Source organism: Salmo salar, chromosome 12, assembly GCF_965601325.2.
Source record: "Salmo salar chromosome 12, fSalSal1, whole genome shotgun sequence".
NCBI classification, from domain to species: Eukaryota; Metazoa; Chordata; class Actinopteri; order Salmoniformes; family Salmonidae; genus Salmo; species Salmo salar.
Window position 1 is genome coordinate 38,409,993 of NC_138302.1, and position 288,358 is coordinate 38,698,350.

The 288,358-nt window shown below is 42.6% G+C and overlaps 7 protein-coding genes and 1 long non-coding RNA gene across 11 annotated transcripts in view; 3 read left to right on the top strand and 5 right to left on the bottom strand.

The window, feature by feature from the left end:
* Window positions 1–1,542: 1,542 nt before the first annotated feature.
* LOC106564802 (REST corepressor 3) lies at window positions 1,543–25,068 on the bottom strand. Of its 2 annotated transcripts, none has more exons than XM_082958890.1 (12): window positions 24,754–25,068; window positions 24,580–24,636; window positions 24,108–24,185; window positions 23,947–23,999; window positions 23,380–23,541; window positions 22,952–23,076; window positions 22,789–22,867; window positions 16,351–16,572; window positions 11,825–11,902; window positions 10,177–10,234; window positions 10,005–10,072; window positions 1,543–5,194 (listed from the first exon to the last, which is right to left on the bottom strand). In XM_082958890.1, exons 1-12 carry the CDS (start codon window positions 24,875–24,877, stop codon window positions 4,823–4,825), a joined length of 1,476 nt encoding a protein of 491 aa, XP_082815016.1. In that variant the 5' UTR covers window positions 24,878–25,068; the 3' UTR covers window positions 1,543–4,822. The 2 variants fall into 2 exon arrangements, with proteins under 2 accessions (XP_082815016.1, XP_013986684.1); XM_014131209.3 differs by having other exon boundaries at window positions 9,828–10,072; window positions 24,754–25,020.
* A 1,765-nt stretch (window positions 25,069–26,833) lies between these two features.
* LOC106564801 (voltage-gated delayed rectifier potassium channel KCNH1) lies at window positions 26,834–104,591 on the top strand. Its single transcript, XM_014131207.3, has 12 exons — window positions 26,834–27,679; window positions 30,533–30,656; window positions 31,659–31,765; window positions 31,886–32,014; window positions 32,546–32,664; window positions 34,177–34,344; window positions 34,637–34,861; window positions 37,888–38,317; window positions 51,831–52,030; window positions 58,887–59,139; window positions 83,554–83,750; window positions 96,457–104,591. The coding sequence occupies exons 1-12, from the start codon at window positions 27,607–27,609 to the stop codon at window positions 97,342–97,344; spliced, it is 2,913 nt and encodes a 970-aa protein (XP_013986682.2). The 5' UTR covers window positions 26,834–27,606; the 3' UTR covers window positions 97,345–104,591.
* A 3,501-nt stretch (window positions 104,592–108,092) lies between these two features.
* Window positions 108,093–115,592, top strand: LOC106564800 (uncharacterized). 2 transcript variants are annotated; one of them, XR_001319541.3, is made up of 3 exons: window positions 108,093–108,239; window positions 113,051–113,198; window positions 115,367–115,592. It is a non-coding gene; the product is annotated as an uncharacterized LOC106564800 (long non-coding RNA). The 2 variants fall into 2 exon arrangements; XR_001319542.3 differs by lacking the exon at window positions 108,093–108,239 and adding an exon at window positions 109,480–109,800.
* A 400-nt stretch (window positions 115,593–115,992) lies between these two features.
* Window positions 115,993–131,879, bottom strand: pex6 (peroxisomal biogenesis factor 6). Its single transcript, XM_014131204.3, has 17 exons — window positions 130,606–131,879; window positions 130,125–130,294; window positions 129,735–129,818; window positions 129,405–129,507; window positions 125,933–126,069; window positions 125,384–125,495; window positions 124,914–125,116; window positions 123,181–123,367; window positions 122,823–122,899; window positions 122,470–122,602; window positions 121,839–122,044; window positions 121,336–121,397; window positions 120,133–120,241; window positions 119,535–119,651; window positions 119,224–119,301; window positions 118,897–119,036; window positions 115,993–118,000 (listed from the first exon to the last, which is right to left on the bottom strand). Exons 1-17 carry the CDS (start codon window positions 131,839–131,841, stop codon window positions 117,864–117,866), a joined length of 3,291 nt encoding a protein of 1,096 aa, XP_013986679.3. The 5' UTR covers window positions 131,842–131,879; the 3' UTR covers window positions 115,993–117,863.
* A 14,314-nt stretch (window positions 131,880–146,193) lies between these two features.
* LOC106564798 (uncharacterized) lies at window positions 146,194–170,944 on the top strand. The gene is made up of 18 exons (XM_082958892.1): window positions 146,194–146,327; window positions 146,677–146,769; window positions 147,555–147,868; window positions 149,262–149,380; window positions 153,435–153,714; window positions 154,767–154,844; window positions 157,690–157,808; window positions 162,037–162,316; window positions 163,380–163,457; window positions 167,071–167,154; window positions 167,912–168,123; window positions 168,208–168,272; window positions 168,371–168,585; window positions 168,745–169,001; window positions 169,494–169,628; window positions 169,731–169,878; window positions 170,099–170,125; window positions 170,367–170,944. Coding segments are annotated over exons 2-18 (2,721 nt in total). The 5' UTR covers window positions 146,194–146,327; window positions 146,677–146,767; the 3' UTR covers window positions 170,675–170,944.
* Window positions 170,945–185,175: 14,231 nt separating this feature from the next.
* On the bottom strand, window positions 185,176–198,371 carry slc22a7a (solute carrier family 22 member 7a). The gene is made up of 10 exons (XM_014131535.3): window positions 197,908–198,371; window positions 195,232–195,335; window positions 194,567–194,721; window positions 193,892–194,060; window positions 191,758–191,881; window positions 190,180–190,289; window positions 189,409–189,623; window positions 187,429–187,537; window positions 186,920–187,123; window positions 185,176–186,711 (listed from the first exon to the last, which is right to left on the bottom strand). The coding sequence occupies exons 1-10, from the start codon at window positions 198,280–198,282 to the stop codon at window positions 186,636–186,638; spliced, it is 1,641 nt and encodes a 546-aa protein (XP_013987010.1). The 5' UTR covers window positions 198,283–198,371; the 3' UTR covers window positions 185,176–186,635.
* Window positions 198,372–201,514: 3,143 nt separating this feature from the next.
* On the bottom strand, window positions 201,515–256,306 carry ttbk1a (tau tubulin kinase 1a). 2 transcript variants are annotated; one of them, XM_045691308.2, is made up of 16 exons: window positions 256,125–256,306; window positions 250,872–251,030; window positions 249,533–249,680; window positions 246,933–247,006; window positions 244,450–244,590; window positions 243,745–243,849; window positions 236,552–236,617; window positions 236,175–236,267; window positions 235,553–235,678; window positions 234,983–235,137; window positions 232,469–232,679; window positions 231,879–232,060; window positions 231,190–231,524; window positions 230,657–230,820; window positions 203,313–204,799; window positions 201,515–202,986 (listed from the first exon to the last, which is right to left on the bottom strand). In XM_045691308.2, the coding sequence occupies exons 2-16, from the start codon at window positions 250,977–250,979 to the stop codon at window positions 202,554–202,556; spliced, it is 3,828 nt and encodes a 1,275-aa protein (XP_045547264.1). In that variant the 5' UTR covers window positions 250,980–251,030; window positions 256,125–256,306; the 3' UTR covers window positions 201,515–202,553. The 2 variants fall into 2 exon arrangements, with proteins under 2 accessions (XP_045547264.1, XP_082815019.1); XM_082958893.1 differs by lacking the exon at window positions 256,125–256,306 and adding an exon at window positions 254,860–255,483.
* Window positions 256,307–266,773: 10,467 nt separating this feature from the next.
* tpcn3 (two pore segment channel 3) overlaps window positions 266,774–288,358 on the bottom strand; it is a 23,153-nt gene continuing 1,568 nt past the window's right edge. Inside the window, 17 exon segments of the mRNA NM_001141800.1 lie at window positions 266,774–267,546; window positions 267,908–268,020; window positions 268,441–268,554; window positions 268,885–268,975; window positions 269,315–269,534; window positions 270,221–270,290; window positions 270,535–270,622; window positions 271,783–271,847; window positions 272,363–272,548; window positions 274,232–274,376; window positions 274,679–274,883; window positions 277,231–277,357; window positions 280,179–280,280; window positions 286,021–286,139; window positions 286,296–286,412; window positions 287,613–287,741; window positions 288,227–288,341. Of these exon segments, the coding sequence (NP_001135272.1) occupies window positions 267,407–267,546; window positions 267,908–268,020; window positions 268,441–268,554; window positions 268,885–268,975; window positions 269,315–269,534; window positions 270,221–270,290; window positions 270,535–270,622; window positions 271,783–271,847; window positions 272,363–272,548; window positions 274,232–274,376; window positions 274,679–274,883; window positions 277,231–277,357; window positions 280,179–280,280; window positions 286,021–286,139; window positions 286,296–286,412; window positions 287,613–287,741; window positions 288,227–288,341 (2,146 nt within the window). The 3' untranslated portion in view covers window positions 266,774–267,406.

Genomic DNA, 288,358 nt, shown 5'->3' on the forward strand with positions numbered 1-288,358 from the left:
CCGCCTCGCAGCCCATGCTAAGGGTGCGCGGCAAATCCTTAATGAGACAATGGACAATTAAGATAAACATGGATTATGTTGTATTACATTAACAGTACGAGTAGGCTATTAATTGACGTTATATTGAGAAAGACAAAAAGACGCGACGGAATTATACACTCTTTGCAGCACTACAATGTCGGGGAATCCCCACTGCTGAAGAACAGCGCAATTCATTATGATCCAATAGATGAAAACATCATGATTATTTAAAAAAAAATGTGAAGACAAAATCCAAGGGAGTTCTGTATTTATATTGTTAAGTCAAAAAGGTACACTGAAATTAGTTGTTTGCTTTCGTTTTCAGAGCCTAAATAAACAACTGTTGCATTGAAGATCTGAGCAGGCATACGGTGCGTTCTTACCGTGTCTTTAAAAACGGAATGTGCGACGATATTCTTAATTTACATTTGTAATTTACATCCACATGGCAAAAACGTCTGCACAGTACGGAGCATGTAGCCCAGGCTATACGTCACAACTCGGCGTGCTGCGAATTCTATATGAGCGGAAAATGTTTCAGGAAGTGAATGTAATGGCACTAATGTTGTGTTCACAGTTCACACCCTTGAAAAATGATCGTATCCTAAAACGCGGTAAAATAAAATGTATGGTTTGCATTTTGCATAGCCTCCCTGAAGCGTTTCGGGAACAGGATGCTGAAGACATTGTCCCATTTTTATGCATCCATAGGTTTAAAATTGTATTTGTTGAAAATTGAGAGTTGAAACAATTTGAGAAGTTTCTTAAATTATCACAATGTATTTGAAAATAACAACTATAGGCTACAATTCACGGGGCTAGTAGTTCTATCAAACCCAAACGTCAGAGTGGTGCTTATAATACAGCTATATTAAAGGTTTTAGAATATGACAATGTGATGTGGTCGAAAATAACATGCATACATTTGGAAATGTTGAGCACATTGGTACTGCTTTTTAATACAACAAATCTATAACAGAATCATGTAGGCACTAGGCCTAATAAGTCAAGACCACCAAGAAGCACAGATGATGTTTTTACATGCATGGCGAAATCGACTCATTGGCAAAACTGGTTGAATCAACGTTGTTTCCACGTAATTTAAACCAATATAAATCTATGCCATGATGAATAAACGTGAAACTGATTGGATTTGCAAAAAGTCAATGTAAGGGCATTTTTTTCACCCTTTAACCTAATTCCAATGGCATAGTAACATTTGATGTAAAGTTACATTCACATTTTGACTAATAAACCAAATGTAAATCAAAACTAGACGAACTGACGTTTGTGCCCAGTGTGGAGGTATTATTTACATATACCTATGCTATTTAGCTCTTTACTACTTCATAGCATTTGTTTAGAATTATTTCACAGCAGTTACATTGAGGCTTGATGATTATGGGAAAACCATTAAATTATGGTCAATTAGGCATATCAAAAAGCAGAAACAATGCTGAATGCTGATAAAATGATTTAGGCTAAAGTAGACAAATCAATTAAAGGGAAACTATGCACCAATTCCAAATGTATTTTTTTTATTTATGTGCTACATTTATAGTTGTATATTTGGGATTTCACTAGTATGCTATATTTTTTGGGCAATATTCATTTCAATTTAAGCAGGCTGGAAAACAATAATTTAAATCGACAATATAGTAGGACAAAGACAAACCAAATAAATGTGCGAGAAGGGACATGGAAATTAAAAATGTTTGAAAGACACTTGAATGAAATGCAAGCGCAAAGAGAGCCTGAAATAATGGCAAGCCAGTAGCCTAGTAAACACAACATACGGTAACATGCGAATGTCATGTATTTTTATGGCAAAATGCAAGTCCTCAATGTTCATGATTATACTTACTTCTGGCCACATTATTTCCACAGGAAAAGATTGAGTCGGTGTATATTAGTGGTTTAAAGGTAATTTAGGTTTGCATTTCAACATATTTTAAGCTTGTCACCATGTACAGTAGTGAATTAGCCTATTTCTTCCTCCATTCCTTAGCAGTGATTAGGCAAAATTTGAGAAACGTTCCCAAAGTTCCGGAAATCATCCAACCAGGATTTCTGGAGAACGTACAGTTGAAGTCAGAAGTTTACATACACTTAGGTTGGAGTCATTAAAACTCGTTTTTCAACCACTCCACAAATTTCTTGTTAAGTCGGTTAGGACATCTACTTTGTACATGACACAAGTAATTTTTCCAACAACTGTTTACAGACAGATTATTTCACTTATAATTCACTGTATCACAATTCCAATGGGTCAGAAGTTTACATGCACTAAGTTGACTGTGCCTTTAAACAGCTTGGAAAATTCCAGAAAATTATGTCATGGCTTTAGAAGCTTCTGATAGGCTTGTTGACATCCTTTGAATCAATTGGAGGTGTACCTGTGGATGTATTTCAAGGCCTACCTTCAAACTCAGTGCCTCTTTACTTGACATCATGGAAAAATCTAAAGAAATCAGCCAAGACCTCAGAAAAAGAATTGTAGACCTCCACAAGTTTGGTTCATCCTTGGGAACAATTTCCAAATGCCTGAAGGTACCACATTCATCTGTACAAACAATAGTACGCAAGTATAACCACCATGGGACCACGCAGCCGTCATACCGCTCAGGATGGAGACGCGTTCTGTCTCCTAGAGATGAACGTAGTTTGGTGCGGAAAGTGCAAATCATCCCAGAACAACAGCAAAGCACCCTGTGAAGATACTGGAGGAAAGAGGTACAAAAGTATCTATATCCACAGTAAAAGGAGTCCTATATCGACATGACCTGAAAGGCGGCTCAGCAAGTAAGAAGCCACTGCTCCAAAACCGCCATGAAAAAGCCAGACTACGGTTTGCAACTGCACATGGGGACAAAGATCGTACTTTTTGGAGAAATGTCCTCTGGTCTGATGAAACAAAAATAGAACTGTTTGGCCCTAATGACCATCGTTATGTTTGGAGGAAAAAGGGGGAGGCTTGCAAGCCAAAGAACACCATCCCAACCGTGAAGCATGGGGATGGCAGCATCATGTTGTGGGGGTGCTTTGCTGCAGGAGGGACTGGTGCACTTCACAAAAGAGATGGCATCATGAGGAAAGAAAATTATGTGGATATATTGAAGCAATATCTCAAGACATCAGTCAGGAAGTTAAAGCTTGGTCGCAAATGGGTTTTCCGAATGGACAATGACCCCAAGCATACTTCCAAAGTTGTGGCAAAATGGATTAAGGACAACAAAGTCAAGGCATTGGAGTGGCCATCACAAAGCCCTGACATCAATCCCATAGATAACTTGTGGGCAGAACTGAAAAAGTGTGTGCGAGCAAGGAGGCATACAAACCTGACTCAGTTACACCAGCTCTGTCGGGAGGAATGGGCCAAAATTCACCCAACTAATTGTGGGAAGCTTGTGGAAGGCTAGCCAAAACGTTTGACCCAAGTTAAACAATTTAAAGGCAATGCTACCAAATACTAATTGAGTGTATGTAAACTTCTGACCCACTGGGAATGTGATGAAAGAAATAAAATAAATCATTCTCTCTACTATTATTCTGACATTTCACATTCTTAAAATAAAGTCGTGATCCTAACTGACCTAAAACAGGGAATTTTTACTAGGATTAAATGTCAGGAATGATGAAAAACTGAATTTAAATGTATTTGGTTAAGGTGTATGTAAACTTCCGACTTCAACTGTATACATTTTACAGAATCTTTCAACCCCTGAACATGAAGCGGCACTAATTAATTCCAAAACTTGGTAAAAAACGAATGATCATAACTGGACACACAAAACAAAATGTTACAATTATTTGAATGGATATGTTAGATACTATGCCTCATCTTACACTGGGAATTACTGATGGGCGACCGTTAAAACAAAATCAAAAAGCGTAGTTTTAGGTATGATCTTGACAGTTTAAAATTAAGCAAACAAATTATTACACACAACTGTACAGAAGTCAAACATTTTGTTCTTCAATATATCTTAAATGAAAATCATTGAAACATATCAAATTCCTGAAAATGTGGCTCACTGACTACAACAATCGATTCACTGACATTGACTTCCTCGTAGCTTAATATTACATTAAACAAGTTAATTTTATTAACCGGTTCATCATTTTTTTCAATCAGTTTCTTCCAGTTTAGATCAATTCAATCACGTAAATACAGTTGGCCTAGAAGCGTAAGAGCACTTACACAATGGTTATTATTATACTGGACCGTCTAGAGTCCATAGCACCGAGTAGAAAAATAAATAATGCTTATATAAAAGATAAGTCTATATTCGCTCAAAGAACAAATACGCATTACAGCAAATCAAACAATTGAACTGAAATATGGCAACGCCACCTGTTCATTAGTAGTGGTGTATTGTCCATTATAGTGTCTTCAATATACCTTGTTTATATACCACTTGCAAATTTTGCCAGTTTGTAAAATATACATTAACCAGAAGCCAGGAACACTTTCAAACAGGACCAATACTTCTAGTAAATCTTTAACATCACCAATACATAACATCTAAGCAAGTCCATCCAAAGATGAGTGAATAAAAAAAACTATGTGATTTCAAATAAATAAAACTAAGACCTAACCTAATATACATAAACTTTAAAAACTTCACAACGGCTTTACGTTTCTCATTAATATACATCATCTCCTCATAAACAACCAACGATTGACGACTTTCAGGAACACAACGGATCATTGTCAAGAAAAATACAAGGAAACAAACGACCAAGTAAAAAAAAAACGACCATCGACTTTTTCGTTTTCTTCCTTCGCCATTGCACACACTTAGTGCAGCGAGGAGGACGGCGTCTCCGATGGGATGCCCACCAGGGTGGGGGGCGGCTGGCTGGAGCCTGGGCACCCTGTGGAGGTGGGGGCTGAGGTCGGGGCAAGCGGCCGGGGATTGAGGCGCGGGGGCGGGGGGTTGGAGGGCCGGATGAGTGGGGGGGGCTGGTTGAGTGCGGGCCGGGGCTGTAGGAAGCGGGCCTGCTGCTGGAGAGGGGGCGGCTGCCTGTGGAGGGCCGGGGTGGCCGGCAGGGAGGGCCGTAGGAGCGGGGGCGGCTGGTTGAGCGAGGTAGCCGACGATGTCACCAGGGTTTGGAAAGTTGAAGAGGAAGTGGCAGCGGGAGAAGGGCCTGACGAGGGGGTCACCTGGCCCTGGAAGAGAGAGGCGTGAGTTGGGATTTCAGACCAAAACACAGATGGGCAATACATTACAGCATACAGTGCATTCGGAAAGTATTCAAAACCCCATGACTTTTTACACATTAGCTGTGTTCGAATGCTCATAATAACCGCACTATTTGTGACGTGAATTGAGTATATAGTATGCTTATTGGTCATAGTATGGGTATAGTTAGTATGCCAAAAGTTGCCGGATGTCGTACTAAATTCGCCAAAATATGAAGTATACACAAAATATGAAGAGGACACTATTTCCGTACTTTAGGGCCCATAATGCAATTCTTCAGGAAATGGCCGTGGCTTCACATCATTTCCAGATTTGAAGGAAATGGCAGAAAATATGCAGTCGAAGTACAACGAGAGTGGATACATATTCATTGCTTTAACTAATTATGACAAATGATAAGAAAATATTGAGCAATGTAATAAAGTAATGACTTTTCAAATAAGTTACCTTATCCTTTATATTGGCTGGCAATTTGTTAGGTACGCTGTCCTTACGAACCACATAGCTTATCATTACAACAGTATGTACGGGTATGCTGTTAGCTACCTAACGTTAGTTGGCTACTTATACATCAAACTTTCCAGTATATTAACTATAGGCTATCTAACTATAACTACCGAACGTCTATTGACTTGATTATTACCGTCATGCTTAGCTGGACATTCGGGTGCTTTCGTAAATTCGCTCTGGCTATCTACTCCGATTTCAGAGCACTCTCGTCTGAGTGTACCAGAGTGCAGAATAATGAATTTACGAGCGCTCAACACCCATTGAATATGGCCGGTGTCAGTAAATGTCGGCAAAAAAGCGCAATTAAATTGTTGCCAGCAGCACAGTTAGTCACCAATGCTCTGGATAACATGCTAGTTTGCCGATGACACAACAGTGGTAGGCCTGATCACCAACAACGATGAGACAGCCAATAGGGAGATCAAAGACCTGGTCGTGTGGTGCCAGGACAACAACCTCTCCCTCAACGTGATCAAGACAAAGGAGATGATTGTGGACTACAGGAAAAGGAGGACCGAGCACGCCCCCATTCTCATCAACGGGGCTGTAGTGGAGCAGGTTGAGAGCTTCAAGTTCCTTGGTGTCCACATCACCAACAAACTATCATGGTCCAAGCACACCAAGACAGTCGTGAAGAGGGCACGACAAAGCTGATTCCCACTCATGAGACTGAAAAGATTTGGCATGGGTCCTCAGATCCTCAAAAGGTTCTACAGCTGCACCATCGAGAGCAACCTGACTGGTCGCATCGCCGCCTGGTATGGCAACTGCTCGGACTCCGACTGCAAGGCACTACAGAGGGTAGTGCGTACGGCCCAGTACATCACTGGGGCCAAGCTTCCTGCCATCCAGGACCTCTATATCAGGCAGTGTTAGAGGAAGGCCCTAAAAATTCTACCTACATGTACATATTACCTCAACTAACCGGTGCCCCTGCACATTGACTATGTACTGGTACCCCCTGTATATAGCCTCGCTTGTTATTTTACTGCTGCTGTTTAAATTATGTTACTTTTATTTTCTACTTATCTATTTTTTTACTTAACATTTATTTGTATTTTTTTCTTAATTTCTTAAAGCATTGCTGGTTAAGGACTTGTAAGTAAGCATTTCACGGTAAGGTCTACACCTGTTGTTTTCGGCGCATGTGACAAATACAATTTGATTTGATTTGAAACTGCCTAACCAGCTCTGCTAGGGTGAGTAAAACGGTCAGAGTGGTCTCATTTGTGTCTGGAAGTAGCTAGCAAGCAATTGTTTTATTTTAAACTTTATTTAACTAGGCAAGTAAGTTAAGAACAAATTCTTATTTACAAGCTAGCCAACGTTAGCTATTCTAAAATGGATTAAATATATTTTTTCCCCCTCATCTATCTACGCACAATACCCATAATGACAAAGCAAAAACGGGTCTCTTGAATGTTTTACAGAAATACTTTATTTACATAAGTATTCAGACCCTTTGCTATGAGAATCGAGATTGAGCTCAGGTGCATCCTGTTTCCATTGATCAGCCTTGAGATGTTTTTACAACTTGATTGATGTCCACCTGTGGTAAATTCAACTGATTGATCATGATTTGGAAATGCACACACACCTGTCTATATAAGGCCCCACAGTTGACAGTGCATGTCAGAGGAAAAACCAAGCATGAGGTCGAAAGAATCGTCCGTAGAGCTCCGAGACAGGATTGTGTCTAGGCACAGATCTAGGGAAGGGTACACAAACATTTCTGCAGCATTAAAGGTCCCCAAGAACACAGTGGCCTCATCATTCTTAAATGGAAGATGTTTGGAACCACCAAGACGCTTCCTAGAGCTGGCCACCCGGCCAAACTGAGCAATCGTGGGGGAAGGGAGGGAGGTGACCAAGTACCCCATGGTCACTCTGACAGAGCTTCAGAGTTCCTCTGTGGAGATGGGAGAACCTTCCAGAAGGACAACCATCTCTGCAGCACTTCACAAATCAGGCCTTTATGGTAGAGTGGCCAGACTAAAGGCACTCCTCAGTAAAAGGCACATGACAGCCCCCTTGGAATTTTCCAAAAAGGCACCTAGAGGACTCTCAGACCATGACAAACGAGATTCTCTGGTCTGATGAAACCAAGATTAAACTCTTTGGCCTGAATGCCAAGCGCCATGTCTGGAGGAAACCTGGCACCATGCCTACGGTGAAGCATGGTGGCTGCATCATGCTGTGGGGATGTTTTTCAGCACCAAGGAATGTGAAACTAGTCAGGATCGAGGGAAAGATGAACGGAGCAAAGTACAGCAAGATCCTTGATGAAAACCTGCTCCAGAGCGCTGAGGACCTCAGTCTGGGGTGAAGTTTCACCTTCCAACAGGACAAAGACCTAAGCACACAGCCAAGACAATGCAGGAGTGGCTTTGGGACAAGTCTCTGGATGTCCTTGAGTGGCCCAGCCATAGCCCGGACTTGAACCCGATCGAACATATCTGGAGAGACCTGAAAATAGCTGAGCAGGAACGCTCCCCATCCAACCTGACAGAGCTTGAGAGGATCTGCAGAGAACAATGGGAGAAACTCCCTAAATACAGGTGTGCCAAGCTTGTAGCGTCATACCCAAGAAGACTCGAGGCTGTAATTGCTACCAAAGGTGCTTCAACAAAGTACTGAGTAAAGGGTCTGAATACTTATGTAAATGTGATATGTTTTTTATTTTTAATAAATTAGCAAACATTCCTAAACCTGTTTTTGATTTGTCATTATGGGCAATTGTGTGTAGATTGAGGGGGAAAAAAACTATTTAATTGATTTTAGAATAAGGCTGTAACGTAACAAAATATGGAAAAAGTACAGTAGCTCTCCAGAAGGGATAGCCACTTGACTGGTCTTGACATTGAATGACATGTTGGAATACCAGATTTAAGATCAGTTTAACAAATGTCATTAGCAGTCAAAACAGATATCAGGTTATGAAAATAAGCCTGGCACCTGTTCTATTGTGTTTCCTACTTAGCTAATTGACAAAGTAGCCATAAAGGCATTTACACTATCTATATAAAACTATGTGGACACCCCTTCAAATTAGTTGATTCGGCTATTTCAGCCACACCGTTGCTGACAGGTGTATAAAACCGAGCACACAGCCATGGAGGAGGATTAATGGTCTGGGGCTGTTTTTCCATGGTTCGGGCTAAGCCTCTTAGTTCCAGTGAAGGGAAATATTAATGCTACAGCATACAATGACATTCTACAAGATTCTGTGCTTCCAACTTTGTAGCAACAGTTTGGGGAAGGCCCTTTCCTGTTTCAGCATGTCAATGCCCCCATGCACAAAGCGAGGTCCATACCGAAATAGTTTTTTCGAGATCTGTGTGGAAGAACTTGACTGGCCTGCACAGAGCCCTGACCTCATCCCCATCGAACACCTTTGGGATGAATTGGAAAGCCAACTGTGAGCCATGCCTAATCGCCCAACATCAGAGCCCGACCTCACTAATGCTCTTTTGACTGAATGGAAGCAAATCCCCGCAGCAATGTTCCAACATCTAGTGGAAAGCCTTCCCAGAAAAGTGGAGGCTGTTATAACTCCATATCAATGCCCATGATTTTGGAATGAGATGTTCGATGAGTAGTTGTCCATACTTTTGGTCATGTAGTGTATTCGTTTAAAATATATTAGTATTATATTATTTTCAATACTGTATAGCAAGGTCATCTACAACTGCTCATGATATGTTAAATAATACTTAAAGCTACACGTCATGCAAGGAGTAAAAGACCATTCGTTGACATCAACCACATTCAGATATTTCTTCAAGTTATCAAGTCAATGGTAAATTTGTAGAATAATAAATTGTGTGTATTATACACATGCGTATTGGAAATTTAGGTTTTTTTGCATTTTGCCCCCCCCCCCAGGGTTGGAATGTCCAGATGCAACTAACATTATAATAATTATAATGTTATGTTAGAAATGTTAGAAATCTGTTGGAGTAAAAACCTGCATGCAGAGGGGGCTTGTGGGAGGCCAACTCCCATAGCAAACTATAACGAAATCACAGAAGGGGTTTATGGGAAGGTACATTTTTTTGGTTTTAGGGGAATAAAGGAACGCTCCACCACCTCCTCCTCCTCTTCGTCCGTACTCTTCCCAGAAGGGGTGTTGGAGCTGTTCTTCCCCTCCTCGCCAGAGGTGGCAGTGTCACCGTTGGGGGTGCCAGTTCCCTGCTCCGCCTCCCACTCCTGCAGCACCTCCTCCAGGTTAAAACGGCGGCGGTAGTTCACAAAGAAGTTCTTTACCTGCCCTACTGTCTTATTACCGATAACGTCGGCAATGGCCTGGAAGTCTTTCCCGTACTTCCGGACACCTGTTGAAACAACAAATATTCTGAAATTGCACGAGGTAAACAGACTGGCGGGCCATGGACAAGAACATGAGCCGACAACAAACCCACAAAGAACGTAGGTTTACCTTGAACTGCCAGAAGCTGTTCATCTGTTGTCCAGCGAGCATTAACTTTTTGGTTGCACTAGAACAGACAAAGAACACCTGATATTATACACTGAACAAAAACATAAATGTAACAATTTCAAAGATTTTACTGAGTTACAGTTCCTAAGGATATCAGGACATTTAAATTAATTAATTAGGGCCTAATCTATGAATTTCACATGACTGGGAATACAGACATCTGTTGGTCTCAGATACCTTAAAAAAAAAAGTAGGGGCTTGGATCAGAAAACCAGTCAGTATCGGGTGTGACCACCATTTGCCTCATGCAGCGCAACATCTCCGCATAGAGTTGATCAGACTGTTGATTGTGGCCTGTGGAATGTTGTCCCACTCCTCTTCGATGGCTGTGTGAAGTTGCTGGATGTTGGCGGGAACTGGAACATGCTGTCATGGGTGACATGTCTGGTGAGTATGCAGGTCTTGGAAGAACTGGGCCATTTTCAGCTTCCAGGAATTGTTTACAGATCTTTGCGACATCTTTGCGTGCATTATTCTGAAACATGAGGTGATAGTGGCAGATGAATGGCAAGACAATGGGCCTCAGGATCTCTTCACGGTATCTCTGTGCATTCAAATGGCCATAGATAAAATGCAATTGTCCGTAGCTTATGCCTGCCCTTAACATAACCCCCCCCCACCATGTAGCGATGTTCACAACGTTGACATCAGCAAACAGCTCGCCCACATGACGCCAAATATGCTATCTGCCATCTGCCCGGTACAGATGAAACTGGGATTCATCCGTGAAGAGCACACATCTTCAGTGTTCCAGCCGCAATCGAAGGTGAGCATTTCCCCACTGAAGTCAGTTACGATGCCAAACTGCAGTCAGGTCAAGACCCTGGTGTGGACGATGAGTTTCATCAGCTGTCCAGGTGGCTGGTCTTAGACATTTCCGCAGGTGAAGAAGCCGGATGTGGCGGTCCTGGCCTGGTGTGGTTACACAAGTCCGCGGTTGAGGTTGGTTGGACTTACTGTCAAATTCTATAAAACAACGTTGAAGGCCTCTTATGGTACAGAAATGAACATTAAATTACCTGGCAACAGCTCTGGTGGACATTCCTGCAGTCAGCATGCCAATTGCACACTACCTCAAAACTTGAGACACCTGTGGCATTGTGTTTTGTGACAACTGCATCTTTTGTCCCCAGCACAAGGTGCACCTGTGTAATGATCATGTTTAATAAGCTTCTTTATATGCCACACCTGTCAGGTGGATGGATTATCTTGGCAAAGGAGAAATGCTAACTAACAGGGATATAAACAAACTTGTTCACACCATTTGAGAGAAAGAAGGTTTTCGTGAGTATGAACAATTTCTGGGAACTTTTATTTTAGATCATGAAACATGGGACCAACACTTTACATGTTGCGTTTTATATATTTTTTCAGTGTAGAAGCTAAGTGGCAATACATGTCAAGTCAACAGGTCACTCACTTCATATAAGCAACCATAATAAAGAAACATCCATAACTAATGACTTCATCTCTTTGGTAGCACTTCATTTGTAAGGTCTTAGTGATGTGAATGTCATGACAGCTTATGACCACTTATGTCACATTGCTAGGTCCCTTTCTCACTGAAATCTAAACATTTGGCACATACCTCCGGCAGCCTGAAGTCATCAATGCCCGCTTCCATCCTGTGTTTCAGACCACTGTTCAGTTGCTTTGCATTTTGAACCTGTGTGATAAATTCATAGTGCCTTCAGAAAGTACTCACATCCCACATTTTGTTGTGTTACAGCCTGAATTTAAAGTGGATTAAAATGTAGATTTCTTTGTCACTGGCCTACACACAATACCCCATAATGTCAAAGCGGAATGATGTTTTTGAAAATGTTTACAAATTATAAAAAAATTATAAGTTGAACTGTCTTGAGTCCAAGTATTCAACCCCTTATATGGCAAGCCTAAATAAGTTCAGGAGTAAAAATGTGCTTAACAAGTGACATAATAAGTTGCATGGAATCCCTGTGTGCAATAAGTGTTTAACATGTTTTTTTTTTAATGACTACCTTATCTCTGTACCGTGATAGAAAAATGACATATTTACCTGATTTGTTGGATATTTCGCAATTATTTACTTAACTGATACTGTAGTGAACTGAGAAAAGTTGTTTGAAGCTGGGGCTGGCAACTGATTAAATGATGGCTAGGTAAAAACCTACAGCTGGCATTCCATAGATAAGATGTGGTGTGTGTCACCGAGATAGAGATGTTCTGTTCCTCCAGGCTAAAGGCCTCCCTATTCCTAATTATCCTGGCATCTGGGAGAAAGCACCAGAGGCGGATGAACCCAAAGTGGCTTATGGTGCCCTACAATCTATATGGGAGGGGTGGAACCAAGCATTCTGGGTATCCGCTATATAAACTGTGCATTGTCTGTAAAGGGGAGGCTCTCAGCCTAACAGTCAAGACTGTTGGGTCGACGGTTTTATTATTGCAATAATTAATCAATATTAAATAAAGATGATTGTTTGAAGAAATTACCAAGTCTCTCTCAGTACTGAATTTCCACGACAGTACCCCACACATATACAATTATCTGTAAAGTCGTTCAGTCGAGCAGTGAATTTCAAACACAGATTCAACCACAAAGACCAGAGAGGTTTTCCAATGCCTTGCGAAGGTCACCTATTGGTACATAAAATAAATACAAATAAAAAGCAAACCTTTTTTAACAAAAATACAAAAACTTTCTTCCACTTTGACATTAGTATATTGTGTGAATCATTGACAACAAAAAAAATACAAATCCATTTGAAATCACACCTTGTAACACAAAATATGGAAAAAGGCAAGTGGTGTGAATCCTTTTTGAAGGCACCGTACATATGCTTAGAACACAATGCACTAAATAGTGCTGATACACTACATGAATCAAAAGTATGTGGACACCTTCTCGTCGAACATCTTATTCCAAAATCATGGGCATTAATATGGAGTTGGTCCCACTTTTCTGCTATAACAGCCTCCACTCGTCTGGGACGGCTTTCCACTAGATGTTGAAGCATTTCTGTGGTGATTTGCTTCCATTCAGCCACATGAGGTCGGGCACTGATGTTGGCCGATTAGGCCTGGCATGCAGTCGGTGTTCCAACTCATCCTAAAGATGTTTGATGGGCTCTATGCATGCCAGTCAATTGAGGTGATAGGTAGCCTAGTGGTTAGAGCGAAATCCCCGAGCTGACAAGGTAAAGATTTGTCGTTCTGCCCCTGAACAAGGCAGTTAACCCACTGTTCCCCTGTAGGCTTTCGTTGTAAATAAGAATTTGTTCTTAACTGACTTTACTAGCTAAATAAAAAAAAGAGTTATTCCACACTGATCTTGACAAACCATTTCTGTATGGACCTCGCTTTGTGCAGGGGGGTGTTGTCATGCTGAAACAGGAATGGGCCTTCCCCAAACTGTTGCTACAAAGTTGGAAGCACAGAATCATCTAGAATGTAATTATATGCTGTAGCGTTAAGATTTCCCTTCACTGGAACTAAGGGGCCTAGAGCCCGAACCATGACAAACAACCCCATTATTCCTCCACCAAACTTTAGTTGGCACTATGCATTGGGGCAGGTAGCTCCTGGAATAAGCCAAACCCAGATTCGTCCGTCGGACTTCAATGGTGAAGCGTGATTAATCACTCCAGAGAACACGTTTCCACTGCTCCAGAGACCAATGGCTGCGAGCTTTACACCACTCCAGCCGACGCTTGGCAATGCGCATGGTGATCTTAGGCTTTTTTACATGCTACATGCTTCAGTGGTCACATTCTGTGAGCTTGTTTGGCCTACCATTTCGCGGCTGCGCCGTTGTTGCTCCTAGACGTTTCCACGTCACAATAACACTTAGTTGACCAGGGCAGCTCTAGCAGGGCATAAATTTGATAAACTGACTTATTGGAAAGGTGGCATCCTATGACGGTGCCACGTTGAAAGTTACTGAGCTCTTCGGTAAGGCCATTCTACTGTAAATGTTTTCCTATGGAGATTGCATAGCTGTTTTTATACACCCGTCAGCAACAGATGTGTCTGAAATAGCCAAATCTACTAAATTGAAGGGGTGTCCACATACTTGTGTATAAATACAGTACCAGTCAAAAGTTTGGACACACCTACTCATTCAAGGGTTTCTTTATTTTTACTATTTTCTACATTGTAGTTTAGTGAAGACATCACAATCACACCTTTATTTAACTAGGCAAGTCAGTTGAGAACAAATTCTTATTTTCAATGACAGCCTAGGAACAGTGGGTTAACTGCGTTGTTCAGGAGCAGAACAACAGATTTTTACCTTGTCAGCTCAGGGATTTGATCTTGCAACCTTTCAGTTACTAGTCCAATGCTCTAACCACTAGGCTACCTGCCACCCAATTAAATATTTTGTGTATATATTGTACTATTAAATAACACATATGGAATCATGTAGTAAACAAAAAAAGTGTTAAACTCAAAATATATTTTATATTTGAGATTCTTCGAAGTAGCGACCCTTTGCCTTGATGACAGATTTGCATACTCTTGGTATTCTATCAACCAGCTTCATGAGGAATGCTTTTCCAACCTGGAATGAATTTCAATTAACAGGTGTGCCTTGTTAAACGTTCATTTGTGGATTTTCTTTCCTTCTTAATGCGTTTGAGCCAATCGGTTGTGTTGTGACAAGGTAGGGGTGGTATATAGAAGATAGCCCTATTTGGTAAAAGACAAAGTCCATATTATGGCAAGAACAGCTCAAATAAGCAAAGAAACAACAGTCCATCATTACTTAAAGACATGAAGGTCAGTCAATCCAGAACATTTCAAGAACTTTGTAAGTTTCTTCAAGTGCAGTCGCAAAACCATCAAGCGCTATGAAGAAACTGTCTCTCATGAGGACCGCCACAGGAAAGGAAGACCCAGAGTTACCTCTGCTGCAGAGGATAAGTTCATTAGAGTTACCAGCCTCAAATATTGCAGCCCAAATAAATGCTTCACACAGTTCAAGTAACTGATAAACATCAACAGAGGAGATTGTGTGAATCAGGCCTTCATGGTCAAATTTCTGCAAAGAAACCACTACTAAAGGACAAGAATAACAAGAAGAGATTTTCTTGGGCTAAGAAATACGAGCAATTGACATTATATCGGTGGATATCTGTCCTTTTTTAGTACAAATTTGAGATTTCTGGTTCCAACTGCAGTGTCTTTGTGAGACGCAGATTAGGTAAACAGATGATCTCTGCATGAAGCATGGAGGAGAGGAAAGGTGATGGTGTTGGGGTGCTTTGCTGGTGACATTGTCAGTGATTTATATAGAATTCAAGGCACACTTAACCAGCATGGCTACCACAGCATTCTGCAGCGATTCGCCATCCCATCTGGTTTGCGCTTAGTGGGACTATTATTTGTTTTTCAACAGGAGAATGACCCAAAACACACCTACAGGCTGTGTAGGGACAATTTGACCAAGGAGAGTGATGGAGTGCTGCATCAGATGGCCTCCACAATCAACCGACCTCAACCCAATTGAGATGGTTTGAGATGAGTTGGACCGCAGTGTGAAGGAAAAGCAGCCAACAAGTGCTCAGCATATGTGGGAACTCCTTCAAGACTGTTGGAAAAGCATTCCTCATGAAGCTGGTTGAGAGAATGCGAATAGTGTGCAAAGCTGTCATCAAGGCAAAGTGTGGCTACTTTGAAGAATATCAAATATCAAATATATTTTATTTAGTTGTTACTACATGATTTCATATGTGTTTTTTCATAGTTGATGTCTTCACTATTAGTCTGCAATGTAGAAAATAGTAAAAATAAAGAAAAACCCTTGAATGAGTAGGTCTGTCCAAACTTTTGACTGGTACTGTGTTTGTATATATATATATATATATATATATATATATATATATATATATATATATATATAATATTTAGATTGTGTATTTATCTTTTACTTTCAGGATACAGCCAAAGATTCTCAAGCACTAAGGCGGCAGGTAGCCTAGCGGTTAAGAGGACATTAATTGCTCCTATAAGTCGCTCTGGATAAGAGCATCTGCTAAATGACTAAAATGTACTGTGAAAAAGCCTCAACTCAAGCACCTTGAGGACCCAGGTTGCCCTGCAATGAGACAAACCAGAATCCCCAAAGCTCACCTGTCTTTTGAGGCCCACAAGCTCCATGTCCAGCTGCCGAAGGACGGTGTTGGCAGCGCTGGAGCTGCACGACACTGCCACCACATCCTCCTGGGTCAGGTACATGCCCTTGGGCGGCCGGCACTTGGAACGCTGCGAGTGGTGCCGGTGCATGAGCGTCAGGTGCTCCCGTCGGCCGAGCCCAATCTTGGAGGAGCTCAGGTGCTGGGGCTCCGTGTGGCTCTGGATAGGCGCGGGTACACTTTCTATTAGCTGTCATAATGTTAGTAACATCAATTGTGTCATTGTTAAGACATATGGTACATGGGAGCATGTTTTAAGAGGTATAATAAAAACGAAACGCTGCACAATGCTGTTCATGCTCCCAGGTGATTATATTGATACGTTTTGACCCTTAGGTCTTTATCAGGCATCCATGAAAAATCCCCTGGGAGCATGAACAGCAGACTCGGCGATATGATGTTGCCACGAGCAGCACCACTGATATTCAGATGAGTGCAATGCAAGACTTTGCTCTCACAGTACAAGAGTATCTGCACATGTGCATGGTAGAGTCCTGCACAGCTACATTCTTTGGACCCGAACCCGCCCGCGCCGGCCACATCAATTCCGAGCCCCACCAGATATTAACTCCGCATCATGAACCACCAGCATAGAATTGTTCCAAGAGCTGATCTGTGACCCTCCAAATAACATCAATTTATTTTACAAAAATCATGACCAGAGTATTACGTTTTTTCCCTTCCCTGCATGAAATAATTTGTCTGCATATCTATTCAACATTTGGATAAAAGAAAACCATGCCATGAATTAAGAACGATAGGCTTATCTTATATTCATAATGCGATGCAGCGCACATTGACAATTGAAATAGCTTTGGGGAAAAAAGCCTTCTAATTAACCTTCTTACCTAATTAAAGCCTATAGGCAGCATAAAAAACAATACCTTTACATTCAATATTGTTTAGATAATCAAATAGTTTAATTGAAAGAAACAATTCCCAGAATCGAATAAGCTACAGGCTGCAAAAATAGGCTACATTTATTTAGTAGGTTTAGACTTTATGTAGCTTGCGTATGGTCTAAATGAACAAAAGCCTGAATTAATGTAATTATTCATTGATAAATAACTGAATTATCATAAACAAATACCTGCTTGCACTTTTGCAGGCTGTGTATCCATCTACTGGGTTGTTGTCCTCCTTGTCCACAATGACTACAAAATCCTTCCAAACCGGATTTCATTCACGGAGCACCTGTTTCCACGATGGTGTAATCCACCATCATAACCTTTCTTTCCATTTCTCCTGTTACGTTAGCCATTTTTATGTGAGCTAGGAGTCAGGGAAAATAAACTTGGCAACGTATTGTTGTGTGGCGGAAGGAAACGTAAGCTCTGCATGTGAACAAATTAGGAACGTTTCAACACCACACAAATAATGGACAGTTCCCTGCTCCACTCTCGCTGTGTTGCTGCTACCCTAGGCTGTCTGGCTCACTGCTCACATAATGGAATTCGCAACAATTCAACAAGCTCCTAGGTTTGTAAAAGAAATCTTGAAATAAAACGTTTGACCTGCAATATAATTGTTCTGAACTGCGATCCGACCCACGGGTTGAAAGACTTTTCATTACACCTGCCAGCTGATTTTTTTGTTATCAACAGTGGGTCACATGTCACATGTGCAACCAGAGGGAAAAAAACTCTAGACCACCTTTACTCCACACACAGAGATGCGTACAAAGCTCTCCCCCGCCCTCCATTTGGCAAATCTGACCATAATTCTATCCTCCTGATTCCTGCTTACAAGCAAAAATTAAAGCAGGAAGTACCAGTGACTCGCTCAATATGGAAGTGGTCAGATGACACCGATGCTACGCTACAGGACTGTTTTGCTAGCACAGACTGGAATATGTTCTGGGATTCATCCAATGGCATCGAGTATACCACCTCAGTCATCGGCTTCATCAATAAGTGCATTGACGACATCGTCCCCACAGTGGCCGTACGTACATATCCCAACCAGAAGCCATGGATTACAGGCAACATCCACATCGAGCTAAAGGCTAGAGCTGCCGCTTTCAAGGAGCGGGACACTAATCCGGATGCCTATAAGAAATCCCGCTATGCCCTCAGACGAACCATCAAACAAGCAAAGCGTCAATACAGGATTAAGATTGAATCCTACTACACCGGTTCTGACGCTCGTCGGATGTGGCAGGGCTTGAAAACTATTAGGAACGACAAAGGGAAACCGAGACGCGAGCTGCCCAGTGACGCGAGCCTACCAGACGAGCTAAATGCCTTTTATGCTCGCTTCGAGGCAAGCAACACTGAAGCATGAATGAGAGCACCAGTTGTTCTGGATGACTGTGATAATGCTCTCAGTAGCCGATGTGAGCAAGACCTTTAAAAAGGTCAACATTCACAAAGCCGTGGGACCAGATGGATTACCAGGACGTGTACAGTCGTGGCCAAAAGTTTTGAGAATGACACAAATATTAACTTTCACAAATTCTGCTGCCTCAGTTTGTATGATGGCAATTTGCATATACTCCAGAATGTTATGAAGAGTCATCAGATGAATTGCAATTAATTGCAAAGTTCCTCTTTACCATGCAAATTAACTGAATCCCCCCAAAACTTTTCCACTGCATTTCAGCCCTGCCACAAATGGACCAGCTGACATCATGTCAGTGATTCTCTCGTTAACACAGGTGTGAGTGTTGACGAGGACTAGGCTGGAGATCAATCTGTCATGCTGATTGAGTTCGAATAACAGACTGGAAGCTTCTAAAGGAGGGTGGTACTTGGAATCATTGTTCTTCCTCTGTCAACCATGGTTACCTGCAAGGAAACACGTGCCATCATCATTGCTTTGCACAAAAAGGGCATCACAGACAAGGATATGGCTGCCAGTAAGATTGCACCTAAATCAACCATTTATCGGATCATCAAGAACTTCAAGGAGAGCGGTTCAATTGTTGTGTCGAAGGCTTCAGGGCGCCCAAAAAAGTCCAGCAAGCGGCAGGACCATCTCTTAAAGTTGATTCAGCTGTGGGATCGGGGCACCACCAGTACAGAGCTTGCTCAGGAATGGCAGCAGGCAGGTGTGAGTGCATCTGCACGCACAGTGAGGTGAAGACTTTTGGAGGATGGCCTGGTGTCAAGAAGGGCAGCAAAGAAGCCACTTCTCTCCAGGAAAAACATCAGGGACAGACTGATATTCTGCAAAAGGTACAGGGATTGGACTGCTGAGGACTGGGGTAAAGTAATTTTCTCTGATGAATCCCCTTTCCGATTGTTTGGGGCATCCGGAAAAAAGCTTGTCCGGAGAAGACAAGGTGAGCGCTACCATCAATCAGTCCTGTGTCATGCCAACAGTAAAGCATCCTGAGACCATTCATGTGTGGGGTTGCTTCTCAGCCAAGGGAGTGGGCTCACTCACAATTTTGCCTAAGAACACAGCCATGAATAAAGAATGGTACCAACACATCCTCCGAGAGCAACTTCTCCCAACCATCCAGGAACAGTTTGGTGACGAACAATGCCTTTTCCAGCATGATGGAGCACCTTGACATAAGGCAAAAGTTATAACTAAGTGGTTCGGGGAACAAAACATCGATATTTGGGGTCCATGGCCAGGAAACTCCCCAGACCTTAATCCCATTGAGAACTTGTGGTCAATCCTCAAGAGATGGGTGGACAAACAAAACCCCATAAATTCTGACAAACTCCAAGCATTGATTATGCAAGAATGGGCTGCCATCAGTCAGGATGTGGCCCAGAAGTTAATTGACAGCATGCCAGGGCAGATTGCAGAGGTCTTGAAAAAGAAGGGTCAACATTGCAAATATTGACTCTTTGCATCAACTTCATGTAATTGTCAATAAAAGCCTTTGACACCTATGAAATGCTTGTAATTATACTTCACTATTCCATAGTAACATCTGACAAAAATATCTAAACACACTGAAGCAGCAAACGTTTTGGAAATTAATATTTGTGTCATTCTCAAAACTTTTGGCCACGACTGTACTCAAAGCATGCGAGGACCAACTGTCTTCACTGACATTTTCAACCTCTCCCTGACTGAGTCTGTAATATCTACATGTTTCAAGCAGACCACCATAGTCCCTGTGCCCAAGGAAGCGAAGGTAACCTGCCTAAACGATTACCGCCCCGTAGCACTCACGTCGGTAGCCATGAAGTGCTTTGAAAGGCTGGTCATGGCTCACATCAACAGCATCCTCCCGGATACCCTAGACCCACTCCAATTCGCATAACGCCCCAACAGATCCACAGATGACGCAATCTCAATCGCACTCCACACTGCCCTTTCCCACCTGGACAAAAGGAACACCTATGTAAGAATGCTGTTCATCGACTACAGCTCAGCGTTCAACACCATAGTGCCCACGAAGCTCATCACTAGCTTAGGGACCCTGGGACTAAACACCTCCCTCTGCAACTGGATCCTGCACTTCCTGCCTGAAGAGCTGCCCACAGGTGGTAAGGGTAGGCAACAACACATTTTCCACACTGATCCTCAACACTGGGGCCCCTCGGGGGTGTGTTCTTTGTCCCCTCCTGTACTACCTGTTCACCCACGACTGTGTGGCCAAACACGACTCCAGCTCCATCATTAAGTTTGCTGACGACAACAGTGGTAGGCCTGATCACTGACAACGATGAGACAGCCTATAGGGAGGAGGTCAGAGAACTGGAAGTGTGGTGCCAGGACAACAACCTCTCCCTCAATGTGAGCAAGACAAAGGAGCTGATCATGGACTACAGGAAAAGGTGGGCCGAACAGGCCCCCATTAACATCAACGGGGCTGTAATGGAGCGGGTTGAGAGTTCCAAGTTCCTTTTAGTCCACATCACCAATGAACTATCACGGTCGAAACACACCAAGACAGTCATGAAGAGGGCACGACAAAACTTTTTCCCCCTCAGGAGACTGAAAAGATTAGGCATGGGTCCTGAGATCCTCGAAAAGTTCTACAGCTGCACCATCGTGAGCATCCTGACTGGTTGCATCACCGCCTGGTATGGCAGCTGCTCGGCATCTGACCATAAGGCGCTACAGAGGGTAGTGTGTACAGCTCAGTACATCACTGGGGCCAAGCTTCCCGCAATCCAGGACCTATATAATAGGCAGTGTCAGAGGAAACCCATAAAATTATCAGAGATTCCAGTCACCCAAGTCATAGACTGTTTTCTCTGCTCTCGCACGGCAAGCGGTACCGGAGCATGAAGTCTAGGACCAAAAGGCTCCTTAACAGCTTCTACCCCCAAGCCATAAGACTGCTGAACAATTAATCAAATGGCCACCGGACTATAACATTGACCCCCCCCCCCCATTTGTTTTGTACACTGCTGCTACTGGCTGTTTATTATCTATGCATAATCACTTCTCCCTTACGTACATGTTCAAATTACCTCTAACCTGTACCCCCGCACACTGACTCGGGTACAGATATCCACTGTATATAGCCTCGTTATTGTTATGTTATTGTGTTACTTTTAATTATTTTTTACTTGAGTTTATTTGGTAGATATTTTCTTAACTCTTCTTGAACTGCACTGTTGGTTCAGGGCTTGTAAGTAAGAATTTCACGGTAAGGTCTGCACTTGTTGTATTCGGCGTATATGACAAATAAAGTTTGATTTGATATCCAACCCGATGCAGGACTCTAGTGCATGGGTGCGCTTCCCACTGCTACAATGTGATAGCTATGGAACCAAAACTATGTACAAGTTTAGCCTTGTGCTTCAAACGCTCTTAGTTGTTGCCGAAATCGACACCCTATGTTGCGGTTTACTTTATGCATCGCTTACTGTACCTTTTAAGTGTGACCTTTGTTACTAACCCATTAACTTGCCTACGGATATTGTTACACTCGCTTTATCTAGCGGTCCTAGGCCTAGTTACATGGTCTGTAGCCTGAATGTGTGCATTTGTATTTGTCCAGATGGTGACGGAAATAAATGAATACAAAAAGGAAACCACAAACAAGCATGACTAAACTAATGATTTAAAACTAAATGAAAGGCCTTATGGCCACCAAACCAACTAGCAGCCTCACAGCTTTCAAGCTAGGACACTGACTGATGATCACCCTAATTGGCAGCACCTGATGTGCTTATCAAGCAGGCTCAACATCTGGACAAGGTTTCTGCTGCCCCCTGGGGGATGGAGTGTGGAAGTGTATCCTGGATAGTGTGTTTGTCTACTTAATGTTGTAACACTAACCTTCCCCTCACATCATAACACCTTGCATTTTATTTCACTATTTTCTTTGGCATCTGTCTACTCTACTACTCATTGTAAGTGAATGCTGGTCACTGATTAAAAACGTATCCGCTATCACTTTTTGATATATCCCAACTGCCATTCCATCAGTTTAAATTCTAAAGTTTAGATAACGTACCTCTTTTTTCGTCTCCTTGGTTGGGTCATAATCACTATCGTTTGCTTCGATGGGGTTGGCTTCCTCCATTTCTTCATCACTAATGTCAAGAAAAGCCAATCATTCTTGGACTCCGACCACTTGGAATTTCACAGACAGTAGTAAGGCGAGCTACAAGTCTTACCTTTCATCTTGGGCGTTTCGGTTTGCCAGCTTTCTGGCCTGGCGGTCCATCAGGCTGGTTCTGGACCGAGTCTTCTTCCAGGAGTAGTAATACTTCACAAGACTGGATATGGATTTGTCTGGTAACTACAACAGATGAGAAAATGGTGCCAATCGACCGTTTATACTTACATTAAAGCCGGGATTCAATCAAAGGCGCATTGTCGACAAGTGCACTGCACTGTCGACAATGTGCCTTTTAAAGGCAATCACCCCAACGTTTGCAGAGATTGCATTCAAGGTGAATGCAGATGTTGGCTAAAGCGTAAATGACCTTAAAGTCAACTGCAATATTCATCCAGACTGCTTGTGTATGTTTGTATGAACAGTATACAGACACACATTAAAGTAAAAGATAAAAGCTACTGTATATTAATATATGTATGTTACCATTTGTTGAATCCTGTGGAAGCTTTTTCCGTGGAAGCTGAAGGCTTGTTCGAACAGCACCTTATCCTCCACGGTCCACTCGTCGGGGAAGGGGGTGAAGTTGGGAAGGTCTGCCAGGGACTTCTCAATGTTGTGCTTGTGCCAGAACAGCATGCCCAATGCCTGTGGGGGACAGCAACGAGTGGAATCCACTGAGAATGGACACCAGGCAGGTCTATGGGGCTTCACTGAGCCAGAAATGCTTAAGCAACAGAACTAGAATATATAGAGTAGGTATTCCCCTAAATAGCATTTGAATATGTTATTTTTAAGCGTGTCGTGGTAGTTTATTAATACATTGTGGGTCAAATTTACTGAGCTTTCACACCGGTGTAAATTTTAGGCCTGTCCGGGGGCTTGGAAAATGTAATAAGAATGTTAAAATTGTGAATATGCTTCAATAGGGTTGGAAATTCTGTTGAAAGTTCATATGATTTTGAAAAATAAGGTGGATTCTCTGCATTGGTGAAAAAGCTTAGTAACTGTGGCCCTATGTACTTGTCTAGTAATCCTAAAAAGCAGACATACCTGCTCAACATTATATCCATGCTTCTCTTTTGCAATGGCAATATATTCATCCACTGTGGGGAAAAATCATAGTTTAATTAAACTACTTGTAAATATTTTAGTAAAATCAACTTTTGGTTGTCTTTAGAAATAAGATGCTTGTGAAAACCAAACTGACTTACATTTTGGGTCGACAATGGTGTGATATGGAGACCACACCAACATTCCCCCACTATCTTTATCACTGTACTTGGTAGAACCTACAGAAAAATATATAACACATCATTTAAAAAAAAAAAACATAATTTTCATAGAGTGATATTTAATGTCATTTTAACTGCGCAATTAAAGCAATACATGCAGGACTAAAGATTCTGCTTTATTGTTGTTAAAATATTGTTTAGATAGCAACAAAAAGCCAATTCAGTTGAAGGAAACCAATAGTAGCCTCGGAATAGAAATGTGTTTCAAAACGCTTCTATAATCCAAACATATTTCAATGGGCCCATAATTCTCTACACATCTGGCTGAATTCTGAAATAAAAGATTGCTGACTATGGGTTGTAAAGTAAAAAGATGAATGTAAATATACTATCATAACCTATACCGAGGCTACCACCAGAATACAGTCAGGTAGATCAAGCATAACGTTACCATGATCAAATTCGGGTATATTGGCTTGATAATCGGATCCCACACGCATTCCGACATCTGCAATAAGGAAAAATGTGTATAGCACATTAATAGACACATTTTTTTCTTCAGTTTTTCGCGTTCAAAATAATACATGTACAGTGTGACATGCAAACGGGGTGTTCGAGGCTATACCGTGCTCGTCGTCACTGCCACTCTCATCAGAAAAATGTCCATTCGATGCATTTGAAGGGTTTTTTGTTCCGTTTGAGCGTCCCTTTCCTAGATACTCTGACCCTTTATCCATCATTCCAGGCATTTTTTCGTATATTTGTGCGTTCTCCTTAGGAGAATACCTAAAAAAAACATGCAATGTATATTTTTTCACAGCCTGTCTTTTTCAATAACTCCCACAGCTACGCAGCTGTGACACTGTGCCACAGTCCAGTATTACTCCACATTGTTTTGTATATTACGGTTTAACGCAGATATATATAACAATATTTTTCAAGCCTGTTCCAGAGTCTGATATTGGTTGTTTTTTGTGTAATTCACGGCGTGTATCTGTTCAGACATGCAGCAATTGAATATTCAAAATCAGAAGGAACTAATTCGTCTAGCGGAAGGACTTTTACGCACTTGGTTATATGAAGCCAAACTGCGGCTCTGCGTGCGCCGGTGAAAATGGAGTTGTTTACAGTCACACTCCGTAGACGAATAGGCTACAACAAGAATATAATTTGTTACAATTTATTACACATAATATAGGCTACGTCTGTTTTGGATACATTGGATTTTGTAAAGCCAATATAGAACCGGATGCTCTTATTTAAAGCCTTTATTCACAGAAGCGTCTACACAGCTTTTCAGCATTTCAACGTAGGCTATTTTTTACTTAAATGTTATGCAAATATAAACAACTCTACGTTTGCAACGATGGCCCCATAGTAGGCGAATGAGAAGTAGAGGAATATAGCCAAACTGTACAAAATAAAATGCGAAATAAAATAACCAGTCGTTTGGGTAGCCTCTTTTTATTCTGAATATTGTCCTTGGTTTGCCAGCAGATGGAGACAAAAGACCACTAACCTATTTCGAGAGATCCCACAATTAATGAATTGTTTATTTGGTTTTCGAATGTAAGTTATTTACTGTTTACTAGGCCTATGTAACCTACTTATGTCTGTGTGAGTGATGAGCGGTGAATTTGAGAGTTTGGAGATGGTTTTGACCATTTGGGTATCCAAAATGGGTATAAGGGCCTAATTAACTGAACATGTCAGTAGGCTATGTCTCTCAATCCACATTGGTAGACCTCATTCCATTATCATCTGCCCAGTCTATAAACTAAACTATGGTTGCAATTTTTGGTATTAAACACAAAGCCCTTTAGATGGTCAATGAAGATAGACCCCAGCAGTTTAACATGAAGGAGGCAAGCTGGATATGAATAAAGATAAGTATATGGCTAAAGAAATGTCTATTTTTGTTCAACTAATTATGCAGGCCACTGTAGTGTACCACATATGAGCTGCATTTCTGTACAAAACAGTCTTGCTTACATGTACTTTCCTGTAATGTAGGCTTACATCTATTCAATGGCAAAAACATAATATTTGAGGTGGGGGGGTAGGTGCACTATACCACCCTTGCCATAAGGGTGCAGACCTCTTAGCAGAGGTCATAGTACAATTACATAAAGAGAAACTGTTTACCCAAGATCAGGGGTCTTTTGCCACATAAGATCATTTATGTAATTTCGTCACTATGCTACAACTCTCTTCAATCTGAATAAGCCCTATAGAATGTGATAATCGATGGTGCCATATTGAACTCGGCGGGAAACCACTAGGACTATCTGCAACTATCCTCTCTCTCTGTCTCTCTTTGAGTAACTGATTACGTTACCAGCAAAAAATATTGGAATTAGATTACAGATACTTTTTTAAATTCAGGAACTACTTTTAAATTCAGAATGGATGTTTGTGGGAGAAAAAAAACCCACTAACACCTTTGTTGTCTCAATGACATTCAAGGCAGAATTGGAAAATGAGTTTGAGTTTGATAGATCCTTTTTGTCTTCTTCTAAAACTCTTTTGGTATTTGTTTCATTAGTACATTGTTCATATAGTCCCAAAATGTTTTGCATCATACCAGCTGTATTTCTCTATTTTGAACGTTATAGATCTTGAAAACTTGATTGCTGATATGCAAAACATTTTGGGACTATATCAACAATGGACTAATGAAACAAATACCGAGAGTTTTTGGGTGGAGTGTTCCTTTAAATGGAAAGTAATCCAAGAGTAACTGAAAATAATCAGATTACGTTACTTGAGTTTGGTGTAATCCAAAAGTTACGTCACTGATTGACATTCTGGACAGGTAACTAGTAACTAACACATTACATTTAGAAAGTAGCCTAACCTACCCAACCCTGTTCCCTCTGTGCGCGTGTGTGTGTGTGTTGTGTCCAAATGTGTGGCGTCCTTGGGATGCCAGTCCTTGCACTTCTGAATACGGGCAACCTCCTCGAATTCCCCACATAAACCCATGTTCATGCGTCAAAAGAAGGCGAGGAGGACGCACAACCAACCAGTGTGAAGTGCAAGCTATAGCTGTGTTCTTTTCCACTGCGCCAAAAAATCTCATTTCCAGTCAGTTATCAATTTTTGGGTTCCAGGTGAAGGCCTAACCTGTGCTTCATAGCCTAAACGCAGGGCTGTTAGTAGCCTACTCGGTATTCCTTCACACGATTGTGGGGGTGAGGGTACCCGGTTGGGGTACCCATGTGCAAAGATGTCAGACGAGAGACAGGTGATGCGCTCTCTGCATGCATCCCGTCTTCAACAGGGGGAGCACAGCCACGGAACGTGCGGTCGAACAGCATGAGGTGAGGGATTCTTCCGCTCATCATATCTAAGCAGAACAGGGACCATGAAAGCAGCAGAGCGGAGATTTGAGCAGCTGTATCGTCCTACGGATACTTCAGGCATCCTTTCACTCTAAAAGCGTTCTCTTCTTACTGACGTTGAATGACAAGGCGGAATGGCAGGTGGACGTCGAGGACTTGTGGCCCCACAAAACACTTTTCTCGAGAACATCGTCCGACGATCCAATGGTAGGAATGTGTTCGTTTTTATTTTGTAGGAAGAAACACTGTGGATGATAGCCTATTAGCCAATCATTGAAAAACATGCATTTAATTATAGCCAAAACTCTCAGGACAACTAACCGTCAATTGACACTAGTCATTGTAAACCGTTTATTTTTTATTTTAGATTAGCCTATTTGATTTATACATTTATACAGCCAGCATGCTATGAAAATAATGATTAAACAATTCAAACTAATTGCATTTAATGGATGTTGTCTTTACAACAAACAACTCGAATGAATAGCTGTGTCTACCATTGGTATTCCTTACCAGTCACCTTTACTGCACCTAAAAATAAACCAAAACATCCACTGTATTCCACATGATTTGTGCATTAAATAACTAAATTAGTAGATTAACATTTTCCTCTTGACATACTTATTCGATTCATGTTTTAAACCCAAATTACAAGTGTTTTTCAGATAGTCTAGAATTTGTTGGTTTGTTGAGGCACACAGACTTGTTGGGCAAAATGAATCCGTTGACTTATTCAGAGTGACATGCTTGCCACGGGAGCTTTTGTTTTGGTTAATTCATTTATCTGTTTTTAACACTGTTTTTTGCCTCTTACTTTAACCACTTTTCTTTTTAACTTTTCAGTTTGGACATTATCACATAGACAGACAGGTATAAACAATGTTTTAAAGTAGTGTCATGTCCCCTTTATGTTCTTCCCCAAATCATCCACCATAGACTTGTTTGTGTTCTGTAGACCCATTTTTCTTTTAATCACATATACCTCACTTATGGTGAATAGCTTCACCCTCAAATATTCTCTGCACTTGCTTCCCCAGTTTTCATTCCTGATACTATCCCATGTGGAATATACTCTAGTAGATCAACTCCCTCCAGTTTCCCTACTACTCCCCATGTTTTCAAGGCGTTGTGTCAGTCTTGTGAAACATTATGTTTGACATACCCAATGTCTGTGATGGTCTCGTGACGGTCTCATGTCGGTCTGTGTTGTCAATATGTATGAAGAATACATATTTTCTTAAGATAAGAGCGAGATTAAGTATACTGTAATGGGGGATTTAGGATCAGCGTTTATTGCCTTTTCGATCACAATGAATAAGATGACAGGGTGGACCTGATCCTAGATCAGCACTCCTGATATGAAACACTTGAAACATCCATCCCCTGAGCGTGCAAGACAAGAGAGGAAAACATCTTATGCTTTCTCTACCCCCACCCCATTATTGACACATAGGTTATGTATAATGGTACCATGACCACTTCACAAATGGGGTAGTCCCCGCTCATAGTTTGCTCAGAGTTTCTTGGAATGGGGCAGCTAAGGTTGAAGGGCAAAACACCCAGCTGCTTGAAATGTGCTGGCTCATCACCTAGAACTGGGCCATTTAATGACACTGTAATGAATGTAGTCTTACAAGTGATGCCTGGCGATTAAACACAGCACCTTCTGAGGTCACTGCTACTGCTGTATCACTGCCTACCGAGCCAATGATAGACAATGTTATAATGATTGGCACCACTGCCCCAGCCAATGATAATGTTAGTCAGGTTGCACTGAAACAGATAAGACCCCATTTACCAGGCTTAAAGTTGTGGTACAATGGATACCGGCACCTGAATCTGTCCAATACTACACAAGAGGGATATATGGTGTCGTATAAACACTGTCTAAGATTCAACTGGTTCGATGTAGTAGATTTCTGCAAATGAAAAAGTATGCAATAATCAGGTTAATATTGACCAATAATATTGGCAGATGATGTATAAGTCATATTGGCGGGGCTCTAGCCATAATAGAACTATCATTTGTAAGACAACAGTGAAAGTGTTGGATTTTGTGTACAGCATATTGATTTCACTGTCACGTTTTCCCTCTTCTCTCAACCTTGTTGCAGTAGCCTCGGATTCAGTTTCCACAACAAGTAAAACATCTTTGCCAATATGCTGTATATCATCATGGCAAAGCTTCAGATGCTTCCTTTCACCTGTTTCTATAGTGGAGTTCGACATGTATTTCATGTCCAATAAATTCTCCATTCGCATACTATGGTTGGCAGTACATATTTAAAAGTATGATAGTATATTAAGTATGCTTCAAATGAACTAAAATACCTCACATTTGCAATAGCTGTGTCCTCAGCCGTGTTTTGGGTTGCACTTTATTTTACAATGCGCTAATTAGTCTGCCTGATATGTATCTAGATAGATAAATAGATGTACTGTAGATGGTAAGTTATTACTCAGCAATATGCCGTAATGCTCAGCATTACAGTAATACTTGGTTTTACCTAACTCTAACTTGTTAGCTGACTACCAATTTTGATGAAACATTTATTTTTATATATTTATTTTTATAATATAGGGTACAAAACACAATCAACATCAATATTACAATAATGCAACATCTATGTAAATGTACTGGGATTTGCCAAAAGCTAATTTGCACCTGTTGTCCCAGGGCAGGTAAGTAAGGGCAGTTACACAGCCACAATACACATACTCACTAAAACAATACAAAATACAAATGCATTACATCCAATAATATATCATTCTAACAACAACAACATATTTGTAATAAAAAAACAATCATCAACTGTCACCTTACACACGAGGAACCACAGATAACTTTAAGTGTACAGGTTTGGATAGATTTGAGCCATGTTTTCAATTTAAATGTAAAAGTACAATAATGATTTCATGAAATAAAGACAAGTAGGCCTACATCCAGTTACCTTATAACTTCCAAGTAAAATAATGAGTTAAAGACAGTTAATAGTGCTGTAGTAGTTTCTATCAGTTCTTTCTGAACCAGGTTTCATGTTGTTTTCCCTCCCTGGGCAGATACCAACTTTGTTCTGGGCAATGCCCAGATTGTGGACTGGCCCATTGTGTACAGCAACGACGGCTTCTGCAAGCTCTCCGGTTACCACCGTGCTGAGGTCATGCAGAAAAGTAGCACCTGCAGGTACTTATGACTGCATTATGGCACCACTGATTTTGTGGGTCAGCATTTTGTTTCACTGACAGCAATACTATACAGTAGAGTATAAATACAGTATATCTACATTAACATATAAACATATCGGGCTGGTTTCCTGGACCCAGATTAAACCTACACCTGGATTTGAAGGGGCAATCTGCATTTGCTACATCCATTTTTAGATAGAAATTATAATATATACCCATTGATTCTTGAATATAACTTATAGATGCCTCATTAGCTGTTCAGCTGTCATACCCCATCAGAACCCAAAACAAAAGCTTGTTTTACTCCTTTGTTTGTAAAGATTGTTATTGTAAACAAACACTGTATAGCCTCAAAACATGGTTAAAACAATCCTTTTAATATCACAGATGGTCAATCCTTGTATCCATAGCGCTGTCCATGAATTTGAGAGCGGTAACATTTCTCCAGCCCCATCCCACAGCTTGTTAACCAAAAACAATGGCAGGGTGCCCGCTTTATTGTCTGAACTGCAGATTGCCCAATTTAAAGGCATACTCAATGGAAAATATATAATAAAAGGGATTTTTAGTCCAGGAATAGGCTTAATCTGGGTTCGGGAGACTGGCCCATAAACATATAAACATACAGTACATTCTATACATTAGTAATCATATTATTACTCCAACACAAATAAGACATAAGATGACAATGTTTGTTCCATGCAAATTCAGGTTATTTCAGTCTACAGCAGTCAAGTGTTTTGAAATGGGTGAAAACGATGTAGGCACTAAGGAATTCAAATGTGCCTCTGAAGTAGCACACATACTTTGTATTTATGTCAATTCAACATGACATTCGCTGTGACCAGTGCTTATGCAGATGCCTTCACCATGTTATTTGTGAGCCGCAATGTTTTTCGTGAGGCCTTTGTAGCTTGGATAATTCGTTTCAAGAATCTGAATGTATTATCCAGTTTTATTTGTTTTGTATGTAAATTAGCACCAACAATGCAATTTTCAGTTTCATGTATGGGGAGCTCACAGACAAGGAGACGGGTGAGAAAGTGCAACAGACCTTTGAGAATTACGAGATGAATTCGTTCGAAATTCTCATGTATAAGAAGAATCGTAAGTGTTTCTTTGCTCTCTGTTGATTGAACCATGTCAAATTTAATTGCTACATCGATTACTTATGAGATACATTAGAATATGAACAGATATCATAACATCATTTTGTGTTTCCTACAGGGATGCCGGTGTGGTTCTTTGTAAAGATCGCTCCTATCAGGAATGAGCAGGACAAGGTGGTGTTGTTTCTGTGCACCTTCAGTGACATCACGGCATTCAAACAGCCCATTGAGGATGACTCTGTGAAAGGTTGGCGTGACATTGAATTTCAGATAATCTAAGGAAGATTCTGTTTTAATGAGGACATGATCAAGCTGAGGATTGTAGACACAATTGGTTTTAGAGAGCTACAAATGTGTGTTGCTGACATTATTGAGAGAAAAACCACAGTGCAGCATTTCACATTACGACTTACATTTTTGTCTGATAATTTGAGCCAGTAATGTTGGACTTTCTCAGAATTCCGAATCAACCACTAGCTAGCCCTTGTCTTTAGGCAGTTCATGTAGATCTGAAAGAAATGGATAGGTATACGCATATGGTAATAGTTCCATTTGCCATCTAATAACCTATGAAGAATTTCCGCAATACTGAATACACCTATCAAATCTTTTCAGATTTACAGATATGCCTAGGGAGTAGTAGCCTGAAAATCCACGCTGAATTTAGCTCTGTGTCACATTTGTTGAAATGCAGCATGATTCAGTCTTGATTTCAAGGCTAAAGGGAGTGGATATGGGTTGATTTGGTATTCCACATTTCTTTGACTCTGTCATTCAGGATGGGGTAAATTCGCTCGGCTCACACGGGCTCTGACGAGCAGCCGGGGAGTGTTGCAGCAGCTGGCGCCCACCGTCCACAAGGGCGAGAACGTCCACAAGCACTCTCGTCTGGCTGAGGTAGTGTGTGCCTCTGTCCCTGTTGATAAGCACTCATCCGCCTAAGTGTTTCTGGAAGGAGCAACCGTCTCGTATTTCCAAGCCCGCTTCTGTTTAGCTTCAGATGAAATGCCTAAACCTGTCCCCAAACTCACTCGCTACTTCTGAGATAAATGAAGTGTGTCTTTCTGTTACCAAAGCAGTAGACCGCAAGCCCTTGGCCACCTGGGCAACTGTAACTCTGCAGACAGACACAACTCTAATATGAAGGATCACTCTATATATAGTCCTGACCATAAACCCTTATGGCAGAAGTCCCCAATTACATTCAGCTGTGGGCTTGAGCACATGGTCGGGGGGCAGGAACATAATTATAAATAATTTGTACACTGCAAATTGACCGCAAGAAGCGGAAACAGATATAGTATTTGACAAAGAATTTGTCCCGTGGGCCGCCCATTGGGGAACCCTGTCCTATGACTTTTTCTGTGGAGTTGTGTAACCTAAATGTACATTTACATTACTCATTTAGCAGACTCTCTCATCCAGAGTGACTTATAATCAGTGCATAAAAGGTCAGAGATGTCGACAAGAGCAGGATTCAATTAAATCTGCCTCAGCAATGTTTAACTTGTTTAGGGACTTGATTATTACTGTACACTTTTTTTACTCTGATTAACGGAGCCGTCTATGCTACTGTCTACAGTGTATATACCATACTGCAATGCTGGTTTGATTGAATAGTCCTTAGTCCTCTGAAAATCGCAAGGCTAGAATAAAGTCTCTAGTCCTCTGATATCCCAAGGGGACTGACTGTTTGGGTAGATATCTCCTCTGTCATCTTCTGGGACTAGTCCAAGATGTCTTACCACCACCATCTTCTAGCAACATCCTGTTCTTGAAAAATGGTGGAAAAGCTAATTGTGTTTAGATGGTCAGATAAGGTGCTCTGTTTACTAATGGGGAGATGTGATTGCTAGCTTAGGTAAAACAAAATGGCTACCGTTTGTTTATTTGTTGATCCTGGAAAGTTCCATCAATTTATACCAAAAAATATGAGGGAGAGAGGAATTCCACTCTTATTTTGTGTGTTATATTGATTGGGATAGAGAGTTATGTCACACTATCCAAGAGATACCGAGAGATGAAATCAAGGCAACACTGAACTGTCTTTGTGTGGTCCAAAAGACTACAGAATGTGGTCATTATATTGCCATGACTTAGTATTTTCTATTATGAGTGGTATGTCAAAGTTATCGCTCTCATACAATAAGAGACACTGTCTTAACAAACTAAAATGTTGTCATATTTTTGTGTACACTAGGTAAAAACGCACACCTGGAATGGCGAATAGCAGGAGAATCAAATTACACACTGGTCCAATTCAGTGTTAGCCTTGTGGAATCAGTCTGATCGCGGTCACTATTCTACGCAGCGATCAGGCTGGTTCCACCAGGCTAATTAAAGGTAGCTAGCTGCCAAAACACTGACTCATTCATGACTCGTTACCAACCGTTTCTTAACCAAACTTAGGTCCTCCAGCTGGGCTCAGACATCCTCCCGCAGTACAAACAGGAGACGCCTAAAACTCCCCCCCACATCATTCTCCACTACTGCGCCTTCAAGACAACCTGGGACTGGGTAATCCTCATCCTGACCTTCTACACAGCCATCATGGTGCCCTACAACGTCTCATTCAAGGTCTAAACTCTATTCAACTACTAACTAACCCTAACCTTAACGCTAACCTTAACCCTTACCCTAACCTTAACCCTTACTCTAAACTCCAAACCGAACCTTAGCAAACTGTTTATTTTTTATTTTTATTCTTTTGTGTGTACTTTTATTGACTATGTACCAGCTGTAAATTGCCACTCAGGGATTCTCTACTCTACTACTTAAGTAATAAAGATTCTCTACTCTACTGCTTAAATAATAAAGATTCTCTACTCTACTACTTAAGTAATAAAGATTCTCTACTCTAATCCTCCAGACCAAGCAGAACAACGTCACCTGGCTGGTGGTGGACAGCATCGTGGATGTCATCTTTCTGGTAGACATCGTGCTCAACTTCCATACCACATTTGTGGGGCCAGCCGGAGAGGTCATCTCGGACCCCAAACTGATCCGGATGAACTATGTCAAGACGTGGTTCGTCATCGACCTGCTCTCCTGCCTGCCATACGACGTCATCAATGCCTTTGAGAACGTTGACGAGGTCAGTGGTTTGTTTGTTAACTGGGGTCTGTGTGTTTGTGGATGGATGGATATGGATGAAGACACACAGACAGACACACAGACAGACACACACATTGTTTTATGGATCTGGAAAGCTCACCACATCGTTGTAGCGTAATACATATGTATATACTGTATTCTATTCTACTGTAACTTAGTCTATGCCGCTCTGACATTGCTTGTCATATATTTATATGTTCTTAATTCATCATTCCTTTACTTAGATTTGGGTATATGTTGTGAAATTGTTAGATATTACTTGTTAGATATTACTGCACTGTCGGAGCTGGAAACACAAGCATTTCGCTACACCCGCAATAACATCTGCTAAACACGTGTATGTGACCCATAAGATTTGATTTGATTTGACACAGACTGTGGAATTGACTATGATCGCTATTCACAACTAGTTTGGGTTTTGGTTCAACAACACAACCCCAGTCATTTAACCTCGGTTTACTGAAGCGAACCGCCTCTCCTCAGATAGGTTAACTCAAGCGTTAATCTTAATTTACAGCAGAATTCAAGTGTCGCTTCAGCGCTGGGAATCTTCATCTGCACTGATGAAAGCTCACATAGGGAGAGTCACTATGAGTCAGTTTGAATTATTTGTGACTTGAAATGTCTCTAGGGATTTCACGTCCATCCATAGGGACTGCTGGCGTTTTCGGCCAAGCTTTCGAGCAATAATGGAACTAAATGCTCTGTCATACTACCGGATTCTTTAGAAATGGCGTCTTGACTATAGGGCCTGGATTCAAATAATCACAGATCACAGATTCTTGACAGTTATTTTTGCAGAGGCTTTTTTTTTTACCCATTGTCAGTTGAAATCCCAGACTGGTATTGGGTACTGTAAAAACTTACTATTACTTTTAATCCTGTTGTTAATCTCTGTAAGCAGGAAGTCGCCCCACTGTGTATGATGTCATATTGCTGAGTATACCTTTAACCTCTGTGTTCACCATTAATCACTCTACAATACAGTCCTACCCACAGCCAGCTGAGTCGTATCAAATTGAAACAGAAAATAGATATGACTGAATAACACTAGAAATGTGCATGCTTTGATTCAAAACAATGACGTGGATGACTCCGCTTTCTGAATGTTATTCTAATACAACTTCTCAGCAGTAGAAATGTTATCCCCGCAGTTGCCTAATGGTTGCCTTAGAGTTGCCAGATAGTCAAAGATTTAAACACCATCAGACAACAGGGTTGCTGGGGAATACTGTGAATAGAGGCTAAAAAGTCAGAGAAGATCCCTCTAACATATTAAAAAGAACACAGGCTGGTAAAACAGCACATTTTTCTGATGCCTCTTCGAGAGATTCTGTAGTAAAACTCACTGGAAGCAGACTTGGCACAGAGGCCTTTGTAGGATGGTCCTGATCGTCTTGATTCACGCGCTAGTCTTGATAACCTTAAAGTAATCAATAGATGCCTACGCCCAAGTACAGTATTATCAGCATAAAAATAACTCTGTACTACAGAAGGCACAGATAAAGGTCAATATTACATTTAAATAATGAACAAACAAGTGCTTCAAAGGTCAAACAACAAACATAGTTAGCCAATTATAGCTTAATTAACAAGTCAAAACACTGCTTTTGGCCTTAAACTTTGGGCATTGTAACTTAGAACCAAAACAAAAGTGCAGAAACCCCCATCTTTCTTCTCCACATCTCCAGTGTTATGTACTGTTGTGTTGTCTGCCTGTTGTTGTGCGAAGGGTGGTGTGCCGAAAGATTATAGCACCCACACAGTGAGCTCCCACAAAGCCTGTGGGCGCTGCATGTGCCTTTGCTGCACTTGTCAACGCCAGTTATCCTTCCTTTTCATTCGGTGCTGTGCCTCATATACAAGCACTGTGCAGCTAGCAACCATTCTGCTCCTCTGAAGAGAAGGCTTTCAGCACAGTGACCTTGTTTTGTATTCAATGACAATTGTAGGGAGACATTCAAGTTGCCACAGGGACACATTTGAGCTTTTAGCAGAGCTTCCTCTCTCCCTTTCTTTGAGGAGATGTGTTTATTGTAGTTGAACGTAATTGCATTATGAATGTGTCCCTGGTGAGCTGAAAATTGCTTGATGCAGTAGGTTCGCACACGTCATGGAGGCAAACGTGAGCAGAGGCTAGTGAGCTTACATAAACCGCACTGCATTATGTTTGCCTTAAGTACTAAATGTAGATTCACCCTTTCGGGAAGCGCCAGGCCCATGCATTTTGCATCTCAGCCTCGCTGTACAGTATGCCACACTAAGTCTTAAATGTTTTAGGGAATCTAGATTCGATGAGCAGTTGATTTCACATCACATCACATTTTGACGTTTGAAGACACCAAGAGCTTGATTCAAATTGAGCATGCAAAAGAGGGTAATGGGATTTTTGATAAAGCCACATACGAGGGACTCATTCAAATTCTGGAATTAAATCTCCAAATGGTTCAGAAACCTGTCCTCCCTAGTACTCATTCACATACCATTATCAGAGTAAGATCCTGGAACATTAATTGTGGGTGCCTGCTCCATGTCCATCTATGAAAACAAAAGTAACCCCGGGCTAAATTAATTCCGATACTGTACTTTCCAGAGGTTGGTCCAGGACCCAAATAACCGTTATTCTGTCACATGGCAGTGTGGAATTCTTCACTAATCAAGCTTCTGTAGCAAAGTTATGTTTTGTAGAAGTAGCATGTTGTAAAGCATACCCTCCAGCTATTATTTTATTTTATAGCTAATGGCATTGTATTCATTATCATCAACACAACAGGGAACTGCACCATGGTACCAAATCCATATGCAGGTTATACTGTACAGTGCTTTAGGGAGTTGAGTTCCACAGGGTTCACTGTTGGGACCCTTCCAGTTTATGTTTAATCAATGAATGAACAGTTAGTAAAATAGTTAGAACCATGAACAATGGATAATTGGAATGTTAGTAAAGCTCTACTTTTCATTCTCTCGCTTAGCCTAACCATGCCCCTCTTCTTTTCTACCCATCAGGGCATCAGCAGTCTCTTCAGCTCCCTCAAAGTGGTCCGTCTGCTCCGCTTGGGCCGGGTGGCCCGTAAACTGGACCACTACATTGAGTACGGGGCCGCTGTCCTGGTCCTGCTGGTGTGCGTCTTTGGCCTGGCTGCCCACTGGTTGGCCTGCATCTGGTACAGCATCGGCGACTACGAGGTCATCGACGAGAACACCAACAGTGTGAGGATGGACAGCTGGCTCTACATATTGAGCGAATCGGTGGGGACACCGTACCGCTTCAACGCCAGTGGCTCCGGGAGGTGGGAGGGCGGGCCTAGCAAGGACTCGGTCTACATCACTTCCCTCTACTTCACCATGACCAGCCTGACCAGCATCGGCTTCGGCAACATCGCCCCCACCACCGACGGAGAAAAACTCTTTGCTGTGGCAATGATGATGATCGGATGTGAGTAAGAACCCTACCCATGACATTTTACTGTCATCAAAGGAGGTTGGTAGGTGGAGACATAGGAGGATGGGCTCATTGTAATGGCTGGAATGGAATAAATTGTCACCAATACCTTGTCACCGATTCCAGCCATTACAATTATATCTCCGCCCACCAGCCTCCTCTGACTGCCGTATTATCTTTATGAAAAATACAACACAATTGATGTTTCAATAAGAAATACCATGCCAGATGTGTCCCTTGCTTCTTCCGGGAGAAGTATTGTTAACAGGCCAGTATGTCTCTGAATCCTTGATGAATTCAGTAGAAGATAGCATACTGTTTAATGTACTTACTATACAACTCAATCACAGCTAAATGTACCATTAAGCTATTACAGATAAATGCTTGACTGAAGCATTTATGAACATTGTGACGGTTCTAATCAGTTCCCAAAAAGACACAGGTGCCTAATTTCACATGGTGCTTAAGGTTTATTATGAATAAGCCAATTTGTTTAATTTTGTGCTGTGAAGATTGTACATAATTTTCAAATCCTTTCATCCATTTTGAGCTGGCAACTGAGTGATTCATCACGTGCCTATTGTTACAGGATTACTCCTTCTACTGGAGATGCGATTGACACAGTTTTGTCCCGGGTCCTATTGTGGGACATCGCATTGGCTTTTCATAGAACCCTGTTGTGATTTTAAATTGCATTCTCAATTGCAACGCAGGCCTCAAGATTGAGGAACATGATGGATTGCAGAAATGAAAAAGAGTTCTGTTTTATCTTTTTAGGTCAAGTTGAGACCTTCATTATCTACCTGGAAATAGACATAACATGTAATAGGACTGGGAAAACTGTGGCAGGCATCATCAGTTTGCGTGCTAGTGTCATGCTTGAAGTTTGCCAGTATAAAAAGTTTGTTTCACATGACTTTGTATAGACCAGTAAACTTCAACATCCCTGTGACGTAACACAGTTGCGAAATAATGAGGCAAGCGTGATCTGCACCTTTCAACTACGATTCCACCCCAGAATGCATTGCTGACCATTTAATATACACTGCTCAAAAAAATAAAGGGAACACTTAAACAACACAATGTAACTCCAAGTCAATCACACTTCTGTGAAATCAAACTGTCCACTTAGGAAGTAACACTGATTGACAATACATTTCACATGCTGTTGTGCAAATGGAATAGACAACAGGTGGAAATTATACGCAATTAGCAAGATACCCCCAATAAAGGAGTGGTTCTGCAGGTGGGGACCACAGACCACTTCTCAGTTCCTATGCTTCCTGGCTGATGTTTTGGTCACTTTTGAATGCTGGCGGTGCTTTCACTCTAGTGGTAGCATGAGACGGAGTCTACAACCCACACAACTGGCTGAGGTAGTGCAGCTCATCCAGGATGGCACATCAATGCGAGCTGTGGCAAGAAGGTTTGCTGTGTCTGTCAGCGTAGTGTCCAGAGCATGGAGGCGCTATCAGGAGACAGGCCAGTACATCAGGAGATGTGGAGGAGGCCGTAGGAGGGCAACAACCCAGCAGCAGGACCGCTACCTCCGCCTTTGTGCAAGGAGGAGCAGGAGAAGCACTGCCAGAGCCCTGCAAAATGACCTCCAGCAGGCCACAAATGTGCATGTGTCTGCTCAAACGGTCAGAAACAGACTCCATGAGGGTGGTATGAGGGCCCGACGTCCACAGGTGGGGGTTGTGCTTACAGCCCAACACCGTGCAGGACGTTTGGCATTTGCCAGAGAACACCAAGATTGGCAAATTCGCCACTGGCTCCCTGTGCTCTTCACAGATGAAAGCAGGTTCACACTGAGCACGTGATAGACGTGACAGAGTCTGGAGACGCCGTGGAGAACGTTCTGCTGCCTGCAACATCCTCCAGCATGACCGGTTTGGCGGTGGGTCAGTCATGGTGTGGGGTGGCATTTCTTTGGGGGGCCACACAGCCCTCCATGTGCTCACCAGAGGTAGCCTGACTGCCATTAGGTACCGAGATGAGATCCTCAGACCCCTTGTGAGACCATATGCTGGTGCGGTTGGCCCTGGGTTCCTCCTAATGCAAGACAATGCTAGACCTCATGTGGCTGGAGTGGGTCAGCAGTTCCTGCAAGAGGAAGGCATTGATGCTATGGACTGGCCCGCCCGTTCCCCAGACCTGAATCCAATTGAGCACATCTGGGACATCATGTCTCGCTCCATCCACCAACGCCACGTTGCACCACAGACTGTCCAGGAGTTGGCGGATGCTTTAGTCCAGGTCTGGGAGGAGATCCCTCAGGAGACCATCCGCCACCTCATCAGGAGCATGCCCAGGCGTTGTAGGGAGGTCATACAGGCACGTGGAGGCCACACACACTACTGAGCCTCATTTTGACTTGTTTTAAGGACATTACATCAAAGTTGGATCATCCTGTAGTGTGGTTTTCCACTTTAATTTTGAGTGTGACTCCAAATCCAGACCTCCATGGGTTGATAAATTGGATTTCCATTGATTATTTTTGTGTGATTTTGTTGTCAGCACATTCAACTATGTAAAGAAAGAAGTATTTAATAAGATTATTTCTTTCATTCAGATCTAGGATGTGTTGTTTAAGTGTTCCCTTTATTTTTTTGAGCAGTATACATTATGATCCATACTGACTTGTGACTTGGTATCAATTTCTGAGTGTGAATCAAAACCACAAGCCTGGTGTTCGAAGCATCACAGTCCAACCAACAGACCCTAATTTTATTAGCTTCAATATTTTAATACATACTGTACACTGTAAGGGTTGTTGAAACTTGGGGGGGAAAGTTATCCAGCTCAGGAAATCAGTTTGAGTAAAAAACAACAACGCAATGTTACGTATTTAAATTATAACATACATGGTACAACCTGAATAACTAAGTGAAGCGGTTTTGGGATTTTTTTCACGTCACACAGCATTGTTGTGTTGGTGTTGTAGCAGCAGATGAGGGGGAGTATACAGAGGTTTGCTCAGCACCTCGGGGCGAGACTGGCACTGCCCAGGGGTGACAGTGATGCAGGGTGGCAGGTGATAGTGGAAGGGAGAGTGACAGGGGGGCATGGGGGGGGGGGGGGTCATGCTGCTATTCCTCAGTGGTGGGAAGACAGTCTGCCACCCACAGCCTGGAAGCTGGACAGAAGCTTAGTCATGCAATATGTTGCCAGATGAGTCGCCTGCCAGTGTGTGTGTGTGCGTGTGTGTTATGGGTTGGATTTGGTTTGCGTCTTGGTCTGTTTGTGAGGAAGTGTGTAGTGTATTTTCTGTATGTGTGTTTGAGCAGTCATAATTGTGTTGGGTGGTCCTTTGCATAGGGTGATGTAAGTTTCCTTTAACGTCCAGATAGATGACACAGACACAGGAACCTTGGTATGAAACTCTTTAGTAATTAAATGCAATTGCAGACACAGATTCACATACAGAATACCTCAGTAGTCTACAGTAAAGATCTGTGTGGCGAAACAGGAGACAACACTCTTTATACAACCTACCATCAATCATATATTAACATTGTTGCATTGGATTAAATACAAAGTATCTAAGATGAGAAAAACATGTCTAGACTGTGGTTTCTCACTCTGCTATCTCGGCCTTGAGCCTGTGTGACTTATCAGCAGGTGCAGACAATTCTCAGTCTGAGAACTGAAGCAGTACATCTCCATTTACCCAGTACTTTTCCATCATTGCACATTGCAAGCATACAAAGGTTGTCACATATATACAGTAATCATGGCATTGGTGTAGGCTAACACCCGACCCCCAGGGTAAACCCCAACAATTGTGTAAAACACAGAGATCCGCTCACCCCGTTGCATTTTGCCGGTGTCCAGAGCTTATGACACGACTGTTGTTCCTGGCTGTCACGGTGGTCTTGTCTCAGTGCAGCCAGCCGTGTCATACCCTTCTGTGTCCTCATACGCATGCCAACCCTCCTCTCCCGCTTCTCTCTCTCCCACAAGGCTTGTTAACTGATTATTTACCCAGAGTAAACATTAAGAACACCTGCTCTTTCCACGACAAACTGACCAGGCGATCCAGGTAAAAGCTATGATCCCTTATTGATGTTAAATCCACTTCAATCAGTGGAGATGAAGGAGAGGAGACAGGTTAAATGAGGATTCTAAAGCCAAGGGACAATTGAGACATGGATTGTGTATGTGTGCCATTCAGCGGGTGAATGGGCAAGACAAAGTATTTAAAGGAAAATGCATCATACAGGGATGATTTCTGTACTTTGAAAGTTACACATTTGTACTTTGACGCAATAGCTTCTACTTGAAATATAGTAGCAGTGGTAGTCTTTTTGTGAATTTGAACTGCTTTAATAAGTCTGGTTTTAGGATTTCTGCCCAGGTCTTTTAAAAGGAAATAGCTCTGCCATTTGACGTAAGCTGAGAGTTAGCTAATACTAATCATTTCTCCTTTTCGAGTTGATAAAGTCATGTTCTCTTTTTTTGGGCCAGTATTGATGACTTGTTTGAACTCAAATTCAACATAGCAGTTGTCATCCTCAAATAGAATACATTATGGAAATGTTCTCAAAAGAGTAATTGACTAAAATGAGAAAATTCACTTCATATACAGTACCAGTCAAAAGTTTGGACACACCTACTTATTCCAGGGTATTTCTTTATTTTGACAATTTTCTACATTTTAGAATAATAGTGAAGCTATGAAATAACACATATGGAATTATGCAGTAACCAAAAAAGTGTTAAACAAATCCAAATATATTTGATATTTGAAATTCTTCAAAGTAGCCATCCTTTGCCTTGATGAAAACTTTGCACACTCTTGGCATTCTCTCAACCAGCTTCGTGAGGTAGTCATCTGGAATGCATTTCAATTAACAGGTGTGCCATGTTAAAAGTTAATTTGTGGAATTTCTTAACTTCTAAATGCGTTTGAGCCAATCAGTTGTGTTATGACAAGGTAGGGGTGGTATACAGAATATAGCCCTATTTGGTAAAAGACCAAGTCCATATTATGGCAAGAACAGCTCAAATAAGTAAAGAGAAACGACAGTCCATCATTACTTTAAGAAATGAAGGTCAGTCAATCCGGGAAAATTTGTGCAGTCGCAAAAACCATCAAGCGCTAAGATGAAACTGGCTCTCATGAGGACCACCACAGGAAAGGAAGAACCAGAATTACCTGTGCTGCAGATGATAAGTTCATTAGAGTTACCAGTCTCAGAAATTGCAGCCCAAATAAATGCTTCACAGAGTTCAAGTAACAGACACATCTCATCATCAACTGTTCAGAGGAGACTGCGTTAATCAGGCCTTCATGGTCTAATTACTGCAAAGAAACCACTACTAAAGGACACCAATAAGAAGAAGAGACTTGTTTGGGCCAAGAAACACGAGCAATGGACATTAGACCAGTGGAAATCTGTCCTTTGGTCTGATGAGTCTAAATTTGAGATTTTTGGTGTGTGGTTCCCACCGTGAAGCATGGAGGAGGTGGTGTATGGTGCAGGGGTGCTTTGCTGGTGACACTGTCAGTGATTTATTTAGAATTCAAGGCATACTTAACCAGCATGGCTACCACAGCATTCTGCAGCGATACGCCATCCCATTAGGTTTGCGCTTAGTGGGACTATCATTTGTTTTTCAACAGGACAATGACCCAACACACCTCCAGGCTGTTTAAGGGCTATTTGACAAAGAAGAAGAGTGATGGAGTGCTACATCCGATGACCTGGCCTCCACAATCACCCGACCTCAACCCAGTTGAGATAGTTTGGGATGAGTTGGACCACAGGGTGAAGGAAAAGCAGCCATCAAGTGCCCACCATGTGGGAACTCCTTTAATTAAGACTGTTGGAAAAGCATTCCAGGAGAAACTGGTTTAGAGAATACCAAGAGTGTGCAAAGCTGTCCAAACTTTTGACTGGTACTGTACATTTGAAGTGTCATGCTTTCAAACGGTACCCTATTGTATATGCAGATGCTGCCAGGTATTTGTCTTTTCAAAATGTTAACCAATTGCTTTGAATAGTAAACTGCCTATTTTGTCATACTACACATTTTCCCTTCTTTGGCTCATTGCTCGCTCAGTGGGAGTGACGCGCCCAAGGGGCGGGTGGTGTACAGGACTCAACCCATTCTGAAAATAAATATGAGCTAAATCAGGTAGTCTTGGCTAAAGACCATGGGTATTATGCATCAGAATAATGATGCCAATGTAGTGCATTGAAATACATTTTATGAGCCCATTTGACCCACTGATAAAATCCTAGTGTCAGTTTATACTGATTCTGAGTTGTCAGCAATTGAAAAATTGGCACCCAGTGCCAGTACAAGATGACAGGGGACCACTTAGGTAGGTTGACTGACATCCTGCCTACCCCTAAAAATACGTTTCAATGGAGATTCTGATTCATGCAACTGCCACTATAGGCACTAAAGATTTTGACCGTTTGGTGTAAATCACAAGGTAGCTGGTTCAAATCAAATCAAATGTTATTGGTCACATACACATATTTAGCAGATGTTATTGCAGGTGTAGTGAAATGCTTGTGTTCCTAGCTCCAATAGTACAGTAGTATCTAACAATTCACAACAATGCACACAAATCAAAAAGTAAAATAATGGAATTAACAAATATATAAATATTAGGACGAGCAATGTCGGAGTGGCATTGATACAGTAGAATGGAAAACAGTATATACATATGAACTGATCAAAGCAGTAAGTAAACATTATTAAAGTGACTAGTGTTCCATTATTAAAGTGATCAGTGATTCCATGTCTATGTATATAGGGCAGCAGCCTCTAAGGTGTAAGGTTGAGTAACCGGGTGGTGCCCGGCTAGTGATGGCTATTTAACAGTGATAGCCTTGAGATAGAAGCTGTTTTTCAGTCTCTCGATCCCAGGTTTGATGCACCTGTACTGACCTCGCCTTCTGGATGATAGCGGGGTGAACAGGCCCTGGTTCGACTGGTTGATGTCCTTGATGATCTTTTTGGCCTTCCTGTGACATCTGGTGCTGTAGGTATCCTGGAGGGCAGGCAGTGTGCCCCCGGTGATGCGTTGGGTAGACCGCACCACTCTCTGGAGAGCCCCGCGGTTGCTCGCGGTGCAGTTGCCATACCCGGCGGTGATACAGCCCGACAGGATGCTCTCAATTGTGCATCTGTAAAAGTTTGTGAGGGTCTTAGGGGCCAAGCCGAATTTCTTCAGCCTCCTGAGGTTGAAGAGACGCTGTTGCGCCTTCTTCATCACACTGTCTGTGTGGGTGGATAATTTCAGATTGTCAGTGACGTGTACACCGAAGAACTTGAAGCTTTTCACCTTCTCCACTGCGGCCCCATCAATATGGTTATGGGCATGCTCCCTCTGCTGTTTCCTGAAGTCCACTATTAGCACCTTTGTTTTGTTGACGTTAAGGGAGAGGTTATTTTGCTGGCACCACTACGCCAGGGCCCTCACCTTCCTGTAGGCTGTCTTGTCATTGTTGGTAATCAGGCCTATTAACGTTGTGTCGTCTGCAAACTTGATGATTGAGTTTGAGGCGTGCTTGGCCACACAGTCATGGGTGAACAGGGAGTACAGGAGGGGCCTGAGCACACACCTTTGTGGTGCCCCTATGTTGAGGATCAGCAAAGTGGAGGTATTGTTTCCTAACTTGGGGGCGGCCCGTCAGGAAGTCCAGGACCCAGTTGCACAGGGCAGGGTTCAGACCCAGGGCCCCGAGCTTAATGACGAGCTTGGAGGGTACTATGGTGTTGAAGGCTGAGCTATAGTCAATGAACAGCATTCTTACATAGGTATTCCTCTTGTCCAGATGGGATAGGGCAGTGTGCAGTGCGATGGCAATGGTTCAAGCCTAACACAGGATCCTGGGGAATATACGTTCACAGGGGGTGTTTTGGACTCTTATTGTCTCACACAACCAGCAGACACATTCGGTGTCAATGATCTAGGACAAAAGCTCTGGGCAACATGCAATTCCAACCCTAGCACACACGCGCACACACACACACACACACACACACACACACACACACACACACACACACACACACACACACACACACACACACACACACACACACACACACACACACACACACACACACACACACACACACACACACACACACACTCCTCACTCTGACAGTTAGCTACCTGCAGCTAAAGCCCAGCTTGCTGCCTTATCCAAGTGTCACCAAAGAGAGACCCTGTGCTTGGCGGCAAGCCCTAATGGTGATCACTCCCCCCATGAGGCAACATTTGGAGTTGAGAAGTAGGGAGAGTTTGTGCCTTCAGGGCAAGGTGATTACACTCTGAGGAATGACTGTGTGCGAGCCAGCCTGGAATAAGCCCCAGACATGAGCTAAGTGGCTTGTCAGCCAGCTCTGGGTTTAATTTAGATTTAGGAGTCACACTTAATGTGTTGCACGGACAATCAAACACACTGAGTGTTAGGACCACTGCATGGTAATAGATTTGTAGGAAGTTGTTGCCATGGCAACCAATGTCCAGGTGAACCATTTTAGCTCATTAGCTTAGTAAGTTGTGAATATCTTAACAATCTAAAATTACTCTAAATCTGCTGTGCCTTATTACTTGGACTGATCTTTTTATTGATGCACTGAGTGCCTGAAACTACTTCTTGAGTCGGCTCAAGAATCCAATGGTAAAAATAGATGATCCAGTTCGGCAGACCACACACAGCATAGTTTCACTAGCCCAGTTTCTCCTAGCCCCAAAGCCTGGTTACATTTCCACTCGTTAATGTGAAGAATGTCACATGTAGAGGGTTCCACTACCGTAAAATAAGAACTCGAATTGACCTCAGAATCTCAGATCCTCAGTGAGACCAATGCCTGCTTTAATTTTCCAGTATACAGTACCAGTCACAAGTTTGCGCACACCTACTCTTTCAAGGGGTTTTCTTTATTTGTACTATTTTATACATTGTCAAATAATAGTGAAGACATCAAAACTATGAAATAACACATATGGAATCATGTAGTAACCAAAAAAGTATATATATTTTATAATTTTATATTCTTCAAAGTAGCCACCCTTGGCCATGATGACAGCTTTGCACACGCTTGGCATTCTCTCAACCAGCTTTTTCAGGTAGTCACCTGGAATGCTTTTCCAACAGTCTTGAAGGCGTTCCCACATATGCTGAGCACTTGTTGGCTGATTTTCCATCATTCTGTGGTCCAACTCATCCCAAACCATCTCAATACATATATATACAGTTGAAGTCAGAAGTTTACATACACTTAGGTTGGAGTCATTAAAATTCATTTTTCAACCACTCCACAAATTTCTTGTTAACAAACTATAGTTTTGGCAAGTCGGTTAAGACATCTACTTTGTGCATGACACAAGTAATTTTTCCAACAATTGTTTACAGATTATTTCACTGTATCAAAATTCCAGTGTACTATGGTGCCTTCAACACCATAATACCCTCCAAGCTCATCAATTCCTGTGCTTTAATTCCAGAAAATGATGTCATGGCTTTAGAAGCTTCTGTTAATTGACATAATTTGAGTCAATTGGAGGTGTACCTGTGGATGTATTTCAAGGCCTACATTCAAACTCAGTGCCTCTTTGCTTGACATCATGGGAAAATCAAAAGAAATCAGGCAAAACCTTAGAAAAAATATTGTAGACCTCCACAAGTCTGGTTCATCCTTGGGAGCAATTTCCAAAAGCCTGAAGGTATCACGTTCATCTGTACAAACAATAGTACGCAAGTATAAACACCATGGGACCACGCAGCCGTCATACCGCTCAGGAAGGAGACGCGTTCTGTCTCCTAGAGATGAACATACTTTGGTGTGAAAAGTTCAAATCAATCCCAGAACAACAGCAAAGGACCTTGTGAAGATGCTGGAGGAAACAGGTACAAAAGTATCTATATCCACAGTAAAACGAGTCCTATATCGACATAAACTGAAAGGCCGCTCAGCAAGGAAGAAGCCACTGCTCCAAAACCTCCATTAAAAAGCCAGACTAGGGTTTGCAACTGCACATGGGGACAGAGATCATACTTTCTGGAGAAATGTCCTCTGGCGAGATGAAACAAAAATAGAACTGTTTGGCCATAATGACCATCCTTATGTTTGGAGGAAAAAGGGGGACGCTTGCAAGCCGAAGAACACCATCCCAACCGTGAAGCATGGGGGTGGCAGCATCATGTTGTGGGGGTGCTTTGCTGCAGGAGGGACATGAGGAAGGGAAACGATGTGGATATATTGAAGCAACATCTCAAGACATCAGTCAGGAAGTTAAAGCTTGGTCGCAAATGGGTCTTCCAAATGGACAATGGCCCCAAGCATACTTCCAAAGGTGTGGCAAAATAGCTTAAGGACAACAAAGTCAAGGTATTGGAATGGCCATCACAAAGCCCTGACCTCAAGCCTATAGAAAATTTGTGGGCAGAACTGAGAAAGTGTGTTTGAGCAAGGAGCCTTACAAACCTGACTCAGTTACACCAGCTCTGTCAGGAGGAATGGGCCAAAATTCACCCAACTTATTGTGGGAAGCTTGTGGAACGCTACCCAAAACGTTTTGACCCAAGTTAAACAATTTAAAGGCAATGCTACCAAATACTAATTGAGTGTATGTAAACTTCTGACCCACTGAAAGAAATAAAAGCTGAAATAAATTATTCTCTCTACTATTATTATGACATTTCACATTCTTAAAATTAAGTGGTGATCCTATCTGACCTAAGACAGAGAATTTTTACTAGGATTAAATGTCAGGAATTGTGAAAAACTGAGATTAAATGTATTTGGCTAAGGTGTACGTAAACTTCTGACTTCAACTGTATATATACATACATATTGTCACGTCCTGACCAGTGAAGGGGTCATTTGTAATTGTAGTATGGTCAGGGCGTGGCAGGGGGTGTTTGTTTTGTGTGTTTTGGGGTTTTTTGTTTCTAGGGGATTTTGGTTCTAGTTTTCTATTTCTATGTTTCTTTTTCTATGTGTGGCCAGGTATGTCTTCCAATCAGAGGGAGGTGTCTTTCGTTGTCTCTGATTGGAAGCCATACTTAGGCAGCCTGTTTTTCCTGTGTTTTTGTGGGTGGTTGCTTCCTGTATAGTCTGTGTACCTTGCAGAACTGTTGATTGTCGGTTTATTGTTTTCGTTTAAGTGTTCACTTTATTAATAATAAAAGAAGATGAGCACTATACCCGCTGCGTTTTGGTCACCTTTCATCGACGCTTGTGACATATATATATATATATATATATATATATATATATATATATATATATATATATATATATACAGACACACACACATATATCTACATACATACATACAGTGCATTTGGAAAGTATTCAGACCTCTTCCCTTTTCCACATTTTGTTACGTTACAGCCTTATTAAAAAATGTATTTAATTATAATTTTTTCGCATCAATCTACACACAATACAATACCACAAAGTGAAAACAGGTTTTTACAATATTTAGCAAATTTATAAAAAATAAAAAACATACCTTATTTAAGTATTCAGACCCTTTGCTATGAGTTTCGAAATTGAGCTCAGATGCATCCTGTTTCCACGGATCATCCTTGAGATGTTTCTACAACTTGATTGGAGTCCTGTGGGAAATTCAATGTGTTGGAAATTATTTGGAAAGGTACACACTTGTCTATATAAGATCCCACAGTTGACAGTGCATATCAGAGCAAAAATAAAGCCATGAGGTCGAAGGAATTGTCCGTAGAGCTCCAAGACATGATTGTGTCGAGGCACAGATCTGGAGAAGCGTATGAAAAACATTCTGCAGCATTGAAGGTCCCCAAGAACACAGTGGCCTCCATCATTCTCAAATGGAAGAAGTTTGGAACCACAAGAACCACTCTTCCTAGAGCTGGCTGCCCGGCCAAACTGAGCAATCGGGGGAGAAGGGCCTTGGTCAGGGAGGTGACCAAGTACCCGATGGTCACTCTGACAGTGCTCCAGAGTTTCTCTGTAGAGATGGGAGAACCTTCCAGAAGGACAACCATCTCTGCAGCACTCGGAAGCCACTTCTCAGTAAAAAGCACATGACAGCCCACTTGGAGTTTGCCAAAAGGCACCTAAAGGACTCTGACCATGAGAAACAAGATTCTTTGGTCTGATGAAACCAAGATGGAACACTTTGGCCTGAATGCCAAACGTCACGTCTGGATGAAACCAGGCACTGCTCATTACCTGACCAATACAATCCCTATGGTGAAGCATGGTGGTGGCAGCATCATGCTGTGGGGATGTTTTTCAGGGGCAGGGACAATAGTCAGGATCGAGAGAAAGATAAATGGAGCAAATAGAGAGATCCTTGACATTGCTTCTGATAACTGAATGATCCAGCTTAGTGTATGTTGCCAAGACAGTCCCAAGCTGTTGCATGTAACAGGAGTCAACAGTATACTGTTGCATTTTTATCCCAGGCGGCTACCCATAATTCAGTTGTGTGGCTTGATCAGACAGGTCTATTTGGCCCGTCACTCATTACTGCTGTGCTGGAAAAATGACACAGACGTTTTTAGCCCAGCCTAATGGTTCTGAGCGTCGCCCCATTGTGTATCTGACAGGCCCTCTCTCGTCCCCCTGACTGTTTACCTGTTGTGCTCGCTCGCCGCCTCTGTGAGGACCGATAGCGTCAACAACAACACCGCAGCTTCAATAATATAGTCATGTCATCCACCTTCTAAAATGTCCTTTGCAAGGTTGCACAATATCCCCTATAACAATTATGATGACCCCTTGGTTATAATAAAGCCAGTGATTATGGTGTGCCACCTGAACGAATGAAAACGAGCACTATGTTTCACTTCCCTTGAAAATGGATGCCACCAGTGTCATCACTAATTGTTGACAGGACCTCTATCGATTTCTCTGACCCTGCTGTGGAGGAGTGGGACACTGGAAGGGGAATAGGGTGACACATTCTCAGGCAAAGTGCTGACTTGGGTATGAATTGTGAGAGCCAATATTGATTGGCTAGCTGCGGGATTGAGACACAGAATGAGCGATTGCTGATTGGTTAGCAGTCAGTGGGAAGTGAGAGAGAGCATGACACCATTTGTGTTTACAGACCATCTCCAAAAGCCCATTATGACCAATGGAGGGATAATGTCCATGGAAAAGAAGATATGATGAATGTAACATGCCACTATTGTTTTGTTACACACATCGCTGCATTTGCAAGGGCGCGTAATGATGTTTCCAAGTTATGACTGTGAATATGGGGATATTATTGTGATAGATTTACAGACTGTTGTCTGCCAAGAGAAAACATCAAGGATGGTTCCTTTGGGTCTCTAGTGCTCTGTTCTTTCACAATTAATAATACACTGAACAGTCTTGTCAGTGGAAAAATGCTAATAAACTCGAACCATTATTCTCACCAGCTCATCATTTTAAGGGTCCCTTGGAGCGTTTGCTAGAATCCTTTTGTTGACACATCTACAGTATGCCATATTTGCCAGTACATTGACCACACTCTTTCTTGTTTTTTTTCCAGCACTCCTGTACGCCACCATCTTCGGTAACGTGACTACCATCTTCCAGCAGATGTACGCCAACACCAACCGCTACCACGAGATGCTCAACAGCGTCCGCGACTTCCTCAAGCTCTACCAGGTGCCCAAGGGCCTCAGCGAACGCGTCATGGACTACATTGTCTCCACATGGTCCATGTCTAGAGGCATCGATACAGACAAGGTAACGCAAACGTTGCACAAATCTTCCATACCATTTTGTTACCATCTTACAGTATACATCTTTATTTTATGGCTAAGTTGGTCTGTGAGAGGAAGCAAAAGTTATGCCTCACCATGGATATTACTGGTATGTGTTGGTGGTATTATATTATCGTTGTTATACCATTATTATGCATTTATTATAATTATTATTATATTGATACAATTTATTAGGGATGAAACAATTTACCGATACTCATCGGCACCCGATTCAAACGTTTAAGATATGACTGCATCAGTCCTCGGACCCCATACCGATCCAAATGTATCATGCATTGGTCAGAAAATCAATTCAAACGTTACGAATCGCCGATTCCCTAACATTTTTTTCTCATATTACTTTCTTTTTACCTTCCAAAACGACCTCATATTTTGTGACAACTGATGTGTCCTCTCCTTCAGTGTCAAAATAAAAGCATGTCACTGTTGACAGTCATTGATCTACAAGTCATTTTGCATGCCGAACAACCCCATGGAATATCAGTAGCGTAGTCAAACTGCACACTGTGCCCAGCTTCGTGCGCTGACCAAAGCGAGGTAGAAGGCCTGTTCCTGATCTTGCACATCTGTGTTCGAATGCTAAAATGGTTTGGGTGAAATTAGGGTTTATTAGTTGAGTGACAACCTATGTAATTTGCTAGGTTATTGTTATCAATGCACTGTTGAAAATTGTGTTTTAACCAGAATAAAAGTAAGCTACCAGAAACACAACTCTCATCTAGGTATACAGTGCCTTGCAAAAGTATTCATCCCACTTGGCGTTTTTCCTATTTTGTTGCATTACAACCTGTAATTTCAATAGATTTTTATTTGGATTTCATGTAAATAGTCCAAATTGGTGAAGTGAAATAAATAAAAAAAACGTTCCAAAAATTCTAAAAGATTTAAAACGGAAAGGTGGTGCGTGCATATGTATTCACCCCCTTTGCTATGAAGCCCCTAAATAAGATCTGGCGCAACCAATTTCCTTCAGAAGTCACATAATTAGTTAAATAAAGTCCACCTGTGTGCAATCTAAGTGTCACATGATCTGTCACATGATCTCAGTATATATACCTGCTCGCCTCCCTACCTCTGAGGCAGCACAGTTCCCGCTCAGCCCAGTCAAAACTGTTCGCTGCTCTGGCACCCCAATGGTGGAACAAGCTCCCTCACGACGCCAGGACAGCGGAGTCAATCACCACCTTCCGGAGACACCTGAAACCCCACCTCTTTAAGGAATACCTGGGATAGGATAAAGTAATCCTTCTAACCCCCCCCCCCTTAAAAGATTTAGATGCACTATTGTAAAGTGGTTGTTCCACTGGATATTATAAGGTGAATGCACCAATTTGTAAGTCGCTCTGGATAAGAGCGTCTGCTAAATGACTTAAATGTAAATGTAAATATACATCAGTTCTGAAAGGCCCCAGAGTCTGCAACACCACTAAGCAAGGGGCATCACCAAGCAAGCGACACCATGAAGACCAAGGAGCTCTCCAAACAGGGACAAAGTTGTGGAGAAGTACAGATCAGGGTTGGGTTATAAAAAAAATATCCGAAACTTTGAACATCCCACGGAGTACCATTCAATTTATTATAAAAAAAAATGGAAAGACTATGGCACAACAACAAACCTGCCAAGAGAGGGCCGCCCACCAAAACTCACGGACCAGGCAAGGAGGGCATTAATCAGAGAGGCAACAAAGAGACCAAAGATAACCCTGAAGGAGCTGCAAAGCTCCACAGTGGAGATTGGAGTATCTGTCCATAGGACCACTTGAAGCCGTAGACTCCACAGAGCTGGGATTTACGGAAGAGTGGCCAGAAAAAAATCCATTGCTTAAAAAAAATAATAAGCAAACACGTTTGGTGTTCGCCAAAAGTCATCTGGGAGGTGCTCTGGTCAGATGAGACTAAAAATAAGCTTTTTGGCCATCAAGGAAAATGTCTGGCGCAAACCCAACACTTCTCATCAACCCGAGAACACCATCCCCACAGTGAAGCATGGTGGTGGCAGCAACATGCTGTGGGGATATTTTTAATTGGCAGGGACTAGGAAACTGGTCAGAATTGAAGGAATGATGGATGGCGCTAAATACAGGGAAATTCTTGAGGGAAACCTGTTTCAGTCTTCCAGAGATTTGAAACTGGGACAGAGGTTCACCTTCCAGCAGGACAATGACCCTAAGCATACTGCTAAAGCAACACTCGAGTGGTTTAAGGGGAAACATTTAAATGTCTTGGAATGGCCTAGTCAAATCCCAGATCTCAATCCAATTGAGAATCTGTGGTATGACTTAAAGATTGCTGTACACCAGCGGAACCCATCCAACTTGAAGGAGCTGGAGCAGTTTTGCCTTGAAGAATGGGCAAAAATCCCAGTGGCTAGATGTGCCAAGCTTATAGAGACATATGGACTTACAGCTGTAATTGCTGCAAAAAGTATTGACTTTGGGGTGGGTGAATAGTTATGCACGCTCAAGTTTTCAGTTTTTTTTGTCTTATTTCTTGTTTGTTTCACACAAAAAAATATTTTGCATCTTCAAAGTGGTAGGCATGTTGTGTAAATCAAATGATACAACCCCCCAAAAAATACATTTTAATTCCAGGTTGTAAGGCAACAAAACAGGAAAAATGCCAAGGGGGGTGAATACTTTCGCAAGCCACTGTACCCACTGAGCGGGGTTTACAATAGATTTGATTTAGATTGTTCAGCAATAGTTTTGCTGCACAAAACCCATCAGCAATAGTGTGGTTAGTTTTACTTTAAACAATCAGTGTATATGGTCATTTTTAGACATACAGGTTAAAGTTCATCATTTCATAACGAGGAATCCCTTTTGGGAAGTGCACTAAGCATGGCTAAAGTGGGAGGAGAAAATAAACTCACTACACTTCCAAACGGTCAAAACCATTCAATTTTGAGATTGAATGATCCAAAATTGTGCTATATATTTATTGTCTATGTCATAGCTAATTTGTAAATGATAAATAATGATACATTTACATTACTAGCTCAAACACTTAATCTGCAAAAATGACAAGTTAATTAGTGGGTGGTAATCTGATAGTGGGGTGGTAGATGGCAAGTCTCCTTTATGGCTCAGATTAGGTGCCTACATAGTATACACCAGGGCTGCCCAACCCTCTTCCTGGAGATCTACTGTCCTGTAGGTTTTCAGTCCAACCCTAATTTAGAATATCTGATTCAGCTAGTTAAGGTCTTGTTGAGCAGCTAATTAGTAGAATCGGGTGTGTTAAATTAGGGTTGGACTGTAAACCCACAGGACAGTAGATCTCCAGGAAGAGGGTTGGGCAGCCCTGGTATACACCATAGCATAATTTCCACATGCACATGTACACATCAACTCAGACAGATCCAGCTCAAGAGCTCCATCAGCAGCAGATTTTAATTTAGAATGGAAAATGAATGTGTTTATGCAACAAATATTAGTGCATCGAATCATATCGCATCAATTCATTCTCTAATTCACCCGAATCGCACCAAATCATTTCAAAATAAAACTTAGTGTTCCTGTATCGTATCAGAGCCCATGCATCTAGATACGCATCGAATCATCTTGAAAGGGAATGATGCACATCGCTAGAATTTATTATTATTATTGTATTATGTCAAAAGGGAATAGATTCATACTGAACTACAAATACAATCTGATGTTCTGTCATCTACTGTCATATTTCAACATTACCGGTCCTAATTGTCTTCTCGCTCATCCTAAATTATAATTATTCCTGACCTGGTCCTGCAAATGCCTGTTGGGTATGACCTCTTAACATTTGACACAATAAGAGGTGCAGAGGTAATCATGTGCAATTGGCCCCCTATTCCCAGAACAGGGAGAGACATTTGCATAGATTCACCCCTTTGAAGTTGATGTTAAATGGATCATTCTTCTTGGGGGGAAGTTTTAGCTTATTTTCGACTTGTCGTTTCATTCAAACCTTTTTTAAATGCCCACACCAGTAGAAATCCACTTTTTTGAGCTGAAATACTATGGCCAGAGCTTACCCATTATGTTGCACAACGATTTAAGTCAATAAGTCATCATTTTTAGCAAAGTATGATATCTTTGGGCTTGAAGTGACAAATTTGAACTGCCCATCTGTGTGAATGCGGTGTCTTTTCCTATGATATGACATAAACATTATTGTCAGCCTATGTTTCAGGGCTGGATTTTATTTTAATGTTACCACCCACCAGCATGACATTGTTTATTAATCAGAAACAGCTGCAAAGTTATTACTCTTCGCTACTGAGATGATCCAAACAGCCTTGTGACCAATTGGCTGCCTGAGCCATGGAGCAAATTAAAACAGGGGGTGCAAACGTATGTTTTTTCAACTCCACTTTTTATTTAGCTAGTCTGTATTAAAAAAATATATACGGGACCATTTTATAAAACAGTGTAATTGCATGATACTGTATGATAGCATTTTGCAAACCCGCTCCCCCTGTTGCCCCAAGATCAATGTTTTTGACCACTAAAGTTTTGCTTTACTACACGCTCCACTGCTTTGATCGGTGTAGCGTTAGCTAGAAACCACACGTTTCTATCCAGATAATGAAAAGGCACCCGCAAAAGAAAATTTGAGGAACTTATAGTTACAGCTGAAGTCGGAAGTTTACATACACCTTAGCCAAATACATTTAAACTCAGTTTTTCACAATTCCTGACATGTAATCCTAGTAAAAAATCGCTGTCTTAGGTCAGTTAGGATCACCACTTTATTTTAAGAATGTGAAATGTGATTTATTTCAGCTTTTATTTCTTTCATCACATTCCCAGTGGGTCAGAAGTTAACGTACACTCAATTAGTATTTGGTAGCATTGCCTTTAAATTGTTTAACTTGGGTCAAACGTTTTGGGTAGCTTCCCACAATAAGTTGGGTGAATTTTGGCCCATTCCTCCTGACAGAGCTGGTGTAACTGAGTCAGGTTTGTAAGCCTCCTTGCTCGCACACGCCTTTTCAGTTCTGCCCACAAATTTTCTATGGCATTGAGGTCAGGGCTTTGTGATGGCCACTTCAATGCCTTGACGTTGTTGTCCTTAAGCCATTTTGCCACAACTTTGGAAGTATGCTTGGGGTCATTGTCCATTTGGAAGACCCATTTGCGACCAAGCTTTAACTTCCTGACTGATGTGTTGAGATGTTGCTTCAATCTATCCACATAATTTTCTTTCCTCATGATGCCATCTATTTTGTGAAGTGCACCAGTCCCTCTTGCAGCAAAGCACCCCCACAACATGATGCTGCCACCCCCGTGCTTCACGGATGGCATGGTGTTCTTCGGCTTGCAAGCCTCCCCCTTTTTCCTCCAAACATAACGATGGTCATTATGGTCAAACAGTTCTATTTTTGTTTCATCAAACCAGAGGACATTTCTCCAAAAAGTACGCTCTTTGTCCCCATGTGTAGTTGTAAACCGTAGTCTGGCTTTTTAATGGCGGTTTTGGAGCAGTGGCTTCTTCCTTGTTGAGCAGCCTTTCACGTTATGTTGATATAGGACTCGTTTTACTATGGATATAGATACTTTTGTACTTGTTTCCTCCAGCATCTTCACAAGTTCCTTTGCTGTTGTTCTGGGATTGATTTTCACTTTTCGCACCAAAGTACGTTCATCTCTAGGAGACAGAACGCGTCTCCTTCCTGAGCAGTATGTCGGCTGCGTGGTCCCATGGTGTTTATACTTGCGTACTATTGTTTGTACAGTTGAACGTGGTACTTTCAGGCGTTTGGAAATTGCTCCCAAGGATGAACCAGACTTGTGGAGGTCTACATTTTCTTCTGAGGTCTTGGCTGATTTCTTTTTATTTTCCCATGATGTCAAGCAAAGAGGCACTGAGTTTGAATGTAGGCCTTGAAATACATCCACAGGTACACCTCCAATTGACTCAAATGATGTAAATTAGCCTAACAGAAGCTTCTAAAGCCATGACATCATTTTCTGGAATTTTCCAAACTGTTTAAAGGCACAGTCAACTTAGTGTATGTAAACTTCTGACCCACTAGAATTGTGATACAGTGAATTATAAGTAAAATAATCTGTCTGTAAACAATTGTTGGAAAAATTACTTGTGTTATGCACAAAGTAGATGTCCTAACCGACTTGCCAAAACTATAGTTTGTTAATTAACAAGAAATTTGTGGAGTGGTTGAAAAACGAGTTTTAATGACTCCAACCTAAGTGTATTTAAACTTCCGACTTCAACTGAACATGTCGTTGCGGCGTGCATGATCATGAGCAGTCATTGTAGGCTATAATTTCACTTCCCCTGTGAGCCCAGGCTGACTTGGCTTTGCTGCGAGAAACCTTCCTGCCAAAGATTGCACCATGTCCATTACAATGTATAAACACGCATATCAGCTATCTTTCAATAGTGAACCATATTACTGGAGCGTCATCTTATCATTTCATCTATTTATAAGGTGGATTTGCGGCCGCAATTTATGAACGATGCCAAAACTTTGTAGATAACAATATATGGCGAAGTCAAAGATAGGGCAGTGGCTTCCATCTGTGGCAAACTTTTCCCTAAATAAATGCTTATGACAAATCCAGCTCCAGAACCAGCCATAGAGCCAGCTGGCTAATCTTTTGAATATGATGTAGTAAAAAAATTCTATAAAATAAAATGCAACACAATAACATTAGCTAGTTAGACAAGGTTAGCAAGATAGCTAGATAAGGTTAGCATGCTAACTAGCTACACTGACAGCTGTCAGTGCCCTATTTGTTGAGGTTTATCAACTCCTTGAGGAAAATACCACAACCAATTCGTGAATATGTATAAGTAACCTTCGTCTTGCGCAGGTGTTGCAGATCTGCCCCAAGGACATGCGGGCGGACATTTGCGTCCATCTTAACAGAAAGGTGTTCAAGGAGCACCCAGCCTTCCGACTGGCGAGTGACGGGTGCCTACGGGCCTTGGCCATGGAGTTCCAGACCATCCACAGTGCCCCCGGAGACCTCATCTACCACGCGGGCGAAAGCGTAGACAGTCTCTGCTTTGTGGTGTCCGGGTCCTTGGAGGTCATCCAGGACGATGAGGTTGTGGCCATATTAGGTGAGGGTTTATTTATTCTTAATTTTGAAACCTTAATTTATCCAGGAAGTGCCATTGAGGCCAGAAGACAAGAGGGAGACATGGCCAAGAGGCCATCTTTGGTATCTGTATGTATAGTCAAAATCTGACACTCGAAAACAATTGCATACTAAAATGGTATGTTTTCATGTCCATATCACGCTTAGTGACCTTTAAATGCATAGAGCATTGATGGACCTGGATTATTGCTCATTTGGTGAAATTGAGGTCAGAGTAAAGTGGATTGTGCTGAAAAACATTTGTTTCCTGTTTGTGTACACCTGGCTGTAAGGTATTGCATCACATTAGTATTCAAGACGACACTGGAGACTCTGACTGCCGAGATCCACCCCTTGATGTGGGTTCACGTCTGCTGCTTTAAAGCGTAAACCAGCCTCAAAGTAGCAAATTACATCTGTGCTTCTTTTTAATGAAAAGTGAATAAAAGCGTTCCTATTCTCTATACAATCTGTTCAGGAAGTATGCTCAAGGGCCTATATTGGAGCAAACTCTATTTTTATGCATGAAGTAATTTTTTTGATAAGAGCCATGACAATATCTATGCAACCCCTTAGGGCGATTCTCGTGAATCCGTTATTATGCGGAAACGAATGTTGTGAAAATTAGCAGTGTCCAAGCAAACAGTAGTAGTCCTAACTGTAATAAACAAAATCAGCTTTGTGTGAATCTCAGGAGGTGACGTACAGATGTAGGATCTTAATTTGAGCCCGTTTCAATTTGCTACAGCAGGAAAATCATCCTGCAGCAACAGGAAATGTGAATTATTATGTAGATTATGATGTAATCCAGTCTGAAAATTGAGTCTGAAATTTGAAAGTGGAATTTACAAACTTCAGAAGCCTTTTTTAAACCTCATATGCTACAAGTTAAAAATATCCGCATTGCAGGAAAGTTCTTCTGCAACAGGGTGGTCAAACAGGGCGGCGGGTAGCTTACTGGTTAGATCGTTGGGCCAGTAACCGAAAAGTAAAAAAAACAGTTGAGGTGCCCTTGACCAATGCACTTAAACATAATTTGCACCAGGGGCACCGTACTACTATGTCTGACCCTGTAAAAACAACACATTTCACTGCACCTCTCCAGTGTACAGTATGTAACAATAAAACAAATAATAATAATTAAGATCCTATATCTGTTATGTTTAACCACATGAGAAGTCAAATGAAGACAAAAGGACACTTTCTGAAATGATACTTTGAGACTGGAACCTGATGTGAAGAGAACTTGGTCACATTTTCATTTAAAAGGCACTGTAGGTGTACAGCAGGATTCTCCAACCTTTTCTAGCATGAGAACTACTTTTTATTTTTTTTATTACATCAAAATGGAAATAAATGAAAAAACAACATCGCAATTTTGCGCTACCACAATATTTTGCCTTATAATATTAAATCGGACAAAGATAGATTACATAATAGTTATATATTAACCATATTTTCTCATCTCACTTTAAAAGGATTTTTTTTCACAATTTTCACAATTGTTTAAACATGTTCAAAATTAGCCCTTCCAATCAGGTGCGCTCCAGTAATCCTTGTCATGCACGCTCCTCGTGATAGAATAAATGTCTTTATTCTCTTCACAAACTGCAAATTCATCATGCATTTCCATGGCTTGACATAAGGTAATTGACCACCAGAATCATAAAGATATTTTTGACCACTGTTTTTAACTGATACATCAAGTCAATTGACTAAGGCATAATTCTAATGTCATATATAATTATATGGTCACTTGTTTATACTGTACTTTGCTAACACTATAAAAGCAATATGAACTAGAGGAGACCATGGCATGTGCTCATCAGTTTACATTGTGTTACTTTCGTCCCACCTGTCTCTCCTGTAACTTCTCCCGGGCTAAAACGCAAGTCTAGCTAGCATGATACTTGAAACCTATGCTGTCATTTAGTTTTGTTTTGATACTTTAAACACTTCCGGGTCCGTTTTTCTTCTTTATTGCCATGTTATAACCAGCAGCACACAGCAATGCTGACCATATTTTGCTTTTATGAGAGATTTGCATTCAGAAATGCAAGCTGCCTCACTTTCGAGGGGCTGATGCGGTTTCTTCTCTCAGTAATTATTTGTCCCGTTTTTGAGAACGGATGTGGCCAATATGCAGTCTCCCTGTCATGACTTTAGTAAGCCGTGGGTAGACAGACAGAGGCCTTGTTCTTCAACCAGCTCAGAGGGTCTGCAGATCTTTGGAGGAGGGGCTCCTCCAAACAGGATTGGACCTCCATTATGGCATCTGCTGAGGGATTCCTTCGTGCTGCATCCCCAGTTGCTCTCTCGTCAAACAGCAGACGTTTGTGGCACTACTGCTGGTGCTTCTGCTCCATCTGATCCCTCTTTTTCTTGTTGCCCTGGTACTTGAGCCAGCTGACTGCTGGGGCTGTCCCTCCCTTTTGATGAGGTTATTCTTTGAAGAGCCACATCAATCGCTCTGGCATCAATCGCTCTGGCACACTACTGTGTAAGTGCAGCGGTTTCTGATAGCACGTGATTATATTCCATTCTGTGGAACGTTCTGTCCATTGATGAACATAGGGTGTCCCTCAACTCTGTCACATGTCTTGTGGTTACATTTGCTTCTCTCTGGTGGTTGGCTGTGATTCGCTGCAGACCCTTACACAGTAGTGTCATTTTTGAGGCTGTCACATAGCTGAAAAGAGATAACAGTAACTTATTAGTTCAGGTTCATGTTTTGTCTACTGATACTACATTCTCATCTACTGCTCATATACATATATAATACTGGATTAAATAATGATGTAGTAATAACTGCTTACTGTACCTCTCTCCACTGAACTCCACAGTGACCTGCTCAAAGGGTTCCAGGACTCTGCACACTTCCTCCACCACCTCCCATTCCTCTTGGGTCAGAGCATCAACAGGTGCATTGACAATGGCCAGGGTAGAGATGATGGCATCCTTTGACTCAAGAAACCGCTTCAACATATACAATGTTGAATTCCACCTTGTAGTGCAGTCTTGTTTAGGCCTCAGCTCAGGCATCCCCATCTGGCATTGTGTAGACTTTAGTTTTTCAGCACCTACTGTGCTCCTGTGGAAGTATTCCACAGCTGCTTTCACTTTGTCCACAGTGGGCTTCATCACCTTCAGAGCATCTCTTACAATAAGGTTGATTGTGTGGGCAAGACATGGATGATGGGTCCATTTTACAATTTTCATGGCATTGGTTATGTTAGCTGCATTGTCGTTAACACAACAGACCACTTTTCCATCTACTTGCCATTCTCTGGCCACTCTCAACAGTTCCTCTACCAAGTTCTCTGAGGTGTGTCTGTTGCTGAACTCAAAGCAGTCCAGAAGACAGCTAGACATTAAAAAAAAATCTTCAATGAAGTGGCGTGTAACCGACATGTAAGAAGTGGTTACCCTTGATGTCCAGCAGTCAGTGGTAAGGCAAACTGTAGTAGCTTTTTGGACTCTTTCCCTCACTGAAGCCTGTGTGCTCTCGTACAGTTTAGGAATAAGTGATTTTGAAAGGGTTTTCCTACTTGGAATTGTGTACATTGGATTTAGACTATTGCTATAATTTCTAAAAACCTCTGTCCTCCATAATCGAAAATGGCTGGAAATCGGTGGCAATCATTTTAACCAATGCCATATCAATTTGGCCGTGTTTTGCTACAGACATAGACTTTATCATAAACTGGTCCATAGAAGACTGCGTTGCTGTGGGTCGCGGAGTAGGCCTACTTGACTGAGTGGATACATCTCCACGTGTGGAGGTGCTGGCTCCACCACTATCACTAGTAGGCCCGCTAGTTTCTCGAAGCTCCGCTACAGCTAGCTTCACAGTTGGGTGCACAGTTCGCATATGCCGGTGTAGGTTGTGCGTAGAACCGGCTTTATATGAGATTTTGTTTTGGCAAATTCTACACTGTGCTCTAACATTGTCTACATTATTAAAATGCATCCAAATGCTACTGTGCTTCTGACTAATTTTCCAGCTGTTGTTTTCACAGCTGTCCTTCCTCTCTCTCCTCGGCTGCTAAGTGTGTGACTGTGAGTGAGTTGGCTCGGCCCTCCCTCACGCATCTTTGGTTCATTGGTTGACACTGCGTGTCTGATTGACAGGAACAACAGGTGAGGCTGTTAGTCTGAGCAGACAGTCAGAACGAATGTGTGCGCTTGAGCATTTAGGCCTATATTATTTTATTTCTTTTTTCGTTCTTTGAATTAGTTAATTCTATTCATTTAAATATTTTGATTATTCATATCTTAATTTTTTATTTTTTATATAAATAGATTTGGCTCTTCTGATATGGGAGCCGGCTCCCAACGTTCACCTACAAGAGCCGGCTCTTAGAGCTGACTCGTTCGCGAACGACCCATCACTACTATGAAGTGATAGACAAACGTGCGCATCAAACAGACAGACGGGTAAAATCGCTGGAAATGAATTGGAGATATTGTGTTACGTTTGGCCTTTTAAGCCAATATTGGGTAACCAGGGGTGGGATAATGTCAATGTGGCTTTGATTGGATAGTAGCTGGGGGCTTTATGTTTATGATAGGTTGCGTTGGAACTCATTGCACTCATAACAGGCAGCTTTGCACTCATTTTCACTTTGCTTTCAATTTAGCTACTTGGGTCATCCCAGACTGGCTGCCCAGGTTTTGTTCTATCCCAACACTACCGCACCAAATCCCAACCACAAGGGCTCGATGACTAGTTGATTAGGTAAATCAGGTATTATAGTTTTGGGCTAGGAAAAATAGTTTCAGTTTAGGAAGGTCCCGGACCAGATTTGAAACCCATGCTCTATTACCATTGAGTCAAAGTTTTTCAGCTTAGCCGCCCACTATATAGGAACAAACATGCCATATTTGTGTCAACCTGTAGTGGTTGATATTATTTTCAAATGCTTGTGTGATATAAGCATTTAAAAAATATATCAATTGCTTTTGCAGGTGTTATGCTGTGTTCATGTAGTGTCTTCCAAATAGACTTACAACACAGAGAACCTTTTTCTTGGTTCCTTCAGACATAGTGGGGGAGGAGAAGGGGGACTCTTGAGTCAGACCTCTGTCAGACGCATGATGGTCTGATAACTCATCCTCACAGAGATTAGCTGTGTCACTGTGACAGAAAAACGCTGGTAGGAAGTGGGATGATGAATTTACAATACTCTAGGGCTGCTCTCTGCATCCTTTCGATGATTGTTTTTTCCTCCAAATCGTCAAGCGAGAAGACTGGTTATCACGATGGAGCTCATATTTACGCGAGGGATAAATATTTGGATTGCTCTCTCCCTCTAGCTGGGACTTAACCTTCAAGAAATGAGCAGGAGAATATCCCGCACTAAGAGGGTCTTCACTAGACTTTTTCACTAGACTTTTTGCAGTAATACACTCAGCTACACATATACCGGAATGTAAACTTGCGAGCTTGTCACGTTTCGACTGCTACCTCCGGAGGTAGCACGACACTCTCCCAACAGTTGCCCCCCTCTAAGCACTGTAATGTAAACAGAATTGTCTCGTTGAGCCAACACTCTTACAGCAAAATTGTAATAGCAATGTTTTTGAAACGGCTGAAATGTACATACAATTTCCTTCTTTTTTTACACTTGTTTTATCTATTTTTTTTTAACCTGAAATTGAAATTGTAGTAACAGCCGTGCCTTTAAATCTCAAGTGTTTTTTTTTTTTCTTGACTGCACCGAGGTCCAGGCAAGAAGTAACTCCCCAGGAAATTATCGTTTTCAGTCGCAATTTTCTTTTACCTCATATAGGTGGTGGGCTGTAGCAAGCTATGATTTAGTTTTCAAAATGATCGAAACTCTATTGAGGCAGGAGCTGGTTTTTATATATTGTGTATATGTATTTCTGTTGGTTGGTAATGTAAATTCTTGCACATTTAAAAAAAATACTTTTATGTTCGCTAGCTGGATAGGCAAACATCACGAGTACTAAACTGTAAACGAATGAAAACTTGTGTACTCTCTCTGCTGATTATGTCAGCCAATCACGTTGTCCGTATCTAAAGGTAGTAAACAGATTTTATTTATTTTATTTTTATTTCACCTTTATTTAAACAGGTAGGCAAGTTGAGAACAAGTTCTCATTTACAATTGCGACCTGGCCAAGATAAAGCAAAGCAGTTCGATAACATACAACACCACAGTTACACATGGAGTAAAACAAACATACAGTCAATAATACAGTAGGAAAATAAGTCTATGTACAATGTGAGCAAATGAGGTGAGATAAGGGAGGTAAAGGCAAAAAAGGCCATGGTGGCAAAGTAAATACAATATAGCAAGTAAAAACACTGGAATGGTAAATTTGTAGTAGAAGAAAGTGCAAAGTAGAAATAGAAATAATGGGGTGCAAAGGAGCAAAAATAAATTAAATAAATAAATACAGTAGTAGAAGAGGTAGTTGTTTGGGCTAAATTATAGATGGCCTATGTACAGGTGCAGTGATCTGTGAGCTGCTCTGACAGCTGGTGCTTAAAGCTAGTGAGGGAGATAAGTGTTTCCAGTTTCAGAGATTTTTGTAGTTCGTTCCAGTCATAGGCAGCAGAGAACTGGAAGGAGAGACGGCCAAAGGAGGAATTGGCTTTGGGGGTGACCAGAGAGATATACCTGCTGGAGTGTGTGCTACAGGTGGGTGCTGCTATGGTGACCAGTGAGCGGAGATAAGGGGGGACTTTACCTAGCAGGGTCTTGTAGATGACCTGGAGCCAGTGGGTTTGACGACGATTATGAAGCGAAGGCCAGCCAACGAGAGCGTACAGGTCGCAGTGGTGGGTAGTATATGGGGCTTTGGTGACAAAACGGATGGCACTGTGATAGGCTGCATCCAGTTTGTTGAGTAGGGTATTGGAGGCTATTTTGTAAATGACATCGCCGAAGTCGAGGATCGGTAGGATGGTCAGTTTTACGAGGGTATGTTTGGCAGCATGAGTGAAGGATGCTTTGTTGCGAAATAGGAAGCCAATTCTAGATTTAACTTTGGATTGGAGATGTTTGATGTGAGTCTGGAAGAAGAGTTTACAGTCTAACCAGACACCTAGGTATTTGTAGTTGTCCACATATTCTAAGTCAGAACCGTCCAGAGTAGTGATGCTGGACAGGCGGGCAGGTGCAGGCAGCGATCGGTTGAAGAGCATGCATTTAGTTTTACTTGTATTTAGGAGCAGTTGGAGGCCACGGAAGGCGAGTTGTATGGCATTGAAGCTCGTCTGGAGGGTTGTTAACAGTGTCCAAAGAAGGGCCAGAAGTATACAGAATGGTGTCGTCTGCGTAGAGGTGGATCAGAGACTCACCAGCAGCAAGAGCGACATCATTGATGTATCCAGAGAAAAGAGTTGGCCCAAGAATTGAACCCTGTGGCACCCCCATAGAGACTGCCAGAGGTCCGGACAACAGGCCCTCCTATTTGACACACTGAACTCTATCAGAGAAGTAGTTGGTGAACCAGGCGATGCAATCATTAGAGAAACCAAGGCTGTTGAGTCTGCCGATGAGGATGTGGTGATTGACAGAGTGGAAAGCTTTGGCCAGATCAATGAATACGGCAGCACAGTATTGTTTCTTATCGATGGCGGTTACGATATCGTTTAGGACCTTGAGCGTGGCTGAGGTGCACCCATGACCAGCTCTGAAACCAGATTGCATAGTGGAGAAGGTGAGGTGGGATTCGAAATGGTCGGTAATCTGTTTGTTGACTTGACTTTCGAAGACCTTAGAAAGGCAGGGTAGGAAGGATATAGGTCTGTAGCAATTTGGGTCAAGAGTGTCCCCTCCTTTGAAGAGGGGGATGACAGCAGCTGCTTTCCAATCTATGGGAGTCTCAGACGACACGAAAGAGAGGTTGAACAGGCTAGTAATAGGGGTTGCAATAATTTCGGCAGATAATTTTAGAAAGAAAGGGTCCAGATTGTCTAGCCCAGCTGATTTGTAGGGGTCCAGATTTTGTAGCTCTTTCAGAACATCAGCTGTATGGATTTGGGAGAAGGAGAAATGGGGAGGCTTGGGCGAGTAGCTGTGTGGGGTGCAGTGCTGTTGACTGCAATAGGGGTAGCCAGGTGGAAAGCATGGCCAGCCGTAGAAAAATGCTTATTGAAATTCTCAATTATAGTGGGTTTATCGGTGGTGACAGAGTTTCCTATCCTCAGTGCAGTGGGCAGTTGGGAGGAGGTGTTCTTATTCTCCATGGACTTTACAATGTCCCAGAACATTTTTGAGTTTGGGTTGCAGGAAGCAAATTTCTGCTTGAAAAAGCTAGCCTTGGCTTTTCTAGCTGCCTGTGTATATTGGTTTCTAACTTCCCTGAAAAGTTGCATATCACGGGGGCTGTTCGATGCTAATGCAGAACGCCATAGGATGTTTTTGTGTTGGTTAAGGGCAGTCAGGTCTGGGGAGAACCAAGGGCTATATCTGTTCCTGGTTCTAAATTTCTTGAATGGGGCATGCTTATTTAAGATGGTGAGGAAGGCATTTTTTTTAAATAACCAGGCATCCTCTACTGACGGGATGAGGTCAATATCCTTCCAGGATACCAGGGCCAGGTCGATTAGAAAGGCTTGCTTGCTGAAATGTTTCAGGGAGCGTTTGACAGTGATGAGTGGAGGTCGTTTGACCGCTGACCCATTACGGACGCAGGCAATGAGGCAGTGATCGCTGAGATCTTGGTTGAAAACAGCAGAGGTGTATTTAGAGGGCAAGTTGGTTAGGATGATATCTATGAGGGTGCCAGTGTTTACGGCTTTGGGGTGGTACCTGGTGGGTTCATTAATAATTTGTGTGAGATTGAGGGCGTCAAGCTTGGATTGTAGGATGGCTGGGGTGTTAAGCATGTCCCAGTTTAGGTCACCTAGTAGCATGAGCTCTGAAGATAGATGGGGGGCAATCAGTTCACATATGGTGTCCAGAGCACAGCTGGGGGCCGAGGGTGTTCTATAGCAGGCGGCAACGGTGAGAGACTTGTTTTTAGAGAGATGGATTTTTAAAAGTAGAAGTTCAAATTGTTTGGGTACAGACCTGGATAGTAGGACAGAACTATGCAGGCTATCTCTGCAGTAGATTGCAACACCGCCCCCTTTGGCCGTTCTATCTTGTCTGAAAACGTTGTAGTTAGGGATGAAGATTTCAGAGTTTTTGGTGGACTTCCTAAGCCAGGATTCAGACACGGCTAGGACATCCGTGTTGGCAGAGTGTGCTAAAGCAGTGAATAAAACAAAATTAGGGAGGAGGCTTCTAATGTTAACATGCATGAAACCAAGGCTATTACGGTTACAGAAGTCATCAAAAGAGAGCGCCTGGGGAGTAGGAGTGGAGCTAGGCACTGCAGGGCCTGGATTCAACTCTACATCACCAGAGGAACAGAGAAGGATGAGGATAAGGGTACGGCTAAAAGCTATAAGAATTGGTTGTCTGTGACGTCCGGAATAGAGAGAAAAAGGAGCAGGTTTCTGGGGGCGATAAAATAGCTTCAAGGTATAATGTACAGACAAAGGTATGGTAGGATGTGAATACAGTGGAGGTAAACCTAGGCATTTAGTGATGATGAGAGAGATATTGTCTCTAGAAACATAATTGAAACCAGAAGATGTCATAGCATGTGTGGGTGGAGGAACTGAGAGGTTGGATAAGGTATAATGAGCAGGGCTAGAGGCTCTACAGTGAAATAAGCCAATAAACACTAACCAGAACAGCAATGGACAAGGCATATTGACATTAAGGAGAGGCATGCTTAGCCGAGAGATCAAAGGGTCCAGTGAGAATTAGATAGCTAGCCGAGCCATAGGTAGCAAGCTGGTAGAATATGGAGAGAGGTCTGTTTTTAGCCACCTCGTGCATTTCCGTCTGTAGATTAGTGGGGTTCCGTGTGGAAGGGGGGACCAGTCCAATTGGCAAAATAGTTAGTTATAGTGGCCCAAGAAAATGGTCCGATAGACCTATTCAGATAGCAGCCGATAAGACAGCTAATGATTAGCGGGCCGCAGATGGGCTTTCAGGTTACGTCGCGACGGAGGGGCCAGTTGGATAACTCTCTCAGGCAGATAACGTCGGTGGTCCAGTCGTGAAGCCCCGATGGGGCTCCGCATCGGCAGTAAAACGGGTCCGGATAGGTGATTGTAGCCCAGGAGAGGCTGATGGAACTCTTCAGCTGGCTAGCTCCGGAATAGCCCAGGAGTGGAGGAGTGGCTGATGGAACTCTTCAGCTGGCTAGCTCCGGAATCATTTATGTTAACTCCGGGACCGATGTTGCCAATAGTCACTCAGGTAGCTAGCTAGCTGCAAGATCCAGGTGTAAATGTCCAGAGCCAGCGGTAGAAATCCGGGGATATGGAGAGAGAATAGGTCCGGTATGCTCTGGTCTGAGTCGCGCTGTACAAAAACTGGCGATAGCTTTTCGAGCTAATGGATAGCTGAGGACCGCTAACCGTGGCTAGCTGAACTCCAACGTTAGCCAGTGAACTAACCTCGCTTCTGTTGTGGATTTCAGAATTGAGGTAAATAATACTTTTTTTAAATAATTGGTGAGGTGGGTTGCAGGAGAGTGTTTTGAGGTTGAGTTTTTCGAAGAAAAAAAAATATGTAAAAAGATATGCGAAGAAAATATGTAAATATATATATACACGGGACACGACAAGAGGAGGACAAAGGACGTCTGAACTGCTACGCCATCTTGGAAAACCATCTTGACCCAAGGATGGTGAATCCTCGAGGGAGATCGCTGTCCGACAAACTGCTATCAGGTAAAGTGCTTTTTGTAATCTAACTATTTAGTTATAGAAACACGATACCATCAATGCAAGCTGTAAAATTACTCCCAATTTAGAACACAGAAACATTAGTAATGTAGCTAGCTTGCTAGTTAGCTAGCTAGTTACAACAAGTAGATATGTTGCTAGCTAGCAGAAGCAGATAGCTTTATCACTAGCTAGCATGTCATTCTGAGATGAGGAGCATTTTAGCTATCAGTTTATTTCAAGTAATAATTTAAGACTACAAAAATCTATAGGACTAGTAGTGTAAATCTAATTCAGTCATCAAGGCAGGACCCACTAATTTAATTCATATTGATTCATAAGAAATGCCACATTATCCCTGTCAATAGTTGGAGGATGAATGCAGAGCACCCTGCCTCAGACTGTCAAGATGTTTATTTTCTAGCTCACAAACTACATTCCTTTGCTGTGATTTGTTTTATTCATTCTTGTCTCTCACTTTTGTCTCACATGATTTACTCAGCTATCCTGTTTCCTGCTCTAAGAGATCAACCACGTGCCATTCACCAAGCATGGGCTGATTCACTCACCTGTGAGGAGAACTATCCTACTGCAGTTTGAACTAGCCTTGCTGTCACTATTTAGACATTGAGACCGCATATGCATTTGCCTGTTGTCTTTACTTTGTGGGTTTTGTCTTACACAGTGTAGTGCATTTCAGAGTTAAAGAACACCAACTACAGATACACGTGCTTGTTAGAACATTTTACATTTTTACATTTTAGTCATTTAGCAGACGCTCTTATCCAGAGCGACTTACAAATTGGTGCATTCACCTATAATATCCAGTGGAACAACCACTTTACAATAGTGCATCTAAATCTTTTAAGGGGGGGGTTAGAAGGATTACTTTATCCTATCCCAGGTATTCCTTGAAGAGGTGGGGTTTCAGGTGTCTCCGGAAGGTGGTGATTGACTCCGCTGTCCTGGCGTCGTGAGGGAGCTTGTTCCACCATTGGGGTGCCAGAGCAGCGAACAGTTTTGACTGGGCTGAGCGGGAACTGTGCTTCCTCAGAGGTAGGGAGGCGAGCAGGCCAGAGGTGGATGAACGGAGTGCCCTTGTTTGGGTGTAGGGCCTGATCAGAGCCTGAAGGTACGGAGGTGCCGTTCCCCTCACAGCTCCGTAGGCAAGCACCATGGTCTTGTAGCGGATGCGAGCTTCGACTGGAAGCCAGTGGAGAGAGCGGAGGAGCGGGGTGACGTGAGAGAACTTGGGAAGGTTGAACACCAGACGGGCTGCGGCGTTCTGGATGAGTTGTAGGGGTTTAATGGCACAGGCAGGGAGCCCAGCCAACAGCGAGTTGCAGTAATCCAGACGGGAGATGACAAGTGCCTGGATTAGGACCTGCGCCGCTTCCTGTGTGAGGCAGGGTCGTACTCTGCGAATGTTGTAGAGCATGAACCTACAGGATCGGGTCACCGCCTTGATGTTGGTGGAGAACGACAGGGTGTTGTCCAGGGTCACGCCAAGGCTCTTAGCACTCTGGGAGGAGGACACAAGGGAGTTGTCAACCGTGATGGCGAGATCATGGAACGGGCAGTCCTTCCCCGGGAGGAAGAGCAGCTCCGTCTTGCCGAGGTTCAGCTTGAGGTGGTGATCCGTCATCCACACTGATATGTCTGCCAGACATGCAGAGATGCGATTCGCCACCTGGTTGTCAGAAGGGGGAAAGGAGAAGATTAATTGTGTGTCGTCTGCATAGCAATGATATGAGAGACCATGTGAGGATATGACAGAGCCAAGTGACTTGGTGTATAGCGAGAATAGGAGTGGGCCAAGAACAGAGCCCTGGGGGACACCAGTGGTGAGAGCACGTGGTGCGGAGACAGATTCTCGCCACGCCACCTGGTAGGAGCGACCTGTCAGGTAGGATGCAATCCAAGCGTGCGCGGTGCCGGAGATGCCCAGCTCGGAGAGGGTGGAGAGGAGGATCTGATGGTTCACGGTATCAAAGGCAGCAGATAGGTCTAGAAGGATGAGAGCAGAGGAGAGAGAGTTAGCTTTAGCAGTGCGGAGAGCCTCCGTGACACAGAGAAGAGCAGTCTCAGTTGAATGCCCAGTCTTGAAACCTGACTGATTAGGATCAAGAAGGTCATTCTGAGAGAGATAGCAAGAGAGCTGGCCAAGCACGGCGCGTTCAAGAGTTTTGGAGAGAAAGGAAAGAAGGGATACTGGCCTGTAGTTGTTGACATCGGAGGGATCGAGTGTAGGTTTTTTCAGAAGGGGTGCAACTCTCGCTCTCTTGAAGACGGAAGGGACGTAGCCAGCGGTCAAGGATGCGTTGATGAGCGAGGTGAGGTAGGGGAGAAGGTCTCCGGAAATGGTCTGGAGAAGAGAGGAGGGGATAGGGTCAAGTGGGCAGGTTGTTGGGCGGCCGGCCGTCACAAGACGCGAGAGTTCATCTGGAGAGAGGGGGGAGAAAGAGGTCAAAGCACAGGGTAGGGCAGTGTGAGCAGGACCAGCAGTGTCGTTTGACTTAGCAAACGAGGATCGGATGTCGTCAACCTTCTTTTCAAAATGGTTGACGAAGTCATCCGCAGAGAGGGAGGAGGGGGGGGGGAGGGGGAGGAGGATTAAGGAGGGAGGAGAAGGTAGCAAAGAGCTTCCTAGGGTTAGAGGCAGATGCTTGGAGTTTAGAGTGGTAGAAAGTGGCTTTAGCAGCAGAGACAGAAGAGGAAAATGTAGAGAGGAGGGAGTGAAAGGATGCCAGGTCCGCAGGGAGGCGAGTTTTCCTCCATTTCCGCTCGGCTGCCCGGAGCCCTGTTCTGTGAGCTCGCAGTGAGTCGTCGAGCCACGAAGCAGGAGGGGAGGACCGAGCCGGCCTGGAGGATAGGGGACAGAGGAAATCAAAGGATGCAGAGAGGGAGGAGAGGAGGGTTGAGGAGGCAGAATCAGGAGATAGGTTGGAGAAGGTTTGAGCAGAGGGAAGAGATGATAGGATGGAAGAGGAGAGAGTAGCGGGAGAGAGAGAGCGAAGGTTGGGACGGCGCAATACCATCCGAGTAGGGGGAGAGTGAGAAGTGTTGGATGAGAGCGAGAGGGAAAAGGATACAAGGTAGTGGTCGGAGACTTGGAGGGGAGTTGCAATGAGATTAGTGGAAGAACAGCATCTAGTAAAGATGAGGTCAAGCGTATTGCCTGCCTTGTGAGTAGGGGGGGAAGGTGAGAGGGTGAGGTCGAAAGAGGAGAGGAGTGGAAAGAAGGAGGCAGAGAGGAATGAGTCGAAGGTAGACGTGGGGAGGTTAAAGTCACCCAGAACTGTGAGAGGTGAGCCATCCTCAGGAAAGGAACTTATCAAGGCGTCAAGCTCATTGATGAACTCTCCAAGGGAACCTGGAGGGCGATAAATGATAAGGATGTTAAGCTTGAAAGGGCTGGTAACTGTGACAGCATGGAATTCAAATGAGGAGATAGACAGATGGGTCAGGGGAGAAAGAGAGAATGTCCACTTGGGAGAGATGAGGATTCCAGTGCCACCACCCCGCTGGCTCGATGCTCTAGGGGTATGCGAGAACACGTAGTCAGACGAGGAGAGAGCAGTAGGAGTAGCAGTGTTATCTGTGGTGATCCATGTTTCCGTCAGCGCCAGGAAGTCTAGGGACTGGAGGGTAGCATAGGCTGAGATGAACTCAGCCTTGTTGGCCGCAGACCGGCAGTTCCAGAGGCTGCCGGAGCCCTGGAACTCCACGTGGGTCGTGCACGCTGGGACCACCAGGTTAGAGCGGCAGCGGCCACGCGGTGTGGAGCGTTTGTATGGCCTGTGCAGAGGAGAGAGAACAGGGATAGGCGGACACATAGTAGACAAGCTACAGAAGAGGCTACGCTAATGCAAATGAGATTGGAGTGACAAGTGGACTACACGTCTCGAATGTTCAGGAAGTTAAGCTTACGTTGCAAAAATGTTATTGACTAAAATGATACAGTACTGCTGGCTGGTGGAGTAGGCTAGCTAGCAGTGGCTGCGTTGTTGACTTTGAACGTGTAGCTGGCTAGGTAACCTCGGTAGTTTCAGTACTACACCTTGTCATGATACAAAGCAACTTTGTAGCTAGCTAGCTAACATAACACTAATCAAGACGTTCCTTGTAGTGTATTTAGTTTCAACAATGCTGCTCGTCGGTAATAGTTGGCTAGGTTAGGGAAAATGGCGTCGCGGGGGACGGAAATAGCTGGCTAGCTAACCTCGATGGCTGGCTAGCTAACAATTATCAATTAACAATTATCAAGCTATGACAAAGACAACTAGGTAGCTCGCTAGGTAACACTGCACTAGTCAAATCGTTCCGTTGTGAAGTATTAGTAACTACAGCGCTGCTAGTCGGTAACGGATGGCTATCTGGCAGTGGGTTAATGATGACTAGGTGTGTTGAGTAAGTCTGGCGCCGCGTCGCGGCTGGCTAGCACACCTCGATAATACTCAAACTCAAGCTACACAATTATCTTAGATACAGAGACAGCACAGACAACTATGTAGCTGGCTAACTAACACTAACACCACACTAATCAAGTCGTTGCGTTGTAATGTAATAGTTTCTGCGGTGCTGTTAGTCGGTAGAAGTTGGCTAGCTAACAGTGATGACTAGCTAGCTAGCTAGCTAGCAGCTAGCAGTGTTGACTACGTTAGGAGGACGAAGATAGCTAGCCTCGATAATTACTCAGTTACTCTAAACTACACAATTATCTTTGATACAAAGACGGCTATGTAGCTAGCTAAGAAGAATTGCTCAGATCAAACAAATCAAGCCGTTGTAATGTAGCGAAGTGGAATATTACCTGTGGAGCGAAGCGTGGTGCGACTGCTCGCGAATCTCAGTTTAGATTCAGTTTAACAGGTGACAAATAGATTAGTATTGTAACATGCAGTGGGGAGAATTCTATTTCCCCAGTCAGGAGCCCAGGCTTTCCCCATAGATGGTAGATTTCTCGTCTCTGGACCACACAAGCTTTAGAGTGCATTCTGCTAAGGCACTTGTCTCTCTCTACATCCGTCAGCTACAGTTGAAGTCGGAAGTTTACATACATTTAGGTTGGTGTCATTAAAACTTGTTTTTCAGCCACTCCACAAATTTCTTGTTAACAAACTATAGTTTTGGCAAGTCGGTTAGGACATCTACTTTGTGCATTAGAACCTTCTGATAGGCTAATTGACATCATTTCAGTCAATTGGAGGTGTACCTGTGGATGTATTTCAAGGCCTACCTTCAAACTCAGTGCCTCTTTGCTTGACATCATGGGAAAATCAAAAGAAATCAGCCAAGACCTCAGAAAAACTAATTGTAGACCTCCACAAGTCTGGTTTATCCTTGGGAGCAATTTCCAAACGCCTGAAGGTACCATGTTCGTCTGTACAAAGAATGGTACGCAAGTATAAACACCATGGGACCACGCAGCCGTGATACCGCTCAGGAAGGAGACGCGTTCTGTCTCCTAGAGATGAACGTACATTGGTGCGAAAAGTGAAAATCAATCCCAGAACAACAGAAAAGGACCTTGTGAAGATGCTGGAGGAAACAGGTACAAAGTATCTATATCCACAGTAAAATGAGTCCTATATCAACATAACCTGAAAGGCCGCTCAGCAAGGAAGAAGCCACTGCTCCAAAACCGCCATAAAAAGCCAGACTACGGTTTGCAACTGCACATGGGGACAAATATCGTACTTTTGGGACAAATGTCCTCTGGTCTAATAAAACAAAAATAGAACTGTTTGGCCATAATGACCATCGTTATGTTATCGTTACGTTATGGAGGAAAAAGGGGATGCTTGCAAGCCGAAGAACACCATCCCAACCGTGAAGCACGGGGGTGGCTGCATCATGTTGTGGGGGTGCTTTGCTGCAGGAGGGACTGGTGCACTTCACAAAATAGATGGCATCATGAGGAAAGAAAATTATGTGGATATATTGAAGCAACATCTCAAGACATCGGTCAGGAAGTTAAAGCTTGGTTGCAAATGGGTCTTCCAAATGGACAATGACCCCAAGCATATTTCCAAAGTTGTGGCAAAATGGCTTAAGGACAACAAAGTCAAGGTATTGGAGAGGCCATCACAAAGCCCTGACCTCAATCCTATAGAAATTGTGTTGGCAGAACTGAAAAAGCGTGTGCGAGCAAGGAGGCCTACAAATCTGACTCAGTTACACCAGCTCTGTCAGGAGGAATGGGCCAAAATTCACCCAACTTATTGTGGGAAGCTTGTGGAAGGCTACCTGAAACGTTTGACCCAAGTTAAACGCAATGCTACCAAATACTAATTGAGTGTATGTAAACTTCTGACCCACTGGGATTGTGATGAAATAAATAAAATCTGAAATAAATAATTCGCTCTACTATTATTCTGACATTTGACATTGTTAAAATAAAGTGGTGATCCTAACTGACCTAAGACAGGGAATTTTTAATAGGATTAAATGTTAGGAATTGTGAAAAACTGAGATTAAATGTTTTTGGCTAAGGTGTATGTAAACTTTCGACTTCAACTGTACATTGGTGACCATGGTGGGATCCTTTCGATACGCCTATGGGGCCTGGGCGAACAAATGCTCCTAGAGAGAAGGGGGAATACTGAAGCATGCCATGATGACAGTTCTATGGTCTCCATCAGAGGTCCAGACTTTTGGCATAGATGGTAAAGCTTTAATGTTTGGACTGCAACATTGTAAGACTGTTACCTCCACGGCACTTGATTGGTAGGTTACACTATATTTAGATACTTCAAATACTGCCTGAGACACATTTGCTATTTGTCTCCGTACTCAATAAATGGTGAAACACTATTTGTAATGGTGGTCTTTGTTCATATGTACAGTATATGCATGAAACTTAGATAATGGAAAACATGTCTCACACTCATAGTTAGTAGAATAATGGATGGATTGGGAAGATTTTGGCATGGTCAACTTTTAGAAGGTTAGTAGAAAAGTTAATAATTTAAACCACCTAAATATACTGACGTTCACATGACATTTTAGTATTTGAAACAAACATTCATTTCCTATAAGCCTACAGGCTCTTTATCAGGTAGGCCTTCATTGTAAATCAGAATTTGTTCTTAACTGACTTGCCTAGTTAAATAAATGTTAAATAAAAAACATTAAAAAAAATCATTGTTCATACCTTATATTATTCCAATGCATCCAACATTATGCATGCCCACCATGGTATTGGGCATCAGCTATTTAAGAACTCGTCTGGTTTAAGGAATATTATTGCAGAGCACATTGTACAACTGTTTTTAGAGAAGATTGTATTGCAAGGTATGCTATATGTGTAGGCTATGCTATATGTATTTGGTTAATATGCATATGCGGCTGTCCTTTTTTAAAATCTCCATTCTAGCATACATGACACACACACATCTTTCTATCTGCATGCTTTTATTTGGGTTTCTACGCACAGTAAATGTTTCTTTGAGCATGCAGCTAGTTATATGAAATTAGACATATAATCAGGCCAAACCTTGATTGAAAAATTGAATTCACTGACAGAGAGATAGCTAATGAAACACAAATTGGAATTTACAGTAGCTGGCTAGGCTAGTCAAACTGTAACACTGGCTAGCTTTCAATAAATTGGCTAAATGGTCAACGGAGTTACCTCTTCATACGATCAAGACAACTCATATTGCATTTTGCATATTTCAAGTGCACTTAAATAGATATTTATCTTATTTCAGTATTTGGGAGCTATGTTCCTCTTCGTCAGACAGCAGCTCGTGTTTTCACCAGAGGCTGTGTTTACATCGTAGATAGATGCAGGCCATTGGCTGCTGTCATCACAAGGGGTATGTACGGGAGTTCTGATTTGGTTCCATGTTTAGCATTTCGGCAAATTTGCCTGAGCAGACAGAATGGTGAAATATACTTCATTTGAGAAAATATGCAAGAATTGAAGGTGCCAACAAATGTTATAGTCATCATAAAAATGTTTTACGGTCATATACAAAAAAATCTGATCATCCCTCAACGGGGATTGATCAAGTTCACGTTTTTTCGGCTTCGGCCAAACACCTAATATAATGACTTCCATAATATTGATCAAATTAAGCCTGGTTTGTTCTAAGGTATTTTTAATATGGTAGCTAGTGTAAGCCTAAGAGCTCCAATCTAGCTATGGTTCAGCTAAACGTCAGCGTTCCGCTATTGCCAGCACGTTTGTAAGAGTGAAGAAATTATTTTGTTTACTTAGCTAATGTTATCTAGCTGTGTAGCCTATATTATAATATGAATGACACTGTATGATAACGTTACTTTATTTGTATATTCGTATGGGAGGGGTAAACTTTCATTATTTATATGCTAACGTTACTTGATCATGAAACATGTTAACGTTAGTTAGGAGTTCGCTGTGTATTGTCAGCTAATTTAATGTGTACGGATGAGAAAATAAATCATTTATCCGCACATGCTTGTGGATTGTAGCATTATTCAACATTGTAGTTTGTTTTAGAAGAAAAGTTGCTCAGATTGTTGCTCTGATTGTTAAATAGTTTGTGCTTACTGGCAAGTGCTACTGTGATATTTACGGTATATTTGAGCTGTCGACCAAGAATGTTGCATTGCCAGCCACAACGAAAGGTAAGGCAAGGATGTAATGTGAATTGAAAAGTAGATATACTAACCCAATGGGAAGAGGAGATTAACAGTCTTATTGACACTGAATATTAACACTAGTCCTCTTCCCACTACGAGAGATGGAGAGTCTGAGGAGCGGATTGGCGAAAGATGAGTGACCTGTCATTAAAGCAATTTGTGCCAGATATGGCTTGAGTCGATTAAATTTGACTTGTCATACTCATTTTTCTACATATCCCCTCAAATATCATCCAAGGATAGAAATTCTCCCAAAAAGCAAGCCATGTTGATATAATTTCAAACTGTTTGTCTGTTAATTAATCTAAAAGGAACATGAATTTCATTTTCAAATCAAAGTTTGTGAAATGTTTTCAGACCTCTAAAGTAATCTAATGTCAAGATGAAACCACGTGACAACGTCGGGTGTGTACATCCAGCTGTATTCCTCCACCCCAAATGAATGGAAAAGTCAAGCACCGAATGAAACCAGGAAATGAGACAGTGCTTATCTTTTCCATTAACCAATATTGTGGGTTATTTCATCTTGACATTACTTTCAAGGCCTGAAAACGTCTGACAACTTTAATTTATGAGTGAAATGTCCCTTTAATGGAACAATCAGAAGTTGCTACATTCAGTTTTGGACTTATAATTCAATTATATGTACCCATTTATTCTTGAAGAATATAACTTATAAATGCCTCATGAGCTTAGTTCAACTGTCACACCCAAAATATAAGCTTGTTTAAGTTCAATGTTTGTAAACAAAGTTAATCCAAACAAACACTATATAGCCTCTAACCATGGTTAAAACTATACATGTTACATCATGGATGGTCAGTCCTTGCATCCATAGCTTGTCTATGAATTTGAGTGGTAACATTTCTCCAGCCCCATCTCTCAGATTTTTAACGAAACTGGAGGGGAGGTCACTTTGTTATTGTTTCTACAGCTGATTGACGCGTTAACTCTTGGATGTAAACTCCCCTAAAGTTGGGAGTAGCGTGGTTCTGGTACTGCTTCCGACCGCCATTTTCACTTATAAATCTACCTGTAGACACCATACACTCGGCTAAAGGCCTGCTTCTTGCGGTGGCGGGAGTATAAGTACCGTGCCGTCGCACTCTGACATTCCATATACCACTGGAGAGCTAAGAAGCTTCCGTGCTGAAAGAAAGTATTCCAATTGCTCTTCGACAAACACAAATGGTTTTATTTCGTGTTTAATGAAAAACAAACATTACTTGTAGATGTGAAACATACCCACTTTGTGTTCATCACAGACAGACTACATATTAAAGCTGAAGTTGTAACGAGTCGGCTGGTGTGTGAGTGGCGTCTCTGCGTCTCTCAGAGGACACAGGGCAGAACATTTTCTGTCGCCAGTTCTATGAAATGGTTCCAAATGGTGTCACTAAATATGATCATATCCATTTAACAGTTATAAGGTGAACTCTTAGTACCGGTAGTCGTTTTTCTAAATTGGTTGTTACTATATTAAGAAAGCATGTAAGTGATTTCAAGCCCTATTCATTAAGTTTGTTGAATAGGAACTAAATCATATAATATTCCATATTTTCATGTAATTGAGCTTGTTTCTTCAAAAGTGAGTACACCTCAGCAATACATTTTTACTAGAAAAGGTGAGATTTTTTATCTTTCTTGGAGCATTACTACTTATTGTTTTTGGCCATCTCATGAAGGACTTACCCAAAAGTAATTATTTATTTAGGTGGAAATCTACATCAAATCAAATTTATTTAAATAGCCCTTCTTACATCAGCTGATATCTCAAAGTGCTGTACAGCAACCCAGCCTAAAAACCCAAACAGCAAGCAATGGAGGTGTAGAAGCACCAAAATACATACAACTTGCAGGCATTATGCCACATTTCCACATGCAAATAATCCTTAATGTTCAAACATCGTTGAAAGCTGTATACAGTTTGTGGTGAGTGAGTGACCGGTTGGTCCGAAACAGTAAACTTCAATCATAAATGTCATGTTTTTAAAATAAAAAGTACTCCCCCATCTATACTGAACAAAAATATAAACACAACATGCAACAATTTAAATGATTTTTACTGTTAGTTAATATAAGGAAATCAGTCAATTTAAATAAATGCATAAGGCCCTAATGTATGGTTTGCACATGACTGGGCAGGGGCACAACAATGGGTAGGCCTGAGAGGGCATAGGCCCACTCACTTTGGAGCGGGTAGATCAAATCAAAGTTTGTCACGTGCGCCGAATACAACAGGTGTAGACCTTACAGTGAAATTCTTACTTACAGGCTCTAACCAATAGTTCAAAAAAGGTATTAGGTGAACAATAGGTAGGTAAAAAAATAAAACAACAGTAAAAAGACAGGCTATATACAGTAGCGAGGCTATAAAAGTAGCGAGGCTACATACAGACACCGGTTAGTCAGGCTGATTGAGGTAGTATGTACATGTAGATATGGTTAAAGTGACTATGCATATATGATGAACAGAGAGTAGCAGTAGCGTAAAAGAGGGGGTTGGCAGGTGGTGGGTGGGACACAATGCAGATAGCCCGGTTAGCCAATGTGCGGGAGCACTGGTTGGTCGGCCCAATTGAGGTAGTATGTACATGAATGTATAGTTAAAGTGACTATGCATATATGATAAACAGAGAGTACCAGCAGTGTAAAAAAGAGGGTTTGGGGTGCACACAATGCAAATAGTCCGGGTAGCCATTTCATTACCTGTTCCGGAGTCTTATGGCTTGGGGGTAAAAACTGTTGAGAAGCCTTTTTGTCCTAGACTTGGCACTCCGGTACCGCTTGCCATGCGGTAGTAGAGAGAATAGTCTATGACTGGGGTGGCTGGGGTCTTTGACAATTTTTAGGGCCTTCCTCTGACACCACCTGGTGTAGAGGTCCTGGATGGCAGGCAGCTTAGCCCCAGTGATGTACTGGGCCGTACGCACTACCCTCTGTAGTGCCTTGCGGTCAGAGGCCAAGCAATTGCCGTACCAGGCAGTGATGCAACCAGTCAGGGTGCTCTCGATGTTGCAGCTGTAGAATCTTTTGAGGATCTCAGGACCAATGCCAAATCTTTTTAGTTTCCTGAGGAGGAATAGGCTTTGTCGTGCCCTCTTCACGACTGTCTTGGTGTGTTTGGACCATTCTAGTTTGTTGTTGATGTGGACACCAAGGAACTTGAAGCTCTCAACCTGCTCCACTACTGCCCCGTCGATGAGAATGGGAGTGTGCTTGGTCCTCCTTTTCCTGTAGTCCACAATCATCTCCTTAGTCTTGGTTATGTTGAGGGATATGTTGTTATTCTGGCACCACCCGGCCAGGTCTCTGACCTCCTCCCTATAGTCTGTCTCGTCATTGTCGGTGATCAGGCCTAACACTGTTGTGTCGTCTGCAAACTTAATGATGGTGTTGGAGTCGTGCCTGGCCATGCAGTCCTGGGTGAACAGGGAATACAGAAGGGGACTGAGCACGCACCCCTGGGGAGCATCAGTGTTAAGGATCAGCGTGGCAGATGTGTTGCTACCTACCCATCTGGGGGTGGCCCGTCAGGAAGTCCAGGATCCAGTTGCAGAGGGAGGTGTTTAGTCCCAGGATACTTAGCTTAGTGATGAGCTTTGAGGGTACTATGGTGTTGAACGCTGAGCTGTAGTCAATGAATAGCATTCTCACATAAGTGTTCCTTTTGTCCAGGTGGGAAAGAGCAGTGTGGAGTGCAATAGAGATTGCATCTTCTGTGGATCTGTTTGGGCGGTATGCAAATTGGAGTGGGTCTAGGGTTTCTGGGATAATGGTGTTGATGTGAGCCATTACCATCAGCCAATCAGAATGAGTTTTCCCCCACAAAAGGGCTGTATTACAGACAGAAATACTCCTCTGTTTAATCAGCTATCCGAGTGGCTGGTCTCAGACGAAGAAGTTGGATGTGGAGGTCCTAGGCTGGCGTGGTTACACGTGGCCTGTAGTTGTGTGGCTGGTTGAATGTACTGACAAATTCTCAAACAATGTTGGAGGCGGCTTATGGTAGAGAAATAAACATTCAATTATCTTGCAACAGCTCTGGTGGACATTCCTGCAGTCAGCATGCAAATTGCACACTCCCTCAAAACTTGAGACATTTGTGACATTGTGTTGTGTGACAGAACTGCACATTTTATAGTGGCCTTTTATTGTCCACCACAAGTTGCACCTGTCAGGTGGATGGACTATCTTGGCAAAGGAGAAATGCTCACTAATAGGTATATAAACAAATGTGTGCACAACATTTGATAGAAATAAGCTTTTTGTGTGTATGGAACATTTCTGGGATCTTTTATCTCAGCTTATGAAACATGGGACCAACACTTTACATGTTGCGTTTATATTTTTGTTCAGTATATTTTTCCCCCCCAGTCTATTTTATTCACAAAGCTGCACTGTAACTCCAAAAGCTCCCATAAGCTGTCTGATGCATTTCATCAATCCAATTTGGACACTGGAAAGGGACAGATTTGCATTTTCATGTGTGAAAACCAAAAAGTCTGCATATGTGTTAATAACCATGGCTTATGGAGTCTTAGCTAATATTTTTTAGATCTGTTTCCAGAAAAGTAGAAGCTCAGTGAAGTGAGGGATGCAACTTTTCATTAGTAAGAGCTGGAATATGTTGTTTACAATTCAGTACAGCGTCTGTTTGCCTTGTAGGTGACAAGGCTTCTACAATTGGTATCGCAAATGCACTGTGTATCATTTTCCCCTGTTGGTCTCAAACTAGATATTTTTTAAATACCAGTTACGTAACGCACTCATTTACAATGTTCTTTTTTTTGTGTGTGTTCACATTGTACAGGCAGTTTGCATTGAAGAACATTTCAGCATAGAAGTATGACCTTGGGCTTTTGACTTTGTATTACCATGAAAGGCTGCAAGATTAGCTTCATGGCAGTTAGATTCATATCATTGTGGATGGGGTTTCCCTTGTTATCATTCACCTCACTATTTATCTCTCCCCGTTCTATCCCCCATTTTGTATCTTCACAGGAAAGGGAGATGTGTTTGGGGACGTCTTCTGGAAGGAGGTGACCCTAGCCCAGGCTTGCGCCAACGTTCGGGCCTTGACTTACTGCGACCTCCACATCATCAAGCGTGAAGCTCTGCAGAAAGTTCTGGAGTTCTACACGGCCTTCTCCAACCACTTCTCCCGCAACCTGCTGCTCACCTATAACCTCAGAAAGAGGGTAAGCTGCCCGGGAGCATTGCTCTCTCTCTGTGTCTCAATAGTCTCCAATAGCTTATTGATTGGCAAAAAAGATTGGATAGACTCCTAAGTTATTTATTTTTCACCTATCCAGTCCTTTCCGAACAGTGGTCTGGAGGGAAACGAGAACTATTTAAGAATATTGGGACAGAGATCTCTCTGTGTCCTGTAGTTAATAAAAGGAAAGGTGATGGCATCTCCCTCAATGAATAGTGCTCTTATTTATATAAAAAAAGCTGATGCGTCAACCTCAATTGATCTTTCTCAAAGATTGTTTTTTTGGTGGGTATGGCACCTTATCTTTATGGGAACTGCTTAAAAGATAGACTCAGCAATATTTCATCATCAAACAGAGTGGGGTAACTTTTGTCTAGACATCAACAGCAGCATAAATGAAATGACTTCTGCCTTACAGGCATAAACAACAACAATCTGCCAAAACTGATGTCATTGCTGAGTCTACCTTCATCATGCCGAGTCAGTTGTACTTGGTGTCTCACACTTCATTTGTGACGCTGGCCTTGCTGTTTCACCATAGTTAATCTCTTTCCCAGACACATCCGGCCAATGCTCGCAATATCTGGGGATGAGGTTAAACCATAATTGATTCTCTGTGGAATGTGTCTTAAAAGAACTTTCTTGGACCAAGTGGAAGTGGCCAGTTCCCGGTCTTAATATTTCCTTCCAGGGACAAGTAATTGCACAAAGTGATATTTGACAAATGTTGAATAATTACTTAATAATGGATTCACCTTGTCCTCCATTTTTATCAAAATGTCCTTGTCTCTCTTTTGTTTGTCTGTAATTTAACCTGTTACTGACTTGTTCCTTACCTGTAAAAAGATAAGGCCTCTATACAAAGTATCAACTACACTATCCTCCATCAGCCTTTGTCAAAGTATTATAGAACCCAGGTCGCTTGTATTAAAGACACGCTACGCATTGCTCCAATAAGGTTAGCTCACTTAGGGGGACTTGTAAGGTGGGCTCATTAGCGAGGATCGTTACAATATGACAATCATCATGGTGTTTGAATAGTATATTAGAAATGCATAATTTGACAGATTATTATTAATGATGCAGATTCATAGATCATTTTTTTAATGTTGCATTTTTTAACAAATGGCCCGCTATGTCTTAAGCTTCTAGACTTTAACCATGGTAGCAATGAGAGTGTTTCTTCATTGACTTTTTACATCCACTCAAACACTCAAAACCTCAATACAGACAACAAATTGATAACTTGTAAACCAAGAACATCACTGAAAACCCACAGCATTTTCTATAAAAAAAAATCAAGTACTAAAATTGATTCAACTTCGCTGAAGAAAACACAGCATATTCACGAGGAGGACATAACTTATTCATCAGAAGGTGCTGTTGCTTCTTCAAGATGCAATCCTCTGTCCTTGACATCATCATCCAATTCAAACTTGAGTATAGAGGCAATAGAGGTCATGTTGACTAATACGATGGCTCACTTTTACAGCATATCCTATTATGGTTAGTCACAATCTGCACCCTTAGCCGTGGTGCATGCGGTTTCTCGCTGTAATCAAGGTTATTGCTTTGTTTAGTCTAGAAAAGCTTTCAGGTGCATAAGCCTCTTTAGGCAACCACTGATCCACCGTACTTTTCAGTTTAGGCAACCAGAGGGATTGATTTGGCTAATGCTATAACCTGCTGTTAGGTATGATACAGGGCAGTGATCATTAGTCACCAAATTGAAGAACTACCTGGACCTGTCCAATTAGAAACGCTCATTGTTGTTTTCTATCGTGTGCCCTAATGAACACGACCCTGGTTCCGCCATAGGGTCGTGAGGCCCATTTCTGTAGGTTATGCCCATGGAAATCAGTAACACACCAGTTGATGGGCCAATTCTGGAGGCCCATTATGATAGCTTTTGATGTCTGTCGACAAGTGCCATTTTTCATAGTCCTTTTGCATTAACGCGAGCTGATTAGGCATTTAGACAGTGAATGTCGATAAGGTCAAATATTGATGAGTATAATAAGTCATATTGACTTCAGAAATAAATTGATTGCATAATTGACACAGTAGATAGGTTTCCATCTAATTGGTGACAGATTTTCATGTGAATATTCAAAAATCTGCATAAAGAAAATATGAAAATTTTCCCATCAGTGGCGTTTCCACCAAAATTTCCACCAAAATGTACTCTTCACTTAAGTTTAGATGTAATGAATAAAAATATGTCTAATGTGTTTCCATCGCATTTAAGTCGTAGTGGGAGGACCACACACCATGTCATCGCGACTCCAAGTTTACTTTGATATGGTTATTATATCAATATTTGCGCATAAAAGCATTTCCACAGCCATTTCTCGCATAATTTATTTTACTAACACAAAAAGATCCAACCATGTCAAACAAACAAATTATCTGTTGCCATTTATAAAATTGTACCGAAACTTCCTGTTTCCATCACAGCTCATGTTTTTTTGTGTTTTTTTTTTACACAGTATGACTTGCATAGAAACCGTGGTTGGAAACGTGGTTTATGTTTAATGAATGAACCATACACTCTGGAGAGACTGGACCAGATTCACCAACAAGAATTTAAATAGCTTCCTACTTGTGTAGTTTATTTTTGTTGGGTGGTTTACTCAGATCGGTTGTGAAAAGGGAATAATTAGGAACATACCCATTGTGCATCTATCTTTACAAAATGAAATGAGCTCTTTCTTAGCAGAGCTACTGCGATATGCAATCTGGATTTATTTTGGAAACTTAATTTCATGCCAGTTTATAAACCAAATTAAATGACACATGATCAAATGTCTCCAAGGCTGTCGATTACTAGTTTTAAAAAGTAAATGGCAATGCAACTATTGACATTGCAGCATAATCTGAGGTGAGAGAAGTGGAAATGCATAGTATATATAAATGTCACTTAGCAAACGCTTTTATCCAAAGCGACATACAGTACAGTGAGTGCATACATTTTCTACATTTGACGAGAGAGCTGCTTTCAACTTGTCTTAGAGTGCCTGCAAGATGGATGTCAAATATGTATGAATCTTTGATATGACCTTTATTTAACTGTTACATCATATTAATTAAATAGTTATGGATGACTCATTCAACCCCACTCCTCGCCCATGTAACATTTCGCAGTCCTATCAACTTACCAATTCATAAATGCTTTATCTAGATAGTTGGGGTCCCATCCCAAGTATGGGAAAGCATGCATTACTTTCACGTGAATCATTCATTGATGTGAATGGGAGACTTGCAGGAAAATGTTTGTCAAACCCACAGATCTAAAGTTAGAAATACTGCCCCTTAGTGATGTTAATTGTTTCCAAATCTCATTGCACAAACCAAGGCCCTTGAGATTTGCATAAAGTAAAAAAAACATGACATTTCAGAAGGGGAAGTAACCTAGGTGGTGAGTGGGGGGGGACTCCTTCAGGGCAATGGTCAGATCCTCTTCTGCTTTACTATGAAACAGATTTGTTTTTAAATTATTCCCTTCTGTACCAGAATTCAGAAGGTCAAGGTTAGAAACAGGAAGTGTGAAAGACCTCCAGTATTGCAGTTGAGTACAGCAGCAAGGGGCTTTGCACAAAAAGTGATTAATAGATTAACACACGAGCTCTGGGAATATATTGTTACAACAGAGAGACATTAGTCACTAGTTCGATCACTGTCCATGTGCCAAGAATTTCAATTCGTAATCAGTCATTCAGTCAATTAATTTTCATGTGTATATCACTTTTTACAAATGAAGTGGTCGGGGAAAAAAGCATGGGCCTCAAATCCACAAAGAGCAAAAGGCGACTGGAGTAAAGAAAAACCTTGAGAAGAACTAGACCCTAGATAGGTAAACCCATACTTCTCTGACTGGCTGATCAGATAGTTCAGGGTTCATAATATTAACCACCAATGCCAGACAATTGTCCTCTAAAAGGCAAAGTCAAAGCAGAGCCTGGCAATGTTGCCAGGACATCATGGTGGAAGCCAGCCAAAAGGGATAAAACACACTACAATCATATTCCCTCATTGTATAGTATTGGGCAATACTTTACTACTACAATACAGTACCTACTACCACATACCACCACTTCCATGTTGTGCTACGATGACTACTACAAAGTACATAACTATTAACAAGATAAGTAACACCAACTTTATGATCAAAAGACAAATCCTATCACAGGAGGTTGGTGGCACCTTATTCGGGGAGGACAGGCTCGTGGTAATGGCTGGAGCAGTATCAGTGGAATAGTATCAAACGCATGGTTGATGCCATTCCATTCGCTCCGTTCAGCCAATATAATGAGCCGTCCTCTCCTCAGCAGCCTCCATTGAATCCTATGTGTACCACCTCTCCACCCTAGGCTGATTAAACACTAGGTGGGAATTGTCTGTCATCACCAGTCTCTCTCTCCATCTTCTTCCCATTATCTCTTTCTCTTTATTTCCCTTTTGTTGTCTCTCCACCCCTCTCACGGCCTCTCCCTTCCCCTGATCGATCTGAAACCCAGCCCTGCTGCATGGGACCCATTCTGCCGCACTGTGCAATAATGATCTCCTGTGTGAGAAATGACCCTGACTCGCTTGAGTAGGCACAATGCCCGTCTTCCACCTGCAATAGCCCATACTGCATCGTCTGCAGTCGCTTCACAAGACAGATCTTTTTCCATTACACATCTGGATTTACAAAAATAAATCCCTCTACTCTATAAGGTTCTTATGTCTTTTTCACCAATCGAAGATATCTGTATTAAGAAACCCTATGGAAAGGTTGCTGGACAAGTTTCAGCCCATATTACTGATCTTGTGAGAAATGTGGGATACAGGTCTGGGATAAAGGTCTAAATCTAATCTAAGTCTAATACAATAATGTGATGGACTACAGTATTTGTGCTGTATTTCCTAATAACACAGTGGTCTACATGATTTCATGACCAGCCGTTTCATATAACATTAAACAACTAGCAACAATAATCCACTCTAAAGCAGTTTGTACTAACTACTCTCTTGTTCTTTGTCTATGTTTTATTATACGACCACCAAGAACTTTTAAAATTCCCCTGACCCACATATTAATCCATTGTCATGATTCAATTTCACCAGATGAAATTACTAAATAAAAACCCCACGACTAGGGTAATAAAGATATTGATTACGTGGTTAATGCCAGAATGATTTTGGGAAAGCCTCTGCAGTCTGCATGACCACATTTAATCATGATCTGAGAAAGGTCTTATTACTAACACAAGACACAGATTGATGGACACATTTGATTGTTAGCCATACTGCATCTCAAATAGGCTCATGGTCATGAACAAATTAATATTAACTGAATGAATCTGCCACATTCCTAGAGACGGATAAAGATGGAGACAGTTATGGGCAATGCGGCGACTTCTTGTAGCCATGATAAGACGACATATTACAGGTGTAATTTACTGAAGATGGTGGAGCTGGAACACTTCAGCTGTAGTGCTGGCATAATTACCGTATAACCGAAGGGTTATGGATGAAGACCGTCATGAAAATAAAAGTTACTTAAAATAAAAGTTAAGTACGGTGAAATACCTTTCTTGCCTAAACCCAACAATGCAGTAATCAATATCAATGTAGTACTAAAATAACATTAATACAAACAAAATAAGAACATGAGATGTAAGCTAGCTATATACTGGGTCAGTTCCAATACATGTGCAGGGATACTGGAGAAGTAGATACAGTGCCTTCAGAAAGTATTCATACCCCTTGACATTTTGTGTTGTGTTACAGCCTTAATTCAACATTTATTACATTGATTTCTCACCCATCTACACACAATAACCCATAATGACAAAGTCAGAACATGTTTAGCAAATTTATTGAAAATGAAATACATAAATCTAATTTCCATAAGTATTCACACCCCTGGGTCAATATGTTAGAATCACCTTTGGCAGAGCTTTGCACACTTGGATTGTACAATATTTGCCAATGTACACTGCTCAAAAAAATTAAGGGAACACTTAAACAACACAATGTAACTCCAAGTCAATCACACTTCTGTGAAATCAAACTGTCCACTTAGGAAGCAACACTGATTGACAATACATTTCAAATGCTGTTGTGCAAATGGAATAGACAACAGGTGGAAATTATAGGCAATTAGCAAGACACCCCCAATAAAGGAGTGGTTCTGCAGGTGGGGACCACAGACCACTTCTCAGTTCCTATGCTTCCTGGCTGATGTTTTGGTCACTTTTGAATGCTGGCGGTGCTTTCACTCTAGTGGTAGCATGAGACAGAGTCTACAACCCACACAAGTGGCTCAGGTAGTGCAGCTCATCCAGGATGGCACATCAATGTGAGCTGTGGCAAGAAGGTTTGCTGTGTCTGTCAGCGTAGTATCCAGAGCATGGAGGCGCTACCAGGAGACAGGCCAGTACATCAGGAGACATGGAGGAGGCCAACAACCCAGCAGCAGGACCGCTACCTCCGCCTTTGTGCAAGGAGGAGCAGGAGAAGCACTGCCAGGGCCCTGCAAAATGACCTCCAGCAGGCCACAAATGTGCATGTGTCTGCTCAAACGCTCAGAAACAGACTCCATGAGGGTGGTATGAGGGCCCGACGTCCACAGGTGGGGGTTGTGCTTACAGCCCAACACCGTACAGGACGTTTGGCATTTGCCAGAGAACACCAAGATTGGCAAATTCGCCACTGGCTCCCTGTGCTCTTCACAGATGAAAGCAGGTTCACACTGAGCGCGTGACAGACGTGACAGAGTCTGGAGACGCCGTGGAGAACGTTCTGCTGCCTGCAACATCCTCCAGCATGACCGGTTTGACGGTGGGTCAGTCATGGTGTGGGGTGGCATTTCTTTGGGAGGCCGCACAGCCCTCCATGTGCTCGCCAGAGGTAGCCTGACTGCCATTAGGTACCGAGATGAGATCCTCAGACCCCTTGTGAGACCATATGCTGGTGCAGTTGGCCCTGGGTTCCTCCTAATGCAAGACAATGCTAGACCTCATGTGGCTGGAGTGGGTCAGCAGTTCCTGCAAGAGGAAGGCATTGATGCTATGGACTGGCCCGCCCGTTCCCCAGACCTGAATCCGATTGAGCACATCTGGGACATCATGTCTCGCTCCATCCACCAACGCCACGTTGCACCACAGACTGTCCAGGAGTTGGCGGATGCTTTAGTCCAGGTCTGGGAGGAGATCCCTCAGGAGACCATCCGCCACATCATCAGGAGCATGCCCAGGCGTTGTAGGGAGGTCATACAGGCACGTGGAGGCCACACACACTACTGAGCCTCATTTTGACTTGTTTTAAGGACATTACATCAAAGTTGGATCAGCCTGTAGTGTGGTTTTCCACTAATTTTGAGTGTGACTCCAAATCCAGACCTCCATGGGTTGATAAATTGGATTTCCATTGATTATTTTTGTGTGATTTTGTTGTCAGCACATTCAACTATGTAAAGAAAAAAGTATTTAATAAGATTATTTTTTTCATTCAGATCTAGGATGTGTTGTTTAAGTGTTCCCTTTATTTTTTTGAGCAGTATATTATTTTCAAATATTGGCCTGTTGGAAACTATAACTCCCTACTGCCATCGCACAGTTCAGCCTAGATATGATTTATCTGTAGAGAAACTGTGCAATGTGCACATTGAGCTCACAGAAGGAAAAAAAATGAAATGGAATTAAAATAATTGAACCGACGTTGGTTAATCGCTCAGCACTACCTTTTAGCCATACTGAATCATTCCTCAGGTCAAGCAGTTCTCAGCTCTCTGGTCTGACGAAAATACAAAAGATCTGATTGGCTGTTCAGGGGATTGTGCTTTATGAATACACAAATGTAATTTGCACTGTGGGATAGTCTCTGCCTTTTGGAGCAGCCTTTGGAGAAGAGTCTGAATGTGTATTAATCATAGACAGCCTCTGTTTGAATGGACAGCTAAAGATGCATTTGCAGGCTTTGAGACAGAAAGTTGTTGGGTTTTGATTGTGACCAGTGCTTTGCCTAAATCTGGCAAGTTTGAAAAAAAAGCATTGCTTAAAGCATTTAGATAGGCATTGGGTCAATGTTAACCTCACCCACTTCACTCTAAAATATCTGATGCGACGAGATAACCAATTAATGTCTGTTACTTGGTTAAACTAATACAATTTCAAGGTTTCAAATAAATGCTCCCAAAACCATACATGTACTCATAGCCACGGGAAGTAGGGGTGCTGCAGCACCCCTTGAAAAATCTTTATTATTATATATATATATTTACAAAACTAGTGCACTGGGCCTTTAATATTCTTGTATTAGCAGACAGATATAAGATTTATCCTTTTGATTACGTTTCCTATCCCCAACATTACTTATTTATGCGTTTGTATTGTTTTATGTGTCACCTGCCATGATTTCAATGTGGTTCAATATATTCATCCATTTTAAAAGGGGCCACACATTGCATTTCCACTGCCTTGATATATAACTATGGTGAGGGGAAACTGCTTTACTTTTTGCTGCTATTGCTTTGTGTTTGTGCTGAGCGCAGCTAAATAAAGACCACTGTGGTACATAAACACAATGCAGACTTCTTTTTCCCGTGAGCTTCCAGCTGGCAATTCAAAATGTAATAAATAAATAAATGAGACAAACAAAACCCGCACTGATATTTTTAGGGCAGTGAGCGGTTGTGTCCTCGACGCTAACGTGCTAGTTCTACATATTTATAGTAATGATGTTGCACAATATTACCTACATTTTATCTAATTAAACATTACCGCTTCCAAACTCTCCACGATTGAGATTTGAATTACAGTCAAACCTGGTTAGTCAGTGCCAACTTCCCCTATGAGGCATTAACTATTCCCAAATGCCAAAACTTTATTGTTCCAACACTTTTGCTTCATGAAAGAATTACTGTACCTCTTTCTTAGCACATCACCACCATCTGACCCTCCATGTCGAATAACATTATAGAAAAATGGGGCTGTTTTTCGTGGTTCGGGGTAGGCCCTTTAGGTTCCAGTAAAAAGGGAAATCTTAACGCTACAGCATACAATTACATTTTAGATGATTCTGTGTTTTTATTTATAAAAAAATAAATAAAAATGCACCTTTATTTAACCAGGTAGGCTAGTTGAGAACAAGTTCTCATTTACAACTGCGACCTGGCCAAGATAAAGCAAAGCAGTGTGACACAAACAACAACAGAGTTACACACGTACAGTCAATAACACAAAAGAAAAAAAAGTCTATATACAGTGTGTGCAAATGGCGTGAGGAGGTAGGCAATAAATAGGCCATAGTAGCGAAGTAATTACAATTTAGCAGATTAACACTGGAGTGATAAATGAGCAGATGATGATGTGAAAGTAGAGATACTGGTGTGCAAAAGAGCAGAAAAGTAAATAAAAACAATATGGGGATGGGGTAGGTAGATTGGGTGGGCTATTTACAGATGGACTATGTACAGCTGCAGTGATCGGTTAACTGCTCAGATAGCTGATGTTTAAAGTTCGTGAGGGAAATATAAATCTCCAGCTTCAGCGATTTTTGCAATTCATTCCAGTCACTGGCAGCAGAGAACTGGAAGGAAAGGCGGCCAAAGGAGGTGTTGGCTTTGGGGATGACCAGTGAGATATACCTGCTGGAGCGCGTGCCACAGGTGGGTGTTGTTATCGTGACCAGTGACCTGAGATAAGGCGGAGCTTTACCTAGCAAAGACTTATAGATGACCTGGAGCCAGTGGGTCTGGTGACGAATATGTAGCGAGGGCCAGCCGATTAGAGCATACAGGTCGCAGTGGTGGGTGGTATATGGGGCTTTGGTGACAAAACGGCACTGTGACAGACTGCATTCAGTTTGCTGAGTAGAGTGTTGGAGGCTATTTTGTAAATTACATCGCCGAAGTCGAGGATCGTTAGGATAGTCAGTTTAACTAGGGTATGTTTGGCGGCATGAGTCAAGGAAGCTTTGTTGCTGAATAGAAAGCTGATTCTAGATTTAATTTTGGATTGAAGATGTTTAATATGAGTCTGGAAGGAGAGTTTGCAGTCTAGCCAGACACCAAGGTATTTGTAGTTGTCCACATATTCTAAGTCAGAACCGTCCAGAGTAGTGATGCTAGTCGGGCGGGCGGGCGGGTGCGGGCAGCAAACGGTTGAAAAGCATGCATTTAGTTTTACTAGCGTTTAAGAGCAGTTGGAGGCCACGGAAGGAGTGTTGTATGGCATTGAAGCTCGTTTGAAGGTTTGTTAACACAGTGTCCAAAGAAGGGCCAGATGTATACAGAATGGTATCGTCTGCCTAGAGGTGGATCAGGGAATCACCTGCAGCAAGAGCGACATTGTTGATATATACAGAGAAAAGAGAATTGAACCTTGTGGTACCCCCATATAGACTGCCAGAGGTCCGGACAACAGGCCCTCCGATTTGACACACTGAACTCTGTCTGAGAAGTAGTTGGTGAACCAGGCAAGGCAGTCATTTGAGAAACCAAGGCTGTTGAGTCTGCCGATAAGAATGCGGTGATTGTAATGTGCAGTCGTCTTCATCGACCTGGCCAAGGCTTTCGACTCTGTCAATCTTTTATCGATGGCGGTTATGATATCGTTTAGTACCTTGAGCATGGCTGAGGTGCACCGGTGACCAGCTCGGAAACCGGATTGCACAGCGGAGAAGGTATGGTGAGATTCGAAATGGTCAGTGATCTGTTTGTTAACTTAGCTTTCGAAGACTTTAGAAAGGCAGGGCAGGATGGATATAGGTCTATGACAGTTTGGGTCTAGAGTGTCACCCCCTTTGAAGAGGGGGATTACTGTGGCAGCTTTCCAATCTTTAGGAATCTCGGACGATACAAAAGAGAAGTTGAACAGACTGGTAATAGGGGTTGCAACAATGGCGGCGGATAATTTTAGAAAGAGAGGGTCCAGATTGTCTAGCCCAGCTGATTTGTACGGGTCCAGGTTTTGCAGCTCTGTCAGAACATCTGCTATCTGGATTTGGGTGAAGGAGAAGCTGGGGAGGCTTGGGCAAGTAGCTGCGGGGGGTGCGGAGCTGTTGGCCGAGGTTGAGGTAGCCAGGAGGAAAGTATTGCCAGCCGTTGAGAAATGCTTATTGAAATTCTCAATTATTGTGGATTTATCAGTGGTGACAGTGTTACCTAGCCTCAGTGCAGTGGGCAGCTGGGAGGAGGTGCTCTTGTTCTCCATGGACTTTACAGTGTCCCAAAACTTTTTGGAGTTAGAGCTACAGGATGCAAATTTCTGTTTGAAAAAGCTAGCCTTTGCTTTTCTGATTGACTGCGTGTATTGGTTCCTGACTTCCCTGAACAGTTACATATCGCGGGGACTATTTGATGCTATTGCAGTCTGCCACAGGATGTTTTTGTGCTGGTCGAGGGCAGTCAGGTCTGGAGTGAACCAAGGGCTATATCTGTTCTTAGTTCTACATTTTTTGAATGGGGCATGCTTATTTAAGATGGTGAGGAAATTACTTTTAAAGAACGATCAGGCATCCTCGACTGACGGGATGAGGTCAATATCCTTCCAGGATTCCCGGGCCAGGTCGATTAGAAAGGCCTGCTCGCAGAAGTGTTTTAGGGAGTGTTTGACAGTGATGAGGGGTGGTCGTTTGACCGTGGATCCATAGCAGATGCAGGCAATGAGGCAGTGATCGCTGAGATCCTGATTGAAAACAGCAGAAGTGTATTTGGAGGGAAAATTGGTCAGGATGATATCTATGAGGGTGACCATGTTTACAGATTTTGGGTTGTACCTGGTGGGTTCCTTGATAATTTGTGTGAGATTGAGGGCATCTAGCTTAGATTGTAGGACTGCCGAGGTGTTAAGCAGCTCCCAGTTTAGGTCACCTAACAGAACGAACTCTGAAGATGGATGAGGGGCAATCAATTCACATTCGTCTTTCAACTTTGTGGCAACAGCTTGGGGAAGGCCCCTTCCTGTTTCAGCATGACAATGCCCCTGTGCACAAAGTGAGGTCCATACAGAAATGGTTTGTCGAGATCGATGTGGAAGAACTTGACTGGCCTGCACAGACCCCATCAAACTTTGGAACGCCGACTGCGAGCCAGTCCTAATCGCCCAACATCAGTGCCCGACCTCACTAATGCTCGTGTGGCTGAATTGAAGCAAGTTCCCACAGCAATGTTCCAACAACTAGTGGAAAGCCTTCCCAAAAGAGTGGAGGCTGTTATACCAGCAAAGGGGGGACCAACTCCATATTAATGCCCATGATTTTGGAATGAGATATTTGACGAGCATACTTTTGGTCATGTAGTGTATGTTTGGAGGCTGAGGGACATTATGCTATTTTCCTTCAGTTTAGAAACGTTTAAGTCAGTGCTGCCCAACCCTCTTCCTGGAGATCTACTGTCCTGTAGGTTTTCAGTCCAACCCTAATTTAGCGTATCTGATTCAGCTTGTTAAGGTCTTGTTGAGCAGCTAATTAGTAGAATCAGGTGTGTTAAATTAGGGTTGCACTGAAAACCCACAGGATGGTGGATCTCCAGGAAGAGGGTTGGGCAGCCCTGGTTTAAGTCATAAGTGTCCCAAGAAATACTTAAAGTTAAATATTTAAAGGGTATCGCATTGAGTAGATGTAATGCAGCAAATGTCATTTTGGACCCAAAGAATTTGATGGGCTTGATCCCAACCTGATGTTCTGATTTCTTGTTACAGATAGTGTTCCGGAAGATCAGTGATGTGAAACGTGAGGAAGAGGAGATGCTCAAAAGGAATAATGAGGCCCCTCTGAACCTTCCTCCGGACCACCCTGTCCGTCGCCTCTTCCAGCGCTTCCGGCAGCAGAGGGAGGCGCGACTGGCAGCAGAGCGAGCTAGTCAGGGGGAGCCACCAGACGTGGAGAAGGGCACAATCCACCTGGAGCAAACCAAGATCCATGAGGTCCTCGCCTCCACCAGCATCATCATGGTGACCGAGAGCCCTGCCACTCCCACAGCTTCGTCCACATTGTCATCTTTGTCCTCCAAGCCCTCTAGCCGAGTCATGCTTCATGCCCCTGCCATCCAAAATGGCAACCTCGTAGGCTGCAAGTCCGCAGAGCCTGCGCCAAAGACCAAAAAGGGCTGGGGTCGTTTCAAGGAGTCCGTTGTGAAAGCAGAGTCATGGAGCAGCGTTTCTAAGGCCGAGTCCATGGAGACCTTGCCGGACAGGACTAAGTCCCATAACGAGATGTCTCTCAAGAAGACGGACTCTTGTGACAGCGGTATTACTAAGAGCGACCTGCGCTTAGATAACGTGGGTGACGCCCGCACTCCACAGGACCGGAGCCCTGTGCAGTCAAAAGGGAAGCTGGTTGTCTGTCCTATACCCGTACAGACCATGCACGCCTCTTTCCTGGAGCTGAAGCAGGAACTTAGGGGAGACATCGGGTCTCTTAATGGCCGCATGGCGGTGGTGGAGGCACAGCTGGCCGAGATGCTTCAACTGCTAAAATCGAAAAAGGCCTCTAGTTCGAGAAAGCCCTCTCGCTCATCCAGTTTCTTTGAGATGTCACGACCGGCATCCCCTGATTCCGATAAGGACGACAGCTTCTCACAATCTTGACACTGCATGTTTTGGCAGTCTATGCAGTGTTTCCCAACTTCAGTCCCTGATTACCCCCAACAGTACACTTTTTTGTTGTAGCCCCGGACAAGCACACCTGATTCAACTTGTTAATTATCAAGCCCTCAATGAGTTGAATCAGGTGAGTTTGTCCGGTGCTACACCAAAAATGTGTGCTGTTGGCGGTACTCAAACTGGAGTTGTGAAACATTGGTCTATGGGACTTGAAGTGAATACATCCTAGAGTTCATCCAGGAGCTGGCTGCGTTGTCGCAAAAATCTGAAAGAGGTTTTGTGAAGACTTGGGCAATAAGATGTTCCCAAATTAGTACAGATGAGTAATGAGGGATTTTCTTACCCTTTTTATGTTATTATTATTAGATATAAGGGTAATCTGGATTTAAAAAAATGCACATCTGGATTATCTCTGCACCTTGAGGTACATACTGTGTGATATTCCATGGATCTACTTTTGTAGGGGTTCAAACTGTACAACAGCATAAATAACACATTTGTTGTCGAATTTCTTTTCAATTGGACTCGGTTTAGTTTTAACTTGGTCACACATTTCTCATGGTAAAATGACTAAACCCTTGAGGTTTTCATAAAATATGTGCACTCATAATTGAAATTAGCAATAATATTTTATTGCATTTATATAGTTTTTCACCAGGTCTCAAAGCACTTCACTTTGCAGGGGGTGTTGTGGCCATGATAACATGAACAGTGTGGAGCAACAGCGAGGATGCACATATCTGAAATGGCATTGTCCATAAATGGATTTGCTTTCATTATAGTTTGTCAACGGTTAATGCATTACTGGGATAAAGTAGAATCTTGTAAATAATGATAGATTTTTATGTTGGATATCCATCACTGCCCAATGGCAGTGGGTACATGTACAGTACATGAGCACAGTTGCACAATATGAAAGTGTACCATGTGTGGTATAATTTCATTGGGAAAGCTGGATATTTAGAATTTTTGTGTGTGTTAAATGTCCTCGCATGATAACATGTTTGGTCATTATAATACGGTATGTTGCAAAATTTAAGTTACACCAAAAATACATGTTTGAGCCATTTCTAAAGTAGACGTTTTCACCCCATCCAACCGTTATGTTATTTGGTTTTGTCCAGTCAACAACCAAACAAATGTTTGCTATGCGAGCTCAAAGCACGCATTTGCAATAACTGCAAACTTGTTAAGTAACGCAAATGTACACAAACATACCTTGAAAGCAGTGTGGCTTGTTATTTATGGCATTGCTCTCTCTTTGTATTAAAATGAGGGAAAAATCATGGATTGTGAACTGTCAGTGTATGGTGGAAACCATGGCACCTTTTCAACCAAGGTCCATCCTAAATTGTCATGGGAAGAAGTCAAATCTCGACTATGAAACCTTGATATACTGTTGATATAATACGCAAAGTATTGCCATTTATATTGTGGCTGTAGCATTTCTATTGCAATGTTAAAGGAGTAAAATGAGATACTTGTACAGACAGGTCCAAAATTATTGGAACCCTTGATAAAGATGAGGAAAAATAAATAATATATACTGAGCTATATTGTATGCCAAACAAAATTTGGGAAAATTATATATTTTATACTAATACCATTGCTCAGAGAAAGAGATTTTGTTTGACAAGTAATAATTGTTTAAAAAAAAATAAAAAAAAAAGATGGGTGCCAATCATTTTGACCCCTCTGTTTTTAATACTCTGGCACCCTCCCCCTTGCGAGGATAATGGCACTGAGCCTTTTCTGAAATGTTTTATGAGATTGGAGAACACATTGGGAGGGATCTTAGACCATTCCTCTATATGGAATCTTTCCAGATCCTTGATATCCTTTGTCTGCGCTTATGGACTGCGATTTTCAATTCAAACCACAGTATTCATTGGGCTTCAAGTCCATAGACAGATGGCCATTGCAAAATATTGATTTTGTGGTCAATTAACCATTTCCTTTGTGTATTTTGATATGCGCTTGGGGTTATTGTCTTGCTGGAAGAGCCACTTGCGGCCAAGTTTCATCCTCTTGGGAGAGGCAACCAGGTTTTTGGGATAAAATGCCCTAGTACTTGGTAAAGTTCATGATGCTGTTGACATTAACAAGGGCCCCAGGACCAGTGGAAGCAAAATAGCTCATAACATCAAAAGATCTACCACCATAAAGTAGGTATGAGGTTCTTTTCTTTTCTGCATATGCATTCTTTTGATGCCAAACCCACCACTCCTGTGCATGGCCAAAGAGCTCTACTTATGTCATCAGACCATCCTCAGGTTCAAATCCAAGTGCCAATGCAAACTCCCAAGCGTTTCCCCTTGTGTGTTGCTCTCAATTAAGTTTTTTTCTGGCAACCCTTCCAAAAAGCCTATGGCTGGGCATTATAGATTTGAAGACTTACTTGGTGACCCGAAGATGTTCTGTAATTCTCCAAATTTGGCTCTAGATTTTTCTTTACATCCCAAACCATCTTCCTTACTGTGTGTGGGGACAAGATACACATGCTTCCAATATCAGGCAGGTTTATCACTGTTCCAGAAGTTTTAAACCTAATTGTTGGCATAATAGTGGTAAGTGGTAATTTTTTTGTACTCATTGTGAGTTCTTCGCCTTTTCCCATGGTGATGGATGATACATTTACATGCGTGTTACCTAATTTTTATACTCCAGTAAAACAGGGAGCCATGGAAGACCACAATACAGTTATTTAAGGTGAGATTCATTTTAAAAAGTAGAATGTTAATGCAGATTGTTTGTTTTCATAAGAATCTTTCGGTGTGCCATTCATCTTTTTGAGATATATTATTTCTCTGAGCAATTGTATTAGTATAAAATAATGTAAAAATTTGAGCATACAATATAGCTCAGCATTTGTATTTACAGTGCGTTCGGAAAGTATTCAGACCCTTTGACTTTTTCTACATTTCATTACATTATTACAACCTTATTCTAATGGATTCAATTGTTTTTTTCCCCTCATCAATCTACACACAATACCCCATAATGACAAAGCAGAAACAGGTTTTTAGAAATGTTTGCAAATGTATAAAACAACAACTGAAATATTACATTTACATAAGTATTCAGACCCTTTACGCAGTACTTTGTTGAAGCACCTTTTGCAGCGATTACTGCCTTGAGTCTTCTCCCATTTTTCTCTGCAGTTTCTCTCAAGCTGAGATGGGGAGCACCGCTGCACAGCTATTTTCAGGTCTCTCCCGAGATGTTAGATTGGGTTTAAGTCCGGGCTCAGGCTGGGCATTCAGAGACTTGTCACGAAGCCATTTCTGCACTGTCTTGGCTGTGTGCTTAAGGTCGTTGTCCTGTTGGAAGGTGAACCTTCGCCCCAGTCTGAGGTCCTGAGTGCTCTGGAGCAGGTTTTCATTAAGGATCTCTGTACTTTGCTCCGTTCATCTTTGCCTCGATCCTGACTAGTCTCCCAGTCCCTGCCGCTGAAAAACATGCCCACAACATGATGCTGCCACCACCATGCTTCACCATAGGGATGGTGCCAGGTTTCCTCCAGACGTGACACTTGGCATTCGGCCAAAGAGTTCAACCTTGGTTTCATCAGACCAGAGAATCTTGTTTCTCATGGTCTGAGAGTCCTTTAGGTGCCTTTTGGCAAAACTCCAAGTGGGCTGTGATGTACCTTTTACTGGAGGAGTGGCTTCCGTCTGGCCACTACCATAAAAGGCCTGATTGGTGGACTGCTGCAGAGATAGTTTTCCTTCTGGAAGGCTCTCCCATCTCTACAGAGGAACTCTGGAGCTCCGTCAGAGTGACCATCGGGTTCTTGGTCACCTCCCTGACCAACGCCCTTCTCCCCCGATTGCTCAGTTTGGCGGGGCGGCCAGCTCTAGGAAGAGTCTTGGGGGTTCTAAACTTCTTCCATTTAAGAATGATGGAGGCCACCGTGTTCATTTCTGCAGTTTCAATGCTGCTGAAAAGTTTTTGTACCCTTCCCCAGATCTGTGCCTCGACACAATCCTGTCTCTGAGGACTACCGAAAATGTATTCGACCTCATGGCTTGATTTTTGCTCTGACATGCACTGTCAACTGTGGGACCTTATATATAGACATTAGTGTGCCTTTTCAAATCATGTCCAATCAATTGAATTTACCACAGGTGGACACCAATCAAGTTGTAGAAACATCTCAAGGATGATCAATGGAAACAGGATGCACCTGAGCTCAATTGAGTCTAATAGCAAAAGGTCTGAATACTTAAATAAAAAAAACATACCTTATTTAAATAAGATACTTGCCAAGATTTCTAAAAAAAACTTTTCGCTTTGTAATTATGGGGTATTTAATCCATTGTATAATAAGGCTGTAACGTAACAAAATGTGGAAAAAGTCAAGGAGTCTGAATAGTTTCCGAATGCACGGTATACCGTCTTTTTTGCTTATCTTTATCAAGGGTGCTAATAATTTTGCATATAATGTATAAGGAATATAAAAATCAGGAAATAGTTGCACTTTTGCCATTTAAAGAAACATTGTAGTCTATGCATGAGAACTGCATCTGAATTTGTATTTTCCTTGAGCAATTATAAAAAGACATTGAAAATGAATCAGTATCTCCCAATGCTGGCCCTTGACACTCCCTTTCTACACATTTGTTATTCATGGAATAACACCAATAATTAAAATTAGAAAACAAATTGGATCCAACTCATTTAACCCTGGATTTGCATCGTCTATGTCTTTCCTGCAGCCTTGTTTGTTGTGTACATGATTGCACCACAATGTTTGTACTTGACCTTAAAACTGTAATGACAATGTATGCACTGTTCTAAAATGTCAGATTAGGAGGAATACTAATAATGAATTGTAAGGACTAATAATGAATAGTAAGGAAAGTTTTCACACCCCTTGCCTTTTTACATATTTTGTGTTACAGCCTGAATTTAAAATGTATTATATTTAGATTTTTTTGTCACTGGTCTACACACAAAGTGTGGAATTCTGTTTTTAGACATGTTTACAAAAATGAAAAGCTTAAATGTCTTGAGCCAATAAGTATTCAACCCCTTTGTTATGGCATGCCTAAAAAAGTTCAGGAGTAAAAATGTGCTTATGTCACGGTGTTCAATAATCGTTTTTAAACATGATTTTTGAAGGGACTACCGCTGTACCCCACACATACAATTATCTGTAAGATCCCTCAGTTGAAGCTGTGAATTTCAACCACAAAGAAGAGGGAGGTCTTGCAATGCCTCGCAAAGGGCACCTATTAGTAGATGGGTTAAAAAAAAAAAAAAAAAAACAGACCATGAATATCCCTTTGAGCATGGTCAAGTTATTAATTACATTTTTTTATGTTGTATCAATACACCCAGTCACTACAAAGATACAGGCGTCCTTCCTAACTCAGTTGCCGAAGAGGAAGGAAACCACTCAGGGATTTCACCATGAGGCCAATGGTGACTTTAAAACAGTTAGAGTTAAAATGGCTGTGACAGGAGAAAACAACAGAGGATGGATCAACAACATTGTCAATTAGGTTATTACTGTGGAATAACTACAGAGTGAAGACAAAAGCTTGCACAGAACAAAAAAAAACATTCCAAAACATGCAGTAAAGTAAATATTGCAAAAGTAATACTGCAAAAAATGTGGCACATTTTGTCCTGAATACAAAGTGTTACTGAGTAGCACTCTACATATTTTCAAGCATAGTGGTGGCTGCATCGTAATATGGGTATGCGTGTAATCGTTAAAGACGGGAATTTTTCAGAACAAGAAATAAATGGAAGGAGCTAAGCACAGGCAAAATCCTAGAGGAAAACCTGGTTCAGTCTGCTTTCCACCAGACACGGGGAGATGAATTCACCTTTCATCAGCAGGACAATAACCTAATCCACAAGGCCAAATCTACTGCGGAGTTGCTTACCAAGAAGACAGTGAATGTTCCTGAGTGGCCAATTTACAGTTTTGACTTAAATCTGCTTGAAAAACCTATGGCAAGACCTGAACATGGTTGTCTAGCAATAATCAACAACCAATTTGACAGAACTTGAACATTTTTGAAAATAATGAATGGGAAATTGCACAATCCAGGTGTGGACAGCTCTGAGAGACTTACCCAGAAATACTCACTGCTGTAATCGCTGCCAAAATTGTGATTCTAACGTCAAATCAAATTGTATGTCGAATACAACAGGTGTAGACCTTACAGTGAAATGCTTATTACAAGCCCTTAACCAACAATGCAGTTAAGTAAAAAAATAGATTAGTACATTTTTATATAACAAATAATTAAAGAGCAGCAGTAAAATAACAGTAGTGAAGCTATATACAGGGGGTACCAGTACAGAGACAACGTGCGGGGGCACAGGTTAGTCGAGGTAATATGTACATGTAGGTAGAGTTAGTGACTATGTATAGATAATAAACAGAGTAGCAGCAGCGTAATGGGGGTGGGGGGCGGGGGGGGGGGGGGCAATGCAAATAGTCTGGGTGTAGCCATTTGATTAGCTGTTCAGGAGTCTTATGGCTTGGGGGTAGAAGCTGTTAAGAAGCCTTTTGGACCTAGACTTGGCGCTCCAGTACCGCTTGCCGTGCGGTAGTAGAGAGAACAGTCTATGACTAGGGTGGCTGGAGTCTGTGACAATTTTTAGGGCCTTCCCCTGACACCGCCTGCTAGAGAGGTCCTGAATAGTAGGAAGCTTGGCCCCAGTGATGTACTGGGCCGTACGCACTACCCTCTGTAGTGCCTTGTGGTCGGAGGCCGAGCAGTTGCCATACCAGGCAGTGATGCAACCAGTCAGGATGCTTTCGATGGTGCAGCTGTAGAACTTTTTGAGGATCTGAGGACCCATGCCAAATCTTTTCAGTCTGCTGAGGGGGTATAGGCTTTGTCGTGCCCTCTTCACGACTGTCTTGGTGTGTTTGGACTATGATAGTTTGTTGGTGATGTGGACACCAAGGAACTTGAAGCTCTCAACATGTATTGACTCAGGTGGTTGAATACTTATCTAATCAAGATATGCGTTTCATCTTTATTCACAAATGTTAGAATTTTTCTTATACTTAAGAGTATTTTGTGTATATTGTTGACAAAAAATGACAATGAAATCCATTTTAATCCCACTTTGTAACAAAATGTGGAAAGATTATAGGTGTATGAATACTTTCTAAAGGCACTGTACATGTTATTCTATTCACATACTGTCACAAAGATGAGTATTTGTAAAAAGTGTATAATGTTCATATTAAATTTTGTACTTTGGATGCATTTTCGAATTTGGTAGGACTTATAAATACATTCAACCACAAGTGGAAAAGGATTTCCCTTTGCAATAACTTCCCTAGATAACCTTGTAAACACTAGATTATCATTTATTTCAAGTCTCATTCGTTACTGTGAGCACCAAGGAGGTTTGCTACTGAAATTAGCTCTTATAAAGCTCTTATTTGGCCTATAGCACCACGCTCAACAGTTTCCCGTGTGAATCAAGAATGGTCCACCACCCAAAGGACATCCAGCCAACTTGACAACTGTGGGAAGCATTGGAGTCAACATGGGCCAGCATCCCTGTGGAACGCTTGACACCTTGTAGAGTCCATGCCCTGACGAATTGAGGCTGTTCTGAGGGCAAAAGGGGGTACAACTCAATATTTGGAAGGTGTTCCTGTTTTGTACACTCAATTTATAATATACTGTATATAGTTATAGTAAGCTATATGTAACTATAGGCTAGAACCACTCTAAATACCCACCCAAACAAGTCTTAGGGCTCAGACACACCAATAGCGTTTGCTGGCTGAGAGTACTTGGCACCTCTGAATGTAATTTGCGAACAGAGTGCGTATGTAGAATCGGCAGTCTGACGTCTACTGCGAGTGGTCCCTAAAACAGAGCGCTGAACCAGATGAATGCTAGATCCACAGTCGGTGCGATGTGTGCAAGCCTTTAGTTGAAAAGCAACACAGCAAAGATTGTGGTTTGTGAATCTGCTACTTATGTGGACTGAACCAACTATGAATACCAGGAACGCCAGATCCCACAGCACACTCAGTATGGTGCAACTGGGGCTTTGAGTCCCCTTGAACCATGGTCATTAGATTGGTTTGTTTTCTCTGATAGCCTCTCTAATCTGATTAGATCTGTAGAGATACTCTGGTCCTTTGGGCACTTTACATCAGATACTTGATTAGTATCAGACATTCAACTACAACAGCAGAGCATAAGTAACAAACCTACACAACACAGTGCATTCAGAAAGTATTCACTTTCCTACATTTTGTTACATTACAGCCTTATTCTAAAATTGATATTTTTGTATGTATTCAATCAATCTACACACAATACCCCATAATGGCAAAGCAAAAACAGTTTAGACACTTTGGAAATATCACTTTTACGTAAGTATTCAGACCCTTTACTCAGTACTTTGTTGAAGCACCTTTGGCAGGGATTACAGCCTTGAGTGTTCTTGGGTAGGACGCTACAACCTTGGCACACCTGTAACCTCTGTCAGGTTCGATGGGGAGCGTCGCTGCACAGCTATTTTCAGGTCTCTCCAGAGATGTTTGATCGGGTTCAAGTCCGGGCTCTGGCTGGGCCCCTCAAGGACATTCAGAGACTTGTCCCGAAGACACTCCTGCGTTGTCTTGGCTGTGTGCTTAGAGTCGGTGTCCTGTTGGAAGGTGAACTGTCGCCCCAGTCTGAGGTCTGAGCGCTCTGAAGCAGGGTTTCATCAAGGATCTCTCAGTACTTTGCTCTGTTCATCTTCCCCTTGATCCTGACTAGTCTCCCAGTTCCTGGCGCTGAAAACATCCCCACAGCATGATGCTACCTTCACCATAGGGATGGTTGCCAGGTTTCCTCCAGACGTGACGCTTGGCATTCAGGCCAAAGAGTTCAAGCTTGGATTCATCAGATCAGAGCATCTTGTTTCTCATTGTCTGAGAGTCCTTTAGGTGCCTTTTGGAAAACTCCAAGCGGGCTGTCATGTGCCTTTTACTGAGGAGTGGCTTCCGTCTGGCCACTACCATAAAGGCCTGATTGGAGTGCTGCAGAGATAGTTTTCCTTCTGGAAGGTTCTCTCATCTCCACACAGGAACTCTGGAGCTCCGTCAGAGTGACAATCGGGTTCTTGGTCACCTCCCTGACCAACGCCCTTCTCCCCCGATTGCTCAGTTTGGCCGGGCGGCCAGCTCTAGGAAGAGTCTTGGTGGTTCCAAACTTCTTCCATTTAAGAATGATGGAGGCCACTGTGTTCTTGGGGACCTTCAATGCTGCAGACATTTTTTGGTACTCTTCCCCAGATCTGTGCCTCGACACAATCCTGTCTCGGAGCTCTACGGACAATTCCTTCGACCTCATGGCTTGGTTTTTGCGCTGATATGCACTGTCAACTGTGGGACATTATATAGACAGGTGTGTACATTTCCAAATCATGTCCAATCAATTGAATTTACCACAGGTGGACTCCAATCAAGTTGTAGAAACATCTCAAGGATGATTAATGGAAAGAAAATGCACCTGAGCTCAATTTTGAGTCTCAAAGCAAAGGATCTGAATACTTATTTAAATACATTTTTTATTTAGACATTTTAGAATAAGGCTATAACATAAAATGTGAAATTTCAAGGGGTCTGAATACTTTCCGAATGAACTGTATAAAGGCTTCACACTTTACTTAACCAGGTGTGAAGAGTATAATGATCAGAATGTATGGTTCTCAAGCAACCAAGTAGTCAAGGTTCCATTAGAAATCAGGGTAATTACTCTGGATAATTGAAGGAAAATGATTCAATCAAAAATATTACTACAAATCATTATAAAATTACATTAATTGTAATAAAGACAAATTGAAATTCATACCCTAACACACTAAACTGCAGTGAGTAAGAGGAGCCATTAGCCTGGCATATTTGATATTCTGCAGACTTACAACAGGGAATCACACAGCATCCCTCCGGAAATCCCCCCCTCCCTCCCTCCCTCTCATTTGATGATCTGCAATGCAGTGCCAGGCCTTCCACCCTCCTCCTTCCCCTTTTTCTTCTTGGGCAATCTTTGCAGTGCCCAAACAGGGGGGCTATCCTGAGTTGTGCAGACTGGCAACTAAGCATGCCATTACAGTCCTACTCCTCCCACTCCTGCCTGGGCTGAGGACACATTTCCTGCATCTCATGAAGTATTGGCTGAAGCCACAGCTCCATCTAGAGAGCACTAGGTACCCACTAAAATTAAAGCTGCTTCTATTACAAAATGCACAAGGTGTACTAACCAAAGGTTTCATAGCTGATAGTGAGTGTATGATTGGAAAATGATACATTTCTGAGCATGGTGGGTTCTAAATATGCTGTGTCTGTTCAAGTTGTGTCGCTTTTGAGCCAGTAGAGCACATTTTAGTCAAATATTTCGAGCGGGTAAAAGAATGTAGTGACAGTGCAAGGCACAGCATAATAAAAGGTATTGGAAATTAATAGCCAGATATTCTTCCACCAGAAAAGCAAAGACTGGGATGTAAGTGAACTTAAGTTAGATGATCCAACTATGTGCCCACTTATTGTGGGGACATGACAGTTTGGCTGACCTCTTTCTACATTGTCCAATGGTTGTGTTTTTTATATTGGTCAAGTGCCGGATGTCATGGCAACGGGGCAAGTCGACACCCTGATTGGCTGGCTGGCCAGGATCATCCGTTGCGGTTTGCAGTGAGAATTGCTGAGTGGACCCTCCTTTTTAAAGCCCCCTCCCTGCCTCCCCCGTGGACTTCATGGCCTCCTATTATTTAGCAGATTTGTTTTTGCATCCTGGTTGAACCTTCTAGTGTGAAAGGGAAAAAAAACGATCAGGATCATATATGTGCCTTTGCAGGGACGCGGGGGGCATAACCTAACAAATGTGTGGGGTCAATTGGTAAGGACTGCTTTGCGTTTGTTATTCCTCCAGAGGTAGGAACTTTAGCTGAGTACTGTAAGTCGTGTGCCGAAAGAAGAGTGGAAGTTGACTGTGTGGCTTTAAAGAGGGGTAGCTTGGGTGTGGATATACTAATGGCAGCAATTGGAGTTCCTCACCTCCATTTTAATACTTGAACTCTAAACAATTGCTCAGGAGTAAGACCCTCTCAACTCCTGATGTATTTAAGGCAAGTGCTAATAACTTGTAAGAAAGTAATTGTGGTATCTTGGTAGTTTTCATGCCAAACACAGACTACGGTATGTTCTACTTTGAAAAGTTATTCTCAATGGATATTTTAGGGCCACCATTCGGCTATAACTATATTTGAACTCTTATCAGTGTTTGGAATCTTTAGCTACCAATGAGGAACATTTGTAATGCTATTGAAGAACATTTGCTAAGAGTGAGTGTATGCCTGGTTGGTGATTAGGTAAATGCTTTAAGATTTGCACAGACACTAAGCTCACTAAGCTCAGGTAAGCCAGATAACAGACATTTTTCTCTCCTGTCCATCCTGTAGCAACTAGCAGGATGGACAGGAGAGAAAAATGTCTGTTATCTGTCTTACCCGACTAAGGGGACTGGTCAGTAACAAAATGGCAAGATTTCAGCTCTCAGGTTGGGGGCTGGAATTGTAAACTGTATAATAGCAATCTCCTCACTCTCGCAAGTTGAGAGGGGGCACTATCAGAGCAGAAAAGAACAACCTGGATGTATAATGTGGAAATACAAGGGTGTGGAAATATTCATTATCAACAAGGAATGTTCTAAGTGAAGAAATTAATGGAAGAGGAAAATATTTCTGGCACTTGGTGAAATGTTTAGGATTTCCGACACTATGAGCAAGGACTATGACATTTATTGAACAACTACTTGAAAACGACCAGACACTTACTTTAACCTAGATGTCATGAAGAGGTCAGCAAGAGGTCAAGAACAATTCAGAGGGTTCACACCTAGGCTTCAATCAAACATGATATCTAAAGAGGCTCCTAAAGCTTTAGGACATTGATTAAGGTACAAAATTAAACAACCCATTTTGAATTGAAGACACCCCGCTCCTAACCTTGTACCACTTGAGAGGACAGAGAAACGGGAAATCTATCCTGACCTCTTTCCATAAAGCTAATGAAAAGTGGCAATGATGAGGGGGAAGAGGGAGCGGGGATGGATGCACTGAACAAACAATGTTGCCCTCGGTACATTTAACATCAAGCCCGCAGAGGGACAACAATGGCTTCAGCAAGGCCATACCACATCTAAACATTGCTAGATTTCTCTCTGGCCAGTTTAGCCGCGCTCGACCAGCAAAAGTCGAACAATTGAAGGTTTTATATTTTCCATCGTGCTCAGCAGTCAGAACTCGGTGGGGCTGTGCGGGGTCGGACATATGTAAGGGCTAAAAGGCTCGCTCGTGGTGCAGACTGCTTGCACGTCTGCCGCTGTGCAATAGCAAAGAATGTGAGCTCGGTGTAAGAAGGTTGCTATGGTGCTTCGGTGAGGACTGTTACTGGTTGAGGTACTGTTCTGGTTTCTTTTTCAGGTTTACTTTATGGAAGCCTGCCACAAGTGAGTGCAATTTAGATGCCATTTGATTAGGTGTGATTCAAAGCCATTTCTGTTAGTGTAATCCATTGTCCCGGCCTAGTTGTCGTTCGAGGTATCCTCATGCGACAGAGTGTGCGACAAAGTGGATGAAGTTTATTCAGTAGTTTGACGCCATATAGGTTAGGGTGGAAATTGCAGCCATACATTTTTAAGATACATACAGAACGTGTATGTACGGCTCTCTCAGTAGCGTGTGGCTGTGTGCCCTTGTCAGCAACCATAGTAACAAATTGTTTCCTCCAAGTATTCAGGTGTTTAAACTGTGCATGCTTTAAGGATAAGCAAGGCAAGAATATTGCATTAGTCTAAAATACATACAGAAAAAAGGCTGGTGATATAGGTATCAGAGGAGATGAGATTGATGTGTGCGCATTGGCAGTCCAGAACTTTACGGTAAACCCAAGAGTGTTGGTCACATAAAAGGTCAATAGTTCAGGTTGTCAGCCACATTGTTTTTAGCATGTTCTTTGCATATTCACATGCAAAAACAAGTTAATTGGGGGCAACTAAACAAATACAACACAGAATTGGGCAAGGGACACCCAAACTTTGCAGCCTAGCAAATATACACACACACACACACACACACACACACACATACATACATACATACACACAGTTGAAGTCAGAAGTTTACATACAGTACACCTTAGCCAAATACATTTAAACTCAGTTTCACAATTCCTGACATTTAACCCTAGTAAAAATGCCCCGTCTTAGGTCAGTTAGGATCACCACTTTATTTGAAGAATGTGAAATATCAGAATAATAGTAGAGAGAATAATTCATTTCAGCTTTCATCACATTCCCAGTGGGTCAGAAGTTTACATACACTCATTTAGTATTTGGTAGCAGTGCCTTTAAATGTTTTAACTTGGGTCAAACATTTTGGGTAGCCTTCCACAAGCTTCCCACAATAAGTTGGGTGAATTTTGGCCCATTCCTCCTGACAGAGCTGGTGTAACCGAGTCAGGTTTGTAGGCCTCTTTGCGCGCACACGCCTTTTCAGTTCTGCCCACAAATTTTCTACAGGATTGAAGTCAGAGTTTTGTGATGGCCTCTAATACCTTGACTTTGTTGTCCTTAAGCCATTTTGCCACAACTTTGGAACTATGCTTGGGTCATTGTCCATTTGGAAGACCCATTTGCGACCAAGCTTCAACTTCCTGACTGATGTCTTAAGATGTTGCTTCAATATATCCACATAATGTTCCCATCTCATGATGCCATCTATTTTGTGAAGTGCACCAGTCCCTCCTGCAGCAAAGCACCCCCCACAACAAGCTGCTGCCACCCGCGTGCTTCACGGTTGGGATGGTGTTCTTCGGCTTGCAAGCTCCCCCTTTTTCCTCCAAACATAACGATGGTCCTTATGGCCAAAAAGTTATATTTTTGTTTCATCTCGCCAGAGGACATTTCTCCAAAAAGTATGATCTCTGTCCCCATGTACAGTTGCAAACCTTAGTCTGGCTTTTTTATGGCGGTTTTGGGGCAGTGGCTTCTTCCTTGCTGAGCGGCCTTTCAGGTTATGTCGATATAGGACTCGTTTTACTGTGGATATAGATACCTTTGTACCTGCTTCCTCCTGCATCTTCACAAGGTCCTTTGCTGTTGTTCTGGGATTGATTTGCGTTCTGTATCTCTAGGAGACCGAATGTGTCTCCTTCCTGAACTGTATGATGGCTGCGTGGTCCCATGGTGTTAATACTTGCGTACTATTGTTTGTACAGATGAACGTGGTACCTTCAGGCATTTGGAAATTGCTCCCAAGGATGAACTAGACTTGTGGAGGTCTATAATTTTTTTGGTGAGGTCTTGGCTAATTTCTTGATTTTCCCATGATGTCAAGCAAAGAGTCAATGAGTTTGAAGGTAGGCCTTGAAATACATCCACAGGTACACCTCCAATTTACTCAAATGATGTCAATTAGCCTATCAGAAGCTTCTAATGCACAAAGTAGATGTCCTAACCGACTTGCCAAAACTATAGTTTGTTAACAAGACATTTGTGGAGTGGCTGAAAAACAAGTTTTAATGACACCAACCTAAATGCATGTAAACTTCCGACTTCAACTGTAGCTGACGGATGTAGAGAGAGACAAGTGCCTTAGCAGAATGCACTCTAAAGCTTGTGTGGTCCAGAGACGAGAACTCTACCATCTATGGGGAAAGCCTGGGCCATGACATCATTTTCTGGAATTTTACAAACTGTTTAAAAGGCACAGTCAACTTAGTGTATGTAAACTTCTGACCCACTGGAATTGTGAATCAGTGAATTATAAGTGAAATAATCTGTCTGTAAAGAATTGTTGGAAAAATTACTTGTGTCATGCACAAAGGAGATGTCCTAACCGACTTGCCAAAACTATAGTTTGTTAACAAGAAATTTGTGGAGTGGTTGAAAAACGAGTTTTAATGACTCCAACCTAAGTGTGTGTGTGTATATATATATATATATATATATATATATATATATATATATATATATATATATATATATATATATATATATATATATAGATAGATAAATCACACCAACCGTATATTTAGCTTGAGATCAGATCTTGTTGATCAAAATTGCAAGTTAGCTGCTTGCTGTATAGTCTCACCTGAAGGGCTTCAGATAATTGACAAAGTGGTGTTACTTCTCCTCAACATTAGTAAGCTTTCAGGACAGCAATATGATTATGTGAAAGGAGATCCAATAATGGTCATTTCAAATCCATTAACTGGCAGCAGGGCCTTTACTCAGGATGAATGATTAAGTAAATATCGTATTTGATTGCCAAATTGGGGCCAAGTTATTATTGACATCTGTACTTATGAATGATTGCACATTTCATCTGTGCAATTATCTAGGTCAATACTGCCTAAAAGAAAGAAAACAAGTATTTCACCTCCAATCCTCAAGCCTAAAAGTATTGACCTCATGTTAAATGTGGAACCAGTAACAGACACACGCTTCCAAGAGAAATTATATGCATGACTGCATGAGATTATTTTTCCTCGCCTTCATATATAATTACTAAAACAATGGACAACCTCTTGTGCAGATAGTCAGTCATGCAGTAACAGTCAAGTTAGCGGTCATATAAGGTACACCGTGCTTATATAAAATGGTGCTGTATAAACTAGTGGATTAAGCTGTTACCATTCCCCCAGGTTTCCCAAGGGGACGCTACTGAGAAGCTGGCTCACCAAGTCCCGGCCCAGACTGCTGTTGCTCATCGCGGGGTTGAAAAGGCCTCAGGTGACCCTCATGCGGAGGAAAAGGATGAAGCGCACAAAAGTAGCAAAGGCCACGTAAGCGGTAAATATGGCTAGTGTTGCATGTAAGAATAAACTCCCTTCCCTCAAAACGAATGATTCTTAAATAACTATACCGTCACAAGAGACACCCAAACCCAACAGTTGAGATTGAGGAACCGTTATTGGTCTAAGGAAATTAGTGTGTGTTGTGTGTAGTCTTCCAACACTTAATAGAAACCGTAAATTCTAATCATAAATGAATAATGCCTACTGTAAAGGAATAAACAGTGACACTTTATTTAAAGCCGACAGTGAAAATTCTTTATAACTTGTTATAAGCATGTAGGAGCCTTCGAGATGTCTTATTATAAGGCTTGCAATATGTCTAATCAAATCTTCAAAGTGACAAAATGTAGTCAGGATCATTACTAGATTATATAAGACATAAGGAGGCCAAACATGCTTCTGAGAAGTTTTGCATGATGTGTTATACCTATTGATGTAAAGTGTAACTAGATAAAATATTAACTGTACACTAAAGTTGATGGTTAATATTCGGCTTAATAATTAGAGTTCTGTGATGCCTACCTGTCAGGTTTCAAAGCCAGTCAAGAAAAGAAGAACTCAAGAGCAATTGCGCACAGCACACTTTCCTGTCCTCAAAATTCAGTAGAATGACTACCCAGCAGAGGTTCCAATCTTACCCCCAACGACAGACCACAGTTTACTATTAACTATGCCAAATGGCACTCAACATGACCATAGGCTATGTTCAGAATGGGGAACTACTTGCTAAATACTTGCTTACTACATGAGCATGCACATTGTACTAAACATACTACATCCGGTAGTGAATATGGGCAGGTATTCTGGGCGGGATTGCAAATGCTATTGTTAATCCAACACCTAGAGGTCCCAAACTCTTGACAAGAATATTGTCATTTTACCATAGAGTTATCTTGAGTTAGTACCTTGCCAGTAGGCTAGCTTGGGCTACAGCTACCTTCCCATTGTCATGACAGTATTCTGATGTTTGAAATCAAACTATCGCATCACTCATTAAAGGATAAGTGTTGGCTGCTAAATATGTCAATAAGATCTGAGACAAATAGGGGCATATCTTTGGTGTTAGCCACAACCCCTTCCTCCAGTAATAGTGTACAGTGATCTCATACAATAAAATTGCCACTTTGATTTAGCCATAACATGAAGAGAAAACAAAAAAAGGTTTTTCTCCATTGTACCGCATTCAGTTTTCCACTCGTTTGATGTGTCCCACCAGTGGCAAGTTTTACAACATACAATGGGAAATAGACCGATTCATGGCTAAATCTAAACATTGTTACAGTGTCATATCTACATTTGAGCCCCGGTTGCCATAAACATTTTAACTTAACTATGTAAGCTCTTACAAAAACGTTTAAAAATCGGAGAAACTCCATAGATCCCCATATTCATCTTGTACTCTTGATGTGTGCCCTCTGCTGCTAGAGTCTCTGGTACTGCACTCATCTGTGCGACCTCAGTGGTAGAAAATATATCTAATTTTGAGAGCTGTAATTCTTACATAAAAATCAGACATTCCTTGCTTTTATTCAATTTTGGGGCAAATGTTGTTTGACATCCTGGTCTGTCAACCATACTTAAACATACTACCCTGCATACTTTGTACACTGCAGCTAAACATACTATGTAATTCTGAGCCATAGGCTCTAGTCTCATTCTACAGCCATAGTCTCTAGGATAGGATAACACTACATGCACTTGCATAATGAAGATGGGGTGTAGTAGTTAAGTAAAATCAATTTGAAGGCTTCAAAAAGGTCAGCACCCCCTCAACCTACATGTCAGACTTCTGGTTGGCAATAAGATCTAATATACAGGACCAAATCAGCCTCTTAAAAACTAAATTCCCACCAGCAGCATAACCTCCGATGCTAGTGGCATGCTAATAATCTGGCCTGTTTCCTAGTGGGCATCTTGCCTCTGTAATCATCATTTCCCATTGGAAGCAGTCAGCATATTTCAACCTGGATCAATTGTATACTTTAAAATTGCCTAAGTAACCAAAGTGTGTCTTCAGTTTTTTTCTCCATTATCTTGATATATTATCGTTGCCATATCTAAATTAATATTGAACTATATAGGCCTGTTATAGCAATTAGTCAGTTCATTTGTCAAAATACAAATTATGATCAAATTGAAAAACACATGTTCTTTGTCTTATAGAACCTGCAATCGAATGCCGCATTTCACTTGAGGTCTTGGCAAAGAGGATCTCCCCACCGGAGTTAGATTTGAAAGACGAAGACATGGAAGAACTATGTTTTGAATCTTTGTCGAAGCAACGAACTAAAAGCCAAAGCAAACAGAAAAGGGGTTTAGCGTCTTTTGTGAAAACAAGGGATCTGCAACAGAGATCTAGACCCCCTGATTAAATCGAGATCTTCTCCTACACGCCCATTTGTATATCTCTTCAAATCCAAATTTGTTATGGTTCATTATAGTACAATGAGTGTGACTTGTACATTATTTACATCCAGTGGCATACATTTAGTTTAACAGAACTGACTATCGCTGTGTTCTTAGGATAGATATTTTCCAGTCAGAGAATGATTTGTTGTTTCACATAAACAAATTTGTGTTTGAGTGGGTGAATAAGAAAATAGTGCCTCTCCATGGCTAGCAGGTGCAAATATCTAAACCACAGTAGGTACACACGATTAACGCAACTCTGGGCCAGTGAAAGAGTCGCCATTAACAATCTGACCCATCATTTTTCCTTATTTTACATAAACCATCCAAGTGACTTGAAAGGGGAAAAACAGAGCGAGAAGAGGTTAAACCTTGAGGTAAACATTCAAAAATCTAATCAAATTGTATTGGTCACATACACATATTTTGCAGATGTTATTGCAGGTGTGGCGAAATGCTTGTATTCCTTTACAAATGGGTAACAATTCTAGGTAACACTTTCACACTCAAATCATAAAGCCTACTTTTACAGTGCCATGGACAAGACAGAAAATCTGTTTGGCAATTAACATTTAGTTAATTTTTTTACTACATTACCTAATATTGCCTATTGTATTTAGGTAAATGGCAAGCTTTCACAAAATCAGGTATCATGAAATAACAAAGCACTTAAAATATATGACACTGCAATGTATTGGCAAGGTTTCAAGTAAAGCAAGTTAATAATTTGGTAAAGTTTATTTTACCATCCCAAGTAATACACTTTTTTTTTTGTTCTTTTTTTTTTTAAATCAGATCATAAATTACATAAACATTACAATCACTTAACCGCGCTAGCAAAAAAAGTTTGCACCATTTGAAAGTTATAGTTAACATAATTAACAATTTATAGATTTGTTTGTCTTACTTTTGTAATCATATTGTCATTTTTGCTACCATGAGATGGGAAGCACAATGTCTCACCATACAAAAATATAAGTATCGTTTTTCACATTGATAGCAATCTTTGAATATTATAAATGATTCATTTTTCATGGTTACACTTTACACTAAGTTGTCCCATTTCACATGTAAATACTTTAACTTCCGTTACAATCTTCAAAGGACAAAATTGGAATAGTCAAAATTAACGTAGTTAATTAGTAAACTCTAGTTCAAGCTCAACTTTGGTTTGAACCATACACATTGAAATTCCTCCAACAATGCATCACTCAGAGGATCATCAGCTTTGTTACTCATATTTACTCATGCTGTAACAAATTATTTCTTAAAACAATAAACTGCCAACTTAATATAAAGTGTGACCGGATACATTCTCATGGATTAATGCGGTAGCTTTGTTTCAATGTGTATTTGTTCTAAACTGTACTTAAGTGATTCATATTTTTAAAATGTTTCATAATTGTGAATTTTGTATTACTGAATTTATTTTATGCAAATTATCTACAGGGTGGAAGGGGAAACTCTGCACCAACCAGTGTTACCCAAAACTTGGTCAAGGAGAACTTGAGTAAGCTGGTTTTCCATCAACCCATTATATTAATTGTTTTTATTTGAACTGTTGCTCAAACAAGTCTCTGAAAGGATGGCTTGTAAAAGAAACCAGCATTCAAAATAGTTCAGGTTGGGGAAGCATTGGAATAATAAACCACTCGAAATTTGGAACATCCTGTTGAAATGCAAGACTCAGTAAGAGACAACTTTGCAATTAATGGACTTAAATTGGACAACATATGGCTAGTAACTCCAGTGAGAATAGAGAAACTAAACAGAACAGCAGCACTAGTGTCACTTTGAGGATATAGGAAAGTGATGTCCCAACTTTACTCCTAGGAGGTCCATGGATATACTAGTTTTCATTTGAACAACTTTCATATGCATTTGTTGCTGCCATTAACACTGCCAAGTTCAGATGCTTAAGCTCAAGTCAGAAACTAATGGTTACAAATATACAACACAAACCTTACGTTGACTGTTCAGATTGATTTTGCAAACTGTACAAATGTGGTCCACATCCAATATTGTGCATTAATTAGGTTGTGTACTAGTTTGGTCCCTTGGACTAAACGACACTGCTCATCCACTCATTAGTGCAGAGAAAAGGAAGAGAATTTCACAACCCCAGTTTTTTTGCAGAGCCAACACTCTTGAGGAATACACGCTTGCGGTAGAGGATTTGGGGTAATGTAGTGCATGCAGAAGAGAATAGCTTAGCGCCATAATTGGGCGGCACTAGGCTTGGGTGGCTTGGTTATTTTGCAGTGAGTTTCTGCTGAATGAGTTTATATTTGAGCAGCTCTTGTTCAGAGACGGACGGTTTGAGGCAATCCAACGCTTGGTTAAAGTCTTCAGCAGAGAGTATGAGAGGAGTATCCTCTGTGTCCAGACCTGAGAGTGAAAGAGGGAGAGAGAGAAATGGAGGGGCAGTGGAAACAATAAAAAGGGGGTAGAGAATATAGCAGAGTAGAAGGGGGTCGTGGAGAGAAAGGAGTGTGTGAAAGAGATAAATAAGTCCCTAATGCACTTGTTACTAACGCTCGAGGTTGCCATAGGGCTCTAGGAACTGAGACGGTCATCTCTTAAAATACTATCATCAGTAGATATGACATTGTTATTTAGAAAGGATGCTATGAAAGAATGGTATTTTATATATTTTCCAGTACATGATTTATAATGGTTTAAGTTTTTGTGGAATGAAAAATTCATAGAGAAACATAATTGCCACAAATTCTACACTGTAGTAAAAACTTCTGAACATGACTCTGAATGATCTCGTAATGTGTCCATGTGTTGTCAAAATAAGATAGATTCATTTTATGGTTGGTTTCTACAGTACATGATACGAGGAGGTTGTAGGGATAGGACAAACGCAAGAATTCAGCTGATAAACAAAATGGGTTTATAGCAATGAGACTATGGATTTTATAAGCACATTATTTGGGTAGATTGTCCACATTGATTTTATTTTAAAACGCCAAAAGGTATGTTTTTTAATAAATGGACAAGATAAAGATACCATTGAAGATTCACCATTGTATTTACATTTAAATATTAAAAGTGGAACTGTTGTATTTTCAAATGATTTGACCGTTTGTTTAGCCCACTCATGTGAACAGTGAGGTACTGAGGCAATCATACATCCCAGTTTTCCATACTTCTGTTTCAGGCAGGCTTTCAAATTCCTGTATTTAAGACCAACATTTGTTTTTACACCTGAAGGAGGATTTTTAACCAAACTTTACAAGGAAAATGTACATGTCTCCATTTGTGACGGCCAAACGTACCATCAGTGACACGTGCAATCTTCCTCTTAATGGCAGACGTCATGGCGTCGGAGCAGAGAGCATATATGTCCGCCCCTGTGAGCTGAGGTGGGCAGCGTTCCACTACATCCTGGAGACTGATGCTGGGGTCCACCTTGAACCTGAGAGCGCAGAAACACAGACACGCATAGCAATTCACATTCAAACATATGGTATTTGTGCTGTAACACACTTCTGCACTTTAACCTTAATCTGCGAGGATAACTATTGAAAAAAACACCAATAGTTTTACCAGCTTTTTGCTGTTCATGTTTGACAGTAAATGATAATCAGGCAGGACACACATACTTTCTGACTATGGCCTTCAGAACTTGCAGCTGAGACTCTTTGTCTTCATTGATCCCAACATACACCAATTTGTCAAACCTGAAAAAGCAGCGAGGAAACCATAAGGTCAAAAACATAATGGAAAAGACAAAAAAATAAAATAAAAAATAAATAAAAAAGAAGGCTTTTAGAACAATAAAGTACAGACTTGTCCAACATCTAAATGTTGACTTTTTCAGAAGGTACATGCCTGTAGGCGTATACTACATAAACATTTGCTTTGTGAGGAGACTCACACTGATTGACTAGACAAACCGTAATTTGAATCTCACCTGCCAGGTCTGAGCAATGATTGATCGAGCAGGTCTGGCCGGTTGGTGGCGCCAATCACAAACACGTCCCCAGAGGAGTGAAGTCCGTCGAGCTCAGCCAGGAGCTGAGAGACCACCCTACAGTTAACAGAGATCAGGTTCAAACAAGGAAGAGGATGAAGTTGTCCTTAGGCACTGAGCTATGATCAGTTTTCTGTTGTTTCCCCCCAACGATTAAGGTCAGAATTTGGGGAGGATAAACTGATCCTATATAAATGGAGGGAAGCAGGGTTTTACAAGAAAAGACAGTCACTGATCTTCTGAACACGCAAAACACCATGATATTTTAACACTCCACAAAATGACAGTGTGTCAGTACTAAGATTATTCAATATCCACACACTTTCATTGGCCTCAATGAGAGAAATGGAATGTAAAAGGCCCAGTTTCGCCTACGGAAAATGTTTGTCAAACAAGGGTGACTCTGGATCTCCAAAATAACCTGTTTGTTGCATAATATTTTATGACGTGATCTAACTGCTTTGTCGAAATGATTAAAAATAATAATCATAATGATACATTTTCAGTGGTGTATTGTCCAAAAATCAATCCCACCCACCTGTCCATGACTCCACCAGAGTCTCCACTGCGCCCTCTGTTGGGCGCTAAAGAATCCAGCTCGTCAAAGAAGATGATACAAGGGGCCGCTGCTCGAGCTTTGGAGAACACTGGACGAGAGAGAGGAAGAACAGTCACATCATAGGGCATTGGCTCTCACAAAATGTACACTACCGTTCAAAAGTTTGGGGTCACTTAGAAATGCCCTTGTTTAAAAAAAAATAAAGCACATTTGTTGTCCATTAAAATAACATCAAATTGATCAGAAATACAGTGTAGACATTGTTAATGTTGTGAATGACTATTGTAGCTGGAAACGGCTACAATTTGAATGGAATATTTTGAATGGAATATAGAACAAGAATAGACTGACGAGTTTCAGAAGGAAGGTATTTGTTTCTGGACATTTTGAGCCTGTAATCGAACCCACAAATGCTGATGCTCCAGATACTCAACTAGTCTAAAAGGCAGCCAGTTTTATTGCTTCTTTAAATCAGCACAACAGTTTTCAGCTGTGCTAGCATAATTGCAAAAGGATTTTCTAATGATCAATTAGCCTTTCAAAGTGATAAACTTGGATTAGCTAACACATCGTGCCATTGGAACACAGGAGTGATGGTTGCTGATAAATGGGCCTCTGTACGCCTATGTAGATATTCCATAAATAAAAAAAATAAGCCGTTTCCAGCTACAATAGTAATTTACAACATTAACAATGTCTACACTGTATTTCCAAAAAATGTAATGTTATTTTAATGGGGGAAAAAAAAAAAGTGCTTTTCTTTCAAAAACAAGGACATTTCTAAGTGACCCCAAACTTTTGAACGGTAGTGTAAATGCATATATTTAGACTTGACCTCTTGTCTTCACTAGGATGTTTTCAGACAATGCAACAGGAGCATGAAGAAGAACAAGCATAAGGCAGTACAAAAGTAGTAGTGAGCTTGGATCGTCTGCAAACAATTTGTTGGATCTCACAGGGATGTGTCGGTCAATAGGCCTTCATCAGGGTTTTACAGAGAGGTGTAAACTGCTCTGCTTTTGAAATGTACACAACACTTACAGTTGATTGCATGTATTCAACTAGGGCCTGATTTAGAGTTGAGATAAGCGCGTGCAACGCAGAAAGGTCACTTTGACAAAACCTTACTGGCACGCCATGCGCCAGGGGAGTTAAACAGCCATCTAACTCCACTACACTCACCCTCTCTCACGTTCTCCTCGCTTTGACCCACGTACATGTTGATGAGTTCTGGGCCTTTGACACTAAACGAAGAGGAAGACAAAGCCATCAGGATTCAAGCACAATCATTCAGCTGAATGTGTGGAAGAAATATGGATGATCCGCTTATTCACCACAAGATGCTCATTACCCGGTGTCGGGCTCAGGGGGGTGCAACAGTACAGAACAATCGGATAGAAATCTATTATGTAGAACAGACACTCCTCCATCACTTAAAATAGGGAATGTTGGCTCTATATAAGAAATGTCTATCTGCAACATTCCATGACATTTCTCCAGCTTTCTCATACCTTTTTTCCTGACACCAGGGTCATGTACAGTTGGGAGAAAACATTGCGTGAAAACAGGGAGGTGCTATCTGAACCTGTCCAATAAGAAACACTTTTTCCCATTGCAACGGTTCCACTACAGTGTGCCCAACTGAACTTGACCCAGTCATCCAGGCTCCTCTGGTTGTCTCCTACCTGAGGAAGGTCATGGAGCACTCGGTAGCCACAGCCTTGGCCAGCAGGGTCTTGCCCGTGCCGGGAGGCCCGTAGAGGAGCAGGCCGGCGCGGCGCAGGCCCAGGGACAGCAGCTCGGGCCTCTCCAGGGGCAGCTGCACCGTGTCGAGGATCTCCCGCTTCACCTGCTGCAGGCCGCCAACGTCCTGCCAGCGCACACTGGGGATCTGACCACACACACGTTACACTTCTCCACCATAAGCAGTTGATCAGTGTCAGTAGTCTCCTCTGAGCCAGTGAAACATGGGCTACAGTCTAATTCTCTACCCATCGTGAAGTGTGCACTCGTACACTTCCACTCATGGATTTAAAAGGAATGGACTGGTATGAAGAATATGTGGGAAACTCCCTCCAGCCATGCTTGTAACAAATCATATGGTTTTTAAATGCATGAGGAGGAATGAATGAGTGAACACATCTGGAGAAGGGTAGAGAATCGTAACAGAGACATGGGTTTCATCTAAACTGAAAAAAATAAAATGTATGACTTAATTAAATTTCAGACCAATGCAATTTAGGAGAGGAGGCAAGGAAATGGACGATTATTTAGATAATTTGAGAAATAGCCGTGTGCCCCATTTTTGGGGTGTACCTTCGGGGCTCCGATGGCCTGAGAATGGGCATCTTGGAGGGTCTCCAAGGCATTGGTGAAGTCCTGGGCCAGAACGGTTACCCCACAGGCACATAGGTCCTCTTCCTCCTGCACACTGGCCCCCTCTGGGAAACTGAACACAAATGCCTGCCTCAGTCATTCTGTAGTGGTATGATGTCCTTTTGAAATAATTCATTTTTTTAAGTAGTAGTAAACTTGGTTATGCAGCCAACAGAGACAATCACAAGGAATAGGACACAATATTCAACATAACAAGAACAACACATTGTACATAGTTGCTAGAGTTCAGCGGATATTCAGTGGGGGAGAGCAATTGCGGGTGGACGACTCACCAGGATTGGAGTATCCTTCCATGGGCAGATTTACCAGCCTGAGTCAGCAGTGCACTGAGGTCCCCCAATAGAAAGCCCTGTGAGTCGAGAGAGGGAGGTATAGAGAGAAATATAAAAAGAGGACAGAGGGGGAGGTGTTAGAAGGACCGTCAAAAGTCATGGTCCTTCTGAATGTGTGTCTTCCACAAAACCAAACTCACTTCCATAGATTCTCAAATGCTCTCTAAACCAATCTGGTGCCTTTTAAATCCTTGAAGGGGGATGTGAACAAGTGAACAGAAATATTGGGGAGAATGAGAATTGGGCTGGTGTCTATGAAGTATGAATATAATGGCTAAAACCATGCTATGGATCTCACCGCAGTGTGCTTTGCCAGCCTGGCCAGGTTGACGTCCCTTCCCAGGGGCATGCCCTCGCTGAGGCTGGCCAGCATGGCCCGGCGCTGCTCCTCACTGGGGCTCTCTATCGACACCTGGTGGATAAAGGCTGCCATCACGTCGGACGACAGCTCCCGGGGTTTACTCACTGCCGCCACCACAACCACGCTAAGGGGGAGGGGGAGAGAGTGACGGAGGTTATAGACGTAGCCGTTCCTTCTTTGCCCTTCATTCAATGATACTGAAATTAACGTTTTGTTTCTTGTTGTTGCAATAAGGTCTGGTGGCTCAATTCAACTGAATTCACATTGCGTTATTTACGCAGTAGGTCCCTTTATCTAACAGAAAAACAAACACTATTATCACCGTGTAGATGCTTCCAGTTATCGGAATAAGAAGTGTGTCGAATAAAAAAAATGTATTGGTCACATACACATGATTAGCTAATGTTATTGCGGGTGTAGCGAAATGCTTACGCGGATTGAATAACTACACTGTTTATATTCTGCCATATTACCAGTCACCTTGCCCTGGTTAAATGCGGTGGTTCGCGCATTCAGGTTCGCTCAATTGCCACCATCTATCCACGGTTTCTGGTTAGGGTAGGTTTTAATAGTCACAGTGGGAACTACATCGCCTATACACTTCCTTATGAACTTATACACAGATACGGTGACTGCGTCTAGGTTATTTCCGCAAGCTACCCGGACCATATCCCAGTCCACGTGATCAAAACAATCCTGAAGTGTGGATTCCGATTGGTCAGACCAGCATTGAATAGTACGAAGCACGGGTACTTCCTGTTTGAGTTCCTGCCTATAGGACGGGAGGAGCAAGATGGAGTCTTGGTCAGATTTGTCGAATGGAGGGCCAGGGAGGGCCTTGTAAGCATTTCGGAAGTTTGAATAGCAATGGTCTTCAGATTTGCTTTGTTAAAATCCCCAGCTACAATAAATGCAGCCTCAGGATATGTGGTTTCCAGTTTGCATGAATTCCAGTGAAGTTCTTTGAGGGCCGTCGAGGTTTCGGCTTGAGGTGGGATGTAAACGGCCGTGGCGATGACGGAGGAGAATTCTCAAGGGAGATAATATGGTTGGCATTTAATTGTGAGGTATTCTAGGTCGGGTGAACAAAATGACTTGAGTTCCTGTATGTTCCTAGAATTACACCATGAATCGTTAATCATGAAACACACCCCTCCGCCCTTCTGCTTCCTGGAGAGATATTTATTCCTATGTTACAGGCCCCGATGTCCTTGCTCTAAGCTCATCAACTTTGTTATCCAAAGACTGAACATTAGCGAGTAATATGAACACCTAAGTCAAACCAGCAGGCCGCCTCGAGTGCCAATCCTCAGCCGCCGATGTTTTAGGTCGGCCTCTGGAATAAGTTCAATTGCTCTGGGGAGAGTGAAGAAAGGATCTGCTCCAGGGAAGTCGTATTCCTGGTCGTAATGCTGGTAGTTCTGGTGAGTTACTGCCACTCTAATATCCAATAGTTCTTCCCGGCTGTATGTAATGACACAAAACATTTCCTGAGCTAATAATGTAAAAAAGTTGCGATGCTGCCATCTCCGTCAGCGCCATCTTCGTGTGTGTGTTTGCATGCACGCGCACAGGCAGAAGCTTACAGTAGTAGTAACAAAGGCACTGCATAAACATGGCTATGGCCGGGATCGACTGAATTCTAGCCTTGGTTAAGATGGATGGGCTACCTGGCAGGGGCGTGGGCAATGAACTGGCACAGGGCGGCTATGACCCTGGCATCCTCCTCGGTGCCATCCCTGGGCTGGCCCAGCAGCTGCAGGTTCCTGAGCAGCAGGATGCACGGCCGGTGGGCCTCAGCTCGCTGGAAGACAGACTTCATCTTTGCCTCGCAGGCGGCGGCCGTGTCGGCGCAGAGGGTCACGCAGTCCACCTGCACAGGGGCAGAGAGAGGAAACTTTTGAACATTTCCAAACATTTAACATAAGCAACTTAAGACTAAAGTTAAGTCCCGTAACTAAGGGTGAGGATAGCCTTAGATTTCATCTGCTTACGGACTGAATATTTCACATCAAATGAATCATATTACTACCTCAATTCAAATGGCTATAGAGCGAGTAACCCCATAAAAACTAATACATGTACATTTGTATTTTAATTCAATCTTGTAGTAAGCCAGTTCTGTGATTCTGAAGGATACCTTCACTAAGTGCAGATGGAGTCTACGGCATGCAGCTCTGACAGAGGTGAATTTGCCACTGCCACTCGGTCCCAGGAGGAGGATGGTGCAGCCGCTCATCAGAGCAGCAGAGCTTGAAAAAAACAGTTGATACAAAAAAGTCAGCATAGAGGTAAAAAGGAGTGCGGATAACAGTTATTCTACATACAGTAAGTATCCTGTTATATTGGCTATGACTAAATCTTGTTCACTTACACTTTACATATTGTTTACCGTGTTGCCCTGGGTCTGCGGTATCAGCTGACATATACAAGCCAATAATGGTAACCGGGATGATGTGAATTGCATTTATGTCCGTGTCTGTTTTCAGGAAGATGCCCAGGACCGTACTTACGAGACACCAAATAGAAAACGGGGAAGGACTACCTGAACTTCCAATAAGATGTCCGATAAGAAACTCTCGTTTCTGTTGCAAAGCGTTTTACATTGCAAAACCTTTTGCTATGGTTTGCACTAATGAATACAGCCCAGTTGTGTAAGATGATGTCATTCTGCTGAGTTAACACTGACCTTTCATTCAAGTGGGGCTGGATGATAGTGGAGAATTGGTCCACGGTGCTGGAGAGCCCAGGGGGAGACAGGCTAGTCCAGAGGGAAGGCTCCTCGCCAACAAGGGAACAGGGAGCCAGGCTATTGGTGGAGCCTCCCTAAAAAGGACAAGTAATATGCATGGTGTGTGTCAGTTGCAAAAAGTAAACAACTGGAGAAACCTCGTCATTTTGAGACAAGTGTTTGAAGCAGCAGAAGAGTGTAGGAGCGGTTGCTAAATAACTGTAAACAATTTTAGCTGACGAGCTAATCATTTTGGCAAACAGGAGTGAAACGATCTTATTCATTGTTAAATTAGCCAACGCAAATGTCTTTGCTAGCAAATGCGATGCCGTCTCCAAACTTGCAAGGGGTCTAGTCATGTTCACTTTGATGTTTGTGACATCTCTACTTTTAAGCTAGTAGACAATCCTCAAAATGGCTTTAGCTTTTGAGATACCCCTGCCCAAGGTATAGCAAACAGAACCATGCTTTTCCATATCTCTAAGGTCTCCCATTATTGAAATAGATGGTTGTATCGCAGACACTGAAAACTGTCCTTTTTTTCAGTCAAAGGTTCCTCTGTGAATTGGAATTGTTTAGCCCCTACTGTTGCAATTACGTTGGGGGGGGGGGGGGGGGGGGGGCTAGATGACTCCAAATCCAACATGGTGTCCAAAATCCAATATGGCTGCCACATTTCCATTAAATGGTGGTTTAATCACCTGTACAAGTTCACATTTTAAGAGATACATTTTTCTGATTTGTGCACTGCACTCAAGACTATTTGTGTGTACTTCATCGATGGTAGAAATCCAATATGCCCACCATATACACTCAAACACCTTTGTCTGGATATATAAAAAAGGCAGCAGACTGCATGGCATGGCAGCCACAAGTATTCCAAGCCACAAGCCTCTCTGACGATCAATGAGACAACCGGGAGGCTCCAACGAAATGAAAGAGAATCCAACCCTGGGTTCTGACACTCGGTCCCTAGCTCTACAACTTGCCCCCCAATGTGGTATAACATGCCACTCCAGGATTGGGCTGTTAAGTCACCTCCTTATAATTTAGAAGTGAGCTTTGATTCATTGCTAGTCTAATTTGTCCGTCTGAATCAAACATGACCTCCCGCTGGCTCACTGCATTTGTGAAGCACAACGAGATGTTCCGGTGGCATTTATCCTGTTCAGGTTGAGCTGGCACATTGCTTCTTCCAGACAAACATGCCCACCATCCTGGCTGTCTGCCCTGGAGTTGCCGTATATATTGACTTGGTGACAGCTATAGTGTATGAAGAGAATGCAACGACACATGACAAGCGCATAAAGCAGGTGTTAACTACAATGAACTAACACAACCTGACACTCAATGACAAGAAATTCCATCAACTTTGTGGGCCTTCACGTCATAGGAATTGAACCTCTCCAATGTCAATACCATCTTGAATCTCCCAGAACAGTCCTTGATAAGCCCACTCCAGCATCAGTCCTTCCCTCGGGTACTACTAGACACACCATGGTACTGGACTGCCACACGTCAGGCCATTCACAGCCAAAATGCCATCTGGAAAATGCTGGTGTGCATTGCCCTAATATGTACCCATTTTGCTACCAACCTGAACTGGACTCACATGTGAAGAATTAGCTTTCATGCTCCTCTGCAACCCTTTTACTGTCCATCTTCAAATGTATGTGTGTGGAACTGTGCTATGTCCCTCAAAACCAATGCTTCTTAATCATAGTCTATGACCTAGCTACACTAGCTAACCTCTACGTAACCTGAGGTCACCCTCACAGGTTCTGTCACACTCCACATCTCCTGCTGGGCATGCCCCAGTCCGTTATCAATGCCAACCTCCCACAGTTAATGTCGGACAAATTATCATCCTAACTGACTTCCAAAGGAATATAAAGAAATATGTACGACATGACCTGCAGGACTTTTTGCCACATTCAATATATAAAAAAATAGTATGTTTGTGACAGCCGTTTCACAGACTCTCCTTACAACCAGACAACCAAACAGTATCCCAAGCATCATTCAGGCTGGGATAACATTCCACTTAGTCAATGGGTCTCTTTGGTATGCAAGCTTCATCTGCTAACTGACAATAGCGAACTGTAGAAATGGAAACTGATCACCCCACAGCCCCAATACCCCACCAGTCATACAGGAAGGACACTGCTCTTGTCGCTGCAGCTTGCAAAGAATGACCAGTTAGCTGTGCAAGCTGATCAGGCCCCAGAACTACAACCACCACTGGCTACAGGTCAGGCCCCAGAACTACAACCACCACTGGCTACAGGTCAGGCCCCAGAACTACAACCACCACTGGCTACAGGTCAGGCCCCAGAACTACAACCACCACTGGCTACAGGTCAGGCCCCAGAACTACAACCACCACTGGCTACTTTGTCTTCTCACTTTGTAAGGATACACTGTCTTGGTCACCTCAAAGACTTTGAATCAACCTTGCACACTTAGTTTTAGTGGGGACATAGCAACTAGAGTAGCTGGCTGTTGTATTACAGTTGTGGCGTGCTTGCCGTTACGCTACAGTGTGCTTATGTCGTGAAAGAGAAAGGGGGTATACCTAGTCAGTTGCACAACTGAATGCATTCAACTGAAATGTGTCTTCGGTATTTAACCCAACCCGTCGGAATCAGAGAGATGCGAGGTGATGCCTTAATCAATATCCATGTCATCGGCGCCCGGGGAACAGTTGTTGTTAACTGCCTTGCTCAAGGGCAGAAATATATATAAAAAAATTACAATAGCCACAACATCAAAAAACATGTAACTGTCTGGATTTGTCTCAGGCAGGACCATACAGCACTGAATGACAACAAATTTAACTTGGAAAGTTGTCTATTGAATAGCTACCAAAAAGTGAATTTGACATAACTATTCATAGTTGATATTTACGACTATTGTATCTGTGTGTTTACAGCTCTATATTTCAAAGATGCATTAAGATATCCCAATGCTGTTTGTTTGTGTATGTAGGGCAGACTACTTGCATTTACAATTTTAGCAATATCAGAGCTTGCAATACTGGGTTAAATGAGCTTACGTGACCCACACCCCTTCAGCCGGGCATTATTCTGCACTTTCTCAGTTAAGGGGTGTCACAACATCTATCAAATTTAAACCCTTTTACAGTAATGTATTTGTACATTTTTACATGCACATCCCATTTCATATATGGGAGAACTTAAAGATATGTGAAAACATGGTTGTGTTTTGTTATACCTCAGGTAGGGGTATCTCAACATTTTGGAGGCCTTGCACTAGCCTAGTTCCAAGCGTAGGCCTATTGAAATACATACTTCACCACTCAAAAGAGCAAGACATAACTAGTATTGAATGTTCACTTTATGCATGCGGTCTTAAAACTGTCTGAATCTGGCTATTGATGTGACATTTTATGTAAAAAGTTTAAACGTACCATGTATAGAGATGTGTGGACAGTGTCTGCAAGGTAAGGACCTTGGTCTTCCTCCTCTGTAGAGCCACAAACCTTTTTCACTTTGAAATACACAACCGGCCACCTAACGAAAGTTCAGAGTTCGAAGTAAGAAAAGTGTCATTGAATACCCAATCATGTGCTCATGTTGATTTGACGTAAAGCAGCAAGATATGGTGGCACGCCATTTTATCTGACACACACTGTAGTATAGGAGAAACATTTGTTAAATCATTATGGTCAACCTCCCTCGGTTGTTCCGAGTGTAAATGGATAAATAAGTGTAAGCATTAGTCTGCTTGACGTGTGGACCTTGTGATTCCCTCAGAGTTGCTCTCCATGACTTCAGGATGCCCTTCAGATGGGATGCCCAAAACACCGCCCAGCTGCACAAGTCTGGGAGAGAAGGAACAAAGGTAAAAGATAAAAAGGTCAAATACAGCACGGTGCGTGCAAAACAAATCCTACAGGGAAGATGCAACAAACCAACAACAGTATGAAGCACAAACCAAGGCCAGAGTCGCATTGATTAGTGCACACAATAGAAAAACCTTTTGCAACAAACAGAAAATGGGAGTTTCTTATAGGCCAAATTCAGGTAGTCCCTCCCCAATTTCAGCCCATTCACTTCCGTTTGGTTACCAATGAATACAAAACATTTTTATAATTAGTACAGATAGAAGGGCAGAGTATTTCACTAACCTTGGTATGGTAAAGTGCTCACAGAGGATACTGTCAAAGGGACCATGAGAATTGTATTCTGGGGAGATGACAGCATCAATGTGGAGGTCTTTGGCTAACAGCGGTGATGCTGATCGAGAGAGGCTCTCTGAAAGCTGAAGACCTGACTGTGAAACGACCCCGTTCCATCTCTGAGATAATTCAAAGAAATGCAGCAAATAATTCAGCATTATGACCATTATTATGTGAAGACAAATCTGTGTCCAAAATTGTCAAGTTGCTTGGATGTTCCAGGATTTGAGAATTGGCGTATATGGGCATGCACATCCCTTTCATATTAAACTTTCCCTTTAACCTATTCAAATTGATTTGAATATAAACTAAGAAGAAAAAAGTTTAGAGTTGCAATGACAACCTGCATGCAAATGGACATGGAGGACGTCGCACAACACTTAACTTTCAACTAAAATGTAAGAACAAATATGTACAAATATTTACTCACCTTTATCTTCACAGCTCTGCTACTGACTGGCGCTGGCTCTCCGTTTGACAAGTTGAACCAATGAGTCGGCGATATGAAGCCAACGTTGTCTTGAAGGTCCAACTCCGCACACTTGCTGAAATCTGCCACAACAACCAAGCCGAGGTGGACCATTTCGGCGCCCTTAGATGGCTCTTTGCCAGGTGCGTTATCATCGGCTTGCCCGGGACTTGGCAGGGATTCGCCTCTGTAGGACGTCTTTGTCGTTTCTGATGAGCAGTTAAACCTAGACACCACTACCCACTCACGGTTGAATAACCCGAGTTTGAGCAGCAACTGTTTGCTTACGAAAACAGTACTGTCTAAATCGATTTTAGCATCGCGCTTCTCCACTAGTACAATTCTCCCTTGACGGTACAAGCGATGAATATCCACGATTCTGACATCCAGCCTACACTCCAGTGCTTGCAAAAAAGCGGATAAACTCGAGTCCAATACTTGCCTGTTGTCAAGTAAAGAGCTTCCCCCGCCAAGACTATTCGCGTAGTGTGCAAAATCAGAGACAAATAGCGAGGTCAGATTTCTAGTAGCCAAACCATTCGAGGTCTCCAGTGCACCATGTTGCGCAATGTCTCTGCAGTCGGTGACCACCACTGTTGTGTTGATTGTTATCATCCCCTGCGTTATAGGTGTACACTCCAACACAACTAAGTCGAACAGAAAGTGTTGCACTTGAGATATATCATCTCCAAGTAAAGGGTGATAGGGAAGTGATAGCGAGTCCCCTTGTCGTGCCAATAGTGGTTGACCTTGGCACGAAGCCAGTATGAGAAGTCCATTGGAAAACTTATCCGAGTTTGCCCACTTGAAACTCTGTCTTGTTCGTGCCCCTATAACAACTTTTCTAAGGGAAAACGGTGACAGTGAGCGTACAACTCCCCTTATATCATCCTGGAGACCGTAGTGTTTGAGAAAGATCTTACTTGTGTACAGCTTTAAAGTTGTGTTGTTTCCATCCGCCCCACAACCTGACGTCTCCTCTGTTGAGTGCGCGCAGAGCAAAACGGCAGTTTTCCCGAGTGTTTGAAGCTTCCGTGATGTGAATAAAAGGGTCGAAGTAGGCTCAATGCAACTTGGAAACGCATATCTAAATTGTGACTTGATAACAAGCACGTGCAAAGGATTTAAGTGCGTTGGAAATGTATCTAAACATGACAGTTCTACCTGAGCTGCCATGTTGGGGGAGCGCATGCGCATTGGGCAATATTTTGTCCGGAAGCGAAAGCAGTTCGGGTGAAACAACTCCTTCCTAAAAGTTCCTTTGATGCCTGTATACAAAAATAACTTTTGCAATCTATTGACCTACAAAAAAGTAGCTGTAAATAACAAAAATGAACTATCTCTGAATAATTAAATAAGAAAAATGCACGCTCACAGCAGTCGGTGACCGGTGGCTACTTTGTCTTCTCATCCTGTAAGGATACACTCATGTCTTCTTGGTCACCTCAAAGACTTTGAATCAACCTTGCACACTTAGTTTTAGTGGGGAAAAGAACGCTGTACATACACTACTAGAGTAGCTGACTGTTGTATTACAGTTGTGGCGCACTTGCTGTTACGATACAGTGTGCATATGTCATGAAATCGAAAAGGGTATACCTAGTCAGTTGCATAACGGAATGCATTCAACGAAATGTGTCTTCGGTATTTAACCCAACCCGTCTGAATCAGAGAGGTGCGAGGGGATGCCTTAATCAATATCCATGTCATCGGCGCCCGGGGAGCAGTTGTTGTTGGGGGTTAACTGCCTTGCTCAAGGGCAGAAAGGTATATATATATATATATACATACACACACACACACACTATTTATATATATATATATATATATATATATATATATATATATATATATATATATATATACACACTCTTTACTATATGTACATATGCAGAAAGGCAAACGCAATGTTTCATTGGAAACGAATGTAGTTCTGCTGTACCAAAATGCAATGACGTTGTCGGTGTGTTCGAAAACGTTCTGTGTGCTCCATACAGTACGCTGGATTGATTTATCGAATGTATGCATCAAACTGTAAGTGCTTTGGTGTAAAGTAATTCATAAAATATACTTGAAAGTACTACTTAAGGAGTTTTGGGGGATATCTGTACATAACTACTTATATTTTTGACAACTTTTACTTCACTATATACCTAAAGAAAATGATATACTTTTTACTCCATACATTTTTCCTGACACCCAAAAGTACTCGTTACATTTTGAATGCTTAGCAGGATAGGAAAATGGTCTAATTCACATACTTATGAAAAACATCCCTGGTCATCCCTACTGCCTCTGATCTGTCAGACTCACTAAACACATGATTCATTTGTAAACGATGTCTGAGTGTTGGAGCATGCCCCTGGCTATACATAATTTTAAAAAAAACAAGAAAATGGTGCTGTCTGGTTTGCTTAATATAAGGAATTTGAAATGATTTATACTTTTACTTTTGGTGCATAAGTATATTTTAGCAATTACATTTACTTTTTTAAGTATATTTAAAATCAAATACTTTGAACCTCTTTGATACTTTTAAACATTTACTCAAGTAGGATTTTACTGGGTTACTTTCCCTTTTACTTGAGTGTTGAATAATGGTGCCGAAAGAGATGGCTGTCGTTTTACGATCCTGTAAACAATTGTGCTATTGTGTATGTTTTTTCCCCTTATTTGTAACTTATTTTGTACATAATATTTCTGCCACCGTGTCTTATGACCGAAAATAGCTTCTTGATATCAGGGCAGCGATTAGTCACCCTGTACTGGGGCAATTTTTATTCAACGAGTCGGACGGGAAGGATTTACTTCACACACCCGACAGGGCCCTCATCCCCGTCATTCTCAGGAGGAAAAGATGGAGATATCGTAGACGACGGTCCGGGTGCCTTGTAAGGATCCATCACCGAGAGGGTAATCTACCTTTACCATCGGTCCTATTAGCCAACGAACAATTAATCGATAATAAAATAGACAAACTACGAGCACGTATATCCTACCAACGGGACATTAAAAACTGTAATATCTTATGTTTCACCAAGTCGTGGCTGAACGACGACATGATTAACATACAGCTGGCGTGTTTTAAGCTTTTTCGGCAGGATAGAACAGCGGCCTCTGGTAAGACAAGGTGATATGTATATTTGTCAACAACAGCTGGTGCACAAAATTTAAGGAAGTCTCAAGGTTTTGCTCACCTGAGGTAGACTATCTCATGATAAGCTGTAGACCACACTATCTACCAAGAGAGTTTTCATCTCTAGAGACATTACCTCTCTCATCGTCACTCGATGCCTAGTGTCATGACGTTGGCCTGTGGGTAAGGTTTATGACCCCCCCATAAATACCTTTCTCCCTTCCCCTCTCTTTCTGACCCTACTGAAGGACTGCTGTCCTGAAGGACTGCTGTCCTGTTAAATATAGAGAGTCTGGGAACATCAAACAAATGGGGAAAGGAACCATATTTTGGTAATAAAACCAGTTGGAAATATGCTTTGGAACGTAATGAGTATGGATGTCAGTTCGGTTGTCATCTGAGACATTATGACTGATGACAGGACGACATAAACTGTACCTGGGAAAGTATACACCCTCTAGTTATCAGAGTCACATGGAATTGTTATGCAATTGAAATGTTTGATATTGAAATTGTTTGTTAGGAGATTAAATGTAATTTTAGCTTCCAAATGAGAGAATTGGGTTTTCATAAGGAAAGTGCCCTGCTTGATCAGTGGCCCACCCCTGTGAAGAGACAGGGGTTATAAACGATGAAACACATCCTTCCCCCTCTCCACTATATAAGCCTTTGACGAAAAGATAACCACAGGTTCCAGTACGTGAGGTCTGCAGCCTCTACGTTAGAAGGACACACATGTCAAGTACAGAACTAAGCCAACCTCGGTGTGAGCTTTGGTGGCGAATGGTATGAAATTTGAGCTTATTCACTACAGAAGTGATACTTCCTAGCCGTTGAGTTAGCAGCGGCCGCTGTAGACGGGGGCTAGGAAAGGACGGACGACGGATGCAGTCTAACAGACAGACAAAGATACCACCACGTATCCAATTTACCACCAGAGACATTCTTCCGAGGACAGGAAGATCTGTTGGCCAACCCGGCCAGCATCTACGACCAATCTACCGAAGCGCAGCTCAGAGTAAATATTTATTGCATTTTCCTTTTCCAAATGGGCAGTAATTTAGAATGCATAAGATAATGTATTTACGATAGCATAGCTGCTGTTTCTTTGTTCCTAAGTCTTCCCGCTCTTTCATTCAAGCCCAACCCCCTTTCCTTTGTGCAACCAGCCATCATGTATGACATCATTTGTATTCGGTGTATTTGTAATTCTGTGTGATTAGTTTAGGTATTTAGTAAATAAATAATTAAACCCAATTTTGTATTGCTGATTCAACTTGTTAGCCAGGGTTCGTGAAGATAGCCAAGAATTTACAACTTTCATTATGAGACTGAAAATAAGATAAGGGTTAATATTGACTGCTATCTATGTAAAATATTACAAAGTATTTTAAGAGTTTATTCGGAAGATAACCAGTTTGCACACCTGGTGGCCAACTAGGTGGCACTCCTCTTGCAGATCTTCTCCAAGTCATTAAGGTTTTGAGGCTGACGTTTGGCAACTCGAACCTTCAGCTCCCTCCACAGATTTTCTATGGGATTAAGGTCTGGAGACTGGCTAGGCCACTCCAGGACCTTAATGTGCTTCTTCTTGAGCCACTCCTTTGTTGCCTTGGCTGTGTGTTTTGGGTCATTGTCATGCTGGAATACCCATCCATGACCCATTTTCAATGCCCTGGCTGAGGGAAGGAGGTTCTCACCCAAGATTTGACAGTACATAGCCCCATCAAATGATGCAGTGAAGTTGTCCTGTCCCCTTAGCAGAAAAACACCCCCAAAGCATAATGTTTCCACCTCCATGTTTGACGGTGGAGATGGTGTTCTTGGGGTCATAGGCAGCATTCCTCCTCCTCCAAACACAGCGAGTTGAGTTGATGCCAAAGAGCTCCATTTTGGTCTCATCTGACCACAACACTTTCACCAGTTGTCTTCTGAATCATTCAGATGTTCATTGGCAAACTTTAGACGGGCATGTATATGTATTCTTGAGCAGGGGGACCTTGCGGCACTGCAGGATTTCAGTCCTTCACGGCGTAGTGTGTTACCAATTGTTTTCTTGGTGAGTATGGTCCCAGCTGCCTTGAGATCATTGACAAGATCCTCCCGTGTAGTTCTGGGCTGATTCCTCACCGTTCTCATGATCATTGCAACCCCACGAGGTGAGATCTTGCATGGAGCCCCAGGCCGAGGGATATTGACAGTTCTTTTGTGTTTCTTCCATTTGCCAATAATCGCACCAAATGTTGTCACCTTGTCACCAAGCTGCTTGGCAATGGTCTTGTAGCCCATTCCAGCCTTGTGTAGGTCTACAATCTTGTCCCTGACATCCTTGGAGAGCTCTTTGGTCTTGGCCATGGTGGAGAGTTTGGAATCTGATTGATTGATTGCTTCTGTGGACAGGTGTCTTTTTTACAGGTAACAAGCTGCGGTTAGGAGCACTCCCTTTAAGAGTGTGCTCCTAATCTCAGCTCGTTACCTGTATAAAAGACACCTGGGAGCCAGAAATCTTTCTGATTGAGAGGGGGTCAAATACTTATTTCCCTCATTAAAATGCTAATAATTTTATAACATTTTTGACATGCGTTTTTCTGGATTTTTTTGTTGTTATTCTGTCTCTCACTGTTCAAATAAACCTACCATTAAAATTATACGGGGGGCCAATACAAAAAAAAATGCATGAAATGAAATGTATGCATTCACTACTGTAAGTCGCTCTGGATAAGAGCGTCTGCTAAATGACAAAAAAATTAAAATAATAATAATTTCTTTGTAAGTAGGCAAACGTACAAAATCAGCAGGGGATCAAATACTTATTCCCCCCACTGTATATACTGTATTCAATACTATCTATTGCATCTTAGCCTATGCCGCTCTGACATTGCTCATCCATATATTTGTACATTCTTATTCCATTCCTTTACTTAGATGTGTGTGTATTAGCTTTTGTTGTGGAATTGTTAGATATTACTTGTTAGATATTGCTGCACTGTCGGAACTAGAAGCACAAGCATTTCGCTACACTCGCAATAACATCTGCTAACCATGTGTATGTGACCAATAAAATTTGATTTGATCAGATCTGGCCTTTTTATCAGCCACCTTCACATTTACTGTGTAAATGTGAACTCTAACCAAAGGCTTTAACTTAAAGAGAATGACATGACATAAGGCCGCTACTGTGTGTTCATCTACCAGGACAGGGAGGCAGAACTTTGAAGGAGCCAGACCAGGGAAAGTCCTTGAGTGTGTCTGGCAACCCAGTCAGAAACGTTGGGCATAGGCATCTGGCCAAACAGGATTTGATCTTTGGTGTATCTGGCCACCCCAATAGAAAAGGTGCCTGAGGTCACCAAACCTGGCTGTGTGATGAAGCCGAGACCAGTGCAGGCTGTGCATTCTGAATGAGGGGGCTAACAGTATTCAGTGGTAGATCTGATGGCAGGACCCCCTCTGCCCAGAAACGGGCAACAGGAGAACCTCGGCAGTGAGGGCAGATGAGGCCCTTAGAAAAGGAGCAAGAGTTATCTTGACCCCCGACACAGTGTCAGTGGAGGACACTGGTACTGAAGACTGCAGGGCCACAGCGGCAGAGCTCGAGGAGGATCTCAGGACTGGAGAACACAAAGCTGCAGCAGCAGAGCTCAACAAGGACCCTGGGACTGGATACTTTGGTGGCTGGACCCATGAAGCAGCAATGGGCGGTGGCCACCAGACAGGCTGGACCCAGGCAATGGGATCAGGTGAGGGCTCCGGATCAGGATGTCGGGCCGCAGCATCAGGACTCAATGAAGACATCAGGATAGCAAATGAAAGAGGTTCAGCTGTGGGTCTCAACAAAGGTCTCTTCACGGCAAACAGTGGAGGTTTGCAGCCAGTCTCAACAAAGGTCTAAGGTCTGGACACCGCAGGGCCACAGCAGCAATACTCGACGAGGGTCTCTGGACTGAAAACTGAGTTCTCCCTGTCAGCGACAGGCGAGGTCCCCGGGACAGAAGCTGAGGTTGCTGGATCTCCACAGCATCAACGAGCACAAATCTCAGGACAGGAGACAGCTGCACACCTGAAAGAGAGAAAGAAAAAGACCCAGAGAGCTGGATCCCTGGTCCAGGAGAGAGTGCCCAGAGCTAGTGACTTGGGGCCTCACTGGGTTTACAGCTAGGGGACGTTAGGACTATCAGAAGTTATGGGCCTACTGGGATAGGAGGCTAGGGATCATGAAAAATACTAAGGGCCAATTCTCACTAGGTGATCTCACTCACTCCGACTTGAAAGGGGGAGGGGCAGTGAGATCCAGAAATAGCTAAACCGTGACTGGCTGAGAAAGTGGGGATGACTTGTAGTTACCACTATGGTGAAAATAAGGGGTGTTAGGCAAATACAACAAATTCCTAGAAAAGGCAGACTGAAACTGCTAAATCAGATCTGGCCTTCTTAACAGTTAGGGTAAGGGTTAAGGTTAGGGTTAAGGTTAGGGTTAAGGTTAAGGTTAGGGCTAGGGTTAGTACATAGTTAGTTGAAATGTATTGTTTTATTTTTTATTTTTCATCTTTATTTAACCAGGTAAGCTAGTTGAGAACAAGTTCTCATTTACAACTGCGACCTGGCCAAGATAAAGCAAAGCAGTGCGACACAAACAACAACACAGAGTTACACATGGAATAAACAAACATACAGTCAATAACACAATAGAAAAGTATATATACAGTGTGTGCAAATGAGGTAAGATAAGGGAGGTAAGGCAATAAATAGGCCATAGTGGCGAAATAATTACTATTTAGCAATTAAACACTGGAGTGATAGATGTGCAGAAGATGAATGTGCAAGTAGAGATACTGGGGTGCAAAGGAGCAAAAAATAAATAACAGTATGGGGATGAGGTAGTTGGATGGGCTTTTTACAGATAGGCCATGTACAGGTGCAATGATCTGTGAGCTACTCTGACAGCTGGTGCTTAAAGTTAGAGAGGGAGATATGAGTCTCCAGCTTCAGTGATTTTTGCAATTCGTTCCAGTCATTGACAGCAGAGAACTGGAAGGAAAGGCAGCCTAAGGAGGAATTGGCTTTGGGGGTGACCAGTGAAATATACCTGCTGGAGCGCGTGCTGCAGGTGGGTGCTGCTATGGTGACCAGTGAGCTGAGATAAGGCAGGCTTTACCTAGCAAAGACTTATAGATGACCTGGAGCCAGTGGGTTTGGCGACGAATATGAAGAGAGGGCCAGCCAACGAGAGTATATAGGTCGCAGTGGTGGGTAGTATATGGGGCTTTGGTGACAAAACGGATGGCACTGTGATAGACTCCATCCAATTTGCTGAGTAGAGTGTTGGAGGCTATTTTGTAAATGACATCGCCGAAGTCAAGGATCGGTAGGTGTTAAGGGAATTTTCAATTCCTATCATGCAGTTAATCTTTAACCAATTCCCCTAGGTTTGTAAGACCCTGGGATCACTAATAATTGGGCAAAGTCTTAGATTTTATAAAAAAGGTTCAACGATCTTTATTCATGAGCTCTAAAGTAAAAAAATAGGACTCAGTCCTTTTATAATACACACATACATTCCTATCTTTAGGCCACTCCCTTCTCAAACAACCAGTATTTTTCCACTAACCACAAAGGACAAAAAAGTCACATTCTTCAAGGTTTTCACCTCCCCTCCCCCGTTGGGACCTTCTTGGTTTGAAACCCTCTAATGATTTTCTATTACCTACTCTACAACTTCACTCTGTTTACATCCCTACTAAAGGATATAACATCAAAGTATTACAATCCTAACCACATCCTGGTTTTATCTTCCCATGATTCTCAAACATTTCACCCTATCTTATAATGACAGAGTGGAACAATTTAGTCATTATTCTAACACATACAAATTATTGTAACAGTAGGATAGTCAGTTTTACGAGGGTATGTTTGGCAGCATGAGTGAAGGATGCTTGGTTGCAAAACAGGAAGCCGATTCTAGATTTAATTTTGGATTGGAGATGCTTAATGTGAGTCTGGAAGGAGAGTTGAAGAAACACCTAGATATTTGTAGTTGTCCACATATTCTAAGTCAGAAACGTCCAGAGTAATGATGCTGGACGGGCAGGCAGGTGCGGGCAGCGATCGGTTGAAGAGCATGCATTTAGTTTTACTTACAGTTGGAGGCCACGGAAGGAGAGTTGTATGGCATTGAAGCTCATCTGGAGGTTAGTTAACACAGTGTCCAAAGAAGGGCCAGAAGTATACAGAATGGTGTCGTCTGCGTAGAGGTGGATCAGAGAATCACCAGCAGCAAGAGCGACATCACTGATGTATACAGAGAAAAGAGTCGGCCCGAGAATTGAACCCTGTGGCCCACCCATAGAGACTGACAGAGGTCCAGACAACAGGAACTCCGATTTGACACACTGAACTCTGTCTGAGAAGTAGTTGGTGAACCAGGCGAGGCAGTCATTTGAGAAACCAAGGCTGTTGAGTCTGCCGATAAGAATGTGGTGATATGCATCTGTTGGTCACAGATTCGTTTGTTTTTAAATAGTTGTGGCGTGGATCAGAAAACCAGTCTGTATATAGTGTTACCACCATTTGCCTCATTGTAATGCTCGGGCGTCGTGGGTGAGGAATCAAACCCGCACAAAGCGCAGGCGGGCCAGCTAGCTCATATAGCCCCGCTAATCACCCCCACTAATAACAGGTGCAGACAATAACAGAAAGGGGGAAAACAAAAAGGGAATCAGTGGCAGCTAGTAGTCTGGTGACAACGACCGCCGAGCACCACCCGAGCAGGAGGAGGCGCCACCTTCGGTGGGAATCGTGACAGTACCTCCCCGACGCGCGGCTCCTGCAGCGTGCCGACACCGGCCTCGAGGACGACCCGGAGGGCAAGGCGCAGGGCGATCCGGACGGAGGCGATGGAAATCCTTCAACATAGATGGGTCCAAGACGTCCTCCGCCAGCACCCAACACCTCTCCTCCGGACCGTACCCCTCCCAGTCTACGAGATACTGCAGGCCCCTCACCCGGTGTCTCAAGTCCAGAATGGCCCGTATGCTGTACGCCGGGGACCCCCGATGTCCAGAGGGGGCGGAGGGACCTCCGGCACATCTTCCTGTAGGGGACCAGCTACCACCGGCCTGAGGAGAGACACATGAAACGAGGGGTTTATACGGTAATAGGAAGGGAGTTGTAACCGATAACACACCTCGTTTATCCTCCTCAGGACTTTGAAGGGCTCCACACACTGCGGCCCCAGCTTCCGGCAGGGCACGCGGAGGGGCAGGTTCCGGGTCGAGAGCCAGACCCTGTCCCCCGGTACGAACACGGGTGCCTCACTGCGGTGGCGGTCAGCACTCCTCTTCTGCCGTCCACTGGCCTCCTTCCGGGATTCCTGGACGGCTCTCCAGGACTCCTTGGAGCGCTGTACCTATTCCTCCACCGCAGGAGCCTTGGTCTGGCTCTGGTGCCATGGTGCCAGGACCGGCTGGTAACCCAAAACACACTGAAAGGGTGACATGTTAGTAGAGGAGTGACGAAGTGAGTTCTGGGCTAACTCCGCCCAAGGAATGTACCTCGCCCACTCCCCTGGCCGGTCCTGGCAATACGACCTCAGAAACCTGCCCACCTCCTGGTTTACCCTCTCCGCTTGCCCATTACTCTCGGGGTGATAACCGGATGTCAAACTGACCCGAGACCCCCAGCCGCTCCATAAACGCCTTCCAGACCCTGGATGTGAACTGGGAACCTCGATCAGAGACAATGTCCTGAAACGATGTCCTCGGGCACCCCGTAGTGCCGGAAGACGTGGGTAAATAGGGCCTCCACAGTCTGCAGGGCCGTAGGGAGACCGGGCAACGGGAGGAGACGGCAGGACTTTGAAAACCGATCCATAACCACCAGGATCGTAGTGCTCCCCTGAGACGGGGGAAGATCTGTCAGGAAGTCTACAGACAGGTGCGACCATGGCCGTTGTGGAACGCGGAGGGGCTGTAACTTCCCTCTCGGGAGATGCCTAGGAGCCTTACTCTGGGCGCACACCGAACAGGAAGAGACATAGAACCTCACGTCCCTAGCCAAGGTGGGCCACCAGTACTTCCCCCTGAGACTCCGCACTGTCCTCGCCACACCAGGATGACCCAAAGAGGGTAGAGTGTGCGCCCACCGAATCAATTGATCACGAACACCGAGCGGCACGAACATGCGACCCACGGGACACTGTGAAGGCGCAGTTCCAATACTAACGCCCGCTCAATGTCCGAGTCCACCTCCCATACCACCGGTGCCACCAGCCTAGACGCTGGAATGATGGGAGTCGGATCGATGGGCCGGTCCTCAGTGTCATAAAGACGGGACAGCGCTTCGGCCCTCGTGTTCAGGGAGCCAGGTCTATAGGAAATCGTGAACCTAAACCGGGCGAAGAACATGGCCCACCTTGCCTGACGTGGATTCAGTCTCCTAGCTGCCCGGATATACTCCAGATTTCGATGGTCAGTCCAGATGAGACAGGGGTGCTTAGCCCCCTCAAGCCAGTGTTGCCACACCCTCAAGGCTTTTACCACCGCTAGCAACTCCCTGTCCCCCACATCATAGTTACGCTCCGCCGAACTGAGCTTCTTCGAAAAGAAAGCGCAGGGGCGGAGTTTCAGTGGCGTACTCAAGCGCTGTGATAGCACGGCACCCACCCCAGCCTCGGATGCGTCCACCTCCACTATGAATGCTAGAGACGGGTCCTGGTGCGCCAACACGGGTGCTTCGGTGAACAGCACCTTCAACCTCTTGAAGGCTCCGTCCGCCTCCGTCGACCACCGCAAATGCACCGGCCCCCCCTTCAGCAGTGAGGTAATGGGAGCCGCTACCTGGCCAAAACCCCAGATAAACCTCCGGTAGTAATGGGCAAACCCTAAGAACCGCTGCACCTCCTTCACCGTGGTTGGAGTCGGCCAATTACGCATGGCCTTAACGCGGTCACACTCCATCACCACCCCTGTGGTGGAAATGCGATAACCCAGGAAGGAAACGTCTCGTTTGGAAAACACACATTTCTCAGCCTTAACGTATAGGTCATGCTCCAGCAGTCTCCCAAGCACCTTGCGTACCAGGGACACATGCGCGGCGCGGGTGGTGGAATATATCAGAATATCATCGATATAGACAATCACGCCCTGCCCATGCAGGTCCCTGAGAATCTCATCTACAAAGGATTGAAAGACGGCTGGAGCATTCTTCAACCCATACGGCATGACGAGGTAGTCATAATGGCCCGATGTGGTACTAAATGCGGTTTTCCACTCGTCTCCATCCTTAATATGCACCAGGTTATATGCGCTCCTGAGATCCAGTTTTGTGAAGAATTTTGCTCCGTAAAATGATTCCACCGCCGTAGCGATGAGAGGTAGCGGGTAACTAAACCCCACCGTGATAGCATTTAGACCTCTGTAATCGATGCACGGACGCAGACCTCGAGGAGGCGGGTGAGATGGAGGGCCGAATGTACCCCTGTCCTAGAGATTCCGTGACATATGTCTCCATAGCCAACGTCTCCTCCTGTGACAAGGGGTACATGTGACTCTTGGGAAGCGCAGCATTAACCTGGAGATCTATCGCACAATCCCCCTGTCGATGAGGTGGTAATTTGGTCGCCCTCTTTTTACAAAAAGCGATCACCAAATCGGCGTATTCAGGGGGAATGCGCACGGTGGACACCTGGTCTGGACTCTCCACCGACGTGGCACCTATGGAAACTCCTAGACACCTCCCTGAACACTCCTCTGACCACCCCTGGAGAACCCCCTGTTTCCCCGAAATCCGGGGATTGTGATCAGCCAGCCAGGGGTCCCCCAGCACCACCGGAAACGCAGGCGAATCGATAAGAAAGAAATTAATCCGTTCCTTATGATTCCCCTGCGTTTACCATGTCCGGTGGAACTGTAGACTCCCTGACTAGCCCTGACCCTAATGGCCGGCTATCTAAGGAGTGCACGGGGAAGGGGGAATTTATCGGCACTCGCGGAATGCCCAGCTTAATGGCGAGTCCGTGATCCATAAAGTTCCCAGCTGCGCCTGAATCGACTAGCGCCCTATGCTGAGAAGAGGGAGAAGAAGAAAAAAAAAATCAGAAAACAAAATTAATAAGAACACGTGACCAACAGGGGGTTCTGGTTGAATTTGGTGCTGACTCACCTGGGGTGACCGAGAAGTGTTCTGCCTGCCCTCTCGACTCCCAGACTGACTCCTCCAGCACCGGTCGGCCGTGTGTCCTCTCCGACCACAGCTGGTGCAGGAGGAGGCACCTCCTCCGGTGCCCCTTGGCACAGCCCCCCCCCCCTAACTCCATAGGAGTAGGGGCGGGGGTGCACGGAGGTGGAACGGACAAGACCCTTTCCGAACGCCCGCGGGCAGCCAACCAGATTGTCCAGTCGGATAGACATAGCAATGAGCTCATCAAGAGACAGAGCGGTGTCCCGACAGGCTAGCTCGCTGCGGTCGTCCGCCCGGAGACTACACCGGTAATGGTCTATGAGGGCCCTGTCGTTCCACCCCGCCCCAGCAGCCAAGGTCCTGAACTCCAGCGCGAAGTCCTGCACGCTCCTCGTCTCCTGCCTGAGGTGGAACAGCCGCTCACCCACCGCTCTTCCTTCTGGAGGGTGGTCGAACACGACCCGAAAGCGGCGGGTGAACTCTGGGTAGTGGTCCCTCGCCGAGTCCAGACCATTCCAGACAGCATTGGCCCACTCCAGAGCTCGGCCCGTCAGGCAGGAAACGAGGGCACTCATGCTCTCCTCTCCCGAGGGAGCAGGTCTGACGGTGGCCAGGTACAGCTCAAGCTGGAGCAGAAATCCCTGGCACCCAGCCGCCGCTCCATCATACTCCCTCGGGAGCGCCAGACGAAGCGCGCCAGAGCCAGACGCAGTGGGAGGTGGAAGTGGCTGCGTCGGTGGAGCCGGAGGTGGAGAGAGGAGACCACTCCTCTCCCATCGGCCCATCCTCTCCATCATCTGATCCATCGCGGATCCGAGTCGGTGGAGAACGGATGTATGGTGGAGCACGCGTTCTTCCATCGAGGGAAGGGGGTTGGCCGCTGCTCCTGCTGACTCCATAGTCGTGGTGCGGGATTCTGTAATGCTCGGGAGTCGTGGATGAGGAATCAAACGCAGGAAGCAGCGAATACAGGGTAGTGGTTTTTAATGGGCCAAATGGCGAAAAACACAAGCCACCCCAAACAGCACACAAAACAAAGTGCCCCAAACACAGGGGAAAACACAGTCGGCGCAAAACCAACGCACTAGTGCAAAAACACAACCAGCGTGTACACAAGCATACAACAGATAAACAATCCCGCACAAAGAGCAGGCGGGCCAGCTAGCTCATATAGCTCCGCTAATCACCCCCACTAAGAACAGGTGCAAACAATAACAGAAAGGGTGAAAACAAAAAGGGAATCAGTGGCAGCTAGTAGGCCGGTGACGACGACCGCCGAGCGCCACCCGAACAGGAGGGGGCGCCACCTTCGGTGGGAATCATGACACTCATGCAGCGCAACACATCAGGCTGTTGATTGTGGCCTGTTTTATGTTGTCCCACTCCTCTTCAATGGCTGTGTGAAGTTGCTGGATATTAGCGGAAACTGGAACACGATGTAGTATACGATAATCCAGAGGATTCCAAACATGCTCAATGGGTGACATTGAGTAGGCAGGCCAAGGAAGAACTAAGACATTTTCAGCTTCCAGGAATTGTGTACAGATCCTTGTGAAATGGGGCTGTGCATTATCTTGCTGAAATATGAGGTGAATGGCACGACAATGGGCCTCAGGATCTCCTCACGGTATCTTTGTGCATTCAAATTGACATTGATACAATGCAATTGTGTTTGTTTTCCGTAGTTTATGCCTGCCCATACCATAACCCCATCTCCTCCACGGGGGAAACTCTGTTCACAACGTTGACATCAGCAAACCGCTCGCCCACACGACGTCATACACGTGGTCTGCAGTTGTGATGCCGGTTGAACGTCCTGCTAAATTCTCTAAATTAACATTCAGTTCTTTGGCAATTTCTCTGGTGGACATTCCTGCAATCAGCATGCCAATTGCACACTCTGTGACAAAACTGCACATTTTAGACTGGCCTTTTATTGTCCCCAGCAGAAGGTGCACCTGTATAATGATCATGCTGTTTAATCATCTTCTTGATATGCCACACCTGTCAGGTGGATGGATTATCGTGGCAAAGGATAAATGCTCACTAACAGGGATCTAACACATTTTTACACAACATTTGAGAGAAATTAGGTTTTTGTGCATGTGGAACATTTCAGGGATATTTTATTTCAGCATGAAACATGGGACAAACACTACATGTTGCATTTATATTTTTGTACAGTGTAGTTTGAACACAAGAGGGCAGCACGCCGTACATAGCACGCTACCAAATAACCCACATACAGTCTGCATAGAACTAGGGATGACTCACTGCTGAAAACGAAAGTAAATTCAAAATCTGTAAAACTCTTCTTTCATATTTTCCTGTGCTGCCGGCACTTTTTGTGTTTGAAATGGATCCATCCATGGTAAGACATTGTTTATAGGGAAATGTAGTATTCTGTCATTTCACAAATATTAGGTAAATGTCCCTGTAAAAGTTTGTTTACAGAAAAGTAGGCTACGTTATATTTTCATATTCCATTGACATCAACAATGAAGTGGGAGATAGACTTGATTAAGAAATATAATTCTATTTAATGGATGAAACAATGCAACTACATGTGATTATGTTGCTGATAGGCCTACATAGAATGTCTGGGTTAAAATCTACATTGTCGATAGTAAACCTTTCTTATTTTAATCACATAACATTAAGAGACCAAACATAGCAACTTACTTCCTACTTGATTTCATCTCATAAAGTTGTTGGTATAGCCAAAGCAGTTACCGGGCTGCTGCTTCCGGGAGCCAGGCAGAGGCAGAGATTGAAGAGTCACCCGATAAACTCTCCCGCGACACCGCTAGAATGTGAGTGGGGATTAATGAGCCTGATATAAACAACTCTACCATACCTCTTTTATTGCATCATTTTCATTAATTGAGTGAAATTCATGTGGAACATTGAAGTAAATACAGCATGTGGTGGTGGAATGGAAACAGTGACCACAACAACTTTTTCTGAATAAGAGTTCAGGTGTAATCTATGTTCGGAATTAACGGGTATTTGCCACAATATATTTCTGTTCGTTTTTGAGTGGCATGTGTTCCGAAATAGACAATAATGTACTGTGCTGCATTTCAGCATCGTTCTGTCCTTCAGAAAAAATACTGAAATTAAAACAACTCTTATTTTATATTATCCAACTTGTTTGATCATTTGAAATCCATTGGCAACAAAACAAGGAAATGATCAAATAGTTATACCTGATGTTTTTGTTGCACTTCATAGTGTTTATCTGCCATTTCTATGGCATCATTTTACTGTTAAAAGTTGGGTTCTGCATGGATTCTATTATAAATATTGAACAAAAATAGTATATGACACATGCACATAAGACTGCAATGTATTCTGCTTGAACAAGATCATCCAAAAGAGATGTGCTAATATTCTCCCATTGGCCGGTTTATCAAAAGGTATAATCCACCTCTTTTCAGAAGCAATTCTCAATCAGAATGAGCAAATTTAATTCAGAACAGGTTTCTTTATTTAGATTGAGGTGTTAAAACAATGGTGCTTTATTAAGAATGAGCTCTTATTTATTTTATTAGATGTTTTTAAACATGGTCATTGTGTGCCTGTTTCTTGTGTCCAGGTCGACAATACTTTATAAGCCGTCTGTGTTGAGGGCTGAGGAGCTGAAAGAGAGAAGCTATTTGGGTCTTCCAAGTCAGCTGCTGCCCACTCTGGAGGAGCTAAGCACAGAGGAGTTGATGAGATTTCAGTTTTACCTGACTGGTGGCCAGCTGCCTGGCTTGTGTCCTGTCCCAGAGAGCCAACTGGAGAGGGCTGACTGGCGGAAGACCCCCCAGAAATACAGCCCTGAGAATGCTGTGAAGATCACAGTGGGCATCCTGAGAAGGATGAACCGGAATGATCTCATTGAAAAGTTAGAGAGAGATCACAGAGGTAACACAGCAAAACAAAATATCTATATTAACATTGCCAAAGTAAGTGAAGTAGATAAACAAAAGTGAGATAAACAATACAAATGAACAGTAAAGATTACACTCATAAGTTCCCAAAAAATAAAGACATTTCAAATGTCATATTATGTCTATATACAGTGTAGTAACGATGTGCAAATATATAAAGTACAAAAGGGAAAATAAATAAACAGAACTATGGGTTGTATTTACAATGGTGTTTGTTCTTCACTGGTTGCCCTTTTCTTGTGGCAACAGGTCACAAATCTTGCTGCTGGAATGGCACACTGTGTCACAGAAAATGTTGTTTTGTTGAAGGGAGGACCAATACGCAGCGGGAATGTGGATGCTCATCTTTTAATTACTTTAGAATAAAGCATACACGGGTAAAAAACAAGACAGTACAACAGTCTTGCAGGCTATACTAAACGCAGTGCAAAAACAACTACCCACAAAACACAAAGACAAACACACCCTACTATATAGGACTCCCAATCAAAGGCAACTCAACACAGCTGCCTTCAATTGGGAGTCCAACCCCAATGAACTATACATAGAACCACAGACATAGACCAGTGACAAACCCCATACACATACATCAACTCCCCTCTGCCACGTCCTGACCAAACTACAATAACCAAATATCCTCTATACTGGTCAGGACGTGACACACTGTGGTATTTCACCCAGTAGATATGGGAGTTGATCAAAATTGGGTTTGTTTTCTAATTCTTTGGGGATCTGTGTAATCTAAGGGAAATATGTGTCTCTAATATGGTCATACATTTGGCAGGAGGTTAGGAAGTGCAGCTCAGTTTCCACCTACTTTTGTGGGCAGTGTGCATATAGCCTGTCTTCTCTTGAGAGCCAGGTCTGCCTACAGTGGCCTTTCTCAATAGCAAGGGTATGCTCACTGAGTTTGTACATAGTCAAAGCTTTCCTTAAGTTTGGGTCAGTCACAGTGGTCAGGCATTCTGTTACTGTGTACTCTCTGTTTAGGGCCAAATAGCATTCAAGTTTGCTCAGTTTTTTTGTTAATTCTTTCTAATGTGTCCCCCTCTCTCTCTCTCTCATATTAAATAAATAAATAAATAAATAAATAAATAAATAAATAAATAAATAAGAGAGCACCCATGCTTCTGCCTCTACACTGCCTCACTCTGCTTCCTCTGTTGGGCAGTCCAGCATCTTGACAGGTCCCAGTCAGGGAGCAGAAGGGACTTTGGAGTGTGAGTGGACATTGAATATATAGCCTGATATTAACCACTCTATCATAGCTAATGTACTGCATTATTTTTTTAATGAATCGTAAACAACAAGTGAACACAGCATGTGGTGGTGTAGGGGAACAGTGTGTGACTGTTTTCTGTGTCCAGGTGGAACCTGTCTGATGAAAGGGTTGGATCGCTTAGAGGAGGTGGGGGTGGCGAGGAAGAGGAGGAAAAGGTACAAACCGAAGATTCTGACTGGCAGTCTGAAGAAGAGAAAGCAAGAGGTAAGACTAGTGGCCATTTCTAAGGGTTTGTCATTGTGAGCAAAGACTAAAACAATCTTTTTTGTGTTCATGGACCATTCCCTATGAACAGTGTCACCATTTGGTGCTTACCTATGGATTTAAACCACACTTTCCATACATATTTGCCCATGGAAGAAGTGGTCAGAAAGGGACTTTTTGGACCTGAATGCCAAAACCTTCAGCCTTTCCGGGAAACTTAAGGAGAGAGATGCTGCTTATAAACATGGTAAGGTGTCTGGGGACAATTGTATGGTTAAACAGTACAAATATGACCTACGCAGATCGATCAAGATGGCGAGACAAAAGTGGAGGGACAAAGTGGAGGATCAATTCAGCGGGTAGGATATTAGGCATATGTGGCAGGGGCTTCTAACGATCACGGATTACAAAAATAAATCCAGTCACGTCGTGGACACCAACGCCGCCCTACTGGATGAGCTAAACACCGTTTTCTCACACTTCGAGCAAAACAACTGAGCTGCCGAGGAGAGCCCCTGTGGACAACGAGGGCTATTTGTTTACGGTCTCCATGGAGTGGCATATGTAAGTCATTCAAACGTGTTAACTCTCGCAAGGCTGCCAGCCCAGAAGGCATCCCTAGCCGCTCCCTCAGAGCATGTGCAGGCCAGCTAGCTGTTGTGTTTTTGGAGATGTTCAATCTCTCTCTAGCTCAGGCCATTATCCCCACCTACTTCAAGATGTCCACTATCATCTCAGTGCCCAAGAAAAGGAACTGAATGACTACCAACCCGTAGCACTCACTTCCGTCGTTATAATAACTGCTTCGAGAGGCTAGTCAAAGACTATATCACCTTCTCCCTCCCTGACACGTTCAACCCTTTCCAATTCGCCTACCGCCCGACAGATCCACGGACGACGCAATCACCATTGCTCTGCACACTGCCCTCACCCACCTGGATAGGAGGAATGCATATGTGAGGATGCTGTTCATCGACTACGACTCGGCCTTCAATACCATAGTGCCCTCTAAGCTCCCCATAAAGCTCACAGCCCTGGGACTGAACTCCATATGCAACTGGGCCCTGGATTTTCTGGTGGAAATCTTACCTTTAACTAATAACGAGGAAAGGCAAAGTTAACAATCAATCAAGGTATTACTTTTATTATAAACGTATTATAATAAGGAGGCTGGTCGCCCCACCCACACAGGTGAAGTGGAGTGAGAGCCTCTCGTTCAAAGAATGCAGGAGAATTTATATAGTCGAGCTACCCCATGCAAGCATCTGCAAAACACGTGACCCTATGCATGTGTATGTGTGTGTGTGAGGGGAGACAACTGGGTGAAAAGACTGAGGCAGTCTGTCGCAACTGACTGAGGACAATAGGGGCCAGAACGACAGGAAGTCACTACAGACATACTTCCTCTAACAGTAGCTCAACGGTTCCCCCAAGTTGGGCAAGCAAGCGCCTTTGACTGTCGGCCCAGATGATGTATGGTCATACTGGTCACACACACACACACAAAACATGAATCTTTTGTCCAGAAACAGGTTCCAAAGATAACAACAGCTCTATCACAGGTGTGCAGAATATAACACTTTTCTCTGTCTCCAGTTAAGCTGAGGAACCAGTTAGTTTCTGTCAGTCTTGGCTGAGTGGCCAGACATCATGGGGTCATTCTACACACACAGAACAGTTAGAACAGACCTCTATTCATGTGCACACACGCAATCTTATATGAGTTAGTTTCTTTATCAATCTCAAGCCCAATGCCTAGGCTTAAAGAAGGATATTTAAGTACACAAGCATTAGTAAGGTTTAACTTCAAAATGCCCTCACAACTTCCTGACAGGCCGCCCCCAGCTGGTGAAGGTGGGCAACATTATCTCCTCTACACTGGTCCTCGACGCGTGGGCCCCACGAGGTTCTGTCCTCAGTCCGGTCCTGTACTCCCTGTGTACCCATGAATGTGTGGCCTCGCACAGTTCCAACTCCATCACCAAGTTCGCTGACGACACGACAGTAGTAGGCCTGATTACCAACAACGATGGGACGGCCAACATGGAGGAGGTAGGTACTCTGACGGTGTGGTGCCAGGTAAACAACCTCTCCCTCAATGTCAGAAAAACTAAGGAGCTGATTGTGGACTTCAGGAGGAACCAGGTTGGGCAAGCCCCCATCCATGACCGCCGTGGAGACTGTCAAAAATGGCGTACAACATCTCTGAGGAGCTGGAATAGTCAAACCACACAGACAGCATGGTGAAGAAGGCACGACAGCAACTGTTTAACCTCAGGAGGCTGAAGAAATTTGGCCTGTCCTCGAGGACCCTCACAGTGTTTTACAGCAGCACCATCAAGATCATACTGTTGGACTGCATCACAGCCTGCAAAGGCAATTCCACCGCCGCTGACCGCAAGGCACTTCAGAGGGTGGTACACTCAGCCGAATCTACCGTTGAGTGTACACACAACACCAGGTGTCACAGGAAGGCCAAGAAAATCATCAAGGACCTCAGCCACCCGAGCCATGGCCTGTTCTCCCCGCTTCCATCACTCAGACACGAGAGTACTCTCTTCCCCATAGGGGAACCCTTTTTGGTGCTGGGTAGAACCGTTTTTATAGAGGGTTCTGCCTAGAAGGGTACTACCAATAAGGGTACTACCAATAACCATTTTAGAATCTAATGGTTCTTCCTAGAACCCTCTATGAAGGGTTCCACCGAGAACCCTTTTATCTTTGGAGAGTTCTTCCTAGAACCATCTATGAACGGTTTCACCAGCCTTATTAGCCTTTAAAATGTGATTATTTATGACAATGGAACAACCATCTAAGTAACAGGTGCAATAAGTCCAACTACTGACAGATTTCATTCATTTAGAAAAATGTCATGACATTTATCTTTGTGTAGCATAAAATTAATCAAACAATTAATGTACATGCAAAACCACAGATATTAAAATAAAACATTCTGAAAAATCACCCTGTGTCACGAATCCCACCGAAGGTGGCTCCCCTGCCTGCTCGAGCGGCGGTCGTCGTCGCCGGCCTACTAGCCACCGCTGATCCCTTTTTACTTTTCTGTTTGTATAGTCTTATTGGTTGCACCTGTTCCCTATTGTGTTTCTTGATTTGTGTTTATTTAAGCCTGCTTAGCCCACCCAGGTTTGTGCAGGCATTACTTTTGCTGTTGTTGTATTTTTGGATGTGCTGGCTTACGCCTTGTATTCTCTCTTCGGACTGTTTGCCCGTTGTTCTAGGTTGGTCGTTTGTTTTACACGCCCGTTTGTTTTGGCGTTGACCGTTTTGTGCCGGAAAGAATAAAGGACGCTATACTTTACCTATGCTCTCTGTGCCAGACTCCTACCACCACTCCTAGTATGCCGTGACACCCTGCAATAGAGCATGCTGTAAAATATAATATATGGTTCTATGTAGAACCCTTCTTGCCATTCCAATAAGCCCTTCTTACCTTCCAAAGAATCCTTCTTGAATACCAAAGAATCATCAAATAACCCTTTCTTCCAAAAACAGTTCTTAGGATGTTAAGGCAGGTAGAACTCTTTGCCTTACAAAGAACCCTTGTCTTCCAAAAGGGGTTCTTTAGATCAAAGCGCCTCCCTTTTGGTACCCTTTTTTTGTAAGAGTGTACAGGAGCATCATGGCTAAAACTAACAGAATGGCCAATAGCTTCTACCCCCAGACCACCTGCCCCCCCCCCCCCCCCCGATTTTGGTATAATTGACGTTTAAGGTTAAAATATGTACATATTTACAACAATAAAACATTTTTAAAAGAAATTATAAGATAGTTTGACAACCCTGTTTGTAAGCTTTTAAATGATATCAGCCACAACCGTTTATCTTTTCCAGTGATGAAAACATGTCTCATGATGCGGTATGCAAAATAGGCACCTTTTATCTCCTGAATGTTTTGGCATTCAGGTCCAAAAAGTTTCACTTTCTGAGCACTTCTACAATGCGCAAATATGTATGGAAGGTTTCTTTCAAATCAAAAGGGGTGCTGTCAAAAGTGATTGAATTCAAATGGATTTGTGTTGTTTTCTCTATAGGGACCCACAGTGCTGTCTGTCCCAAATCTTCTACTGGAAACTCTAGAGAAGCTGAGCACAGTCAATCTGAAGAGATTTCAGTGGCATCTGACTGAGGATGTTCTGGACAAACTTCCTCCCATTCCAGAGAGCCAGCTGAAGAACTCTAACTGGCAGGACACAGTGGATCAGATCATGCAGATCTATGGCCCTGAGAAAGCTGTGGAGATCACTGTGGTAGTCCTGAGGTTGCTGTACCGGAATGATCTTGCTGAAGTCTTAGAGAGATCTCATAGAGGAGGTAACACAGCATGACTGACAAATCTATCCATTACAAATGCACGTCCTTGTTTGATAGCCAGTTACTCTCCGAATCTCAGCCGAGACTGAAGGAGAAGGTATATGTGGCATCAGGAAAACAGCCTATGTGGCATCAGTAGTAGTCATATACTGTACATTAATTATAGTCCCAAAATGGACTAAAAAGTGTTAAAACAATAACTTTGAACATAAAGCTAGTACTTTCTAAAACAAGAGTGTCTGATATGAGGGGTACTTGTAACATCTCTGGTTTCCTTGGAACATTTGAAGGTTGGGTTTTGATTTCAAGCAATACCCACTAACACAGGGTGTTCACTTGTAAATGATCTCTAGGGGCACTCCGAGTGCACACGGATGCTCCAGTTGAAGAGTGATCTCACAATAGCAGTCAAGCACTGAAGCTAACTGGCTAAAGTTGGCTAGCTTGATAGCTACTTGCAGACACAAATGAGAGAACACCTCACTCTGAATATTTTACTCACCCTAGCAGCGCTGGTTAGAGTATTTTTATGTTATCTTGATGGGTTAATGACTAACTGTGTTACTGGCCGACAACACATAAGAAACACCCACATCAAAGCACGCGTTCAAGACACAAAGTTTGTCTTTTCAGTGGCATTGCTTAATGAGGAGGAAAACGGAGGTGAAAGCAGCCAGTACTGTTCCTATTTAAAGTAAAGGTTCACACATTTTGAATGTTTTTGTGCATCTGAGCAATTTTCAATCGATTCCTTGGGAAATGTCATGTTTATCTGAGCTATTGCCGTTCAAGCAGGCAGAAATTCAACCGGTATGACGTAGCACTGTGATAAAGCCACTCTCACTACACTGGAAGTTAATAGGAATACGACTTCTAGATCACGAAAACACCCATCATACATGTCAGATTATAATACTGGCCGATGTCATGATGTGGGAGGTCGTCTTCTCTCGAATGAGCCATTGATCATATTTTTGTAATATTTCTACCTCAACAAATGTGTAATTTAACAGAGGGTCTAACACATTTCTCCTATTTGTCTGCCTCTTCAGCCCAGGGTGCATTGGATGGTAAAGTTGCGAATGACAGACTCGACTCTTTGAGGCACACCGATCTGCAGGTTGAACATGGTGAGATTGTAGACTCACTGGTTGCCCTTTTCTTGTGGCAACAGGTCACAAATCCTGCTGCTGGAATGGCACACTGTGGTATTTCACCCAGTAGATATGGGAGTTGATCAAAATTGGGTTTGTTTTCTAATTCTTTGGGGATCTGTGTAATCTAAGGGAAATATGTGTCTCTAATATGGTCATACATTTGGCAGGAGGTTAGGAAGTGCAGCTCAGTTTCCACCTACTTTTGTGGGCAGTATGCATATAGCCTGTCTTCTCTTGAGAGCCAGGTCTGCCTACAGTGGCCTTTCTCAATAGCAAGGGTATGCTCACTGAGTTTGTACATAGTCAAAGCTTTCCTTAAGTTTGGGTCAGTCACAGTGGTCAGGCATTCTGTCACTGTGTACTCTCTGTTTAGGGCCAAATAGCATTCTAGTTTGCTCAGTTTTTTTGTTAATTCTTTCTAATGTGTCCGTATATATATATATATATGTATATATATTGTGGCAAACCTCTTCAAAGTTAGGAGCGTTTGTCACAAATTAAGTGGGAAACTGTCACCAAAGTCAGCCCAGAATGAAAGTTCTTTCGAACATGACAGTACCTGTGTGTTTGTTTCGCTGTCCTGGTCCACCCAGGCTGCAGGTAAGGTCAAGGATAGCAGGGTTCGGTACACAAATCTGGTTCTCGGAAGGTCCAGGTCTAAACGCCAACAGGTAAGTCCAAAACAGTCCAGCTCGTAAACGGTAAATCCAGCCAATGTAGATTGTCTCTTTCTCTATGGTTCATAGATCCTTCCCGCCCTCTCTCTCTCTTCCTGGTTTTTCTTGACCTTTTATCTGTGGGTCGGCTCCACCTTCTGAGGGTTCCCCTTGCTTCTGGGAATTGTAGTTTTGGCAGTCGGCCATTTTGTGATCTGTAGTTCTGATCGGGGTGGCCATTTTAGTGATCGGGCAGAGCCCGTTTATTAGTTCTGCCCTCACATATCTGCCATTTATCACTTGACCCCCTTCTTTGCCACAATATATATACTGCTCAAAAAAATAAAGGGAACACTTAAACAACACATCCTAGATCTGAATTAAAGAAATAATCTTCTGAAATACTTTTTTCTTTACATAGTTGAATGTGCTGACAACAAAATCATACAAAATAATCAATGGAAATCCAATTTATCAACCCATGGTGGTCTGGATTTGGAGTCACACTCAAAATTAAAGTGGAAAACCACACTACAGGCTGATCCAACTTTGATGTAATGTCCTTAAAACAAGTCAAAATGAGGCTCAGTAGTGTGTGTGGCCTCCACGTGCCTGTATGACCTCCCAACAATGCCTGGGCATGCTCCTGATGAGGTGGCGGATGGTCTCCTGAGGGATCTCCTCCCAGACCTGGACTAAAGCATCCGCCAACTCCTGGACAGTCTGTGGTGCAATGTGGCGTTGGTGGATGGAGCGAGACATGATGTCCCAGATGTGCTCAATTGGATTCAGGTCTGGGGAACGGACGGGCCAGTCCATAGCATCAATGCCTTCCTCTTGCAGCAACTGCTGACACACTCCAGCCACATGAGGTCTAGCATTGTCTTGCATTAGGAGGAACCCAGGGCCAACCGCACCAGCATATGGTCTCACAAGGGGTCTGAGGATCTCATCTCGGTACCTAATGGCAGTCAGGCTACCTCTGGCGAGCACATGGAGGGCTGTGCGGCCCCCCAAAGAAATGCCACCCCACACCATGACTGACCCACTGCCAAACCGGTCATGCTGGAGGATGTTACAGGCAGCAGAACGTTCTCCACGGCGTCTCCAGACTCTGTCACGTCTGTCACGTGCTCAGTGTGAACCTGCTTGCATCTGTGAAGAGCACAGGGCGCCAGTGGCGAATTTGCCAATCTTGGTGTTCTCTGGCAAATGCCAAACGTCCTGCACGGTGTTGGGCTGTAAGCACAACCCCCACCTGTGGATGTCGGGCCCTCATACCACCCTCATGGAGTCTGTTTCTGACCGTTTGAGCAGACACATGCACATTTGTGGCCTGCTGGAGGTCATTTTGCAGGGCTCTGGCAGTGCTTCTCCTGCTCCTCCTTGCACAAAGGCGGAGGTAGCGGTCCTGCTGCTGGGTTGTTGCCCTCCTACAGCTTCCTCCACGCCTCCTGATGTACTGGCCTGTCTCCTGGTAGCGCCTCCATGCTCTGGACACTACGCTGACAGACACAGCAAACCTTCTTGCCACAGCTCGCATTGATGTGCCATCCTGGATGAGCTGCACTACCTGAGCCACTTGTGTGGGTTGTAGACTCCGTCTCATGCTACCACTAGAGTGAAAGCACCACCAGCATTCAAAAGTGACCAAAACATCAGCCAGGAAGCATAGGAACTGAGAAGTGGTCTGTGGTCCCCACCTGCAGAACCACTCCTTTATTGGGGGTGTCTTGCTAATTGCCTATAATTTCCACCTGTTGTCTATTCCATTTGCACAACAGCATGTGAAATGTATTGTCAATCAGTGTTGCTTCCTAAGTGGACAGTTTGATTTCACAGGAGTGTGATGGACTTCGAGTTACATTGTTAAGTGTTCCCTTTATTTTTTTGAGCAGTGTATATATAAGAGAGCACCCATCCTTCTGCCTCTACACTGCCTCACTCTGCTTCCTCTGTTGGGCAGTCCAGCATCTTGACAGGTCCCAGTCAGGGAGCAGAAGGGACTTTGGAGTGTGAGTGGACATTGAATATATAGCCTGATATTAACCACTCTATCATAGCTAATGTACTGCATTATTTTTTTAATGAATCGTAAACAACAAGTGAACAGAGCATGTGGTGGTGTAGGGGAACAGTGTGTGACTGTTTTCTGTGTCCAGGTGGAACCTGTCTGATGAGAGGGTTGGATCGCTTAGAGGAGGGGGGGGCGGCGAGGAAGAGGAGGAAAAGGTACAAACCGAAGATTCTGACTGGCAGTCTGAAGAAGAGAAAGCAAGAGGTAAGACTAGTGGCCATTTCTAAGGGTTTGTCATTGTGAGCAAAGACTAAAACAATCTTTTTTGTGTTCATGGACCATTCCCTATGAACGGTGTCACCATTTGGTGCTTACCTATGGATTTAAACCACACTTTCCATACATATTTGCCCATGGAAGAAGTGGTCAGAAAGGGACTTTTTGGACCTGAATGCCAAAACCTTCAGCCTTTCCGGGAAACTTAAGGAGAGAGATGCTGCTTATAAACATGGTAAGGTGTCGGGGGACAATTGTATGGTTAAACAGTACAAATATGACCTACGCAGATCGATCAAGATGGCGAGACAAAAGTGGAGGGACAAAGTGGAGGATCAATTCAGCGGGTAGGATATTAGGCATATGTGGCAGGAGCTTCTAACGATCATGGATTACAAAAATAAATCCAGTCACGTCGTGGACACCAACGCCGCCCTACTGGATGAGCTAAACACCGTTTTCTCACACTTCGAGCAAAACAACTCTGAGCTGCCGAGGAGAGCCCCTGTGGACAACGAGGGCTATTTGTTTTCGGTCTCCATGGAGTGGCATATGTAAGTCATTCAAACGTGTTAACTCTCGCAAGGCTGCCAGCCCAGAAGGCATCCCTAGCTGCTCCCTCAGAGCATGTGCAGGCCAGCTAGCTGTTGTGTTTTTGGAGATGTTCAATCTCTCTCTAGCTCAGGCCATTATCCCCACCTACTTCAAGATGTCCACTATCATCTCAGTGCCCAAGAAAAGGAACTGAATGACTACCAACTCGTAGCACTCACTTCCGTCGTTATAATAACTGCTTCGAGAGGCTAGTCAAAGACTATATCACCTTCTCCCTCCCTGACACGTTCAACCCTCTCCAATTCGCCTACCGCCCGACAGATCCACGGACGACGCAATCACCATTGCTCTGCACACTGCCCTCACCCACCTGGATAGGAGGAATGCATATGTGAGGATGCTGTTCATCGACTACAGCTCGGCCTTCAATACCATAGTGCCCTCTAAGCTCCCCATAAAGCTCACAGCCCTGGGACTGAACTCCATATGTGTAACAACTGTTGTCGTTTTGTTGAAGGGCGCAGCGGGAATGTGAATACTCATACTTTTAATAAACTCAAGTAAGGCATCCACAGGAAAAACAATAAACACGACAGCAACAGTTTTGCAGGCTAACAAACGCATTGCAAAAACAACTACCCACAAACACAAAGACAAACACACCCTATTATATAGGACTCCCAATCAAAGGCAACTCAACACACCTGCCTTCAATTGGGAGTCCCATCCCAATAAACTATACATAGAAAACGAACCTAGAACCTATACCCACAACTAACTAACTAAACATAGAAATACATAAACACAGAGCAGTGCCCAAAACCCCCGGAATACATAAATAAAACGACCTACTACCTACACCACCACCCCGAACCATATAAAACAAATACCCTCTGCCACATCCTGACCAAACTCCAACAACCACTAACACTTAACTGGTCAGGACGTGACAATATGCAACTGGGCCCTGGATTTTCTGATGGAAATCCTACCTTTAACTAATAACGAGGAGAGGCAAAGTTAACAATCAATCAATCAAGGTATTACTTTTATTATAAACTTATTTTAATAAGGAGGCTGGTCACCCCACCCACACAGGTGAAGTGGAGTGAGAGCCTCTCGTTCAAAGAATGCAGGAGCATTTATATAGTCGAGCTACCCCATGCAAGCATCTGCAAAACACGTGACCCTATGCATGTGTATGTGTGTGTGTGAGGGGAGACAACTGGGTGAAAAGATTGCCTCAGTCTGTCACAACCGAGTGAGGACAATAGGGGCCAGAACGACAGGAAGTCACTACAGACATACTTCCTCTAACAGTAGCTCGACGGTTCCCCCAAGTTGGGCAAGCAAGCGCCTTTGACTGTCGGCCCAGATGATGTATGGTCGTACTGGTCACACACACACACACACACACACACACACACACACACACACACACACACACACACACACACACACACACACACACACACACACACACACACACAGACACACACACACACACACACACACACACACACAAAACATGAATCTTTTGTCCAGAGACAGGCTCCAAACATAACAACAGCTCTATCACAGATGTGCAGAATATATCACTTTTCTCTGTCTCCAGTTAAGCTAAGAGGAACCAGTTAGTTTCTGTCAGTCTTGGCTGAGTGGCCAGACATCATGGGGTCATTCTACACACACAGAACAGTTAGAACAGACCTCTATTCATGTGCACACACGCAATCTTATATGAGTTAGTTTCTTTATCAATCTCAAGCCCAATGCCTAGGCTTAAAGAAGGATATTTAAGTACACAAGCATTAGTAAGGTTTAACTTCAAAATGCCCTCACAACTTCCTGACAGGCCGCCCCCAGCTGGTGAAGGTGGGCAACATTATCTCCTCTACACTGGTCCTCGACGCGTGGGCCCCACGAGGTTCTGTCCTCAGTCCGGTCCTGTACTCCCTGTGTACCCATGAATGTGTGGCCTCGCACAGTTCCAAATCCATCACCAAGTTCGCCTGATTACCAACAACGATGGGACGGCCTACAGGGAGGAGGTAGGTCCTCTGACGGTGTGGTGCCAGGTAAACAACCTCTCCCTCAATGTCAGAAAAACGAAGGAGCTGATTGTGGACTTCAGGAGGAACCAGGTTGGGCAAGCCCCCATCCATGACCGCCGTGGAGACGGTCAAAAATGGCGTACAACATCTCTGAGGAGCTGGAATAGTCAAACCACACAGACAGCATGGTGAAGAAGGCACGACAGCAACTGTTTAACCTCAGGAGGCTGAAGAAATTTGGCCTGTCCTCGAGGACCTTCCAGTGTTTTACAGCAGCACCATCAAGATCATACTGTTGGACTGCATCACAGCCTGCTAAGGCAATTCCACCGCCGCTGACCGCAAGGCACTTCAGAGGGTGGTACACTCAGCCGAATCTACCGTTGAGTGTACACACAACACCAGGTGTCACAGGAAGGCCAAGAAAATCATCAAGGACCTCAGCCACCCGAGCCATGGCCTGTTCTCCCCGCTTCCATCACTCAGACACGAAAGTACTCTCTTCCCCATAGGGGAACCCTTTTTGGTGCTGGGTAGAACCGTTTTTTATAGAGGGTTCTGCCTAGAAGGGTACTACCAATAAGGGTACTACCAATAACCATTTTAGAATCTAATGGTTCTTCCTAGAACCCTCTATGAAGGGTTCCACCGAGAACCCTTTTATCTTTGGAGAGTTCTTCCTAGAACCATCTATGAACGGTTTCACCAGCCTTATTAGCCTTTAAAATGTGATTATTTATGACAATGGAACAACCATCTAAGTAACAGGTGCAATAAGTCCAACTACTGACAGATTTCATTCATTTAGAAAAATGTATGATATTTATCTTTGTGTAGCATAAAATTAATCAAACAATTAATGTACATGCAAAACCACAGATATTAAAATAAAACATTCTGAAAATCACCCTGCAATAGAGCATGCTGTAAAATATAATATATGGTTCTATGTAGAACCCTTCTTGCCATTCCAATAAGCCCTTCTTACTTTCCAAAGAATCCTTCTTGAATACCAAAGAATCATCAAATAACCCTTTCTTCCAAAAACAGTTCTTAGGATGTGAAAGGTTCTAGGTAGAAACCTTTGCCTTACAAAGAAACCTTGTCTTCCAAAAGGGGCTCTTTAGATCAAAGCTCCTCTTATCCTCTGCAAAGAACTCTTTTGGTACCCTTTTTTTCTAAGAGTGTACAGGAGCATCATGGCTAAAACTAACAGACTGGCCAAAAAAAAGCTTCTACCCCCAGACCACCTGCTGCCCCCCCCCCCCCCCCCCCATTTTGGTATAATTGACGTTTAAGGTTAAAATATGTACATATTTACAACAATAAAACATTTTTACAAGAAATTATAAGATAGTTTGACAACACTGTTTGTAAGCTTTTAAATTATATCAGCCACAACCGTTTATCTTTTCCAGTGATGAAGACATGTCTCATGATGTGGTATGCAAAATAGGCACCTTTATCTCCTGAATGTTTTGGCATTCAGGTCCAAAAAGTTTCACTTTCTGAGCACTTCTACAATGTATGGAAGGTTTCTTTCAAATCAAAAGGGGTGCTGTCAAAAGTGATTGAATTCAAATGGATTTGTGTTGTTTTTCCTATAGGGACCCACAATGCTGTCTGTCCCAAATCTTCTACTGGAAACTCTAGAGAAGCTGAGCACAGTCAAGCTGAAGAGATTTCAGTGGCATCTGACTGAGGATGTTTTGGACAAACTTCCTCCCATTCCAGAGAGCCAGCTGAAGAACTCTAACTGGCAGGACACAGTGGATCAGATCATGCAGATCTATGGCCCTGAGAAAGCTGTGGAGATCACTGTGGTGGTCCTGAGGTTGCTGTACCGGAATGATCTTGCTGAAGTCTTAGAGAGATCTCATAGAGGAGGTAACACAGCACGACTGACATATCTATCCATTACAAATGCACGTCCTTGTTTGATAGCCAGTTACTCTCCGAATCTCAGCCGAGACTGAAGGAGAAGGTATATGTGGCATCAGGAAAACAGCTTATGTGGCATCAGTAGTAGTCATATACTGTACATTAATTATAGTCCCAAAATGGACTAAAAAAGTGTTAAAACAATAACTTTGAACATAAAGCTAGTACTTTCTAAAACAAGAGCGTCTGATATGAGGGGTACTCGTAACATATCTCTGCTTTCCTTGGTACATTTGAAGGTTGGGTTTTGATTTCAAGTAATACCCACTAACACAGGGTGTTCACTCTTAAATGATCTCTCGGGGCACTCCGAGTGCACACGGATGCTCCAGTTGAAGAGTGATCTCACAATAGCAGTCAAGCGCTGAAGCTAACTGGCTAAAGTTGGCTAGCTTGATAGCTACTTCCAGACACAAATGAGAGAACACCTCACTCTGAATATTTTACTCACCCTAGCAGAGCTGGTTATAGTATCTTTATGTTATCTTGATGGGTTAATGACTAACTGTGTTACTGGCCGACAACACATAAGAAACACCCACATCAAAGCACGCGTTCAAGACACAAAGTTTGTCTTTTCAGTGGCATTGCTTAATGAGGAGGAAAACGGAGGTGAAAGCAGCCAGTACAGTTCCTATTTAAAGTAAAGGTTCACACATTTTGAATGTTTTTGTGCATCTGAGCAATTTTCAATCGATTCCTTGGGAAATGTCATGTTTTCATGTATATCTGAGCTATTGCCGTTCAAGCAGGCAGAAATTCAACCGGTGTGACGTAGCACTGTGATAAAGCCACTCTCACTACACTTGAAGTTAATAGGAATACGACTTATAGATCACGAAAACACCCATTATACATGTCAGATTATAATACTGGCCGATGTCATAATGTGGGAGGTTGTCTTCTCTCGAATGAGCCATTGATCATATTTTTGTAATATTTCTACCTCAACAAATGTGTAATTTAACAGAGGGTCTAACACATTTCTCCTATTTGTCTGCCTCTTCAGCCCAGGGTGCATTGGATGGTAAAGTTGCGAATGACAGACTCGACTCTTTGAGGCACACCGATCTGCAGGTTGAACATGGTGAGATTGTAGACTCCTAAATTGATAGTGCAGTTTGTTTAGGCGATTTTACGCTAACTAGCTACTTCACATGCTGATATTGACTTTGGTATTATTGTGTGTTGCTACGTTAACTAGCGAGCTACCTAGCTAACTAGCTAGCCAGCCCATAGAGAGAGCATTGCATTGTGGGTTTTGTAGTCGACTTGAGCTGCAACAGATTTCCACAACAATTTTAAATGTTGTTACCAGCCTTATTATAACGAAAAAATGAAACATTTGTTCACAAAAAATATTGTTCTCACATATTAGTGTTATGTATGGTTTGAGTGGTTTTGGGTGGATTTTTCCTTTAAGGTTAAAGTATATCAAAGTTTAATTGTGCCCAGGATACAGCATGTGTAAACTTTAAAGTGAAATGCTTACTTGCGATCTCTCCTCAACAGTGCAGTACAAATATCAACATCAAAATAATCAAAAGTAAACTATGAAGTCAGATTGCAAAGTCTAAAATATGAACAAATTAGTAATAAGTATTGTGGGAAATATGCTCACTGGACAGTTATTAAGTACACTCATCTAGTACCGGGTCAAGCCCCTTTTGCCTCAAGAACAGCCTGAAAATCGTAATCGTTCGTTGCTCAATTGGTGTTGGGGAAAACAGTACACCATCATCACCATCCAAATCCTGACTCTGCCATCAGCATGACACAACAGGAACCGGGATTAGTCGAACCAGGCAATGTTTTTCCACTCCTCAATTGTCCAGTGTTGGTGATCTTGTGTTTAGCTGATGGGAGTGAAACCCGGTGTGGTTGTCTGCTGCAATAGCCCATCAGTGATAAGGATCGACGAGTTGTGCGTAGGGCTGTTGCGGTGACCCTATTACCGGCAGTCATGAGTCATGAGTCACGACTGCAGTAAAATTCGACGCGACCTTTGAGTCATGCAGGGGCGGAAATCCCAGGGGGGATGGGGGGAACACGACCCCCCCATCCTGGGAAAAATATGATTTGTTCCCCCCAATATATCACTGTAAACATAACTATGTAATTTAAGTAATATTAATAATACGCAATGAAAGCAATTGTGCTGATTATAGACACTTAACAGCGCGTTTTTAAGTTTCAAAAGATTGCGACCCCCCCCCCCCCCCACCCTTTGCCTCACAATGGTTTGATCCACAGCCAGTTCCTTAGTTGGCAAGGTAACAGAGGGTTCGTATCTACTGTCTGAAAGGCACTCAATGCACGTAACTGATGTGAGGTTAATCCAGTCAATCGTGCCAGGGTTCACACACACTAGCTGAATTTGCAGAGCTAGCGCGCAAATATTAACTATTAAGCTAGCTAGTACCTATTCCATTTATGTGGCGTCGTCAAAGATGGAATCTTTGCTGTCGTCAATTTATTCCAAGATCAGCATGCATGTAAGTTTGTGCTTCAAAGTCCCTGTGATAAGGTTAGCGATAAACTGAACAGAACTACACTCTCTTCTACCATTGTCTTAAATATACTGCTCAAAAAAATAAAGGGAACACTTAAACAACACATCCTAGATCTGAATGAAAGAAATCATCTTATTAAATACTTTTTTCTTTACATAGTTGAATGTGCTGACAACAAAATCACACAAAAATAATCAATGGAAATCCAATTTATCAACCCATGGAAGTCTGGATTTGGAGTCACACTCAAAATTAAAGTGGAAAACCACACTACAGGCTGATCCAACTTTGATGTAATGTCCTTAAAACAAGTAAAAATGAGGCTCAGTAGTGTGTGTGGCCTCCACGTGCCTGTATGACCTCCCTACAACGCCTGGGCATGCTCCTGATGAGGTGGCGGATGGTCTCCTGAGGGATCTTCTCCCAGACCTGGACTAAAGCATCCGCCAACTCCTGGACAGTCTGTGGTGCAACGTGGCGTTGTTGGATGGAGCGAGACATGATGTTCCAGATGTGCTCAATTGGATTCAGGTCTGGGGAACGGGCAGGCCAGTCCATAGCATCAATGCCTTCCTCTTGCAGGAACTGCTGACACACTCCAGCCACATGAGGTCTAGCATTGTCTTGCATTAGGAGGAATCCAGGGCAAACCGCACCAGCATATGGTCTCACAAGGGGTCTGAGGATCTCATCTCGGTACCTAATGGCAGTCAGGCTACCTCTGGCGAGCACATGGAGGGCTGTGCGGCCCCCCAAAGAAATGCCACCCCACACCATGACTGACCCACCGCCAAACCGGTCATGCTGGAAGATGTTGCAGGCAGCAGAACGTTCTCCATGGCGTCTCCAGACTCTGTCACATCTGTCACGTGCTCAGTGTGAACCTGCTTTCATCTGTGAAGAGCACAGGGCGCCAGTGGCGAATTTGCCAATCTTGGTGTTCTCTGGCAAATGCTAAACGTCCTGCACGGTGTTGGGCTGTAAGCACAACCCCCACCTGTGGACGTCGGGCCCTCATACCACCCTCATGGAGTCTGTTTCTGACCGTTTGAGCAGACACATGCACATTTGTGGTCTGCTGGAGGTCATTTTGCAGGGCTCTGGCAGTGCTTCTCCTGCTCCTCCTTGCACAAAGGCGGAGGTAGCGGTCCTGCTGCTGGGTTGTTGCCCTCCTACGGCCTCCTCCACGTCTCCTGATGTACTGGCCTGTCTCCTGGTAGCGCCTCCATGCTCTGGACACTACGCTGACAGACACAGCAAACCTTCTTGCCACAGCTCGCATTGATGTGCCATCCTGGATGAGCTGCACTACCTGAGCCACTTGTGTGGGTTGTAGACTCCGTCTCATGCTACCACTAGAGTGAAAGCACCGCCAGCATTCAAAAGAGACCAAAACATCAGCCAGGAAGCATAGGAACTGAGAAGTGGTCTGTGGTCCCCACCTGCAGAACCACTCCTTTATTGGGGGGTGTCTTGCTAATTGCCTATAATTTCCACCTGTTGTCTATTCCATTTGCACAACAGCATGTGACATTTATTGTCAATCAGTGTTGCTTCCTAAGTGGACAGTTTGATTTCACAGAAGTGTGATTGACTTGGAGTTACATTGTGTTGTTTAAGTGTTCCCTTTATTTTTTTTGAGCAGTGTATATTTAATGGTCTCGTTGCAAAAGCTAAATTGTCGCAAGGGAACTTTTATTTATTTTATTTCACCTTTATTTAACCCGGGTAGCAAAGATTATAGCAAACACCACTGAAACGGAATTGGTGCTCGCTAGCTTTGCAAGTTCAGCTATTGTTGGAAGCCAGCCAATATGAAACAAACGATTAAAATTACAAAAGGTTGCAGTATATGTTGTGTAAATGGTGAACTCATACAGCTGTCAACTCTTGTCACTGCAATCCGTTTCACATTTGCTAGCTACCTTTTAGATCGAAGCCCATATAGAATGATAGAAGAAAAGGAGATAGAAGCCCATCTCCTACTGTTAATAACCTACACACTGTGTGTGTGTAGCCAGCCAGGTAGAAAAATGGCAGAAAAAAGACAGACTTCAGAGTATTTTTCAGTACACTAAAATGCAAAGTAAGAACCCTAGTAGCCTAATATCTCAAAGACTAGTTGATAAAATGTTCATAAGAAAGAAGTGAAATGCTAATAGAAATGTTTCACAATGATGTCATTAGGCAGAGCAGGCAACAGATGGCACACAGACAGCAGAGTTGGGGACAGATATGCAGGGACAGACTGGCAGAGACATGGAGTTTCAGGTAAGTTTGTTGAGTCTTTGGCAACATTATGAAAGGTTCTCAATTTGTTTTACTTGTAAAATAGGAACATAATTGGAAAATGCCATGGATACCCCCACTCTCAACTTAAACTGGTGACTGAACTAAGATTTGTTAAAGGCAATGGTATTGCTGTAGTGATTAGTTGTGTCGTCTTGGGTACCGGTAGTTAGGAGTACGGCAAACACCTTATTTCTTTGGTTCCTCAATATACATTTACCATATTACAACGTAGGCTATGTGTTACAGCACTACTTTTGGTGTCCCCCTCAGGAATTGCTCTTGAGAAAATTTCATGTAATTGTCCCCTCCAAAGTTGATATCAGATTTTCGCCCCTGGAGTCATGGTAATCTCCTTTCATGTACTCTGGACATGCGTTAGTAGTACCCAACTTGCTAATGATCATCAGGTCGCTAATGGCCTGGTACTCAGGGCTCTATTGTTCCTCTAACCGCTCTGACATCAATACAAATGCAATGGAAAATCACATCAAACACTTATCATCAAACCAGTATCATGCTTTTAAAACTCACCTCAATGTGATGATCAATTTGAAGAAAGAAGTTCAACAGCAGGTTGAAACTGAGTGTAAAACATGGTTGTTGTCGATGTTGTTTCAAACCTTTTGTTCTTAGACCTGATGGTCCGATACTGTCTGGCAGATGGTAACATAGAGAACAGTCTCATTGAGTTGACAAAGATTTGTTTGTGACTGACACACACACTCTCTCTTTCTAGTGCCTGTCTGCTCCGGAGAAAAACACCCATCTTTTAAAAAAAGTGAGACGACATGGTATGTCTCACCGGGCATTATTACACCTGCCAGATCAACCGTATCTTGCTCTTGCTCTGAGAGTGACCTTGAGGAGGAACACGTCCAACTTGTTGGCAGTTCTTCTAGTGCCTTGGATAGAGAAGCATCGGATCGCACAGCTGTTGACTCTCTCTCTGTAAGAGCCTCACCTGAAAGAAAGACCATTGTTAGATCTTTTCAACAAACTATTGGTTCAATAACTATTGTTTTTACATTTTAGAAGTCTGTGACTCCCTATCAATTTGAACCTAAAACCTGTGATCATGAGAACAAGGGAACATACTGGTAATGTTGTTTATTAACTTGATGTTGCCTTTTTTATTGATACAATTCAGGGAAAGCACAAAATTACCATTCTTCATTTGTGTTGTTCTGCCCTACAGGTTCCAGTGCCCCCATGCAGGTCTGTTCCAGTGCAGTATAACAGGACTAGTATTTGAGATGGAGGGGGAGGGAGAGGTGCTCTATTGGACAGTCCCCTGGAACAGGAGGCTTCTAGCCCAGAGAGGCAAGAGGCCTGCAGGGCCCCTGTTTAAGTTTACATGTCTCCAAGGGTCTGTCGGTCAGCTACACCTCCCACACTGTGAGCTCTATGATCGTGAGTGGTGATTTGATAAAAGTCCTAATACTTTACGACTGATTTGATTCTGAAGGAGCATATGCTTTTCATTTACCTATCATCTGCATCAACATTGTTTTGAATTGCCATAAAAATCTCAGCACGTCATGAAATTCTATAAATATATTTCTTTCCTAGAGGGTGGATGTGACTTCCTGTCTGTAGCCCATGTGACTGATGACAAAAAAGTGGAATTTATCGATAACCTTGAGCTAACAGACACACATGTCATAATACATGTCACTGGATTCTCTAAGTATGGCATCGTCAGTGAAGAATGCAGGCCCATCTCTCCTATCGATACCCTTGTCTTGTTATTCTACCAACTCCCAGATGTTGACAAGAGGTCCATCCTGAAGGTTTTGTTGCTTCCCAGTAATGTTGTACTCAAGGAGGTAGGCATATCAAAAAACCCTATACCTTTGCTGGAATTCAATTAAATACACACTGTGAATAATGCAGAACATTATCACTGTGTCACAAAAAGGCAGACATGCTTTGAGTAATGTATCTACCCGGTATAGCCAGAAGAGGACTGGCCACCCCTCAGAGCTTGGTTCCTCTCAAGGTTTCTTCCTAGGTTACTGCCTTCTAGGGAGTTTTTCCGAGCCACTGTACTTCTGCCTCTGAATTTCTTGCTCTTAGTTTTTTGGTGGGTAACTGCTGATGTAAAAAGGGCTTTATAAAAGACATTTGTTGATTGACTTAGATAAGGTTTACCATACAAAACCAAGCATTACAAACACATAATGAATATAAGTGAAGCGTTTACAAGGGGCACAAACGTGTTATTATGTGTTTAATGTGTGAGATACATCCTCAGTGTATTTCTTCTTGACTCAATTGAAGCACAATTTATCTGTCCATTCCATATCTGTCTTCTCAAGGTACGGGAGGAAAGGAGAAGCAGCAATGGGGATAGAGAAATCTACCTTGAAACAACTTCTCACTGCCAACTCACCCCGAAGCAAGAATACACCCTCTCCACCGATCTTACAGATGACCATCGAATAAAACCAACGGTGATATCTGAGATGAGCTAGAAAATGTTGCTTGCCAATTATTTTATTATCTTGTGTATTCAAATGACAATTTGATTGACTAAACAAACACTTCTTTTACAGAAAGCATCATTTGTTGATTTCCAGTCCTATGAAAACTACATTCCAACATTTCAGTTGTTCATGCAATCGATTGTTAAAGAAGCAAATATTTTTCTGAACGAAAATGGCAGTGATACATTTGTATGGGATGGACTTGTCTGGCTTCCAGGTAACTGAAATTGAAAGGTCAAAGTGCGCAATCCACATGTGCAAGAAATACTAGAACTATTGGTCATTTTGCTGTTGTCATTTATTTTGATCAATATGTTTTATTTATTTGTAAAACAATGTTGTTATTTATGATAGTGTATTTATATGATCATGATGACTTATTGTAATAGATGCAGTCTTTCATCAGATAGCAACAAAAATGTGTTTCTCATCCACAGCCTCACTAACAGAATTCACGTCTACAGGTAACTTTACTCATCTCAACTTCTACTTAGCCTCATCACGAATGGCAATCTCACAATTTAAACAATAATTATGGAAAAATCTAAATTAAATAAATCCAATTAAAATCTATTTAAAATGCACCATTGTAGCTATCCTAATGGTCCTGAGTTGTCAAAATAGTTATTATTACTTTTAGTGATTTTTGAAAATGTATTTTGGATGTCAAGTCTCAATTTTAAATACGTATTTTTAATTTCTCAGTTTTGGCCCCTCCACCTGTAACTCCTATCCCCCCTGGTCGAGCCTTCATTACAAAACACAGAATGGCGCTAGAGACTCGTCTGGGAGTCTTGCGACCCATACTCCTGCATCTCCAGCAACCGGACCGGGGGGTTCTGATTGACGAGGAGAGGGAGGAGGTGCTCAGCAAAACCCCAAAGACCCTGCAGAACCAAGCTCTACTGGATATGGTGATCAGAAAGGGGGCCCGCGCCCAGGAACACTTCTACCAAGCCCTGAGAGAAGCAGACCGCTGCCTGGTTGAAGACCTGGAAGAGCAGACAGCCTGAGAGGTGGCAATAGACACAAGAAGATCAGGGTGTATTTATAGCTCAGGGACTCAGATGTTCTTAGTGGTGTGACAGAATTGTTCATATTTCTTTAGTGTATAGATTTATAGAACATTATTTTTCATGTTTTTATTTTCCTACATAAACACATTTTTCTGATGCATTTCTACAGTTGATCTCAGGTTGAAGACACTCATGAATTTCGGGGTACAGACAAGCTCGGGGACTCTAACCTAACGTTGCAGGCGTAAAATAAACCTACAGGGACTCTGATCGACAGTATTGCGATGGATAAATCTTTTTTATATTTAAAAATGTCTGTAAATGCTGTAGTGTATACATACAAAGGAATTTGTATTGCATTTGATACATTTTCATGTAAGCTTGTGGAGTCTGATTCCTCTCAAGCTTTTGTGGCGTACCCCAGGTTAGCCACCAGGGGGAGCCGCGTTGAGGCCTGGTGATAGACGGAGTCTACATCACACAGTGATGGCTCCCTCTGCTGGATGTGTCAGGTCTCGACGGGGTCTCCGGCCAGGACTAATTGGGGCTGATTATGCTTTGTGAGTAATCAAGGGGCTGATTGCTCACCAGCTGGACGAGTCCCATTAAAGCTGCCAGAAGGACAGCACATGGGAGTGGGGACTGGGGAAGAGAGGTTATTGAAGCGATAAGGCCCGAGGGGGTGTGGTTATTGGCCAATATACCATGGCTAAGGGCTGTTCATAAGCACGGCGCAACACGGAGGGCCTGGACACAGCCCTTAGCCGTGGTATATTGGCCATATATCACAAACCCCCGAGGTGCCTTATTGCTATTATAAACTGTTCACCAACGGAATTAGGGAAGTAAAAATAAATGTTTTGTCATACCCATTGTATATGGTCTGATATAACACGGTTGTCAGCCAATCAGCATTCAAGGTTCAAATCACCCAGTTTATAATCCTGTATAGTCGTGCTCAGTACCAGAGATAATGGAGGGAGCTTGGTTTTGTTCGCACAGGATACTGCTCAGAAGACCGTATCCTGGAGGAGGTCTCCTGGAGGAGACCTATTCTTTTTTCTTTTTCTTTGTTTATTATTTAAATTAACACCATTGAATCCGAGCTAATACAATTTTGTCCGTGTCTGATCTGTGTAAATGTCTTGACCAAATCTCCTGGTCTGCCACACTTCCTTCCTACCAAGGTGACCCGTTTCAGGAAACTAGGCATATGACGCAAGTCACGACTTCACAGGATAGCCATTTGAAAATGTAAAGAAAATTTGAACAAAATGCTTTTTTGGGGCAGAAATGCCTCCTGGAACATGTGAGCTTTCATGTGCCTTAATAACAAACGTGTATGCCATCTGTAAATACGAATACAATTGTTATATTAGCCTTGTTGGTTGAGCCACAGAAAAAGTCAGCAACCTTCTCACTAGCCATAATTGGCTGAAGTAATGAGCGGGCTGGACATACTAAGAGAGGAGTTCAGATTGGTCTGCCATATAGAAGGCTTCTGTCTATTTGAGCTGATCAGTCTCCGTTGGTAATCCAGTTGAACATGGCTTTTTAAAAAATGTATTGTGTAGTGGAGCTGCATAAGTGTTGCTCTCCACTTTCTGAAGGGTTGAGTTTTGAAATCGGTGGAATTAGAGTATGGTAGTTTAAAAGATGGCAAAAACACCTGTCTCCGGATTACATCTTCAAACTAAGGGTAACCGTGGCATGGCAACCATGGCATAGCATCCGTGACAGGGAGACACGATCATCATGCATGATGATGGTAAGATAGTCTAGCTAGCTACATTTTCAGATATTACACATTTCTAATTTTGAAAGAAAGTGGTTTAATTTCAAGCTAAAGTGTACTGTTTAACAGAAAAAAAAATATGTAACTCTAAAAGGACTGTGTCCCACCCACTGGTCATCTAGACATGAGTCCCTTGCCGCCCTGAGATACAGATATGTGGATGTAATGAAGGCCCTCACCAAGATTGTGCTTTTAAGTGACAAGAAGGAGGAGAGGGATGATGCAGCAGCACTGAAAAAGAAAATAGAGAAAAAAAAATGATTTTTTGGTAGTTCTGCAGACTAAGGTTATAGAAAATGTGAACGTCGTCTCCAAAATGGTACAGGCCAAAGACGCAGACTTGCACAGGGCAGTCAGCCTACTCAAGGACATGAGAGGTCCTGTCCGGATTCTGACAGAATTTTGAGAAGGCCAAAGTCACTGCAAAGACCCTTGCCGACAAATGGGGAGCTCAGAACGCATTTGAAGACACTCGGAGAAGGAAGGCGAGGTGTCATTTTGATGAACTATGCGAGGACGAGCGACTGTCTGATGGGGAGAGTAGTTTTAGAGTCAACGTCTTTAATGCAAACCTTGACATCGTTATCCACCAGCTGTCAAACAGATTTAAATGTCTGCGGGTAACATCGAGTCTGTTTGACTCCATCCATCCCACTACCCTGACCAACGCAGATGATGATGCGCTCTGCGAGACCGCCAGCCGGCTGGCTGAACATTACAGCAACGATATATCAGCAAGATTTCCCTGGCCAGTTACTCTCTTTCAGGGCCTGTTTTAAGAAGGAAATAGCAAAGCACATTACAGTGAGAGACCTGGCCAAGATGCTCATTGTGGATTACAATTCAGTCAGTGCTACATTTGGGGAAGTAGTTACAGCGATACTCCTTTTTATGACTGCCTGTAACTGTAGCCAGTGCCGAGCGCTCCTTTTCCAAACTGAAAATAATTAAATCATACCTTAGGAGCAGCATGAGACAGGAGAGACTGGGTGGGTTGGCCATTCTGTCCATTGAAAACACCAGGGCCAGGACCATGGATTTGAATGCCTTAGTCAACGACTTCGCAGAGTGCAAGGCCCGTTGAATGCCAATCAAATGAGTGAGTAAGCTTGTATTTTTACAGGGTAGGCTACCCAGACAGCCTATATAAATCAAGCTTTATTGAGATTAATTTACAGCTTGCTCTCGCTGCAGATCTGTCTTTGGAAACCATGTTCTTGTGCACGGCCGCTGAGCCATTTCATTGTCATCATAGCCTATATGTTTAACTAGGCTATAAGAATAATAGTAAGCACATACGCATCGTATACTGTTAAAAGACATGCTGCCATTTAAGCAATCTGTTTGAATGCTCTACTTGATCAATTTGCTGGTGTTTTTGCTATAGGCCACTGCGGGAAGCAGATTATTTGAAATACCGGTATGACAGTTTTGCCGCTGTGCATAACTTCAGCGAGCATGTACTGGGTCATTAGCTGTGTTTCAGTGTTTCTGTCAAGAGATTGATCTATATTTTTATGTTTTATAATATAGGATATTGCCTATTATTTGCAGAGAAAATAGGGTGTTTTTTGACCGCTTTGTGCTTTCCGTGGTGCTGATCAATTTATACGGGTTAATTTCGGACCGCCGTTCATGGAGTTGAATGTATTGGCTATATTGCGGCTTCTCTGGTAACAGCCTCAAATGTGCCCTTCGATTAGGTTCTGCTCTGCTGTTACAATGCTTAGTAATATTAACACACAGCCTTACCAACAAAATAATTGTAATTTTAAGGGAAATATGGGTGGTGTTAGGTATGCGTAAATGGCTGTAAGGGAGTCAGGTGCAGGAGAGCAGATTTTGGGTAGCAAACGGAGCCTTTTATTTAGGCGAACCAAAAACACACGGCACAACGAACACTAAATACAATACGGGTGTGACATAACCCAGCGCAACCAGTCTAACGTGCGCATACATGAAACAATAAACAATCCCACACAAAGACATGGGGGGAACAGAGGGTTAAATACACAACAAGTAATTGAGGGGATTGAAACCAGGTGTGAGGAAAACAAGACAAAACAAATGGAAAATGAAAAGTGGATCGATGATGGCTAGAAGACCTGCGACGCCGACCGCCGAGCGCCGCCCGAACAAGGAGAGGACCCGACTTCGGCGGAAGTCATGACAGGTGGTGATAGGGGCCTGTCATTTTTTGGGGAACCTGAGCCCGTCATGATTAAGCTACGCTACTGGACAGAGGTGAACCAATCAATAAAAAATCACAACCCCCTTCATAAATCGAGCATCATGCCTACAACATCAAGGAGCCTTTCCAGACTCTGAAGTCAGGAAGAATGAGTTTGGTGTCAGCCAGACTAACAGACTGTGGCTTAACCCTGGCAAATGCTAACATTCTTTGTTATGAGATAGTTTCCTATGTGCTTTACTTACTTGCAGTACACAATCACCTTCTCTGCATTTTCCTTTTGGTCTCACAGCTGCTGTACGACCCAGGCCACCTCTGCTCAGATACCCCTCCTACCTCTGCAAGCGGTTATTGCCAGGTAAACATCAGTGTATCATCCTGTGTGGCTCATTTGGTAATGGTGTAGAGCAAGCTAAGCCAAGGTTATGGGTTTAACCCCCACAAAGATCAGAGACATATACAAAAAGTACAGTATTCAGTCTGTATAGTGTGAGCCACATTGGATAAAAGTGTCTGCTAAGTGACATATTGTAGACTGAACAAAAATATATAGGAATATGCAACAATTTCAAAGATTTTACTGAGTTACAGTTCAAATAACTAAATCAACCAATTTAAATAAATAAATTAGGCCCAAATCTATGGATTTCACATGACCGGGAATACAGATATGCATCTGTTGGTCACAGATGCCTTAAAAAGTGGGGGCGTGGATCAGAAAACCGATCTGTATCTGGTGTGACCACCATTTGCCTCATGCAATGCGACACATCTCCTTCGCATAGAGTTGATCAGGCTGTTAATTGTGGCCTGTGGAATGTTGTCCCACTCGTCTTCAATGGCTGTGCGAAGTTGGTGGGAACTGGAACGCACTGTCGTACACGTCAATCCAGAGCATCCCAAACATGCTCAATGGGTGACAATGTCTGGTGAGTATTCAGGCCACGGAAGAAATGGGACATTTTCAGCTACCAAAAATGTTGCAAAGATCCTTGTGACATTGGGCTGTGCATTACCATGCTGAAACATGAGGTGATGGTGGCAGATGAATGGCACGACAATGGGCCTCAGGATCTTGTTACGGTATTTCTGTGCATTGAAATTGGCATCAATAAAATGCATTTGTGTTCGTTGTCCATAGCTTATTTCTGCCCATACCATAAACCCACCGCCACCACGGGGCACTGTTCACAATGTTGACATCGACAAACCGTTCTCCCACACAACGCCATACATGTGGTCTGTGGTTGTGAAGCCGGTTGGACGTACTGCCAAATTCTCTAAAACGACGGAGGAGACTCTGTGGCATTGTGTTGTGTGACAAAACTGCACATTTTAGAGTGGCCTTTTATTGTCTCAAGCAGAAGGTGCACCTGTGTAATGACCATGCTGTTTAATCAGCTTCTTGATATGCCACACCTGTCAGGTGGATGGATTATCTTAGCAAAGGAGACATATTAATTAACAGAGATCTAAACAAATTTGAGCACAAAATTTGAGAGAAATAAGCGTTTTTGTGCATATGGAATATTTCTGGGATGTTTTTATTTCATGAAACATGGGACCAACACTTTATATGTTGCGTTTATATTTTTGTTCAGTGTAAATGACAATTTATTTTTAAAAATAAACTGAGGGCAACAATAGATATAGCAAATCTATTCTATGATCCCCAGCAGAGATGATCTCTATCTCAGAAATTCCCAGGTGCATCCTGTCGATGAAATCTGTAACCATGGTTTCTGAAGAGGTGGTTCAGGAGCTCGGATAAAATCCAAATCACTGTGCCGAATACAACAGGAGTAGACTTTACTGTTAAATGCTTACTTACGAGGCCTTTCCCAACAATGCAGAGTTAAAAAGTAAGACCATTTGCAAATCAAAATGGAACATTTTAATGAAATAAATAATAATGAGGCTATATGCAAGGAGTACCGATAACGAGTCAATGTGCAGGGGTACAAGGTAGTTAAGGTAATACAGTATGAACATGTACTGTAGGTAGGGGTAAAAGTGACTAGGCAATCAAGATATATCATAAAAAGAGAAGCAGAAGCAGCGTATGTGGAGAGTGTAAAAGTGTGTGTGAAAGTGTGTACCATCACAGTTGAAGTCAGAAGTTTACATACACAAAAATGTCTTGTTAATAAACTGTAGTTTTGGCAAGTCGGTTAGGAGATTTACATTGTGCATGACACAAGTCATTTTTCCGACAATTGTTTACAGACAGATTATTTCACATATGTATCACAATTCCAGTGGGTCAGAAGTTTACATACACTAAGCTGACTGTGCCTTTAAACAGCTTGGCAAATTCCAGAAAATAATGTCATGGCTTTAGAAGCTTCTGATAGGCTAATTGACATCATTTGAGTCAATTGGAGGTGTACCTGTGGATGTATTTCAAGGCATACCTTCAAACTCAGTGCCTCTTTGCTTTACATCATGGGAAAATCAAAAGAAATCAGCCAAGACTTCAGAAAAAAATGGTATACCTCCACAAGTCTGGTTCATCCTTGGGAGCAATTTCCAAATGCCTGAAGGTACCACGTTCATCTGTACAAACAATAGTACGCAAGTATAAACACCATGGGACCACGCAGCCATCATACAGTTCAGGAAGGAGACGTGTTCTGTCTCCTAGAGAGGAACATAAACGCAGCAAAAAAAGAAACGTCCCTTTTTCAGGACAGTGTCTTTCAAAGATAATTCGTAAAAATCCAAATAACTTCACAGATCTTCATTGTAAAGGGGTTAAACACTGTTTCCCATGCTTGTTCAATATACCATAATTAATGAACATGCACCTGTGGAACGGTTGTTAAGACACTAACAGTTTACAGATGTAGGCAATTAAGGTCACAGTTATGAAAACTTAGGACACTAAAGAGGCATTTCTACTGACTCTGAAAAACACCAAAAGAAAGATACCCAGGGTCCCTATTCATCTGCGTGAACGTGCCTTAGGCATGCAGCAAGGAGACATGAGGACTGCAGATGTGGCCAGGGCAATATATTGCAATGTCCGTACTGTGAGATGCCTAAGACAGCGCTACAGGAAGACAGGACGGACAGCTGATCGTCCTCGCAGTGGCAGACCACGTGTAAGAACACCTGCACAGGATCCGTACATCTGAACATCACACCTGCGGGACAGGTACAGGATTGCAACAACAACTGCCCGAGTTACACCAGGAACACACAATCCCTCCATCAGTGCTCAGACTCTCCGCAATAGGCTGAGAGAGGCTGGACTGAGGGCTTGTAGGCCTGTTGTAAGGCAGGTCCTCACCAGATATCACCGGCAACAACGGGCACAAACCCACCGTCGGTGGACCAGACAGGACTGGCAAAAAGTGCTCTTCACTGACGAGTCGCGGTTTTGTCACACCAGGGGTGATGGTCGGATTTGCGTTTATCGTCAAAGGAATGAGGGTCCGTCATGGTCTGGGGCGGTGTGTCACAGCATCATTGGACTGAGCTTGTTGTCATTGCAGGCAATCTCAATGCTGTGCGTTACAGGGAAGACATCCTCCTCCCTCATGTGGTACCCTTCCTGCAGGCTCATCCTGACATGACCCTCCAGCATGACAATGCCACCAGCCATACTACTCGTTCTGTGCGTGATTTCCTGCAAGACAGGAAGGTCAGTGTTCTGCCATGGCCAGCGAAGAGCCCGGATCTCAATCCCATTGAGCATGTCTGGGACCTGTTGGATCGGAGGGTGAGGGCTAGGGCCATTCCCTCCAGAAATGTCCGGGAATTGCAGGTGCCTTGGTGGAAGAGTGGGGTAACATCTCACAGCAAGAACTGGCAAATCTGGTGCCGTCCATGAGGAGGAGATGCACTGCACTACTTAATGCAGCTGGTGGCCCCACCAGATATTGACTGTTACTTTTTAACCCCCCCCCCCCTTTGTTCAGGGACACATTATTCCCTTTCTGTTAGTCACATGTCTGTGGAACTTGTTCAGTTTATGTCTCAGTTGTTGAATCTTGTTATGTTCATACAAAAATGTACACGTTAAGTTTGCTGAAAATAAACGCAGTTGACAGTGAGAGGAAGTAGCTTTTTTTGCTGAGTTTACTTTGGTGCGAAAAGTGCAAATCAATCCCAGAACAACAGCAAAGTATCTTGTGAAGATGCTGGAGGAAACAGGTACAAAGTATCTATATCCACAGTAAAACAAGTCCTATATCAACATAACCTGAAAGGCCGCTCAGAAGAAACATCTAAACGATGATCAATGGAAACATGATGCACCTGAGCTCAATTCCGAGTCTCATAACAAAGGGTCTGAATACTTATGTAAATAAGGCATTTCTGTTTTTTATTTTTAATACATTTGCAAACATTTCTAAAAACCTGTTTTCCTTTGTCATTATGGGGTATTGTTTGTAGATTGATGATTTTTGTATTTATTTAATCCATTTTAGAACAAGGCTGTAACGTAACAAAATGTAGAAAAAGTCAAGGGGTCTGAATACTTTCCGAATACACTATATGTGTCACGTCCTGACCAATAAAAGGGGTTATTTGTCATTGTAGTTTGGTCAGGGCGTGGCAGGGGTGTTTGTTTTGTGTGTTTCGGTGTTTTTGGTTTAGGTTCTATGTTTTCTATTTCTGTTTATATCTAGTTTTCTATTTCTATGTTGGGTTTTTGGCAATGACCTCCAATTAGAGGAAGCTGGTTGTTGGTTGTCTCTAATTAGAGGCCATATTTAGTTGTATTTGTTTCACTTGTGTTTTGTGGGTGGTTATTTTCTGTATAGCCTGGGAGCCTTATGGAACTGTTTTCGTCGTTTGTTTATTTTTGTTGAAGTGTTTTCTTTAATAAATTAAGAAGATGAGCACTTTACCCGCTGCTCCTTGGTCCAATCCTTACGACGATAAACGCGACGTCCATGACAATATGCAGAGCAAGCGAACAGACTCAGATCCAATTAAAAAGATGAACACTGTCCCTGAACAGATAGAATCTGTCAATTATGCCACACAGAACAAATACAGAGAGCGTGTCGACAAAAAATTGAATTGAAAATTTGTCGGACAGTGATGCAAGGCGAAAAAATACTAAAGATGGGTGCATGTATTTTGGATGAACACACGCAAGAGCCAAATGCTTAGCATGTGGGGTTATATGCAAATTCTGTGGAAAAAAATAACCATTTTGTGTGCAGACAAAGACAATGTTAGCCTGTCAATCTGCCAGAACAGGATATATTTAGTGATGATGAAGAAGCTGACATGCTATACATGACAGATGTCAATTCTATTCAAAGTGACAAAGCTAAATGGTTCACAAACTTAAAGCTTGCCTCACTGACATGTGATAACTGTATTTATGATCCAAGCAGCGCTAGCAAATGCCATCTAGACAGTGGCTCAGCTGTTAATATACTCCGCTACAGAGACTTCATGCAAGTATTGCAGGATGGAGATGCAAAGCCACAACCTAACAAGACTAAGGCTGTACGATGCCTCTGTTATTACACCAGTAGGGGAGTATCAACTACAAGCAAATCATGATGGGGAAACATACTGTATGTGCTAAAATTCCAAGTGGTGGAAACCTTTCAAAAGCCTCTCCTTTCAGCAGAAACGTGTGAAAAGGTACTACAGCTCAACCACCAGCATGGCATTCATCATGTCAGCACTAAAGAATCACTAAAGGTCCCATCTGACTTGAACACCTCAGAGGCAATACTGAAAATGTTTGAGGACGTTTTTGAAAGGATGTGGGCTCTGCCAGGTGAACCCCACCTGGTGGTGGATGAGTCTATCGGACCAGTTCAACAGCTTCCCCGCCGAATCCAGATTCCACTGAAAGAAAATATACTAAAGGCTGTTGATTCATTGGAGGAACGGGGTGTCATTACGAAGGTCGCCAAACCTACTAAAAGGATAAGCAACATGGTTGTGCTGGAAAAACTGGGCAAGATAAGAGTCTTCCTTGATCCAAGTGCCCTGAACAAAGCCTTATGTAGGCACATTACCAAGTGCCTACGATTGAAGAGGTAATGCCAAGCCCGGCAAAAGTGAAAATCTTTCTGTTATGGAAGCAAAAACATTACACTGGCAGGAACGTTTCGATGAAGAAAAGTAGTTACGTCACTACATTTTAGACCCCCAAAAGGAGGATACCGGTGGACAAGGTTACCTTTTGGAGTGAAACCAGCTGCAGAGGAATATCAGCGAAGGCAACATGACGCACTTCAGGGACTGCCAGGAATAAGTGTCATAGCTGATGACATCCTGGTATACGGCTGTGGTGCCACAAAGGAAGAAGCCGTGCAGGACCATGACCTCAACATGACACAGCTCCTACATAGGACATCTCTTGACAGCTGAAGGCCTGAAGACAGACCCCAAGAAGGTGGAGGCAGTACAGCAAATGCCCCCACCTAAAGACATAAAAGCAGTGAAGTGACTGCTTGGTTTTGTAAATTCTTACCTCATCTGTCTGACGTATGTGAGCCGTTGCGTCGGCTGACCAATAAAGATGCTCTTTGGGTGTGGCTTCCTCAACATGATGCTGAGGTAGTGACCCTACAATGTGATGCAAGTGACAAAAGCCTAGGGGCAGCGCTCCTGCAGAAGGGTCAGCCCATTGCATTGTCTTCAAGGACATTATGCCCAAATTGAAAAGGAGTGTCTAGCCATAGCGTTCACCTGTGACTGTTTTGACCTTCATGGTAGGGACTTTATCACAGTGCACACTGACAACAAGCTGCATGAAGTTATCTTTAAAAAAATTATTCTGTCTGCCCCGAAGCGACTACAAAGGATGGCACCGGAGGGGATGCTGCCGTTTTATGGGCTCCTAACCAACTGTGCTCTCTCTGCTACCGCACGGCAAGCGGTACCGGAGCGCCAAGTCTAGGATCAAAAGTCTCCTTAACAGCCCCCAAGCCATAAGACAGCTGAACAGCTTCTACCCCCAAGCCATAAGACTGCTGAGCAATTAATCAAATGGCCACCCAAACTATTTACATTGACCCACCCCCCTTTGTTTTTACACTGCTGCTACTCGCTGTTTATTATCTATGCATATTCACTGTACAAATTACCTTGACTAACCTGTAACCCCGCACATTGACTCGGTACCAGTACCCCCTGTATATAGCCTCATTATTGTTATGTAATTTTCTTGCATTTTTCCACTTTAGTTTATTTAGTAAATGTTTTCTTAAATCTATTTCTTGAACTGCAATGTTGGTTAAGGGCTTGTAAGTAATCATTTCACCTGTTGTATTCTGCGCATGTGACAAATACACTTTGATTTGATGATGCTAAAGCTTCAGCGTTATCAACTACAGGTAGTATACAAGAAAGGAATAGAGCTCCACATTGCAGATTTCTTGTCCAAGGCAGCATTATCAACAACTAGTCACCCACAATATCGGACAAATGAGACTGTATGTGCTCTAGGCTGAGTTTGAAGATGTGAACCATGCTACTGATCAAAATATCTCGCTGCAGAGATGGGATGCTATCAAAGCTCATTCAGCAGAGGACAAGACTTCTCGAAAGCGTCAGTCTTATCCTAAGAGGCTGGCTGGACACACAAAAGAGTACTCCCATCCTGGTTAGGGACTACTGGACATACAGAGACGAACTCACAATGCAGGAAGTGGTCGTCTACAAAGGCGACAGGGTGGTAGTGCCAGAAACTATACACCCGATGATTCTCTCTCGTATCCATGCAGGGCACTCAGGGGTCAAAGCCAGTCTCAGGAAACCAGAGACTAAGTATTTTGACCCAACATGAAACATTTTGTGGCTGTGTGCAGCATATGTAATGCTAATCTACCTAAGCAGCAAAAGGAAACGCTGCAGCCACATTTCATACCAGCACGTCCTTGGTCTAAAGTGGGAATGGATCTGTTCACAGTAAAGAACGTTCCTTTATCTGATCTGATTACACTACTATTCAGAGAAGGTGATTGACACAACAGCGGCTTGCATCATCGACTGTTGTAAGCAGCAGTTTAGCAGATATGTCATAACTGATAGTGGTGTAATTACGGATAATGGGCCCCAGTTCATGAGTCAAGACTTTGCTTTTTTGCAAAAGCCTGGGAGTTCTATCATGTGACCTCCTCACCCTGCCACAGAGTAATGGTAAGGTAGAGTCAGCAGTGAAAATAGCAAAGACTCTCATCACAAAAGCTATGCAGGAAGGCACAGATGTATGGTAAGCCATTTGGTGTGGAGAAATCTGTCTGTAATAAAAAAAGGTCAAGCTGTCACCTCAAGCCAGGGATCCTACATGGAGTCTTGGAAAATGCATTGTGCACATCAGCACAAGGTCATATGAAGTGGAAGTAAAGGGCTGAAAGTATCAAAGGAACCGGAGGGACATACATCCAGTTCAGGAGAGCATAGGGCACAGAAGGGCCACATGGGAAGACTGAATATCTTCTGGATGGTGTGGGCAGGACACATCATGGGGAGAGGATCCCAATATTCTACCAGTGCAACACACTAGGACAAGGGCTAACATAAGATCGCCCCTTAAGAAATGGGCAAAGAAAAGGACAAAAAAAGCAAGAAAAAGGTGTTGATAATAGATATTTTCACTGTGGTATTAAAATTGTAAGTGCTCAAGCTAATTTTGTATGAAAAGGAAGATGTTGAGATAAAGGGCATAATGCCAACCCAGAGATGGCAGTAGTGGGTCACCGATCTAAGCTAGATAAACAGGTGTATTATGAGTGTCTAATTAGGATGTTATGGCCTGTAACATGTTATATCGGAGTAAAGGATTATGCTTACATCTTATCTAACTCTCCGACGTGAGTTATTCACATACACATGCCTTGAAGACACTTGCCAGATGGTCTGCGCATGCTCTGATAATGTGCCCTGGCAGACATCTCAGCTTGAATGTCAGCCCACCACCTCAAGCTCAACCTCGACAAAACGGAGCTGCTTTTCCTTCTGGGAAAGGCCTGCCCACTCTAAGACCTCTCCATCACGGTTGACAACTCCACGGTGTCACCCTCCCAGAGTGCAAAGAACCTTGGCAGGTTCGTGCTCTACAACATCCGTAGAGTAAGACTTTTCCTCACTCAGGAAGTGCCACAGTTCCTAATCCAGGCACTTGTCATCTCCCGTTGAAGACTACTGCAACTCTCTGTTGGCTGGGCTCCCCGCTTGTGCCATCAAACCCCTGCAACTTATCCAGAATGCTGCAGCCTGCCTGGTGTTCAACCTTCCTAAGTTCTCCCATGTCACCCCGCTCCTCCACACACTCCACTGGCTTCCAGTCGAAGCTCACATCATCTTCAGGACCCTGGTGCTTGCCTACGGAGCAGCAAGGGGAAAAGCATCTCACCTTCAGGCTATCCTCAAACCCTACATCCCAACCCGAGCACTCCGATCCGCCACCTCTGGTGTCTTGGCCCTCCGACCCTTATGGGAGGGCAGCTCCCACTCAGCCCAGTCAAAGCCCTTCTCTGTCGAGGCACCCCAATGGTGGAACAAGCTTCCCCAAAAGTCAGGACAGCGGAATCCCTGCCCATCTTTCGAAAACGTCTGAAACCTTACCTCTTAAGAGTATCTTAAATAACTCTCACGCGTGAACTTCACAGTGAGTATGGGCATCAGCTTTACAGCTGAACTCGTTAATGGTGAAATAGCCATGTCCTTTAAATGCAATATTATAACAACAAAGAAGTTACTGCAAACAATGAAAAAACTTTTTTCCCCTTTGGACATGAGCACAATATGTCCTGCGATTTTTTTAATCATGTTGCGCGACGTCTCCGATGGCTCGGCAACAAAACCAATAACAACGGTGGTGGGGCGGACGTGGCACTGTTTCTACCTACTGCGAATTCCATATTTAAAGAAATGTGCCCCACGAGGGGTAGTGAGCCAGAGAATATGTCATTGCCTGTGCTCTTAAGGTCGTACTGCCTTAGTTAGCGACCTGAATCAAACATACACCTATGGATTCAAACGGTACGACTAGAGAACTACAACTATTTAAATATGATTGGAAACCACAAATGCATTAGCACCTCTGAGAAATACAAAAAAGAAGTATTTGAGTATATTATATTATTGATACAGAGTAAAAAAAAAAAAGTGGATTACATCATAACCAAGTATAATGGTCTGTTACAAAGGCATGACATACAGAAGAAGTCGAAAGTTTACATACACTTAGATTGGAGTCATTAAAACTCGTTTTTCAACCACTCCACAAATTTCATGTTAACAAACTATAGTTTTGGCTAGTCGGTTAGGACATCTAATTTATGCATGACACAAGTAATTTTTCCAACAATTGTTTACAGACAGATTATTTTACTTATAATTCACTGATTCACAATTCCAGTGGGTCAGAAGTTTACATACACTAAGTTGACTGTGCCTTTAAACAGCTTGGAAAATTCCAGAAAATGATGTCATGCTTTAGAAGCTTCTGATAGGCTAATTGACATCATTTGAGTCAATTGGAGGTGCACCTGTGGATGTATTTCAAGGCCTACCTTCAATCTCAGTGCCTCTTTGCTTGACATCATGGGAAAATCAAAAGAAATCAGCCAAGACCTGTTTGTAGACCTCCACAAGTCTGGTTCAACCTTGAGAGCAATTTCCAAATGCCTGAAGGTATCACGTTCATCAGTACAAACAATAGTACGCAAGTATAAACACCATGGGACCACGCAGCCATCATACCACTGTCTCCTAGAGATGAACGTACTCTGGTGCGAAAAGTGCAAATCAATTCCAGAACAACAGCGAAGGACCTTGTGAAGATGTTAGAGGAAACAGGTACAAAAGTATCTATATCCACAGTAAAACGAGTCCTATATCGACATAACCTGAAAGGCTGGTCAGCAAGGAAGAAGCCACTGCTCAAAAACCGCCATAAAAAAGCCAGACTACGGTTTGCAACTGCACATGGGGACAAAGATTGTACTTTTTTGGAGAAATGTCCTCTGGTCTGATGGAACAAAAATAGAACTGTTTGGCCATAATGACCATCCTTATGTTTGGAGGAAAAAGGGGGAGGCTTGCAAGCCGAAGAACACCATCCCAACTGTGAAGCATGGGGGTGGCAGCATCATGTTGTGGGAGTGCTTTGCTGAAGGAGGGACTGGTGCACTTCACAAAATAGATGGCATCATGAGGAGAGAAAATTATGTGGATATATTGAAGCAACATCTCAATACATCAGTCAGGAAGTTAAAGCTTGGTCGCAAATGGGTCTTCCAAATGGACAATGACCTCAAGCATACTTCCAAAGTTGTTTCAAAATGGCTTAAGGACAACAACGTCAAGGTATTGGAGTGGCCATCACAAAGCCCTGACCTCAATCCTATAGAAAATTTGTGGGCAGAACTGAAAAAGTGTGTGCGAGCAAGGAGGCCTACAAACCTGACTCAGTTACACCAGCTCTGTCAGGAGGAATGGACCAAAATTCACCCAACTTATTGTGAGAAGCTTGTGGGAGGCTATCCGAAACGTTTGACCCAAGTTAAACAATTTAAAGGCACTGCTACCAAATATGAATTGAGTGCATGTAAACTTCTGACCCACTGGGAATGTGATGAAAGAAATACAAGCTGATATAAATTATTCTCTCTACTGTTATTCTGACAGTTCACATTCTTAAAATAAAGTGGTGATCCTAACTAACCTAAAACAGGGAATTTTTACTATGATTAAATGTCAGGAATTGTGAAAAACTGAGTTTAAATGTATTTGGCTAAGGTGTATGTAAACTTCAACTGTACATGAGTTACACAACTAATTCATATAGACAATAGAATAGTGACATATACAATAGTGGCATGCATGATACATGATATAGTGGAAAATATCCATCATACTAATGTTATTAGGATATGACCATTGTAGGAAATAATTTCCCCAATTCAGCAGTTTGGGGAGCTTTCAGGTCAAGACTTGGTTCTGGATTTGAATGACCAGCAGCAGCCTTAGGAGTTGTCATCTCATGCTGAAGCTACCGGTAGTGAGTGTATTTCATTCAACTCAACCATGGCATCATTTCTAGACGTGTGCTTATGCCTACCAAGAAAAGGGAAAACAATTAGGTACCTGACTTCGTCATATTGACATCATTTTTTTTTACAGTGGCTAATAAATTGAGCAGCAATCGTTGCCAACTATCGTCTAGCAAGTTTGACAAGAATCTGTCACATTTTTCAATTGTTTAACCCAGCCTGTATTTACGGACTGAAAACGAGAGCTTTTTGTGCAGTGTGTTTGACAGTACCTTCCCTCTACGTCGAGGATGCTTTCCGGAAGACACACATTCAGGGTCTCGGGCAGCAGGAAGACCACACAGCCGCTGCCAATGGCGGTGGCGGCGAAGATAAGTGGGGGCGTGAACACCCAATAGTTCTCCAGCAGCATGACCATCGGGACCAGTGAGCCTCCCATTCGCCCCATGAATGAGGTGTAACCTAAACCACACTGTCTGTAGGAGGAGGGGAGTGCAAAAGTCGTGTTACCACAGTCTATCCTGGGGTCTCATTAAGAAAAGTTGCCTAGTTTCTTACTTAAATTTCACAGTCAACTCTTAGAATGTGAGGAAACAAATGTATCCATAGTGGACAACGTAGACTCTGTGAAGCAGAATTGGGAAACGCAGAAGACTAAGAATGACAAAAGTTTGAGAATGACCAACCAGACAATTCAACCATCATCAAAGAAAGTAAGGTGATTCAGGAGTAGTGTGCATATGCATGTAAGTTATTGCGCAAGTTTCACAGTCGCAGTTACCTGAGAACGGTGGGATAGAGCTCCGCTGTGTAGAGAAAAGCTGTAGTGAAAGCAGCTTCTGAGAAACCCTTCCCCACCACAGCTATGCAAGTGCGAACCAGGGCATTTTCTGGATGAAGAAACAAGAAGGATAGGATAAGAACAGGGGCGTCATGATCCCAAAATATGAGGGGCCACAAAGTATGTGAGGATAGCTGAGGGGTGTAAGTTGGGAGAATTTTGCATTTTTCAAACACCTGAAACAGCTTTTTCCAGCCATCATTATGCTTAATTCTATGTACAAAAATATGTATATTTTTCTATATATCTAAGCATACCTCTTTTTTAAAGAAACTAAATATGCTTCTCAGCATCTCTGAAAAATTTGAGAGGCGCACCACGATGCGGTATGGAGCTTGATTTGGCCTAAGCATACCTCCGGAGGCTCCGCAAATTGCATCATACCCTCCATATGAAGCCTCCGACCACATTTACGGATCAAGCTTAAATTGGCTTTGACTTAATTGATAGCCTGAAATAACTTCTTGATAGCTAGTTATGAGGGATGTCCATATACATTTGTATATAGTGTATCTGGGTTAGCTAAAGCCAACTTTACAAAATTGCTAGGTGGCTAGTAGTATTACATTTTAGTAAATTTTACTAAATCACTCACTCAAAATGTACCAAGTATAATCTATTAAACGTATAAATATTATTTACATATTAATGTTTAAAAAAAATATAAAAAATGTGACTAGGGGAACAACTATTCAGAGACTTTCAAAATGTAGATAACCTCTCTCAAAAACAATTATACAGAGCAGGCCTGACACAAAATGTAGAAATAGTAGCTTACTTTGACAACAATTCAGTGAATGCAACAAGTATTAGATAGAGAAGATACAAAACAGACAATTTTAAAAAGTACACAATTTCCCAATAAGATTTGTAGGACAAATTATTAACATTAGTGTTTGCATTTAGCCTACAACATGACATGGAGTTTCTGGAAGCATGACCCCATCCTTTAAAGTAGCACAGAACAAGTAGAACGCACAAAGTAGGTTTCTACACATCTCTCACTCTTTGCCCTGCGTCCACTCCGGATGCACACCACTCCCTCTCTTGTGCCCTTCAAACTTCACCAGAGAGTGACCTGCATTCAAATTATGAGTAACAACTCTGTCCACACCCCTCTGTGCCACACTGTTGGCTCCCCCCTTCCCTACCACTATAGCCATCACAAAGTGATGCCTTCAGGGACCAGTGCCTGCAGTTTATGGGAAGGGGGCTTTGCAGGTTCCCTCATACAATGTATGCATTTATGATGGCAATGTTGAGCATCCCCCAAAACACATACTTCCACCATTTCTGCCTGTGCGTCCAACATTCTATTAGCTCTTCAGTTGGTCAAGATGGTCAACTCCGCCCATTTTCTTGTTGTAATCCATTAAAGCTCTGGAACAGATATATTTATTCTGCCTGAACTTGGACACTAGTTTGAGGATGTCCTTCCCTGAGCTGTTTGTGGACAGAGAATCTCTTTTGACCCTCCACCGACACGCCATTACATTATCTGCAGACCATTTTACACTCTGACCTCTCTGGAGCTTTCCCTTCATAATGGCCTTGGGGAAGTTCTTATGATTGGGCCTTACTATGCCACAACAATCAGTACGCTGGATGCCCATGAGTGCTCCCTATGGGCATGACGCCTCTGGATAAAAGTCCCAGGATAAGAGAAAAGCAACTGTGATATACATATATCAAGTAGAAGAGCAACTGAGTTTTAAACCATTGCATTGATATTCAATGTCACTGTTTAGTATTTTGTGAGTTGTTTAAATATGGCAGAAACGCTTCAATACAGGACCTGAAACCCAAGATGAGTGTGCATAGGGTGTTTTTAATAACCTAATATGAGGGCCATGTTGATTTGTCACAAAAGCCTCAAACTACTGCATCATACAGGAAGAGGAAGTGAGGTCATAGCTCTACCTGTGGGGATAGCGGTATTGAGAGCTATCAGCGCTCCCGTGATGATGAGAGACCACGCCTGGCCATTTCTTCGGCCAATGCGATCCAAGGCGAAGTAGGTGCCCACTTTGGCTGGGACTTCAATTGCACCGTAGACAAAATGAGTGAGGTACATGTTCAGACCAAACCCTGTAATCTTAAAGCTGATCCCATAGTATGCGAACGACACAGCAAACCTTTTGGGAGGTAAATATAGGTAAAAATATTACTTGCAGTTTCAGTGAGTGCTCTACATATATTATAATCAGTAACTGTGGAAACTTAAAATATGAGTAAGTGAAAGAAAGTATGCAAGGGAAACATTTTATGGGGCAGAATGTTTTAATAAAAACGTGTTGAAAGTGGAATCATGGAGATTGCAGCCCTAAACTGGTCACAAACGTTCATGCATGTGCGCACACACACACACACACACACACACACACACACACACACACACACACACACACACACACACACACACACACACCCCTATTTCACTTCACAGCAGTAAGTCCACTCTCGTCCTAGCTTAGGGGCAGGCAGACTCTCTATATGTCTCCAATCAAAGTTATGGGTGGAGTTGTGGAATCATAGACCTTTCAGGTCTAAACTGGAGACAATCACACTCATGCACAAACACACACACATTTCTTCCAAAATACTCCACCCTCCCTAGCTTAGGGACAGGCAGCTTCTCTAATTGTCTGTCTCTCACCGAAAAGGTCAAGGGTGAACCATTTTTTCTCATACCAGAATATTCCTGAGCAAATAGTGATTTTCCTGAGCTTGGGTGTCTTGACCAGATCCAAGTAGGAATAGTCCTTATTGGCAACCTCAGAAACAGTTACCTTCCTCAAAGTCTAAGATAAGAACGAATTAGAATATAAAGTTAAGAGGTTAATGTTCGGATTTATTTTATTAGTCAAGTTTCAGTAGAATCATTTTGGTCTGTAATGTTGATGACATTTTATTATATAATGCTCAATAGGTAATAAGCAGAGCTTTGCAAAACATATTTTAAAATACAATTGGACAAAATGTAAAACCTCCAAGAGAATTGTATTTTGTACAAAAGTTTTCATTCAACTGTTAGATGAATTTCAGGATTTATCCATTTGTTCTCAAACACATGTATTTTAAGACATGAAAAAATGATGGTGTTTCGTTTACATTTCATTCAATTATGTATTTACTGTGCCTTCAGAAAGTATTCATACTTATGCCAGATTTTGTTGTGTAACAGCCTGAATTTAAAATTGATTAAATTTATATTTTTTCTCACCCATCTACACACAATGCTCCATGATGACAAAGTGAAAATATGTTTTTATACATTTTAGAAAATGTATTGAAATTAAATACAGAAATATCTAATTTACATAAGTATTCATACCCCGGAGTCAATACTTTGTAGAAGCACCTTTGGCAGTGATTACAGCTGGATTGAGAGCTTTCCACACCAGGATTGTGGATTGACATTTTTTATAAAAAAAAAATATTATTCAAGCTCTGTCAAGTTGGTTGCTGATCATTGCTAGACAACCATTTTCAGGTCTTGCCATATATTTTATAGTAGATATAAGTCAAAACTAACTCGGCCACTCAGAAACATTCACTGTCTTCTTGGTAAGCAACTCCAGTGAGATTTGGCCTTGTGTTTTCAGTTATTATCCAGCTGAAATGTGAATTCATCTCTCAGTGTCTGGTGGAAAACACACTGAACCAGGTTTTCCTCTAGGATTGTGTCTGTGCTTATGCATTGGAAAACCTCCCTGATCTTTGTGGTTGAATCTGTGTTTCACTGCTAGACTGAGGGACCTTAAAATTATTTGTATGTGTGGGGTACAGAGATGAGGTAATCATTCAAAAATAATAACAGAGTGTGTCCATGCAACTTATTATGTGACTTGTTAAGTACATTTTTACTCCTGAACTTGTTTAGGATTGCCATAACAAAGGGGTTGAATGTTGAAGGGTTGAAGCTCTCAAGAATTAGGATATTTTAATATTAATATTTTTTTCATTCAGGCTGTAACACCAAAAAATTTGGAAAAAGTCAAGGGGTGTGAATAGTTTCTGAAGGCAATGTATTTACATGTATTTTTTAATAGCACCCATGGCTGGGGTCAATTTAAATTCCAGGCAATTCAGGAAGTGTTCTGAAATTTCAATTACAAATCCAATTCCCTTCAATGCTTTTCAATTAGAAAAATGTGGAATTGGAATTCAGAATTGATTGGAATTTAAATGGACCCCTACCCTGATAGCAGAACATTATTAAACTGAGAAGTAAGAGTCCCTAGTGTGCACCTGGGTTGGTTGACTCACCTCAATGTCTAGTTTTGCAGTGTAGCCATACTTCCCATTCATTTTTGCACACTGCACCAAATACTTCTTTGCCTCCTTCACTTTGCCATTGGCCAGTAGCCATCTGGCAGACTCTGGTATCCACCTAAATGAAGAAGAAGAAAAAATCTGGACATTATATTTGTCATTATCCACTGCTGTAACAGGATAATATCTTGGACACAAAATCTGAGATTCATACCATTAGCACATTGATTCATTAATAACCTTTAATAATAATACAACTTTAATCCTTCATCAATCACTGTACTGTTATTAATTTTGTTTCATTCGTAACTCTACATTAGATGTACTGCATAACGCTAACAGGTGGGAACACATCATACGTGCATCTTCTTTTCCATTGGCAACTTTCAAATGTAGGTAGTTCTGTCCTTGAGCTGTTCTTGTCTATTGATGTTCTGTATTATGTCGTTCTGTATTATGTTAAATTTGAGAAAATGTATAAAACTAAAACTGAAATATCACATTTACATAAGTATTCAGACCCTTTATTCAGTACTTTGTTGAAGCACCTGTGGCAGCGATTACAGCCTTAAGTCTTATTGGGTATGATGCTACAAGCTTGGCACACCTGTATTTGGGGAGTTTCTCCCATTCTTCTCTGCAGAACCTTTCAAGGTCTGTCAGGTTGGATGGGGAGCGTTGCTGCACAGCTATTTTCAGGTCTCTCCAGAGATGTTCGATCGGGTTCGGGTTCTGGCTGGGCCACTCAATGACATTTAGAAACTTGACCCGACGCCACTCCTGCATTGTCCTGGCTGTGTGCTTAGGGTCGTTGTCCTGTTGGAAGGTGAACCTTCGCCCCAGTCTGAGGTCCTGAGCACTCTGGAGCAGGTTTTCGTCAAGGATCTCTCTGTACTTTGCTCCTTTCATCTTTCCCTCAACCTGACTGGTCTCTTAGTCCCTGCCGCTGAAAAATATCCCCACAGCATGATGCTGCCACCACCATGCTTCACCATAGGGATGATGCCAGGTTTCCTATAGACGTGACAAATAGTTAAATCTTGGTTTCATCAGACCAGAGAATTTTGTTTATGATTGTCTGAGAGTCCTTTAGGTGACTTTTTGCAAATTCCAAGCTGGCTGTTATGTGCCTTTTACATCTAGCCACTCTACATTGAAGGCCTGATTAGTGGAGTATTGCAGAGATGGTTGTCCTTCTGGAAAGTTCTCTCATCTCCACAGAGGAACTCTGGAGCTCTGTCAGAGTGACCATCGGGTTCTTGGTCACCTCCCTGACCAAGGCCCTTCTCCCCCAATTCCTCAGTTTGGCCAGGCAGTCAGCTCTAGGAAGAGTCTTGGTGGTTCCAAACTTCTTCCATTTAAGAATGATGGAGGCCACTGTGTTCTTGGGGACCTTCAACCCTGCAGACATTTTTTGTACCCTTCCCCAGATCTGTGCCTCAACACAATCCTGTCTCAGAGCTCTACGGACAATTCCTTCGACCTCATGGCTTGGTTTTTGCTCTGACATGCACTGTCAACTGTGGGACCTTATATAGACAGGTGTGCCTTTCCAAATAATGTCCAATCAATTGAATTTACCACAGGTGGACTCCCAAGTTGTATAAACATATTTCAGTTTCTTGTTTGTAATACATTTACAAAAATGTTTACACATCTGTGTTCGCTTTGTCATTATGGGGTATTGTGTGTAGATTGATGAGAAAAAAATAATATTTAATCAATTTTAGAATAAGGCTGTAATGTAACAAAGTGTGGAACAGGGAAAGTGGGTAGAATACTTTCCGAATGCACTGTATGTCATGGCTATGATGTTATTGACTATGGGCTATTCAGGTCTTGCTCCAAAACCACTTCTATAGTATCACAGCAGAAATCTGTAAGATACTGTCCTTTCTTTTTTTAAATAGTCTGTTTAATGAGATTTTGTGACATTTCAAGTGTAAATATGGACAGATTACTCAATTAATTTCCTTCCCACATTTGCCAGAAATATACTGTCCTTTACAGGGTTGGACTTCATTCCATTTCAATTCAGGAAGTACACTGAAATTCAAGTTTACTTCCTGAATTGACTGAATTGAAATGGCATTGCCCCCAACCTGGAGTTTTTCTAGCCCCATCTTACCACCAGGAGATGATGGCCACGATGCAGGGGGACGTCACCACCAGCATGAGATATCTCCAGTCTCGTATGAAGTATGCCAGTAGAGCCAGGAGCATATTGCCCACACTCCAGCCCAGGCTGATGATGGTCCCTGTGAAGGTGCGATGCTTAATGTCCGTCCACTCTATACCTGGAGGGAAAAACACAACTGCAACTTACTACTTACTACTGTAAATAGCATTTATGGGATAGGTACAAAAAAAATGTATTGTCAGCGTAGTCCTTTAGGACTGAATTTGGGCCCATTGCTTTAAAACGACTGTCTGGGATCTGGGAGTCTGTTCAATGGCCATTTCAATTCTTGACGAAGCCTCAAACGGTCTTTCACTATCACAACCCAAAATATAACGTCTTATACCTTTATTGTTCTCAAACAAGAATGTAAACAAACCATGTATAGCTTTGTTTAAAACTATCATGTGGATGTCATGGACTGTAAGTCCTTGCATCTGGAGTGCTGTCTATAAATTTGAGAGGGGTTACATTTCCCAGTGGATGTTCAGTCCTTGCATCCATAGCTCTGTCCATTAATTTGAGTGTGGCTGCATTGTTGTTGTTTGAACTGCAGATTGCCCCTTTAATCAACACATATCATGTTATAGGAAACCCAGTGGGGGTTAAAGATCATGATAGTACTCAGGGCAAGAGTGGTAATGGTCATTCCCGTCAGTGCGACTCCACAGAGGGTCCTGGTCACGGCAAACATGACGTAAGAGACAGAGAAGGCAGACATGGTTCCGAACACGGCACTGGCCACGAAGGACACTAGGATCATGGGCTTCCGACCAAATCTGCAGCAGGAGAGAAAGGGGAAAGATTCAGAGTTTCCTTCAGCGGTCTTTACTGACTGAATGACTGCCACAAAATACAGAAGTACAGCGCTTTCTCTCCCCAAAAATTATTTTAACCACCAGCCCTAACCCTGACCTTAATCCAAACGTTAACCTGACTAACTTGGTCATCGATTCTGACGATATAGCACATTTTGTCATTTGTAGCATCTAGTCAGTAGGACATTCTCTTTTATTGTGACCATTAGTCTGCAGCTAATGTATGACTGTCTACTTCTATCGAGACCGAGTTAAGAAAGCAATGCCAATTTTCTTGTGGAGAAAAGACAACACAGTTTTGAAACATGGTCAAGCCTATGTTTTGTAAATTATGTTTGTATGCAAGATGCTGTGGTCAAGTGGTAACATGCATATACTGTAAATGTTGAATTTGGGAACATTAATACTGTTAAATATTTGTCACAGTTATTACCATAGAACAATTAGATTCTAATAGGATAAATAACATACTTATCTGAGAGATATCCAAATATAACTGCACCGATTGTGACTCCAACGAAAAAGAAAGTAGCAACGGCCTGGTTTAATTTCTTATTGTCACACACCAAATCCCACTGTGAAAATGAATAAATAAACAGGTTCATAAATCAGAATTAACCCCCAGTTCCACCAGTTTTCCCACAAGCATCCCAAGGTGTCATAAAACAGCAAACAAGGCCTTTCACACTACAATGTGAAAAGAAATGAGCCAAGCCAGCACAGTTTGGTTTGGGTCAGCCAAGTAGGGTAAAGACTTGGGCTGCAGTGTGACCGTATAACCGCCACGCTGGCAGTCATGAGTCATGACCGCATAAAATTCCACGTGGCAGTTGAGTCACGGTAATCTCCTCTTATGCACTCTGGACATGCTTTGGTAGTACCCAACTCACCAATGACCATCAAGTCCTAATGGCCTTGTACTCAGTGCTCTATTGTCCCTCTAACCACTCTGACGTCAATGCAAATGAAATAGAAATCACATCAAACACTTATCAGCAAAACAGTATTATGCTTTTAAAACTCACCTCACTGTGATGATCAATTTAAAGAAAGAAGTTCAACAGCAGGTTGAAACTGAGTGTAAAACATGGTTGTTGTGGATGTTATTTCAAAGCCTAACATAACGAAATGGACAGTACTTTCTAAGGTGATGATTCATTCAAAACACCCATACGAATATTAGAGCTTATGCAATCGCATAGGCTTATGAGCTCAAGCCCGAAGAAAAATCCCTGAATACATACAGTTGAAGTCGGAAGTTTACATACACCTTAGCCAAATACATATAAACTCAGTTTTTCACAATTCCTGATATTTAATCCTAGTAAAAATTCCCTGTTTTAGGTTTTAGGTACACCTCCAATTGACTCAAATTATGTCAATTAGTCTATCAGAAGCTTCTAAGGCCATGACATAATTTTCTGAAATTTCCCAAGCTGTTTAAAGGCACAGTCAACTTAGTGTATGTAAACTTCTGACCCACTGGAATTGATCCAATTTGTAAGTCGCTCTGGATAAGAGCGTCTGCTAAATGACTTAAATATAAATGTAAATGTGATACGGTGAATTATAAGTGAAATAATCTGTCTGTAAACAACAATTGTTGGAAAAATTACTTGTGTCATGTACAAAGTAGATGTCCTAACCGACTTGCCAAAACTATAGTTTGTTAACAAGAAATTTGTGGAGTGGTTGAAAAACGAGTTTTAATGACTGCAACCTGAGTGTAAACTTCCGACTTCAACTGTTGCATATTACGGATGGCATAAAAACGTATTTACTAAAGAAGTATTTTTGGTCATTCCCAGCTGCACATGATGATGGAGCACACGATGACTGGGAGTGTGACAAAGTCATTGGTCACACGTTATTTGGATAGTCAACAACAGATCTGTTGATGCTCAATCTATCACCCTATCAACTGCATCTCTGCTGATATGCAACAGCTTGCTCACGTGAAGGCTTTGGTTAGGCTACAATTTAGGATTAGGGTAAAGGGGGATATCTAGTCAGTTATACAACTGAATGCGTTCAACTGAAATGTGTCTTCCGCATTTAACCCAAACTCTCTGAATCAGAGAGGTGCGGGGCGCTGCCTTAATCGACATCCACGTCATCGGCCCCCGGGGAAGGTTAGTAAATAGTTAGTTGAATAATTATTGTTGAGAGTTAATGGAACACCTATAACCTATATACAAACCATCTATTGCAACATTACAAACACTTCATTACCACAAACCACCACATCATCATACAATTCATCGAAGATGGGTAAAGCCATAACAAATGAAAACCAATGGAATGGATAAGAAGATCATTTAAAAAATATATATTTTACCAGGTAAATTGACTGTGAACACATTCTCATTTACAGCAACAAGCTGGGGAATAGTTACAGGGGATGAATGAGCCAATTGTAAACTGGGGATGATTAGGTGACCATGATGGTATGAAGGCCAGATTGGGAATTTAGCCAGGACACCAGGGTTAACATCCCTACTCTTACTATAAGTGGCATGGGATCTTTTAGTGACCACAGAGAGTCAGGACACCCGTTTAACATCCCAGCCGAAAGACGGCACCCTACCATTGCCCTGGGGAATTGGGATATTTTTTTAGACCTACGGGGCTTCCAACACCACTTCCAGCAGCATCTGGTCTCCCATCCAGGGACTGACCAGGACCAACCCTGTGTAGCTTCAGAAACAAGCCAGGAGTGGGATGCAGGATGGTATGCTGCTGGCCTACTGTACACTGTGTTACATATGCTGTGGTTATGAATCTGATAGGCCATCTCTTGGTAAAATATGCATGTATAAAAAATTACAATGACAGTGCTATTTATAGCTGCACAAGCTAACCACCGTTCTATCAAATATTCAGTTGGAGATACTGTAGTTATGGAAACAAATGATATTGGGGAAGTTTTACAGTTTGATAATTTTTTTTCTTCTGATTGACAGAAACCACAAACAGGTTAACAATTAACATGAACTGCATGTTCATGAAGCATACATTAGACATCTATAAGCACATTAACATGACATTACATCTACATAAGGCATCAAACCTTAAAAAGTGTTCTGGAGGTAGGAGCTTAGACTGCTAGACCACCATTGTGGACAACAGTGTTAATAATGACCTTACCTGGGTGGCAGTGGTGGATGTGAACTGGGAGCGGTCGTACACCCAGCCGTCCTGGCACGGCACCGACATGGACACGTTGGTGTAGTTGGAGTGGCCAAGGTCAAGGGTCACCAGAGTGGCAAAGGCCCTGCAGGAGCTGAAGGAGCCGTCGGCTTCACGAGGGACCCTGAGGGCCAACGTCATGGGGTCGGCCAGGGTTTGGGATCCATCTCCAGGGATCCCGAGGGCGCAGTGGTGCGGAGGCACACCCGAGATGAAGTTGTGCAGGAGAAAGTGGAGGGGGAGGATGACCCTGGGCAAGCAGAGCAAGTGGAGCACCAGGAACTGAAACTTGGAGAAGCCACCTACTTCGTCTAACACCTCCTCGAACCTCATCCTGAGAGCGTATGAGTGTGCGTGTGTGTAAAGTCAGACAACACAGGCCTCCTTTTTCCTTCTTCCCTCTCTGTCTTCTCTCCCCCAGGAATAGGAGTCTCTCAATGTGGAGTACCCAACAGAGGGAGAGAGGGTCTTATTCCGTGTAAGTGTGCAAATTGAGGCATACCATAGGCCTTGCTTCTGATTCCCACACTGTCTGTGGATAATCCCAATATAGTACACTACTCATCGTAGTATTTCGTAGCGCTAGCTTCTGTCGTACGCCTGTTGAACGGTGAGACACACAAACACTCCTTTGTGTAAAATGGTATCCGTGAAATAGTACTCACAGGGATCCTCTTCACCAGAACTTCTCACCTGACCAACAGCGAAAAAGCTGATCTAATACATTAGCTCTGGCAAGATTTCCTTCCTGAAATCCTTCCTGAAATCCATCGTAATAGTGCTGGTTGTATAAGATGGGAACTAATGACCAGATAGAAGTAATAATGAAGATGATCCCTGTCTAACTCTTGAGCATATGTTGGCTTCCATCTATGATTTAGAAAATGTGATTTTATACTGAACAAATGCAACATAAATGCAACATGCAACAATTTCAACGATTTTACTGAGTTACGGTTCATATAAGGAAATCAGTCAATTGAAATAAAATCATTAGGCCCTAATCTATGGATTTCACATGACTGGGCAGGGGCGCCCATCCACGGGAGCCAGGCCCAGCCAATCAGAATGAGTTTTATTACAGACAAAAATCCTCCTCAGCTTCATCAGCTGTCTGGGTGGCTGGTCTCAGACGATCCCGCAGGTGAAGAAGCCAGATGTGGAGGTCCTACACTTGCATGGTTACACATGGTATGCGGTTGTGAGGCCAGTTGGGCTTACTGCCAAATTCTCTAAAATGACTTTGAAGCAGCTTATGGTAGAGAAATGTACATTCAATTCTCAGGCAACAGTTCTGGTGGAGAATCCTGCAGTCAGCATATCAATTACACGCTCCTTCAAAACTTGAGACATCTGTGGCATTGTAACACAACTTAACATTTCAGAGTGGCCTTTAATTGTCCCCAGCATAAGGTGCACCTATGTAATGATTTTGCTGTTTAATCAGCTTCTTGATATGCCACACCTGTCAGGTGGATTGATTATCTTGGCAAAGGAGAAATGCTTACTAGCAGGGTTGTAAGCAAATATGTGCACAACATTTGAGATGGGTGTAATGGTCATGTGGATTGTGAACTGTGAATATATTGTTTATTTAAGCAATAAGGCACGGGGGGGTGTGGTAATATGCCCAATATACCATGGCTAAGGGCGGTTCTTAAAGCGTATTTCACACCATGGCCTGCTGAATTTGCAAGATAACTTTTCTTTCATTTTGATTTCGGCACAAATGAAAATGTGGCACTGACTCGCCGATGGATTGATGTTTTAGCATTGTCTCAGTTTAGAGTTCGGCGCTCGACTAGCCATGTGCTACATGCACGCGCAGTTACAAGTCTGCTAGAAATAGCGGCAGGCGGACGAGCAATATCCACAGTTGTAGTATGGATGAAGCCTGGGTTGGAATGTGAAGCCAACTGAATGTGAAGCTTTAGAAAACCCTGAGTAGATCTAGCTTGCTTTGTAGGATACCCTCTGGTCAACATGATACAACAATGCCAACTCTCCAGTATCTTTGGCTTATTAGCTAACCCAACAATATTTCCCTAGTTCATTCATTCAAGTCCTGTATTCCAGTATTTAGATTTTCATTGACGTAAATCATCACATAACCTCTCTCTGCTCTCACTTGGTACGTTTACATACACTCAGATTAATATAATAGTTTGATTAATACATTTACATGCTTTGCAAGATCAAGGATTTCCCTAATAATCCTGTTTACACGGAACCATCTAAAATCAGGCTACTTGATGGGACTTTGATGAATGGCAAAAAATCGGCAATCAAAATAACCACAGTGACCATGTTATTTTTGGGAAACCCGTTTGATTCTGAGTTCAGACCTTTTGTATGTGAAAACTATTTCTAAGATGCATACTTTAAGTTTTTCCGAACTCACTTCACTCGTGCTAAAGAGGGAGGCTCTCGGCTGGTGCTAGCACACGTGCAGATCAAATACACTGGAACTGGAACGCCGATTAAGGTGTTTACATGTCCTAATCATTTGAAAGATTGCAAAATAAATCCAGGTGTTTTAATACGCGTATGCTTACTTCGATGATGACCTTACGCTGGTTAAGATAGACATGTAAACACCTTACTTGGCCTAATGTCATACTCACTATTCTACCACGCCTTACCTCATATTCATTTTGGATTTAATAATTTTTTTATTGAACTTTTTACAATACGTCAACGTAACCTCAGGGAGACATCTCCCAGCCTCGCGGTAGGGAGGGAGAGACCATATGCCATCTCACATGCTTGCATTGAATAAGTGGGGGCGGGGAGAAAGGGAAAGGGAGGCCTCCCTTCTACTGGATTTCTCTCATGTCTCATAGGTTCAGCTTTCAGTGCATATATAACAGAATTTAAAGGGCAACTCCAAGAGACCATTAGTCTCCGCACAGTACTACACTGCAATGCACTGCAATGAAACACTCCTATGCGCATAACTTGCATTATTTATGTAATCTATTGCTTCCTGTTGGGATGGATCAAAGATTAATTTAATAGCATTAATAGTATTCAAATGTGGGTTATGTACTTGCTCAGGAATATTCTGATATGGAAAAAAATCAACATTTTCATCCCTGGCCTTAACGATTGTAGACAGACAATTAGAGAAGCTGCCTGACCCTAAACTAGGGAGAGACTGGACTTACCACTGTGAGGAGAAATGTGTGTGTGTGGTGTGTGTGTGTGTGTGCCTGTGTGAAATATTCAACAGCATGTCGTTTTTGTACACGTCTGTACTGTAACTTTACCTTTTGAAAATAAAATGACCTAAATATGTGAAAACACTTCAAAAATGTGTCAGAGTCAATTCACCCTGATAAGAAACCTTTCAGACCTATTCAGTTGCCCAGGACGGTTCAGTTCCAGTCCTGGAGGGCCGAAACACTTCTGCTTTTTGTTTCAACCTGGTACTTTATTGCCCTCACCTGGTGTCACCTGGTGTTCACCTGGTGAATCAGTCTCTGATTAGAAGAAGAGGATGGAAACAAGAAGCAGTCCTTTCTAGGGGCGATGGTTATATCTGACAAACAGTGTAGAAAGGAAACAGGAGCTAGTCAATCCACATGACCATGATTTTACTTTAGCTCAGTGCCCTGCAATTGTAGGTTTCATTTACCCAATACAAACACAAAACATGGGTTCCAATGATCCACCATTCATTTCATTGTCAGAACATTAAAAGGCGGTATCTATCGCTCAAAGTTAACCTTATTTTTCTCATGCATAAAAAAACAGGCATATTTGCCAACATTGTTCAACAGCAGAGGAAAGGCAAAATATACAGGTTGTTTTCACAAGATAAAAAATAAAGATGTCTTTTTCAAGAAATGATCATATTATATACACGTCTTCGGAATGTAAATATAATCAAACACCCCAAAAATAGAATGATATAACGCATGCCCATTGTCACACGCTAACAAGGAGGCCAGCAATATTACTTCTGCAGTCGCTTAGTATCGGCAGTAATTTACCCCATAATCCAACCTTCCTCTTTTAACACATCTGACCAGAGTTGGGAATGATTTTGGCCTTTGCATTCTATCAGAATTGGTTATCGTGTCAGACCATTGGAAGATTGAGACTTTCGTACATTTCCTTAACATTATTCAACTTATCAAAAGTGTTTGTGATATCTATACCATGCAATGTAAAGTGAGCCAGATATTGTCGATGATAACTTAGTACATCGGTGTGAGACGTTTCTGTGTTGAGAAAGATTGCAACTTGGCTTGCAAAGGGGTCATGATGACCGACTTCGTTCAAATACATTTCTTGCATATAGGATGCAAAATCCACAAACCTAAAGAAATGTTCAACCTCAGAAACAAAAGGAACATTTATACAATGCACCGGTGAACAGCGTACAGTTCTTTGACTGGAAGCTCATGTAAATGTTGTTGTCGTCATGGTCTAGTTAGTAGAGGTACATGATTTGGATCAGAGAAGGTAATTGAAAGATTAAAAAAAGATGGGAAACCGCGTCAGTCTTAATTTGGGGTCGTCCTGGAGCTTTTTGAGGCATTGAGTCACTCTGAGGACAACAGAGAAGTGTATGCGTTTCATCCCAGTGAATCTGTTTACTATCTCGAGGTAGCCATCTTGTCCTCTCTGCTTTGTTTCGCTTTGGCAGGGCCTGTGGATTTGGCTCGGATTCTGTCAGGCATAGCGGTGAATGCCTGGGTAAAGCAGCCCTGTGAGTTGGCCTGTTTCATGGTGGTGGTAGTAGTATTAGCCCTGGGCCGGAGCGGAGGGGCAGTTGTGGGCCGGACAGAGAGGGGCTGTCTAGTTGGACGGACACGTTGGGGGGAGGGGCTGTCTGTCCTGCAGTGGGAGGTGCTTAGGCTGCGTCGGGTCATGAAAACGCAGCGCAGGGGCATGCGGGGGCTGCCGCAGGGCTGGGCGGGGACAGGACATGGCCTCGGACAGGAGGAGGAAGACGAGGAGCCAGTCTGCAGAGGTTTAGACCGCCTCTGGGTCGGGAGAGTGCTCAGTCCTATCTTCTGAACTTGGAGCCTGAAATGAGAATAAGTGGAATAAGAGTTAATTCTTCCTCCCGGAAACCTTTGATGAGTCATCATTTAAGTGTTTTTACAAAAATCATAACAAAACTTTAAAGAACATGACACCGTTCAACCAATGAAAATAAGTTTAGGTCATAAACGACAGAAATCAGACCGTCTTTGGCAATGGCTAAACTCTCGATATTTGGCACTGTAAAGAAGTGTTTTCATAAATTATAGTAAAACAATCAAGGGTCTTTTCATTTACTGTGGTAACCAATGAGCCATACAATGTTATAATGTTATGTTTGCAAACATGATGTTGTGAAGACTACTTACCCATTACCAAAGGTGGATGCATCTCTACAAATGCCCGATCCTGGCAACGCGAGAGGGGAGGCCACGGCGGCCACCAGCCGCCCCGAGGGCCTCTTGATGGGGGTGACGGGCCTGGGGATCCTGCTGCGCCACTCCGTATGGCTCTGGTCCCCCCCAGCCACTGCCCTGGCCTTCAGACATGAGCTCCTCCTGGCCAGGGACTCGTCCGAGGCGTGGGTGTCTTCCTCCGAGCCGGTGGTGGAGAGCGTCTCGGAGGCCCTCCCATCGCCAGAGGACAACGAGGAGGATGTCCCCGAGGGTAGCCTCATCCAGCGGCCCTGCTGCTTCTGCACCACCAGGCGTGCCAGGTCCAGTTGCCGGGCTCTCTTCCGTAGTCGTGCTCGGGCAGAGAGCGAGGCTGAACGCTCCGAGCCTGTGTCCTCTTCAGACAGTAGAACCGGGATGCGGCTTTTGACCCTCTGCCTGAGTGCGGTATACGGTAATCCAGCGTTGGACTCGGGAACACCTTCGGTAGACAATGCCCCCTTGTTGGGATCTGCAGAGAGAGTTTTGTGTTCCAGAATGGGCGACATGGCTTCTGGGACAGGCTCCAAGGACTTAACAAAAACCAGCGGTGAGCGGTCGTCTGGTTTGGTGCGAGTAACACCCTTCTCCAGGGTCACGTCTGGGATAGAATGGGCTTGGGACTCTCTGGAAAGACGCTGGGATTCCTCACTCTGTTCAACATGTACGGTCTGATCATGGGAGTCTCCTTCCCATGGTGAGGTCTCCTGGGTAACGGCCGAGAGGTCGCTGCTCTCCTTTGCGGTCTGACCTCTGGAAGACATGACGTTAAAGTGGGAAGTCTCGGCGATGTGGACAAAGGTGCGCTCAACTTTGGTGAAGGGGGGAGATGCAGGGGCGATTGGGGTGGATGGCCTCAAGTCCGACCTCAGTGTGAAGGAGAGCTCTGGCTGGCTGCCTGCACCCACCAGAGGCATATCGTTCCTAGGGGTAGAGGCAGACGGTGTCCCGAAGTCAACCTCCAGCAGGACGTGTTCCCCCCCAGTGGATGGAGACTTCCGGGGATCCCCCGGCGAGAACAGGACCAGGGTCTTGGAGCCGTCCTCCAAGTCAGGGTCAGCATCTGCGGCCGAGGCGGGTTCTCGGGGGCCCCTGGGACCATCCTCGGCCATGAGGGTATCAGGGGCCCCATCCTGGCTCCGCTCTGTGCTTTTTTGGCTGGCCTCGCTGTTCGACTCACTCTTGGTCACGTCATCGTCCCGCGGGCCATGGGGCTCCCGGACCTCGTTCTCTGCCGGCAGAGCTGCTGTGAAGGTTCGCCGCTGAGGAAGGGTGCCAGTCAGCATGACGGTGAGGAAGTCGGCCCGCTTGACCTGGAGCTGGGGAAGGATGTGGAAATGCTCCTTCTCGTCCAGCTGGCCCTTGGTCCTGAAGTCTGGACAAGGCTGAGATAAGCCATTGTGCTCAGTCGGAGACATGATCACCTACAAAAAATGCAAGTAAATAATTACTTTTGCCATTGGAACAAGAGGCATGCTGGAAATATTGTCAAGGCAAAAAATATAAAACAATAAGTATTTTGGAAGATATGGCTCACGTCACATGATGTAAATGAGGACAAAATTGGGAAAACACCCAAGATTATGTAATGTGAACATATCTAATATAACTTCATAAAGAACGAAACGAGGGACAAAATTGTTTCCCCAAACGATTTAATGTTTTTTGGGTTATACACAGGCTTTTAAAGATTGTCTAGATTACATACATTGATAGAAAAGGCACAAAAATGCATTGAAGAGTATTCCCTTTTAGAGAGACACTCCAATATCTTGTGATTTTCAAGTGTTTCCCTTCATAAAGATTTGACATACAGTACTGTAGTATATACACACTAAAACCAACTATCTTGCATGCTACTACAGATTAACTGAGAACTCAGTAGGCAAACTGGTTAAAAGTATGTATTTTCAACCTGTTTTAAAGTTAAAAATACATCATTTCAACCAGTTTTGCCCACTGGGAATTGAACATTTATTGTATGTCTGTATTTATGTATGTATGTATGTATGTATGTATGTATGTATGTATGTATGTATGTATGTATGTATGTATGTATGTATGTATGTATGTATGTATGTATGTATGTATGTATGTATGTATGTATGTATGTATGTATGTATGTCTGTCTGTCTGTCTGTCTGTCTGTCTGTCTGTCTGTATGTATGTATGTATGTATGTATGTATGTGTACACACACACACACACACACACACACACACACACACACACACACACACACACACACACACACACACACACACACACACACACACACACACACACACACATATACATAAGTTGTTGATTTACAAAGTTTAAAATACATGCTTTTTACCTGTAAATATTACAAGCAGACTGTACAATTGTATTGTGATACAAAAAATGCTTACACATGTATATACAGTATATCGTACATCTAAAAGACACTCACGGATCACGCTTGACAAATACTGCAGTTATACTCACTACTATTTATTTATTTCACAATTATATCATACAGTACCTTCTACTATCTCATGAGCCCTCTGTTTCCAAATATGAAGATGAATGCTGACTCATTTACAACGATTTGACTGAACAATGTTCTTGTCTAATATTTGACGAGGTTGAAGCACTTCTGACACCATGATATGTACCGTGCAGCAGAGCAGAAGCAAATGGCTCAGCTTCAAAATGTTAATGATCAATTCAGTGATACCCGCGGCCTACCCGTACCGTAGTTATTGATGAAAAAACAGGCCCTACCCGGCAGTAAGCCAATGTATAATGTCAAGGCCCATCGGGCTCAGGTCGGGTAGCAGAGCTCTAGCATACATCCCTGAACACAACAGGCGTGTTTTATTCAATTTATTCATTTCCTGCACTAATGTGTTATCATTTACACACCCGACATTAATTTGTAACAGGCGTTTTTGTTGTTGAAATGTGTGCTGTTGCCTGGCTATTAAAATGTACAGGCGGCTATTTGAGACAGCATTTAATTTAAGTTTTACAGTACATCTTCATTTTCAGTCAATTTTCCTTAAGGAGATGCATAAAATATTCAAGTCATTAAACACTTAAGACTTATAGATTGAAAACACTTTCAAATTCTAGGCTATCGTTGACAAATATAACTCTGCAATTCAAGATAATAATTGTATACAAGACCACATCGTGCTTTTATTTTAACTCAACTTGTCACGCCCTGACCATAACGAGCCTTTTTATGCTCAATTTTGGTTAGGTCAGGGCGTGATTAGGGAGGGTGTTCTAGTCTAAGTTATTTATTTCTATGTTGGCCTGGTATGGTTCCCAATCAGAGGCAGCTGTTTATCGTTGTCTCTGATTGGGGATCATATTTAGGCAGCCATTTCCCCACTGTGTTTTGTGGGCTCTTGTCTTTGTGTAGTTGCTTGTGAGCACTCCAGACGTCACGGACCGGTCATTCGTTGTTTTTTTGTTGTGTGAGTTTCATTGATTAAACATGTGGAACTCTACGTATGCTGCGCCTTGGTCCGTCTCTCCACACGAACATGACACAACTTGAAAGGCTAAGGGTTAAGGGGCTTTCTGAGCATACAGTGTACTTTACAGTGCAGTGGCTTTGTGTAATGTTATGTGATATGTTAAACAGGCATCACATCTATGGCATTTTCAATCACTCTTAGTCCATGGCTAAAAGGGATTTCTGCCACAATAAACAGTTAAAAATATTTCACAAGACACATTGCCCATGTCCTGTGGATTTCGCAGCAGATTTCTCAACTTATAATGCTATCCATTTACAATAGGTTGGACACCCAGCCTTGCGGAACAAGTCATTTTTCAGACTATTGGACAGGATATGCAGAACATATGGACGATATGCTCATGTATCAGTGACGTGAACCGAATATGTTTAACTTATCTGAGAAATTAAAATAAGTTGTGAAGCACATAGTTTTGTTAACTGAAAATGCAAGTCCCTCTTCGCTGCAACTTGAAATACATTTTTGATCCGTGAGTATACTCCGAGTCAATATTCACATAAAAATAAGGAATTGCACGCCCACAAATTGGGGAAAACAAACATTCTTTCCAATTGACCTCCATTGTAAAAGAGCACACTTCTTCATAGATTTTTTTGTTATACAGAAATAACAAAACATGCCAAAAAGCTGCTGTGTTGTTCAATGTAACCAGGTAAAAAAATCCAGATCTATGGTTCGCAATGCTCGTAGGGAAATAGAGCCTGCGAGAAGAGCTATTTGGCATGGGAAATGTGGAGAGCCAGTGTCTAAGTATGCTACACATAGCTGTGTGTATGGAAGACATTAGCTCACAGGTAAGGCAGTTAACTTGTTAAGTATAGTCTGTTTGTAACTCCACTCACTACTTGTACCTGTATAGTCCGTTTGTTTGTGTTATTGGTCTTGGCTATCTTAATGTTGCGGTTGATAGCTACCTAGCACTCACGTGGCTGCTAACACCGTCATGAAAAGGGTCATGAGGGAAGACCTACAATATAAAGTTTTTCTAAGCAGTGGAAATGCAGGCAATGTTGAAAAGTCATCTTTAGACATATTGTACTTTTCTTAAATGTAGTTTTGTAATTGACTAAAACAAGCAGACAAGAAAAGTGCGTTTGAAAAAGGTCACGTTTTTGCTGTGAGCCAATGGGGTAACCTAGGTAATCACAGGTTGTTTCCCCACAGGCGAGTGGGGCCGGTACGTTCTATCTAATACCGACTGGGACTATCCCTTTACCTGTGGTAATATACAGAACTCACCGAAAAATCACTGGGTTGTTCCACCAATTGGGTGCCCTTTGAGTAGTGTAACTTGGCCAAACAAAACTTTTGATTTCACCTAATTTATAAATGGGTTGACGTGTTTTGCTCGACACCCTCAGGTTTCCAACACAAAACACCAGAAAATTGCCAAAATGAGCAGAACCAGCTCACCTGCTTTCACACTATGATTTGACTTCTAGAATTAAGAATTAATAGTTTCACCATATCAAAATGAGAGTTCGGTTAACAGGGTTGACCTTAAAATGAGGGACAGATGTAAATTAATCACATGAAATATATAATAATCTTTCAGAAATGACTTTGTCAAAGCAACAACGTAACTATAGCATTACAATGATGAAGACTGGATTTTTTTGGGTTAAGTTGGTTAAAATCTTCCTAAACTCTGAAGAACTTGAGGAGGGACCTTTCAAAATTCTGGCACTTTAGCAAGTCTTTATTCATATTATAAAAACAGATTTATTGACTTGTTCATGTTGGCTATATTAAATGGTACTTCATTGAATATAACAGGCTTTTAGAATTCAATATTAGTGCACAATTATTAATATTATTTTATTTTTACCCCCAATTGGTAGTTACAGTCTTGTCTCATCGCTGCAACTCCACTACGGACTTGGGAGAGGCGAAGGTCAAGAGCCATGCGTCCTCCGAAACAAGACCTTGCCAAGCCACACTGCTTCTTGACACACTGCTCGCTTAACCCGGAAGCCTTCCGCACCAATGTGTGGGAGGAAAACAGTCCAGCTGGCGACCAAGGTCAGCTTGCAGGCATCTGGCCCGCCACAAGGAGTTGCTAGAGCGCGATGGGACAAGGAAATCACGGCCGGCCAAACCCTCCCCTAACCCGGACGGCTGCCTCATCTGTCTCCCGGTCACAGACGGCTGTGACATAGCCTGGGATCGAACCCATGTCTCTAGTGATGCCTAAAGCACTGCGACGCAGTGCCTTAGGCCACTGCGCCACTCGGGAGGCCCATTGGTGTACAATTTCTACTTAAAATACTAAAGGGACGCAAAAGGCATTCATTTCATAGAATGACCGTACTATACATTTATAGCCAGAGGTTTGATATTATTATATATCATGCAAATAATGTTAGAAGTATGAAAGCAGTCTTGTACAATACAATTTCTCTGCAAGTACATTTCAAAATTGCCTGCGTTATTTTCAGAGTTCAGTGACAACATTCGACATCCTGTTTTGATTGGGAGTATTATGGCGAAATTTGTTTTACCGAGAACGGACAAAAAAGTACAAAAACAATATATTTTTTAATATCATTGCCAATAATGTCAAGGAACAATTTGCATGTGTGCAAAATTAAGTTTGGAGTTAGCAGCTAATCCACTCTCAGTACATTCACTGAGTAGTGCTCGTTACATGGTGCTATACACAAAACGACAAGCATGATTTGCTGAAAATCGTCTAACCAAGCAGTGAGAAATGAACTGATGGAACAGTTATCTTTTCTAAATCAGAGACAGAGGCGACATTCAGAGAGGGATGCTTGCTTGCTTCTTAGTGCTGTTAAGTAAATGCAAACGTCTTAAATGCAAAGCTTGGCAAAAGTAAAAATGGTGCATATTTCTGTAAGCGTAGCCCTTTAGCGCATTCACAAAAGCAAACATAAAAGAAAACATAAGATCCTACTCATTGAGAAGACCAAATAAGAAGGCTGTATGTGGTTATGCCATTTCAGAAATACAGTAGTATCGTTCCTCTTCACAATGGTTTCAGCAAAACAGGGAACACAAAGCCAAGAGATACATGGTTATTACAAGATATCAGTAAAATAACAGCATAAAACATTCATTAAAATGTTGAAAAGACATCCAAAAAACATTGGCGTGTAACAAAAATCAGCTTACAGTGCAGCGTGAAGCCTGTGATGTCACGGGTCAAGTATTTCTAAGCTGAGGTGCAATTCTATACAATTCATTTCTATACTGTACATTTTTCCACTTGGCTACATCTACAGTGCATGTCCTTTACATTAGAACTGCTACCCACTTAAGTGTCTGAAACCTCATTGGTTGGGGATGGATAGAGTGGCAATGAGTGTGGAAATAACCAACCCTCCTCCTTTCCTCAACCTTTTTTCTTCAAAATGGCGTAACATTTTTTTCTCCCAAGCACCTTTATTTATTGCGTTTCTCATCTTTTGCATCAATATTTTCTACCTGGGCCAACAGTAACCAAGTTCTCCTGTTAAGTCCTTTATAAAGTGCAATAGTGAGGTACAGTACTCAAGGGACAACAATGGAGAAAGTGCCATGTTGATGACTTATCTACACAAACATACTGTCACATACAACAGCCGATCCTCATAAAGTATGTAGCTCACTTCACTGCAAAAAATACACACCAAAACCCACAGAATTCCAATGGCATTTTTGGCTAACTTTGGCTACTTGAATGAATGGTTTATGCTATTCTGCAGGAAGATAGATAATGCAAAGCTCCCCCAGTGCAATCCAAACCCTAGAATTATCTATCTATAACAATGATAGAGTTGAAGTGCTGAGCCAATGCAATGGCAGAGATGTCATTCTATGGAGCTTAAACTGTAAGTGCCTGAAATACTTTGGAACCAGATTTCAATTCATAAAATACAGCTGTTTGCATAGTACACCCTAACCACTGGTCCAGGGTCTACCCTCCTTATGTTTAAGGATAGGATTTAGGGTTGGGTGATCCTATCCTAGATCTGTGGTTAGAGGCAACTTCTATCTCAAGCAGGAAATCCAGTCTCTCTGGGTAGAACTTAAAACGGGCAAGTTTTCCTCCGCCAACATTCACACATAGCAGCTTTGCTACAGATTCCAGATAGTGATGTTATTTCACGATTTCATGACCAAACGAACTTCAGAGAACTGTGAAATAACTACTAGGGTGAGCTGAAGCTGGAAGCAACGTCAGTACAAGAAATGTTCGTTGGGAGCTTAATGAAATGGGTTCCCATGGCCGAGCAGCCACACACAAGCCTAAGATCACCATGCACAATGCCAAGCGTCGGCTGGAGTGGTGTAAAGCTCACCGCCATTGGACTCTGGAGCAGTGGAAACACGTTCTCTGGAGTGATGAATCAAACTTCACCATCTGGCAGCCCGACGGACGAATCTGGATTTGGCCAGGAGAATGCTACCTGTCCGTATGCATAGTGCCAACTGTAATGTTTGGTGAAGGAGGAATAATGGCCTGGGGCTTTTCATGGTTTGGGCTAGGCCCCTTAGTTCCAGTGAAGAGAAATCTTAACGCTACAGCATACAATGAATGACATTCTAGACGATTCTGTGCTTCCAACTTTGTGGCAACAGTTTGGGGAATGCCTGTGCATGACAATGCCGTGCACAAAGCGAGGTCTTTACAGAAATGGTTTGTTGAGATCGGTGTGGAAGAACTTGACTGGCCTGCACAGAGCCCTGACATCAAACCCATCACCTTTGGGATGAATTGGAATGCCGACGAGCCAGGCCTAATCGCCCAACATCAGTGCCCGACCTCACTAATGCTCATGTGGCTGCATGGAAGCAAGTCCCCGCAGCAATGTTCCAACATCTAGTGGAGGCTGTTGTAGCAGCAAAGGGGGGGACCAACTACATATTAATGCACGTGATTTTGGAATGCGATGTTCGACGAGCAGGTGTCCACATACTTGTTAACGGGGCGGCAGGGTAGCCTAGTGGTTAGAGCATTGGACTAGTAACTGAAAGGTTGCAAGTTCGAATCCCCGAGCTGACAAGGTACAAATCTGTCGTTCTGCCCCTGAACAAGGCAGTTAACCCACTGTTCCTAGGCCGTCATTGAAAATAAGAATTTGTTCTTAACTGACTTGCCTAGTTAAATAAAGGTAAAATAAAATTAATGCTATGTCACATAACTGAATTAAGAACAGTTATATGAAACTAAGTTTCATCATACCCATCGAATCATGTTACTGTGGCTACAGTAAGTTGTCATAAACTGCCATGACATTTTATAACATGATTTGGACACTAGTACAGCAAGTGTTATTAGATTTTCAATACCTCAAGCCAAAGAGAACCATATAGAATTACACTAAAGTTATATGTATGGGACAACTGATACTGCCTATAATTTCTATAGTTCAAGATGCCATTGTAGTCATAGTAGCCATAATGGAAATACAGTACAGATGTAGGATCTTCATTTTAGTCAGTTTGCTATAGCATGAAAATAATCCTGCAGCAACAGGACATGGAAATTATTATGTGTATTATAATGAATGAACATTTTTGTAGGGGTTGATAAAAAAAATTGTTAGAGCATTCAAGTCTGAAATTTCAAAGCCTTTTTAAAAACTCAGACATAACAAGTTTATATTCTCAGCAACAAATGAGTGATCAAATTAAGATCGTACATCTGTACAGTACATTGAAGTCAACCACGATAACGCTTGTCATAAAACATGACACATAATATTAGAGAACAGGAGTTTTCTTTTTGCAAAACCCCATACTTCATACCCTCACCCTTCAGAGGCCTGCCTAATCCATTGCTCAAGCATTTCAACGCATAGAAAGCATGGAGATGCAAGCAACCGACACACATAAAACACCTCTAGAAAGTACACCAAAAGCAAGATAAGACCTATAGAAAAGCGCCCTGTGTGATAAACATACAGATGCTGAAGGATTTCTGTTTACACTCCACAAGAACTAGCCTGGTCCCCGTTCTGTTTGTATTGTCTTGCCAACTGTATGGTCATTGTTATGGACATTGTTATGGACGACATGGATAATATAGAGCTGGAGGGATTTTCAATGCACAAGCAGAACAGAGAAGCTACGTCTGGTAAGACGAGGGGTGGGGGTGTGTGTCTTTTTGTCAATAACAGCTGGTGAGCGATGTCTAATATTAAAGAAGTCTCAAGGTATTGTATTACATTGCTCGCCTGAGGTAGAGTACCTTATGATAAGCTGTAGACCACACTATCTACCAAGAGAGTTCTCATCTATATTATTCGTAGCCGTCTATTTACCCTCACAGACAGATGCTGGCACTAAGACCGCACTCAACCAACACTATAAGGCCATAAGCAAACAAGAAAATGCTCACCCAGAAGCGGCACTCCTGGTGGACTTTAATGCAGGCTAACTTAAATCAGTTTTACAAAATTTTTACAAGCATGTGATGTCCAACCAGAGGAAAAACAACTCTAGACCACCAAGGTACTCTACCTCAGGCGTGGTTAGAGCGTTGGGCCTAGTGGTTAGAGCATTGGGCCAGTAACCAAAAGGTTGGTGGATCGAATCCCCGAGCTGACAAGATAAAATTCTGTGGTTCTGCCCCTGAACAAGGCAGTTAACCCACTGTTCCTAGTCTGTCATTGTAAATAAGAATTTACAAGCAAAAACTAAAGCAGGAAGTACCAGTGACTTGCTCAAGATGGAAGTGGTCAGATGATGTGGATGCTACGCTAGAGGACTGTTTCGCTAGCACAGACTGGAATATGTTCTGGATTGAGGAGTATACCACCTCAGTCATCAGTTTCATCAATAAGTGCATCGACGACGTATTCCCCACAGTGACCGTACGTACATATCCCAACCAGAAGCCATGGATTACAGGCAACATCTGCATCAAGCTAAAGGCTAGAGCTGTCGCTTTCAAGGAGCGGGACACTAATTCGGATGCCTATTAGAAATCACTCTATTCCCTCAGACGAACCATCAAACAAGCAAAGCATCAATACAGGATTAAGACTGAATCCTACTACACCGGCTCTGACGCTCGTCAGATGTGGTAGGGCTTGAAAACTATTATGGACTACAAAGGGAAACCCAGACGCGAGCTGCCCAGTGACGCGAGCCTACCAGACAGCTAAATGCCTTTTATGCTCGCTTCAAGGCAAGCAACACTGAAGCATGCACGAGAGCACCAGCTGTTCTGGATGACTTTGTAATAACGCTCTCGGTTGCCGATGTGAGCAAGACCTTTAAACAGATCAACATTCACAAAGCCGCGGGGCCAGATGGACTAATAGGACGTGTACTCAAAGCATGTGTGGACCAACTGGCAAGTGTCTTCACTGACATTTTCAGCCTCTCCCTGACTGAGTCTGATACCTACATGTTTCAAGCAGACCACCATAGTCCCTGTGCCCAAGGGAGCAAAGGTAACCTGCCTAAATGATTACCGCCCCATAGCACTCACATCGGTAGCCATGAAGTGCTTTGAAAGGCTGGTCATGGCTCACATCAATAGCATCCTCCCGGATACCCTAGACCCACTCCAATTTGCATACCACCCCAACAGATCCACAGATGACACAATCTCAATCACACTCCCCACTGCCCTTTCCCACCTGGACAAAAGGAACACCTAGGTGAGAATGCTATTCATTGACTACAGCTCAGCGTTCAACGCCATAGTGCCTACGAACCTCATCACTAAGCTAAGGACCCTGGGGCTAAACACCTCCCTCTGCAACTGGATCCTGGACTTTGACGGGCCGCCCCCAGGTGGTAAGGGTAGGAAACAACACGTCTGCCACGCTGATCCTCAACACTGGGGCCCCTCAGGGGTGTGTACTTAGTCCCCTCCTATACTCCCTGTTCGCCCACGACTGTGTGGCCAAACACGACTTCAACACCATCATTAAGTTTGCTGATAACACAACAGTGGTAGGCCTGATCACCGACAACGATGAGACAGCCTATAGGGAGGAGGTCAGAGAACTGGCAGCTTTGTGCCAGGACAACAACCTCTTCCTCAATGTGAGCAAGACAAGGAGCTGATCATGGACTACAGGAAAAGGCGGGCCAAACAGGCCCCCATTAACATCAACGGGGCTGTAGTGGAGCGGGTCGAGAGTTCCAAGTTCCTTGGTGTCCACATCACCAACGAACTATCATGGTCCAAACACACCAAGACAGTCGTGAAGAGGGCACGACAAAACCTTTTCCCCCTCAGGAGACTGAAAAGATTTGGCATGGGTCCCCAGATCCTCAAAAAGTTCTACAGATGCACCATCGAGAGCATCATGACCAGTTGCATCACTGCTTGGTGTGGCAGCTGCTCGGCATCTGACCGTAAGGTGCTGCAGAGGGTGGTACGGCTCTGTACTTTACTGGGGCCAAGCTTCCTGCAATCCAGGACCTATATAATAGGCGGTGTCAGAGGAAAGCCCATAAAATTGACAGACACTCCAGTCACCCAAGTCATAGACTGTTTTCTCTGCTAACGCACAGCAAACGATACCGGACCGCCAAGTCTTGGACCAAAAGGGTCCTTAACCGCTTCTACCCCCAAGCCATAAGACTGCTGAACAATTAATCAAATGGCCACTGGACTGTTACATTGATCCCCCCCCCCCAATTTGTTTTGTACACTGCTGCTGCTCGCTGTTTGTTGTCTATGCATAGTCACTTCACCCCTACCTACATGTACAAATTACCTCTAACCTGTACCCCCGCACACTGACTCTGTACCGGTATCCCCTGTATATAGCCTCATTATTGTTATGTTATTGTGTTACTTTTTATTTTATTTTTTACTTTAGTTGATTTGGTAAATATTTTCTTAACTCTTCTTGAACTGCACTGTTGGTTAAGGGCTTGTAAGTAAGCATTTCACGGTAAGGTCAACACTCGGCGCATGTGACAAATAAAGTTTGATTTGACAATGACCATAAGTGTTTGCAAGACGGCACAAACAGATCTGGGACCAAGCTACACAAGATCAGTGTGAAGACTGCAGAGCACGGATAGTAGCACCCTAGCATCTCATGCCGTCTATGGGGAATAATTGAACTCGAATGCTCTGTCACAAGACCCTCATAACAGTGTCAGGAGCATGACATAACTTACGCCTTGGGATAAACAAGGATAACTTACATTGTTATGACACCGTTGATAAAGTAGCTGGCCTAGCATGTACCTAAGTCAGTTGGTTACGACTGCTTAAAGTCAGCTATCACTAGAGACCGTAACTGCTTATGACATCTATATGTCATTATCATGACAGTGCACATAGGTCTTATGAGGAAATATTATTTAAGGAAAGTGTGGTAACACAACTTGTAGCTTGCAGGTATAAAGCTTTATTACTTGTTATACGCATGTATGAGCCTTTATAATGACTTACATTGCATTATAACCTCATCATAATGCATTATACCCGCACGGGCAATCTGCGATTGGTACATCCATTTTAATAGATACCCATTGATTCTTAAAGAATATAACTTAGAAATGCCTCATGAGCTTAGTTCAACTGTCGTACCCCATCAGAAGCCAAAATATAAGCTTGGTTCACTCCGTTGATTGTAAACAATGTAATTGTTAAACAGCATCAAAACATGGCTAAAACTGTACGTTTGATATCATGGATCTTCATTCCTTACATCTATAGCTCTGTCTATGAATTCGAGAATAGTTCTTCATCCCCGTCCCTCAGCTGTTTACCAAAACAGTGGTGGGGTGGCCGCCTTGTCATTGTTTGAACTACAGATTGCCCCTTTAAGTAGTGTTACCTAAAGCATGACTGTATCCCTTTAGGTACGCATCGCCGACATGACCTGCATTCGACGACAATCCCTCAAGCCTTCAGCATGAATGGAAAAAGAAGAATGCAATGAAGTTGAGCAGCCTCTTAACAGTCCCGGTTTTGTGACTCCTCCTCCTCACAGCACCATTAAAGGATGAAGAAACCTTAAGTTTACACTTCCACCGCTTTTTACTGAAATTGTGTACATTTTTGTGGCATGTGCAACTGACTTTGCAAGGAGCAGACAGTTAAGAGTTTATTGCGTGAAATATATTTTGCCGTATGCACTTTTCTCCTCTTCATATTCACCTTTTTAAAGTTAGTTACATTAAAGTGAGTTGTTTGTGTTTTAGTTCAGCATGTTTGCGTGTCTGAAAGACAATGTGTGTACGTGTGTGCAAGCGTGCATGTGTTTGTGTTCTAACCAACCCGCCAAAATATGGCGCTTTGGGTTACAAACTGCGTGTGTGTACATGAGTATGTCCCTCTGTATGTACACAATGGGTGTGTACGAGTATACGTTAATGCATTTTGGCATGCAGTGCCCTTCCCTCAGCTCGCATTCTTGTTCATGAGCTTGGCAAGCAATTGCTGGATTTGCGTGCGCGACACGTTCAGGACCGAGTGCCTGCTCCGCGGGCTGCCCGGGCTCTGCAGGGGAGCATGGCGCCGGTGGGCGGAAGCGTTCATGTGGGCGGGGCTGCTCTCGGCCGAGCGGCTCCGCTGGATGAAGGACCCCCCGGGGTGCGGGTACTGCTCCGTCTCCAGCGTGGAGGATGAGAAGACGTAGGAGGCCAGCCTCCGGAGCTGATTGGGCCTCGGGTGGTGCCTGTCATCCTCCAGCTGCAGAAGAGACCAATCAGAAAACAGAAGGAGGGGCATTAGGATGGAAGGGGGGAGGAACAACCAGGTCATGCTAACAGACTATAGACTAGTATCGGACCACGTCCCAACACTCCTGAAACGGCTTCATTTCCTTGTCTTCTTACCCTTCCTCACCAGTGATCTAAAAAGATTAGATAGTTTAGAGTTATAGGCTTGGGCTCTCAACTATCCAGTACCTTTCAGGTCAGCTGATAAAAGAAGGAGACAAGGAAAGGGATCCATATAGAGTATTGGAACATAGCTTGTCATACATCTCTCCTTCCCTGTGTGCATGCTGTAAGGGTTCTCTGATGTATTCCACAGAGAAACAAAGAGAGGAAGACTATGGTTGTAGCTAGGGTTGCCATTACAGCAGAGGCATTACAGTATGTTAAAAGGATAGAAGACAGTATTCTACAAAACTCTTAAGTGGGTTGCCAGATTGGAAGCAAATAAGAGGTTTCCGTCTCTCTCATAATCAAGGCACAGTGGACACATTCCCCAACAATGCCGTTAAAAACACACAAGTACTGCACATGTTCCTCTAGTATGTCAACACATTGAACCTGGGAAAATGCCTGCACACCATCAAATTTACACTCAATTTTGCTAAAAGACGTTAGTCGAAAAATCACCATTGGAAAATGCTAAATGAATAACACAAAATATAGATGGTCTCATCAAGCACACGAAACACAAACACAGGATGAAGAAAACGGGGATAAATATGGCTCAACAAAAAAAGGAGTTCGGAACAGAAACTAATTAAGAAAAAAACAACAGAAGTAAGGACTATCCTAAACTGTGCTTACCCCAAAACACCACTTTATTTCTTCGCTTGTTGTTCCCATGGCACCCTCGCTTTTTCTCCTTGGGTGAGTGCAACTTGACATACTGTACTTTTAATTGATAGGTTGTGCAAATACATCAGTTATGTCAAGGAAGAGGTCACAGCGCAAATAAAACGAGGGTCCTTGATCATGTTTGCGATAGCGAGGCCTACCGTACTAGGCACTTGCGGTGAAATCACAAATAAGGCTGGTAAAACGTTATTGGTGAGGTAAGTAAATCAACATTTTTGTTTTCTTTTACAGTAATCCATGACAAGGACATACAACTGACACAGGGAATGGGTGAACTGGCCTTGTGGTTTTGAAGGCCCCTTGTGTATGTAGGTATTTATTCGTACCAAACTCCTGAGCAAAACATGTTCTTTAACATATTTCATGGACATACCGTAACAGTCAGTAAAAGACACGCAAACTTACAAAAGGTTAAATAGACATAAAATGTCATGTTGATAAAATGGTACGCAGACCTGCATAACACAAGAGCCCTTCAGGTTTCTAATTGATGCAGTGCTAACGGACCCTAGTGGTACATGGATGCTGGGTAATGTGTATTAATAAAACAATCTGTAAGATTTCTTGTTCAAAAGGTTTTTAGGCACGGCAACAAGGTCAACAATATTAAATTGTAATCTAAGCCAGTGGGAAAAACTGGTCGATGTCAGGTTGTGTTCTGATTATAAATGTTTTTAGACATATTTTTAACGTCTTTAAATAATTGAAATCATCTGACCAGATAACAACCAAATTATGGTGCCTTTCCCAGGGCCAGATTACTGAACAGGCATGCAGGGCACTTGCCCTGGGGCCCCCGACCTCCAGGAAAAAAAATATATGAACACGTCGGTCGGGGGCCCCTTGGAAATGTTCTCTCAGTCTCATGGCAAAATGTATAGAATAGCATGAAATGTGTTACAAAACTGCAAATGTTTGTCTGCCCCATGGCAAAATGTGTAGAATTGCAGGAAAGCTATGAAATCAGGTCTTAGCTAGTTGATGTATTTTTATTCAAATTGAAGAGATTGTAATCTGATGTTGGTTCAACAACATTTTGCCATGGGGTTGTTGATGTCGTCATGATAAAGATGCCTTTATCTGGTTGTAATCTGATGATCTGACTTCGCTTCAACCAGAAAACCAGATTTCAACAAAAGGAAACCTTACAAAAGGTGACTTTAATTAAGGATGTTGTGTGAAGTTTTGGATTTGTACACAAAATAGTTTGAGTGTGTGTATTTTGTTCAATAAAAATAATAAAAACAACTTTGATTTCAGATTTCAAAGAACAAGGATTTGCTCCAAAATTAAGTATCTCCAAAATTAAAATAAAATATTTGAAAAGGCATTCTTCCACAGTGCATTTAAACTCCATTTAAATTCCACTCAATTGAGGCAATGAGTGATAACTGAGTCGTTCCATGAAATGAGTCCCTTTTGGGTAGTGTAATTTGGTGAACGTTTTATTTCACCTCATTTTAACATTCTGCCATGACAAACACATGTTCAACTTACTAAAAAAAATTCTTGCTTGTGAAATTTAATTTAGCTAAGGAGCTATTTTGGTTTCTTTTTGGCCACTTTCATTGAAAACAATCACAGAAAGGTACTTAATTGTTACCCATAAATTATTTTATATTCAGATGAAAATGGCTGCATTGGACCTTTAAGAAAGATACATTTAACTAGGCAGTCAGTTAAGAACAAATTGGTGGGGGTTAAACAGACGGATTTTGATTTGAATATTTGTATAATGTTAATTAGATTGACACTAGGGTGGGTCAATCGGCCCTAGGGGATGGGTACTTTTTAATATAATAGGCTTTTAAAATCCAATATTGGTGCACAATATCTACTTGAAATATCAAAGGTACACAAAAGGGACTCATTTTGTGGAACGACCCAACTACACTATTGTTTCAATTAATCAATCTGAACTAACTGGATTTAAAACCACATCCGAGTGACTACTGACTGACATTCTTGTTAGCCATGTTCTTTTTTTGTCTGTTGTCCTTTAACAATGAGCGCCATTGTTTCATTCATATGGAGCTGTATCACATTTTCCGTTCAAACCTTTCAAATGATCTGGGAGTTATTTCTCACCCTAACCTCATAGATAAATACATTACATGACCAAATGTATGTGGACACCTGTTCGTCGAACATCTCATTCCAAAATCATGGGTATTAATATGGATTTGGTCCCCCTTTGCTACTGTAACAGCCTCCACTCTTCTGGGAAGGCATTCCACTAGATGTTGGAATATTGCTGCAGGGACTTGCTTCCATTCAGCCACAAGATCATTAGTGACGTCGGGCACTGATGTTGGGCGATTAGGCCTGGCTCGTTCCAATTCATCCCAAAGGTGTTCGATGGGGTTGAGGACAGGGCTCTGTCCAGGCCAGTCAAGTTCTTCCACACCGATCTCAACAAACCATTTCTGCATGGACATTGCTTTGTGCATGGGGGCATTGTCATGCTGAATCAGGAAAGGGCCTTCCCCCAACTGTTGCCACAAAGTTGAAGCACAGAATCGTCTAGAAAGTCATTGTATGCTTTAGCGTTAATATTTCCCTTCACTGGAACAAAGGGGCCTAACCCGAACCATGAAAAACAGCCCCAGACCATTATTCCTCCTCCACCAACCTTTATATTTGGCACTATGCATTACGGCAAGTAGCATGCTCCTGGCATCCAGCAAACCCAGATTCAGCCGTCGGACTGCCAGATGGTGAATCGTGATTTGTCACTCCAGAGAACGTGTTTCCACTGTTCCAGAGTCCAATGGCGGCTAGCTTCCCACCACTCCAGCCGACGCTTAGCATTGCACATGGGTGATCTTAGGCTTGTGTGCGGCTGCTCAGCCATGGAAGCCCATTTCATGAAGCTCCTTACGAACAGTTCTTGTGCTGACGTTGCTTCCAGAGGCAGTTTGGAACTCGGTAGTGAGTGTTGCAACCGAGGACAGATGATTTTTACACGCTTCAGCACTCAGTGGTCCCGTTCTGCGAGCTTGTGTGGCCTACCACTGCACAGCTGAGCCGTTGTTGATCCTAGACGTTTCCACTTCACAATAACAACACTTAGTTGACCGGGGCAGCTCTAGCAGGGCAGAAATTTGATGAACTGACTTGCTGGAAAGGTGGCATCCTATGACGGTGCCACTTTGAAAGCCACTGAGCTCTTCAGTAAGGCCGTTCTACTACCAATGTTTGTGTATGGAGATTGCATGGCTGTGTGTTCGATTTTATACACCTGTCAGCAACGGGTGTGGCTGATATAACTGAATCCACCAATTTGAAGGGGTGTCCACATACTTTTCTATGTAGAGTGTACATACTCTGCTCTGAGTTAGGATGTTTTGAGCACAGGGATGTGTTGTGGCACCCTCTAGTGTTGGGCGCAGGGGAATAACAAATAAATAAACAGTGTTACTGTACTTACACTATGTGTATGGGCCTCCCATTAGACATACACAGTAGCACATAGTAAGCAATGTATGCTTAAAGCATTTATGAATCTCTTTAAAATGCTCATGGATGTGTATTTAGTACATACCTAAATGCCTGTTTCTTGACACATATTTGTGTAGAAAACTGTATTTCAGAGTTGAAAGTGTAACTAACATTTCCTTGTTTTCCATGAAAACATACATGAAATGAGTTGCAAAATGAATAGGAAATATAGTCAAGACGTTGACAAGGTTATAAATAATGATTTTTAATTTGAAATAATTGTGTCCTTCAAACTTTGCTTTCGTCAAAGAATCCTCCATTTGCAGCAATTACAGCCTTGCAGACCTTTAGCATTCTAGTTGTCAATTTGTTGAGGTAATCTGAAGATATTCCAGCCCATGCTTCCTGAAGCACCTCCCACAAGTTGGATTGGTTTAATGGGCACTTCTTACGTACCATACGGTTAAGCTGCTCCCACAACAGCTCAATAGGGTTGAGATCCGGTGACTGTGCTGGCCACTCCGTTATAGACAGAATACCAGCTGACTGCTTCTTCCCTAAATAGTTATTGCATAGTTTGGAGCTGTGCTTTGGGTCATTGTCCTGTTGTAGGAGGAAATGATCTGCAATTAAGCGACGTCCAAAGGGGATGGCATGGCATTGCAACATTAAGTGATAGCCTTCCTTCTTCAAGATCCCTTTTACCCTGTACAAACCTCCCACTTTACCACCACCAAAGCACCCCCAGACCATCACATTGCCTCCACCATGCTTGACAGATGGCGTCAAGCACTCCTCCAGCATCTTTTCACTTTTTCTGCGTCTCACGAATGTTCCTCTTTGTAATCTCTTTGTAATCTTAATCTTTTATTTTTATTGGCCAGTCTGAGATATGGTTTTTTCTTTGCAACTCTACCTAGAAGGCCAGCATCCCAGAGTCGCCTCTTCAATGTTGATGTTGAGACTGGTGTTTTGCGGGTACTATTTAATGAAGCTGCCAGTTGAGGACTTGTGAGGCATCTGTTTCTCAAACTAGCCACTCTAATGTACTTGTCCTCTTGCTCAGTTGTGTACCGGGGCCTCCCACTCCTCTTTATATTTACTGGTTAAAGCCAGTTTCAGCTGTTCTGTGAAGGGAGTAGTACACAGCGTTGTATGAGATCTTCAGTTTCTTAGCAATTTCTTGCATGGAATAGCCTTCATTTCTCAGAACAAGAATAGACTGACGAGTTTCAGAAGAAAGTTATTTATTTCTTGCCATTTTGAGCCTGTAATCGAACCCACAAATGCTGATGCTCCAGATACTCAACTAGTCTAAAGGCCAGCTTTATTGCTTCTTTAACCGGAGCAAATCAGACTTTGTCACATGCGCCGAATACAACAAGTGTAGACTTTACTTTGAAATGCTTACTTACAAGCCCTTAGCCAACAGTGCAGTTCAAGAAGAAGAAAATATTTACCACAATATTTTCCACAACAGTTTTCACTAACATAATTGCAAAAGGGTTTTCTAATCATTAGCCTTTTAAAATGATAAACTTGGATTAGCTAACACAACGTGCCATTGGAACACAGGAGTGATGGTTTCTGATAATGGGCCTCTGTACGCCTATGTAGATATTCCATTAAAATCTGCCGTTTCGAGCTACAATAGTCATTTACAACATTAACAATGTCTACACTGTATTTCTGATGTTATTTTAATGGACAAAAAATGTGTTTTTCTTTAAAAAACAAGGACATTTCTAAGTGACCCCAAACTTTTGAATGGTAGTGTACATAGCAATAATATTAGAGCCACATTCGGATGTAAGACATTTGTACATTATTGCTCGCTCTCTCTAACTTAACTCTCTCTAACATACAGCTAGCTGTCTGTCACCTTTTCTTTCAAAAACAATAACATTTCTAAGTGACTCCAAACTTTTGAACGGGAGTGTACATCACTGTTGGGCAAAATAGTATGATTGCACATTATATATGGAGAATGACATTCTCACCTAAAAGACCCCTAAAGAACCCGAAACACTAATGGAAGCTACAGGCTGAGACACATTGGTTTTAACAATGAGGAAACATTTTGTCAACTTCAACTGTTCTCCAAGAATTTGCTGAATTTCCTCTATAAATTTGCTGAATTTCCTCCGGTCACAACTTGCAGACTTGTTTACGCTGCTGTGCGTTTTTGTTGCCGATCTTACTTTGATACCTGACGGTTTTTTACTTTTTCATTACCGTATATTTTTACTTTTTCCCTCACTCAACTTTTTTCCTCACTCAACTTTTTTCATTCATCCCCGGAGGTTTTATCTGGACATGGTTCGTCAGGACTTCAAACAGCCGAAGCTAAGTAACATTAACATGATGCCTTCTAATTGCAGTCGTTGTATTTATAATATACAGGAGAACGATCGCCTTACGGCAAGGATAGCTGTGCTGCAAGCCCAGCTTCAGACGCGATCGTTAGGCAAGGGTAATTTCAGTGTAGGAAAGGATGAAACAGCGTCTGTGCCACCAGTAAGTACAGATAGTAACGTTAGTATAAACCCCCTCGCACGGTCCCCGCAGCCGGACATCTTTCTCATGGCTTCTGGAGGGAAACGCTGTAGGAATGCTCAACCGGTGTCGCTTATTCAGCCGACAGAAACTTTCAACCGGTTCTCCCCATTAAGCGAGTCGGAGTCGGAGGCCGAGACTTCTCTGGTCTCTACTCCTCCCGTTGTGGGGTCTGAGACGCCGACGGCTCCCACCATTAGCTCTGACAAATTGAAAACCCTAGTCATTGGCGACTCCATTACCCGCAGTATTAGACTTAAAACTAATCATCCAGCGATCATACACTGTTTACCAGGGGGCAGGGCTACCGACGTTAAGGCTAATCTAAAGACGGTGCTGGCTAAAGCTAAAACTGGCGAGTGTAGAGAGTATAGAGATATTGTTATCCACGTCGGCACCAACGATGTTAGGATGAAACAGTCAGAGGTCACCAAGCGCAACATAGCTTCAGCGTGTAAATCAGCTAGAAAGATGTGTCGGCATCGATTAATTGTCTCTGGCCCCCTCCCAGTTAGGGGGAGTGATGAGCTCTACAGCAGAGTCTCACAACTCAATCGCTGGTTGAAAACTGTTTTCTGCCCCTCCCAAAAGATAGAATTTGTAGATAATTGGCCCTCTTTCTGGGACTCACCCACAAACAGGACCAAGCCTGGCCTGTTGAGGAGTGACGGACTCCATCCTAGCTGGAGGGGTGCTCTCATCTTATCTACGAACATAGACAGGGCTCTAACTCCTCTAGCTCCACAATGAAATAGGGTGCAGGCCAGGCAGCAGGCTGTTAGCCAGCCTGCCAGCTTAGTGGAGTCTGCCACTAGCACAGTCAGTGTAGTCAGCTCAGCTTCCCCCATTGAGACCGTGTCTGTGCCTCGATCTAGGTTGGGCAAAATTAAAAATGGCGGTGTTCGCTTTAGCAATCTCACTAGTATAAAGACCTCCTCCATTCCTGCCATTATTGAAAGAGATTGTGATACCTCACATCTCAAAATTGGGTTACTTAATGTTAGATCCCTCACTTCCAAGGCAGTTATAGTCAATGAACTAATCACTGATAATAATCTTGATGTGATTGGCCTGACTGAAACATGGCTTAAGCCTGATGAATTTACTGTGTTAAATGAGGCCTCACCCCCAGGTTACATTAGTGACCATACCCCCCGTGCATCCGGCAAAGGCGGAGGTGTTGCTAACATTTACGATAGCAAATTTCAATTTACAAAAAAAAAAACAACAATGACGTTTTCGTCTTTTGAGCTTCTAGTCATGAAATCTATGCAGCCTACTCACTCACTTTTTATAGCTACTGTTTATAGGCCTCCTGGGCCATATGCAGTGTTCCTCACTGAGTTCCCTGAATTCCTATCGGATCTTGTAGTCATAGCAGATAATATTCTAATTTTTGGTGACTTTAACATTCACATGGAAAAGTCCACAGACCCACTCCAAAAGGCTTTCGGAGCCATCATCGACTCAGTGGGTTTTGTCCAACATGTCTCTGGACCTACTCACTGCCACAGTCATACTCTGGACCTAGTTTTGTCCCATGGAATAAATGTTGTGGATCTAAATGTTTTTCCTCATAATCCTGGACTATCGGACCACCATTTTATTACGTTTGCAATTGCAACAAATAATCTGCTCAGACCCCAACCAAGGAGCATTAAAAGTCGTGCTATAAATTCTCAGACAACCCAAAGATTCCTTGATGCCCTTCCAGACTGCCTCTGCCTACCCAAGGACGTCAGAGGACAAAAATCAGTTAACCACCTAACCGAGGAACTCAATTTAACCTTGCGCAATACCCTAGATGCAGTTGCACCCCTAAAAACTAAAAACATCTGTCATAAGAAACTAGCTCCCTGGTATACAGAAAATACACGAGCTCTGAAGCAAGCTTCCAGAAAATTGGAACGGAAATGGCGCCACACCAAACTGGAAGTCTTCCGACTAGCTTGGAAAGACAGTACCGTGCAGTATCGAAGAGCCCTTACTGCTGCTCGATCATCCTATTTTTCCAACTTAATTGAGGAAAATAAGAACAATCCGAAATTTCTTTTTGATACTGTCGCAAAGCTAACTAAAAAGCAGCCTTCGCAAATGGAGGATGGCTTTCGCTTCAGCAGTAATAAATTTATGAACTTCTTTGAGGAAAAGATCATGATCATTAGAAAGCAAATTACAGACTCCTCTTTAAATCTGGGTATTCCTCCAAAGCTCCATTGTCCTGAGTCTGCACAACTCTGCCAGGACCTAGGATCAAGGGAGATACTAAAGTGTTTTAGTACTATATCTCTTGACGCAATGATGAAAATAATCATGGCCTCCAAACCCTCAAGCTGCATACTGGACCCTATTCCAACTAAACTACTGAAAGAGCTGCTTCCTGTGCTTGGCCCTCCTATGTTGAACATAATAAACGGCTCTCTATCCACCGGATGTGTACCAAGCTCACTAAAAGTGGCAGTAATAAAGCCTCTCTTGAAAAAGCCGAATCTTGATCCAGAAATTATAAAAAACTATCGGCCTATATCGAATCTTCCATTCCTCTCCAAAATTTTAGAAAAAGCTGTTGCACAGCAACTGACTGCCTTCCTGAAGACAAACAATGTATACGAAACGCTTCAGTCTGGTTTTAGACCCCATCATAGCACTGAGACTGCACTTGTGAAGGTGGTAAATGACCTTTTAATGACGTCAGACCGAGGCTCTGCATCTGTCCTCGTGCTCCTAGATCTTAGTGCCGCTTTTGATACCATCGATCACCACATTCTTTTGGAGAGATTGGAAACCCAAATTGGTCTACATGGACAAGTTCTGGCCTGGTTTAGATCTTATCTGTCGGAAAGATATCAGTTTGTCTCTGTGAATGGTTTGTCCTCTGACAAATCAATTGTAAATTTCGGTGTTCCTCAAGGTTCCGTTTTAGGACCACTATTGTTTTCACTATATATTTTACCTCTTGGGGATGTCATTCGAAAACATAATGTTAAATTTCACTGCTATGCGGACGACACACAGCTGTACATTTCAATGAAACATGGTGAAGCCCCAAAATTGCCCTCGCTAGAAGCCTGTGTTTCAGACATAAAGAAGTGGATGGCTGCAAACTTTCTACTTTTAAACTCGGACAAAACAGAGATGCTTGTTCTAGGTCCCAAGAAACAAAGAGATCTTCTGTTGAATCTGACAATTAATCTGGATGGTTGTACAGTCGTCTCAAATAAAACTGTGAAGGACCTCGGCGTTACTCTGGACCCTGATCTCTCTTTTGAAGAACATATCAAGACTGTTTCAAGGACAGCTTTTTTCCATCTACGTAACATTGCAAAAATCAGAAATTTTCTGTCCAAAAATGACGCAGAAAAATTAATCCATGCTTTTGTTACTTCTAGGCTGGACTACTGCAATGCTCTACTTTCCGGCTACCCGGATAAAGCACTAAATAAACTTCAGTTAGTGCTAAATACGGCTGCTAGAATCCTGACTAGAACCAAAAAATTTGATCATATTACTCCAGTGTTAGCCTCCCTACACTGGCTTCCTGTTAAGGCAAGGGCTGATTTCAAGGTTTTACTGCTAACCTACAAAGCATTACATGGGCTTGCTCCTACCTATCTTTCCGATTTGGTCCTGCCGTACATACCTACACGTACGCTACGGTCACAAGACGCAGGCCTCCTAATTGTCCCTAGAATTTCTAAGCAAACGGCTGGAGGTAGGGCTTTCTCCTATAGAGCTCCATTTTTATGGAATGGTCTGCCTACCAATGTGAGAGACGCAGACTCAGTCTCAACCTTTAAGTCTTTACTGAAGACTTATCTCTTCAGTAGGTCCTATGATTAAGTATAGTCTGGCCCAGGAGTGTGAAGGTGAACGGAAAGGCTGGAGCAACGAACCGCCCTTGCTGTCTCTGCCTTGCCGGTTCCCCTCTTTCCACTGGGATTCTCTGCCTCTAACCCTTTTACAGAGGCTGAGTCACTGGCCTACTGGTGTTCTTCCATGCCGTCCATGGGAGGGGTGCGTCACTTGAGTGGGTTGAGTCACTGACGTGGTCTTCCTGTCTGGGTTGGCGCCCCCCCCCCCCCCCCCCTTGGGTTGTGCCATGGCGGAGATCGTTGTGGGCTATACTCGGCCTTGTCTTAGGACGGTAAGTTGGTGGTTGGAGACATCCCTCTAGTGGTGTGGGGGCTGTGCTTTGGCAAAGTGGGTGGGGTTATATCCTGCCTGTTTGGCCCTGTCCGGGGGTATCATCGGATGGGGCCACAGTGTCTTCTGATCCCTCCTGTCTCAGCCTCCAGTATTTATGCTGCAGTAGTTTATGTGTCGGGGGGCTAGGGTCAGTCTGTTACATCTGGAGTATTTCTCTTGTCTTATCCGGTGTCCTGTGTGTATTTAAATATGCTCTCTCTAATTCTCTCTTTCTCTCTTTCTGTCTTTCTCTCGGAGGACCTGAGCCCTAGGACCATGCCTCAGGACTACCTGGTATGATGACTCCTTGCTGTCCCCAGTCCACCTGGCCGTGCTGCTGCTCCAGTTTCAACTGTTCTGCCTGCGGCTATGGAACCCTGACCTGTTCACCGGACGTGCTTGTTGCACCCTCGACAACTACTATGATTATTATTATTTGACCATGCTGGTCATTTATGAACATTTTAACATTTTAACATTTTGACCATGTTCTGTTTTAATATCCACCCTGCACAGCCAGAAGAGGACTGGCCACCCCTCATAGCCTGGTTCCTCTCTAGGTTTCTTCCTAGGTTTTTGGCCTTTCTAGGGAGTTTTTCCTAGGGAGTTTTTCCTAGCCACCGTGCTTCTTTCACATGCTTTGCTTGCTGTTTGGGGTTTTAGGCTGGGTTTCTGTACAGCACTTTGAGAATATCAGCTGATGTACGAAGGGCTATATAAAAATAAATTTGATTTGATTTGAAATTTGATATAATTCATTCAGCTAAAAGACTTGAACATTCCCCATATTTTCTTTTGTGCATCTTTTTATGTATGAGGTAACAGTCAGCTTAAACACATGTTTCCCTAGCCTGATGGGAAGACCCACGGTTTAAACCTTTTCATTTAACATTTTCAACCAAAAGGTTTTCATGTCAGGACAGTGTACATCTAACTTTCTAACACTGACGTCAAGAACATGTTCAGTGTGAAGAAAACGTTTTGAAACTAGGTTGCACCACCTGAACATGTCCAAATATTTTTTTTCTGTTACAAAAACCTTTTGCTCGGTTGTGCCATACTGAATATGACACAGCTATCTGGATGTTTGTTACATTATTGTCATCAGAATGACAAAGTGTCATCATGTATGCGTATATCTTCTTTCATCAGTCAGTGTGTCATAACGAGGGCATCAAGTGCAGTGCAACGCTGACAAATGTCATCCCGAATACAGGGACGTACTGCAGGGACGTACTGGAAACAGGAATCTGCCCGTGGTATGGACCAGCCTATCTGGCATTTGCCGGAACTGCGCTGTGAGAATATGCTCTTGTGGACTCATTGAGAAAACTATTGAGAAAAGATTGTAGAAATACATTGGGGGGGGGGGGGACTGTCAAAACAACCCTACTCATGACACCATCTCACCCAAAAAGCATAAAATGTTCAATAATTATAATATGTAAGGCTTTATCTGATCTGATGCTGGAATATGCAGTTAGCAAAGCCACGTCTCCCATTCATACCTTAAGCATTACAAAAACAATGGTTAAAACCAAAAGTCATGGGCAAAACCAAACTCATGGAAAGGAACAATTTGTGCCTAGTGACATAGAAGAATTCACTTTTTCTCTCTTTACACTGGCAGGATATGTCACACCAATGACAGTGTGAATGACACTAAAAATGGCTGAGGGAATAATGGTCGCCCCGCGCCAAGGTATTCAGTTCCCACTGGCTTGCAAAATTCTAGGGTTGCAAAATTCCCTGGTTTTCTAGAAAGATGCCTGAAATTAGAAGGAATCTTCCAACTGAGATTTCTGGAAAAACAGGTAATTTTGGCAAAGTTATCGGAATTTTGCAACCCTAGGCTAAGCACTGCATGTTAATTGACATCCCGAACAGAGGGGGCACCGAAGAGCTAATCTTTACATCATCTGGATAGATCAATAACAACACCCACCGCTTAGGTGGGTCTCATCCATATCATCTGAAGATCAATCGCATTGTACAGCAGGCGACCCAGCTCTGAGCCAACTCCCATGAACATGCAAGGAGAGAAGCCTCCCTCCACCGATAGGTCGGCCCGGTCTCTTACCGGTCTTTGCGGTCCAATAGGACGGCCTGACGGGAGTGAATGACACGGCGACATGGCGGGGCTTCCCCCACTTCGTCTGGAGGCTTCCTCCTCGGTGAGTGTGAGCATGCCCCGGCTGCTGTTGGTCGTGTGGGTCGTCTTGGGTCGCACCACCATCTCCGCCCCTAAAACAAAGGATTGGTTAGGAATCTAGTACCCTTTTCACACTATCATGCCAACCCGAACCAAACTGTAATGGGTTGAATATTTCATTTTCACATCGTGCTTTTCAGCACGGTTCTGCTGTGGTGGATGCATAACCAGGTCAGCTCAGTACAAATGGTTTGGTTCGGCTCAGTAGCGGGAAAAGCGTTTGCCGGATTAAGTCAAACGTCAAACAATATTTGAACGTGAGAGGAGAGATGAGCATCATCGTCAACACAACACAACTTGTACAGAATAGAACTGAATACAACAGAACTGAATAGAATGGAAGAGAATTGAACTGACTGAAATTGCAGATCATTGAATGTACATAAAACCTCCAGGCCCACCTCCTCCCCGCAACCTCCTCCTCTCCTCTCCCTCCTCCAGTGGCCTCAGCTCCTCAGGCTCCTCATCGGTTGTGCCCGACGTGGTGGGCTGGAAGTCCCTCAGCTCCGTCTCCTTGTCGATGATCACCCACTCCTTGCTATCAAAGTCTTCTTCCTCTGCCAGCGGTACCGATCTGATAAAGGCATTACTGTGGGCTTCCTGGTCCACGGACGCCACCGAGCCCTCGCCGTGCCGCCCGCGCTGCAGGCCGCAGTCCACAGACAGCATCATGGCCGGCTGGGACGAGTACACGTGGCGCGAGGGCGATCCCAGGATGTCCATGCGGGACCTGATACTGTGGCACACAGATGTGTACACATACATTCACACAGGTACAAGCACGAGGACGTACAAGGGCACATAGACACACAAGCACGCACAAACGAATGCACACACACAAAACCCACACATTAAGTACTGAATAAAGTATTCAAGTGGAGGGCTATAATAGATAGGCTTATAGCAGTTTCACAGACCCTAACCCAAAGGACTTTCCAAGAACACCTAAGAGACTTTAATGTAGCTAGGTACAATACTAAATGTATTTGAGTACAATGTACTTCCTGGTTAACTACATTACTTAAATACTACTATACTAAAAGCTAGTACAGGTCTGGAACTAATACTAGAGCTGGTTTGTTGTGGTCACCTTTGGCCGTATCCGTCGACGCCCCTCCCATCAGCGGCCGACATGCGGTCTGACTCGGGGCTGTTGATGCGGCGATACCGGAGGGAGCGCATCTGGCCACTGGGGGACTCGGGGGCCGCTCCTGCCCGGCACGGAGACATGGGACAGGCCCCTCTGCTGGGTTCATCCCCCTCCTGGGCCCCCTGCAGACACAGAGGGGAGAGGAGCGAAAGAGACGGGAGGGGAAAGGAGAGACAGGAGGTCACGATGATGTATGCTAAACAGTAATTCATTCTAAAATGTGTCTATTACCACTGCTAGGAGTTTAAAGGGTAGGCCTTTGTCTGTCTGGTGTACACATTTTCTGTCTGGATGCCCATCTCTGCCTGTGCATCTCTCTGTCCGTCTATCATCCTCTACCCAGCCAACCATCAATCCATCCCATATTTTTCATTAATCAAAAATGCTAAAAATACTGTATCAACAAACAGTATAAGCTATGCTAAAACATCTACAGATGCCATCCTACCATCTACGGGCCATTGTGGTGAGACCAGGCCATACAGTAAAATGTTGTGGTCTCCTTCCCCTCATTCCTCCCCCTTACTCACCTTGCCCAGGCTGATCCTGAGTTTGTTGCGGTTGAAGTCGGTGTCCTCCCATCCCTCGCCCTTAGCGGGCGTCTGGCCACCGCCACCCTGGCGGCTCCCACCGGGGGGCAGGGCCGGAGGGGCGTTCTCCTGGTCGCTGAGGTGCTCGTCCTGGAGCACGTTCTCCGTGTTCTCCCTCTGGAGGTCTACGGGCACCGGGGTGTTGAGGGCTCTGGAGGAGAAGATGGGTGGGAGTGGGGGGATGGGTTCAGGTTTAATCAGTTGATTAAGAGCAGTGGTGGCCCAATGATGTATACAATGTATGTACTAATGTATATGAATGTATATAATAAACACATGTATATAACACCTATATGTGAATATGTCCACTGGCTATGCAGGTTTTTGTTCCAGCCCTACTCTATTCCAAAATGTTTTATTTTTTTATTTCCTGAATTAAGCATGCACTTAATTAATGCACTTTGTACAGGCAACCCTCAAAGTTCAGTAAACATCTATTTACATATCTATTTACTCAGTGAAACATTAATTGTAAACTGGTATATCAAATGCCTTTTACAGCCTAGTTTAGAATTCAATATCATGCATTTCAAAGGGTTTGGATGAGCAGTGTGGCAGTAGCCTCGAGGCGTGACAGCAATACTGATGGACACAAAACCTATTATCTCTCTCTGTTCACACTGAGACTCTATGCCAAATGGCACCCTATTCCCTACTTAGTGCACTACATTTGACCAGAGGCCTATGGGCCCTGGTCAAAGGGCACTACATAGGGAATAGGGTGCCATTTAGGATAGAGTCTCAGTGTGTGATGACGACTAAAAGACTAATGATGTCTCCAGAGATAAGGATGTCGTGTTCGCAGGGAAGTCATGCAGCTGTGTGTAGTGTGTGTGTGTCTGAACGTGTGTGCGTGTGTGTGTGTGTCTAGGCGGGCTGAACAGTAAAGAGCTTCAAACAAGACAGTCATCAGAGAGAGAGAGAGAGAGAGAGAGAGAGAGAGAGAGAGAGAGAGAGAGAGAGAGAGAGAGAGAGAGAGAGAGAGAGAACTTCAAAATGATACATTTGCGTGAGTGAGTCAAACAATAGCTCCCATGAAAGATGTATAAAAGACAGATTCAAAATAGAGCACTGTGACAGTATCACGTTGTGGAACATTCAGGATCTAGTATTTTGTACCATTGCCTTGTGTATTGATACTGTAAATGTCAAGTGTCAAATACAGACAACTGGTGAAAAATACTCTAGGATTAAAGGAAGACGCAGAAATATGACATCATCATACACAATGGGGAAACTTTCTGCTTACAAAAATCAACAACTACAAAATGTGAATCTGCCAAGATGGCCTCTATTGGCTCTTCCCACATGGGCACGCCTCAAGGCAGGGCATTTCAGCTGGCACATTTACATTGATGTGAACACTGAAATGTTGATTAACGGGCACTGTCTCTGTTAACACTAGAATACTAAAGCAGTAATTTTGACTGCTCATTCATGTCATTTTTTATTACTCTGCCATTTGTAAAGCCATGGGTTCATCCCCCTCCTTGACTTTTCCTAAATAAGTCCATATAACACACTGCCGTTGTTAAAACGTCAATATCACAAACAGAACTGGAGTTATAACCAGTTTTAGGAAGGCATCTCATTTTTTGAAAGGTTTTCCACTGTTTCCCCCCCTTCTCCAGACAGTGGAAGGTTCCGTGCCCAGTTGATAATCACCCAGATAATTGTCTCAAAATTGAACCGAAACTATACCGAAACTAATTTGACACTTATACCAACAGATTAAATATATTAAGTCAAGTATGATGGGGGAGAAAGGGGGAGAATGGGTGAGTTGATGAGCGAAGGGAAGCGAACGATGCATAATTATGTAATTACCAATTGTGAATGAAGAACAGGGCGGGAAATTCTATTGTATTGGTATATTCTAATTATAATCTGAAAATGGTATAGTATGTGCTCTATATCAGTCCACCAAATCCAAGCAGTTTTATCAGTCTACTCTGACCTATTTGGAGTACACAGTGAGAGTGTGCGTAATATACAATGGCAAGAAGATAAAGACGAATGGATGCACATGCTGTGTTAGCACTGCTACTAGATCTGAATGAAAATGACTCAGATGGTGGGAGGAAAAAAATGTATCATGACATCTCTGATGATTCTTCAGATTCTGAGCCTCAGCATGAACCAACACCTCTGAGGCCTAAGCGCAAAAAAAGCCAGAATGATGCTCACTCAGCAGGTGCCCGCGCCACCATTAAATAAATATTATTCACATTTTACCTTCATCATTTTTGCGATATCATATATGAAATTGATTAATTACACTGTCACAGTGTTGCAGTCAGAGTCACTGCTCATTAGCTTGAAGGGGGTTCCCTTGAGGCCCAGTGGTTCCACCATTAAATAAAATGCAAGTAGAAAGTCGCCCTGCAGTGTATGATCATGTAATATTGTGGACTCTCCTTTTAATCCTAATGGTAAATATATCAGGGTCCTTACCCCACCATGGCGACGGTGGGCCGTGTGTTGTGTTGTGGTTGGTTGGAGGCGCTTGTTGACTGTGTGGAGTCCGTCCCTCCTTTCTCCCAATCAAACGGCTCATTTTCCATGATGATGCGCTCCTTCATGCTGTTCTCAAACACCGACATCAGCAGCTGGGAAATAAAGGAAATTTGACTTGGGTTGCATCCCAAATGGCACCCTAATCTTTAAAATACACCCTATTCCCTTGACCAGACCAGCAGTCGGCCAATAGAAAACAACTCCGAATGAGACTCTGGTTGTGTCCAAATGGCACCCTATTTCCTTTACACTGTAGTGTACCTCTCTGGTCAAAGTAGTGCAGTAAATAAGAAATAAGGTGTAATATTAGATGCAATTTTGTTACTGGAAATAGCACAGGGAATACTAGGACGCATTGATGAAGTCAACACATCAGTTTGTGTGAGCATACAAAAAAGTCCCCGCAATAGAGGCCAGTCAACAACAACAACAAAAAAAGAGACGTTTGTGGGAGTATTTCAAAACACTTTCAAAGTACTTTCCTTATTCTCTATACTGCGATGGTACCTGATAATCCGGCTTGGTGTAGTAGTCAAGGCCCAATACATGGTCGAGGAAGATATGAAACTCCGAAGGCATGTGTTTCAGCAGCATCCTATGGTCATATCGCTCTTTTATCTGCCCAACTTGCTCCTGCGCAAAACAGAAGAAAAAAACCTGATTTGTTTTACTTTATTTTATATATTTGCTCGTCATTCAGTGGCTGAAAGCAAACCAGTCCCCCTCCATTTGCCCATTGCGCCATATGCACAAGTGTCCGAAAGCTGATGGAGTGAAAATGATCCAAGGGTGTAGGGGCAAATTAGACCATCCTATATGCCACTTCGACAGAGCCAACACACACTGGGATATTTGGAGTTTGCACAATTTCATACAATGAATCGAGAAGCGTACCAAATGATATGCCACATGCATTTATTTCTATCTGATTTCGAAGGCGCTACTCATATTACAAATGAAATACCTAGAAAAACGGACTAAATGAAATGTTACTAACATTGTCAAGAGTTGAAAGAAAAGAAGATCCAAAAAGGCTTGTGTTTTGTTCATCTTGCGTATTTGATTATTTGACTTTAACGATTTGCTAGAAATACAGTGGGTCTGTCGTGGACGAGTGAAGTGACTCTACCTTGTCCTTGATTTTCCGCCATGGTAGCTGCCCCACTGCAAATTCCACCAACATGTAAAATAAAGACCATAGGTCATCATGTCGGCCCATTTCCTGGGGAGAGAAAAAATTTAAGTAGAGATTACGAATGATATCTTCCTCCATGCTATATCGTTTTAATTAGTACAGTATACCCTTAATAGTGCCAAACCTAAGGTTGCCCCATAGAGATCCTATTAAATTATTAGAGTGGGTATGTATTGTAATTCCTTATTCAATAGTTGCCTGCCACCATTTTATAGTACAACAACACAATAAGCAAGTTAAGTTCAATGAGCAAATTTGGCAGAATACATTTTCCAGCATATCATTTCGACAACATAAACAATGTTGTTTACTTTGTTTTTATGTGCATTGACTGAGGCATATCGGACAGTTCCTCGAAAACCTGCGACAGTTCTCGGCTGAAAGGAAACAAAAGGGAACAGTATTAGTGACGGACCAATATCAAGATGCACATACTTCAACGTCTTGGAAAAATAACAATTCTGACACATCTTCCTTCTAGGTTTCTCACTACTGCTCACGCTCCAAAATGTGATTGGTTTTAAAAACGAACTATTCCGATCAAACACTAAAACACTTTTTTTTTTATTTGACTTAAATGGGAAGTAAATAGTAAGGAAAACAAATGGAACAAAATAAAATTACCGGTAACAATTTACGTTTACACTACACTAGCATTCATCTCACATCCGTTAGCGCCAAATAGCCAGGACACAACAGCTACATAGAGGATACATGCAACACAAGTCATCTTAAGACCCAAAAGCACGTCAACGAACATGCTAAATTTGACCTTGCAAATTCGATCTGACATATAGGTAACATCAATGCTTTTGTTGCCGCCACTCAGTGCCGTAGAGGAGCTATGGATGCTTACTGTAAACACAGTGAATTGAAATTGTATAAATAAAATAAAAACGAAATAATAAAGTAGCCAGAAACATAAGTGAGGGGTCACACCAGGCATCTGAACACTAATCCTACTAAAAGCTCATGAATTAATGTCTGCATGTGTTTGGCTCAGTAAGCCACTTGGGTAAAACCATTATGGTATTATACTGTAGTTGAGCTAAATTTCATTTTAATCCAGTTAATATCAATAAGCAATATCCAATGAACTTGTATTGAAATAATTCAATAACTCCTTTTATTCTTTCAAACTTTTTCCTAAATATCGATTCATCTCCCGAACTGACAATCTGAAAACTGTAAAATAGAATTGCGCCTCTCTAGCTTATTTTAGAAACTCAATCTCTTGTGAGTTTGGCTTGGGATGGCAGTATCAGGGGTGCGGCACATGCTGTTCGTTCTCACATTACCCTCGTAGTTTGCTGGTGCCATGACCTTAGCTCAAACTTAGAGCAAACTGAACGCTCACGGTCGAGTCCCACGGTCATTTATCGAACACTGAGTACTGAGCCCTCGGAGGTAGACAGTGGGGCTTTATCCAGAATGGCACTATTTGGGACGCATCCTAGGTTTAGATTTGACGGTGAGGGATGCCCCGTTATTGTCAACAATAACACCAACGGTGCTCTCGGCTGGTTATTACAGAGAGAAGGCTGCCTGTATGCCGATTCCCTCTGTCCTAAACAAGCAATTAACTAAATGCTTCTTCAGCAACAAGGAGAAGCTGCTTCAGACTGAATTAGAGTGTGCAGCTCGCTGTGTGTAAGAACCTTAAGGGAAATTCTGAGCCTCTACCTTGTGACCTTGAGAAACTTCCACATTGCTCCAACTTACGCTTAGATCTTCCTTGTCGACAGCGTATGCATCAGAATCAGGGCCCTACTCTGACACATAGCTAAAACCTAAAAGAAACAACATCTAAGTGTAAGTTAGAAAGCGTTGAAGTTAGCGAGAGAGCGAGCAATAATGTACAAATGTCTTACATCCGAATGAGGCTCTAATATTATTGCTATGTAGATAGATCCATTTATAGCTGTTACTATATAAAATAGCTGCCAGCAGCAATAACGGGGTCCTAGCAATAGAAACAGTAACCACTGATATGAGTATAACAGAAAGATCGAAAGTGGGTGTCCTTACTGTGACCCCTCTGCTATGAGGAGAACAGAAAGCTTGGTGACCACACTCACGTCACTCTGTCACCATGCACGTGACAGCCATGGCGGAGCAAGGATCTGATGGAGAAACGGGTTGGAGCATGCACTTCAAAATCAAATGTCCAAAAGGAACTGTAAAACACAAAACAAAGGCAAGCACTGAAACAAAATGAATGAATAAATGTAAGGAAATGTAAAATAAATAGGCACACATCACATAGGAAAACAGTGACATTCACGAGGTCCAAATTACACATGGTAACGGCAGGACATTTTCTATTGGCTTTTATGTAATAGAGACAGAACTACATATACACTTAATGAGTTGATAGTAAGTAATGTCCTTGCTGACCACCAATGGCCACAATTCTGGCTGAAATATTTAAATAATGTATGTAAATGTGTATCAACTTCCTGTAACAATCACATTCTGGCTTACAACATCACACATTCAGAAAACATATCAGTTTGATTTGTGGGAACTGCTGGTAAGTGGGGACCTTGCTTTTTTCAAGTTTCAAAACACTGCATCCCATTTTATCACCTACTGTAGGTATGCAAGTGGATTGAGTGTTATCCTATCCAAGAGGCAATAATGTGCATGAAACAGCCTTAATTATACCTATATAATGTAATATAAGGCATATAGGGCCGGTTTCCCAGACACAGATTAGGCCTAGTCTTGAACTACGAAGCACTTTTAATAGTGAATGCGTTTTAGTCTAGAAATAGACTTAATCTGTTTACACATAAAACTCCCTGAAAAGTGACCTAATCCTGCAGCATTATATACTCAAGATAGAAAACCAGCTTCAATAGAATAAAAATGTGTTAAAACCATACATTTTGGCAGCTGATATGTACAGTAATTTGTAGTTTGACGGATGCCTAAAGACAAAGCTAACTCTGCAAGCATTTTTTCCCAGCAGCACCTGATATATTTATATGTCAATGTATGAATATGAATACGCCCCATGAGTTTACAAAACCCATCAACATTTAACACGCCCCTAAACCTGCTACTCAGTTACCGCATAAAGGACAGAGACATGTTATAGAAAATTAATTAGCATGCTAAAATCTCTACATAAAGAATTATTTTCCACTTCTCAGCAGCAGTCATGGAAAACAAGATTTCTGAGAAACACATGACGCGTGGCACGAGAGGAAAAATAGCTCCGCTATTTATTACCCACAATGATTTATTCAGTTATCAGGGAAGGAAAGTGAGGGAAGATCCCTCTTCATTGCGGAGAGAACACTATAGTATGTAGCAGCTGGTAGGTCATTCACTGCACACGCACTGGATGCTAAAGGCTACATGCTAACAAATATGCTTTGTGGCAAATGGCTGACGGCTATGCGCTAACAAATATGCTTTGTGGCTGCTGTCTGGGGGCTAATGGCTACATGCTAACAAATGTGCTTTGTGGCTTCTGGCTGGGGGCTAACGTCTATGTGCTAACAAATATGCTTTATGGCTAAGGGGCTGACAAAGTGGCAAGGTGAAGGTCATTTGGACTGGAGAGGCCCCTGACACTTCCTTCCCTGGAGATCTGGCTGCCTCGGGGTAGGAGAGAGGCATACACTGCTATTTGCCAGGGACTGGGGGAAGAGGGAGATGAAGAGAGAAGGGAGATGGAATGAGAAGGAGGGAGAGAGGGAGGGAAGCAGGGGTAAAGAACGAGAGACAGACATGGAAGCAGGGGGAGTTAAATAAAGCAAGATGGAGAGACAAACAGGGAGGGTGAGAGGTAGACAGAAAGAGGGAGAGGCAAATGGGAGAGCAAAAGGGATAACGCAGAGAGAGAGAGAGAGAGAGAGAGAGAGAGAGAGACAGAGCCTCGCATTCATCACAAATCAATGAGCTGAAGCTGACTCAGCTGTACTGGCTAGAAGAAGAAAAAAAATCAGAGAGCAAGAGAAGGGGAAAAGGAGAAGGGGAGCGGGGGATGGGGGGGTAAAGGGGGGAGCGATGCCTCGGGGCATCGCCCACTGACGCATGCATGCAAATTAAATATTCATCTCACGCTGCTGCACTCACAGAGCTCCGAACACAGGGGGGGGGGGGGGGGGGGGGGGACGACACACACACAGAGTGGTAGAGCCAGAGATATGAGGGGGGGGGAGGGAAGTGGCAGAGAGAAATAGAGGAGAGCAGATAGTGACTGAGTCAAAGAGATGAGAGTAGGAAAGCAGAGAGAAGGGAGAGCGGTGGCTAAGAGATGGGAGGCAAAAGGAGGGGAGAGGAGGGGAGAGAAATGGAATGGATGACAGAAATGTAGAAGGGGCAAGAGGGGAAAAGAGAGAAGATAGAAGTTACCTGAGAGAGTCTAGTGAAAAGGAGGGGAGAGGAGAAGAGGAAAGATGGGAGGGGAGGAAAAAAAAGAGACATAAAGGGGAAGAAGAGTCCAGTGGAGAGGAGGATGAATGCATAAGCAATTGATGAGAGGGAGAAAAAAGGAGAGGAGGTGAAAGTGCTAGAAGAGATTAAGAGAGATAAAAGGAGACAGGGAGAAGTTGGGAGAGGAGGAAATGACAGGATGGAAGTGAAGAAGAAGAGGGAAGATCAAAGGGGAGAAGAGAGTGAGAGATTGAAAATGCAGACAATAAGAGGGGATGGGAGAGGATGAATGGGATGCATTTGCTTGTGAGAATGTGTTTGTGAGAGAGAGAGAGAGCTACTGAAAAAAAGCGAGAGAAAGAGATTGAGTGGTGAGAGTGAGTGAAGGAAAAGGGAGAGAGAGTGAGGTAGAGAGAGAGAGTGAGTGAAGGAAAAGGGAGAGAGAGTGAGGTAGAGAGAGAGAGAGAGTGAGTGAAGGAAAAGGGAGAGAGAGTGAGGTAGAGAGAGAGAGTGAGTGAAGGAAAAGGGAGAGAGAGTGAGGTAGAGAGAGAGAGTGAGTGAAGGAAAAGGGAGAGAGAGTGAGGTAGAGAGAGAGAGTGAAGGAAAAGGGAGAGAGAGTGAGGTAGAGAGAGAGAGTGAGTGAAGGAAAAGGGAGAGAGAGTGAGGTAGAGAGAGAGAGTGAGTGAAGGAAAAGGGAGAGAGAGTGAGGTAGAGAGAGAGAGTGAGTGAAGGAAAAGGGAGAGAGAGTGAGGTAGAGAGAGAGAGTGAGTGAAGGAAAAGGGAGAGAGAGTGAGGTAGAGAGAGAGAGTGAGTGAAGGAAAAGGGAGAGAGAGTGAGGTAGAGAGAGAGAGTGAGTGAAGGAAAAGGGGGAGAGAGTGAGGTAGAGAGAGAGAGAGTGAGTGAAGGAAAAGGGAGAGAGAGTGAGGTAGAGAGAGAGAGTGAGTGAAGGAAAAGGGAGAGAGAGTGAGGTAGAGAGAGAGAGTGAGTGAAGGAAAAGGGAGAGAGAGTGAGTTGGAGAGAGAGAGTGCCGGTCGGAGAAAGGGGGAGGTTAGTCCTTCTTCGGCTTAGTTTCGGTCGCATATCCCCAAGACTGTGATTAGCATGTAAACTAACTACAGAAGACAGGGATTACTGTGTAAGATGTGAATGACAAATGAACTGAACATTTCAACTCAATTTGAAAATGATGGAGAGGCTTTAAGACTATGATATTGTAAAAAGGGTTTTCTGGGTCACTTTAAAAGGCTGATAAAAATGAACAAAGCCTGCAGGAAATCTCATACAAAGAAAATAAAAGTGTCTGCTAAGTGACATATCTTACAGTATATATTATATATTAGCAAAACCATGGACTGGGCATAAATATAACCAATATGATCCATCCATTTTTAAGATGACACTTTGAAGGTGTCACTGTACTAGCATTAGCTAACACAACATAACCGATGTCATAAGCAGTCACTGGCTAATGCATTTTAACTGTCATCTGTTTGATCTTGTACATTACCGACAGGTTTTCCAGACCCAGATTAAACCTATTCCTGGATATCAAAGCACTTTCAATGGTGATTCTCCATTGAGCATATATTTTAGTCCGGTAATAGGTTAAATCTGGGTCCGGCAAACCGGCCCTAAACTCTTAAAAAAAAGGCGATACCGCCAGGCATATTGGACAGCTACCCATGTAAACAAGGAACAGTAAAACAAGGATTCAGATATTGTACAATGAATGAGCTAACTTTTGCATGAATTGTACTGCAATGCACCAAACCCAGGGTCTGAACGTAAACAAAACAGTACCAACGATGATAATATAGTCCAGTGATCCTCAAACTTCTGCATTGTGACCCACAACCTAGTCAAGGTTCTTGTTCATTATGGCACAGACCCAACGGAAAACTTTTAAAACGTTTTGTAGCACAAACTGAAAATGTGTGTTTGTTATTGGACAAATCCAGGTAATCCTTCCCTGTTTCAGTCTGTTATCTTCTGTTAGCTGCCTGATGAGTACGCCCCAGTCCTGAGCTAGGAGCTAAGAGGATCTTAAAGTTCAGACACACCGGTAGGATTGTCAAACTTTTGCCTGCCGACAGCATCGGCAGTCAATCTCTTTTGTGTTCACATAATTTAGCTAGCTAGTTAAGGACACTGCACTAACTCAGCAGCTAACACCTGCAGCTGTTTCATGGAAACTAGCTAATCCGTTGGGATTTAATTACAATGTCAGTACTAGCTACAGTGGTTAGCTAGCTTGGAGGAAGTAATTAGTGTTGTGTGCATTGCGTCTGTGCACTTAGCTAACGACCATCCCATAGCCTACATTGTATACAAAGTGTGACTGCCTCGTCCGTGGATGTACAAAGAAAATTCCCCCCAAAATTCTCATGCTCTCGGATTGGCTCAAAGTCAAGTTGTTCGCCACTGACGAGCGTTGCGATTACGGCACGCAGCAGGTACCACTTTAGTTCTAGCAAGAGAAGGAACGGCCTCCCACTGTGATAAGTACCTATCGGCAGTCTTTCGGCAGTGAGATTCTCAGTGTTACATGCTTTAGGGTGGGTCATGTGACGTCATTGATCCTGACCCACCATTTAGGGAACACTGGGCGCGTTCCAGGTCTTGCTCATTTCTGTCGCGCTGCACATCGCAGAACATGGATATATCGTATTACCATTTCATAATGAGTCTCAGAGTAGGATGCTAAGGAAGAATCACGTTTACCTTTTAGATCATAAATACATGTACAGGGGGACATGATCCTAGATCTGCACTCCTACTCTGAGATGGTTTATAAATGATAGGCCCAGATGTTGGAATCTCAGACCTGCTAATCTGTGCAGCCTCACCATTGCAATAAAGATGACCTGGAACGTACCCACGAGCTGGACATTATTCTAATAACATCACAATAACGTTGACCTGGGCGGCAGGTAGCCTAGCGGTTAGAGCGTTGGGCCAGTAAAGGTTGCTGGTTCGAATCCCCAAGCCGGCAAGGCTCTGTCGATGTGCCCTTGAGCAAGGCACTTAATGGATAAGAGCGTCTGCTAAATGACTCAAATGTAAACTAACATTTCGTAGGACAAACCAAAGCAAAGGAACAAAAGAGGAGACTTACAGGGCGGACTTCTCCAGTGGTATTGGTGTACTGCCGCGCGAGGCCGAAGTCTAGCATGTAACACTTCCTCAAGGTCGAAGGCAGCCTTCCCATGGCGAAGTTTGACTGCAGAGAAAATACATGATTATTCAGTGCATTACAGATATGGTCGTGTGGCTCAGTCGGTAAGAGTGTGGGGCTACTGTAGCAACACCAAGGAACCACCACTGTGCCATTAGAGCTAGCCAGGAGGGGTGCTTGTTCTTAAGGGGGGGGGGGGCATTGTTTGATGAAACATCGGCTATAGGACCATCTAAGAAGTCACAGATTGCCGTTGTACCCTTGAGCAAAGCACTTAACCACTAACCTGCTCCAGGGGTGCTGTTCTGCTGCTCACCCAATGCTGCGTGTGTGTGTGGTGTCTGGGATTGCGAATGAAACGAACCGATGGCAAAAATACATTTCTGTTTTGATGGACAATACAGGTGCAGTCTTTTTTCCATGCGTCACAGCATTTTTTCCACAGCATGCCACAGCATTATGGAAGGTTATCAGTGCCAACTCTAAAATGCAATGGTTAAATGGTAAATTAGAATGCAAAAATGACACATATTTGCATACAAGCATTGTATTTTAGAATTAGCACTGATAACCCGTCATAAAGCTGTGGCATGCTGTGCCATGACATGTGCAACAAAAACAAGTCTGCATCTGTATGATACGTACCGGTTTGATATCTCGATGCAGGAAGCCGACAGAGTGGATGGCCTCTATAGACTCCAGGATCTGTTTCCCCAGGCGGAGCGTGGTGCTCATGGTGAAAGTCCCCCGAGGCTGGCTCCTCCTCAGGTCCGCCAAATTGCGTCCCTGCTCCACCCCCCAAAACAAAACAACGCTCTGGGGTGAAGTTACCTCTAGGTACAGATCTAGGGTCAGCTTCCCTCCCCCAATCCTAACCTTAACCTTTGGTGGGGAAAATACAAATCTGACCCAAAATCAGCATTTAGGGGCAACTTCACCCCACTCCAGAAAACCAACCATACGTAAATAAACAGGTTTTGTGCGAAAGAACACATATCATTTCTTATCGGTACGGGACACCCAATCGCCTAGGTGCAATCATAGTATTCCATATAGAATCCTTATTCATTTCATATATGATGTCTGTGGGCCTAGTAACCTAGGCCTAGTAAAGACTTGTCATATCACTTAACATGCAATACCTATTAACATAGTGCTTGGGTTTCAAGTTTGCGGAAGCTAATTTTCACCATAAACATGCACCTTTATAATAAAGCATTCCATGGATCCTCGCATTTGCAGACTTACGTAAGATAGCCTACGATTCCTAATGTGATGATTTGATTGGATAGTCATAATTTAGGCTAATAATATAACTCAATCACTGTTCGCAGAAAAGACTGTTCAATGCAGCGCGTAGTGGCGTTGAGTAGGCCTAGGTTACAAATACAAGATTGTCATTTTAAATATTGCAATATGCTTGGCTGGGTCTCTCTGCTTTTCACTGACAGTCACAACCCAACAATCATCTATTTGCCGCGCGAGCTGCCCAAATTGCGGGCCCTTCCTACTGTAGGCTATGCAACTGAAAACAATCCACAGCTTTCTTTTAAAGAAGCAAATGGTCCTCTGTGGCCAAATCATGCTTTCTGGTGTAGTAGCCTATTTTGAATGATTTAATTTATTTCTGTATAGAGGAGAGTAAGCTAATTAGGCTATATAATTTTGGCAATTTAATTACATTTACTTTAGGGAAAGATTCCCCGTAGCCTTATGGACACACCGCCTATCGCTTTTAATGCGGCATAAACACAACCAGTCATGATGTTTTCCTGATTGTCAAACAATCAATTAACAAAGGTGCTCCTGTAGGCTACGTTTGTCCACTGACAAAATCATTTCAGGATCCAAACCCCACTGTGCACTCGCAATTTGATGAATGCAACGAGACATCAGTTACAAAACACCTACTGTACATGTATTTTAATAACATTCAGTGATTGTCATTAGGCCTACACTTGTAGCCTGAACTCATTTGTCCACTGTTGTCCGCGCGCGCCTCTGTCTCGGCCACTCATTTCCGCCTTGGCAAAATATAAGTCGAAATAATGGTGTAATAGTTTATAGTTTTTTGGCATTTTGTGTTAATTGTGATAGTCTCACGTCTCATTTTGCAGGGACGCAGTACCGGACCGTACCAGCTTAAACCATTTTGCAACGGAAAACAAAAATGAACGTTTCGTATTGGACCAGTTAGTCCAGGTAGTCAGTCCCTGTTTCAGTATGTTTCAATATGTTTCAATATGTTTCAGATTGTTTCAGTGTGTTTCAATATGTTTCAGTATGTGTCAATATGTTTCAGTATGTTTCAATATGTTTCAGTATGTGTCAATATGTTTCAGTATGTTTCAATATGTTTCAGTATGTGTCAGTATGTTTCAATATGTTTCAGTATGTGTCAGTATGTTTCAATATGTTTCAGTATGTGTCAATATGTTTCAGTATGTGTCAGTATGTTTCAATATGTTTCAGTATGTTTCAGTATGTGTCAATATGTTTCAGTATGTTTTCTTCCATTTCATGCCTGATGAGAACGACCCTGAGTTTCAATTTAACTTAAATAAAATGTGATACTTCTTAAATGAATTAATTCGAACCTGGGCATTGGCTTGGCTAAGTCATCACAGCATATCAGCATATCAAGTCAATTCTGTACAGCACATCGTTTTTTTTGTATTCAAAGCCGATTGCAGCCTTGTCAATAAGTCATACAGTACCAAAAGTTTGATCATAATGGATTTTTACACCCAAGTAACATAACAGCTTTATAGGCTGTGTCTCAATCGACAATGGATTGGGTTAAGACACAGCTATAGACTCTCCATAAGATACTTTCATGTTATAGAAGACTGACAATGCTATGTTGGATCATGTCACATATGACATTTGCATTATTGTCCTTCATCAGTATGTTCTTTGTCAGCCTCTAACCAGCCACTGCTTACGAATCATTTATTCAGTTAATATGGCCTATTTGCAGACTTCACATTTCACAATGCCTTATGCAGGCTTAATAAATTGCACTTCTTTAGAAAAACGTGTTTTTGTTGAATTGTGGTCAGATTCTCACAGAATGCTTTTTGGGGATGGTGGTCAATTAAAAAAAAAAGCAAAGGTCAGCTTCTTACCTGAAGTTGCATGACCACGTAGTTGAATTTGTCATTTCTCCCACAGCCAATAAATTTGCACACATGGTTTTTACCTAAAAAAAAAAAGCCATATTTTAAGAATCGTAGTTCAAAGATGCAGATGTCAAAATATTCCATTTCACTTCAACTTGATGACTGGATTGGTTTTCATTGGTTACACCAGGGAGATGAGAGTGGTGACAGGGCCTAGGTAAGATCCATTTTAAATTCCCATATCCATCAATGCAAATACAGCATAACCACTCATGTTGACACTCAATGGCTGAAGAAAGGATAAAGCAATCTTTTCTTTCCAGGTTTTCTTCCGGACTGTTCTTTTCAGAACTTCATTCTTTCTCTTGGACATGGCCTTGTGTTAAATATTCTATAAAAGATGAAATATTGCCAGACAAATAAAACTGGACAAATGAATGATCTGGCCAGTCCATGTTTCCTGGTCTTCCTTTTCTTCACAGTTAATCCCAATTAAGGATGATCAGTTGGGCATAAATCATTGTTATTCATCATGCATCATTCATCTTTTGATGTTAATGTGACTAACAGTTAGTACCGAACATTTAGGAATCTCAGACTTTAAAAAAAATTCTGAGGGAACTTCATTTGATCTCGTTGTTTGGGTTGTTCTGATATTCCTTAAAAAGGTATAGTCTATAATATGACATCATCATACGCCAAAGGGTGTCGTCCTGCTTCCAGTCCTGCTTCCAACAACAACCGTATATGCACCTCATGATATGGGAATGCTGGGAAGGGCCAACAGTAGCAGTCTAAGCTGATTTGAATTTGTTTGTTGTTTCGCCCCGCTACGTTTGATGATGTCACATTGCAGTGTTCCTTTAATATGTACATAAAAATACCAACATATGCACGCACGCACGCGCGCACGCGCACACGCGCACACGCGCACACACGCACACACGCACACACACACACACACACACACACACACACACACACACACACACACACACACACACACACACACAAACATTAGCTTCTTCAAAGACATAGTACATGTTGCAAACCAATCATGCGTCGCTTTGGGCGACAGACACACACACTGTGACTGACGTGTGACAGCTTTCGAGGTTACTTTTTGTCCCCTCATATTGTGACGATGACTCGTAGCCAAAGTGAGTCACTTGTCACCCTGGCACATTGATGTGCATACACCAGGAGGAGAGAGTTGCTCTCATTCTATGTGCCACGTGATCACCATCACGTTTAACACGTTACTGATATACTGTCGGGACCATGCAATCAAGCATCAATAAAGTACTGTTAGGATGCATGTTTGGCTTTAAGGGCACAATTGTAAGATATCTGATTGTTGGGACCTCTCTACTTCCTACCGATGTGCGTATTAACCAAAAACAAGCAGCACTATATTGCTTATTTTCCAGGCACATTTTTAAGGGCCTTTTTTTATCACGAGTAGAGTATTTTTCACTACAGCTACTACTACATAATGGCCTTGTAGACATTTTACCTACACTGAACTTCAAGGAGATCAAAGGCCCCTTAATAATCAATAACAACATGAGCAATGATGTGGAGTGGTTTACTAGGTTACCTACTGATTCATTAGGCCTAAGCTATTCTTAGCCACTCTTCCGTGAAGCTACTATGGGTGTGGTAAGCGAGAGAGACATCTGTTCCCACATTTGCTTGAACCTCGAGCAAAAGATTCAAGGGCCATAATGCAAGCAGCACACCAAAATGCAAAAAGCGAAACAGATATGCTTAAATAGTGCATCGGTGACCCACTAAATAAGGACAGGAAGTGAAGGCTCCATTAAACTAGCTTAATGCAGGGCAGACAGAGCCATTGTAGCTCTCCCCTAGCCACTTGGACAAAAGCTCTATTCAAAGTCCACAGCCACCTAGTCACAATAGTCTGGCAGCCCATTATTACATATTTACTAAACGAATCTAATTGGCTTTTTATGGAGTTGCAGACATCTGTCACAGTAGACTGCATGGCTCTGCAGCTTTTAACGATGTAGGACGCTTAAGGGTGGTCATGACAATGTGAGAGGAAATTCGGCGTCCTTTTGTGTCACTCTCTGACAGGATGTCTCAAAGGACACCCAAAGCAGTAACACCTTGCCTGGTTCTACTGTCCTGAAACCTACGTTGTGCTGTCATGACGAGAGATGGTTACGCTTTTTACTAGACTGTCATGAGTATGACATAGCAGATTTTATAACCAATCATAAGTGCAGTCTTACGCAGTATTGATGTAACACCTATTTATCTTACACAGGAAAGACAAATGTTCTTACTTGACTATGTACTGTAGCTGACTGAAACGTTATTTGTCTGTCATGACTACAACACAAAGTATGTTGTCACATGGTGTCAGAGGTGGGATCTGGGTTCAAGTGTGACATCAACAAAGAATGCCATACTGTGAGAATGACAAGTCAATGAAGAACAGCTGAGCAGCACAGACACCTTCATACTCATTCACTAAGCAGAATGGTAAGCACAAAATGGCTGCCGCAGTGGCACTGCCAGGCTCATTGTTATAAAAACTAGCAGAAAGGCCCAAAATGGCCGCCACAGTGGGCCCTTACCCTGCAGTTTCTTCAGGACTGCCACCTCCATCTTCAGGACCTGTTTGGGCTGCTGGGCCGACTCCACCTTCAACGCCACGTTCTCCCGCGTCAATAGGTCCAGCGCTTCGTAGATCTCCCCAAAACCTCCTCCTCCGATTTTCTTCAGCTAGAAAGGTGTCGAGGATAAAAAGTGTATTAAATAACATTCTTCTTGCTCTGTTCGAATGCTGGCTTTAAATCAATTAAATAAATGTACTGTACTAATCAAATTGAAGTTCAACTTGACAAAGCCTTTTGCATGAAGAACACCAGTTTTGATGGAAGAGTAGGTTAGCCTGATCCTAGAACTGTTTGTGCTGTCTTGCCAACTCCTATGGTCATTGTCATTGTTTGGCATGACAACGACCAAAATATGTTGGCAAGACAGCACAAACTGATCTGGGACCAGGAGATAGAGAGGTGTGTCTTATTGGTCGAACAGTAATCGAGTAAATTCATTTTTGTTGAGTGATTAGATAGTTGCCCTCCTTCGTCCCATCCCTCCTTCTCCAGCCACACTTCCTCAACTCCTCTATTGCCTTTATATTTCTTTCACCAAGTACTTAAGTGATTTGAACAACCCTATTATAATTTATGGCTTGATCATGACAGCCAAGTGCCGAAGACAAATATTTAGCAGCCATCTGCAAACACCCTCTACTTTCTTCCTCAGCTCTTTGGCAGAGGGATCTGTCAATCCGTGATTGGTTCTGACAGGGTCGTCCAAGTGATCACCATCAGAAGCACAGTAACTTTGGCTGTTGCGCTATCACTTTCTTAATTCAGTGGGACATTATTAAAGGGCCAGAAGTAACCCCCAAAAGTTTGTCAGATACCATTAAAGGGACATTTCACCGCAAAATAAGTGTGTCCAATGATTTAACACCCCAAAAGCAGTATTGAGTCAATTTTACATTCTGTTCTGTAGCTCCAGAAGTAGAGTTTAATTCATTGGACAATCTTGTGGTCCCAAATGAATAGGAACGACAGGGAATAGATACTAGATGCTGTGTATTAGTTAGTTACAATCTTTCCCATTCAGGTTGGATGGAGGCCTGCAGAATTCTGTAATTTGCTTGCTTTAAAGGTATGAAAAAACCTGACAAACTGATTTTGGATTTATCTGCTCAACTTCAACTTCAACTTTTGAGTACACAATCCCTTTAATTCTGGTGAGACACGGAGAACCTCGGTGATGGGGAGTCAAATCTGTGTGTGTGAAGGTAACCTTGTACTTAGCCCCTTAGGGAAACACTGATATAGAGAGACTATACACCAAGACAAAACCACGACTAGATCTACTATGTAGCGTACTCACCACTTTCCATCGGTCCTTGACCATGCAGTTAGGCGGCAGTATGTCCGCCGTCTCCCCAGCCCCATTCATGTTGGCGTGGTCCTGGAGGGCTGGCACTAGGCACTGCATCTGCCAGCCCGACAGAACGCGAGCAGCTCCCAACTTAAATGAGCCATTTATCTGGAAAAGGATATTCAATAGGACATAAGTCAGTCTTATTCCCTTTCTTTTAACACAATACCCAAGAGCAGGCATCACACAGCGCACTCAAAGCAAAAGGCATAAGTCAGGGTTGTCTTACAAAGCCATTCGTTTTGTTAGCTCGGGCCAAAGTGGAGGAGAAAACAAAATGGTATTTGCAGTTGTCCGTGCAAATACCCTGGTCAAACAGAAAGCTTGCAGGTATTGACGGTTGTAGTTGGACATCTAGATTGTCTTGAAAGAATAAGGGGGACAGACAGTACATACTCTGCATTTCTTGCCTCAAGTGAACAATGGAAAATAAGGCCTTAGGTATATTATATGTTGGAGGTACATCAACTACAGCGACTATATCTGTCCATGGATACGAAATGTCCTTCATATCTGAATAACATCAGGCCCAATAAGGAGATGCACTTTCCTTCGGGTGTGGCCAAATCAAATTTCAAATGACTTTTGGCACTTGAAGCACAGTACATCACACTCTGCTTGAACGCTGAGTTAAGAGTTTTGAACAAAAGCTTGATTATGTAACAATATATGCCAATAGTATACCTATAATATATGTAATTTGTATGTGATACATGGTTTTAGTGACCTACTATAAAGTGGGATCATAACCATTCTCAGTCTTGAACACTGCTGTACAACAACAAATTGACAATATATCTATGAAATGAATAGTAATGGAAATATTATTTGGCCTAAAATTTTCTGGTTGTAATCTCATTTTTTGGGGGTTAAGAAGACGTCATATACCTAGTTTACGACCAACTGGTCTCTGTTACAATCAGGTAAAGACGTCCTCTTCGTGACGAGATCAAGGCGTCACCAGATAACAACCAGATTTGGTTGCTAAAAATGCTTCAGCAAAACTTCATTATATAACCTGACCATGACGTCATTGCAACCAATTTTGCCTGATGAGATAGACACTTCTTAAATTTGACTTTATAAAACAAAACCTGTTTTTACATTGTAATATCTGGTCAGTCGCTGTTAGCCCTCTAAACTATTACAAGACAGAATACGTATTGGGTTCGAACCGATATCAATCAAATTGTATTTTCTAGATGCTTATGATTATTCTGGGTAAACAACATCTGGATAAGAGTGATGAATGTAAGTAGGTTAGTACCAAAACCATGCTATTCTGCATGCAGGGCCATGGAGCATTTAGTTATGCATGCACAGCTCAGCTCCACTTGGGGGGGGTACTTAGTCATGCCTAGGCTGAGGCCAGTAGAGAGACTGTGTGCATTATCTAGCAGATTAGTCAGCTGTGAAAAAGAGTGAGAAAATGCACTAGGAACACATACAATAGGTTTAGACAGAGCGTGTGAGCCCACGAGGGTGGTATTGCCAGTGCTTATGGCTTTAAAGCAAAGTTTGTCAATGCACCTGGGTCGGTTGCCAACATTTGCATTGCTACGGCAGGAAGTTTGTGAATGGATGCTGTGTCGCTGAATGTCATCGTGCCAATAACTGGTGGTTATTTCAAGCATTCCCATAGCACAGCAAGATTACAGGCCAGTAACACTGCAAATGTAGCAAGACCTGGGTCATGTTCAGTAGGCAAATGTTGTGGAACCTTGCAGATAGAAATGTCATGAATAGAGCTTACGCGACTCCTTATTCTACATGTCAGAGGTGCATGTTCGTTCTACGTAACATTTTATATCTGAATGTCCCATAAACATTGCACCCTGCTAAAAGCGGCCCTAGTGCTCTCCTCAGACTTGCTCTAAAACCCACAAGAGCAGGCAATATTGTAAGGAGTTCAAGTGAAGGTAGGACCAGGCAGAAGTACTGAATTGAACCAGCAAGCATTCAGAGTTCTAGAACGGGGCGGAAAGGTGTTCAGGGAGCATTTCCTCACTTAGCGTCCTCTACACAACCTCCATATTAACTTCCACACACTACAGCCATGGAATTTGAATTAATATTTAACTTTAACCTTAAATCATTAATGGGATAATTCACCCAATTTACAAATCATATTGGTGTCCTTGTCCAGAGACTACTTAAAGGGTAAGGAAATGAATGTCATTTTGTAATTTGAGTGAACTATGCCTTTAAGCTTATTTTATACTTTCATAAGTATGACTGACTAATAATTGATCAATCAAGATAATTTGCTGATCAGCAGTTATAGTGACTGCTCATCATGATGCCACCCTATAAGATCATATAAAGTAGGCTTCAGGTTGTGTGGTTTAAGATAATATATAATGCTCTGTCTAACTATTATAATATTATGGCCATCTTGTCAGGTGTAATGACAGATTCTGCTTATGTAGGGAAACACTGCAAGCCTGTTCCCCCCTTTGGGTGTAGTCCAATAATAATCTTGAAAAAGGAAAATCATATAAGCATCATCATAGTCTCATTTTCACTGGGCTGTGATAGCAAAACATAAGGGCAGTGCATCAGTGAGAATAGTGAGAGACTTGATAGACTCCTATCAATTCTAACACACAACTAAATGTGTATTTGCTGTCCTACACTATCAATAGTGTGAGGGGATCTACTTTGCGAAAAGCCAAGGGTTTGCTTTCAAGTTTCCCAGAACTATGAAGCGAAATCATGAAATTTCCTTGAAATCCGCGAAGGAAGCCGCGGCAGCCATTTTGTGTTCAAACTGGTGGGTAAAAGTGCAGCCACATTTCCAAGGGAACTTTGAAGAACACATTAACCTCTCACCATATTTACAACCTCTTCAAAAACCTTACGTCTGAGAAAAAAATCCTGACCTTGGCCAATTTAGTCGATGCCAAAACCCTCCTTTGTTAGCCTACAAGCCAAAACAAAATACAAATACAAAGAGGTTTGTTACGACTGCCTCCACAACCAAAGCAATGATGTTTAGAGATGTTTATATATAAAAATAATATTTATGAGAATGCCAGTTGTAATTTGAATGAGTAGACAATGATGACAAATAATACTATGACAGACAACAATACACACAAACAATACAATGCAATAATTTAGCATAACATCCATATAAGACGATGATTAGAACTACGAGACATACTGTATATAGCAATGGACAGTTGAAAATTAAAAGAAAAACATTAAAAAAAAGATTACAATCTATTAATTACTTCACAGGTCCCATCTATATTTGGCAGTATAAATGTTGTAAATAGGTCCTGATCCAAGCCATGGTTGAACCTGTATTATTACATGTAACACTGGCAAGTAAAAAGTTGGAACTATTACACAAATCTGATATCTCATCCTAAAGTCATTTATAATAGCCTAACAATTAGACAAATATTTAGCCTTACTCTTAAACACAAACTTTAATATTATTATGTTCCTATTGAGTTTAATTGATACTTCTTGATGGGCTATAAGCAAATTAACACTACACTGGGTGTGCGCTATAACTCTGTAGACCTATCTGCTACTAAGGCAACTGACTGTTCAACATTCACAAATAACAGGCAAAGAGAGAGTTTGAGTTAGTCAATAACCAATACCAACAAAGTGCCAGGTTAAGTAGTGTACATGCAGTATATATATTTTTAACCTAACTGACGGTTTAAATATGGTTACATAAATAGCTATAGCCCTATCACACAATAATTAAACATAACTTTTTGTTCAATTTCTGGACAACATTTCTGTCAATTTTGGGCACCCCTTATGGCTCAAGAACAGCCCCAGAGACAAAAGTCATATATAGCCTCTTTAATAAAGCACCCAGCAAGTTCCATTCATGCCCGTTAGGCCTTGGCCTACTGATATCCACATTAGGTGAAAGTTATTAGCCAAACGGAGAAGTCATGAAGAATATTACCTGGCGCAGAGACGGCACGTTAGTCTTTTCCGTCTTTTTGGAATCTTCATTTGGGATTTTAAGGTGGGAGAAGACTTCCTCTGACAAACAGTACTGCTACAGCTATACACTCAATAATAGCATCATTTTCCCATGTATGACCAAATCCATTGCGAGAACTTTTCAAAGGTCCATATAAACATCTACTCCGATATCCGACGCTAAAATGAACCGTACTCCTATGCATTTAGCAGGCAATTATCCCAAGCGAAACCTCCAATAAATTCAATCAAACATTTGATTTTCTTCAATTGTGTATTGACCTAACACTACAAAAAATATTTGCATTTTTCTAAATTATAATAATATCCTATTTCTTCGACACAAATGTGTCAGGCAAGCGGATTCCTATGATTACAAACTGCAGTGTACAGGTGTAGGCTTTGCATGAATGCACAATTGAAATACATTGTCGACGACTAAAATCCAGGTAAGCAAGTGGGTCCAATTCCGAAAAACTAGTCCGATACAATGCTTTGTCTTAATACTTGATGTCTCGGTTTAAAATACGGTTATATGCTCTCCAACGCCACGGCTCTCGGTCCATCCTACTCCACAGTTTTTGTCCGCACTGCAGCGTAGACTCATGCTTGACAAGAGACCCACCTATTACTACCGCCTTTATGGCGACAGGGGGCGCACGACACCCCATAAAGATTATGCAAGAACTCACAAAGCTTGTCCCACCTTACAAATATTCTACCCCAATAACAGTCCGTTTCTTCTCCTCCCGTGTAATGGACAGAGAGTTGGCAGTTTGACGTCAGACTTTCTAATTTTACAATAATATTGCATCTTTTAATGGAATTGTTTGATAAAGGTAGACCTACCATTAAGAAAAATAATACCGAATGCAATTTAGCATAAATGAGAGCAAAAACACGGGACTACAATTCCCAACGTGAACCAATCACTGGAAAAGGCCAGCCCTGGACCTTATCATACTAAAATACGCACAATGATAGATATAGGTCTATAATAGCCGATTGGCATTAATGGATTGGGAAGATCAAAATGTATTGCTATATTTTAAATACACTCCACGGCCATTAGTACATTCTACTGGAATTCAAATCCAAATTCTACATTTATATTCATTAAGACAACTATAATTCCTTAATTCAGCCACCTGGGCCTTCCGTGTACAAACATACAGCGATATTTACACAACCCTTCAAAACTGGGGAATGGAAATAGCAATAGGATAGTAAAGCTTTTCTTCTTACCTAATTCTCTTCAGCCGTGATGACATGAAAACCTCGAAGACTTTGAAGAGGCGCATTGTTTCGCCTCAACGGTCAAAACCATTTCAGGAGGTTCGCCCCACGTACCACCATTTCTACGGCAGCATCCTCCTCCCTGCTTACATTCGCATCCCCAGCATCAGCATCATTTAGCAACCACAACGCTCGTCCTCTGTGCTTTCCTCAGAGCGTTGTGCATAGGCTACACAGCACATACCGCCACCTACTGGAGCGGAGAAGAACATTTGAGACCTGGACGCACAATTAGGCTTATAATTATGTTTTGAAAAAATGTACATGGTGACTTAAAAGTTAGGGAGGATGACTGATGAAAATGATTTTGAACAAAACGTTTAAGGGGGATTGTTTTTATTTGTATATTTTTATAAATAGCCCTATCTATATAATTTGGGGAGTTCTCAAAGTAATTTTGAGGAGGACCTTTCTCCCACAGATATTTCAGTATAGGCTTGACTTGAGTATACAGCAGCCTAAAATAGTATTACAGTAGTATTAGCAAGTGACAGGGCTGTCCAAGGTACCGCTCAACCAACCTGCACATAGGCTGTGCTGCTGCAGAGCCTTTTGTAGGCTGCACACTCTTGCTTTCAGTGCTTGTGAGTGCAGTTTATGTCAAGCAAATGGAAAAGGAAAACTGTTCAGGGCTTCAGGTTCTCACTATTTGGAGACTTAATGTTAATGTGTGTGTACCTGACAGGTGTGTATACCTGACAATTCAATAGGCTTTATTAGTATGGAAAGATCGAGCACTTACATTGTCAAAGCAAACATACAGGAAAATATCAAGATGATCCAATAATACTACTACTAATAATAATAATAATAATAAATACCTGTCTTCAACAAAGGCCCTCTTCATCTCAGTGATTTAACGGGGTGTCATCATGAAATGCTGCAAAGTGTTTTTTCAGCTTAGCTTGAAGAGGGGCTATCATTGAGATGGTTGGGATCTCCTTTTCACACGTGATGGTAGTTGCAACATTGAGAGGTGCTGACTTGGTATAGGCTCTGAGATTAAATAGGCACACATGTCGCGCTCCTATAGCACAGCAATACTGCAACCTGCCCATATTATCAAATATTTGACTCAAGCTACCGGTCTATTTACTGTGTTAGCAGAATGTTTTAATATTTTTGCAGTAACTTATGCTGTATCTGGGAAAGGACTGTGTCAGTTTCTGAAGAGTAAACACTGGAAAATTCTTGTAGACCTGTCAGCAGAACGTTTGAATTCAACAGTGTTTTGCATTAAACTTTTCTCCCAACCTAAATATAATGGACTGTCCACGAATTCTGAAACATTGTCTTGGGCAGGCTACCAAAAAAAAGAAATTACAGTACTTACAGTAGCATATAAAGGAGTACTTCAATGTAAAAGATCAACTGTTCACCTGTTAAATTCAACTGTATATTATAAACTGCACTGCCTATGCAATTGCAACTTGAAATACACTATTTACTGGGCTACTAGGTACAATTAATTGAGATATGCACATACACCGAATAAAAATATAAATGCAACATGGAACAATTTCAAAGATTTTACTGAGTTACAGTTAATATAAGGAAATCAGGCAATCTAAATAAATTCATTAGGCCCTAATCTATTGGTCTGTTGGTCACAGATACATTAAAAAAAGGTGGCGTGGATCAGAAAACCAGTCAGTATCTGATGTGGCCACCTTTTCCTTCATGCAGCGCGACTCATCTCCTTTGAGTTGATCAGGCTGTTGATTGTGGCCTGTGGAATGTTGCCCCACTCCTCTTGAATGTCTGTGTGAAGTTGCTGGATATTGGCGGGAACTGGAACACGCTGCCGTACACGTTGATCCAGAGCATCCCAAACATACTCAATGGGTGAAATGTCTGGTGAGTATGCAGGCCATGGAAGAACTGGGGAATTTTCAGCTTCCAGGAATTGTGTACAAGTCCTTCAGCATTATCATGCTGAAACATGAGGTGATGGCGGCGGATGAATGGCATGACAATGGGCTTCAGGATCTCGTCACGGTATCTCTGTACATTCAAATTGCCATCGATAAAATGCAATTGTGTTCATTGTCCGTAGCTTATGCCTGCCCATACCATAACCCCACTGCCACCATGGGGCACTCTGTTGACAATGTTGATATCAGAAAACCGCTCGCCCACACAACGCCATATACGTGGTCTTCGGTTGTGAAGCTGGTTGGATGTACTGCCAAATGATCTAAAACGACATTGGAGGCGGCTTATGGTAGTCAGCATGGCAGTCAGCAATGCCAATTTCATGCTCCCTCAAAACTTGAGACATCTGTGGCATTGTGTTTTGTGACAAAACTGCACATTTTAGAGTGGCCTTTATTGTCCCCATCACAAGGTGCACCTGTGTAATGATCATGCTGTTTAATCAGCTTCTTGATATGCCACACCTGTCAGGTGGATGGATAATCTTGGCAAAGGAGAAATGCTTACTAACAGGGATGTAAAGAAATTTGTGCCCAACATTTGAGAGAAATAAGCTTTTTAGGCATATGGGACATTTCTGGGATATTTTATTTCAGCTCATGAAACATGGAACATGTTTCGTTTTTATTTTTGTTCAGTGTAGTAATTTGTTGTATGAACCCATCATGACCACAAAAGGTGAGACATTTATTCTATAATGGTTATGAAAATAAAATAAATATGTCTGTATTTTAGATTCGGAAAAGGAAACACTAACATCAAAAGGCTGAATTCTTGTATGTCTTCCTGTTTACATTTTTTTTATGAATAAGCTTTTCATCATATCCTTCATTTGCCAAAATAAAATTAGGCTACTTGCCAGCTTGCAAAACAATATTTAAACCACTAGCAGAGATGTGTGTATCCACGGTCTAAAGTTTGCGGGGAGGTGACCACATTCTCAAGTCAGGTTTCATTTTTATAAATGCCAATTTTTGCGTGAAAACTGGCGCACGCACATTTTGGTTGTATATTTTGTACGTACGCACAGTTTATACATGAGGTCCCAAGGCAGGTTCTTTGTTGGTGATGTCCAACTTCACGCATGACTCCTTCAGTAAACCACCAATACTTTTGCCTGTGTGTGACTCGTTGTAGTGTAGACTCTGGTTTGTAACACATGACCCTTCATCTCCCACTCTGGAGATACAGTTGAAGTCGGAAGTTTACATACACTTAGGTTGGAGTCATTAAAACTTGTTTGTCAACCGCTCCACAAATTTCTTGTTAACAAACTATAGTTTTGGCAAGTCGGTTAGGACATCTACTTTGTGCATGACACAAGTCATTTTTCCAACAATTGTTTACAGACAGATTATTTTAATTATAATTCACTGTATCACAATTCCAGTGGGTCAGAAGTTTACATACACTAAGTTGACATTGCCTTTAAATAGCTTGGAAAATTCCAGAAAATAATGTCATGGCTTTAGAAGCTTCCGATAGGCTAATTGACATAATTTGAGTCAATTGGAGGTGTACCTGTGGATGCATTTCAAGGGCTACCTTCAAACTCAGTGCCTCTTTGCTTGACATCATGGGAAAATCAAAAGAAATCAGCCAAGACCTCAGAAATGTGTTTTTAGACCTCCACAAGTCTGGTTCATCCTTGGGAGCAATTTCCAAACGCCTGAAGGTACCACGTTCATCTGTACAAACAATAGTATGCAAATATAAACACCATGGGACCACGCAGCCGTCATACCGCTCAAGAAGGAGACGCGTTCTGTCTCCTAGAGATGAACGTATTTTGGTGCGAAAAGTGCAAATCAATCCCAGAACAACAGCAAAGTACCTTGTGAAGATGCTGGAGGAAACAGGTACAAAAGTATCTATATCCACAGTAAAACGAGTCCTATATCGACATAACCTGAAAGGCCGCTCAGCAAGGTAGAAGTCACTGCTTCAAAACCACCATAAAAAAAGCCAGACTACGGTTTGCAACTGCACATGGGGACAAAGATTGTACGTTTTTGGAGAAATGTCCTCTGGTCTGATGAAACAAAAATAGAACTGTTTGGCCATAATGACCATCATTATGTTTGGAGGAAAAAGGGGGAGGCTTGCAAGCCGAAGAACACCATCCCAACCGTGAAGCGCAGGGGTGGAAGCATCATGTTGTGGGGGTGCTTTGCTGCAGGAGGGACTGGTGCACTTCACAAAATAGATGGCATCATGAGATAGGAACATTATGTGGATATATTGAAGCAACATCTTAAGACATCAGTCAGGAAGTTAAAGCTTTGTCTCAATTGGGTCTTCCAGATGGACAATGACCCCAAGCATACTTCCAAAGTTGTGGCAAAATGGCTTAAGGACAACAAAGTCAAGGTATTGGAGTGGCCATCACAAAGCCCGGACCTCAATCCCATAGAAAATTTGTGGGCAGAACTGAAAAAGCATGTGCGATCAAGGAGGCCTACAAACCTGATTCAGTTACACCAGCTCTGTCAGGAGGAATGGGCCAAAATTCACCCAACTTATTGTGGGAAGCTTGTGGAAGGCTACCTGAAACGTTTGACCCAAGTTAAACAATTTAAAGGCAATGCTACCAAATACTAATTGAGTGTATGTAAACTTCTGACCCACTGGGAATGTGATGAAAGAAATAAAAGCTGAAATAAATCATTCTTTCTACTATTATACTATTATTATTTCACATTCTTAAAATAATGTGGTGATCCTAACTGACCTAAGACAGGGAATTCTTACTAGGTTTAAATGTCAGGAATTGTGAAAAACTGAGTTTAAATGTATTTGGCTAAGGTGTATGTAAACTTCCGACTTCAACTGTATGTAATATGCAGTGATAGTGACGTAGGAGTCAGTGGCACATGAAGTCCACAAATCACTTGTAATTGCAATGCATTCCTCATTTGCAAGCCCTTCTTTCTCCTCATTCCCCACTTTTGTGTACATGTCAGGTATGCATTTCTCAGTAAAATACTCTGAGGTAGGTATCTTATCTCCACAGTGGGGTCACAGTAGTTTGTAGGCCAAATGATTCGGATGCTACAAACAGAAGTTGGCACATCAACGGTACCAACTTCAGACGAGTCCCCTGACACTTGTGAGGGTCGTAGAGCAAAATGGAGAACAAATACACAGTGAGAGTCTCCCCTTTCCATGGAGTGGTCATAATAGTTTGTAGGTCAAACTGTTCGGACACTACAGACGTTTTCGTGAGAAGACCAATTTTTGGGATGTCTCATGGTCTGACAAACACCGCTATAGCTCTGCCACCTTTCACCGCAGATGCGGAAGTGCTAAATCAGCGGATGCATTGGATTGAGACGCATCCAACACAAAACAGATATCTCTAGCTTAAATTGACGGATATTGATGGGGATTTGTTTATTATCTTACTTAGGTTGACGCACCACTGTGTTTTGTGAGTGTTTTTTATAGGGCAAGGCAGCTCTAACCAACATCTCCAATCTTGTCTCATTGATTGGACTCCAGGTTAGCTGACCTCTGACTCCAATTAGCTTTTGGAGAAGTCATTAGCCTACATTCCAACCTACACTGTGAATGTTTAAATTATGTATTCAATATAGACAAGAAAAATACAGTAATGTGTGTTTTATTAGTTTAAGCACACTATGTTTGTCTTTTATTGTGACTGATCTGATCTTCATCTAAAATTTGATGACCAATTTATGCTAAAATGCAGGTAATTCCAAAGGGTTTACATACTTTTTCTTGCCACTGTATATCAGTGATTCATTAGTGCTTGTCCGTTTATCTTTTCATTTTAAGTCAGCAATGTCATGCTTATATTAGATTCTTGCTGGAGTGAGCCATTTTTGTCTTGCCAAACAGTCTTTTACTGCCAATAAAAAATAATAGCATGTGATGGGTACTTTGAGTACCTATTTATTCGTTTATCTCATTTAGTTAATAGATAATGAATGCAATACATTTTTTATAATTTATCTTCAGAAGGAATGTTAAGAATGTGTAATGGAATTCATTCAATTGTTACTGCACATGTTTTTGTGGTGGATTTGACATAATTGTCAGGTTTTTATTTGTCAGGTTTTTTGAGGACCTATTAAGTTAATTAGTGTTACTTGCTCAGCAGTCAGACTAAATATTGTGTAACTTGTTCCTGACTTATTAGTCCCACTTTAAACATTTTAAATCGCAATTTTTCGTACAAGGTTTAAGTTAGAAACACTATTCAAACTCTAAAAAGTGCAGACCAGTATGGAATAGTGTGCTTGCATACAACTTGTTCTTCTTTTTGTCCTTCTCCATTTATTTCGATGGGATTTCTTCATAATTCTAAAGCTCCCATTGCTAAAAATGCCCATGACTTCCAACCTTCTATTCATTGTAAACAATGTAACTTTTAACACATATTACCTACTTTTACCACTTTCCCAACAGCTTAGACAAACACTTAAAGGAGATGATATATGTGTCTACTTCTCGGGTATTCAAATCTGGCTCTGTGGAAATTGTGGGTCTACCCGTCATGCTACAAGGGCTCCAGATTGCCCAGCTAAGCGCCAGACTTGTAGATTCTGTCAAAAGTGTGTATATTCAGTATACATATGTTTGCATGTTGTGTGTGTGTGTTGGAGTGTCAGTGTGAGTGAGTAGGGTCTTGTGAGTGTGCATAGAGAAAAAAATACAAGGTTCAACTCAGTCTGTGTAGCCATTCTGTTAGCTATTTAGCAGTCTTATGGTTTGGAGATAGAAGCTGTTCAGGAGCCTGCTGGTGTCAGACTTGATGCAACGGCACCGCTTGCCGTGAGGAAGCAGAGATAACAGCCTATGGCTTGGGTGGCTAGAGTCTTTAATTTTTCCAGGCCTTTCTCTCACACCACCTGATATAGAGGTCCTGGATGGCAGGGAGCTTGGCCTCAGTGATGTACTAGGCAGATGGTGTTCAGTCCCAGGGTCCTAAGCTTGGAGGGGACAGTGGTATTGAACACTGAGCCGTAGGCAATGAACAGCATTCTAACATAGGTATTCCTCTTATCTAGGTGGGTGAGGGCAGTGTGGAGTGCAATCGAGATTGTGTAGTCTATGGATCTGTTGGGGTGGTATGCAAATGAGTGTGCCTAGGGTGTCTGGGATAATGGAGTTGATGTGTGCCATAACCAGCCTTTCAAAGCACTTCATGGTTACAGATGTGAGTGCTACAGGGCGGTAGTCATTGTGGCGTGAAGCCTTAGAGTTCTTGGGAACAGGAATGATGGTAGTCATCTTTAAGATGTGGGGATTACAGACTGGGACAAGGAGAAGTAAAAAATTACAGGGAATATGCCTGCAAGATGATCTGCACATGCTCTAAGAAAGCGACCTGGAATACCACCCAGCACCACGGCCTTGCGAGTGTTGACCTGATTAAAGACCTTACTCACATCGGCCTCAATGAGTGAGATCACTCAGTCCTCTGGGTCGGTGGGGGCACCACGCCTGTTGTTATTGTCGAAGCGTGTATAAAATGCATTGAGTTCGTCTGGAAGAGAGGCATCTTTGGGCAGATCACGACTGGGTCTTCTTTTGTAATCCGTAATGGACTGTAGCCCCTGCCACATGCGGCGGACGTCGGAGCCTGTGTGGTATGATTCCACGTTATTCCTATATTGTCCTTTAGCTCGTTTGATGACTGCAGAGGTTGTAGCAGGACTTCTTGTACTTGGTTGTGTTCCTGTCAGCCGTAGCCTCAGGGTTGTCTAGCCCTGTGTGTGGTAGCATTGTCCTTTAGCTTGGCGCTAACCTCTGTGTTAATTGAATGGGAGAAGCAGTGAACTTTCACAGTGGGGACAACGTCGCCGATGCATTTCCTTATGAAGCCGGTGACGGAGGTGGTTAGCTCGTCGATGTTCCAATCAGCGCTAGTAAAGCAGTCCTGTAACATAATCTCTGATTCTGATGACCATTTCTCAACGGAGCGAGTCACGGGTACTTCTTGTAAACAGTACGGAGCCATGATCTGATTTTCCGAATGGCGGACGAGGGAGGGCCTTGTATGCCTGCTTGTGGGAAGAGTAACAGTGGTCTAGGACTTTATCGATCGCCCCTAGTGGTGAAGGAGACGTGTTGATGGAAGTTGGGCATCACGTGTCTTAATGATGCGGAAGTAAAATTGCCAGAGACAAGAAAGGCAGTCTCCGGATGTAAGTTTTCCTGCTTGTTTATGGCCTCGTATAGTTCGTTAAGTGCCAGCGTGTTATATTTCTTGTCCTGAGGTGGAATGTATACAACAGTCACGATAACAGCTGAAAACTCCCTCGGGAATTAGAAGGCATTTCACCATCAGGTATTCCAAGACAAGTGAACAATGGGTCGAGACTACCACTGCACTCGAGTCAGCAAACCATTTGTTGTAGATAAGAAGGGAAACCCCTCCCCCTCTCGATTCCCTGACTCTACTCTCCTGTGAATGGAGAATAGCCATGGGGGGTATCTTGTCTGAAAGCCATGTTTCAGAAAAGCAGAGGATATTGCTGTTATGAGAGTCCGGTTGGTAGCAAATCCGCAATCGGAGGTTATCCATCTTATTATGAAGTGATTGGCCAATAGAATGGAGGGAAGAGTCAAACGGTTTTCCCTTTGCCTTAATCTTGCCAGGCCTCCCCGTGTCCTGCCTCTGTAACACCAGCGTTTCTGCTTGCATACCCTGAAAATTGGGTTGGAATTACAGAAAGAGCTCCGGGCAGATGAGTCGAAGTCGAAGTTGAAGCCACAATTGGGGTAAGTAACTGCTGATCTGATGTGCAAAAGTTATTGTCGGTTATAAGAAATGATAGTGGATACATTTCGTGAAATTAAAGTAAAATAAAGTCCAAAAGAATCACAAAATAGCAAAGTTGGGTCAGAGCTCGCCCCATGGAGTAATACATTCTTATATTTTGTGTTATGATAAATACTAACATATGTGCTAAACTCATGAGCCATTGATAATAAGCAATATGCTTTAATAAAGAATGGGCAACTCACATTGCACAGTGCGCACACATACTTCAGAAAGTATTCACACCCCTTGAATTTTTCCACATTGTTGCGTTACAAAGTGGGATTAAAATGGATTTAATTGTATAGTTGTCAAAGATCTACACAAAATACTCTCTAATGTCAAAGTGTAAGAACATTTAAAAAAAAATCTAAAACATTTATGAAAAAGAAAACACTAATAGAGCTTAAGTGTTCAACCCGAGTCAATACATGTTAGAAGTTTACAGCAGATTACATCTGTGAGTCTTTCTGGGTAAGTCTCCAAGAACTTTCCACACTTGTATTGTACAACATTTGCCCATTATTCCTTTCAAAATACTTCAAGCTCTTTCAAATTGATTGTTGATCATTGCTAGACAACCATTTTCAGGTCTTGCCATAGATTTAAGAAGCTTTAAGTGAAAACTGTAACTGGGCCACTCAGGAACATACACTTTCTTCTTGGTAAGCAACTCCAGTGTATATTTGGCCTTGTGTTTTAGGTTATTGTCCTGCTGAAAGGTGAATTCATCTCCCAGTGTCTGGTGGAAAGCAGACTGAACCATTTTTTCCTCTAGGATTTTGTCTGTGCTTAGCTCCATTCCATTTCTTTTTCATCCTAAAAACTCCCGTCCTTAACGATTACAAGCATAACCATAACATGACACAGTCACCACTATGCTTGAAAATATGTGGAGTGCTACTCAGTAATGTGTTGTATTGGATTATCCCAAAACATAATACTTTATATGCAAGACAAAAAGTTAATTGCTTTGCCACATTTTTTGCAGTATTACTTTAGTGCCTTGCTGCAAACAGGATGCATGTTTTGGAATATTTTCTCTGTACAGGCTTCCTTTTCACTCTGCCAATTCGGTTAGTGTTGTGGAGTAACTACAATGTTGTTGATCCATTCAGTTTACTATCACAGCCAATAAACTCTAACTGTTGGCGGTTTCCTTCCTCTCCGGAAACTGAGTTAGGAAGGACGTCTGTATCTTTGTAGTAAGTGGGTGTATTGATACATCATCCAAAGTGTAATTAATAACTTCACCATGCTCAAATGGATATTCACCGTCTGCTTTTTTATATAGTTTACCCATCTACCAATAGGTGTCCTTTGTGAGGCATTGGAAAACCTCCCTGGTCTTTGTGGTTGAAATTCACTGCTCGACTGAGGGACCTTACAGATAATTGCATGTATGGGGTAGTGACAAGGTAGTCATTTAAATAAATCATGTTAACACTATTATTGCATACGGAGTCCATGCAATTTGTGACATGTTAAATATATTTTTACTCCTGAACTTGAATAGGCTTGCAATAACAAAGGGATTGAATACTTGACTCAAGACATTTTAGCTTTTCATTTATGAATTAGTAAAAATACCCCATAATGCATTGTGTGTAGGCCAGTGACATTTTTTTTGTATTGCCTGTAAACACAACAAAAGTAGAACAAGCTCAGGGGTGTGAATACTTTCTGAAGGCACTGTAGCTATCCAATCATAATAATCTCTGTACGGTGTCAGGTAGGGTAGGCTATGCACCAAACGGCCAAAGCTTACTTGAAAAAGTGAAGAAAGTGGCTGTACTGATGTCAGAGCAAACCAGTCTCTGGTAAATTAATGCTTGGTTAGTTTGGCTGCACATAATACATCACAAGAAAGGCATTTAACCCTTAGCTGGTATGCTTTATTAATAGAGAAATAATCATGTACATAGGCCTACAGAGTAATGGTTGTATCGAAGGTTGGTTAGATGTGACTGAACTTCGAGGGCTTCTTCCCTGGACACAGATTAAACAATTGAGATTCTGCATTGAACATGCTTTTTAGTCCAGTAGAAGTCCTGAAGATCTGTATCCGGGAAACTTTGCATAAATGACAATATAAATAAAGTAAAAATAAATGAGTAAAGTCTGTATTTGAGTCAGAATTCCCAATAGAAACCTTTTATGCTGCAGCAAATTACCTCAGTAGATATTTCATTTTATATCATTTCAGTTTTCCCTTCATGATAGAGATAATCAAACAGCATTTGATAATCTATACTCAAACAAGAATACAATCTCATTTTTGATGAATGTGGATTGTGTTGTCAAGAGATGTACACAAATAAGTAAATGAAAGAAAATAGCTAGCTAAATATCACATTGAGGAATGTTACCCGTTTAAAGTGTTTGTTTTACATAAACCTCTAGAAATATTTCATAAAATATAGTATTTTTTATGATAAGGCATTCCAGTACAAAAACAGAAAGCTAAATTAGAGTATTTGTGTATTTATTCCCTTTCTGACCACGGCTATACAGAATCAAAGTTTGGATTTGGGAAGTTCAGATTTGATGGGTTATTGGGATCGAAATCATCGTCTTCCGCAAAATCCTCTGGGTCTAGGTCCGCCTCAAACATCCTCTGTAACAAACCATCCACGGTTTTGTATCCTGGGAGGAAGCAGGCAGAAAGCTGAGGTCAGTACAGATGGTTAAAAGGGAAGGTCCTATTCAGGTAGACTACTACCTGAACTTGTCTAACAAAAACGCAGATTTACATTTTCCTATTGAAAACACAGGTTTTTGATAACCCTTTTCAAGGTAGTAAATCATAATTCATCACATAACTATGATGATTCAATGTGCATTCAGAATACACAACACATTATAGCAGCCATAATATTTTAAAATGCATGAATTGCCATTTGCATATATTTCCATACACGTTAATAGATTTCCAAGGTATAAAATGTATCATACCACCATACAGGTGATTCAGACAGTGCTACAATGAATTCTCCTCAAAGCTTACTTTTACAGGCGATCTTGAACATGAGTGCAGGTTTTTCCTTGGTCGACTGAGAGTTGCCCATATCATTGTCGTTCGTTTCCATGGCATCCACCAAGTTTCCATCCAGTTTCTCTCTGATTGGCACAAAGAGAAAGCACAACGAAATCAAGATAAACATGGCTGTTCAGGAGGATACATCATTACAGAACGTTCTGATGTTCTGAAATGTTTTGCATAGATTGAGCAGCTATGATTGTCATGCTGAATAGGAAATTGTATCAATTCATCACATTTCTATGTGGAACTCTGAATATTTCACCTCACTGAACATTCCCCAGTCTGCCACATCTACTGGCCAATAAGCAATTAGCAAACCCTTTATTTTAAGGCAGTGCATCATGAATACGGTATGTGGTTTAGCTTGGAACATGACTCATGGCTACAGGAAATGATGCATGCTACACTTTCACCCCTCTGACTCAATAGGAAATCAAGCCCACCCCATGGCATAAAAAAATTATTCTTCTCTAATTGCAAAACTATCAGGCACGTACTGTTTGACGCCCAATTCCAGCTCCTCAATTTTCTTTTCCAGAGAGGATTGTAGGTTACTTTGGTCTACGGTGTACTCCACGAAGAAGGCTTCCAGGACGAAAGCAATGAAAATACTGAGGGAAAAAAAGCATGTGATACTCAATTCTCATAAAGAGTTCTCAAATACCGAGTCATACTATGCTGAGTTCCAAATTGATTCCTATCACTACCCCCTAGGCACTCCTGCAGATCTGAAACTATTACATTGGTATAAGTAATATGGAGGACATTCCACCAAGTCAATCAAAAGATAAAGTGAAGTTATTACCATATTGTTTAAACTTGTCTAATCCTACAGTAGTGCCTGAAGGTAGGAGCTAGGGGTCGATTTGTAATTCAGCAATAGAGTATCATTGAGAAAAGTTTGTTTGGTTCTCAGTATTTCAAAGCAGACTTGTTCTTACTTGATAATGATGATGACAACTACAATGTGGAAGAGGACGAAGAACATCCTGGCTGAGATGTGAGTGACCGCGGTGAAACCGCTGGACAGCAGTGGGACCGACATTAAAGAAAATAATAAAATAGTAACAATTCTTCACTGAGTGGTCAAGTTAGCCTGGCAACTTTGAGAAACACTGAGAAATTACCCAGTTGTCTGGATCCTAAAATAAGCTATGAAGACTGTTTAGTAAAGAAAAAGGAGTTAGTGCAATTTCATCTCATTTTTAACCCTCTACACACTAACCTACTGTAAAGTTTTAGTCAGTGACCACTGCTTACTGTACATTACAATACTAGATTTCTATCTTGGAGCAACATTTTCACAAGAGTACATAAAAAGTATTGGTTTTAGCTTAATATCTGTATTTTCCCAAGCTTTGAAAAGGATATCATGCCACTGGTTGACCACGGTGAGTTCCAGTAACAGAATAAAAGAGGAAATTACGTTGTTAAAGTTGTTCTTGCAGTAGTTGTGCTTGGCGAACACTGAGTTTTTGAGCAGAGGGTTTCCACAGAATGCCTTATCCGGATCAGTGGAGTTGGCCTCGAAAAAGCGTATTTTCCCTTTGAACAGCTCCATTCCCACCATGGCAAATATGTAATAGACCACCTGAAAAATATAATGGGACAACTATGCAGTCAATCAATCAGTTGCAACAAAGGATAACATAGAGGGATATTTCATTCCAATCAACTGTCTGATGTTTTCAGACATCATAATACAGTGTAATTTAAATATGAGTCAATGACCAAGACCATCTAATTTGTAGATCCAGCTGTATGGCATACTCCAAAATGAACAGACGACATAAGCACAACAATTGTAGTCCTTATCTTTTCCATTCATTTAGGGTTGAGGCATATAGCTAGATATACGTAGCTGATAGATTGGGAATTGGATTCATCTTGACCTTTGAAATCATCGGATATCCCTTACAAGTGTCAATCTCATGAGTTTAGTTCAACTGAACCCAAAATATAAGCTTGTTTTACTCCAATGTTTGTAAACAAAGTAAATGTAAAACACCATATAGGCTCAAAACATGGTTACAACTATAATTACAATTTCATGGATGGTCAGTCCTTGCATTCATAGCTTTTCTATGAATTTGAGAGAGGTTAGACTTCTCCAGCCCCATCCCTCAGCTTTTTAGTGAAACAGTGGAGGGGAGTACACTTTGTTATCCTGATTGGCACTTTAAGCTCAATATGCAGGAATAGGGTCACACTTTGGTCCATAAATAAACACAATAACTTCTTGGTGTAATTTAACTTAACTACACACTAACAACTTACGACAATGAGCTGTCCGAATGTGAGTATCGTTGGTCCAATCTTGATGAGGGTGTTGATGATGGCACGGAACCTGAGGGGAGAAAGAACATCAGGAAGAGTTCCACATCCAAGTCTATGAATGAGAATATCAAAAATCAACCATATCTGACTTGTATAGGTCTTTCTGCAAATTCATTTGGTCACAGTAGCTACTGCAGATACTAGCTCTGGTAGTTAAGGGAAACGGTTTGATAATGTTTCACATCTTAATTTTGAAGCACACACACACACCAGACACTGCTCATACAGGAAATGGAAGTCTTTGACCTCCTAACCTTTTGATATTGTCCACCACTCGTATGAGCCTCAGGATGCGCAGGATGAACACAATGTCCAGGATCTGACGGCTGGTGTAGCCTCCAGCTGGGACAAAACACATGAACACCACAACATGAACGCCAGGCAGACTCGGAGGGCTAAATCATTTTACATGCATGTGTTCTATGCTGCAAGAGGGCACCATCGATAGCATAAAGAAAGAAAGGACACAAAGAAAATAAGCAGCATCCCAAGTCAACATAGGAAGCAGATGTTTGATTTATAGCGCTTTTCAACAAGCTCCTCAAAGTAGGAAACACCTCATCCATCGCCAATGTATGCCACCCACTACCAATGTCATTATATACTATACTGATTTTTCAATAATTTAATTCATGAGTATCTATCAGAAGTCATCAATAAAACAGAAAAAAAAACATGAATAAAAGTACTATTTTATCTTTCATTGTACTTTTGCTCATTTTAAAAAATGAAACATAACAATGACCCCTCATTCAATAGGTTTAAAATAATACATGAAAAGGTCAAAGAGCTATGGGCAACAGAAACAGTAGGATGACTCCAACAAACCAATGAGAGGCTTACTATAGGTGACCTTCCACTCCTGCTTCCCACAGCCAGCACAGCGTTGAAATAACGTAAAACACCAATGTTAGCTCAATGTCAACAGCAGCCAGCATTAACAATGAGCCGCCATCAGAGGGTGGCTCATGAGGAACAGCAAACCGCAGACAAAAATGGACAATAAATTTGGATATTGTATTTGCCTTAATATAAACAATGACAGTAAAAGTTCTCAAATGGCATGGTGGACTACAATCTGAAATGTAGGCACACTGCTGCTGAGCCCTTAAAGAAAAATAACAAAGAAACAATAATTTACTGTTTGTGAGTAAAGAGTGGAAGTCATCGATAACACAACGTGCTAGATTTAAAGACATATTGGGCAGGTTTCCCCGGACACAGATTATGCCTAATCCTGGAATAAAAAGCATGCTCAATGGAGAATCTAATGGAATTCTAACACAGGACTATGTTTAGTCTGTGTCCAGGAACATGGCCCATTTTGGTTTTGAATCTTCAAACTTAAAGATATGTAGCAGTACACTTCTCCACTGGGCGTCGATAACATGGATGTCAATTAAGGCAGCCCCCCCCTCGATTCAGAGGGTTTGGGTTAAATGTCGAAGACCGGACTAGATATCCCTTTTCCCTTCCCTAACACAGATTTAGGTTTTACTTACATAATTTCAGTGCTGAATTGATGATCATAGCAATCAAGGCAGTGATGACAATGATGGTGTCAAACCTGTGTGCATAGTGGTGAGGAAGATATTACTACACAAGTAATTAAACCGAAGCAGAAACGGTCTCCTTTCATTGCAATTCAATCATCATATACCTAATCAGCTAGTACCACTTAAGTACGCAAGCCTTGGTCACAGAATTAGAGATGCTGCATCTACATGGAGTAAGGAAAACATAAAACTTTGCTTCTAATATTGAGCAGACCTGGGTTGAAATAGTACTGGTTTTCTTTCTTTCAACTTTAGCCGTGCTTGATTGAGCTTGCCTGACACAATGGAACAGTCAAAAAAGTGCAGACCCTCAAAACGCTTAAAGTATTTGAAGGGAAAACAACAAATTATACTATGTATACTACTACTGGCTCCATAAGGGGTTGGTTTCCCAGATTAAGATTGAGTTTTGTCCTGGATTAGAAAGCAAGCTCAATGGAGATTCTTCAGTAAGCACGCTTTTTAGTCCAGGACTAGGCTTAAATCGCTGCCCGCGTAACCGGACGAAAATGCTTGGGCTTCTCACCAGTTCCAGAACTGGTGTCTGGAGAAGAAGGCGCGCGGTTCGAAGCTGTACAGTTTGAGGAGGATCTCTAGGAGATAGAGAACCAGGAAAGCCCACTCTACGTTGGCTATCAGCGGGTCCTCCTCGTCCAGGCCGATGAACACCGCGTTAATCAGGATGATGAGGTCGTAGGTGTACATGAACGCCCTGGATATCACACACACACACACACACACACACACACACACGGAAAACAACACAAGGATATACAGTGCCTTGGGAAAGTATCCAGACCCTTTGACTTTTTCCACATTTTGTTACGTTACAGCCGTATTCTAAAATGGATTAAATACATACAAATCCTCAATCTACACACAATACCCCATAATGACAAAGCACATTTATTAAAAATAAAAATCAGAAATACCTTATTTACATAAGTATTCAGACCCTTTGCTATGAGACTCGAAATTGAGCTCAGGTGCATCCTGTTTCCATTCATCATCCTTGAGATGTTCCTACAACTTGATTGGAGTCCACCTGTGTTAAATTTAAATGATTGGACAAGATTTGGAAAAGCACACTTCTGTCTATATAAGGTCCCACAGTTGAGAGTGCATGTCAGAGCAAAAACCAAGCCATAAGGTCAAAGGAAATTGTCCGTAGAGCTCCGAGACAGGATTGTGTCGAGGCACAGATCTGGGGAAGGGTACCACAAAATGTCTGCCGCATTGAAGGTCCTCAAGAACACAGTGGCCTCCACCATTCTTAAAAATGGAAGAAGTTATATACCACCAAGACTCTTCCTAGAGCTGGCCGCCCGGCCAAACTGAGCAATCGGGGGAGAAAGGCCTTCGCCAGGTAAGTGACCAAGAACCTTCTCACACTGACAGAGCTCTAGAGTTCCTCTGTGGAGATGGGAGAACCTTCCAGAAGGACAACCATCTCTGCAGCACTCCACCTATCAGGTCTTTATGGTAGAGTGGCCAGAAGGAAGCCAGTCCTCCGTAAAAGGCACATAACAGCCCGCTTGGAGTTTGCCAAAAGGCACCTAAAGACTCTGAGCTTGAGAAACAAGATTCTCTGGTCTGATGAAACCAAAATTCAACTCTTTGGCCTGAATGCATCTGGAGGAAACCTGGCATCATCCCTACGGTGAACCACGGTGGTGGCAGCATCATGCTGTGGGGGTGTTTTTCAGTGGCAGGGACTGGGAGACTAGTCAGGATCGAGGCAAAGATTAACGGAGCAAAGTAGAGAGATCCTTGATGAAAACCTTCTCCAGATCACTCAGGACCTCGGATGGGGGCAAAGGTTCACCTTCGACAGGACAACGACTCTAAGCACACAGTTAAGACAACACAAGAGTGGCTTCGGGACAAGTCTCAATGTCCTCGAGTGGCCCAGCCAGAGCCCAGACTTTAACATCTCTGGAGAGACCTGAAAATAGCTGTGCAGCTATGCTCCCCATCTAACCTGACAGAGCTTGAGAAGAATGGGAGAAACTTCCCAAATACAGGTGTGCCATGCTTGTAGTGTCATACCCAAGAAGACTCAAGATTGTAATTGCTGCCAAAGGTGGTTCAACAAAGTACTGAGTAAAAGGTCTGAATTCTTATGTAAAATGTGATTTACTTTTAATAAATTAGCAAACATTTCTAAAAACCTGTTTTTGCCTTGTCATTATGGGGTATTGTGTGTAGATTGAAGAAAACAAAACAATAGAATACAATTTAGAATAAGGCTGTAACCTAACAAAATGTGGAAAATGTCAAGGGGTCTGAATACTTTCCGAAGGCACTGTCTACTTTCAGATACTTTCACACGCTCCCCCAAACCTCTTCCCTGTACGTCTGCTGAGTAACGTCTACACTCATTGGCTGCACTCACCTGTGCTGGACCATGCGGCAGACGAAACGACTGGGGGAGGAGAGATAGAGAGAGGGGAGCCATGTCTTGAGGGGGTGAGGCCGTGACTTCATCATGATCACCTGGATGTTCAGGAGGTCCGCAAGCTGAACAAATGCCACTTTCCCTGCACAGGTGGATGGACGGATGAAATGAATTAAGGCTTCAGCTCAAAGCAGGTGCTGCATTGGTCATCTTGGGTAACACTACGGTCGCGTTCCAGGGTAACTACATTGCAGGTGTTGCATTGCATGAAGTAATGGTTGTGTACCATGTCAGTGACTGGGAATTCGGGCTTCAAATGGCTATATCATATGATGTGGATGTTAGCTGACATATTAAACACCTATCCAGGTCCATCTGCAATTTACTCAGCATGTAACACAGCTTTGTGTGGGTCTCTGTGTGAAGTAGACTCCAACCACTCACCTATGCAGCCTTTGTTGTTGTCGTCGGAGACGCTCCACAGCAGCTCCCTGTGGGCGTTGCTGATGTCCGGCTGGACCAGCCGCACAAGCTGGTTCCAACAGGCCTGGCTTACCACAGGCTCCTCCTCTCCCTTCCTCTCCTGCAGCACGCCGAAGGCACGCACCATCTTGTGCCTCTTGGCCCTGACGAGCTTCCGTACTTCTTCCTGATTGGGTACATAGGATAGGAGTAGGATGAAGTCGCCCGTAGACGCTGATCTTGGCTCAGTTTAGCATTTTCCCCACAAATGGTTGAGGTTAGGATTAGGGGAGGGGATCCTAGACCTGTATCTAGAGGAAACTTCACCACAAAGCACATGGGTGAAGTGACTTCACTTGACCTACAACCTCAGATCAGTGAAGATCAAGGAAAGCATACTTTAGACTACAAACACTCACCTAGGGAAAGTGATGAGAGGGTTATACACTGCTCAAAAAAATAAAGGGAACACTTAAACAACACAATGTAACTCCAAGTCAATCACACTTCTGTGAAATCAAACTGTCCACTTAGGAAGCAACACTGATTGACAATAAATTTCACATGCTGTTGTGCAAATGGAATAGACAACAGGTGGAAATTATAGGCAATAAGCAAGACACCCCCAATAAAGGAGTGGTTCTGCAGGTGGAGACCACAGACCACTTCTCAGTTCCTATGCTTCCTGGCTGATGTTTTGGTCACTTTTGAATGCTGGCGGTGCTTTCACTCTAGTGGTAGCATGAGACGGAGTCTACAACCCACACAAGTGGCTCAGGTAATGCAGCTCATCCAGGATGGCACATCAATGCGAGCTGTGGCAAGAAGGTTAGCTGTGTCTGTCAACGTAGTGTCCAGAGCATGGAGGCGCTACCAGGAGACAGGCCAGTACATCAGGAGACGTGGAGGAGGCCGTAGGAGGGCAACAACCCAGCAGCAGGACCGCTAGCTCCGCCTTTGCGCAAGGAGGAGCACTGCCAGAGCCCTGCAAAATGACCTCCAGCAGGCCACAAATGTGCATGTGTCTGCTCAAACGGTCAGAAACAGACTCCACGAGGGTGGTATGAGGGCCCGACGTCCACAGGTGGGGGTTGTGCTTACAGCCCAACACCGTGCAGGACTTTTGGCATTTGCCAGAGAACACCAAGATTGGTAAATTCGCCACTGGCGCCCTGTGCTCTTCACAGATGAAAGCAGGTTCACACTGAGCACGTGACAGAGTCTGGAGACGCCGTGGAGAACGTTCTGCTGCCTGCAACATCCTCCAGCATGACCGGTTTGGCGGTGGGTCAGTCATAGTGTGGGGTGGCATTTCTTTGGGGGGCCGCACAGCCCTCCATGTGATCGCCAGAGGTAGCCTGACTGCCATTAGGTACCGAGATGAGATCCTCAGACCCCTTGTGAGACCATATGCTGGTGCGGTTGGCCCTGGGTTCCTCCTAATGCAAGACAATACTACACCTCATGTGGCTGGAGTGTGTCAGCAGTTCCTGCAAGAGGAAGGCATTGATGCTATGGACTGGCCCGCCCGTTCCCCAGACCTGAATCCAATTGAGCACATCTGGGACATCATGTCTCGCTCCAGCCAACAACGCCACGTTGCACCACAGACTGTCCAGGAGTTGGCGGATGCTTTAGTCCAGGTCTGGGAGGAGATCCCTCAGGAGACCATCCGCCACCTCATCAGGAGCATGCCCAGGCATTGTAGGGAGGTCATACAGGCACGTGGAGGCCACACATACTACTGAGCCTCATTTTGACTTGTTTTAAGGACATTACATCAAAGTTGGATCAGCCTGTAGTGTGGTTTTCCAGTTTAATTTTGAGTGTGACTCCAAATCCAGACCTCCATGGGTTGATAAATTGGATTTCCATTGATTATTTTTGTGTGATTTTGTTGTCAGCACATTCAACTATGTAAAGAAAAAAGTATTTAATAAGATTATTTATTTCATTCAGATCTAGGATGTGTTGTTCAAGTGTTCCCTTTATTTTTTTGAGCAGTGTATCATAAATGAGTCCTTTTAGACACCACACAATTATCAGCCGCTCACTTTTCTCACCAACTCAGCGGGCTTGTGGTTAGAGTGTCCTCCCTGAGATTGGAAGGTTAGGAATTCGATGACCGGCGGAGTCATACCAAAGACTGTAAAAATGGGAACTGGTGGATCTCTGCTTGGCACTTAGCATTAAGGAGATTTGAGGGTAAGGCCCTGCGATAGACTAGCATTCTTTCTTGGAGGGTGTAGCTGCCTTAAGCTACAGAAACAGGAGATAGGCTCCTGCTCCCATGAGCCATTCCATCTCACACAAGCCAAGGCTACTTACGTTTTAAAGTCACCTATATTGAATTTCATAACACAAAAACACTCAAAATAGCTACCTTTAAGTAACAACCTATGAAAGTTATGTGACGTTCAACTAGCTCATTCAGACACGCTCTACACAGAATGAAACAAACCATATCAGAACCAACAAAAGGAGCAAATCTGCAAAGAAATTGCTTATATCATTGTCTTGTCCACCCACTCTACCTTCAGGTACTTTTTGTAGTTGTTGTACACGACCGCCAAGAACACTGACATGAAGATGTAGGTGTTGATGAGGATATAGGTGATGAAGAACACGGCAAAGAAAACGCTGAAGTTGTACGCTGGCATCCTACGTAGGGAAATAAAGACAAAAATATTTGTCCACGTAAGTGTCTGTATATTAAAGATTAAACAATTAAATTACTTGTGATATTTTACAGTTTAGTCATTTAGCAGACACTCTTATCCAGAGCGACTAACAACCAGTTTATTCAACTTCAGTAGGCAAAACCCAACTCGTATCACCATCATTGCAAGTATAATCTACTCCCAGCAAAATTGTTGTAGGTTTATTAGGTACACCACCCTTTCACAGAAATGGTTCGCTCCTACAGACAGGGAGTCAAGTGGCCGTGGCTTACTATATCAAGCAGGCAAACAGGCAGAGACATTCAGTTACTGTTCGATTGAACATTAGAATGGCAAAACTAGTGACTTAAGCGACTTTGAACGTGGTATGATCGTCAGTCCTAGGTGCGACGGTTCCAGTATCTCAGAAATGTCCGTCGTCCTGGGCTTTTCACGCACGATAGTGTCTAGGGTTTACCGAGAATGGTGCATCCAGCCACAAACAGGTAAATAACGGTGCAGTACAACAGTGGTGTGCAGAACGGCATCTCGGGAACGCAAAATTTATGGGTTCTTGTCACGGATGGGCTACTGCAGCAGACGACCACACCGGGTTCCATTCCTATCAACTAAAAACAAAAATAAGCGGCTCCAGTGGGCAAGCGATCGACAACACTGGACAATTGAGGAGTGGAAAAACATTGCCTGGTCCGACGAATCAAGGTTCCTGTTGCGTCATGTTGGTGGCAGAGTCAAGATTTGGCCTAGGCAGCATGGGTCCATGGCCCAATCCTGCTTGGTTTCAAAGGTATGGGCTGGTGGGGTAATGTTTTCCTGGTACACATTAGGTCCCTTGCGCAACGTTTCCATGCCCCGAATAATTCAGGATGTTCTGGAGGCAACGTGGGATCCGACCCAGTACTATGGTTGTACCTAATATAGAAAGGGGCATGCCAAAAGGCAACTTTGCACTTAAAGTTGCACTACAAATCAAAAGTCATACAGTTAACCTCTCTTGGGGAGGTGGGACGCTATTGGGGAGGATGGACGCTCTCTTGGGGAGGTGGGACGCTATTGTCCGATTTCAAAAAGGCTTTACGGCGAAAGCATAAAGTTAGATTATGTTAGGACAGTTACAACACAAGAAAAACCACAGCCATTTTCCTAGCAAGGACAGGCGTCACAAAATCCAGAAAACCAGCTAAAATTATGCACTAACCTTTGACGATCTTCATCAGATGACACTCCTAGGACATCATGTTACACAATACATGCATTTTTTTGTTCGATCAAGTTGATATTTATATACAAAAACAGCATTTTACATTGGCGCGTGATGTTCAGAAAATATTTTGCCTCCAATACTGCCAGTGAATCAGCACAACAATTTACAAAAATACTCATCATAAACATTGATAAAATATTAAACTGTTATTCAAATAATTATAGATGAACATCTCCTTTATGCAACCGCTGTGACAGATTTCAAAAAAGCTTCACGGGGAAAGCACACTTTGCAATAATCTGAGTACTGCGCTCAGAAAAAGACATCAAGCAATACGGATACCCGCCATTTTGGAGTCATCTAAAATCATAAATAGCATTAGAAATATTCACTTACCTTTGATGATCTTCATCAGAAGGCACTTACAGGAATCCCAGGTCCACAATAAATGTTGTTTTGTTCAATAAAGTCCATAATTTATGTACAAATACCTCCTTGTTTGCGCGTTCAGTAAGCTACTCCAAGTGTAGGAAGCGCAGCCAAAATGTCACGACGAAAAGTCAAAAAAAGTTATATTTACATTCTTTCAAACATGTCAAACGTTGTATAGCATCAATCTTTAGGGCCTTTTTAACTTAGAACTTCAATAATATTCCAACCGGACGATTCCAATGTCTTGAAAAACGTTTTGGAACACAGCTACCGCTCACGTGAATGCGCGCCAATGAACTCATGTGCTTTCCTGAGTCAACAACTTCCAACTTCCTTTGTCCACTCTCTGTTCACAATAGATGCCTCAAACAACTTTCTAAAGACTGTTGACATCTAGTGGAAGCATTAGGAAGTGCAAAATTAACCCTAAGTCACTGTGTGTTAGATAGGCAATGACTTGAAAAAAGACTACAAGAACCAGATTTCCCACTTCCTGGTTGGATTTTTCGCATATTTTTGCCTGCCATCTGAGTTCTGTTATACTCACAGACATCATTCAAACAGTTTTAGAAACTTCAGAGAGTTTTCTATCCAAATCTACTAATAATATGCATATTCGAGTTCCTGGGCCCGAGTAGTAGGCCGTTTAATTTGGGTCGGTTTTTCATCCGGCCGTTAAAATACTGCCCCCTACCCAAGAGAGGTTAAAGCTAGAATCCTTAAATGCTACATCCATTTTCTGACTTATAAATGAACGATAAATACCCATTGATTCTTAAAGAATAACTGATAAATGCCTCATGAGCTCAGTCCAAATGTCATACTCCATCAGAACCCAAAATATAAGATTAGAGTAAAAACAATGTAAACAAACACTGTCTGTCTATCCTCAAACATGGTTAAAACTATATATTTGTGATATAGTGGATGGTCATCCCTTGCATCCATAGCTGTGTCTATGAATTTGACAGTGGTTACATTTCTCCAAGCTCATCCCTAAGCTTTTACCAAAACAGAGGTGGGGTGCCAGATGTTATTTTTTCAATTAAGCATTCTAGCTTTAAAAATAATTCAAAACTTACTAGATTTCATAAAAATAAATCACAATAAAGTCATAATAAAAGTCATATGGAATATGGTTGGATAACGTATCCAGGGTACTCACATGATATCCGGGCTGTTGGCAGTTGTGACTAGGACATAGAGATCAAAGACAATCTCCAGATAGTTGGTGAAATAGGGGCGTCCCTCTATTGTTTTAAGGCCCCTAGGGAGGAATCAGCAGCACAAATGTGGTTTGCATTATGTCCAACAACAATGCTCCCCCCCCCCACAACAAAAAAACTTTACAGAAATGAGCCTGGATGAGTGTCTAAGGGCAACTTGATCCTAGCACCCTCCCTCTTTGTAAACAGGAAGTATGGATGGATGTCCTCTACTAACCCTACACAAGGACGGTGTAGGATGACATAACCATCAGAAAGAAAAGCAGTGCTCTGAGGGGCTAAGATTAGGTTTGGGAATTGGGATAGAAAAGCTGATTCTAGACCTTCTCTTATAGAGGCAACTACGGTAGTTTTCAGAGCAACTTTATGAAGTGCTACGCATTTGGTAGTAATTCTTTGCTTGCTAACTATACCAGACCAGCATGGGTGCAGGCTTTTGTTCCAACCCAGCATGAACACGCCTGATTCAACTAATAAAAGGCTTGATAGAATATGAGTTGAATCAGATTTGTTAACCCTAGTTTTGTTTTTTAATTTCTATTTTTTTAAGTAAAAAGAGTTTTTGCTTCCCTTCCCCCTACCCTCAAATATGACCCATAAGTATTTCCTATGGAATCCACTGCATTGCACTCGTCAAACTGACTTTTCTTTGTTACAACAATAAAAATCGAAGTAATTAATAAAATATCTTGTTTTTAAATGTTCATTAATCACCGTTCTCATTTCTCCTTTTTAACTCATTGAGTAAAAGCAGTTTCATAAGGAGGCTCATAAGAATGTTGACAGACATACAGTTGAAGTCAGAAGTTTACATACACCTTAGCCAAATACATTTAAACTCAGTTTCACAATTCCTGACATTTAATCCAAGTAAAAAGTCCCTGTTAGGATCACCACTTTATTTTAAGAATGTGAAATGTCAGAATAATAGTTGAGAGAATGATTTATTTCAGCTTTTATTTATTTCATCACATTCCCAGTGGGTCAGAAGTCTACATACACTCAATTAGTATTTGGTACCATTGCCTTTAAATTGTTTAACTTGGGTCAAACGTTTTGGGTAGCCTTCCACAAGCTTCCCACAATAAGTTGGGTGAATTTTGGCCCATTCCTCCTGACAGAGCTGGTGTAACTGAGTCAGGTTTGTAGGCCTCCTTGCTCTCACACGCTTTTTCAGCTCTGTCCACAAATGTTCTATAGGATTGAGATCAGGGCTTTGTGATGGCCACTCCAAGACCTTGACTTTGTTGTCCTTAAGCCATTTTGCCAGAACTTTGGAAGTATGCTTGGGGTCATTGTTCATTTGGAAGACCCATTTGCGACTAAGCTTTAACTTCCTGACTGATGTCTTAAGATGTTGCTTCAATATATCCACATAATTTTCCCACCGCATGCCATCTATTTTGTGAAGTTCACAACTCCCCCAGCAAAGCACCCCCACAACATGATGCTGCCACCCCAGTGCTTCACGGTTGGGATGGTGTTCTTCGGCTTGCAAGCCACCCCCCTTTTCCTCCAAACATAACGGTCATTATGGCCAAACAGTTCTATTTTTGTTCCATCGGACCCGAGGACATTTCTCCAAAAAGTACGATCTTTGTCCCCATGTGCAGTTGCAAACCGTAGCCTGGCTTTTTTAATGGCGGTTTTGGAGCAGTGGCTTCTTCCTTGCTGAGCGGCCTTTCAGGTTATGTCGATATAGGACTCGTTTTACTGTGGAAAAAGACACTTTTGTACCAGTTTCCTCCAGCATCTTCACAAGGTCCTTCGCTGTTGTTCTGGGATTGATTTGCACTTTTCGCATCAAAGTATGTTCATCTCTAGGAGACAGAACGCATCTCCTTCCTGAGCGGTATGACAGCTACGTGGTCCCATGGTGTTTATACTTGCGTACTGTTTGTACAGATGAACATGGTACCTTCAGGCATTTGGAAATTGTTCCCAAGGATGAACCAGACTTGTGGAGGTCTACAATGGAGGTCTTGGCGGATTACTTTTGATTTTCCCATGATGAAAAGCAAAGAGGCACCGAGTTTGAAGGTAGGCCTTGAAATGTATCCACAGGTACACCTCCAAGTGACTCAAATGATGTAATTTAGCCTTTCAGAAGCTTCTAAAGCCATGACATCATTTTCTGGAATTTTCCAAGCTGTTTAAAGACACAGTCAACTTAGTGTATGTAAACTTCTGACCCACTGGAATTGTGATACAGGTAGATTATAAGTGAAATAATCTGTCTGTAAACAGTTGTTGGAAAAATTAATTGTGTCATACACAAAGTAGATGTCCTAACCGACTTGCCAACACTAGTTTGTTAACAAGAAATGTGTGAAGTGGTTGAAAAATGAGTTTTAATGACTCCAACCTACAGTGAGGGAAACAAGTATTTGATCCCCTGCTGATTTTGTACGTTTACCCACTGACAAAGAAATGATCAGTCTATAATTTTAATGGTAGGTTTATTTGAAAAGTGAGAGACAGAATAACAACAACAAAAAATCCAGAAAAACACATGTCAAAAATGTTATAAATTTATTTGCATTTTAATGAGGGAAATAAGTATTTGACCCCCTCTCAATTAGAAAGATTTCTGGCTCCCAGGTGTCTTTTGTACAGGTAACGAGCTGAGATTAGGAGCACACTCTTAAAAGGGAGTGCTCCTAATCTGTTTGTTACCTGTATAAAAAGAGACCTGTCCACAGAAGCAATCAATCAATCAGATTCCAAACTCTCCACCATGGCCAAGACCAAAGAGCATCCAAGGATGTCAGGGACAAGATTGTAGACCTACACAAGGCTGGAATGGGCTACAAGACCATTGCCAAGCAGCTTGGTGAGAAGGTGACAACAGTGCGATTATTCGCAAATGGAAGAAACACAAAAGAACTGTCAATATCCCTCGGCCTGGGGCTCCATGCAAGATCTCACCTCGTGGAGTTGCAATGATCATGAGAACGGTGAGGAATCACCCCAGAACTACACGGGAGGATCTTGTCAATGATCTCAAGGCAGCTGGGACCATAGTCACCAAGAAAACAATTGGTAACACACTACGCCGTGAAGGACTGAAATCCTGCAGCGCCCGCAAGGTCCCCCTGCTCAAGAAAGCACATATACATGCCTGTCTGAAGTTTACCAATGAACATCTGAATGACTCAGAGAACAACTGGGTGAAAGTGTTGTGGTCAGATGAGACCAAAATGGAGCTCTTTGGCATCAACTCAACTCGCCATGTTTGGAGAAGGAGGAATGCTGCCTATGACCCCAAGAACACCATCCCCACCGTCAAACACGGAGGTGGAAACATTATGCTTTGGGGGTGTTTTTCTGCTAAGGGGACAGGACAACTTCACCGCATCAAAGGGACGATGGACGGGGCCATGTACCTCCTTCCCTCAGTCAGGGCATTGAAAATGGGTCGTGGATGGGTATTCCAGCATGACAGTTACCCAAAACACACGGCCGAGGCAACAAAGGAGTGCTCAAGAAGAAGCACATTAAGGTCCTGGAGTGGCCTAGCCAGTCTCCAGACCTTAATCCCATAGAAAATCTGTGGAGGGAGCTGAAGGTTCGAATTGCCAAACGTCAGCCTCGAAACCTTAATGACTTGGAGAAGATCTGCAAAGAGAAGTGGGACAAAATCCCTCCTGAGATGTGTGCAGACCTGGTGGCCAACTACAAGAAACGTCTGACCTCTGTGATTGCCAACAAGGGTTTTGCCACCAAGTACTAAGTCATGTTTTGCAGAGGGGCCAAATACTTATTTCCCTCATTAAAATGGAAATCAATTAATAACATTTTTGGCATGTGTTTTTCTGGATTTTTTTGTTGTTATTCTGTCTCTCACTGTTCAAATAAACCCATTAAAATTATAGACCGATCATTTCCTTGTCAGTGGGCAAACGTACAAAATCAGCAGGGGATCAAATACACTTACAGTGATGGAAAAAAGTATGTAAACTTCCGACTTCAACTGTACAAGCAAAATGGTTTTACAGATGCTGGATGAGGAAGCCATTTGTGCCTCTGACTCAGAATCAGAGGTATCCAATTCAGATGGCACAGACTATGTGCCTGTGGGTAAAGTTGGAGTTGTGGATGCACCTGGTAGTCCAGCTGTCCTAGAAGATTCTACAGATGGGGAGGACTCCTCCTCTGAGGAGTGAGTAAAAAGGGGTCTTACTGGAGTGACCCCCCCCCCCACACACACACACACACTAAAGGCAGGACCAGTAGCCATAACATCCTGAGGAGCTGCCCAGGGCCTGTGCCGGGGTCAACAGTTGTGTCACCAAAAGTTGCCTGGGAGCTGTCCATTAGTGACAACATCATTGAGGAGGTCCTAAAGTGTACAAATTTAGAAGGCCGGAGAAGATTGACAGCAAAAGGGACAGAGTGGAGAGAGGTCAACAAAGAGGAACTAAAGGCCTTTATTGGTTTAACCCTCCTTTCCGGCATGGAGAACAGGTGGGATGTCTCCACACAGGAGCTATTTTTGGATCCACTGCAGAATGCAATGTATAAGGCCACCATGTCGGTTCGAAAGATATGAGGATATCAGTCGATACCTGAGGCTTGATGACAAGAGGACCAGAGTGTTCAGAGAGGCAACGGACCACCTGGCAGCCTTCGGGTATGTGTGCGACCTTTTCCTAACAAACTGTAGAGGAAGGTTCATCCCCAGCGATTGCGTCACAGTGGATGAGCAGCTTTCCTCCAGACGTGACGCTTGGCATTCCGTCCAATGAGTTCAATCTTGGTTTCATCAGACCAGAGAATCTTGTTTCTCATGGTCTGAGAGTCCTTTAGGTGCCTTTTGGCAAACTCCAAGCGGGCTGTCATGTGCCTTTTACTGAGGAGTGGCTTCCATCTGGCCACTCTACCATAAAAAGGCCTGATTGGTAGGGTGCTGCAGAGATGGTTGTCCTTCTGGAAGGTTCTCCCATCACCACAGATGAACTGAGGCAACGGAAAGCTGTGGGGTGATGAAAGAGAGCCATGCCACCACCACTCAGAGCAGCCAGGGCCAGAAGAGGAACAGGTGCCAGCTCTTCCCAAGCGCAAAGGATAGGAAAGTCAGCTGCTGGTGTTCTCAGTGGAACACACCCGTCTGCAAAGAGCACAGTCACATGCTTGTTGTTTGTAACAAATGCATGGACTAAGACAGCATAAGTAAGCATCACACACACACAAACTTTGTTCCTTTTAGTGTTCATATTTTCTAAATTCATAATTGTTAGTGTTGTCATTTATATTGATGAACTTTGGATTTTCAAATAAATGTTTAGAAATATTATAAAACATGCTTAGGTGGTTTTATTTTGTTCTTCATACTAAAAGGGTTGAATGTGAAACTTTGATGTAAGATTGATTGTAAGAAAAATATGCTAATATTTTCAATATCCGTTATGGAATTTCATAATATGTTATCATTGAAATGTGTATCAAACTGTTGAAGAGCGACTAAAAACATTTTATACAATAAAATAATAATTGAAAGGTACAAATCATCACTCAAAATAATTCTGTTCCACAAAATGGATAATATTTCAGACCCATATCAATAAAACACAGATATTACATTATCGGGTAATTTTGACCCCAGCATATGCATTCTTGTGGCACCATGTTTACTATGCATCCTAGGGTTAATGCTTGGCTGGAATAAAGGCCTGCATTCAGACCAGGCCTCTGCAGACAACATGGTCACCCCTGTTCTAGATTTTACAATGCTGGCAGACATGCCCATATGACTACAGGATATTCCTGATCCTGACTTACCTTTTCCCAAAGAGTTTGAGGGCCATGAGTGAGAACATGAGCACACTGAACATGAAGAGCAGGAAGACATAGAGGATCTGAGGCAGTGCGTTCCGGATGCTTCGGAACGCTCTCCGGAGCTAGAGGAAGGAAGAAAGAATGATTGAGTGACAGAAAGGGAAAGGGGATACCTAGTCAGTTGTACAACTGAATGCATTAAACCGAAATGTGTCCTCCACATTTAATCCAAACTCTCTGAATCAGGGGGAAGATGGTGTGTGACAGACAGACTTTACCTGTCGTCCCTCAGTGATATTGACCAGTAGGAGGGGCCTCAGTACCCGCGACCAGCGGACAGCGTAGAAACCACTGGTTTTCAACGCCCCATAAATGATCATGTCAACAAGAGAGAGCTGAGGAGGAGAAAAATGTCAATTATTACCCCGTTTCTTTCATTATATTGGGAGTAGCTATTCAAAGTTGTATGCTAAATTCCAAATCGACTTCTAACGACTCAAAGTAAATTGTATAGATTTAGTGTGGTAATTGTATTGTAGCCATATTGTTTCCATCTATCCAATCCTGAAGCGGGTGAGTGTAATGGCTAGTGGTTGATTTGCAATTCAGCATTTTGGATTATTTCAGAGCAATTCTCAAACTTCCTAAATTGGAGCCCAGTGTTGGAAGTTGGAATTGGGTCTAGCTTCAAGCAGCCATGCTGCTTGAAGCTAGACCCATTCCAACATTGGGCTCCACTTTTCCACACACTGCTCAATCAAGAGTCAACACCACTCCAGTCATACAATTTACATGGAAATATGTTTTACCACCTATATCTATCTATCGCTATCAATACATGTTTGCATACATGGTCAATACGGGAGTTAGCGGTGTCCAACAGTGCATTCAAAATGACTCATTTGTTTATTCTGAATCAAACTGAGTCATAGCGTTAACACTAGGAAGTAACTAGGAGTTGAGAATCCCTGACACAGGGAAACTTCGGGCTAAAGGTTGTTTCAGAACAATGTGCAAAGCACTTCTCAGCACATTCTCAACTTGTCATACAGTTCCTTCAAATGCTGCTACACTGAGTCACTGGGTGGGTTTCCCAATTCCTTCCTGGCCAAAGTAGTAAGCGATTTCTTTAAACGACCGAGACTAATACATGTTAGCAATACCTTGCTTTTGGGTTTGATTCCAGTATTGTTCATATATACAGAACATGTATAAGCTGTCGCTGGATAAAAATCATTCTAACAAATTAAAATGTTTATTCAGGTACCTGTACCTAGACAGAGATATGCATACTGAATCAAAAGCACTGGATCACAATGACCCTAGTGTTCATGTCTTGTGAGGAGAGGTAGGAGAGAGCAGAACAGTCAATGAGTTTCCGATTTAGTAGTTGGACAAATAAAGTTGTATTGTACTATATTGTATTCCACTAAAGAACATGAGGGTAATACGCACTCCCTAAACTTGAGTACACCAGGGCTGGGCTGAAAAATAATACAGATAAGAAATGAGAGGTCCACAGAATATTGCTGTTCCCCTGTGCTTTATTCCTGCACCTAAAAAGAATTCCATTGCAGTAGTTGAGTCGCACCTACCAAAATGATGCCAAAGATGCAGATGTTCTTGGGGTCTTTCCAAAACCTTTCCCGGGGAATGACTTTGGCGTAGTGCACGAGCCGAGCAGTGAAGGCTGCCAGACAGACAAGCTCGATCACTGAGGTCACCTGAGGGAGACAAAAACAATGTGTGCCTGCTATCAATTCAGTAAAAGATTGCATATGCACAACCAATTGTTAGCAATTCAACCCAGTTTGACCGGGGGTGGCGTTAATTTGGTGCAAACAGGGGGAAAAAATGCTTTGAAACAGGAGGGGCTACATGAACTTGTCCAATGAGAACATTTCAGTTTCAGAACATTTCTGCAATGTTCCCTAGGCCTAATGAACACGACCCTGGTACTCTCATCAAAAAACAGAGGTCACACACAGTGCTACACATAATACAACTGTCGGACAACTGTGGATATATTTAAAACATGAAAAAAGCAATACAACAAGCCTAAAGAAACTGGGTTATTAGTAATGGTTTCAAGAGACAAAAATTCCTGCATACCGCTTGGAATGCTTCATTATCTCTGGGCCAAAACATTGGCGTTTTAAAAGACTGAGAATTGCACCAAGTTGAGAGGAATATCATTGTGGATATCTACCCATATTGGCAGAGGGACAACTGCTGGGTCTTCAAAGATGGCCAAAGCCAGGTCCACTAGGATGAAGGCATACACCAGGATCTGGAACCCCCAATGGTTATAGAGCAAGTACAATCTGTGGAAGAAAAGCAA

Bases quoted from the DNA above. Each gene is read 5' to 3' on its own strand.
- LOC106564802 (XM_014131209.3), bottom strand. From the start codon at position 24,877: ATGCCTGGAATGATGGATAAAGGGTCAGAGTATCTAGGAAAGGGACGC. The intron at 24,000-24,107 runs GTAAGTCAGTTT...TTTTCCCCACAG, and splicing joins CACCATTGTCGACCCAAAAT to TGGATGAATATATTGCCATT. The intron at 10,235-11,824 runs GTATGTGCCAAA...TGTCTGTTCTAG, and splicing joins ATGACTTCAGGCTGCCGGAG to TGCAACCAAAAAGTTAATGC.
- LOC106564801 (XM_014131207.3), top strand. From the start codon at position 27,607: ATGGCAGGTGGACGTCGAGGACTTGTGGCCCCACAAAACACTTTTCTC. The intron at 27,680-30,532 runs GTAGGAATGTGT...CTCCCTGGGCAG, and splicing joins CATCGTCCGACGATCCAATG to ATACCAACTTTGTTCTGGGC. The intron at 31,766-31,885 runs GTAAGTGTTTCT...TGTTTCCTACAG, and splicing joins TCTCATGTATAAGAAGAATC to GGATGCCGGTGTGGTTCTTT.
- pex6 (XM_014131204.3), bottom strand. From the start codon at position 131,841: ATGCGCATGCGCTCCCCCAACATGGCAGCTCAGGTAGAACTGTCATGT. The intron at 122,603-122,822 runs GTGAGTCGTCCA...ATTTGTGTTCAG, and splicing joins GGAAGGATACTCCAATCCTG to TTTCCCAGAGGGGGCCAGTG. The intron at 120,242-121,335 runs GTGAGTGTAGTG...TCTCTCGTCCAG, and splicing joins CGAGGAGAACGTGAGAGAGG to TGTTCTCCAAAGCTCGAGCA.
- LOC106564798 (XM_082958892.1), top strand. The intron at 157,809-162,036 runs GTAAGACTAGTG...TTTTTCCTATAG, and splicing joins TGAAGAAGAGAAAGCAAGAG to GGACCCACAATGCTGTCTGT. The intron at 168,586-168,744 runs GTGAGTGGTGAT...TTTCTTTCCTAG, and splicing joins ACACTGTGAGCTCTATGATC to AGGGTGGATGTGACTTCCTG.
- slc22a7a (XM_014131535.3), bottom strand. From the start codon at position 198,282: ATGAGGTTCGAGGAGGTGTTAGACGAAGTAGGTGGCTTCTCCAAGTTT. The intron at 195,336-197,907 runs GTAAGGTCATTA...TCATTTTCACAG, and splicing joins CATCCACCACTGCCACCCAG to TGGGATTTGGTGTGTGACAA. The intron at 194,722-195,231 runs GTATGTTATTTA...CTCCTGCTGCAG, and splicing joins TTTGGATATCTCTCAGATAA to ATTTGGTCGGAAGCCCATGA.
- ttbk1a (XM_045691308.2), bottom strand. From the start codon at position 250,979: ATGCAGTGCCTAGTGCCAGCCCTCCAGGACCACGCCAACATGAATGGG. The intron at 236,268-236,551 runs GTAAACAACATT...TTCTCTCCCCAG, and splicing joins TCAATGCACATAAAAACAAA to GAAATGGGCCGACATGATGA. The intron at 235,679-236,174 runs GTAGAGTCACTT...TGTTTTGCGCAG, and splicing joins GGCGGAAAATCAAGGACAAG to GAGCAAGTTGGGCAGATAAA.